This window comes from Centroberyx gerrardi, chromosome 6 (genome assembly GCF_048128805.1).
Source record: "Centroberyx gerrardi isolate f3 chromosome 6, fCenGer3.hap1.cur.20231027, whole genome shotgun sequence".
NCBI lineage: Eukaryota > Metazoa > Chordata > Actinopteri > Beryciformes > Berycidae > Centroberyx > Centroberyx gerrardi.
Window position 1 is genome coordinate 1,947,553 of NC_136002.1, and position 243,366 is coordinate 2,190,918.

At 40.5% G+C, this 243,366-nt stretch overlaps 8 protein-coding genes across 13 annotated transcripts; 6 read left to right on the forward strand and 2 right to left on the reverse strand.

Annotated features, from left to right (window-relative positions):
• Positions 1-3,903: 3,903 nt before the first annotated feature.
• Positions 3,904-14,338, forward strand: nherf4a (NHERF family PDZ scaffold protein 4a). Its single transcript, XM_071901320.2, has 12 exons — positions 3,904-3,970; positions 4,778-4,805; positions 5,051-5,112; positions 5,250-5,461; positions 7,255-7,326; positions 7,464-7,596; positions 9,075-9,211; positions 9,366-9,573; positions 11,619-11,815; positions 11,954-12,160; positions 12,884-13,108; positions 14,295-14,338. The coding sequence occupies exons 2-12, from the start codon at positions 4,792-4,794 to the stop codon at positions 14,325-14,327; spliced, it is 1,500 nt and encodes a 499-aa protein (XP_071757421.1). The 5' UTR covers positions 3,904-3,970; positions 4,778-4,791; the 3' UTR covers positions 14,328-14,338.
• A 5,198-nt stretch (positions 14,339-19,536) lies between these two features.
• Positions 19,537-88,620, reverse strand: nlk2 (nemo-like kinase, type 2). Its single transcript, XM_071901315.2, has 11 exons — positions 86,787-88,620; positions 72,632-72,761; positions 68,022-68,077; positions 65,635-65,741; positions 55,905-55,990; positions 46,392-46,601; positions 44,000-44,101; positions 42,727-42,813; positions 28,958-29,156; positions 22,324-22,417; positions 19,537-20,293 (listed from the first exon to the last, which is right to left on the reverse strand). Exons 1-11 carry the CDS (start codon positions 87,269-87,271, stop codon positions 20,239-20,241), a joined length of 1,611 nt encoding a protein of 536 aa, XP_071757416.1. The 5' UTR covers positions 87,272-88,620; the 3' UTR covers positions 19,537-20,238.
• Positions 88,621-112,760: 24,140 nt separating this feature from the next.
• usf1 (upstream transcription factor 1) lies at positions 112,761-132,483 on the forward strand. Of its 3 annotated transcripts, none has more exons than XM_078284102.1 (11): positions 112,761-112,807; positions 119,347-119,408; positions 119,541-119,590; positions 119,903-120,015; positions 121,329-121,442; positions 129,364-129,517; positions 130,213-130,300; positions 130,392-130,450; positions 130,572-130,666; positions 130,965-131,093; positions 131,647-132,483. In XM_078284102.1, the coding sequence occupies exons 2-11, from the start codon at positions 119,401-119,403 to the stop codon at positions 131,734-131,736; spliced, it is 900 nt and encodes a 299-aa protein (XP_078140228.1). In that variant the 5' UTR covers positions 112,761-112,807; positions 119,347-119,400; the 3' UTR covers positions 131,737-132,483. The 3 variants fall into 3 exon arrangements, with proteins under 3 accessions (XP_078140228.1, XP_078140226.1, XP_078140227.1); XM_078284100.1 differs by lacking the exon at positions 112,761-112,807 and adding an exon at positions 118,625-118,654; XM_078284101.1 differs by lacking the exon at positions 112,761-112,807 and adding an exon at positions 118,666-118,715.
• LOC144539410 (uncharacterized) lies at positions 114,217-116,930 on the forward strand. Its single transcript, XM_078284229.1, has 4 exons — positions 114,217-114,253; positions 114,379-114,431; positions 115,139-115,512; positions 115,649-116,930. Exons 1-4 carry the CDS (start codon positions 114,217-114,219, stop codon positions 116,016-116,018), a joined length of 834 nt encoding a protein of 277 aa, XP_078140355.1. The 3' UTR covers positions 116,019-116,930.
• A 1,930-nt stretch (positions 132,484-134,413) lies between the features above and the next one.
• Positions 134,414-146,562, forward strand: gkup (glucuronokinase with putative uridyl pyrophosphorylase). Its single transcript, XM_071905554.2, has 23 exons — positions 134,414-134,555; positions 135,461-135,567; positions 135,708-135,752; positions 135,900-136,053; positions 136,219-136,290; positions 137,028-137,116; positions 137,235-137,391; positions 138,082-138,159; positions 138,590-138,681; positions 140,320-140,425; positions 140,531-140,610; positions 140,699-140,767; positions 141,244-141,304; positions 141,396-141,412; positions 141,505-141,562; positions 142,371-142,463; positions 142,561-142,621; positions 143,070-143,183; positions 143,375-143,432; positions 143,970-144,038; positions 144,126-144,189; positions 144,295-144,366; positions 145,995-146,562. Exons 1-23 carry the CDS (start codon positions 134,499-134,501, stop codon positions 146,079-146,081), a joined length of 1,860 nt encoding a protein of 619 aa, XP_071761655.1. The 5' UTR covers positions 134,414-134,498; the 3' UTR covers positions 146,082-146,562.
• A 624-nt stretch (positions 146,563-147,186) lies between these two features.
• Positions 147,187-192,490, forward strand: ubash3bb (ubiquitin associated and SH3 domain containing Bb). The gene is made up of 14 exons (XM_071905553.2): positions 147,187-147,370; positions 181,263-181,316; positions 182,579-182,765; positions 182,926-183,124; positions 184,718-184,887; positions 185,594-185,802; positions 187,476-187,617; positions 187,868-187,991; positions 188,655-188,777; positions 188,891-188,983; positions 189,479-189,623; positions 190,116-190,222; positions 190,378-190,487; positions 192,353-192,490. The coding sequence occupies exons 1-14, from the start codon at positions 147,243-147,245 to the stop codon at positions 192,488-192,490; spliced, it is 1,929 nt and encodes a 642-aa protein (XP_071761654.1). The 5' UTR covers positions 147,187-147,242.
• Positions 192,491-204,365: 11,875 nt separating this feature from the next.
• Positions 204,366-213,993, reverse strand: LOC139916625 (porphobilinogen deaminase-like). Of its 4 annotated transcripts, none has more exons than XM_071905549.2 (14): positions 211,200-211,274; positions 210,989-211,042; positions 210,494-210,566; positions 209,294-209,343; positions 208,818-208,873; positions 207,349-207,426; positions 207,092-207,169; positions 206,904-206,979; positions 206,309-206,422; positions 206,178-206,216; positions 205,586-205,705; positions 205,421-205,474; positions 204,710-204,796; positions 204,366-204,626 (listed from the first exon to the last, which is right to left on the reverse strand). In XM_071905549.2, the coding sequence occupies exons 1-14, from the start codon at positions 211,227-211,229 to the stop codon at positions 204,453-204,455; spliced, it is 1,083 nt and encodes a 360-aa protein (XP_071761650.1). In that variant the 5' UTR covers positions 211,230-211,274; the 3' UTR covers positions 204,366-204,452. The 4 variants fall into 4 exon arrangements, with proteins under 4 accessions (XP_071761650.1, XP_071761648.1, XP_071761651.1 ...); XM_071905547.2 differs by having other exon boundaries at positions 205,412-205,474; XM_071905550.2 differs by lacking the exon at positions 211,200-211,274 and adding an exon at positions 213,839-213,993 and having other exon boundaries at positions 204,367-204,626.
• A 3,509-nt stretch (positions 213,994-217,502) lies between these two features.
• Positions 217,503-228,021, forward strand: LOC139916626 (coatomer subunit delta). Its single transcript, XM_071905551.2, has 10 exons — positions 217,503-217,640; positions 220,584-220,847; positions 221,949-222,128; positions 222,768-222,973; positions 223,128-223,289; positions 223,991-224,156; positions 224,535-224,682; positions 225,032-225,140; positions 225,552-225,756; positions 226,217-228,021. The coding sequence occupies exons 1-10, from the start codon at positions 217,638-217,640 to the stop codon at positions 226,304-226,306; spliced, it is 1,533 nt and encodes a 510-aa protein (XP_071761652.1). The 5' UTR covers positions 217,503-217,637; the 3' UTR covers positions 226,307-228,021.
• The last annotated feature ends 15,345 nt before the right edge of the window (positions 228,022-243,366 follow it).

The following is a 243,366-nucleotide window of genomic DNA, read 5'->3' on the forward strand; positions in this document are numbered from 1 at the left end:
GTTCCCATTGTAATATAAAGATTAACAATGTATTGAAATTCATGATTGGTGAGTGAAGAATAAAAGATCTGATGCGTCTGTTGCACGAGTGCTTAGCAAACTGTCGACGTTAACATAGCATTATCAAAGACTGCTTCTCTCGCTATCTCTTCTCGTCAAAATCTGCATATAAGCAAACCTAGCTGGTAAGCATCATCAAACGGGTACCTTTTAACTTAATATAGCCCCTTAAATGCTGTAAGCTAATGTAGCTTAGCCTACTTTTAGTGGAGAAGAAAATTTAGCATTCGCTAACTTCAAACTGCCAACGGACATCGGCAGAAACAGGTTAACTATAACCATTCTACTCGCTGTGCAGAGATGTCAAAACTTTGGACCTACCTTTTGGTTCAGTTTGACACATGACATTGCCTATAGCATGCCTTTTACAACCACATGTCTCAAGCCATTTAACACTTAGTGTCACAGTTTGTTGATCTTTTCACAGTGACCACCTCCTCTAACCATCTTAAGGAGGCATGGGAGTATGGATAGGTTCAGAGATATCTGATGAGCTTTGGGAAGAAGGATTAGATATAATCAAAGACTGCTCTGTTAACGCTAGGCTCCAGCTCATACAGTTCAAGGTTGTACATCGCATACACTTTTCAAAGACCAAGCTGGGACTTTAACTCATCTTTTTTGGTCGTGCCCCAAATTGCCCCAAAAAGTTTTGGGGGGAAGTATTTCAATGGTTTATTCTAATAATAAACCATTGAAATACTTCCCCCCAAAACTTTTCAATGGTTTATTCTAATAATAAACCATTGAAATACTTCCCCCCAAAACTTTTTGGGGCAATTTGGGGCACGACCAAAAGTCCCAGCGCCAAAAATCCCAGCGCCTATTATTAGAATAGGCGCTTTTCACATTCTGTTTCTCAATGCTTCTGCATTGCGAAACCAGTGCATTACAACTCCCTGTTGCCAGCTATGGCCTTCACTAAATCGCTCCACAACCTGCACAAAATTTTTATTTGTTACATTACGTATCTAGTACAAGTCTTTGTTGGACTGGTTTGTCAGTAAGTCGCAAAAAGAAACTTGCCACAGGAAGTTGTAATGCACCGGTTTCGCAATGCAGTTACCATGATGATGTGAAAAGGGCCTATTGGGAAGCAATAGGCCCTCTGTGGGAATCAACCTCTCCTCCTTTCTTCAAGCATTGGCTTAATGACATGGTTTCCTGTTTATATTTAGAGGAGATAAGGTACTCCACGTCTAACTCTCGTTCAAGGTTTCTGAAGATCTGGGGACCTTTCGTTGTGAGAGAAATTTCCATGTCTATGTTTCAATCAGCAGTTTCAACTTCATTCTGCATTCCACATTATGCTCATATTATCTCTTTCATTCCTTTGTATGTATTCACTCACATTTTGCTGCTGTGTAACATTTTATGTGTTTACCAAATCTCAGTGCTCCATTCCTGTCTCCAGCAGACAGTCAAGGACACGGGACTGATAAGAGAGTACCCCCTCCCTTACGCACTCCTTGTCTTTGTGCTGAAAATCCTACTTAACATACTATTCACTGCATTTGCCACTGTGCTGTGTACTTCTCTCCATGCCGCATGCTAATAAATAACCTTTATTGAAAGAACACAGATCTCAGCTTGAATTCTTTGTTGAACAAGTTTTCTCTATTAACCATATCAATTTTGGATCTGGTGGACATTCTGTTCTGGCAGCTATGGACACTGTTGACACAGACTAATCTGGCATGCATGGACATCCATGTTATATACTTGATTTGTAATCTGGCTTTTTGTCAGTGTATTTGTGTTGGTGGGAGTGGGAGGGGGCGTCTATGTGTTATATATTGGAAAAAGCCCAAATGGCCGCTGCTCCGACCATCCAGGAACGTTGATTTGAATGGGAAAGATCTTTCTATCCATTCAAGTTCTGTGGTTCCTACACAGGTCTGGTCATTATGTGCAAATGATATAATCTGGATGGAGAGCTTGTGAAATTGCCATCTCATGTGGGATTACAACAGCAGAATAAAATGTAGCTAATATCACGATTCATTTTTGTGCTCCACGACACATTTTGTATTGCGATATATTGAATTTCGACATACTGTCCCATCCCTAATATACTGTAAATAGTAACATTTCACTTATTTATTTGGCTCACATCACAATAGAAAAACGCTTACGCGTTTCGGCACGGAGCCTTCTTCAGAGCGTTTGAGCTATACAGGTTCAATTTGGTAATATACACAAGGGCAGAGTTAATACACAGCTGGGAGTTGGACCCAATTATTTAGGAACCAATCACTTCTCTTATCCCATGGTTCTAGATACAAGGACCAATCACAATATGAAGCTTCACAAAACACTGTTTCTGGCCATCACTATTAAGACCATACACTAGATGGCAACAAAGGGACATAGATTAAACAGTCTTAACCTAAAAAAGCATTTTAAGATGTAGTCATCATTAAGTCCATTTGTATCCAGTGTATATTACCAAATTGAACCTGTATAGCTCAAACACTCTGAAGAAGGCTCTGTGCCGAAACGCATAAGCGTTTTTCTATTGTGATGTGAGCCAAATAAATAGTGAAATGTTAGTATTTTGTCCTCCTTGACTTGGAAATTTGAGATGTGCTACCTTTTCATATTTTTTGGAACATGCTCTGATTTTGGGTTTAGCACTCCACTGAGAATCCCATTGTTGAAGCGAAACCTCCTTTTACAATACTGTAAATAGTACTGAACACTGACCAAAAAATAAATTAGGAAATTACAGTAATTTTGAAATCGAGATCCTGTAACCCAAAAGTTTTACAAAGACTAATAGTTACTGTAACATAACTGACCACTTTACCAAGCTTGTACAACCTGTATTGTTGTAAAAACATTGTCTCAGTCATGACAGTGTGTTGGATTGGCACTCACCACATAGCTTTCCTTAACACTAGATAAATATTAAACCCAGATGGTGCTGGAGAAAGGAGTCACCATCTCAGCTGCTGACGAAACAGTCTTTTATGTCCCTTTCTGCTATGAACCTTGTACATCCACAGCACCTTACCCCAAACAACTAGCCAGAGCCGGGACAGAGGCAGGACACAATGAAGTATACCACAGGTAAGGCTGTCTTTCTATTTCCCCAAACAAATAAGCTCCCATGATTTTACTATTCAAATGTTAACTTCCATGTTGCTCTGTGTGTTGACGCAACTCATTCACTACTACTTCTAGAGAAATGGAGTAAGCGTTGACGGTTGCAGCGTTAAGTCAGTATTGCACTTGTGCTTTGTTTTGAGGAATGGCATGCATGCGCTCTTGCTCTTGTTATAGTTTAAGTGCTAAAACTTAGGAACTATTTGGTCTGTTCTTTTATGAAGTCACATAGAAGCTACTTGATGATGGCTGTATACCTGTATGTGTGATCTCTAATGACTTTCTTCCGAGTTAACATTACATCATATCCACAGCCCTTGTCTGGACAGCTATTGTGTACGCACACAGTGCTAAGGGTTTTAAACCATTAATAGGGGGAGAGATTAGACTGTTCAGTGTCACCACTGAGAACAGTATCTGTCAGCAGATAGCTGGTATGCATAACACTGCAGATATCTATGTTTACAGCCTGCCTTGCACAAACCTCTCCCTGCCTGGAGGTTATGTGAGTGTGAGTGTGTGTGTGTGTGTGTGTGTGTGTGTGTGTGTGTGTGTGTGTGTGTGTGTGTGTGTGTGTGTGTGTGTGTGTGTGTGTGTGTGTGAGGGAGAGAGAGAGAGAGAGAGAGAGAGAAGGGGAAAGAGTAAGTGAGTGAGCATGACTGAATGCTGGGGGGGAGGAGGATATGAGGTTTTAGTGAATGTGGTTGACAGCAAGAGAGAGAGTCAGGTGGAAAGGGAGGGAGGAGATGAATTCTGCATACAAAGGAGAAATGCTTGGATTAGGCCAGCCATGCCAGGGCATGTGAGTATCCTATTGTTAAATGGACCAGCGTTGTGTCAAGCTTTTCTTGGGTTGTCTCATGAGTCTGGGTTTCACATGAAAAACAGTCTATGTACATAGTTTCTGAGTTGTAGGTTCTTGCTTCAAGGCTTTTCTGTCATTACAGTCATTCATTCATTTACTCAAAGTAAATCTTTGGGCATTTATTTTGGAAAGACGCAGTTTGAGCTTAATAATTATCTCTGACAGTGTCCTTGTGGCGTCTCTAAGAACAGAAGGCCCGGTCTCCTATTATCTAATGGATCAGCTTTGTGTGAAGCTTACTTGGTTTCTCTTTGTGAGTCTCTGTTTGTCTTGTGAGTGTCTGTTTCAAATGGAAAACAGTCAGTACACAGTCTGTTTGTACTCTGACACAATAAGCCAGTGAACACAGCTTCTAAGATGTTGTGACAGGTTTTTGCCCTAAGTCAAGCATCTTCTATCCTTATAGTCATACATTCATCATCTTAAAGTAAATGGTTTAAATGGCATTTACTTTATATGCACTAGAAAAACACACTGCTTGAGCTTAATAATTAAGGGGGGCTGTGTTGTTGTGACAGGGACAGGTTAGAGTAACCCTAACCCTAACCCAATAGCAGAACAGTCAGCCAACCCAGAAGGGGGAACTGGGGAGAAGTCACCTTCAGATTACTGCTACAGCCTGCTGCTACTGCTGCCGTCATCATGTTTACTCCTATTTTAGTCCTGGATAGAGCTGGCTCTGATTACAGTAAGGTAGATATGACTTGGATGGCGTGTCTTACTCTGTCACTAATGTTCCCTCAGGCTGCGAGGATGCAATGGAATTTCCGCGGTAAGTTCCACTTTGGCCACATTGTCTTAGTGACAATGTCTGCAAATAAACAGAAACCTTTTGGATATTAACAAGTACAACCAGCCGTTTTGTAGACTGCTATTTATATAAACAACAGAAGCACATTATTTTCACCTAAGCACGTTATTTAGCTAGGTTTTCAGCTTTCCCAACTGTTTCACATTTATCTGCTGTGCCACTCTTTCATGCTTACACTGTCAATTTTCTATTTCTCCCTACTTAAGTTTTACCTTCAATCCAAAGGAAGGGATTGACAATCCAGCCCTGGTCATCTCTGATGATCATGGTAAGGTTTGATAGACATGCCTTCACACAGTCTTTTTAAAATCCTGTCACCATTTTATTTAAAAACAGCCTTTCTAATTTCCCTGTCAACATGTCAGCCTAGTTCTTATGATATTGGTTTTATTTACTATTTCCCAGAGCCAGATCAAAGCCCTGTGCCTAGACTGTACCAGCTAAAGTGCTTGGAGCGCCAGAGTTTTGGCTTTTACCTGCGGATGGAAAAAGGTAGACGGGGTCATGTGATCAGAGATGTGGAGCCCTGGAGCCCTGCAGAACACAGTGGCCTCAGAGATGGAGACAGAGTGCTGGAGGTCAATGAGGAATATGTGGATAACATGGACTTCCATAGGGTTAGTGTCCCTAATTAGTTACCTTTCTTTGCCTCCCGTCTAGTGTTGGGTCAGCAGGATCATTGCTATTTTAAAAAAATCGATTTTAGGGTGCGTTCACACAAAGCTTGTTTGGAGCGGAGTACAGCCTTCAGAGTAAAGGTTCCTCTGCAATATACCAAAACCTGTGAGAGAGAAGGGGTGCGCACAATACTTTGCGGGTCAAAAAGTGACTTCTGGATGACAGAAAAGTTTATACTTTGTCTAAAATATTCTATTATAACAATATTCTATTATTATATTCTATTTAACCTCACAGTTTTGGTATATTGCCAAGGAACCTTTACTCTGAAGGGTCGGCGTCATCAGCGTGGAGCATTAGCTGTAGCTCCCAGCTTCCAAAAGCTGCGTTTTGTGAAAACGGAAGACTTTATTGGAACTTTTATGGTGGCGTGGACATGATACTAAGGCCAAGGACACTAAATGTAAGTTTGAGCCACCAATGAGCAGGCATTTGGAAGGCGACACTAAATTAAGTTCCCGATAGCTTTTGTAGAGCCACCATTGGGACGCTAATAATGGCACAGCCATCTAGCGTCCCTTTGGGGCTATCCCATTCCCAGTCCCCTTCATACCTCATTACATCTGGCCAATCGCTGCGGAGATGGGCGGCGTGTTCAAGTGTTTCTGTTTCGGAGAGTCACATTTTCGAATGCGACCTTCAGAACACTTATGAAAGCCTCTCGGAACAGAGTATAAACCAAGTGGCCAAAACCACGGGTGAATTTTGAAACCAATAAGGAAGTGGCAGCAGGCGGCAATTCCTCTAATGCCCGCTAGAGGCTGGCTCCAAAAAGACTCCAAGCCCAGCCCAACTCCAATATCAATGGGACCACAACCCAACTTCTCGCTCAAAATATAATGTCAATACATTTTTTCTACAAAAGGTTATGGTCTCAGTAGCTAATTTCACCTCTTCTAATTTTTTATGGAAGGCAGCGTATTCCGTATTGCACACTAAGTAATTAAGAATTTCATTGTATGTGGGTATGTAAGCATTTCACTGGAGAGGTCAAAGCACAGTGGGAGCTATTTACGGGTCAGTGGTTTGCTCAAGGATCATTTGACAGGGAGGGAAACAATGGCGTTCTGGGTATTGAACCTGTGACCTTCCAGGTTCTCTATAAACACCATAATAAATTGCCTCCTTTCTTGTTTAGTTTTCTAAACATAAGCAAATAGACTGGATGGAGCTGAAGGTCGGTGGCCTGAATGCGTCCTAGTCTCCTTATCTTAACTGTTTGACCAATTGGTGAATGGAAAGGATATGGGGCAGCAGGGTGGCTCAATGGTTAGTACTGTTGCCTCACAGCAAGAAGGTCATGGGTTTGAATCTCTATCCCGGTCCTTTCTGTGTGGAGTTTGCATGTTCTCCCTGTGCTTGCGTGGGTTTTCTCCGGGTGCTCCGGTTTCCTCCCACAGTCCAAAGACATGCTGTGTTTGTGTAGTATCAGATATAATCTAGTAAAATGATGTATATGAAGTATGTGACCTATATGATGTGTGTAGATATATATATGATGTAGTATATATATGACATAAACTGTATATGATGCTATGTAAAGCCCTTTGAGACATGCTTGTGATAAGGGGCTATACAAATAAACAAGACTATATGCTGTTTGATTGATTGTTTGTTCTGTAAGTAAAAATCCAAAAAATTATGAGTGAGCTTCACAATTTTGGATGAAATTCATGTAAATACTGACAGTGAAGTCAAGTTAAAATGTATCTCATTTTTGATTGACTGGCAGGTGGTGAGGAGGATCCAGTCATGTGGCCTACAGCTATTTCTCTTGGTGCTGAGAGGAGAAGAGTATGAACAGGTGATCATACTGCATTCATATTAGTATATACTGTATATATAAGTTGATATAATGTGAGTACCTCTGTATTATGTTCTTCTTTTCACTGATTCATTCTCCATGAGTTGAAGAGTGCTGAACTATCCCTTCTCCTCTAGGCAGTGTCCTTGAGTCTGGACCTGCAGATGCTGGCCAGGGCCTCCAAAGGGGGGTGCTCCTCCAGACCCAGACTCTGCCATGTCACCAAACACCAGGAGCATGGCCTGGGAATCACCGTCGCCCAAATGGAAGGTAAAAGCTCACTGCTGTCCCATAGAAGTAGATCACTCCTTGAAGGCAGGGGGCAAGTGCATTGCTAGATATAGGAAGTGTGCTTTCACAGACCTTGTAGGTTTGGTCTTTTCTCTATGAGTGAAAATCCTAGTGAATTCCTCTCATTCATTTCATATTCTCACATTTCTTATATTATGACACACATGCCCCAGCATATCATACATACAGTAGCCTACTGTGCAAAAGGTACATGTAAAAAAAATCATAAAGCAAAGATGCTTTAAAAAATAATGAAATGAAAAGTTTCTAAAAATAAAAAAAAAAATACTATAAAGAGCAGTCTACTGACACACTAATGCAGAAAACAAATAAACATCTAAGACAAATTTATATAAAAAATCTAGGGTGCCTAAGACTTGCACAGTACTCTACATAGGTACATAAATAGGTACATAAATAGGTACCAATAATATTAAGTTAATCTTGCCTACACCAACTAACATAAATTATTCTTACATTTATTACACTCCTGTCTACAAATAAATATAAATACAAATAATAATACTGATAGTAGCCTTAAGGCTACCCAAGGAAGTGGTTGCAAGAAGCAAATCATTTAATCAAATGATTTAATGAAATAGACTATAGTTTAAATTAAAATAATGCAATTCTCACATATCATTCATACTGCCATTCTGCAATGCGTCTCATATAATCTCGGTGACTTTTTAAATGGTGCTAATTTTAAAAACAGACATTACAAATATCTTTTTTCATCTGCCCTGTGTCCTTACACAGGGCAGATATACACATCACCACAGAGTAGACTGGAGTTTTACAAACATTTCTCAGAGGCAGAGCTGCTGGAGAACATGCTGCAGAAATAATCTCTCGGGTTTAGCTAAACCTCAGTGGGCGGAGCAGTTAGTTAACTATCAAATGAGGCAAAGAAGGAACTCTGGTGAAAATATTTAAAAAAATATAAATAGCAAGCACTTCTTTTTTCTCATCATTCCTTCATGACCATGGCATTAATGATCTTGGAAGGTCAGCAGGCTATAGCTAACTAGCTGACCTGGATCTAGCTATAGGCTAGTATGGCTAGTTTGAACTTGGAAGGTTAGCTAGGCTAACAAGCTAACAACTTAACATGGCTAAATTAAATTTTTTCAGTTAGCAAGAGTGCTAGGCTAAATAATATCAGTTACCTTGTCTCTTACTTCTTGCCTTTTCTCTGGGCTTCAAGTTTATGTGAATCAGTGATTTCTCTATCTTGGTATCATGTAAGGAACTACAAAACTGTTACACCACAGACTTTTTTTTATTTTTTATATTTATGTTTATTTGACAGGGACACTGCACATTAAAAAAATATGCCAGAATTAGCCAAGAAGGCTAGTTTTCATCCATAGTCCCTCTATAGACTTCATCTATGGCAGTGATGATGATGATGATGATGATGATGATGATGAAGATAGTATTGGATGTTTCTTCAGGTCAGAAAGGACAGTACATCCTGAGCACAGTGACTGATGGTCCAGCAGAGAAAGCTGGTGTCCGTAGTGGAGACAAACTGGTCTGGATCAACGGTGTCATGGTGTCAACGCTCACATACTCTACTCTCAACAAAATCGTATGTGCCAATTGTATTTATCACACACATCAGCCAATTATTTGAATTTCTTTGGTTTGTTCTTTTGAGCATGTGTATGAATCTCATCTAATTATTTTCACCACACAACAAACTTCACGCTCCCCTCTGAGCCTGTAGTGTGTTTCCTTCTCAGGTAAAGAAGAGTGGAGATTCTGTGACACTACTGGTCATTGACAGTGAGAGTGAATCTTGCTATGTCAGAAGGAAAATGCCCATCTTGCCTGTTATAGCAGAGTCCCACAACCTCCCCCACAGACCAAAGACCATGCACATCGTTCAAGGACCTGACGGATACGGCTTCCTGCTCCGACAAGAAAAGCTGCCGGTCACAGGACGTATGGGTGAGAGATAATAATAATAATGAATAATAATGCATTTTATTTGTACTGCACTTTTCATTCATAGTGAATCTCAAAGTGCTACAGAGTTAAAAACATAAAAATAAAAACGAAGAAAAAAGAGATCGCTAACAAAAGTTAACACGAAAAAGCCTTCCTGAATAAAAAGGTTTTTAGGCCCGTCTTAAAAGAGTCCAGGGTCTGCGCTGCCCTTAGATGGTTAGGAAGGCTGTCCCACAAGCGCGGTGCAGCTGAGCAGAAGGCCCGATCCCCCATGGTGCGGAGCTTGGTACTGGGGGCCCAGAGGAGCAAGCTGTTGGTAGATCTGAGAGTGCGGATGGAGGTTTGTGGGGTAATCAGTTCTTGTAGGTAGGGAGGCGCATGTCTGTTAATGCATTTGTAGGTGAGTAGCAGGACTTTGTAGTCGACCCTGAAGGAGACAGGGAGCCAGTGCAATGAAAACAGAGTTGGTGTTATGTGTTCGTGTTTTCGCACTCTCATCAGAATCCTGGCAGCGCTGTTCTGGATATACTGGAGCTTCTGGATGCTCCTGCCAGGGATCCCAGTGAAGAGTGCATTGCAGTAGTCCAGTCTTGAGGAGATAAAAGCATGGACAAGCTTCTCTGCATCTGACAGGGTTAGAGTGGGGCGGAGTTTGGAAATGTTTTTGAGATGGTAGAAAGAGGTCTTGCACAGATGTTTTATATGGTCATGAAAAGTCAGGTAAGGGTCAAACCTAACACCCAGATTAGTGACTGAGGAGGAGAGGGGGATGTCCTGGCCGTCAAAGGTGAGATGAGGTATGGGGGATGACTGAACCTGGTGTGGAGTGCCAACAAGGAGAGCTTCAGTTTTGCTGCTGTTTATAGATACATTACATTCATGTAAACATAACAAGATGACAGCAATTATTACCACATCCATACACACAGACACACCGCTAGAGGCCTCACCATCTTTTAAGGCCGTATAGTGTGTTGTAGTTCCTATAGTATAAATCACCTTCAAATTAATGATTACCACAGAGAAAGGAATGCTGCATCTGGAATCTGGATATTAGCCAAGTCAAGGCAAGGAACGTTTGTTAGGGTTAGTGCTTCGTACACAAAGGCAATTCAAAGTGCTTTACACAAGGTGTATAAGACAAGATAAGATAAGATAGATAAGAGATACAGGATAAGATAAATAAACAAATAAAAAGAGATAAAGTGTATTAGAAGAGACAATAAATAAAGAATTCAAATGCGTAAAAAGAGAATAAAGATCAAGTTGCATAGGCAGTGCAGAACAAAAAGGTTTTGAGCCTAGTTTTAAAAGCGGTCAAAGTTGGGGCGCTTTTGAGTTCTTCTAGATGTTTGTTCCAGCTATGTGTAGCATGATAGTTTTAACTCTGGGAATAGTTAGCAGACCGGTCCCAGATGACCTGAGGGGTCTAGAGGTTTCATGGTAAGAGCAAGTCAGAGATGGATCCTTGGTCCTAAACCACTGAGCCATTTGTAGATGACCAACAGTATTTTAAAGTCAATTCTTTGACACACTGGAAGCCAGTGCAGACAGCTGAAAATTGGTGTAATGTGTTCAGCTTTCATAGTTTTAGAATTCTAGCAGCAGCGTTCTGAATCAGCTGTAGCTGTCTGATAGCTTTTTTTGGGTAGACCTGAAAAAAGGACCATTACAGTAGTCTAACCTACTAGAGATAAAGGCGTGGATGAGCTATCAAGGGTTAGCAGAGTTTTAGTGTCCCATGATGATCTAAAAGTGGTTTCAGAGACTTTGGTGAAACACTGAATACTTGCAATTTTTGGGCATGAAAATGGTCCAATTTAAAGTTATTGAATATTGGCACCAAATATTGTCTATCGGTGACTTCAGTCTAAAACGATCAGTATTGGTATCGGCCTTGAAATCCCCATGTAGGTCAAACCCTAGTAGAAACCATTTTGCAACCTCTCTATCAATGATCAGTAACCGTTAACCGTTTCTTCTGTGTGCAAGAAAAAGTCTCTCTAAAGTTCTATTCTTTTCTATCCTATTCTATTTTAAACCAGTTCACCTGTTGCGGGAGGTCGACGCGGGGAGCCCAGCTGAGGAGGTGGGGATGCAAGACGGGGAGCTGCTGTTAGCAGTCAATGGGGAGCCTGCTGAGTCCATGGAGCATGAAGACATTGTCAAGAAGATCAGGAGGAGTGGTCACCAAGTCAGCCTCACCTCTATATCTATACGCGGAAGAGACTTTTACAGAGAAGTGAGCAGAGTCATATATACGTTTATTCTATTAGTCATGTGAGAAGAGTTGTGATCACATAGCAACAATTGGACTAATCATACAGAGTTCTAGAACTCTTGCTTAACTGTCTTTTTCTGTATGTATGTTTTTCTCCAGTTAGGCATTTCTCCCCTGTTGTTATATGAGGAATCTACACTAGAGAATGAGGGGGTGAGGACCGTCTCCCATTGCACTGGGAACCAGAATGGAAGTGGGGATAGACACCTCCCCTGTCCCAGACTGTGTGTTCTGGACAGAGAAGAGACAGGCTTTGGTTTCCACCTGGGCTGTGTTCTGAATGAGCCAGGAACTTTCATTGGACAGGTATTCCATACTATTAGATGGCTATTTATCACATCTACTATATCAGTGGTTCTTTAAAGGACACCCTGGACACCCCCCACTCCACCCTCAAGGACCCCCACAGGTCCTTGAGTTCCCAGCAAAATGGGGAACAGTGTAATTTCAATATAATTGACTAGAAGTGATCCTAATTAGAGTTTGTATAACAATGACTATTGTAATCCTAAATTTAACTCTCACAGCTATTATCACCCCATATACAGCGTTGACAGTTCTACAAATCAATACTAAATCAACAACTAAAATCTTCCCATATGGGCCACTTTGAAAAAATCTTATCAAATGGGGGGCTTGTGGCATAATATGTGTCTATATGGGGGTCTGTGACATGCAAATGTTTGAGAACCCCTGTACTATATTAATGACTTTTATACCTAGAATGGTGCATTGGCCTTATGAATGGATATTTTTTCCTGTTACAGTTTTGGATAACTTCTTTCATATAATCCCCCTATAGGCTTGATTGTTTCAAGTAAGCATTGTGCTCAATACGCTTTTTGGTTGTCTTCAACCTAACCTTGGTCAGAAACTCCATTGAAGCAATTTTGAACATGTATCATTTTTAGAAGAAGAAGAATATTAGAAGTTTGACCTCAGAACACTGATATAAAGTGATTACAGACGGAAGCTGAGCATGAGTCTCTGAGCATTGCTTTGACTGCAGTTCTGTCTTTTCCCCTGTAGGTGGTGCCAGGGGGTTCGGGACAGAGGGCCGGCCTGTGGGGAGGGGATGTTGTTGTGGAAGTGAATGGACAGAATGTGGAGAATGAGTATTTTGAGGAGGTGGTGGCATTAATCAGGAATAGCATGTCGCCTCTGAAACTACTGGTGGTGGAAAGGAGAGGGTACGACCAGCTCAGACAGAATGGACTGCCAATCACCACAGCTCTCATCATCTACAGCACTCAGGTGAGACATATACAGATACATACTAAGACAGAAAAATCTGCACAGCAACATTAAAGTATTAATTTGTGACATTTTCATCTAAATAAATGTCTGTTTTGGTACTTTCTATGGCTAACTGATAGAACATAATTGAGATCGTGATTCAACCTAGACCAAGTTCCTGAAAGCTTTTACATTTTCTACATTTGCTGTTCTAAACATCTGGGGCCGTATTCACAAAGTTTCCTACTACTAAGAGCTGTTCTAATTGGGGAAATGCTAAGACAATTAATAGAATTATGACATTTTCTAAGAATTTCCACTTTGGTATTGTCCGTCAGTTGTCTTGTCTTAAAAGTAAGATTAAATCCTGCTAAAAGATAAAAGCTATTCAAGAAGCATCTTTGCCCTTAAGGTGAAAAACTGTTAAGAGTAGGGAGGAGGACTTTTAGAAAGCTTAGGATTTTTTTAAGCAGAGGGGAAAATTGCTGCAAGAGGTGGAAGCACGAGAAATGTTCTCCAAACGCTGAATGACAGTGAGTTAATAAAGCTACAGATTAGATTGTGCAAGGATGATGTTTGTGGTTGATCTCATTAGAAATGCGCTCACATCTCCCACGAAGTAACGGTATTATGCCTGAAAAGATATTTGGCAGCAGTGATGATTTCGGTCTATTGCAACCCTCCATGAGAAATTGTGACGCAATTTTTTTCATTCCCACTGGACGTGCACAACTTGTGAGCCAACAAAACAGCATTCATGGATATAGCGGGCTTCCCCAGTGTTGTTGGGGTCATTGATGACACAGCCGCCTCATCGACAATCTACTCTTGTACAACAACCCTACAGACCAAAATAGGCCAGCAATTATACTAATTGGTCAAAGTCTTGAGCCATTTTCACCACCTCTTAATATCAAATTGATAAAGTCATAGTAAGACTCTATTCACACAAATAAAGGCGTCATGCATCAGCCTGTGTACAAGTATTAAAAAGTTGGGCTATGTTTTCATACATTTTGACAAAATCTGTAGGTTGCTTTATTTGTTTATTACCCAGTGATTTTCATTTTGACATAAGTAAACTACACTTGAAGACTTAATTGTTTGATTTCTGTGTGTGCATTCTGAATGAGTAAAAAGAGGCCAGCTGAGATTTTTCTTGACTTGCGGATTACCGCCATTAACCGTTTCTTCTGTTTTTCAGGTGTCGGGGAGAACGAGTGATGCTTTCTTATGATGGAACATTCGGAATGACCAAAGACGTCACTCAACAGTGGAAACACAGGACTAAATGCCCTCTGTACACAGCACATCTTCTCCGCTATAGTGACTGTGATCATATAATCTGCCTTTTTAACCTTGTGACCTCCTACCTTTTAGAGGGAAGTGTAATTTGAACCAAAGAGTATTATACTTTTTTTTTTTTTTTTGCCAATTACTGTGCCGTCGATGGGAATGATTTTGCGGTCAAATCAGCTTCAAGACACAGCTAGAGCTCTGTGTCTAGGTAAGGTTACTTATCTGCCCATAAGTTGTTTAAGTCGAATTGGAGTAGCTTTGCATACTACCTGGCATTAATATGCATCATGTGTCAACGTACGAATTGTGTGCATTTCAGTTTTCAGCTGGCATTAGAATTTCATCTTAACTATCCACATACAATTGGAATATAGCCTGATAAATTTCTCCTGCAGTAGATGCAAAATTATTAATCTCAAGCAGAGGTGTGACCAAGTTGATTTTGCTCAAGTCCCAAGTCAGTCTCAAGCCTTGAGGCACAAGTCTCAAGTCAAGTCCCAAGTCTAAATATAGATTTCCAAGTCAAGTCCATGTCATTAATGGCAAGTCTCAATTTTAAATGTAGAACATCAAGTCAAGTCAGAACAAATCAAGAGTCCAGTATCAATTTAATATCTTAAAGAAAACTAAATATCTATGAATTTTCAATATGACTTTAATAGGATGAATAAAATGAAGTGCATGAGTTTGATTTCTATAATCCGTTTCAACTTCAATAAATTAAATCATTCCATACAAATTCAGAAAACAGAATTTAAATTCAGTCGTCTGCTGGAACAAATCTCATCACTTTCAATCGAAGTCATTTACACAAACACAAGATCTTAAGTCAAGACTTTAGAAACCTTTTCAAGTCATCAAAGTACAAGTCAAAGTCAAGTCCCAAGTCACCAGAACCCAAGTCAAGTCTCACGTCTTTTCTTCATGCATCAAGTCAAGTCTCTAGCAATTAAAATTGCGACTTGACTCTGACTCGAGTCCAAGTGATGTGACTTGAGTCCCCACGTCTGATCTCAAGTGTTGCAGTGTTGGGTATTGTGCCTTAGGTGGCTACAGTGAGAGGCTGTCTTTGTGTATTTGCGGTATCAGAGAGAAGTATGGAACAACAAGGCGTTCTTTAAATGTCACATTTAATGTTTTTCACCAATGTTTTCCAGATCTACACTTTGAGATAGACCTCACGCTTTTCCCCCAAAATGACAAATGTCACCTGGATACCTTATCTTTACCTTGATTTACAGTCCTTGAGAGCAGACTTTAATAGATACATCTATGTACTGTATATACTGTTTTATTCAAATTACAACGCATCTGAGTAAAACATCAAATATATAAAAAATTTTAGGACAGCAAATTATATTGATCCAAGTAGTCCAATAGTTGCTGAGTTAGGTTAGTCTCTCACACAAAGTTTGTCAGTTATTCTTCTACAATATTCCAAAATGAGTATCAGTTGATTCAAGTACTTCATTCCAACACAAATAAGACAGATAGGAAACTACTATATCTACACAAATATTTCATACAGGCAATGGGGAGGGAGAGTGATAACTTGTACCACTGCTAGCTGCATTCATTCCTGAGAAAATACCCATTAATTTTCCCATTGACAAACTGCATCGCCTTTTCCAGAACAGTCATTGAAGAGACCAATTTATAAACTACAGCCTATTCAGTTCATTGCCATAAAACACTGTGAAATCTCAGTTTCATTCTCAGAAGCCTGAAAGTAAATGCAATCAACAAAAGAGGATCGTTTCTATATGGAAATGTTGAATTCAGTGGAATAGAATTTTGCATCACATTCCCGAGGAGAATCAAACCTTTCTCACTGAGCTTTGAATGCAGCCACCAGGGTGCAAAAAACACAAAATGACTTTCCCTCCCCATAGGTTCCTATCCTATCAAATATAATTTTAAGTTGACTAACAGTCAGGTAACCCTTGGCTATTGGTAGGGCTGTAAAATACAAATTTCAGGTGAATGGTTTGCACTTAAATAGTGTGGGAGAGGTCGGGTGGGGGAGGGGGTATTTTATTATTTCAATATAAAAGCTTGAATGGACATTCAAGTGTTTTCATCTCCACATGAAATCATAAACTCTGTGGAGGTAAACAAACCAAGTTATTGAGCTCAAGAGGTAGAGACCAACATGGTGAATCCTTTATATACATATTCACACAGTAGTGTTGCTATGATGAAAGAATTGACAACAGTAACAAACCGAAAAAAGGGTTCTATTTAGATATATCCACACCTCTGCTGTACACACAAGATACAGTTAACAATTGATTGTGTATTTTATGAATCATTATAGGATTTGCTTTCCTCTACAGATCCTAGTTGCAGGGTAAAAATCAAGAAAATATATACATTTATATGCAAGTTTTAAAAATAAAATTAACTTCACAGCCCTAGAAATGTGCAGGCTAATACAATTTCTATACAGTGGTATTGTTTTTTATGTTTGTGTTTTGTAGATTTGCTTCTATATTTATCATATATACATATCATACTTTGAGGTGTGAGAATGCATGCCATAGGATTCTCAAGAAATGGAATAGAAAATAAAAATCTAAAAATATATTAAATAATTTACTTCAAAGCTCTTTTTCTGGAGACAGGGCTGGTCAGTGTACATGTATGAAAAGTAACAGGGGGCAGACTTTATCGTTGCATAACCATTTAGAAAAATCCAAACATTAGAGACCATCTCCTCATTACCGTGTCATTAATATGGTGCTCGTTTCCTCATTTAATGTGATCCATGAATAAACAGTTGGCCTGACGTGGTCAATTATACATACAAAATAATTAACACCCTTGATGTATTATATTGCTGGCTTGTCTGATTATTTACCTCAGCACATTTCCATTTTTTTACATTTTTGTTTTTAATATTCATACAGTTCCCATTCCCACAACTTTAACACTTGAAAGGCCAATGGATTTTGGGGGTCTAAGACAGTGGTTCTCAACCTTTTTGAGGCCTAGAGGCTGAAAACTAGTATTTCACAAGAGAAAAAAAAAAACGCAAAAAATTTGAGAAAAATCAGAAAAAATAGACATGATAATACATTTGCAAAGTAGAAATAAGCTTTTTCTTATCCCATAAATAATCTTGTGACCCTCCAAAATTATCTTGTGACCCCCAGGTTGAGAACCACAGGTCTAAGAGGAGGCCAACATGCTGTCAGTTGAAGAGGGTAAATCGAATTATCACTACTACTTCCTTATGTAATTTTGAAAATCTTACAACACTGGCTGGTATAGACAGTGGGTCCAGGAAAAGTCATGGAGGAATATTTGGAAAAGCTAATATTTCAATTCTAAAATTCAAATCAGCGGCCACTTGACGGCGGTCTGGCCTTTCTTGTGTTAAAGGAATGTAACACTTTTGTAGTCCAAAATCTTTCTTTTAAACTTCACTCTTTGGATTAAAATGTGCTGAGTGTGGTTGGTTGTGTGTACGGTTACCTTATCAGTAAATGGCTATGGGTGGAATTTCTTGTCTACAGAAAAATACCCCAAATGCCCCCTTTTCCCTTTATAAATAAATGACTATGTAGGCCTTTGGAAATGAGATGAGCATATTATGACGTTAGTTTTTTAGCCTGATCCCTTTTTTTTTTAAAACCAACTTCCAGTCTACAGAAGGGTTCGGTTGTTCTTCATGTTGCATGCATATGTCCATTTCATACCTCGACTTTTAGACCAAATCATCTCAACAACAGTAGAAACAAAACAGAATCAAAATTAAAAACCCCAACCGGGCAGATGTTTCAAATTCGGCATAACAGTCTGTTAATCTGACAAACACTGTAAGCTCTCATATTCATTATTCCACACAGAAATAGAAACGTAGGCTACCTGTATTAAACATCTTTATAAGCAATTGCTGTAACCTTAATGTAGGCGTTTTTAGGGGTTGGCTGTAGTAACATTAGCCAAATTCACAATAACTGGCCTGGCAAATTATTTTTAAAAAACTGAGACAGGTTCAACTTTATTACAAACTTTTCTGGGGCCTCATGTATAAAAGTTTGCATAGATTCACCACTAAAAACATGCACAAAATAGCGGGAAACATGCATACACTTATTCTCATATATGTATACACTGTATATATAAACAATGCATTCACCCCTGTTTGCATGTTTCTTGTTGTAAATCACAAACAACTGATTTGTGATTTACAAAAGTGGATTTGTACATCCTTCATCTACTTCTACAATGAACCATAAATAGTTGCTGAAATGCCCTGTGTTTGCCTGTTTCATTTCTCATTCATCTCCATTAAGTTTTACCAACAAAATAGAAAAAAAGAAAACCATGATCAATGTGGATAAGGTGTGCATTATAGAAGACAGGATGTCATTATGAATAAGTGAAAAATCGTGAAATGGTAAGAAGTGATGGTGACAGAATGTTACACATGAAAGTAATACACCATAATCACAGCAATCACCGTGGTAAAGAGGCTTAACCATCACTGTTACATTTCTTAACATGTTTGTTCCAGGAATGACATGTTTAAACTATGGTATAGCACCACATGCATGCATTTTAAACTGAATATCATGTCAAATGCATGTAGCCTAGATTATACAATAAAGTTTCTTTGGCAACAGATCAAGCATAATACCTTGACATTTTATTCCCTACTGTTTGATTTGATTTTGAATTTAACAAATAGGCTATCAAATGTTGTCAGTCCATATTTCTAACATTAAACACTGGTATCAGAAAATATGGGCAAAAGGTGCAGTTTACTTTTTTTTCTCTTTTTCTTATTTAGAGAAGTTAGACTTATTTATAAAATTAACTCATCTGTCATATTTTATTTCATTATAACTAATGAAACGGGGCTCAGGCCTGGCTTTTCTATTTGGAGTCAATAAATACTACACGCATTATCCCTTGGACATACGTGTGTGCAGTGTCTGACACTTTCAGATTGAGTTTGTATCTTAGAAATCCAAAACTCGGCGCGGAAAGATTTGTACACATGCATATGCATCGTTTATACATGAGGCTCCTGATCTTTGGCAAACAAAACATTTTATCATAGTAAAAATGATGGCCAAATGTACAGGGGAAATAGAGAGTTAAGTCCCTGAATAACTTATCTTCTAAATTATTTTTTAATGTTCAGAGACATTTACAGTAGGTTAAAACATCAATGTGCCCGATGAGAGCATGCTCTTAAAAACATTGGGAAGTTTCAGTTGCAAATGTGTTAAGCCGAGGCAATTGCAATTGAGATTGTCTGAATATCAAGCAAACTTGGATGTTAAGCAGATTTGGCAATTTACCAGTGTAGATGCAAAGGTGGTGGGTGTGCAAAGTAGCCTAATCTTATGGGAAATTAATCAGTGTTTGTGATTACAGAACAGTGAAAATAGAAATCTGATTTGATTTGTGTGAATATATATGAAAACAATTGACTTTATGCTGTTGAATCCCTGTACATGCATTTAAGTGTTTTTTCCCCCTTAGGTCTATCACAATGTGATTCAACAGGCTCCCAGGTTCCTTATCTACCTGGAAGTGACAAGATGGATTTGTTTAAAACATTCTGATTTGGTCTACAGAGCATTGCTCTCATACACTTGCATACAAAACCCTCTAATATACCCCTGTAAAGCAATTATCAGTGGTTGAGTTTTTTCTTCATTACTAATATTTAAGTATACACACAGTGGACATTTGAGTCCTAGTCTCCAGTGAAATGCTACGCATATCGAGGAGGGGTTGGGCGTTGGGTTGGGGGTTGGGTTGGGGGGGTGTTCTTGTTCCCAGTCTAGCAGCTCATCAGTCGGACGAGGAGTTGACGGTCACAGCAGCAGCTATTCCCACACCAGCGGAGATGGAGGCATTTCAGAGGGCTGAGCCACTGTGGAACTGTTTAAGTGACAGAACGTTAATATTAAACCTGCAATAAGCGATTTCAGACCCTATAACCAATCCTGAAACTAACGTGTGCTGCGTGGAGATTTAAATATGAAATATGAAATATGATATAAACAAATAGCCACACACGCGGGCCAGCTGTGTTGTTTTCACCTCTTTTCTAAACTTTGTTGTCACGTTCGGCCTGAGTCGTAGCATTTCCTTTTTTTTAAACTAGCTCCTCTCCTCTCCCCCCTCCCCTCCCTGAAAAAAATCTGGTAATGGCGAATCGATGACGCGAGTGAGTAAACGTTTTCAAGTAGTAAACGTGCTACCTGCCTCTTCACTTGTCATTGTGGGACATGTAACCTTAAGCGGGAGAAAAATCTGGTAAAGCAGACTGGTAACCGGCGACATTTCTCTGTAGGTACATTTATTTTAGCCATTAGCCTTTATGCACGGTTTGTTATAAGGGGCTTCTGTAGCCCAGCAGGTTTGCTGTGTGTGTTTACAAATGTGTTGCGGTTTCTGTCCGAAAAAATCGCTTAGTGTAGCTTTAACTATTCATATTTGTATTAGCGACACTTGGTTGAATGTGAAATAGTATTGATGGGTTCCAGAGATGTTGGAAAGTTGTATATTACGACTTACGACACATAGAAAAAATGCAACATAACGGCCCTTCAAGTACTAGAAAAATGCAACGGAACGGCCCGTCAGGTACTAGTAAAATGTAATGGAACGGCCCTTAAAGTACAAGAAAAAATGCAACGTAATGGCCCTTAAAGTACAAGAAAAAATGCAACGTAATGGCCCTTCAAGTACTAGAAAAAATGCAACGTAATGGCCCTTCAAGTAGAAAAATGCAATGGATCGGCCCTTCAAGTTGAAATGAATTAGTCGGAAACTAGTAGGCACAAGTAGGAAACCTGGGCAGCGTTTCTCAGTTCTCAGTTGATCTCGGTCATCAGGAGAGTGAAATGTTTGGAATCCGGATTTGATTTGAGATTGCAAAGCCCAAACAAAATGCAAAATATTAATTCACACATACGCTGAAATGGTCTGTGCAGTCATAATACTGAAGAATACTTTAGTTGCGCTTATCAAACAATACCCACAATAAATAGACTGTATCTATCAGTAGCAGAAGGGCAGGTTTAAAGACGAGATGAAATGAAAAATGCCTTTTTAACCCTTTTAGATCACATCCCCGGTCATACTGTGCACCTATTTAACAATATATGCCAAAAAAAATACCAAAAATCAATTTCATTGTATTCTTATATCAAAATTCAATCATGTTTTCTTCCTGTAAAACAAAATATGCCGTGTGCTTACGTAAGCATGCCCGTAACTAATTTCAACCAATAATATCATGACATCCACCCATCAATCAATCTTCAACTTTTAGCGCACAGAGCTAAGAGGCTAAGATTCATTAGTTAGCTAGCTAGCAACAGCATGGTACTTCGGTGTGTCTTTGGCTGTTATGACACGCCCACTTTTCAACGTTCAAATCAAATTCCTCCCAACGTTATGTCCCGCCTGTCTTTCCTGTTTCACTCGGAAATATGTCACGATACGGAAGTTAGATACTCTCGAAATGCCGTTTCATCTCGACTTTAAGAATGAAATTAGGAGGGGAATTCAGTTCAATGATTTTTATTACAGAATCATTCTTATAGCAAAAGGTCTTATTTATTTATACGCGTGGGCTGTGTTGAGGGCGGAATACTATTTTACACTGACCTAATGAAATATCAAGTTTAGAAAAAACAAAGGAGACACCATCAAAACAAAAAGAATCGAATTTCCTGAACTATTAACCTGAGTTGTGAGAATGGAATGACTTATTTTAGTTTTTTAAATAACAAAACTTTAAAACACCATAATGGTAGTATAAAATATCGAATCTTATTGTTCAAGTTGGTCTTTTGACTGTGGCACGGAAAAACACTTTTATGTCTAAACATTCATTTTTTGGGGAAGGGTTTGCAAATCAAGTAGCTTATATTGTATAGATTATATAGACTGCCTCTTACCTGATAAAGCTTTTGAAAGCAGCTGATTGAGGGTTAATGCAGAGTGGCACTCGATTACCCTTTTGCTGTTCCAAGATGAACTGATGGATGATCTCTGTGAGGGGAAAAAAAGAGACAGAGACAGCAGAGGAATGTTAGTAACAAAACTCTATGCCGATTCCTTTATTTATTATAACTTAAGCAAGCAAAATAAAAATGATCCTTTATAAATGTCTTGAAATACATTTTGCCACACTTGCATTGAGGCAATATTTTGGATACTGTTTTTTAATGGTTTCCATAGAAATCTGCTCCATTTTTTTTTATATTACGCAGTGGTAACTGCTGGATTTACCACAAATACGACCTGCTGCCTTGGAAGAGCTGTTCAAGTCAACCTCCTAGTGGTAATTACAAGTAGGACGTGGGAATATTTTGTATGCTTTTGTATGTATAACATAATAAACTAAAAATTATCAGTTATATTCAGACTAACACAATCAAGCCTACTTACACAAAATGAGTAATGTCTGCTGCAGTTTGTTTATGATTGATTTTAAATTAATAAATAAAACAAGTTAAATGCCTCCAAGTTGTAAGGATGAGATGTCCCATTCTTTCGCTCCTAGCGATATGACATGAACACAGCATTAGGGCGTATCCACACTATTTACACTCACTTTTTAGCTGCGTCTAGTAGCTAATATAAGTCACTCTGTCCGTCGGTTGGTTGTTCCCAAAAATTAAAACAAAACAAAACAAAACAAAAAACAAAAAACGCACTGCACATGTACAGCCGCAAGTGCTGTTTTAGCTCACTTGGCAGGGCAGCGAACTTTCATGCGGGGGTCCCGTGTTCAGCAAATTAGCCTTTTGCATTTGGTTTCACAGAGTCAAATAGGTTGCAGTTCATCACAAATTATTTCAAACTGCCAGCACCTTTTTTTTTTTTTTTTTACATTAAAGTCAGTGGGGAGCTTTCCATCCCCAAGACGGACAAAAGAGTGGAAATGCATTCTGACGTTGACCACTTTTTTGGAAGGAAGAAGAAGATGTTTGGTTTCACCCTACGCAGTTCACAGCTTGCAACAACAACCAGAACGAAAACGGAGGAAATAGTGGGAGAAAGTACTGTTTGCAGTGGCTGGTCATTATGGAAAAAAAAAGTGTGTTACGTGACCTGACTTTTCAAATTACCAGCACCACCATGTGGTTGAGGCAGTACTTTTTGGAGAAAAAAGTAAAACAGTATGTGCGTATCCTTAGATGTTAGAGCTCACTTGAGTGTCAGTCCAGTCCAGAGCCTGCTAATTCCGTGAGTCCACCAAGTCCATGAGGGCTTTCTCCTACCTGTCTCCTTTCTTAGTTCACTACTGTTTTTAATTTAGTAGACGATAATTTAGTATATGATAGTGATAGGCATGCCCCCTATAAAAAGTTTAGGATTATGGAAAGGCATAATCCATGGTTTAGAAATGAACTGCCCAATCTTATCCATAAAAGACATAATGCCTCGTGGGTTTCCTTTATAGAAATAGATCTCTCATTCATAGTAGGAAAGCAATTGCTCAGTTGACATTCCTGTCAGTACTGGACCATGGCGATGTGATATACAGTACATGTATGCGACGTCCTCTACTTTAAGACCACTTGTTGTAGTCTATCATTTGGCCTTGTGTTTTATTACAGGTGATGGGTTTCAAACTCATCACTGTCTTCTATATGAGGTTGTGGGGTGGCCATAGCTGGCCCTACCGAGCAAGAAGCATAGTATTTTTTAGTTTTTTTTTACAAAGCTCTCCTTTTGAAACTTCCATTTTACCTCACTATTGTCCTATAGAATCTCAACCTATTGTACAAGATCTCAAGAATGCATTACATTTGGGTGAACCTTGGGTAGTGACAGAACTAAGTATAACTGGCTTCAGTGTGTATGCTCCAAAAATATGGAATGAACTCCAGGGATCATTGAGACTAAATGCCCTGATAACATTAGGACAGTTTAAAACTCTGGTGGCTTAATTATGGAAGTACAGTACAGTATAATTTCTCACATTAATATTGCCTGTTATTATTTCTTATTTTTCACTGTTTTTATTGTCATTGTTGTCGTTATTATTTCCATTGTATGCCATGTTACCATGCCTCAGTTGTGTTTTCCCTCTATAAATGAAGAATAAATAAATAAAATAAATTGATAAAATTGTCTCTGGTGACCGGCTAATGAGCTTCATGTTCTTCAGGTTCAGGTTTGTGTAGCCTGTTGGAAGCTGAAGGCCCTTGCAGCGCTCCCAGTAAACACCAGATGGCGCCAGCAGGTAGAGACATTGCAGTTCTCCACTATGATGCCTCTCAGCCCTTTGAACAACGTCCAGTCTAGGGCTGCATGCTCCAACATGGGAGTGAAATGGCAACCCCAGAGGTACTATCTGAGGTGTTCCAGTGCCCACTTGATAGCTAGTCCATACTTTTTTTACTTTCCTACTTGGACTCAGTTTCCTATTGATGTTCCTCGCCATATATCCCTTGAGGGAGTACTGCTCCTATTCCCACATCTTAAGCATCCCGAGGTAGAATTCTCTCCAAAATGAAATGTGCTGTCACCAGTACAGGTTATGGACAGAGTCTGCCTTTGAGACCTTGGAGCATCCCAGAGGCTGGGAGTTGGAATGGCTGGGATATGTGAGGAGAGCAGTTATAAAGCAGTTTGGAATGAACTGATAATAAGCCCCAAAAAGGGCTACTGTGGGTTTACATTTACAATCCCAATAGTGAAGCCTGGGCATTTAGCATCCTCCAAAGTTAGCTTGAGTGTCTCTGGATTGGCGATTAATCCCACCCCGAGTAGAGCATCAAAAATAACTGCAAATCTGTCCAAGTGGCCATCCCAGTCCTTACTGTGTATTATGACATTGTCCAGACATGCCGCTGCACACTTATGGTGTGGTTTCACTGCCGGCCAAAGGGCAACACTGTGTACAACCCCTTAACAAAAGCCATATTCTCCCTGGAGCCTGCTGCCATGGGCACCTGCTCTTGGTAAGTACTGAAAAATTGAATAGCTTGTCAACTGTGGACATGGGATACGTCATGAACTTTGAGATTTCACTCAACTTTCGAAAAAACAACTTCACTAACTCCCCTATGATTCCCCTATGATTCTCCTGTGCTTCTTCCTCTCTCTCACTTTCTGGCAAAGTTTTGTTTAAATATGATGGTCCACCAAGTTGGTGTAACCTGTCTAACTAGAGAACACAAGTATGTGCTGTACCAGCTCCTTCATAGCTTTTATGGCATTGTGTAAAGCACTTTGTAAACTTCTGCTTTTAGATAAGTGCTACATAAATAAAGTTCATTGTCATTATTATTACTATTATTATTATTATGAGGGGGCCTAATGTCGCGTTCACGTCACAAGCAAAAGAATGGGTTAGGGTTATTCACTTGTAATTACCACTAGGAGGCTGACATGAATGACTTTTCCCAGTGGGCAGGTCGTATTCACGGAAAAACCTGAATGACCTGAACGCGGCATAAGCACCACAGGTGCTGGAACCCTATTACTGTTGTTAATATTTTTCTTCCGCTTCTTTTTCTGCCTTAAATCAGTTTGGAGATAAAAAAAAACAAAAAAATAAATAAAAAATAAACAAAATAAACTGATTGGCCAGATGGTGGCATTATGACAATCAACTTTACGTTTTAGCCAATAACTCCTGAACCGCATGGTGTGGAATTAAAAAGTTTCCTCACATTCCGCCATTTTATGTCATTTTTTATTTGCGATGGGGTTCCGACTTGTTTCAGATCACATTTGGTTGTGTGCTATAATGTTGCTATAAGGACAAATGGCAATTTTGTAAATTGTGATATCTCAGGCATCTGTGTGTGTTTGGCCAATGGGCTTGGACTCCGCTAACGGCTGCTTGTGGCTATATTTTTTTTTAATTATTATTATTATCAAATGGTTGTTGAAACGCCCAATGTTCTCTTGTTTAGTATTTCTCATTCTACTCATTCAGTCTCTTAAAGAAAAAAGAAAAAGCATAGCAGTAGATAGAAACAAAAAAGCTCTGCTGTGACGTTCATCCTTGTGAATGAGGTAGAGTCTGAGTCTATAAACTGTCTTCCAGTAGTGCCATTGCAGTCACTGCACACCATTACATGCAACCACAGCACATCATAAATACAGGGATTACAATATTGCCACAAATGCTAGGGCTTAATTCATTGTGAGGGTGTAGGTCAGTTGTAATTGTTACATTTCTTTCCAGTTCTTAAAAGAGTATTCGCAGAATGAGACATCGCAATTAAAATAAAGCACTGCATGTCAGAAGATAGGAATTAAAGTGCTAAACTGAATATTATGTGACAGACACTTTTAAGACAACAGCCTAGGAATGTAATAAATCATAAATCTTATACTATTTTATCCCTTTCTGGTTGATTTCTATTTTGAGTTCATAAACAATGAGGTTCTCAACCATTTTGGGTCAAACCATGGCGTGTTAAGGCAATATTTCCAACCATAAATATCATCATAAAGGTCTATTTGAAGGTGATAAAATACCCTCTCTAATTACATCAAAGAGTAGGCCTCCAATAGCAGGTTCATTGTGCAAGCCTACATTTTTCATGGGCCTACCATTACCTTTCAGCATCGCTATATCCCACATTCAAATACCATTCAAAATATTTCTGCGAATGTTGTATGCATACATATGGCAAGATGTGTATGCATCCTTTTGGTCCCTAAGCACTTTTATACATGAGACCCCTGGGCTTGAGATGTGTTCTCTCACAATGGGTCATAACTCTTTCTTACAATCCCACATCAGAATGATAATGATAATAATCTATTTATATAGCACTTTCCAAAACAAAGTTACAAAGTGCCTCACAGGCAAGAAAAAATAAAAGTGACCAATGACAAGGATCAATAAAACTGAAATAACAGTGAGGTATAAAACAATAAAAAGTCTTACAGATTATGGGTAAAACAGGAACAAATACATAACAGACAAGGCAACAAGGATAAAACGAGTAAAAGCCAAAGATCACAGAAAGGCCTTAGTAAGTTAAGTAAGATTTAAGATTGTGATTTAAAAGATGATACTGACTTTGCCTGTCTGAGTTCCTCAGGCAAGTCATGACAGAAAAAGCCTGGTCACCTTTAGTCTTGAGCCTGGTACAGGAGCAGACAGGATGGCCCTGTCTGAGTATCTAAGGCTGCGCTTAGGCTCATAAGGAATCAAAGGTCTTGAAAAGAGAGCTAGGGGCCAGGCCTTTTAAGGCAAAGCCTTAAAAACAATCCGTAAACTCTTAAAATCAATTCGAAAACGGACAGGCAACCAGTGAAGAGACACTAAAATGGGGGAGATACAGTCCCGTTTCTTAGTTTTGGTTGAAAGCCCTGCTGCAGCATTTTGAACACACTGGAATTGTTCGGCAGGGCAACAGGCTGTTGCAGTAGTCAAGGCAAGATTAAATAAAAACATGTATAATTCTCTCTGTATCGCTGAAATTCAAGACAGATCTAGTTTTTTTTAATGTTCCTGAGATGAAAAAAGCATGACTGAACAAGCTTCTTAGTATTAGGGATGCACTGATACTGATACTGGTATCGGTATCGGTGCCGATACCAGGCTAAAATGGAATATCGGTATCAGAGATTTTACCCAAGACTAAAATCTGATACCGAAAGCCATGAGTAACATGTAAGAAATAAAAGCAAACTGTCTTGATTTTATGCATTTGTGGCACATAGAAGCCTGTATTTCTCAAACAGCGGGAAAAACAAGGATTTTATCTCAATAATTTTGTCCATTGACCCAAACTAAGGAAGTATGCCTGCACTGTTCAGTAAAAGTAATGGATCGGATCGGTACTCAGTATCGGCCGATACTTAAACTTTCATACTCGTAATCGGTATAGGCATTGAAAAAGTGGCATCGGTGCATCCCTACTTAGTATGTGTCTCAAAGTTAAGGCTCAGGTCAAAAAGGACTCCTAAGTTCTTGGAGGCAGGCTTAATATGTTGATTTAGCGGACCAAGGGCAGGTCAAATTAGGCTAGATGCTTGCTCAGGGCCTGTCACAAGGATGTCACTTTTGTCCGAATTTAAATGTAACAACCTTTTGGCACATCCAGTCCTTGACATCTGTTACACAGCTACACGGATAGGTCACCTCATTTAGTTCAGGCAGCTTGACTGAAAGGTACAGCTGGAACAATGGCAGGAGATGCTATGCCACCTGATTAAGTGACCTAGAGGGAGCATATACAGGGAGAATAATACTGGTCCAAGAATTGAGACTTGCGGCACACCACATGTGATCAAGGACTATGAGGAGACATAAGGAATTTCCTTTTAGTCAACTTGATGAGAACCAGTCTAGGGTGGTCCCTGAAATACCAACTCAATGCCTCAATCTATCAATGAGGGTACCATGGTCTACGGTATCAAATCCTGCACCAACACAGAGCATTCGGAGCCAGTTTCAAATGCGAAATGGTGTCCATTAGTTCCTTAAGAGAGATTGGCCTAAACTGACTCAGAGTATCTAGATGAGGACAGGACTTGTTAATTAAAAAGGAAAAACCCACTCTGGCCCCTGCTGGCCAACAGTACCTCACCTCAATAGGATAAACTCACCTTTGACCTGTCGTACAGAGCTCAGGTTCTTCTCAAAGCCGTCATCAAACTTGGGATTGGTGACAGGCTCAAAGTCGCTAGTGTAAACGCGACCAGAGGATGTAGTGTAGCAGCATTTGCACATGCATGTATGGTAGCGCAGTCGACCCTCGTCCAGATAAGGGTGAGCCAGGGCATCCTTTGCTGATATCCGCTTTGACTGGAGACCAGAGATACAAGTCATACACATGCATTAAACAATGTTATTACCTAAAAGTAAGACTAAAAACTGGGCCTGAGAAAAAAAAAAGTGAAAATGAAAACAAAATAGAAGTTTAACTAATAAACCCTGACATTAAAAAGCCTTTCCATATGCTTCTCTGTAGCAACTACTAGCTCATTAGCTTCTGGTTAGATAGATGTTAAATGTAGTAGCCATTGTTGGGTCACTAAATAGCTACATCACTTAGAAGCTATTGTCACAGTAGCCTGAATGGCCTCCAGATACTGCTATTTGCATTTCTGTGCAAGCACTATGTATAAAAATTTGTGTCTAGATATGATTCAGGTAGATTACATTTACACCTGGCATTAAAATGTGTCTCCAGTATGCACAATACATTTTGATTTCTTTCCCTCACCAAAATTCAGATTGCCACACAAATTCTTTATCATATTAGAAACCATTTTTGCTGCATAGTATGCTGTCAAGATTTCCTCAATGGTTTTTACATTGTCTGTGTTCAGAAGTAAGTAAACAGAGAATGAATAACAGCAAGATCATGAGGCAGTTTGGCCTGTGTTCACAGAAAAAATATTCCGCTAGCACATGCAAAAGGTATCATTTAATTAATTGCTATATAGCCAATGCACAAGCCATTCAAATGAGTCACAACGGCTAAACAAGCTTGATCACTGACTAGCTGGCACTAGAGTTATGTTTCTTTAGTACTGACATTAACCAAGCTTAATGCTTTTTCATAAGTTAGCAAGCTTATGAAAAAGCAGTCACGGAAAAGACATTTGTTTAATGCTACCAAATGTCTTTTCAGTGACTGTAGCAAGCTATGTATCTAGCTAGTAAGCAATAATAGCTAGTAATAACAGCTAACCAACCAGTAATTAATTTCATTTGGACTGTAAGCACCAGTCCAAAAAAGACCTTGAGAAGCACATCAAAAGTAGGGTAACGCCATGGGGGCAGCGCATATAACAAAGAGCAAGCAATGTCTGGATAACAGCTTCACAACAACCAGTTTCATTGCTGACCCCAAGGTATGTTTTTCAGTAAAAAAAAAAAAAGCAAGGCAATTACCAGGAGGACACACTGTCCTGCTATGTCACAAGTGACTTAAGCATTACTTGAACACCCATGAAAGCTGACAGAAGAATTGAATCAATACTAATGAATGGGCCAGGTAACTGTTATGCAGATCTCAGATGTTATGAATGCGGTATAAACTGTTGCAAGTTACAAAGAATCCCCTAGCAGCAAACGGGCCCATATCAATTAGCAATGCATTAGCAATCCAAAGACAATTTTGTGAACACATGGCACTGTGCTTTAAACACACCACATTTCTCAGAGGGTTTCTCAACCATATTTCATTTAATTTGTTTCACTGGAGAGATATTTTGTTCCACTGGTTTTGTCGACACCCTTACATGTAGAATAATTCTCAAATTAATTTTGATAGCATATTATACTTGCTGTGAAAATTGGTTAATTCTATGTGCTGCTTTCCATGTGTTTATTCTACTGTATGTGCCCCGTGGTGCATTTCCCCGTGAATTGTGCAGGACTGACGCATCTTTGCGACAGCTGACGTGAAGTACTACCACTAAAGAACTCAAGGGGTCGCCAAAGTAATCGACTTTCAAATTCTGCTGGTAGTAGCTTTAAGTTTTACTTCAACAATTGCCAGACAATTGTTTTAAAGGCAAAAAAAAAAATGCCTGTAATTTTGCCTGTATATCACCAAGGGAAAAATATTTCATAGCCTACAAAGCTTGCATCAGTTTAGATACACTATAATCAAAACAAAGGCAAAAAACGTGATCTTTGGGATACACACATTATGTTTTGGATGAAATATATAGATGTCATATATCTATATATCTATATATTATAAAAATGATCCAAAAGGATGCATAACTAGTTTTTTCCTTGTACTCTGTACAAAGAGTGTTCCCTTTCAGTCAAGACAATATAATCTCAGCAAGTCCAATTAGTGTTTGTATTACTGGGGGTCCCCCACCCTCTTGTGGAACTTATTTATGTCACATATACTTAACTAAGGATTAAGGATAACTTTTTATTTTATTTCCTGCATCCATCCTGTCCCACAGTTGTACGTGGGTGCCCATCACTAGGCCATTATCACAAAGACAGTTGTGTGTCTCTAATTATCCAATGTGTGAGAAGTATTTTTGTGCTAACCTGATAGCTGTTGTGTTAAAGTCCCCATGAAATTAACTCCCATTACTTTTACTTCCTGGAAAACAGAGTATTTTTCATGGTGACCTCATGCTGCACTAGTAGGCGTAAATATACATTTCTAACCAATAAAACCATCAGATTTTTGAACAATCCCGCCCGTCCATCAAATAAAATTGCCTTTCTCTCTGTGACTCACATTCCATTGGTTTACACTTTTGAATGATCCCTCCCGGCATTATGTCCCGCCCCAACATCCTCAACAGGAAATACATCAGATCAAGGAAATAAAGATGGAATTTCATGGGGTCTTTAACCAACGTGTAACCTCACAAGGATAAGAAGATGAGTGTGGCAAGCGTCGAGAGGCGGAAAGAGCCAGGAGCAGCCCATTGGGACGATGAAGTGCACCTGCACCTAATATAGCTATAGCTTTGTGTTTAAGTAGGGGCAGGAGATGTGCCTGGGAATGAACTGTATGCTAGGAATGCCAGGACAGTGGTGTAAATGCTGAAAAGGCTAGTCATTTGAACAGACTGTTGGCCTTAATCCCTGAAAGGGAGATCATTGCTTCTGGCACTGCTGGTGTGTAATTACATTATATTGACTGTGCATCTGTGCAAAAATAAATCCCCGGCTGAACCAGCAGCTCATCTCACATGTCCTTCCTTCCGTTAAGACACAGAACGTTGTTACAATGAACCACCTTAGCACTTACGATAGCAATGACCCTCACTGTGTGCGCTCTCAACCAGATTGCAACTACAGCCTCTCCAGAGAGGAGACACAGTAGGTCTAGCACCTCTTAAAAAGACTGCAGATAACTCCTGGCCCTGCTCTCACTGGACTAGCATTAGAGAGATACTTCAAAGAGAGTGATACGTGGATCAAACATGCAAATGCTAATATACAGTGCCTCAATGCTGTATCATTCAAGGCTATTTACTGGGGTTGTTTGGTTTGTTTAGTCTACATATCACTCTTAGTTTGAAATTTGAGTGCGTGCTACAGGCAGTGTTGGCACACACCACATGGACACATAGAACAGGGTTTGTTCAGTATGGTAAATGGTGGACTTGGGATGCGACAATATATCAAAATTCTATATATCGCAATACAAAAATGTGACAATTGTAGTTTATATTCGAGCAAGCCAATGCCATTGCTAGAAAGATTTGTAGCTCAAGCGCATTTTATAGTCAAACATAATGTAAACGTAATGTAAAGGGCGAATGCAAACAATGCGGCGGCGCTTACAATTAAGTTGTTATACTTCTGCGTCGATGTGCACGTAGCATGTTGTTGAAATGCTGTACACAGGGTGGCAGTGTTTAAAAAAAAAAATATCGCACCAAACGAGAAAAATAGAAGAGAGCAACAGGAAGCAGATGTGGCAACAATCATCAGTAAAAACAAACATGGACGCAGACTATAGCAATGCAGCTGGAGGAATGGGATGTGTTGGAGCAGCTGGAGCTTGAAGAGTTGGATGCCGTCATGATCGGCCCTATGATCAACCAATCAGAGAGCTCGACTCCGCGTAGACTCGACGCAAAGTTGAGATTCTTGGGCAGGTACGCAACACCTACGCGGAGACCCTTTTCAACCCCAAATACGCGTCAAATAGCATCAGTTTATGTGCATAGAGGTTTTTTTCATTAAAGTATAAAATGCGCTTCAGGAATAAACATAATTCTGCACAGTCATAATTTGTTGTCGTTGAACTTTTTATTACATCGTATCGTGGTTGAATCGAATCATGAACCCCTATCGTGTATTGAATCGTATCAATTTAATTTGAGATCTTATTAGAGATTAGAGATAAGCATATTGTCCCATCCCTATTGGATATGGACTTTTCAGTTTCTGAGATGTTCAAAGTGGATTTTAAACACACAATGGAGCCTTTACGTGTCTATATTTGAATATCCGTTTTGTACATACTGGAGGAGCGAGCCTCCAGTATCACATCAGGACCCATCTTCAACCAGCTGCCTCTTGCCACATAATACGTGGTCAAGATTTCCCCCAAGGTTTTTAATGGGTCACGTTCGGAGATGCAAGTAAATGCAAATGAATGACAGTGACATGACAATGACAGGCTGTTTGGGCTATAGCTTACCTGGTTGGAAGCTATTCGCAAGAATCCCTGCTCTCATTCCCATCCTGCTGTCGTTACTACAGTGTGGACCGAGTGTGGACTTGTGTCAGACTTGAATCACAAATCTTGAATGACATGAGCCATAAAAAATAATTGTATACACTTCAGACTATTTTTGGTGGATGCAGATCATTTTGCCATGTCTCAGGTGCTGCTCACTGATCTTTAATAAATGGTGAATTAGATTTTTCTATAAATAACTATTTTTATTTTTCACAGTTTACTCAGGATTAGTAAATAATATAAATAATGGTATTTGATGATTCATTAATGTAATAAAATAATGAGTTTATCATTTCTATATGGTATCATAACTGATAAGAGATCACATTAGTTAACCATTCATTAACAGTTTGAAATTATCTTGGTAAAAAAAAAAGAAACACTACATTAAAGCTACACTAAGCGATTTTTTCTGACCACTAGAGGGTGACAGCAACCGCAACACATTTTGTAAACACACACAGCAAAGCTGGGCTACAGGAGCCCTTAAGGACAAACCGTGCATAAAGGCTAATAGCTAAAATAAACGTACCTACGGAGAGATATCGCCGGGTTACCAGTCTCGCTTTGCCAGATTTTTCTCCCGCTGAAGGTTACATGTCCCACAATGACAAGTGAAGAGGTAGGTACAAGTTTATTACTTGAAAACGTTTACTCACTCGCTTCATCGATTCGCCATAACTCAGGCTGAGCCAAGCTTTAGGAAAGAGGTGAAAACAACACAGCTGCTCCACGTGTGTGGCTATTTGTTTATATCATTACGTCTCACGGAAATCTCCACGTAGCACACGTTAGTTTCAGGATTGTTTACAGGGTCTGAAATCGCTTATTGCAGGTTTAAGTATTGGTTAGTGATAAACAAATTACTTTTAAAACATTAAACATTTTTGGTTGCTATTATAAAGTTGCAACTGACTCTAGTTATTATAGAGTAATTTTGCACCCAGTTTCTCTCCGCCTACTGCATGATTTTGGAAATTGTAAGGGGTGTAACGATTCACCAAATTGGATCGATGCACCAGACTTAACGTCTAAGATACGGCTCCATCAATTCAAACAGCTTGAATAAGTGCTTTGTAATGCATCAAACATTTTTAAGGTTGCTATAGTAAAGTTGCAAGCAACTAATGTTTACTGTAGTTAACATCAGGAGATCAGAGACTAACTTACTGCTCAGTTGATATTAGATGACATAAAACCGAGGAACAGGAGATCCCATTCAATTCCAGGTATTGTTAGGACATGTATAAATCATGTGGAGGTAGAAGGGAACTGTCTACTGGGCTAGATTAAGAGCTGCTTCTTACCAATACCTGTCATCTACAACTGCTTGTAGGACATATTTCGGTTGATAAAATCCCTATATCTATCCGAAGATGGCAGGACAGGTATGTGCGTTCCATCTGCAGCCAATCTGAGGGATGCGATGCACATTTTCCAAGTGCTTGCAATTACACACGCCTCAGCCAATGTGCGTACTTTGTTTAAATCTTGCACAACCAGCACCGGCTGTTAGAAACGCATCTATGCTTTTGTGCCGCCAAACTGGTTGGCTATAACTAACTTGTTTATACAGTGAAAATCATCAGAAGTGTAGGGGGGGAAATCACATTTGAACAATTCTTTCTGGATAATTGAAATAAGTACTTGTCAGTTGTCAGTGTATGCAATCATGTAAAAACGGCTTAGATCAGCCAATAGCAGATTGCAATTACAACAGCATGCTTTTTTTAACCAATAGATGTCAATCAAACCCAAAAAGTAGTCTCTGTCTAGTCCCAGTTGATCTAGTAATAGTTTAGTCAGTAATAGTAGTCAGTCAGTAATAGTATGGTCAGTGCAGATCATATGAAATGTGAAGGCATGTTTTACAGTATGTAGTCGACACAGCTCTTGATGTTACAGCATATAATCGTCTTTCATTTAAAAATCATTTAAAAACAACCATCTAAAAATATGTAAAGATCAAAATGTATTATCAAACTAACCTGAGGTAGATATTGCTTTAAATTTTGGCTGGAGGTTTGTGATCATTGCTATAACATTATGTGCTTTATGTGACTTGACTTGCTTCACTGAGACTTGGGCCCTATGACTTGTGACTTACTTGTGACTTGAGCAAGGGTGACTTGGTCCCACCTCAGCTCGATAGTACACAATCTTCCTTCATCATCTTGGTTGCCAGCATCCAAGCCTTGGAAGCCACTTTGCATTCCGTATTAGAGCTGCTCTGCACTATTGGCTGCCTCCCCAGTAACCCTGGCCAGGATCCACTCATCTGTTGGAGGAACAGCCATGGACCTGATTGACGTCAACACTCTGCAAATCCTGCGGCATCTCAGGATCTAGATTATTGCTGGTAATGTTATAAATTTGTTTATACTGCTAAAATGATAGAAGTCTCATAGTCTGTAGGCTTATAATCTCTGGGCAAATGTGCGTCCGCACATGGCAGCTTGGAGCACTGCACAAATGAATGCTGGTCAATGTAGACAAATGAAACACATCCAAACATGGAGTTAATGATCACTTGGGCAGATTTGAAAAATCTAGTTGATCCCTTTGCAGTATATTTTCTGTGGGTGGTCTACCAACAACTATGGGCCCTTGTTGGTCCAAAGAGTGTTAGTCAAGTGATGTGTTTTGTTTGAGACCCACTTCATAGTTTAATAGACTGCAGAAACATTTGCTAACAAAATTAGTTTTTAATCCTATTGTTTGCCATGGCATTGGGTTTTAAATCTCAAGCTAATTTGGATCTCTTTTTCCAGTTCATTTGTATAGCACCCTAATGTATTATGCAATTGACTTATTGCTATTAAGCTGACTGCCTTTAATTTGGGATGAGCACAATCTTATTTATCTAGACAATACAAGGGATGAGAGTAATGCCCACAGATGTGGCTGTAAGTTGTGAGTGAAGCACTTGATACATTCTCTCCACCTCCTGATCAATGCTCAGCCCCGACCCTACTTGCCACACATATCTAAACTACAGTTCTTGTCAATGCGGGCAAAAGACTAGAATGGCCTTTCATTTTCTTAGGATGATTGTATAACATAGCCACCGTTGAGTTATTACTCATGTAGCTCATTCAGTTGCTTTCTGGGGTTTCCATATACAGTGCCTTTCACAAGCATTCAGTCTCCTTGACTTTTGGCACATTTGTTGTGCTAGTAAGTTATTTCAAAGTTCATTTATTTCAAAGTCCATTTACTCAGGATTTTTTTTAGGAGTTTGCAAAGGACTGTTTGCAAAGAAATGTATGTGAAAGTATAAAATTAAAATAACAGATGAATCAACTTTGCTTTGTTTGGGCTAAGCTGTGACACTAGCAAAGGTTTGCTGAACATTTTTTATCATCTGTTATTCTGTCATATTTAGATTGTATTGAGTAGTTCTTTCCTTTCAAACTTAAAAAAAAAAAAAAGTTTTCTTGCTAACAAAGCCAAGACCAGGTCCCTTTCCTATCTTCAAGAGTGCAGGTATCCAAGATACCTGCACTCTGAGCAGCTGCTCACTCCCTACCTGAATGGGACAGGCCACCTTTTTTCAAGAGAGAATGATGGTCTCAGATTTGGAGGTGGTGATCCTCACCCTGTCTACATCACACTCGGAATCAAACTGCTCTAATGCATGTCGGAGATCACAGTCCAGTGAGGCCCAAAGAATGACATCATCTGCAAACAGCAGAGATGGCACCCTAATGCTAGTCAACTGGATACTCTCGAGCACAGGGTCCAATGCTAAACTTGAACATGCTTGACTTAAAGCCAAGAATGTGAACGCAACTCTCACTCAGAGGCTGTGATTGACTAAAGCCTTTCATGGGTGCAAAAACCTTTAGCATGTGTAAAACCGATGACATAACACCTGATTGGTCAAGCAAATTGTCTGCAAAGGTTTTTGTTCCCACTAAAGATTTTAGTTCCTACTTCCTACAGGATACCATGGGAACACAGAGACAGGCCTTTTCTACATCCAAAAAACACATGCAGACAGGATTAGCAATTAGGATTAGCTTCCCTGTCACCCCTCAATTATCTGTAAGAGTGTAAAAAGCTAGTCTACTGCTCTGCGACCAAGACGGAATCCGCATTATTCTTCCTGAATCTGAAGCTCCTTTCCATACCTTGGTTTAGGCTTTCCCTGGGAGGCTGCACAGTGTCATAGTTGGAATACACCCTATGGTCCCTTTTTTAAATATAGGGACCACACCCCTTTCTGCCGGTCCAAAGGCACTGCTCCCGAAACCCATGCAATATTGAAAAGATGTGTCAATCACAACACCGCATTGATATCCAGAGCCTTCAGCAGCGGGTTCTTGGTTTGCCACCAGGGTTTCCCATACATAGACAACTTTGTGGCGACCCGCCACAATATCAGCACTGACCACCACAAATTATTCTTTTTTTTTCTCACTATTTAATTGTAGAGCTGCGTGTAGCGCATTGATTCGCTCAGCCCCTAATTGCTCCGTGCGCTCTCTCTCTCGCTCCCTTTCTCTGTCTCTCGCTCGCTCACTCTCTCTCTGTCGTGCTTTCTCTCTTGCTGTCTCTTCGCTCTCTCACCGGACCCGTCTGTGCACCTCCCATTGCACACGCGGGCGTGAGGGATATTTTTTTTCCATGCCAAGAAGACGGCCGACTGAATTCCCGAAAAGAAGAACTAACAGTTATTAACGCTATTCGGAATACAGCTGGGTTTGGTCCTGGGCCGGATTCAAACCTATGACATCGCGGTTACATGGTACGTGCCTTAGACCACTGAGTCACCAGGACGCCCCCAGGACAGACGTTTTAAACAGGGTTAATTACAAATAATGAATTACAACTCCACCCTCCTCTGGGAAACAAGAGTGAGATTGTGATCATACCAACCACAGAACGTGATTGTACCAACTACCAGAACATATGATTTTTATGACTACGTTGTTCATTGCTTGAACATGCAATTTTATGGGTATAAGGAGATGGATATTGACATCTGAAAGCCATTAGTTACTCGTGCTTGCAAAGCCTAGAATAACAAAATTAACCAAGGGCAAACCGCAGTCTTCACTGATATTTATAGTTAGCTATTTCTTCATATGTTTTAACTGGTATGAAGACACAGTTAATCTCTAATCCTGTGGGATGACAGGTTGCCAAAACTGTCCAATACACAAGCTACTTGTGATTCCATGTAACGTTTGTTTACAAGTGCTAGTTTGCTTGTAATTGGGAAGTGTGAACCTAAACAAACCAAATACCAAGATGCAACAAAGTAATTTGTTAACTTTTAAACTATGGCCTTCAACTAAGTCTCCATGTGTTCGAACATAGTGTTTGTTGAGGACAATCCATGGCTAACACAGAGGTCCAATAATATAGCACCGCTTAGGTTCAGATTTGAAACGTTAAACTGATACAGATGCAAAAGGAAGTGTCAATGCTCATATTTATACTACTGCTCTTACATGACCTGGCTGGCATTCCCACGCAGAAAAAGACAAACCCCTGTACATCACAGATGTAAGTCTATGAAAAGTAAGTCTATGAAAAGAGTGTAATGTAGCCTAACTTCATCTTTGGCACCAACACTGTGGTCTTCCACTGAGCTGCACCCTGCACATTCCTTCGGTACTGGCAAGCTACATCAGTTTAGTAGGAGGCAAACTGGGTTTTTATTTACACAAACATGTATTTTTGTAATATTTCCCTTGTATCAAGACACAGCAAGCTTGAGCAATTTGCCATATTTTAATTTGAAGGCACATAGCACACACAGCTGTAGCACAATGAACGCTGGTTGTATTCATGTAGAACAATATGTATAGTCTTATATAAATAAGTCCCATTGCACTGTATCTGAGATCATGTTGTCAGATTCCTATTGCAATTGCCTATCGCTGCCCCAAGATGTCAGGCAGATGAGGTTTTATCTTGTTTTTGCTCGCTTTCAGCCAAAGTTCCCCATGTACTGTAAATACTTTTTATTACCCATAGAGCCACCAAATCAAATTTAGAAAAAAGTTATACAATAGAGAGAGCAAAGTTGCTTATGTTACTTCAAAGAAACAAATGTCCTATGTAGAGTTTTGCTCGTGATTGGCTAGAGCATCCTTGGTGCATACAGTTTAACAGTGGTTCTTTTTGGAATTGTATTTCATTCGTATCATGTGAGTGAGGGTTAAGCATCTAGGTATGATGCAATTTACCATACTTGATATATGTTAACTATGACAACAGTTATGATTGGTTGCAATATAACCCTGTGATTAATAGGTTATATATTGCCAAGGGATGGCTTCAGTGATTTTGACCATAATCTATAGGTTAAAGAAATACTACATTATTTACTACTTCTAAATTTGTGACTGTATCCTATGCACTTTGTACTGCAGTTATGAAATTTCTTAATTTACTCTGATTTGCTTTGGCACAGTTGATCTTACCATGAATTATATTTTCATTATATATTTTTGCCGATGTTAATGTTGTCAGTGTTATTAAGACACAGGTAAAAAGTTTCTTTTTATTTTGCACAGTTGCCACTTGCTATTCCTGCAATGTTTTTAACAGCGTGAATTGAACTTTATTTATCCATGAAATATATAACTTGATTTGTTTGTTTATAAACAATTACCTTTCTGTTCTCTCAGTATTTCATGACAATTTGTCTTTTACCTTGTTTTTTATATTGTTGTGGAATACAGGAGCTGGAGACACACACCCAAAAACTTTAGGCAAGGTGCAGACTTTCTGAAGAAGGTGTCAGATGAAAAAATGGAAAAAAAGTAGCACACTCTATCATGCTCCCATATTTTAATAACGTAGTGCTGATTTTGGACAGGTAATCCATGGATTATGATTTTTTTTTTTGTAGAAAGATGACGGCACAAATTAAAGTATATATGCTTAAGAAACTTGGCTTGAATGTTCATAATCTCAAAGGACACCTGAGTCTGCGTATGATGACCTACTTCTGCTCCCACAGCTCAAATCAAATGATAAATTGAGGCTCCTGTCTTAGTCATGGAATCAGTGTCTCTAAACCCTTTCCTTACAATGGCTACCTATGGTATAATTAGCTGTACAAAGTAAACAGATGGGTCACAATATTAGGTCAGGCGTTAAAGGATAATTCTGGTTATTTTCAACCTGGGCCTTATTTTCCTTGTTTTTGCCATCATGACAATTGATTGTGTTCAAAATTTCATCACTTACTTCACTTCAGCAGATATTTCACGCTTTTCACAGGGACTGCATTAGTGTAAATATAATAGATCATTTTGAAATTTAATACCTTGGACTGCCAACTTGGTGGATTCCCTGCTATGTTTTCTGCGTGTGTTAACACACTTCCTAAATTCGTGTGACCAGGTGGGAGATAACGGAGCTACTTGTAATTACCACTGGGAGGTTGATGTGAATGTTTTTTCCCAGTCAGCAGATTATTTACAGAACATCCGATATGCACTGAACGCAGCATCAGAGTACTTAAGCGGTCTAGCTAATGCTAGCTAAAATAACACAACTAATACTACAGTATATTGCCTGAAACTTGCAGGCAGGTCCCATTGCCGTGTGGTTGTTACTGTGTTGAAAGGACATGTTTTACTCGCTTTTTGTGGTCAACTGTTGGAGATTGTGTTTGCACTGTGGGTGTTTGTTGGACAGCAGTGCTCCCCTGTAAGTACGTCAAGCTCTACAGTGAAGTGGTGAAAACTGGAACACAATCGCCATGATGGCAAAAACTAGGAAAATAAGGCCCAGGTTTAAAATAACTAGAATTAATATTAATAAGGTGGTGTTGATCACTTCTGATGGGACTGCAAATTACAGACGTATAACTCTTCAAATTTCCTTAACTCTAGCCTCTCTCAGGAGCCCAGACTTCTACCTATTCAGTTAAGGTCATGACTCATTCCTGTTGACATAAGCCAATTTAATGCTCTCTCCTAATGGCTAAAAAATTTGTTTCTGTTTGTTTACTCTCAACACTTGGTTATGTCACTAGGTGTATTGAACTTGGGAAATATTAACTTGCATTTTGACAGTAAGTGTTATTGTGTTTAAACACAGAGGACATGTGGGGTTAACCACCTAGCCACCAGTTGAACTTTTAGGATGATGGCAGCACATCATAGGTTGCATCAGTCATAGGTTATCCAACATACCTCCATATTTCACAGTTCTTTCCAACAAAGCTTCTTACATTTTACAGTTTCCCCAGTTCATCCATTGTCCCGGCCTAGCTTGAGATGTATTTGCCCTATCTATTTCCTCTAAGGCGGCATTCACATGGGACATTTGGCATCCGTCACATTCATGGACCTACCTGGGTTGCGTTGCTGTGAGCATGTCTCGAAACCTTTTGAAGCAGTCTGCACGAATTTTATTGGCTGATTAAGTTATTTAGCGGATGTTTACCTGTGCTCCGTAAAAGTTCAACTAGTTTCAACTGTTTTGATGGACTGGGTTGTGATATTTTCATACACTGTGCTCCGTCAATCCATGTCATCCATCAATCCATAGGTCTCAATTAAGTACATGGGATACTGTCCATTTTGTGACGTATCACAAATGCTCATGTGAACGCCGCCTAAGAGTACTGCTTTGTTCCATACAGGTTTGGTTGTACCAGGACCAAAGCCTCCACAATCTTGTTGCACTTGCCCTCCAATATCTCTATGTCTGGTTGTGTATTTTACCTATTTTAAATGTTTTTTGCCATTTTTGCTTTATTTGACAGCTTACAGTGTAGAGAGACGGGAAAGATAGGGGAGGGGGGGGGGGGTAACATGCAACAAAGATCCCAGGCTGGATTCAAACCCAGGATGTTGTGGGTACATGGTATGCACCTTAGCCAATGGAGCCCCCTGGATGCCTCCACTGTGTGTTTTCAGTGACGGAAAATTGCTATAAATTGCTTTGGTCCAAAGTTCTAGTCAAAATATGACCAATTCTGTCTGAAGCGCAAGTGTATATACTATGCCCAACCAATCTACCCCAATATGGCTTTTTGCTTGTTATGGATCTTCAAATGCTATGATGCATGTAGAAGCTAGCCAGTCATGACAGAGACCATACCATGTACACATCCTCAGTATTATACATTAATGACACTAACTGTGTTTCGCTCATTAAGAAAAGTTTAACTAGCTTAGGTTAATGCAAAAGTAAATCAATGACAGCACCACTCACCGGATCAAATACCAGCATCCTGCAAAGGAGGTGGACAGCTTCATGGGTGGCTTGGCTTGACAGCGTATACAGAACAGGAAGGGATGGCTGCAGACAAAGGAAACAATAGACCATTGGCTATCACTATCTTCTTCTGTCTTTTATCATTTTCGTCTTCTGATGTATCTGACATGCGTGGAGGAAGTCATTAATTAATTTTAACATGTGTACTGTTAAACTCCTCAAGAAATCTTGCCACTGAGCTTTTTTTTAAGGGAAAGTTAGTAGTCCCCTCACCTTTAGTATTTTTATTTAGACAGTTGGAAAGCAGAGAGGGACACAGACAAGGGTCACAGCTGGCTACAGAGATGGCATCACTTGACTATCCCAGAGCATGCCACGGGATTTTTTAAATAACATCTTTTAATTTATTGTGTTCCTTGTTCAAACTGTGACTACACCTTTGACATATTTTCCCCTTTGGTCTGAGCCTAACAACACTGCTAGTGAAGTGTCCCTTTTGACCTATAATTTTATACTATTTTTTACTATATCTTACATGCTCTGCTTCAAAATCCTTTTATTCCAATCTGAGTGCAAACAAAGCACATTTATTCCCAAACAAAGGATTTGTTAAAGTCCCCTTGAAATAAACTTTAGCATTACTTTTACTTCCTGGAAAACAGAGTATCTTTAATGGTGACATCATCAAACCATCTCAAATTGTTGAACAATCCGATCCCTCCACCCCCTCCCATCGACTAAAACTGCCTTTCTCTCCATGACTGATATTCCATGATTTAGACTTTTGAATGCATTGTGTCCTGCCCCAACATCCTGTTTCAACAGGAAATGTATAAAATCAAGGAAGATGCCATTTCACGGGGTCTTTAAGATATTTTAACCAATGGGATCATTCATCAGGGCCAAAACTGGCTGTGGCTTTTGAAGCCAGTGCAGAAGTCAGTATGGACACAGTCCCTCTGTTGCCCTCTATTGGCAGGTTGAAACTCCACCCACCTCAATATAAATCATTGAAGCCAAATTATAGTTGCAAATTTAATTTCTTCTTATGTCTCCCCTTATGGTGATTTTTTATAAAACAATTGTGTCGCTACTAATAACTAAAATACGTATGAAGTTTTAAGAAGAATTACATTTCAAACATTAAGTTTGAACTTGAAAAGATTTTCATTAAAAGCTGGTAGCCAAGTGTTTTTTGGGTTCCAAAGAACCCCAAAAAATATATATATTAAATGTACTCCTTGGTCATTGGACAGCTGGGCATGCTTACCTGCTTGTGAGGTCCTCTGAGGATGTGCGCACGGGCGCCTTCACATGCCGTCCTCATCGCCTCCAGAGAAGGAGTCCCCAACAGGTCAGTGATCAAATCCAGCTAAAATCCAATAAGGCAAAAGCATATATGTACACACACACTCAAAGAACAACAAGATACATCAATTTCAAAATGGCATCTCTTTGAAGAAGTCTTAGGGGTTTCTGAAAGTGAAAGACGATATACATTCTGTCAATGCATGTGAACCTTGCTTTTATTTCATTATTTTGTATCTCTTCTTAATATTACATGGGGGTAATAAACAGTCTCTCACACACACAAGCACAAACCACTTAGCTGATTTTAAGATCTTACTGATAACTTTTAAGGCCTTCCGTGGTCTAGCTCCTAGCTACTTTACCTTAGCTCACCTGTTTTTACTCTTATTCTTAATGATTATGTCTGTGCTGCTATGTGATTTGCTCTTGTCTATGCTTTTTAAGCTATATTTTTTTACTGGTTTACATTATCGGACTTGTATGTCTTCTATGACTTCTATATTATTTCCTCAGTTTAATTTCTTTTGCCCTGTAAAGCGCTTTGTAACTATGTTTCGAAAAGTGCTATATAAATAAGATTATTATTGTCAACTTTGATAAAAACAGTCCACTGCTTGAGCTAATTGTCAGCATTCTAATGGATCTCTGCACCTATGTAATGTGATGTAATGTGTAAAGTTGATACCCAAAACATTTTTTATTGTTGTCTGGTGTTCATTGTTCTAGCGAATGCTAAAGTTTTAACAAAATGCAGCTTCAGTAAATAGTCCACTTATGCAGTCAAGAAGGTGAATTTGTCTTCAATATATAGGCCTGTATCAATGTCAAGGTCAATGTTGATGGCAATTTTTTTGGGGCGGTCAATATCCATCCCTATTGGAAGGAAAGTCATTATTAGGGCAAGGATTTTGCAATCACTAGCCTAAATTTTGTGAATGTCATCTAATCACTATTACAAAAGAAAAATGTTTCATCTGTGTGTGTGCACGTGTGTGGTTTGGGTTGTGTTTGTTGGCGGTCAGCCCCTCACATTAAAGGATAATTATGGTTATTTTAAACCTGGTCCTTATTTTCCTACTTTGCAATAATGACGATTGATTGTGCTCAAAATTTTGTCACTTACTTCACTGTAGAGCTTTACGTACCTTCAGTCCGATTATCCATTGCTTGAAACTTGAGTATAGTGCAGTATTAGATATGTTATTTTAACTAGCGTGAGCTTATGGCAAGTAGACTGTTCAAGTACCCTGATGCCGTATTCATTTCACAGTAAATGAATCAACCGCTCTTACGAAAAGTAAGAAATATCTACTGCTGTTTGCTTATGGTTGATTTTAAATTCATAAATATAAATTTTCGATGTGGGTGATCCAATGATCCAAAGCAACAAAATCAATAATAAAGGAAGTGTGTGAGCAATGCTAAAAAGTATCAAATGGACTATTATAATTATGGATTCACCCCGACCGCCGCCACAGCCGCCACAGATCCTCCATGTGAACGCGATAACTTGAACAGTTTTTATAAGAATCTTTTCAAATTTGTTATGGACACTGATGACCCCTAGAGGAAGAACTCTATTGATTTTGATGTGTTTATGATTATTATTACTATTATTAATTAACTGATTAAATTCATGTCCATGCTATTTGGACCCATATCTCACCAATGGTGCATTATATTGTATTGACATTTGTCAAGAGACTTGTTCAGGCAATTATGGAGATTTGTATGAAGTTTGCACTTTCTGTGATTATTATTAATAAAATAGTGAATTAGTTAAATTCATTATTGAGTGTTAAAAAAATAGTTACGGTACATACCCTTTATTATTAGGGAGACAATCCCTAGAGGATTATATCCATTCATTTTGGAGAGTTTAGGAGTAATAATAATATAATTAACTGGTTAACTTTATTAATTTGGGATATAAAAATAGTTACGGCATGCAAGCTTTATTATTATGAAGATTAGCCCAGAAGGAAAAATTTTATTATTTGGCGAAATAAAAATGGTTGGGAAATACAACCAATATGATTGGGAAGATCATTGAGTCTCATTGTGTGATTATTGAATGGCTTTTTATTACATTTGACTTAATGGGGCCTTCGAGGATTGGGGAATTTCGGGGATATACCCTTGCTGTCTGCCCCCGACATCATCCTAGTTGCATTTTGGATTCAACTGTTGGAGATTGCATTGTGTATTGGAGTGTGTATTGGAGAGGAGTGTTTCCTGCAAACTCGAGGTATGTAAAGCCCTACAGTGAAGCAAGTGACAAAATTTTGAACACAATCAATTGTGAATCAATGAATGTGCAGCATTTGATAGGGGGAGAGAATATCACTTACCTGCTGAATCGGACTTTGGGCTTGGAAGAGGATGCGTCGTCCCAGCAGTTCGGCGAAGATGCAGCCCACAGACCAGATATCAATAGAGTTGGAGTAGTGGCGGCTCCCCATGAGGATTTCTGGGGCACGGTAGTACTGTGTCACCACTTCCTGAGTCATGTGCCGTGACTCATCTGACTCCTCCACCCGCGCCAGGCCAAAATCACAGATCTGGAGGACAGTAATTGAGAGGTTACTACAATTGTTGTAAGCTTTATCTCAAGTTTTATCTCTCAGATTGATGCAGAGAAACTAAGGCTGTGATCAGGTAGGACGCGTTTTCCTCCAGCTCAAATGCAAAGCACTGCTGTGAACATTGCTTGTATGCTGTTACCTGATTAGACTACTGTAATGCTCTCTTCTCTGGTCTTCCTAAAACAGAAAAAAATGGTTGCCTGCAACTTATTCAAACTGCAGCAGCACAGGTTTTAACAAAGTTAAAGAAAAAATACCATATTACATCAATTTTAAATTCACTACATTCGCTCCCAATCAGCTCCAGAAATGTTTCCAGACTATGTATGGACTACATATTCATCTGATATGTACGGAAGAGGATTAGGGCCACGTGAAAAATGATAAACCTAGGTTTTCATTCCAAACCACACTTCATTAACAACTAATTGGCAGCGTGTCTAAATGCAATATGTTATAGCATCTGTCATGTCTTTCAGGCAAATTTTTTGTCATAGGGCACAGTGCTGGGAAATGCTGATAGTATGGGTTGCTGAGAAGTATTGTCAGCCTCACAGAGTTGTTGACTGGTTCAGCTACCAGCACTTGTTTGGGACTGCAACTGTTTACATTCCACATGCTCTAAAGCAAGGGTGTCAAACATACCACCCGTAGGATAATTTTACAATGTAATGGAAATTTAAATGAATGGCCCTTTAAATGGGCCTTATTTTCCTATAGTTTTGTCATCATGCCATTTGATTCTTATCAAAATTTCATCAATTACTTCACCTCTACCTCTGAGAGCTGCTCTCCAATACAGTCCAAAGGGGCCAAGGGAAACTCAAAGAGTCAAACCCAAAAAGCGATTAAAGCATGCCCTGTTGAGTTTTCCATAACAAATGTAGATGTAGTAAACGTAGCTGTCGTAAATTCTCAAACTGTGCCGGCTGCTAACTATTTAGCCATCTAACATTCAGTCTGATGGCTTTTTCTGGGTGAAAAAAAGTTTAAGAACATTCATTTTTCAAGTTCTCGTGCACACTTCTTGCAGTGTCAATGCAATTTCTGTGAGGGAAACTTTGTTGTAATGTTAGCTCGTTAGCTCACAGTTTTGTTTTCAAATCGTGCTGAATAAGAGTATCGTGTGATTGAGCATGTTTGATGAGAGGGGGTGCTGGTTTGATTAAACTTAACTGAACGCATGACAAGTTAAGTCTGCATCACATTTTTCTGTTTACTACAGATCTGTGTGTGGGTGTTAATCAGAGAGCGAGAGAAAGAGAGAGAGAGAGAGCGAGAGAGTGTGTTTATAGCCCACATTGGTACCCAAGGAACATAATGTTTAACACCATTATCAGACACATCATCACAAAATATACAACAACTTACAAGAACAACTGCGAACAGAGAAGACAAATGAATTGTAGGCAAGGCTGAGGAAAAAGCAGTGTAGCTACACTATTGCTAATAAAATTGCGTCGGCATCAAAGCCATGCTCTGAAGGGGAGTTTGTTTTGCTAACATTAACCTGAGGACAAATGAAGGAATAAATAAAGTCATCCCAGCCAGTCCCTCTGTACAACAACAGATCAGTATCCAGCTCGAATCAGCTCAGCTCATTCCCGCAAAGTCTGCCAGAAACTTGGGTGTCATGATTGATGACCAACTAACCTTTAAGGAGCATGTGGCTTCTGTTGCTCGGTCATGTCGATTTGCCCTGTACAACATCAGCAAGATTAGACCCTACCTGTCTGAACATGCAGCACAACTCCTAGTACAGGCTCTTGTAATATCACGCCTTGACTACTGCAACTCCTTACTGGCAGGGCTCCCGGCATGTACGCTCAAACCTCTGCAGATGATCCAGAACGCGGCGGCGCATCTGGTCTACAACCAGCCCAAAAGAGCACATGTCACTCCGCTGTTCATATCCCTCCACTGGCTCCCAGTTGCTGCCCGCATCAAGTTCAAGTCCTTGATGCTCGCCTACAAAGCGGCAACCAAAACGGCTCCCACCTACCTGAACTCCCTCATTCAGGTCTACGCTCCCTCCCGCTCACTAAAGGAGCGGCGCCTGGTGCTGCCACCACAACAAGGCCCTAAGTCTCTAGCCAGACTCTTCTGTGGTTCCTCGTGGTGGAATGAGTTACCAAACTCCATTCGATCGGCAGAGTCCCTCTCAATCTTTAAGAAAAGGCTAAAGACCCAGCACTTTAGCGAACACCTTCTCACCTGATGGACTGTGTAATTTATCTACCTCTATGCACTGCCTCGTGGCACCTATGTCCTGTTGAATTTAGCTTTATGGCACTTACTCTCGTTGTTCTCTCCTGACTAGATCCTTGCTTGTGTTGTATTAAAATCTCATGTGTACGTCGCTTTGGATAAAAGCGTCTGCCAAATGGGAAATTGTAATTGTAATTTAACTTGCTCCATGAATTGTCCACTTTCCTATCGTAATAGAAAGAAACACCTTTGTACAGCTCCTCGACTTAACCACCAAACATACAGGTTGTTCTCAGAAAGGAATTCAGAGACTTGATTTGATTAAAGACTGTGCGCTCAAGTATCTTGGAAAGGAAGGTGAGGAGTGAAACCGGCCTGTAATTTTCAACCTGAGATGGGTTGAGTGTAGGTTTCTTTAGCAGCGGGGTAACCCGAGCTTGCTTAAAAGCAGTGGGGAACACACCCGTTGTAAGTGAGGACTTGATGATGTGTGTGACTGCAGGGATAAGTGTGGGCGAAATGGCCTGCAGGAGATTGGAGGGTATGGAGTCCAACGGACAGATAGTGGGACAAGAATAAAGCAGAAGCTTGGATACTTGCTCCTCGGTAAGATGGGAAAATGAGAGGAGTGAGGCCCTGTTAGCTGGCGGCAGCAGACTGAGCTGGTCAGGCTCAGAGAACTGATTACTGATGGCAGAAACCTTACCAGTAAAGAAGGAGGCGAAGATGTCAGCAGTGAGCAAAGTTGAGGGTGGAGGTGGTAGAGGGTTGAGGAGTGTGTTAAAAGCTGAAAATATTTTCAGAGCGTCTTTGGTGCTGCTGATTTTGTCATGAAAATAAGTGTTTTTTAAATGGGAGGAGAATGCTGATAGGAGAGACTGATAGTCACTGAGGTCAGTGGGATCTCTGAATTTGCGCCATTTCCTCTCAGCTCAGCTCTGAGCCCCGCCCGTTGCTCTCTGATGACACCAGCGAGCCATGGACTAGAGGTGGTGTTACGAGCAGGTTTGGATGAGAGTGGGCAAAGATTGTTTAGAGAGGCGGCTAGCGAGGAGCAGAGTGTGTCTGTAGCCTCATTGACGTGGAGTGAGGAGAATTCATTATGAGGAGGCATGGTAGCCGAGACCCCATTGGAAAGCTGAGCCGGTGTGAGGGAACGGAGGTTTTGTCAGAAGGAGACCATTTGGGGCGGAACGTGAGGATGTTCCGGTAAGGAAACCGTGAATTGAATAAAGAAGTGGTCTGACAGATGTAAGGGGGTGACAGTCAGATTTGCTGTGGAGCAGTTCCGAGTCACAATCAGATCGAGTGTATTGCCCGCTTTGTGTGTGGGAGGGGTGGAGACCTGTTGAGGTCAAATGAGGACAGAAGTGAAAGGAAGTCAGCCGCTTGGGGTTTGTCAAGATGGATATTCATGTCCCCCATGACAATCAGTGGGGTGCCATCTTCAGGAATGGCTGAGAATAGCATGTCCAGTTCAACTACAAAGTTCCCCAGTAGCCCTGGTGGGCGATATATGACAATCACAAACATCAGTGTATCAGTGCCCTTGCTCAGTGGACTAGCACAGGTAGACTCGAAGGGCTTTACACAATTAGGTCTTCACACAACAAGGGCTCACATACAAGGGCTGACGCTTACGCTACAGCGCAGCTTAAGTGTTTAAATACCAGGAAATGCCACAGCTGTGCCCAGTCACAGCTCGTTACCACGGCTGAAGTTAAAGGATCCAGAATTGATGCATGACACTGTATTTATGGCAGCTAAGACAGAACATCTAAATAATTTGAATACAGTGATACACAGTTGTAACAAAATTGTCATGCAGTGTTATGACAGCATTGTGGGACTCTGTGAGAAACGCAGCTGCCAAATGGTGATCATGCATATTTCCTCCAGCTGAGCGGCGTGTGTGCCACTCAAAAGGATGCAGACTTTCTTTAACTTACTCATGATAAATATGGCAATCTGGCAGCTAACATAAAAAAAATTGACAATTGACATTTGGGAGTCTCTTGCCATTTTTGTCTGGCCAGTCAAAATCAATTCAAAAGAGTTGTTCAGTCCTGCTTCTACCAATTGAGAAGTACCTCACTATGTAGGTGATATCTATCATTTCTGACTTGGAGAAAGTTATTCATGTTTTTATTTCATTGTTTCCTCCTTCTTTACTAGAAAGCTAGACTTTGAGGAAGGGATCACAAAACTCTCATTTTGTCTACGTTACAGTCACTTCCCACTAAATAGCATATATGTTATGGAGCTTTTAACTTTGAATTTATGGATGAACTGTCTTACATCTTTTGATTGTTACAAGGGCTAGGTGAAATACATAATGCGGTCAAGCATTTGCTGTGATGGCCACTAAACCTGGAAACAACCAGTCTGAGGAAATATAATCAGCAAACAATTCAAGACAAAACTGTCAACACATTTTATAAACCTGCATGTTACTGATAGCTAAATGCAAGTTTAGTAGCACTGGCAGTGGTGGTTTGCACTTACAAATTTAATAGGCAAATTACCCCTTCAATAAAATGATGAGGGATGGATGCAAATTGTGCACAGAGAACGTCGAGTGGTTAAGGTTCCTGCCTCAGGAGCCGTCTGCCCCTATTGCCCCTATTCCTAGAGCCGATAAAAAAAATATTTTCTGGCCTCTGGTGGCTTATTAAATCCAACATCAAACTCTTGTAAATCACTGGTGGGTGGCTTTTTAACATTTGTTCCTAGCCAAAAAAACATCAGAACAAGTTAGAACATTATTCCCCCAGCATGATTTCCTTGGCATATACAGTATATGGTAACAATTACACAAAAACTTAAATCAATGAAAATTGTTCTGAAATAGAGCAATTAAAAGCAAGCACAAGCAGAGGAAAATCCTTCACTAGAGAAAGATTACATGGCCGCTAAAGTGAAGCAGTATGTCCCAAACTGGAGACTGGCTGTATTTGGGGTGCGTTCATTGGGAAAAAAACACATTAGGCGAGGCTTACAATTTACAGTGCCTTCAGAAAGTATTGAAACCCATTGACTATTTTCGCATTTTATCGTGTTGCAGCCTGAATTGAGCCTGAATGAAAAATGGATTGAATTGTGATTTATTTGTCAACAATCTACATAAAGTACCCCATATTGTGTGTATATATGTATGTATACAGTGAAAACATGTTTTGAGCAGTTTTGCAATTTATTGAAAATGAGATACAGAAATATCTCATTTAATTAAGTATTCAACCTCTGACTTTTTCAGAGAGAGAAAGGGGGAGATAAGTAGAAAATTACATTATAACAAGCATATCAAATGCTATGTAGAAACACTTTTGGCAGTGGTTATTATAGCTTCCAGTCCTCTTGGATACATCTGTATCAGCTTGGCACATTTGGATTTTGGGATTTTCTTCCTTGCAGATTCATTCAAGCTCAGTGAAGTCGGATGAGGAGAGTCTATGAACAACTATCTTCTGTAGAAGTCATTCTACAGATTTTCAGTGGGATTCAAGTTTGGACTTCAAAGACTGTCACATTCTTGTTCAGAAATGATTCCAGTCAGATTAACACTGGCCATCTAACTTGTCTGTCACTTCATAGGAACAGCATGGCCAATCAAAAGTCTACCATGCATAGAAGCAGGTCCCTGCCCTTTCCGATTTGACTTCATGTGTTTTGCTTTGTGAAATTACGTTGTTTCGGAATTGTTGGAGCGTTTTGCGATTGGTCATTTTGCTCTTTTAGTGAATTGTTGTAGTGTTTCCTGATTAATTGTTTTGCCTTCTGACTTAACATTGTGTTTTCTGAATTGCTGTGTTGTTCTTGGATTTGTTGTTTTGCTTTGTGATTTTTACTTTTGAAATGTTTGGATTTCTTATTTGTTTTTTTCTTTTCTTATCCATGGTTTTATTTTGCGATTTTGTGTATTGTTTTTTGAAATGTTTTAATTTCTTATTTGTCATTTTTTTTTCTAATTCATGGTTTTGTTTTTTGCGATTTTGTGTTTTGTTTGACATGTTGTTTTGATTTCTTATTTGTTGTTTTGTTTTCTAATTTGTGATTTTGTTTTTCACTAACATAGTATCCGCCCTTGGGCTACGCCACGGTCATTCAGATATAAAAATCTAATTTCTCCACCATTGCATAGGGAATGTTTGTATTCTTTTATGTCTTCCAAAAGTAGTTGGGTTTTAAATGCCTGTGTATTTAGAATTCTAGATATTCACTTAGAAAAATGGTTATTTTTCACAGTTTATTTCAAAAAAAGGCAAAAATTGCTGCCACACAAAGCGAGGCATGGCATTGGTACTCAAGTGTGAATGTGACTTCCTCTCCTCAACAAATGGTAGTCAAGCAACAACAATTGAAAGGCTGCATTCATGCATTGAGGATGAACACCACAGAATCTGTATGAATCCTAATTTCACACACATTATCACTCATATCACTCATGAAGAAGAAGTCTATAAAAAGAGGGGGTAAGAGGGGGTTATAATTCACTAAGAATTTTTAAAATCACTTGAGATGCAGCCTCCAGCATACTGGAGTAGATTATGAGCAGGCCATGCTATTGCCGATGCCACACAATTTTCACAAAATAGACTTTGATAAATGGTGAGACATAAGATGCTGGTGTGGGATGTTTATCTGCACTGACATCTGTGACATTTTACATTTAACGCAATTGAGAATGAGCAACCAGATAAGGATTCAGTGTCTTCCTGAAGACATTTCAACAGGACACATGACTGTTGATTGACACACTGGCTGCTGTGGAGATTGAATTTTTGGTTATGGGCCAGGCTCTCTAGCCACTAGACCATCCTGCTAGCCATCTCCACCTCGCCATAAATTAGTTAGACAAATTAGAGACAAATTTCTGATCCAACACCTGCATTGCCACAAAGAGACAGGAGATGGCATGTGATGGCACAGGTAGGATGGAAGAGAGAGATGTGCTGATACAGATAGACTGCCTCGACAGAGATATCAGGCCTGGCACATAATGCAAACGAAAATCACCAGTTGACTCAATGGTTTACTTGGTCAATGAAACTTGGAAACCAATGGTGTTTACTTTTAAATGTTAGCCATTGGCCATATTATTTGTTAACAGATGTATCTTCCATTTAAGCCCAACAATCTCAGTAAGTAGGCAGTATTACATGACTTCCTTTAACTAAATTAGGTAAAATCCTTGTTATTTGCCCTGAGTACTTAACTCTATAAATGATTTTTTTTTAATCTAATTTAAAAGTCTGATTCATTCTTTGATTCTTATTTAAAGCTTGAGCAACACACTAACAAGCTGGTTCTGCCGCATTTTTTGCAACTTAGAAGCACTGCAAGAGTTAAATTGATCTTGAGTGATATCGAGCAAACTACGTCATCTCACCTCGGCTCCTTCCACAGATGACCAACACATGGCCATCTGTGGAACAACAGACGGCTGGATGCCAAAGATACTTCAGACTATGGCTGTCAACACAATACAACACAACACAGAATCCAAACCTCAACACTCAGTGGCCCAAATTCACTAAAGGTGTGCGCAGGGAAGAGCGTACACTATATGACCAAAATAACCGAATCAGAATACCATGCTCTTCACTAATCGTGTGCAAAGAGTGGAAAGCTGCCTAACAGAGCTGGTCAAAAATTAAAGTCTCTTTGCACCCGTCATGGTCATGCATATGTAAATCCTATTAAAATCTAATTTTGCCCACATAATATTTATTTGTAGGTGAGGCTAATCAAGATCACTCCCAATTCACTAACACTTTGCAAGACCCTGCACTTGCCCAAAGGTGGCTTAAAGACTGTACAATGAGCTTGGCCACTCAGAATGGCTGCCATCATTGTTGCAAGGCTGGTCTTTTTGTCTTTTTACATACTTGGCCAGAAATTACCATCAAACAGACCAGGGAGGTCCAGTACCATGTTGTTCCTAAAGTAGATCAGATCAGAGAACCCTGCAATTATAAAGGCCGATTTAGAGCACAAGGGTGCCAGCCTTGGTGGATTCGTCTTACAGCTGAAGCGCACAATCTGAGCTTGCCATTGATGATGAGGGTCTATTTGCTTGCGCAATGCTTCTTTTGAGGGCTTGTTTGCACCATAACTTGATTGACATACATTTCTTAGTGAATAAGATGAACTCTGCGCTCTTTGCTCATGCAACTGAGGCACAAAAAATTTGCAGATTGCCCTCTTAGTGAATCTGGACTAGAGTTTTATAAAAATCTTCAATATATCATTGCCATCTCATATGACTCCTTTATTGAAATTTGGCCCTATGACCTGTGATGCCCACTATTGCAATTTAGCCCTCTGGCCAGTGGCCTATATCTTTGTGTTTTTCTTTTTACTTTTAATATCTAGGGCTCTATAAAAAGGGCTTTTGAATAGGATCTGCCACAAAATGCACCTTGCACTTTTGACCTGGTCTGAGCACACAACCGCAAATCCTGGTAATCCTTGACACCAAAATTGCACTGCGCCATTTGATCACTACTGACATACCCCCTACTGCGCCTCTCTTCCCACAGGCAAGAAAAAAACCTGTGTGCACTTGATGAAAATGCCACTTCGCCATTCACAGACACAACAATAGAGCCCCTAATTTCTCTGGAATCACAATGTAAACATTGTGATTCAATAAACAACAAATGACAAGATATTTCAGTTTCACAGAATTAGAGAGTACATGAGAAAGAACATGATAAAGACTCAAACAGAGCATGTGAGTAGTAAGTAAGTAAAAGGAGAAGGAAAAAGGTACAGACAACAACGGAATCTTAGTCTATAATCACATTGAATTAGCTGATTGTAAATAATTCCTAAAAATGCAACTGGAAATGCATAAAACAAGTAAAAATGAGCAAACAGCATATTTAAGTTGCCTATTCCACAAACATTGCTGCTTAAGTGCACTGCCTTTATTAAATCATGTTGTACCTCAGCCAGCTACTTGTTAGTAGATGTGGATAGTTTTCACTGTTGTCTGAAATGTTCAATTGATATGAAAATGGTGCAGCCACTTTGCAATAAAACACAGCTCTGCAATGTTACACGCACCTTGAGCACACAGTTGCTGTTGACCAGGAGGTTGCCAGGTTTGATGTCTCGGTGTAGAATGCCAGCTGAGTGAAGGTATTTAAGTCCTTGGTGGTGGTGGTGGTGGTGGTGGTGGTGGTGGGTGAGGGTTGGGGGGGATGGGAGGAAGGGGGCATGACAGGATAGAGAATTACAATACTTCTTACTTCTTAGTACTTTTTGTTAAATTTCATACATACAGAAATCCTACACAACCCTGTTTTCATCTTTATCCTGTTCTAGCTTCTCAGAAATCAGGTCCTGTAATGTGGATTTTGCTTAAGCAGTGTGAAATTGTCATGATATATTTTGCTGTTTCATGACGCACTTGTTTTCATAAATCAGACTCCCCTATAAAAGTTCCTGAATGAGTAATATAGCATTATGACATAATTACAAGAATTCTGGAGCTCAAAATACATACTCTAGGGGCCCTAGCAGTAAATACACAGATTTTAACACCTTCATAATACAGTCAATATTAAATCATAATGTTTTTTCATTTTATGAGGTGATTATAATGCATGTGTGTGTGTACAATGGCTTATAATGCCTTCTGACGGAAACTTCAAACTGCATATATAATTGATGTAAAACAACTGATATCAACACAGAATTTCCATACTGACATTCTCCTGTGAAAGAATGATAAAATGATTCAATTAGCTAGGATACAGTACACAAAAAGTTGACATTTTCAGCTGATATTTCTTTATAATTTTTCTATATAATATATCCATGAAACTATCCGAATTGCATTTATTATTTGCATTTATTTGCATTATCTGCACTATCTCTATTGTCTCTATTGTTGTATATTATGTTCACTACCTTTATTCTATGTTAGTAGCTATTTCCTTTATTTCTTTATTACCTGTACTTGACATACTTTACTTCTTTGGTACTGTCCGTCAATTGCTGCTGTGGCACCTGAATTTCCCCAAGGGGATCAATAAAGTGCTTGTAAGCACATCTCTCTGCATATATCTTTGCACGTCTTCTTTATCTATACTGTAGTTATAATCAATTGGCACATTGGCACATGGCATATCAATTTGGCACATCATGAATGTGAAGGATAGTGAAAAATAAATGTGTAGAGCATAGACTAAAAATTAACCCTTACATGTGTACAATCATACATGTATTATATAAGCTGGCTGGTTCACCCAAAATGCAATCATACCAGTGTGCCTCCAATGCTTTCAGTAGTGTTCATTGCACATGACAGTTGATATTCTGTGACCCCCTTTACACCTGCCATCCAAATTGTGTCCAGATAAGTTTAAAATGGATTATATTTACACTTGGCGTTAAAACGCATCTCATGCCTCTATACTGGGACTTTTCCTCGCAAAACGCAAATTGCATGTTAGTTCCCCTCATACATCCAAGGGATGGCCAAGAGCTGCGAAACTGGCATTGTTGTATGGAGTTTTTCAAAACAGAGGAAGAGATTGTCTTGACATCATGCTTATTGTGCGCGATAGCAGAGGAAATGCCTGCTAGGAGACTTCGTTTACTTCCATTACAAGAAGAAGTTTACTTCCGTATACGTAGTTCCTATGTAGATTGAAGACGCATTGCATTTACACTACTTACCACTGTTAATGTGGTCAAATTCGTCTCTGATGGCCTCTGGAGGTCAAACCACTGGGGCTTTACAAATATTTAAAATTAGATATAATAGCTGGAGCATCAATTGAGCATTGGTTGAGAGGCCGAGACAACCAGGAGTCGCTCAACAGGAGCGTGCATGTGCCTAATTATATCCACGAAAGTTATTTCAGGGATATACAGTATATATATATATACATACATATACACTCACCGGCCACTTCATTAGGTACATCTGTTCAACTGCTTGTTAACACAAATATCTAATTAGTCAATCACGTGGCAGCAACTCAATGCATTTAGGCATGTAGACATGGTCAAGACGATCTGCTGAAGTTCAAACCAAGCATCAGAACGGGGAAGAAAGGTGATTTAAGTGACTTTGAACGTGGCATGGTTGTTGGTGCCAGACGGGCTGGTTTGAATAATTCAGAAACTGCTGATCTACTGGGATTTTCACGCACAACCATCTCTTGGGTTTACAGAGAATGGTCCGAAAAAGAGAAAATATCCAGTGAGCGGCAGTTCTCTGGGCAAAAATGCCTTGTTGATGGCAGAGGTCAGAGGAGAACGGCCAGACTGGTTCGAGCTGATAGAAAGGCAACAGTAACTCAGATAACCTCTTTACAACTGTGGTGCAAGGGCGGATATTTCATTTCACTGTTGGGGGGGACAATAAACAGAAAAATTTCTCAAGAGCAATTCCTGAAGGGGACACCAAAGGTGCCGCCAAAAGTACTGTTGTATTAAATGTATATAGAGGTCCATTATGAAACATTTCCATAAGCACTTCATTCCTTTCTTATGAAGATTTTATCAAATTGCCTTTGATATTACTGGGGTCTTTCTACTTGGCGTTTCGGTGCACTGAAAAATGATCGGATGTCTGTTTTTCTTTTCTCTGCCATTTTAACTGACTGGCTGACAAATAGACACACACACACCCCACACACACACACACACAGCATGCAGGTTATTTACAGTAGTAGGTGAGATGCAACACCCATTAACTGAACTAAAGCTAATATATGCCTAATTAGATTTAGTTTTCCCGAAAAAGCAGATCTCTAATGTTTTGCTGTCAATGTGTAAAAGTCCAGAACGCTATGAAGCCTGCCAGAAACTTACTTATATTTTAACATAATGTTTGTTGTAATTATGTCTTTTTTTATTAATTAAGTCTTCATTTATTTCCAAAATTATGAACAAAATAACATAGTGGCAGCCATTTTACATGCAGTAAGAAAAAAATAATATACTTAGAACCTAATTACATAGGGTAAGTTAATCTTAAATATTATATTATAGAAATATTAGTTACCATCTACAAAAGATAAAGTATTTTGGTATGAAAACCCGCATTTTAATTTAACCAAGTATCCTGTATCATAAATACATGTCTGGCATTTGTAACAAACCAAACCGCTTGAAAATCGGTCGAAAATTCAGTGAGTTATGAGGATTTTAATTGTGGATAGACCTCCTGCCTCCATACACATACATGTATTAGGAGACGCGGCTGCTCCGTACCAACACGCTGACGCACAAGATTCAACCGCGAGGTAATGGAGCGAACAAAATGTAGTCTGGTTACAATTGTGAATGTGTTTTATTCTATTGAGTGGTAGAAGTAAAGAAAAATGTCTGACACATCCTTTGTTTTAAGTTAACCTTTGCAAAGTAGCTTCTTACTGGAGGTCTGCCACCACTGACACACTTCCAGAGATCCTCCACAGACACTCGTACCGAGGGCTAATGTGTGTGTGTGGGGGTTCGGGGAGTCAGGTAGGCAGTGGACCAAACCACTGTGAGGCGTATGAGGGGGGGACTCAATCTTTCGAAACTTAAAAACGCATTGTTTTGCGTCTATAATTAGCACAAGTGCTTTCAATGCATATTATTATATTATTTAAAATTATATAGTTATGTTTACAATGATATATTGAGGGGGACAACTCTGTGTTAGTCCCAGGAAGGGGGGGTCCGGACCCGCCTGTCCCTCCCGTAATTTCCGCCCCTGCTGTGGTGAGCAGAAAAGCATCTCAGAATGCAACACGTCGAACCTTGAGGCGAATGTCACTTTGGTAGCCGGTTGACACTGAGCTGAAAGCTGATACCTACCCAGTATTAGTAAGGTGTACCTAATGAAGTGGCCGGTGAGTGTATACGTATATTTAATATTATGGATTCACCCCACAGATCCTCCATGTGAACGCGATAACTTGAACAGTTCTTATAAGAATCTTTTCAAATTTGGTATGGACATTGATGACCCCTAGAGGAAGAACTCTATTGATTTTGATGTGTTTATGATTATTATAACTATTATTAATTAACTGATTAAATTAATCTCCATGCTACTTGGACCCATATCTCACCAATGGTGCATTTTATTGTATTGAAATTTGTCAAGAGAATTGTTCAGGCAATTATGGAGATTTGTATGAAGTTTGCACTTTCTGTGATTATTATTAATAAAATAGTTAATTAGTTAAATTTATTATTGAGTGTTAAAAAAATAGTTAAGGTACATACCCTTTATTATTAGGGAGAAAATCCCTAGAGGATTATATCCATTCATTTTGGAGTGTTTATGAGTAATAATGATAACATACTTAACTGGTTAACTTTATTAATTTGTGATATAACAATAGTTAAGGTATGCAACCTTTATTATTATGAAGATTAGCCCTGAAGTAAAAATGTTATTATTTGGCGAAATAAAAATAGTTGGGACATACAACCAAAAAAATTGGGAAGATTAACCCTGGAGTCTCATTGTGTGATTATTGAATCGCTTTTTATTACATTTGACTTAATGGGGCCTTCAAGGATTGGGGAATTTCAGGGATATACCCTTGCTGTCTGCCCCCGACAGCATCCTAGTTAACCATTCTGAACATCTGTTTTCAGTAGGTGCAAGAGAGCCACAGGATCCGATACTATGCTGAGCTGAAATGCTTGATGATTTGACTTCATAATAGCCGTTTAATCTAACCGTAAGTTATGGGATATTGTGTAAATACATCAAATACTAAACAAAAATGAAACACAACAGAAACTATTATATATGCTTATATTTGCCACAGAGACAACATTATTTAAAGCGCATTTACAGAGCTTACAACCAACTGTTAGGCTATCTCAAATAATGGGGGGGGTTCCAACATTTGACATACCCCATTTGGACTCATTGTTAGCAGCAAGAGCCTAGCAACGAGAGCTTCAGAGAGTTTCAACCAACAGCTGACTCTGGAGTCAATATTTTCTGTGGGTCCAAGAACTACAGGTATGTATGATTCAAATGATATATGGGTCCAAAATCGCTGAACTTATCCTTTAATTAAGAAGCTGCTCCAAATTCTCCTTTTGTACCAATCTAAGTGAAAACATGTCTCATTTTTCCCAAACAAGTAAATCTTTATCCAGCTATATTTATCTACTTTGGATGTTATTGTCCCACATAAAATCAGATCCAAATCCACAACATCCAACAACTGAAGCCTTAAGGCCATGATATACTTGCAGCAGAAACAAAGATGGGCAGGTTTGTATAGATCAAAGGACACTTTTGCTGAAAAAAACAAAGCACCGCTTCAGACTCCGCAGTGTGAACAAGCTTGGTGGCTGAACTAGTGGAAGTCTTTAAACACCAGACCCCACTGTGTAACCAGCTGCAATTGGTCTAAAATATCACATGACTGCTTGTGTTGCCTTGTGGAAAAGCGTCCTTGTCCGGTTCCATGCCATTGTTTACTCTGTGCTAACATCTCGTTGCAAAAGGGAATGTAGAAGAACTGAGCAAATGGGTAAAATCAGAATCCTTATATTCGCCAAGTACAACAAATGTGCATGAATTTGTATTGGCAGCACTAGCACAAGGACCTATCGACAACCTAACACAGCATATACTGACAAATGGTACAAGAACAAGAGCAGCTCACATAATGTACCAAGAGACTATGCAATAGACTGTAGACTTAATATATCCTTTACATACTGAATATACATACATTCAACATTGAATATCTCCATATAAGCTTTACGGCATACAGGTTGGTGCTCTGTATCCGTCAGGAAAGCAGATATCCTCAAGCAGATTGAGGGGCAATATTCTACTGCTCTTGGTGTTAAATATGAAACTGCAATCAACAAAAAGGATCATGGCACCAGTTAATAAGAGCACCAGGGGTGTTCTTATTAACAGGTAGTGGTTATGGATGCTGGTGAACATTAGCTCCTGATGGTCGGTGTGGTGTATGCAAGTTCCAAGTTCCAAGATTCTATCAGGCCCTGCTGTTTTCCTGAGGTTTTGCTGCCAGAAAACATTTTGTAAAATCTCCTTTGTGCTGAGGAGGGAGGAAAGGAAGCAGGAGCTGAGCTCTGAGGACTGAAGACTGTTGGACAGGTGGGAGAGGAGTAGGGGAGTACTTGCTGATGCAGTGGGGATGTAGGGGGGGGGGGTTCAAAACAACAATTACAGACATTGAGGTCCTTGGCAAGTGCAGGTGAAGGGTATGCCTAAGAGGCACCTTTCTTGTAGCTTGTGAGTGGATCCAGCTACCGCCACAGTGCACAAGAGTCATTGTTGGCACGCTGGCTCTCCAATTTGGTCCTGCACCTGTCGTTTGACAGCTCTTATGATTTTGTTGAGCTGGATTTTGGCCAGGTGGCACTCCCCTGTTTCTCTTCCTGTGGGCCTGCATGAGCAATATTGTGCTTCAAATGGTTTTCATCAGTGGACAGGTTTCATCACAGAAAGAGATAAAGGAATAGACTTTGCCTATGCAAGTGTCAAAACTATCACTCACACATCTAAAGGCCTCCTAGTCAGTAAAGCTGGGGCATTCTCTGAGCTCTCCAATTGCCTTTGGAGTCCACTTTTGGATTGTGATACAGGGACTATGGATCCGCCTGTCCATCTGTCCGTCACATGTGATGTCTCAGGTGATATCTCAGACACCACTGGTCTGATTTTGATGAAACCTGGAGGGATTATGCATCTTCGCGCTGTGTTCCAGTGTTTAAAATATTACACTGATTGGCCTGATGGGGATACTATAATTCAAGGCCAAAATTTCCAACAGAGTGCTATACCAGAGAGCTATACCACTGGTCTGATTTTGATGAAACTTGCATGCATTTTGGCAGTGTTCTGGCAGTTCAAAAAATTACAGTGAAATTGAATTATAAAGCCCGATGGGAGTTCTATAACTAAAGGTCAAATTTTCCATAACTCCTATTCTTTATATCCATTTGACACATCCAGCTATCCTTATAAATTACACTGATTAGCCTAATGAGGTTGCTATAATTAAAAATTTCTAACTCAAACGTGATACCACTGGTGTGATTTTTGACAAAACTTATGAGGATGATGCATGTTGGCACTGTGTTCATTACATTACACTGATCAGCCTGATGGGGACACTACAATTAAAGGTCAAAATTTGAACTCCAACGTGATATCTCAGATATCGCTGGTCATATTTTGACTAAACATGAAGGGATGATGCATCGTTGCTGGTTGGCTCAAGGGGTGCCAGCGTCATTAATGGGGGACGATATGTTAACCTATTTAGTACATTGATCGTGAAGACTGCCTCCCACTGGCATTTCTTCTGCTGTCAGTGAAAAGTTTTTAACCTTTGTTGAGAGGATTGATGGTATCAAATCTAAGATCATTTCTCCCATTTCTCTTGCTAGTATACACTGCACAAATCTGGACTTGTTGAGCCTCCTTATGGCTTTTCTTTATCTTAAGGATACCATAATCACATGTGAGTCCCATAGATATAATTCACACTAAATTCCTCGAAGAAGTAATGGGGGCTATATTTTCTTGGCTGACAATGATGCAGTAGAAATTGTCTTCCTAGCTAATACCGAAGTCAAGAAAACTAATTTTGTGCAGGTCAGAATTCATAGAACATTCAACATTCACAAACATGAAAAGTTGTTGTCACAGTGTTAGGCAAGAATATATTAGTGACAGGGTCCAAGATCATGGTTCATCAAAGGTAGTCCACGTACAGCTTTGCATTTCTTACATGATATAGGGGAGCACATAATTGTGTGTTAGGGCCATCTCTCCAAAAGTAACAACACACTGAGCAGAAGTGGGCAATCTTGCAATCTACCAGTTGATCACGACATGCCTGTCAATTGACAATTAAAAAAAAACAACCATATATTAACATATACGATTTAATTTTGAAAGTCCCATAACTAGCATGGTCAACATTAAAGGCTGATTTTTTGATCCCTTCAGGGAATGTCTGTTGGTCAACAGTGATCAAGACAATACCCTCAGAAACAAAAGTCAGCCATACACACATCAATGCTTGCCCTCAGCACTTCAATGACACACTGGCCCACATCGGGGCGTGCATTAAAGACTGCAAAAGCTACAGTACAGAGTAGTACAGAAAAGTCCTTAGACCTGCATCTCATCAAGCACATCATGATAGAATAAATTATTCAAAACCATGAAGCAGTTTGTTGTGTTAAGTAGCCTGATTGCTGAGGCAACAACTGATTTCCTACCTCTCCCTTTTAATTTTGTGCTGCCCTAGGGGTGACTGCTCAGTTGGCATTTCAGAGTCACTGAGAATATGGTTAGTCTTATTCAGAATAAGGTAAGCGTAACTTATTCTGAATAAATGTAAAGCTAAACTACTGACATCGGCTCTATCATGTTTTTCCATAAATAATTTTAGATGCAATATTGACTAATGTTAGATTCCAGAATGTATTATTATTTTATGAATATTAAATTGTTTGGATTATTACATATATGCATAAGTTTGGTTATCAATAGTCCTGCCTTCTACTGAATCTGCTTAACTGGAAGTGGGACATCGCCGTAGTGTAGTCAAGGAAACATAAATTTCATGCAAGAAAAGGTTGCCCATCCCTGGATTAGAGGTACAGCATTGGCACATTAGTGTATGATGCTTCCACGTCGAGTGTAACCAATTTAGTGCTCTTGATGAGGGGATCAAGACAATCTATTATGGAATCCATTATGGCCTGTGCTTCACATAAGACAGGAGCTGTTCAGCTATAGATTTAAGAATATAGTCAGCAAAACCTAAGAACACAGAGGAAGAAATCCCTTAGTCTTGCACTCCTAAAAAAAATGTATAGGAATAGATCACCTTTTATATTAAAGTCATTGGGTGCCCTTTATAAATTATTGACTGAAATGTAAGACACTAACAATAGGTTATAACAGACAATAAGAGAAGTTTGAAAATGCAAATATGACAGATCACAATTAGGTCCATCTGTGTGCTCCCTGTATTTTCCTATAAATACGACCCAGTGTTGCGCTTGTTTTGTTATCCTCACAAAGCCATGTTTCATTAAGTATTAGCCATGAGAAGCCATGAGAATGTAGTCACTTCGCACAAATCCGGTAGTGCATTCTCTAACAGCCACATATACAAGCTTTAAAAACAAAGTTTGGTTGAACACACATCAAGAGGTCTCACTCAGAGGCAAGGGATAGTTGAAAAATGCCATGCCGACCACAATAGCAGTTTGTGAATTTGACTGCACAGTAGCCCATACATGGCTGGCAAGAAGAAGAGCAATTCAACCCTAACTCTAACCCTATTATTCATGTGCAATTTGTAATGAAAGTCTATGAATAACCACTTGGGCCATCAATAAGTTGAAGGAATTGAGTACCTTTATCAAAACAAATGGTCCTTTTTCCATGAATGAATTGGGGAGTATGTTTTTTTGGGTAGAGCTATAGTGAACCCAGTCAAGATTTTGCATTCAGATGTTAGGTGGCAATCCCTTGCCTCGGTGAAGTGAGTTATACTACCCACAATAATTTACACAATTATTAAATGTGATTAGTGTACCTACTAACTAATTTGTCATAGCTCAAATCATGATGTGCCAAATAGACAGGCTAAAATCATTATAGAAACAGACATAACTGCACCCAGACAGTTCTACCGTAACACTGGGTGACAACTTTTTCACTAGGCTGAACTGAATGAACAATAACAATGACAATAAAATAAAGTCCATGAAAATATGATCTGTGGAGCAATGCAATGTACAAAAGAGAACTTACCTCGTAGGATCTGATAAAGAAAAACTTTGACATGGTCTGAGCTGAGAGGCTGTGGTGATACGATGATCTTATGGAGGTCACTTTGCATCAGTTCAGTCACCACATAGCTGCCCAATGGGAAGTTAAGGCAAAGAGCACAAACTCAGCCGAGAGAAAATAAAGCAAATCTCACCAGCAAATGACAGCAAATGTTTTTTTCAAGTTTTCCCCATGCTAAAGGAGACGGCGCTCTCTCCCCTGTGTAAAGTGAACCTCGCTCAGTCAATGTTTCTTATGAACTTGTCTGCAAGAAAAGTGTGATGAGGTACAGTATAAAACTTGTTTTTGCTTGGCTCGTTGCTAGACTTGTCTGGCAATTTTTAATGTAATTGTCTGGAAGACAGACATGTTATGATCTAGATTATTTGCATTTGCTGGGCAGTCAGCCTTGGGAAACTATCCAGAAGACAAGGAAAATATTAGGGGACATATTATCTGTTGTTGGTAGGCTGTTACCTATAGCATTGTCTGGCAGGAACTTTACCAAGTAACCAGTCTGGAAGACACAAAAATATATTAGGAAGCAGCCTGATTAACTTGTTCTAGAAGACAGGTTAGGAAATAGCCACCTACCTTTTTGGTGAGTTAAGAGTTAGCTTGATTAAAGGAACACTTCGCCATTTTCTAACCTTTTCTACATATGTTGGTCCTCACCAGAGGTGGGGACTCGAGTCACATGACTTGGACTTGACTCAGACTCGAGTCACAATTTTAATTGCTTGAGGCTTGACTTGATGCATGAAGAGAATACTTGAGACTTGACTTGACTTGGGTTCTGATGACTTGGGACTTGACTTTGACTTGTACTTTGATGACTTGAAAAGGTTTCTAAAGTCTTGACTTGAGATCTTGTGTTTGTGTAAATGACTTGAAATGATTGAAAGTGATGAGATTTGTTCCAGCAGACGACTGAATTTAAATTCTGTTTTCTGAATTTGTATGGAATGATTGAATTTATTGATGTTGAAACTGATTATAGAAATCAAACTCATGATGCCCTTACCAAGTTTTTATCTTATTAAAACCATGTTGCATTGAAAAGTCCTAGATATTTAGTTTTCTTTAAGATATTAAATTGATACTGGACTCTTGATTTGGTCTGACTTGACTTGCTGTTCTTCATTTAGACTTGAGACTTGACATTAATGACATGGACTTGACTTGGTAATCTATATTTAGACTTGGGACTTGACTTGAGACTTGTGCCTCAAGACTTGAGACTGACTTGGGACTCGAGCAAGTTGACTTGGTCACACCTCTGGTCCTCACCAATACATGCTGTGAGACGGCATCATGTCTGTCTACTTGCTCTGTGTCTCGGAGATGGGCTGCGGGAAGTCCCAAAATTCACCTGCCAATGGATTTCCAACTCGTAGAATCTACAACCGCTCTCTTCTTGGATTCTCGTCTCTGCCTCAGACGGCGGGCAGTCCGCAGCGACCAGGGAGAGAGCGTAGTAGTTTGAGAGTGTGAATTCCCTGCAGATGACGTCATCGCCGGGTGAATTTTGGGACTTCCCACAGCCCATCTCCACAGACACAGAGCGAGTAGACAGACATGGTGCCGTCTCATAGCATGTATTAGTGAGGACCAATATATGGAGATAGGAAATGACGAAGTGTTCCTTTGAGCAACCTGTATAGATGACAACCATAATGTCAGAAAACTTTAATTGCTTTTGTTAGGCTGTTAGCTATACATTTGTCTGGTAGGAGCTTTCCTTGGTAACCTGTCTGGGATGCAAAAAGGTGTGTTTGGTTTCAGCTTTATTAACTTTTGGAAGACAGATATAAGTTAGGTGATATGAATTTTCATTTTGTCTGGGAGGAGCTTTGTCAGCAGCAGCCATGTGATCGTTAAGGACACGTTAGGACCCCTTTAGCACATTTTGGGGGAGGAGTTAGCAAGTTCCACATGGCACCAACCCTCATCTGTAAGACAGTGTTGAGGGCTTAATAACCTTTGAGATGTTTGCTTTATTTACCTGAACCACATACTGTATACTGCCTCAACATAAAAAAAGGTTTTAGTTGGGTCACTATGTGAGGGCTATGTGGATCTGGATAACGAGACATGACATTTTTTTAAATATTGTGAAAAATCTGAATGCAGGAAACCCTGAATCAAAATCTCCAGGCTAACTGTAATTTCAGAATTTGTATTTCAGGCACAGAGCTCCAGAAAACATAACTTTGTTGATTACAGTGTTCTGATATGTTACCAAGGTTTTTTTTTCCCTCCACTGTGGAAAAAGACTTTACCTTTAACTAGGACACAGAAACAGGGAGATTTAACTGGGCACTGCAACATTTGGTGCAGATTTGGCCAACCGTAATGCTGAAGGATACATTTCCTCAAAGTAGTCGATGTGGGGAGGTTGTAGTATGTCCAGAGCAGAGAGTACCTGTGGAGAGAGTTAAAGCCAAGTTAAGTTTACCAGAAGTCACTGTATGTGTGAGTGCATGTGTGTAGCTGGAGGATGAGAGGGGAAAAGATTAATCAATTTTACTACAATTTCAAGAACGTTTTTAAATGACCAAGGGCAGACCATAGTAAAACGGGGCATAGTATAACTTTAGCATGTGAAATATTTTCGTTGTAATTCCAACTTTAAAACCATTATTATAAAAGCAGCAACAGGATAAGAGAGAAGTGATTATGATGCCATCCTGGTGGCTGGTGGCATTTTTTCTTTTGCTGAATAAACATTCCTACAGCATTGCTGTGACCTCTCTTGGCTGTCATGACAGTTAAGAGGGCTTGTACTGGCCACACTGTGTGTGATCTCTGGGAAGCACAGTACAAAAACATCACAGCAATGACTGATCAGCACCAAATATGTCACCTAAAAAAAAAAAAAAACACATATTCAAAAGAAATGGATTAGTAGTAAATTAATGCACAGAAATTTGACCTGGTTAATTGGCGCTGACATAAAACAGCTACACAATACAAGATTGACACACAAGGTGCAGGGGGAAACAGTAACAGTACCTCACATATTATGCAGACGAGACCTAAGGGGCACTGCATAGTTGGTTCCAGTTCTGGCAAAGTTGAAGTCCAAGATGTGCAAAGTACAACTAGGTTTACAGCCTTGATATCTTATATCAGTATCCATGTGTAGGTTGGCAGGGTTGAGTTTGTCAGTTCAGAGTGGTGTGGGTGTGAGTGTGCATGACAGAGAATGCCTGGTTGGAGTGGGTGGAGTGGGGATCTTAGGAGGGCTGGTTCAGGAGCGTGATTGCCGTTTGGAAGAAACTGCTGGAGTGGTAGGCGGTGCATGCATCAATGCACTGGAACTACTTTTCCAGAAGGTAGTATGTCATACAGGTGATTGGTCACCAGAAATCTTCTTCACCCATTTCCATGCTATGGCATCACATAGGTCTTCGATGGAGGGTAGGTAGCAGCCATTTGAATGACGTGCTGCAGTCTTGGAGCGCATGGATGCACAGCCATACCAGACTGTGATGGATGATGTGAGGAAGCATTCCATGGCTATGTTTCCATGTACAGAGAATTCCGTTCTTAACCCGGCTTCTCAAGTAACCTGGTTTCGGATCGATGCATGTAAACATCGTAAATGGAAAGAATAACCTGAGTAAGCTCATACTCTGATTATGAGAACCCCGGTTAAGATGCCTGCCTTACTCTGTAATTAGGCTCACTAAGGTGGTGTCATCTGCAAACTTGTACAGCTTTACCAAGGGAGGTGCAGTTGAGGTGCACAGGAAGTAGAAGAGGGGGAAGCACACCAAGAGAGATCTGGACAGCAGGTAGACCACACTCACATACTATATCTGCCCTGTTAGAAAAAGTCCATTATCCATTGACAGATTGGAGAGCTACATTGAGATGGCCAAGCTTGTCTTGCAACATATAATTATCAAATAAATTTTAAAAGCATGAGGTAATAACAGTAAACAATTGAGGTAATTGCAGAGACGATCAGCAAACTCTTTCTATTGCTTTAATTCAGGTGTCTCCAGGAACAAAAACCAAGCAAAATCCTATAAACTCCTTTATGGCGGAAGCGGAAGTAGATTCTTCAGACTGGGAGAACAATCCATGGCTTGTGCTGTAGTAGCAAGCATTTACTGGTTTCCTGGCGTTGAGGACCAGAAATTATACAAATAGAACCAATGTTCCCTCATCCAAGGGACACCGAGCTGTTGAATGCAAAAACAGATAACATGCTGGTTTCACTAACGCTGGTCATTATGCCAAGTCCTGGCCGTCTAATGACTTTTGCAATAAGAATCTTTGTTAATTAACTGCTAAGCTGGTCTTGGTAGCAGTGGCGGCTGCTGTCTCTCCATTCATTATCTATGTGAGAGGGATGAGTTGGAAAGAATCCACAGCTGGCGCACGTGTGTAAGTGTTTGTCACAGTTAAACCACTGGTTGAATTAAGTGATGAGCATAGCAACCAATCAGCAGCATAGAAATTAGCATAAATGGTCGCTGAATGGAATGCTCCAAAAACTAGATAGTTTGATTGATCTGCAATCATCAATCAAACCGCTTGAGATGTGGAGAAGGCGGCATTGAGAAAGCAACAAGCAGTCAGTCCAAAGGTTCTCTCCCTGATCTCTAAAATTGCAGACTATGAATGGGGCGAATAGCTTCACACACACACATACATACACATTTACAATGATGCAAGAGGTCAGAGATTTTACCTGAGGAATCAAATTAGGCTTGAACTCATACTTAATCCAACTAAAAATTCTAAATCTCAAGGAAGCTCAATCTTCACAAACTATCTTGTGTAGTGTTGTGTAGCTCATTTGAAGCCACCTCACTCTCTTAGCTGGTCAGCTGACCCTATTGCCCTGTTGCTTGTGGGAATTGTAGTCAATTACAGGGTAGCTATTATACCAGAGCAATTACATATCATGATGGTCTGTAGTCCTTGTGAAAGTCAGCAAGAAGGATGTACCTTCAACCTGTGACTCTACCTCTAATAACATCACAATAGTAGCTGTCCTCTCCACTGTTCCCCACAAGACTAGGGCCTGTTCCAGCAGGCGTGTTGTCTTCTTCCTGTTTCAGTCAGCTTAGCGTCTGGTGAGCTGAATTGAGCGACCCTTCCACCCCTCCAGATTTGGCCACTGTGTCTTACAGGGCTGGTGAGCCTCTGGTAGCGTCTGGCTCCTTGGCACAAGGAAACAAGTCTGGTTGGTTTTCCCCCACAAAACACGGTCTCAAACCTGTGAGGACCTGAAGCCCATGTTCCCACTGAGGAGAGTATACACACCTAATGACTTGGAAAGACCTAATGTTCAAGCGTACATGTTGCGTGGGGCGCAAGGACTTTTGAAGAGAAGCATATTCAAGTAAATACCTGGTTGCGGTTTATCATTATTTAACACAAAGGGCATTTACATTTTTTATTACAAACCTTATTTATTGTATGAAATTCAGTATTGTCATTTTTTGTTTGAATTAACACACGAGCAAACATACAATAACCCATGTTATGTAAAAATAAATTTAACACAAAACCAATAGTTACATTATGTAAGTGTAGTATTGCCAAAAGTGAGAATAATGAAGACAGTGTGTCAAAAACAACTGATATATATGTTGCATTGTATTGTATTTTATATATAAACATTTTACAGGATGATGAACCTCACACTGCTATGTAATATATTGTATGTGCACAATGTCCCTGTTCAAAACTGTCATGCCCAAATGTGCAGATGTTGTTCCATGCACCACTGGTCAGTCACCAAACATTGTACTTCTTCTTGGTTCTGACTCCGGGGCACAGAAAGCTTCACGGCAAAGTTTGTTGTTGTGTCCAACAACTGCAAATATTTTTATACATTCTCTGCATATTAGTCGGTACATATTTCTGAAGACATTTCTGTACGTGGGTTGGCACAGTGACTCATTGGTTAGCATGGCAAGAACGTCACAGACGTTCTTGCCATGCTAACCAATGAGTCACTGCATGTTCTTTTTTTTTTTTTGCATGTTCTCTGTGTTCTCCTGGGTTTCCTCCTACAGTCCAAAAGACATGCAAGTCAGGTGGATTGGAGAATCTCAATTGCCCATAGGTATGAATGTGAGTGTCTGTCTATCTGTGTTAGCCCCGTGATGGACCGGTGACCTATTTAGGGTGTCTCAATGCATGCTGGGATAGGCTCCAGCCCCCACCACTGTGAAGAGGATGAAGCAGGTAAAAAATCAATGCATTTCTGTACGTATGCTGCCTCCATCTATAATTATGTTCTGATAATGAGAAGAAACAATGTGCCCTTCACATAGTCATTTTTTGTGTACATATGGAACCTCCATCTAGACTTTCTACGGTGAACAGCTAGTAATACACATATGCAAATCTGCACTGCACTATGGACATATGTATATTAGGCTACATAATTATAAGTAGAGTTGAGTAGAGACTAAATAGTGATATAAAATATACAGTGCACTTTCTTAGTATTGTGATATAATAAAAAAAAGTCCAAAACTACTGGGGTTATTTTGACTAACTCTGTTAACCACGTATATTGTGCTGTCTTCTTCGCAACTTAGAATTTTCTGCTGCAAAGTGATTGATTGATTGGATTTTATCATGAAAAATGAAACATTTCACAACTAAAAATCTGATTTGAAAATAATCTGATTGAATTTGCTAATACAGAAATGAAAATATAAGATGTGTGCCACATATAATGTTAAAATCAGATTAGTAGTCCTTGTGTAAATCCAGCCAGAGAGATTAGTTAAAGGGGGTGAGAGACCACATAAAGAAAGATGGAGGGCAGAAACGAGCAGAGAGCAGCCAGAGCTAAAGTGAGCAACATACAGGGGACCAGAGGGAGACAAACAAAGGATATGAGAAAGGGAGGATAAAATGGGTTGGGAACACAAAACCTTTTAGCTCGAGAAAATAAACATGGCCTCAAGAACGACAAATTTCAGCAATACTATCTACTTACATTTTCATGTTTGAAGAAGCATAGCATTTTCAGTTCCCGGAATACCCTCTTGCAAGAAACGAGGTTTTGGAAGACATTGGGCATCTTTTTGAGGGCAACTCGCTTTCCATCTCTAGGGTCCGTCACTGACCTGGGTGAGAAGACAGACAGAACATTAGTAATATTTAATGGCTCTTATGTGGAGAAAGCATTAGCATATTCATCTCAAGGCATAAAACTCTGGCACATGTGTTTCTTATGTTTACCTCCGCCAAGGAGGTTATGTTTGTCTGTTTGTTTGTCTGTTAGCAGGATTACGGAAAAACTACTGGCCCGATTTTCATGAAACTTCGTGGAAGGGTGTAGCATGGGCCAAGGAAGAACCCATTACATTTTGGAGCGGATCCGGATCCGGATCCGACTCACGAACAAGCAATAATAGCACGAACCTTGGCGGAGGTCTGCGCTCTCCGAGTGCCCTTCTAGTTTCTTTATGTTAATGACAGGTTGATACAGTGACCTGGATCATGTACTTTAAAGAGTAGATAACCCCCAAACCCAAATCTATGTAAAGCCTGACATCTAATGGTTAAAAGCATGTTACTTACATTGCCATCAGCTATTGGCTGATCTTTGGTTCCAGGTGATGTCACTATCTGTTGCACTCTACAGAAGGTGACAGCACCTGGCACCAAAGCAGTGAGGAGTGTCAGTTTATTAGGCAAACAATTACATTTTCAGTTCAACAAAATGTCATTTTACCTGAATAACATTTCAAATGGTTAGTTAAACTAATGTTCTCTGTGTTGTATCTATGACTATGTAACAGCTAAATATAAAAAGACAACTGTGTTCATCTCCAGTTAACTGACACTAAAGTGTGCTCCTTTATTGCGGTTTCTTTGAAAGGTTCCAAAGTAGGAAAATATATAAGCATCATACTTTTGTTGATTATGCTGTTGAGCTATACATTTCTTGTTCTTGAACTCCAGTATTACCATGGTGTGATGTAATGTGTGTCATCATACAAAATAGTCACGCATTTAAAGAGCAACTAAACCAAACCCAAATCTATGGTGAAGCCTGACACCTAATGGGGAAAAATAGGGTACTGAATGCGCCATCTGCTATTGGCTGCTCATTGGTGCCAGGTGATGTCACCACCTGTTGTACTCTATGGAAGGTGACATCACCTGGCACCAGTGACCAGCCAATAGCAGATGGCCCATTCAGTACCCTACTTCACCATTAGGTGTCAGGCTTCACCGTAGATTTGGATTTGGGGTTTAGTTACTCTTTAACTATGCATACTCTACAAATTATTTTTCGGGAGGAATTCATACCCAGATGGGGGAAGAAGGGGCATAGAAAACGAGTGAGGAAAAGCTGGGTCAGGGTTAGAAAGGCTCATTAGGAGCCTGTCAGAGCACCTACTGTTGAAGCTGCTGTCTGGATAATCGTATGTCAGAGACATACAAGCAGATTTACAGTAGCCTGGTGACATTTTATATGTACATGCATATACATGTCAGTTTTAAATAAGCATTAAAACCGCTAGAAAACAAAGACAGGCAAAGACAAAGATACAGGCTGAGAGATGCAAAATATCTTAATCCACAAACTTAAGAATTGGAAAACTATTTTTAATAACAGATCACTATATCTTTGACAGAAATAGCACACAGAAGAAAAAAAAATGACAGTGCTTGGTCTAAAAATAAAGCCACTGTTCTTTTCAAAATGTCCATAATAGATTGAGAGTAATGCAAATATATAAATAGTAATGCAAGCATATAAACATTTTAAAAGATGAGCTGCTAGCCATATATTAACACTCTGGGTTTGATCAAGTCAATTTCTGTTGCCAATGTCTGCTACATAAAGGTACTTGCAGATCAAAAGGTGGCAACACTTCCACCTCTATTCATTTCAATGCTGCCCCACGAGAGCGCAGTTTTGCTGTCTGCCAACCAAATTCAATGGGTTTGATTTTTTCCTCTGCAGTACCTGCCAGGAACCGATGCTGCTAGCCAATCAGTAACAGGGTGAAAGGTCACACTGTTCACAAACATGGAAGCCGTGATGGACGATTCATATCTATTTGATGATAGGTAATGCTTTAGATTGGACAAACAGGAGCCTACTGTAAAATGCTGGCCTACAAGAAAGATATTCGGCATTGAAGCCAGTCGGGAAATGCAGTTGGTAGGCCTATATTTTACTAAAGCTGGGTACCAAAACCCGGTACCACTATGGCACCGGTTCCTTTACGACCGGTACCTACCAGACCGAACTGCAACGCAGATTTCGGTGCCTCATTTCGGTGCCATGCCTGAGCTGCCAATTGAAATATCTGACATCCGGTGCTCTGAAACCACCGCATGCGCCTTTGGAGCGCACCGCTTGAAATCCTCTGTATTCCTCTGGTATGACGCGCCGCTGCTTTCCTCTTCTGTGCGACTCGCCTTCCAACTTTGGTCGAAAGCCAAACAGCAGCGCCACTCGTCAGTTATTTATTATATTGATATTTACTGTTAAATTATTGTAGTTGACTTAGGTTTTATTTATTTGTTTTAATTATTTGCAATAAAAAAAACGTTCTTTAATGTTGTTTTTTGCGCTTTATATTAAAAAAGGTATCGGTTCAGGTACCGTTTAGGCACCGGTACCGTTTTTTTTAGTTTTTTTTTTATCACTTTATTTTTGTCGTTTTTGTTTTAGTGGAACACAAATACACAGGAGAACTGAACAGATAGGTCACCAGGGGTAATACAATACAGCTCATATGTTATCAGTAGTTAGCTTTGTGTTAAGGGTTACTTTCCTGACCACAGAGTCCCATGAAGAAAGAGAGGCATAAAGAGAAAACATCAACAGGACATCAAGTAAGGATCACCTCAAGTCCATATCAGTCTCAGTCCTTCTAGTCCTCAAAGTAAGTTAAAATGACTATTGTCTTACGACATTTATCTAACATGTTCACATACAAACCCCTTTTGGGAAAAAAAAACAAAAAAACAAAAAAATAAATGTGATAATACTGGTAAACCACATACATAAAGTTAAGGGAGAAGAGAAAAAGTAATATCCATATTCATATGCAATAACCATTTCGACCAATACTTACAAAATTTATCGATACAAAGGTCAGTTTCTCCATATCATACATTTCCTTTACTATCGCTATCCACTCTCCTTTTGTTGGTGGATCCTTGTCTAGCCATTTCTTAGTTATTGCTTTTTTGCTAGCTACAAGTAATACTTTAAGAAGGTACTTGTCACCAGTACCGTTTTAAAAGTATCGTTTTAGCACCGGTATCAGAAAAAACCTAAACGATACCCATCCCTATATTTTACGTTCATTATGATTATCAAAATATCAAACACTGAACACTTTTTTTTATATACTTGTGTGAATTTTCTCCTGCATTCTACACATTTATTATCTGATACAACCAGCATCAAGCCCAACTTTGGAACCTCAGCTAGCTGATCACCCTACAGCACCAATGCAGACTGCACAACCTCAGATAACTGCTGTTTCTGCAGCATCTGACTCCATGTCCTCAGATACCCATTTTTCTCCACCAGTGCCAACTCCACGACTTCAGATACCTGTTTTTTTCTCAGCAAGCCTGACCCCACAACCTGAAACATCAAGCCTTTCTCAGAAAGTAGGCACACAATCAAAACAAAAATAAGACAGCATTACACAGCCCCTTAGTGACTACCAGTACACGGTTATTGATGCCCCAACTAGAGCTAATGATTGACATTCAAAAGATGCTGTACGAGGCATGTTTTTCACCCGCCACTACATATGTCCCTACTCAATTCCCCCTCACTCTCACACACACTTAAATTTTATTGTGTATTTATTTAATGAAGAATACAATACTTCTGAATAATTCTGCCTTGCATGCCTTATGTATAAATCCTGTGTATATTTCACTTCATATATTTCTATACTCAACATGTATACCAGCTCTGAAAAGCAATTAAGAACAAATACGTTTAGTTCATAAAAACTTAACTATAATGTCACAATAGATAGCAAATGTTTGATTTTTCTGTTTTGGAAGTTCGTTGAGTTGGTTTGGTGTTTGGTGTTTGACGTTTGGCGTAACTGTTATCCTGCCAGGACAGTGCACCAGCAGGCGTTGTGAAGCAAAGGTCAAAGGGCAAAGGTCCCTCTGACTGCTTGGGCTTCCCTTGAAGAGCTGTTGCTTCCAACCCATGACAGCTGGTGGAGGCTAGGCTCCACATCTTCTGTCTCCCAGCCCAAGAAGCAAGAAGGGCTGGGCGATAATTCAATATTATCGTGTATCATATTTCAGTGGAATATTACAGTGATAATATGATGATATTGGGATATCGTGATACAAAATTCTGTTGTCTACACCGATGACAAGGAAATAGAAATCTGACAAAATTAGGTATGAAAAGATTTCCGACTTTAGTTTGGCAGCACACATTACCATGCAGTTCAATGCAATGAACATCAATTTGGTTATTGAACATGTGATTTTACATACGTAAGGCTAGCTCTTCCTAGCCGTTTGCACACATCAACACAGAAGTATAGAAACTTAAATGTAAGCGCCGTCACATTCTTTACATTCACACTTTACATTGCGTTTACGTTACGTTCGACTATAAAATGCGCTTCAGTCATCAGTGGGACTATAACTGAGTGCAGGGATGCAGAGAGGAAGGCCTCGTGAGGGAAAACGTGCAGGTGTCATGAAGCAAGAGCATTCCAGTCCTCTCTACTCTGCCCCTTTCCTGCGTTAACCTCTGGTAAACCTTCTCAAATAGGATCAGGCAAGGCAAACAGATGGCAGTGGCCTAACCACATAAGATGTCCTAGGAAGCATAAGGGCCTGTGTGGAAAAACAACACCAACACATAAAAGACCAATACTGAAAGAAAAGGTGCAAACAACAACTAGCCTAAGCTTTTCACTGTTTTGGTGAGTAGATCCAAGTCAGCAAAACCTGATCTGTAGGGATGCACCGATCCGATACTTGGTATCAGTATTGGGCCGATATTGGCCTAAAATGCTGGATCTGATATCAGTGGCAGTGAACGTTATAATCCGATCCGATCCAGAGCAATCAGTTTGATAAAACGAGCCTCCGGAGTAATAACTGGTGTAGTCGCCTGCCGTAAAACATGCCTGAGTTTGCACGTGACGTGACGCGAGTGAGTGAAGTTGGAAAAAGAAAGATGTATGTAAACATGTCTGCGGTTGGGAATTATTTTAGTCCCAAAGGGACGCTAGATGGCTATGCCATTACTAGCGTCCCAAAGATCTTTATCCAACTCACCGTTACCAAGAACTTCATTTGGCGACTAGGGCTGTCGCGGTGAAGGAATTTCCCCTGCGGTGATTTAGGGTGGCTCAACAGCGCGGTATGCGGTGTATGCGATAAGAAGTCGCCGGATGATGTAACATGCTAATTTGCATATCAATATATATAACCTACAGTCTCCGCTCGCAGCGGAGGGAGGGGGGCTACGCTGTGTGTGGGAAGCGCTGTGATCGTCAGACCTCTCTGGATGACAAGCAAGTAGAGCAAACCGGCATCAGCCGTACCAATTTATTGGCAAATGCTTTGGGATTTAACACTTCAACATTGTTCCCCATGGTCAGAAAAAGTCACCAGATTTGTCGCTAGTCGCTTTTCAGAAATAAAGTCGCCAGGGGGTTCTGAAAAGTCGCTAAATCTAGTGACAAAGTCGCTAAGTTGGACTGCGGTTAGCCTACATGAGACATTTTTTTTCCATTCTGAATGAAATCATTCCTAAGGAAGATTGCTACGCAAGTGTTTACATGAGCGCTAAATATAACGATCGCATTAAGATGTGCGTTTACATGCTCCACAGTATGTAATCAGAACATGCGCAAAACACCGAATCCAGCACTCTAACATGGGCTTACGTTTTTAAAAGATGGACCTGCGTCGGTTATTTCTTTACTGCTGTTCTTTCTGATGAAGCAACAGTTTTATCAAAACATACGACTCCATAAGTGTCAGAAAAAGACGTTTTGTTTTGCCCCGCAATAATTGGCTCCATTTGTAATTTTCACCGCTGTAAACCGAAACTGGCCCGGAGAGGCGGAGTCAGGACTTGATATAAAAACGGGCTGCGCCGCCTACATCAAGCCCGAGCACCCCGGGGTTAATAACAAGCACATCCATTCCAATCCTCCCGGAAAAAAAGGGTAACGTAATTGACGTGACTTACGTTAAATGCGCGAGCATGTGCAGAAAGAGGCGAGATAAAGAAAGTGATCGGAATGAGTGTTTACATGATGAAATTGTATCCATCGACCGGATTATGAAAGGTTTATACCACCCCTCTCAAACGGAAGGAATTTCATTCAGATCGGCCAGTTTATTCTGATTGAGGAGTGTATATGAGCCATTTTTATTTTTATTGGGCTACTATTCTGATTAAAAGGCTCCATGTAAACGCTGTTGGCGGGAAACAATACACTCTTGTTTTCATTATGAATTTATTTAACATTCAATACACACGCATTGAAGTGTAAAACAAGAAGTGCCTAGCCTCATGAAAAAAAGAAAAAACGTGAACATAGCGCGGTTGTGGCGGTTGCTTGCCATCCACCGCGGTTGGCTTGTCTATAGCGCAGTATTGCAATATTGCGGTTATTGCGACAGCCCTATTGGCGATGCCTTCCAAACGCCTGCTCCTTGGCTCAAACTTACATTGAGTGTCCTTGGGCTTAGTATCATGTACACGCCACCATAGAAGTTTCAATAAAGTCTTCCGTTTTCACAAAACAAAGCTTTTTGGAGCTGGGAGCTAAAGCTAATGCTACTATATTGCAGCAGTCTTTTATATATCCTAGGAATTGTCATTCCTATTTTGGTCAGTTCTTTTGCCCTGCTGCAGTTGTTCATAGTTGGATTTTTTTTACAACAGAATTGTTGTTCCCATAGTATTTACATGTTGTATGCAGCTGTGTAATTATAGAAGAAAAAAAAGGGGTCAATATCGGATCGGTACTCGGTATCGGTTGATACTCAAAATTCTGGTATCGGTATCGGATCGGCAGTGAAAAAAACGGTTATCGGTGCATCCCTACTGATCAGGGTAGGAGAGACACATCTCTCACACACACACACACACACACACAACTGTGACTGTAAAAGAAGGTTCAGAAAGTATAACACTTTCTTGTAACAGATGCCACAGTAACAGCAACACCTTAAATGAAACGGGGGACATGCTTTCACTACGACTCAAAGCAACATCACAGTGTTCACCATTGCTACACTTAAAACCCCACATTCTGAACCAGCTGAATTCTAAATGAGTTTAATTCATAACAGCCGCAGTGGTATTTATACATGGGAATGAATTTGCCTTGAGGGATTTATTCTTCATGAAATCAACCATGATACAAAACTAATAACTTCTAGACTCAGAACTACTAGTCTCTGTAAACCAGTTTGGGTGGTAATTACAGTAATATTATAACTTAGCTGTTTAAATGAGTCTCATGAATCATTTAATATTATTATGCCATTTAAATGAGTTAGCAAAATTGGGGCAGTCCCCCCCCAAAAAAAATCCAAAAGTTACTTTTACGTTTGTATTATTGCTCCTAATTATCAGAATCTGGATGATCATAAAATATGCAATTTGCCCACCTGCTCGATTCCTCTGTTTTCATCATTGGTAGGCCTAATACTATTGCTGCATACTGCACTGACACTTGCTTGGCAAACTGTCAAGCCTATGTGCACGGTTTACAGGTGTAAGCCAAAAATGGCCATAACCTCAGTGCTATGCATTCCATGTTTACCAATCAAATGCCATCCCTAAATGACACAGGTATTCTACACTGCACTTAATCATTCTGAAGCAGCAAACGCCCTGTAACTTCAAATCCCATTAAGGTGTAGTGAAGGGACCTGGCATAAGAACCTGTGAGCTGGCAGCTTCACTCTAGCCTCGCAAGACTCGATCACTTACCAGGCTAACTTCACTCTAATTTTAAGGCCAAAGTTTTTTACATTTATATTGAGCAGGGCCGTATAAATCAAGGCCAATTGTTAACCAAAATATTAACAGCTGGCCCTCATTATTTCTTAACTTAAACTGCGCTAACAGGGGTGGGGAAATTACTTTTTATCACCTAAAGACTGCATGTTTGATTACTTTGGACACCAAGCAAATGAGAGAAGCACTCAAATTCAATGTAAAAATGTGCAAAAAGGCAGAAAATTAGACAGGGGATGAATACTTGTTCATGGCATTGTCAATAAAACCAATGCAACAAGAAACCATCTTCACTGGCTACTTTTACATGCAAAGTAATTATTCTGCGACCGTGGGGGCAGAGGGGCGACCGCCCCAAGGCTCACGCTCAGTAGGGGCCCCCTACTGAGCTACTTTATCATTATAGCCTAATTTACGTGTGTCCATGAATGCGTCATGTTGTTTTCGGAGCTGTGAGCCAGCCGCTGGCTGTGTGAGACCAGCCGGTCGGCATACGTCATAAAGCACGTGTCGACAGTGTTTTTGTAATTACGTGTAATTATGTTAAATTAATCTGTTGTTCAACTCCATGCTTACCGCATCTCGGCACCTATCTGTGTCACTGCCTGTGGTGTTACTGTCTACTTTGTATTTGAATAGGCCTTGTAATTGTTATAGATCGCCGTGTCTATTTTATATTTGAATATGCCTTGTATAGTGTTATAGACCGCTGTGTCTATTTTATATTTGAATATGCCTTGTATAGTGTTATAGACCGCCGTGTCCATTTTATATTTGAATAGGCCTTGTATAGTGTTGTAGACCGCTGTGTCTATTTTATGTTTATGTTATTCCTGTGTAAGAAAGACATGGTACTGAGACAGTGCACCTGGCCTGTTGGCGTTCAGCACCACCGGCGATAGACAGCGACAGCCTGTCGCTGTCTGTGTGGTGGTGTCGCTGTGGTGCTGAACCGCGCGCTGTCCTCGGTGCTCAAACATTTGAACGCGACTGGCAACCTGTTTTCTTTTGTTGTTCTTCAGAACAAGCGGCTCTGGCTTCACTATATGTTTTCTTAGACATTGGCTTGCTTGGCTCAATAAGTGACAATTTGTCTTTAGGATAGGATAGGATAGGATAGGATATATCAGCTATTTTACAGTTGTGAATTTTAAAATGACTTTATCAGAAGGGTCCCTCGAGAATGCTCCGCCCCCTCTGTGCTGAGAGTCTAGCTCCGCCCCTGCCCTACTTTGATGATGACAGTAATGTGATTACATTTTTTTACATGCATAGCAAAAGAGGGTTCAACATTGACATTTTCAAGCGATTTTTCATGTCGTATTATTTATTTATTATTTCATTGGTATTTCTGTTGCTCCCATGTTACTCTCCTTTAACCAGTGCAAATCCCCAAGACATGAGGGGTAGATATGAACAAAGATGGCAACTGTAAAAACCTAACCTAAAAACCTTAACAACCTAATCTAAACGAAATCTTGTGAAAACATGTCCAACTCGATGGAAAGGCTTAGGGTGTGCTGCTCACATTTTCTTGGCCCTATTCAGCTGCCACTATCAGCAAAAAACTCTCAAACATTTCCCAGAAACTCCCACAGCACAGCCAATGTGCTCCATACTGTCCTGATCAGAGTAACAAATACTACCAAGTTTTCTACCACTAGCTACAAAAAAAGTTGAACTTTTCTCATCTTTAGAAAGCACTCAGCTCTGCCTAAAAAGAAGCCAGGCACAGCATATTTACCAATGCAACCACTTTCCATCGAGTTAAAGACTGGCTAAAGCTAAAAAAAAAAATGGCAGTTAAAGACTTTACATGACCCATATCTTAATCATAGTATCCTCATAACTGATGGTACTGATGTGCATGTAGACATAGCCACTATAATGATTCTATGAATGCTACTTATTCTTATTATTGAAGGCTTAGCTCATGAAGACTGAGCTATATGGTCGGTTTGACTACTATTGACAAAATGTACTTATTTGGACAAACGTGTCTGCTACATGACATAATGTAATAATGTATTGTAATGTAAAAATGTCTTTCTTTACAGCATAATCTAAACATGAGTGGAGGTTAATGAAACACTTCTACCAACACCAAAGACTTCCACATCTCTTCCATGTCTCCAGTAATACTAGACGGGACGTCTAGGTGAGCTGAGAGAGTATCACAGGTTTGGGTAAGCTATGACTTGCAACGTCAATTAGTTGATATTAAGTAGAGAAGGATAAGTAAGGACATGGTTGGCGGTCAGGATGCCAAATGGCGTGAAGCGTGCCTGCAGAGTGAGCACTCAGCTGCGGTGAGAGAAGCCGGAGACTTGTTGCACAGAGAAGCGTTGGTATAGCTGAGCATTGGGCATTTTCCCACGAGTATTACATGCCAAGTGCCTAGTCTAAATCTGACAACCACAGAGCACGCACTGAATGAATCTCCGAACATTTGAACCATGAAAAACTGTTAGAGATCATACAAAATACGGCTATTTAACTGTGCATCATAACAGTTGCAGCTTAATTATGCAAAGACAGACTGTCAGCTGAAAAATAAGCTTGCATTGCCAAGAGAGCAAAGCAGTGAGGATAATGAGGTTGAGAGGTGATGATTTCTATCGTAATTCTTTAAAGTATAAACACCAAACTTACAGTAACAACCCTAAACTTACAGTACATCAGATTCATTTAACCCATCTTCTTACCAACACATTTATGAAGAGCAGCTGCATTCTGGTGAGGCAGAAAGTGGAGGAACAAAGCAAGCAAGAGGTTTGAAATTAAAAATACCCCTTGTTGATTTGAATGACAATATTTTTTTTAATCTCTCGTTCTGTAGTGGCAAGCATCAGATCAGTAGGTTTGATCCAGACTGGCTGAAAACCAATCAGTGGCTTTGTCACTCAGATAATGGCACGACCTGTGTCAAAACCACCACAAGGGGGGCATCTGGGTGAAACAACCCAATACATGTTACAGGATGGATGCACTCAGTCATGAAGCATCTGCTACCCACAAGCAAGCCGTGACAAAGGAAAACTAGATGGCACTCAGTAGAGTACATAACCTACCTCTGCCAATGCTATGCACTTGTCATGATGTGCCAGTTCCACATGTTGGATTTTCACCAAAAGTTTATAATTTCTTCCATGCCCCATTATCATGTTTCACATTAGGAGATGCACACATTTTCACGAGGACCCGAAACGGGACATGAGATCTGCCTGTTCAAATTCTAGCCACTTTCAAGCATTTTAGCCGATTATTCCAACACCACATGGCCAATCAGCACTATATTTGTTCAGTGGTCATTAGTGCTCATCTTCTCACTCAGTAGTCATGACGTTATCCAAGACTGTAAACTAATGTCTTGTCTGGATCCATGCCTGCCATAGAAAACACTTACTCTTGGTACATGATTTGCCGAGGCGCTCCCAGCTGGCAAGCCTGTAACTAAACTAGCATTCATTTAATTACTTTTTAACAATGTCGCCAGTATGAGCTTAAATGAAGGTTTCAATTAAAGGTTGTTAGCGCAATTAAGTCATAGAAAATGGCAGGAGGTAGACAAACACCATTAACCAGACCTAGCTTTCAAGTGAGCTCTTCAATTGACAACAACATAAGTTAGTGTTACAATCTTCCTTCTGTCTCACAACAGGTCAGACAGTTCAACATAGGCAGAACCTAACAATGGTGATCTCCAATAACTGGTTTCATGAAGCTGTTTTTTTGGTTCTGGTAGCAACAGTGTCCTTTGAAACAAATTTTAACACTCCATGTTGTTAACAATTCTGCAGTTTTCATGAATATGTAATGCAAATGACTGTATATGTGAGATAGGAGTCTTGTCTTGTTACCAAGATGGCGCCCGAGTGAACCGACTTTCCTTAAAAAGGGACTTTGAGAGAATATAAGCACACTGCTAGAATATAAAAATAAGTGATAAAAAAAAATAGAAAATAAAAAATAAAGGCAGTACACTATAAATAATTGCAGGATTAAGTAAACGCATGCTGCCAACAATTTCAACATGTTTAGTAGACTGTATCAGTGAAAAGTAATGATGCTGATAAGGCTAGAGGATTGCAGGAGGGAAATTGCAGAGTGTACATGTGTAAATAAATAGGCTTACCACTGCCCATCATTAAGGCACAATAGGCATATTCGTTGATACAATCTTATGTTGTACAATAGAGGCTCTGAAAATATTTTCTATTCATAAAATTACACCTTGTGTTCCCCAGGTGTAATATATTGCATCAATCACTCTCAGGAATCAACAGAATTTCAGCACACTAGATATGCAGCAGTAGGCTAAATTTCAATCATTATTGGTCACTACAGTCAACTCATGTAAGCTACCTGCTGTTTGTTAGAAGCCCTCTTTTACAGCCTTCTGTGTAGCAAGTACACAGAAGTGTAGTGGTGAGTGGAGCAAATGGCCTGGAAGCACTACAAACACCCATTATATCTCTGATATAATAATTCATCATTGAAAACAAAGCGGTTCTGATTGTAAACTCTGCTGCCCTGCGAACAGCCCTTTTTACTATTCAGGAGTATTCCCCTGTACAGTTCTTTCTGACCTCTGTGATGTGGTGCATGCACTGGGATTTACACCAGGGATTTACAGAAATACTAATTCTAATTAACTTGTGTAAATTGGCAGCTAAACCAATCTTATCTTCTCGCTGTGCTAAACAGATGTGATAACTCTGACGTTTTCATTTACTTATGTATCCACTCATTATTAGATACATCTATAATAACTGTGCAGGTCCCCAATACAAAGCCAACTTATGTTATTGGACCAGACACTGTTGAAAATTAAATGTTTGTAACTCATTAAATACACGATGCCTAATAAAATGAGTTAAATTGCACAGTTCTAAGTAAATGTAATCTACAGTAATCGCCTGTCAGATACTGAACTTTGGATGGAAATTCTAAAAAAAAGTCACTTCAACAAAAAGTGTTTACATGTTTTGAATAACTTGGTCCAGGGTGTGATATGGCAAGTCTCCTGCTGGGTAGTCACATGGAGAGTAAGTGTAACATGGTTGGCTCTATGCTGTGTAACTTCTTGGAAATAAACTCACTCCTATGTTTGCACATTTAGCTAACTGAGATTCACACATTTTAGTGAGCCCTAAATAAGATTATGTTAAAAAACAAGCAATTGTGTGTTTCTGCCATGGTTTGCAGGTTCAAAGCCCAATGTCCAAATCAGCACATAAGATCCCACTAACAGCTACATGAATAGTTTCTGAGACACAGACAAAAGCAGGCCTTAATTTGGATTGAAGCAGACAATGATTGCTTGATGATTAACAGGCAGCACCAAAAATGGTCTATCTCCATGGTCCCTAAAATAAAAGCATAGATCACCATATTATTGTCAAGTATCCTGCGATTGGGTATGCAAAAGGTAGGTAGGCCTATAGAGTCAAATTTACATTTTATTTACATTTAGCTGAGAGTGCTATCCAGGCTTACAATCAGTGGTGGAAAAAGTACTCAAATCCTTTAGTAAAAGTAGCTATACCATAATGGAAAAATACTTGATTTAAAGCGAAGGTTCTGCATTCAAAAGGTTACTTAAGTAAAAGTATAGAAGTATTAGCATGAAAATGTACTTAAGTATCAAAAGTACTCATTCTTTCAGAGTGTTAAATTATTGATGCATTAACCTATAAGAAGTATTTTAATGTTGTAGGTCTAACTGGTCCATATGCTGTTGAGGAGTCTGAGCTTATCGTATGTTTTGCATGTAAAACCTTATTCTGCAAAGTAACTAGTAACTCCAGCCGTCAGATAGGCAAAATGTAGTGGAGTAAAAAGTACAATATTTCCCTCTGAAATGTAGTGGAGGAAAAGCAGAAAGTCTCACACAATGGAAATACTCAAGTAAAGTGCCAGTACCTCAAAATTGTACTTAAGTGCAGCATTTGAGTAAAAGTTACTTTCCCCCTCTGCTTACATTGAATGTAAAGGTAAGGGTTCATTTTCCTGCACAGGACACAATGCTGGTGACAGGCACGTTAACTGTTGCATGGACAGAGAGTTGACCTCTCTAACCACCATCATTCCACCGAGTTATGCCCTGTACTAAAGAAAATGTAGAGTACACACTTACCAGACAACTCCGAACGCTCCATAACCAATGGGTCTGTCAGGCTCTATGTCCAACGGCTGCGGTAAGTGGTGCGTGTGTTGTTGCTGATGCTGTTGTTGTTGATGGTGGTGATGGTGGTGGTGGTGAGCTTTGACAGCGGCGGCGGCGGCAGCTTGGACCTGGGCGGGAGCCGCAGCCGCTGCCGGCCCGGGGGCTTGTCCAGGGGCGGGAGAGGGGAAGTAGGGCTGCTGCTGGCTGGGATTCAGCATCACCGCTGCAGCGGCGGCTGTGGAAGTGTGTTGCTGAACTGTGTGCACGGCAGCAGCGGAGCCGGGATGCTGCAAGTGATGCTGGCCCGCATGGTGATGGTGGTGGATGTGGGGAGGTGGGAGATGTTGGAGCTGGTGGTGGTGATGCGGGTGGTGGGCAGCGACTGCTGTGGAGCCGCCGTTGTAAGCGGCCATCATTTTTGCGGCATTTGTAGCCGTTGCACCGCAAAGAGCCATTCACTCCGAAAGAATCAACTAAAAGAATACAGGAGGCGGGGAAATGACAGTGAAGTGCGTCTTTAAAGAAAATACTCCTAAAAGTGATGATGAATGGCTACCAGGCAAACGGCTGCCTGAGGTGTGTTGCAATATCTTGATTCATCAAAATTATAAAATAAATATATAAAATAGATTTGGCTATAAATTATCAAACATCAGTTATTTCAACTCTATGGGGAGATAAACCTCTCTCGTCTGCCGCTTTGTCATAATGCCAGCAAAGATTTGACCCACTTCCTCTAAATTAATTTTCTTGCTTGCACACCATTAGGCTACTGTAGCCTAAGGCTACTAACGGAAAGCATATCGTGATCATTTACAGCGAGTGTAGGCCTGACTGACTAGCTATGCAGCCCTATCAGTGCACTTGTTAGCCATGATAAAACAAAAGATGCAATAGAAAATAACCCGCACCCCCCCTCAATAAATAAAAAAAAAAAATCAGTGGCCCTAGATGTCCCTCATGTTAGAAGTGGCGGCCCCCTCCCCCTGATGATATTCAATTCCCCCGTGTTGATATAACAGTAGTCTAAACCATGTCACATGGGAAGCAGCGCATTCATCTTTTAAAACTGCCCAAGTTTGCCATAAGGTCTTGTCCAGTAACGTCGCTGTTCCCCCGCCCCTGGGCTTCAAACGGCAGGAAATCACATCCAGCAGCTCTTTTATGTATTGCAAATTAGATCCTTCAGATGTTATGCCCAGGCCAGATACTCCGTAAACCGGGGTAATCTCCAAGAGCGTAGTTAACGCTGCTGATCCGCTGCATACGAGGTGGATCCTAGCCCAGGCTACAGCACAACAGCGTACGCAGGCACAGGCCGCGCGCCATCCACTTCACTCAGATATCACAATTCCACGGAGCCGCGCGAAAAGAAACCCCAATCATGTTGACAAAAATGACGAAGCTTCGACTGTACATCCAAAAGTGAGAAGATAAATTCTCATAGACGGCTGGCAGCCAACTTCTTTTCCCCATCGGCTCTCGTGTTCAGCGTGTGTCACATTGTCCTCTCGCGCTTCAGAAGCATAGATCCCAGGAAAACAGAACGAGGATTTATTTAAGAAAAAGCATTAACGTTAAATGAAGTTTGATTATTTGCAGGGTCGGTCTGGTCGGATGCTTGCTGCCAGGACCTCGAAAGCAGCAGTTAGCTAGTAGTATTCAACCGGACAGCTCGTGATGGACGTCCGTATCTCAAATCAAAACACTAATCCTTCCGTTTTGGACATGGGGCCAGTCAGCTGTAGCGGGGCTCCATCACAATACTTCAGGCCCGAGACGCTTTGCAACTGTCGCCACTGAGATGACCAAAACTACGGGTCGCACTGCAACTGAAAGGAGCAGTTGATCCAACATGGTGAACAAAAACCTACTCGACGGCGAGATTATGCAGGGACGCCAACCAATCCCAGTTCGCGCCGCAATAACGTCATTGTCATCTCTGTGATTGGCATGACACGTAGCCACTGGCGTGTGTAGAGAGGGGGGGACAAGGTTGTTGTACTTTTCGGGTGCACTTGTAATTACCTCCGGCATACGCCGAATCTGGCCCGGGTAGGCGGAGTCAGCGATATGAAAACGGGCCTGCTGTTGTAATCAACAGCAACATTGAACATTCTTGAGCATTATCAATACTGAGCATATCAAATGTATTTTATTATTAAATAAATTATTTTTCTTCATGCCATTTCTTTTGTGAAGAGTACCATACCTACCAAACAGTGAAGCTAATTTACTGATGGCATGCAGCTGCAAGTTGGTATTGGACTTGACAACTTTTATTTATTATGATTTATTAATGCTTTTTCACCTAGTCGTCTGGTTGTTGTGGAGCACGTGACGCACCGCCGACAGGTGCCGTTTTGTACTTTACTTTAGCTTCTAACTCCGCCCACACCGCCTTCCAAGCCCGAGCGCCCCGATTTTCATAACAAGCGCAGCCGTCATTAAATGCCCAATATAAAATCAGAGTGGAGTCCCAACCCGGAAGCGAGGGGATAGGAATGGGTGACCGATGGGCTGTTGTTCCCCCAGAAAGGCCTGTCAGGCACACGCCAATTGCTGGCACGCCTCTTTCTGCCATGAGCCAACCGCAAGTGATCCAGCAAACTGCACCACATGATACTGTGTATTCATGTGCTATCGGATATATCAGAAAAACAAATTTTCTACTTGGAAACTTTACATGAATTCCTCCAAAGTCGGATGATGAAGTCGGAAATTCAAAGTTAATTTGAAGTCATTTGAAAACCCAAAGTCACTTCTGTAAATCTATAAACAGGATTGTAACCCACATTTTGCAGGCACAATCCTCAGTTTACGATTATGAATTGCCATTTACGTCTATACAGACAGGCACAGATTGTGTTTTACAACTCTGGAAACACACAATTACGTTGTGAGTTTTGGCGGATATCTTGGCCAAAAGAGAAACATAACTTTAATGCACTTTTAGCCTACAACTCTGAGGAAAAAGTTCAACAGGAAGTATTCATAACCGGGAAGGAAGTTTCTGATGATTGTAGTCATATTGGTAACACTTTACATTAAGTGTTCGTTAACTAATGTTAACTAATGTATTTACTAACATGAATTAAACATTAACAAAGATTAGGTAATGTTAAATGCACATTAACAACTGCATTAATTAATGATGTTATACATGTTTGTTAATAATGTTAATTAATGTGTTTACTAACATGAATTAAGCATGAACAGTGACATTAACAAAGATGAGTTTATATTAAATGCACAATAAACAACTGCATTAAGTAATGTTATGTTTGTTAATGCCAATGTATTTACGTATTACATAAACGTATCCTGGCATCAACTAAAGTGATTAAGTCACAACAAGCATTACCTAATGTGTGTTATTCATGTAACTTGGTATGTCAAGTGGGAAACACAGAATATGCGTTTTCCAGAAAAAACGCTGTCTAAATACGAATTGTGTTTTACGAGTGAGGATACAAAAAACTGAACGTAAAAAGATTCTGTAAATGTCAAGATGGCCGAGGCTGTACAAACGGACAACGCCACCTAGTTTTTAAAGCCCTAGGAGCTCTTCCTTTCTATACTTTTTTTCTATGGGAGGAGAGCGGTGTTCAAGAGCCCAAAGAGGACAACAGCTAGAATAGCTTAAAAAGCAAATGACAAAAGGAAAAGCAGGCAGAACCTGGAAAGTAGCCACCTTACATAAACCCTATAAACGGAGATACAACTGAAGGTGTAAATAGTTATTCGTAGTCCTAACATAAGGATTTCATTTGCAAAACATGGCTAACAATACTGTTTCCATTTCACAATCTTGGGTTTACCTATGTTTTGTTATGGGCGTAAATATAGCGCCATAAGTTCCCGAGTTATGACACAATGGTGAACTTTAACCTTTTGAACAAGGTGAAAAACAAGCTCAGTCATTTTTTCTTCACTTTCAACTGATTAGAGTTTTGCAGTGTGGCGTTCATGAACAGGTTCAGTTGTTTGTTTGTCAATGCAAATTGGTTAGAGTGTTGCAGTGTGGCATTCAGGAACTAGCTTGGTAATTTTTTCTTCAATGCTGAGTGGAGTTCAAGAGCAGGCTCAGGTGTTTTTTCTTCAATTCCAACTAGTAAGTTTTGCAATGTGGTGTTCAGGAACAGCCTCAGTCATTTTTTTCCTTTACTTTCAGCTGCTTAGAGTTTTACTGTGTGGCATTCAGAAAATGGCTTAGTAATTTGTTCTTTAATGCTAATTGGTTAGGATTTTGCAGTGTGGCGTTCAGGAGCATGTTTTTTCTTTGAGTCTAAGTGGTTAGTCAGAGTGGTTTTCAGGAAAAGTCTGAGGTGTTTGTTCTTGGTTGTTCTTAATTGGTTAGAGTTTGCAGTGTGGTGTTCAGGAACAGGCTCAGATGTTTGTTCTCCACTTCTAATTGGTTAAAGTTTTGCAGTGTGGCGTTCAGGAACAGGTTAAGTCGTTTTTTTCTTCAATTCCAACTGGTAAGTTTTGTAGTGTGGTGGTTCAGGAGCATGTTCATTTTTTTCTCTGCTTCTAACTGATTAGTCTTTCATTGTGGTGTTCAGGAACTGGCTTAGTTGTTTGTTTTGGCAATGCTGATTGCTTATAGTTTTGCAGCGTGGCGTTCAGGAACAGATTTAGTTACTTGTTCTTATATTTTAATTCATAGATGGGCAACTCGCAGCCCCCGCCACCCCATTTTGTGGCCACCAGATCAATCAATTTATTATTATTTTTTCAAGTATTGATTTCACTGAGACTTTTTTTGGTTGTAATACTCTGTTTGACCACTAGAGAGCCCCACCTACTAGGGCGTTCAGGTTTCTGGTTGATCAGACAGCAGAAGCCTCACAGAACGTCGTCCAGTAGTTACCCAGCGAAAGATGAGCGCCAAAAGAAAACTCTCACAAGAAAACCGTGTTTTTAACCCAAAGTGGGAATTGGATCACAGGTTTACAGAGTTTCGGTGCAAACCGCAATGTTTGGTCTAGTTACAGACTGTGACTAGAAGTGACGGAATCTGCCTTCACTAGGTACAGCGCCAAGAGCATAATTTAGGTGGGGGTCGCGACCCCTCCAATATCACAAACAGGCCAATAAGACCCCCCCAATAATATAGCATAACAAGTATAAATTAATTCCATATAATAAAGACAAAGATAAACCGATGAAATCGTTTTTATGGTTACCACGCACGGAGCACCAGCTATTTTTCCCTTCACGAGGCGCAGTGAGTGCTGCGGAGAGGCGGTGCGAGTCCGCATGCCGCTGTCACCTCCCATGTAAAAAGCCACATGCGGACTCGCACCGCCTCTCCGCGGCACTCACCGTGCCTCATGTGAAGGGAAAAAATAGCTGGTGCTCCGCGTGTGGTAACCATAGAAATGGCCGCAGTCAATTGATTGACGAACGCCAGAATGAGCCCACGTCCCGCTCCGTCTGCCAATCCGTCCGCTCCTCCGTGTCTCCCAGCGCACCTCTCATTGAAAATGAATGAGGACCAGGCGATTGTCGCTTCACATGTAAAAGTGACAGAAGTAGATCTGATCAATTTTTAAAAAACGTGTTGTTCTCCATTTGCCTAGTTGCTTGCTTCTGTACTGTTGATAAGGCAGGGCTTCTCATGGAAAACACACTAGCTTCAGCTGTTTATTACACTATGTCATGAAATATGTATATGGCCTTTGACCTGCTTTCTGCTGATTTGTAGATAGAAAGTGGTATAAAAGCATTTAGTTCTTGATTTTTACAAATAGGCCAATGTCCCAGTGTGTCCAAGATGTGTAAAGATCATCATGGTGATTAAACTAATTTGAGGTTCCATTGCAGTGAGCAAGTGCACAAAAGACCATTCTTTATAAGGACATTAGTGGGAAAAATGCTCTAGAATCAAGCATTAAGCTGTTAGTTGGTACAAAAATCTCCCTGATTGGATGAATGTTTTTTAATAATTATATTTTCTTTGCTGTTGTTGTCGCCACTCAATGGTGATTAGAGATTGGACCTAATCATGTAAATAGGGCCCTCTAGAGAGCGAGATATAGGCAGTGTGGCAGTATTATACACAATTATTCAGTAACTGAACAATGGGGTTTGGTGGTGACTTTCTGAACTGTTGGTCTGAACTGTTTACAAATCTTGTGATTTCATGTTTGATTTATTGATCAGTAGTCTTAAGTATTTTTACCCCTAAAATCTCCCGGGGGGGCATGCCCCCAGAACCCCGTAGAGGGGGTTACGCCCTTTTACAGCGGCAACATCAACACTTTAGAAAAGCAATTCCGAGAACGCTTTCAAGATTTCCAAATCATGCATCTTATCTCGGATAAGGCTGTTCACCAGCCCTCTCTCCGCCGATGTCAATGACCAGCCTCCTGCACTGCAGTTGGAACTGTGCAAACTCCAAGGCGACCCTGTTTTTTCAGTCAAAGAGGGATGAGCAGGGGATTGCATTTTGGAAACTGTTGTCTGAGGCCCGCTTCCCACTCCTGAGAGATTTTGCGCTTACAATGGCCAGCATGTTTGGAAGCACATACATCTGAGAGCAACTTCAGCATGTTGAAACATCTCAAGAGTAAAGAGAGGAACAGGCTGGCAGACGACGCACTGTTCCATCTCATGCAACTTGGATGCACAAGCATTGATATTGATATATCTCCTCGATTGTGCGTGAGCAGGACAGGCCACAAGTTTCTCATTGAGACAGAACTGTCAGTAGGTTGGTGAGTACTTCTCTGTTGGAACCATAAGTCCTACAGCAACCATATTTGGCAGGTGGGCTCCTACGGCCCCCCACTACTCAGGCAAGGCAGCCCACGCATATTGGCCAGATGGTGGCGCTATAACAAGCAACTTTACGTTTTGGCCAATAACTTCTAAACCGTGTGTTGTAGACTAAAAATTCTTGTGTGCATAGATTCTTTGGAAGGTGCCGAGTCCAACCCATATATCACTTTCAATGTTCAGTGCACAGATGCGAGCCAACACGTCTTCATCGCATTCAGTGGGGCCTCACCGGAAGTCGTATTGGCTTGCATCCGCGCTCTCTCGCTGACCGCTTATGGGCGGGTTGACTTGTGTGGTGAGAGAGTGTCCCGTCAACCCCACAAGTTATTTTTTTCTCTCTCTCCCCCAGCCCCCAAGAGGTCTTAATTCACTTAATAAAGTTGTATTGTACTACACTGCATTGGATTGTATTGTATTGTAGGTCTACGTCCGTGATTTACAGTAGGCTTGCCCAAATGGAAATGACAGTTACACTAACATTGTTGTTGTTAAGCAAAGAGATTTTTTTACATGGTTAGATTATCAGCTACGATACAAGTTTCACACTCTTCACCAGTTTCAGTTTCGCATTTCCTGGTTGTACAGACAAGGCATCGGTGCTGCAGCCTCGAAAGTGATTGGCTCTCGAGACGCGAACACCGCGTACATTTGCATAAAGTTAACTTGAGCTCAACTTTTGTCCTGCCCTATTCACCGCGCCGCAAGCTTGGTCCGCGCCGCAAGCTATCCCAGCATGCTCAGCACAGCGAATTACTCACGTCCCATAGAAAATGAATGGAGGCGGAATTGGTCGCCAGGCAATTCGCGTTCAGTGGGGCTTCACACGGGAGGCGACAGCCGCATGCGGACTCGCACCGCATCTCCGCGGCACTCACCTCGCGTGGTAACCATAGAAACGGCCGCAAAGCACATTTGTGTAGTCCAGAAGATGCTGCTATAATGACAGCTAGCTAGCTAACGTATATATGTTCCTGCACTGTTAATAGGAGGAGCAGAGAGCAGCAGCTGTCCTGCTCAGGTGAAGAGAAACTAGCTGGCCAGATAGCTACTGAGGTTATATTCTGCTTCATAATTAGGTTACATAGGCTTTATACAACTAGCTGTTTAACAATCATGATATTTATTACAATGTTAGGGATGCTCTTCACAATTTATAATGTCACTATTGCTTTTATAATAATAATAATAATCATAATAATAAACGTTATTTATATAGCACTTTTCTTAACAAAGTTACAAAGTGCTTAACAAAAAGAATTTAAAAAACAACAATTAAAAACAAAAGAAAAACAAACAGAGATCATGAAACAGAGGGGAATAAAATGAAGTTACCCAAAAATATAGACTGTCAAAAGTGGGATAATCAAACACAGCAACATATCAAACATTCATAAAAGCTTTCAGATAAAAGAATGTTTTAAGAAGAGATTTAAAAGACACTAAAGATGTTGCCTGTCTGATCTCGAAAGGCAGACTGTTCCACAGTTTGAGGGCTCTAACAGCAAAGGCCCGGTCACCTTTGGTCACTAGCCGAGACCTAGGAATAACCAGCAGAGCCCTATCCACCGATCTAAATGAACGCCCAGGCACATAGGGGGTTAATAACTTCTTGATGTAATTTGGAGCAAGGCCATTTAATGCTTTAAAAATGATAAGTAGAATTTGAAAATCAATGCGGAATGTAACAGGCAGCCAGTGTAAGTTGGCAAGTACTGGAGTAATATGTTCATATCTCTTGGTGCCAGTTAAAATCCGGGCAGCAGCGTTCTGTACCAGTTGGAGTCGGTGAAGGGAGCTCTGACTGATGCCGGCATAAAGTGCATTGCAGTAGTCGAGGCAGGAGAAAATAAATGCATGTATGACCTTATGTAAATCAGTAGGAGACAGGAATGATCTGATTTTGGAGATTTTTTTGAGTTGAAAAAAAGCATGACTGGACAACATTTTTCACTTGAGCATCAAAACAGAGATCTGTATCAAAAATAACTCCAAGATTTCTAGCAAATTGCTTAATGTTTTTGGTCAGGGAACCAAGCTTACTGTGAAGCAGGCTGGTAGAATTAGTGGGACCAACGACTATGACCTCAGACTTATCGTCGTTGAATTTTAAAACGTTTTTGGACCGTCAACATTTAACATCACTGAGGCAGGCAAACAGATTATCAAGGCTGCTGGGGTTGTTGGTTTGAAGAGGGACATATAACTGTGTGTCATCTGCGTAACAGTGGTGGGAGATACTATCGTTCTGAATGATCTGGCTGAGAGGAAGCATGTATATTGAAAACAGCAGTGGGCCAAGGATAGAGCCTTGAGGAACACCACAATTAAAATGGGCAACAGAGGAACAGGCATTTGCTATGACAACAGAGAAGGTTCTATTGGAGAGGTATGAACGTAATAGATGTAGAGCAGTTCCCTTGAGACCAACCCAGGTTTCTAGACGATGCAGAATGGAGTTATCGATTGTGTCGAAGGCAGCGCTCAAATCTAAAAGCACCAGGACTGTGCAGTCACCTTTATCAGCTGTTAAAAGTAAATCATTAGAAACCTTCATGAGGGCCGTCTCTGTGCTATGGCGAGCTCTAAAACCTGACTGAAAACTATTAAAAGTATCATTACTATTCATAAAAGATATTAATTGAGTTGAAATTACTTTCTCAAGCACCTTAGATAAAAATGATAATTTAGAAATTGGTCTGTAATTATTGAGTAATAGGGGATCCAAATTAAGCTTTTTCAGTAATGGTTGAATGATTGCATGTTTAAAACAAATGGGAAAATTACCAGAAGTTAAAGAACTGTTAATAATTAAAAGAATAAAATGACCAACAGAGGGGAATATCTCTTTAAAAAACTTAGTTGGGATAATATCTACACCACAGGTAGAGGATTTCATTTATGAAATTATTTTATCTAGTGCTGAGATGTTAATGGTTTGAAACTGGGAAAGTGAAGCAAGACTATTGTTGAAGGTGGATAGATTTCGTGGATCAGGTGAAATTTGAGACCGAATGCTCTCTATCTTCCCAATAAAATAAGCAGCGAATTTCTCTGTCCAGTCATTTTCAGGTACAAGATCTGTACTGGATTGACCGTTGAGAACAGAATTGATTACACTGAATAAGACTTTGGGGTTATGATTGTTTTTGGATACTAAGTCAGAAAAATATGCTGATCTTGCATCTTTTACTGCTTTCTGGTAGTTTGTCATACATTCCTTCAGAGTATTGTGGGTAACTGCAGACTTAGTTAGCTTCCATTTGCGTTCCAATTTTCTGCACTGTCGTTTCAATGATCGAGTGTGATCATTTAACCAGGGGAGGGTGTTTGATTTTAGCTTTCTGATTTTCAGTGGAGCAATATGGTCAAGAATGGAAAGACAGTGATTGTTGAAAGAGGTTAATAGTTCATCTGGATTCTGTGGAGGTGTTGTAATGGGAAAAGACCAATAGGAAAAAGCATCACTGAATTTGGAGTCAGCAGTAAAAACACAAGACCATGTGATGGGGTGAGGTTTTAAAACAGGAGAGGGTAGAGGTGCTTTAAAAATAACAGCTTTGTGGTCAGATACAAAGACGTCCACTAACTCTAGGTTCTCTGGGCAGAGACCAGAAGAAAGTACCAAGTCGAGGATATGACTTTTGGAATGTGTAGCTTTTTTAACTGACTGTAAGAGGTTGAATGATTCAACTAGATCTAGGAACTCACCAGACATGGGGTATGCAGGACAACAAACATGAATGTTAAAATCACCCAAAATAAGTACTCTGTCATACTTGGATAAAACAATAGACAGGAGTTCAGAAAATTCTGTGATAAAATTATTGTACATTGGGGGTCTATAAACTAAAATACACAATAAGGGAACAGGACCTGTAATGAGAAAGCTTAGGACTTCAAATGATGTAAAATTGCCAAATGAAATGAGAGGGCACTTAAAACACTTCTTATAAAAAACAGCTAAACGACCACCTCTCCCAAAGGGTCTAGGAAGATGGAAATGTTTAAAATCAGGGGGGGTAGCCTCTACTAAGGCAGCCGAGTCTGCTGGGGTCAACCATGTCTCAATTACTGTAAGAAAGTCCAAGCTATTGGAGACAATCAGATCATTAATAATGAATGACTTGTTACAAAGTGACCTTGCATTTAGAAGGCCAATTTTTTTTGGTGTGTTACTCAGTTCTGCCAGCATATGGGCAGATACACAGTTGATGCGACGTAGATTGCAAGTATTAGCTCCCCGCCGAGGCCACCCGGGGTAATACGGCCTGTTATTGCAGATGACTGGGATTGTAGAGACAGGGGGAGCACTGGGCAGTTGTAGGTGGTGGGGATGTCAGAGTGGAACTGTCCGCGTTGCAGCTGGACCTAGTGGTATTTAAATTGCAGGAGTTCACAAGTCCAAAACAATTTGTTGACCTATTATAAAAAGAAGTGTCAGGAATAGGGGAATTTATAGGGTTGCTAGAGGGTCCTGGCTCCACATGAGCAACGGAAGAGAAGCATGAGGAACCAATCAGACTGGCGCTAGGACCCCGGGGACATCAGTAGTAGTGGGACTGGTCATAACGAGTGGACGTCGAGGAAATGTTTTGGCTGTCTGAGGAACACCTGGGTGGGCTACACAGTACGAAATGTTTGATGATAGTAGCTTTGCCCCCAGCCAATTAGGATGTATGCTATCGTTTCTAAATAACTGTCTGCGTTCCCAGAAGAGGTTTAAATTGTCGATGTAGGAGACGCTGTGCGCACTCTAATGCACTGTCATTAGAAAGAACAGCAGGTGATTCTGCACAGGTGAGGAGAAACTAGCTGGCCAAATAGCTGTAGGATAAGATGACATTGAATTTCAGTTTTTTCCAGTTTCTATGTGTACAGCATCTGTACTCAGTTGGCATGATTTCTAAAATAGTGTGTTGTGACTCACATTGTAAAGTTACAGATTGTACTAAATGTCAACAACGCATGCATTCTCTCATTATATATACAATATACATATCAACTCATCAAACAGTCACTGGTCTAAAAAAATGCTTGACAAATAAGCCTTTTCAATTTTTAGAACTATACTTCAAACATCCCTTGTGCCATAATCCATGGTGAGCATTCATAGAGGCCCAATTCAGAGTTTAACAGAGTGATATACCAGCATTCAAATGAAAACATCGGGCTATACTGTCATAAATCTATACTGTAGCACCATAAGATAGGCAGCGACATTCACCTAATATCACATAATAATAACATAATGGATATTAACTCATCAAATACTCACTGGTCTAGAACTATGCTTCAAACATTAATAGTCATTAATCATAGGGCAAAATGTTTCCACAATGAACTCTAAAGGTTTTGAAACGCACGACTTGACCCTTGAATGCAATAATGTTTTAGAGAGGCTCCCGATCACTGACTCTGACACCAGATTGGTGGTTGATCCACATAAGGTCCAAAAAATAGCTGCACACAGATCACACAGGGTCTGAGACACATGCAGGTGGGAGCAGCATCAGGGATGGGACTAAGGCCAGCACTGATGACCATCAGAGCCGGGGCAGTACCCGTCCACTGAGAGCCAGAAGACTGCACCGGAATCTGAGACAAGGGAGGAGAAAACCAGCCGCACACACACACACACACACACAGAGTTGTGCAAATGCAGCACAAAAACCCAGACATATTTGGCCACAGACACACTCGTACAGACAGCACATAGAAAGTGATTGGACACAGTGTAACAGGAGGCAGCCCTATGCTATGTTCCCAACGGCAAATTCCTATATAAATACTGTCTAAGCTAAGGTAAGAGAATAGATTGTGTCGATCCCAAGCCAACAGTGCTAGGTCGTATGATTGCGAGAATAAATGTTTTGAGTCTAGATTTGAAGATTTCGACAGAATTAGCTTCCCTGACTGTAAGAGGTAGCTGGTTCCAGAGATAGGGAGCTCGGTAGGAGAACGCTCTGCTGCCTGCTGATTTTTTCTTGATTCTAGGGACAGTCAGGTAACCAGCGTCCTGCGATCAGAGGGCACGAGGTGGAATATAAGGGATGATGAGGTCGGATAAATATGATGGTGCAAGCCCATGTAATGATTTATATGCTAAAAGAAGCACCTTAAAGTCAGATCTGGCTTGAATTGGGAGCCAGTGAAGGGAGGTCAGGACTGGAGTAATGTGGTCAAATTTTCTAGTTCTGGTTAGTATTCTGGCAGCAGCATTTTGCACGAGTTGTAGATTTTTAGGTAAGTTAGGTAGGCCAGAAAATAAGACATTACAATAATCAAGTCTTGATGAAACGAAAGTGTGTATTAAGGTTTTGGCATCCGCCGTATTTAGCAAGGAATGAATTTTCGAAATATTGCGAAGGTGGAAAAATGCTGTCTTAGTGACATCCTTAATGTGAGCATCGAATGAGTGCTCACATTCGATGAGCCCACCACAATTTTTTTTTTAAATTGGCCACACAGTTTTTGTGTTATGAGCCTCGACCAAACGGTTGAGATGTCAATTAAAGGTAAAAGTACATTTTCAAGAATCTTCTCAGATTTTCTTCCATTTAACAAAAAAATGACATTTTTAGTCATGCATATCACTTTTGATGAACTCAGCAATGTATAAAACCAGATACTTAAAAAATATTTTGAAAAATTAATAAATAATAATAGAAAAAGTAAATACCAAAAATTTAAGGAAAAGTTCTATAAAATGCAATCTTTTTGTAAAAATAAATCAGTCTTGCTTATCTGTGTGGTGGTTTTTGGGGATATTAGGTCCACATCATTTCTGATGAAATGCTACGAAGCATTGCTGGTTTGCATTCAAACACAGGAAAACCAAGCATTTCTCACACTTCCATCTGGACACACCCTGTGTGCCAGCCCTTGTGCCTTTATATGCCACCATCACCTCATCCACGCTGCGCTTGTAGGTGGATGGAATCAGGAGGCACTACTCACAAAACATCTCAAAAAGGGGACAGATTTTGTAGAATCGGTCTGGGCTGTCATTACACTGCTGATTATCATTAAAATGAATGTACCGATGTAACAGTGTAAATCTATTCCTTGGCATGATATCAGCTATCAAGTTGAAACAGGACTCTTGGTGCCAGTAGTCCTCCATGGCTGGGAAGTTGAAAACACCCATGAAGAGTATATTGCCAGGAAATCTTCAATCTCTTCAGGGCTAGTCTTGATTGGATCTCCCAACTCCTGGGCAGAGTACAGAGTCGTGATATCTTGTTGGAAAATTTGTTTTACTCAACTCAACCTGATTGAGCCATCTCTACCGCTTGGTTTAGCTACGTTATGCACAAAAATTCCACCAGATGTCACTGTCACCATTAACTGTTATAATGCTAGTATTATATTAGTATACCAATGTCTGTTAATTTATTACAATGAAATTAGTAGTATTACTAGTATTAGTCCCATTATTTACCAGATTTTTGTTGGTAAAGAAATGGTGAAAAATCATGCTAATGTAATGATTAGCATCTCAGAAATGGTGAAAAATCATGCTAATGTAATGATTTCAGCAAATACATAATAGAATAACATCAAATGTATCATATTATCAAAAGTTAATTATCATAAGTTTTTTTTATTTCATAACAATTTTCAATTTTTATTACATTATCATAGATTTTCTACCTTTACCATTAACTGACAAATGAACCGTTTGGTCGAGCATGTTTTTAAAAAATTATTACAACCTTATTAAACTTTCGTTTTGGTAAGTTACATCATTCTGTTCAGTAAGCACTTATAAACTATAATATGTCAAAACATTATGTTTACTTTTGAAAAGTCCACCAAAAAGATACCACATGGCAGGTCTGATTTTTCACCAGCCAACTTCCTGAAAGCATTGGTAGCTGAAAAGGCCTGCTCTTTAAAACACAGTGACATCTGGTGGAATCTTTGTGCATACTAAAGCAAGTGGTAGAGATGGCTCAATCAGGTTGAATTGAGTAAAACACATGTTCCAACAAGATATCACGACTCAAAATGTGCTCTGCCAAATGGCCGAGCCGGACAACACATCGAGGAGAAGAAGATGGAGGAGATTCAGCTTTACAGTGATTCACTCATTACCTACCTTGAAAATAAATGTTTGATGGTCAACAGGGCACGCAGGATATTAAATATAAGTAACAAAATACTTTATCCCACCAGTTACAGTGAATGTGTTCAGGAACTGTACAGTCTCATTTAGATTCTGTGCAATACAAACACAGGTTACCTTACCCTACATGTTACCTCCAACTTAACTTAAAAAGTAACTTGGTCCAGGGTTTGTGGTTAGAGGATCAGTTGTGAAAATGACAGTGAGTTTAATTCCTAGTCAGGTCAACAATGACCAGAATTGACAGGAGAAAAGTTCAGAAAGCAGCAGTTTTGTGGCTGGTGAGCCATAGATCAGAGGTAAGCAACTCAAAATGTTACCAAATGGGGTCTGTGCCCCAATGTGTGCCAAACTTTATTCAAAAATCTATAGATTTAATGTGTCCTACTTTAATGGCAAAAATGCTAACCAAGGATATATTAAACTGTCATATTTGGAGTTTGGCATGTAGTTCTTCCCATAAAAGAGCGAGTCGTACGTATTGGTGCTAGTTAATGGTATTATGAAGATTAGTTGTTTCAGTGCGTGAATCAAGAATATATCATAGAGAGCTGCTCCACAGTGACTGTGTGTTTATAAGGTCAGTTTCCTCCATTCAGAATTGCACTGGCATAGCTCAGTGGTTACTTCCTCAAATCTTTCAGATTATGCGGTCTCCCGCGTAATCTGGGATCCCTACCTGTGTAACTTCCTGCAACAACTCAACTCTCGCGAGACTTGAGCAAGACTTGGTTACACACAGACCGGATCAAGCGAAAGGTAAAGAAAAACGTTTTTCTCTGTAGGGTCCTTTCCATAATGTTGTCAGACACTTATAATAACAATCTGAGCCTGTCAGTGGCAAAAACAAGCACTTTTAGTGGACGTACATTGACGGTGCGATTTGCCCCGTCGGATTACATTGCAGCTCATTTCGCGGCTGCCGCCGATGCGATCTCGCTCAATACTGGACCAATTTAAAAATTGTTGTCCCCTTTAGTCACTTAGACACAAAAAGATGGGGAAATAGGGTCCAGGTTGAAAAATACCGAAGTTACCCTTTAAAGCAACACCATCAGGTGTAAAGACTGTACTATCACACAGCTCCCTATGCTACATCCTCCCTCTTAGCTATAGCTTACCCTTTAATGTATAGCCCTATTCGTTTATGATTTTCACATGCCTTTTGAACAACAACCACATTACTTCAAAACACCAACCAGAGAGGTCAAAGGTCAACTGAACATGACCTACATTGAAAAGGATACTATTCTTCTATTTCAGAACATAGTTCTTCAGCCTAGCTGGTAGCTTGGTTGTGCGATCAGACCTAGTCTGAGTCTCCACCTGCAAGGGCTCTTGGCAACAGTCATTGTTTATGTTTTGTTCATTGTCAGTCATGGGCCCTGTGTCAGGTTCAGAGTCTGGGTAGGAGAAGTCCTGTGGTTCCTGATGACGCCCGGTGGTCCTGTCAGGCCTGAGGTGTCGGCGGGTTCCTTCGGTAGCAGACCCCAGCTGACGTAACAACATCATATGAGCGTGGTTCATCTCGGATCCTCACTACAGTCGCTGGCTTCCAACCATCAGTTGTCGCCATGCATACTCTCATCCCCTCCCGCAGCGGAGAGAGCGGAGACGCAGTCCTGTCATAAGCTTTCTTCTGCAGCAGCTGACGGCACTTCAGTGCCTCCTGGACATTTTTGGGGGTGGACGGTCGCAGGGCTGCCGTACTAACGGGTAAGTTGGACCGCAGGACCGGACCCATGAGAAGCTGAGCAGGCAAGTAAGTCAAACTGGTGACAGGTGTGTTCCTCAAGTTCAGTAGAGCAATATGCGGATCTACACCCGTCTGTGCGGCGCATTTCATCATGTGCTTAACAGACTGAATGGCCCTCTCAACCATGCCATTGGACGGAGGGTAGTGAGGGCTAGAGTGAGTTATCTTGAATCCCCACTCTGATGCGAACTGAGCCATTTCAGCGCTAGCAAAGGGGACATGGTCGGCGATGAGGTGCTCAGCTATGCCACGCTGCGCAAAAACACCCTTGAGTTTAGCAACTACAGTCCCTGACGTCTTGTCTGAAAGGCGCAGCACCTCGGGATACTTCGAGAAGTAATCAACTATCAGAAGGAAGGAGCGACCTTGAAAATCAAATATGTCCGCTGCTATCTTTTGCCATGGCTGGTCTGGCACTGCATGAGGTAGCAGCGGCTCCCTATGGTTACTGGGGAGCTTCTCCTGGCAGGACATGCATGACTCAACCATCCTGTGCACATCATTGGTGAGACCCGGCCAGTACATGAGCGCTCTGGCATGCGCTAGTGAGCGTTGAATGCCCTGGTGTGCAGTGTGAAGCCGCTTGAGTACGTCAGCTCTCAGAACACTGGGAATGATAATGCGCTTGTCAAACATGATGAATCCATATGCTATGTAGAGGGAATGTCTGATGGGCCAATAGGGCTGAGCTATGAGCGGCGCTTGCCTCTTTTTGTCAGGCCACCCATTCATGTGGAGCTGCCGTAACAGCTGCATAACACTGTCTGTCTCTGTGACTGCTCTAAGCCGTTGCATGATGTCTCCCCCTAGTGGTGGGTGGTGGGTGACTGCATAGATTACTTTCTCCTCACTAAGATCACACTCCTCAAGCATGGCAGTTGGTGGCACAGCCCGCGATAGCGTGTCGGCAATCAACATCTCCTTCCCAGGTGTGTAGACAATGTTGATGTCATACTTTTGGATCTGTAGGAGCATTCGTTGAAGGCGTGCAGGGGCCTTTCCAATGGGCTTAGTAACGATGGCCTCCAATGGCCTGTGGTCACTTTGTACTCTCACTGGGACGCCATAGGCGTATTGGTGTAACTTCTTCAGTGCGAACACGATGGCCAGGAGTTCCTTTTCTATCTGGGCATAATTCTGTTCAGCACCAGACAACACTCTTGATACATAGGCTATGGGCTGTTTGCCTTGCATAAGACAGGCCCCAAGTCCATCTTTGGATGCATCTGCTTGTATCTCAACGTCGTCTCCAGGATTGAAGAAGCGGAGCACCGGAGCCGAGCTGATAGCTGCCTTCATTTGATTCAGCACAGCTTGGTGCTCAGGGTGCCACTGCCAAGCGACATCCTTCCTGAGGAGCTGCCTGAGCGGTGCAGTGAGTGCAGACTCGTTTGGTATGTACTGGGCAAGATAGCGTGTCATGCCCAACAGCCGAAGAAGGGCTTTTCTGTCAGATGGTGCAGGCAGCTGTGTGATCGCTACTACCTTAGAGCATCTGGTCGAACACCATCTGCACTGATGATGTGCCCCATGTACTTCACCTCATTCACCATATACTGTATCTTGTCTGGGTTGAACTTGACGTTCAGTCTCTTAGCTCGCTCCATGACCTGTTGCAAAATCTGGTCATGCTCTGCTTTGCTGGTGGCTGCAATTATCGTGTCATCTGCTATTATGGAGACACCCTCAATGTCCCCAAAGCACTCTGAGTTAATCTGCTGGAACACTTCACTCGCCGATTTGATTCCAAATGGAAGGTGGTTGAACTTGTACCTTCCCCATGGGGTGTTGAACGTACAGAGCTCGGAGGACTCCTCATCCAACTTTATCTGCCAGTATCCATCCTTCTCATCAAGGATTGTGAAGATCTGCTTACCAGAAAGCTTGCTCTGCACATCCTCAGGGGTGGGTATGTTGTAGTGCTGGCGCAGTATGGCTTTGTTGAGATGACTGGGGTTGAGACAGACTCTCAGAGTGTGATTCTTCTTCGCTGTCACCACTAGACTGTTGACCCATTTAGTCGGTTTCATAACCTTACTGACCACACCCCGTTGTTCCAGATCATAGTCTCCTTCAGACGATCCTGTACTGCAAAGGGAAACTTTCTGTACACGTGAATGACAGGAGGAACAGCAGGGTCTGTGTAGATGTGGTGAGTGCCAGGGAACTCACCAAGACCAGTGAAGACTAACTTGTAGCGCTTGAGCAACTCTCCTTTGGTGCGCGGGGCAGAATGACTCAGTGTGTGTACCCTCCTGATGAGACCCAGCCGCACACAAGCTTTCCTGCCTAAGAGAGCTATTTCAGACCCATCAGTGATGAAGTCCAGATGCACTTGTTTATGCTGAGTTTGCACATGCAGTGTCACCAACTGCTTCGGGATGATGCGTTGCCCACCATAGGCTAGAAGATCAGTCTTAGTTGGCCTAAGGTCCATTTCCAATGGTAGTCAGTTTGCTATCGCTTGTGGCAGTACAGTCGCTGAGGCCCCTGTATCCAACTTGAAATAGACATACCTACCCCCTATACGCAGGTTTGTGTGCCATGCTTCATCGTCATCTTCGGAGAGGGATTCTGATCCTGCGTGTGAGACCGCTCCTTTGAATAACGTGTCCATTTCCTCAATGTCAGTGTCAACAGGAGCAACATCCGTGGTGGACTTGCACATGATCGCAAAGTGGTTTCTTTTTCCACACTTGTTGCATTCAGCATTGTATGCAGGGCATCTCTTCGGCTTGTGAGCTTTCCCACACCTGCTACAATGAAACAGCCGCTGCTCAGTGGGTGAGCGCATGGTCTGCTTTGCCTGTTGTCCCGACTGCACGTTAGATTTCCTGTGTTGGCGACCTGGCTTCTCAACAGCATGCACAAACTGCTCCCCTGAGCTGCTAGCCAACATGGCCTTAGCCTGAGTAGATGTTACTTCCTTAGCACAGCACACATCGACTGCTTTAGCCAAGGTCAGATCAGCAATGAAGAGTAGCCTCTCCCTCAATCCACTATCAGTGACACTGAATACTATTTTGTCCCTTAACATGAGATCCTCTGTGTCTCTGAACTCACAATTACGTGCTTTCTGTCTCAGCTCAGTAATACATTTGTCAATACCTGCCTGCACCACAGTGCAACCACCAGCAACTCCAAACAATGGCCAGGCCTATGCAGGGGCAGAGGAAAAACAAGTATTACACCACATAACTGGACAGTTAGTCTACATACAGATTCCCTTTACTAAGCCTATACCACAACACGAACCAAGAGAAGGGCAGAACAGCAGCTACTGTCGACTATCCTTAAAAAGAAAACAAGAATTAGGTGAATGCTACACTTACCCAATGCAGGTAGCATGGGAATACTTTGAACACCCTGGAGCCCAAACCCAGGAGCCTACACCAGTAACCAGCCTAAAGGAAAAAATAATGGCTTGATAAAGCACGGGGGGAAATGTGGAGATTTACTGATCCAAGTTAATGGATTACTACATACCTTCCTCCAAAGGACAACCGCAGGGTTTGGAGGAGAAGATGCCAAACAGCCTTACTCCATTGCCTACATGCAGGCTATTTATAGGGGAAGTCCAAATGATGTAACCCATGACACCTGGTGTGTGTAAATTAGTGGGCAGGGACCATAGGAGTAGGTCTCCCTACTACACATGCAAAATTAACATTGACTCCCTTGTGGTGCATTCAAGAATTCACTCTTTTCTTAATCACTGCACTCTGTATTGAAGCGTGTTAAATAAACCTGACTTTGGATTTTACCTCTGATCTATGGCTCACCAGCCACAAAACTGCTGCTTTCTGAACTTTTCTCCTGTCAATTCTGATCATTGTTGAACTAACTAGGAATTAAACTCACTGTCATTTTCACAGCTGATCCTCTAACCACAAACACTGAACCAACCATACAGAATCTTCATAACTTCAGCCATTACCCAGCTCTGATACATACTGTTGTATCACTATGAAACCAAACCCCTTAATTGTATCCCTGAAATGCCCTTAATTTCTCATTACATAAACATTGATTATACATTAAAAATAAAATAGCTTTAAAAAAGTAAAGTTAGTATCATGGGTTTATAAGGGTCCTGGGTTGATTCACAGAGACTCTAGTAATTAAATGGAAATTAATGGAAAAGTTCCTGGCTCCCTGAATTTTTCATTAAATTAGAAAGTAAGGAATCAAGATTAAGGGGGGCTTAAGGAGGTTTCGATGGGTCTCCTCCATTAATAACTCCCTTAATTAATTTTAAGGGTATTTTTGCATGAATTAAGGGGTGAATTAATGTAAATTAATGAAAATGTAAGGTTATTTTAAGAGATTACTGGTTCGTAGAGTACGGAGTGAATGTCACTCCAAACCCCATTAATAAGTTAATTTATCTGTCAGTTTAATGTGGCTTTGCTTATCTGAGAACAGTTTGGAGGTTGGCAGGTCAGATCAGAGGGAGAGAAAACACTGGACAGCGCCCGTGGTTTGATCCCAGGTAGGGAGAGAGACCGCGAAATCTGAAAGATTTGAGGAAGGAAGTAACCACTGAGCTATGCCAGTGCAATGCTGAAGGGAGGAAACTGACCTTATAAACACACAGTCTCTGTGGAGTAACTCTGCTCCACAACATATTCTGGATTTTTGTATTTTATCTTCATAGTAGGCTACTTCAGCCATTACCTAGCACCGATACATACCACTCTCTTTTATGGGAAGAACGTCACGCCAAACTCTATCATAAAATCTGTCAGTTTAATATATCCTTGGTGGTTAAATAACTTCATATAACAGAACTAAAGACATTTTCTGAATCATTACGAGCCATTCTTCCATTCGGCATTAATATAATCTATCAAGCAGCATTGTATTTTGATAAAATCTCAATTTGTAGAAGTGGTTCAGCCTGCTCTCTACCGCCCACCACAGTGTATTTTGGTGGGAAAAGTGGGAATAACAGGGGAACCAGCTTTAAAAATGTTTTGTTGAAACACATAAACTTCTGCTTGTTGGATTTATGTACGCTGAATTGAATAATGAATGCTAAGGATAAATCCACCAAGCAGTTGGTTCCCTTGTTTTTCCCCACTATCTTTTCCCATTAAAATACACGGTGGGCGGTAGAGAGCAGTGAACCAATTGTAAAAGCTGAGATGTTATGAAAATGCAATGCTGCTTGGTAGATTAAATTAATGCCGAATGGAAGACTGGCTCCTAATGATTCAGGAAAAATCTTCAGTTAAGTACATGATGTTATCTAACCACGTGCTAACCAAGGATATATTAAACTGTCATATTTTATAATGGAGTTTGGTGTGACGTCCTTCCCATAAAACAGAGAATGTTAGGTGCTAGTTAATGGCTTAAGTATTATGAAGATTAGTTGTTTCAGTGCGTGAATCAAGAATATATCATAGAGCAGAGCTGCTCCACAGTGACTGTATGTTTATAAGATCAGTTTCCTCCTTTCAGCATTGCACTGGCATAGCTCAGTGGTTACTTCGTTCCACAAATCTTTCAGATTGCGCGGTCTCTCTCCCTACCTGGGATCAAACCACGGGCGCTGTCCAGTGTTTTCTCTCCCTCTGATCTGACCTGCCAACCTCCAAACTGTTCTCAGATAAGCAAAGCCACATTAAACTGACAGATAAATTGAATTTTGAATGGAGTTTGGAGTGACGTTCACTCCATACAACAGAGAACAGTACATATCAGAGCTGGGTAATGGCTGAAGTATTGAAGATTCTTCCTCTCCATGCATAAATCAAGGATGCATTATAGAGCAGGAAGGTCTCTGCAGTAACCATATTGATGAAGTCAGTTTCCTCCAGTGTCTGCTACACTGCCATAGCTCACTGATTACTTCCTTCCACAAATCTTTCACATTTCCAGGTCTCTGTTCCTACTGGGATCAAACCACAAGCGCTGTGCAGTGTTTTCTCTTTTTTTCTCTTTTTTTCTCTCCCTCTGATCCAAACTGCATCAACACAGCCAACATTCACACCCTTGTCTTCTTCAAGTGGATATTTGTAACAAAAAGCACCTGAACTTGTGCAATATCACAAACTTCTTTTGTGTATTACCACAGCAGGTAAAGTATTTTGATACTTGTGTTTAAAGTTGTATATGGTCTGTTGGCCATCAAAGTTTTAGTGGTTATTTTCAATGAAGGCTAGGTCAGTGGTTGTCAAAGTGGGGTCCAGGGACCCCCAGAGGTCATTGAAGGGGCTGCAGTGGCTCCAAAGGAAATTCATTAAAAATTCTCCCAATTAGACAATGACTGTTCTATATCATAGGTTTTCCTCATACCAGTATCTCTCCCCATGTACAGTGTAGAAAACAATTCAATACTAAATCATATAAGGAACTGAAAATCTTATCAACTGGGGGTCTGTGTCCTAATGTGTGACAAACTTTATTGAAACATCTATAGATATAATGTGCTACTTTATTGGCAAAAATGTATCCCTCTTAAATAACACATTGAGGAGAAGAAGACGGAGAAGAATCAGCTTCACAGGGATTCACTCATTACCTACCTTGAAAATAAATGTTTGATGGTCAACAGGACACACAGGATATTAAATATAAGTATCAAAATACTTTATCCAGCCAAGTCAGTGATAAGTAGCCCACCAGTCACAGTGAATGTGTTCAGGAACTGTATAGTGTCATTTAGATGCTGTGCAATACAAACACAGGTTACTTTTGTTCCCTCAAACTTGTTCTGTCAAAAAAAGTAACTTGGTTCAGGGTTTGTGGTTAGAGGATCAGTTGTGAAAATGACAGTGAGTTTAATTCCTAGTCAGGTCAACAATGACCAGAATTGACAGGAGAAAAGTTCAGAAAGCAGCAGTTTTGTGGCTGGTGAGCCATAGATCAGAGGTAAGTAACTCAAAATGTTACCAAATGACGTCTGTGCCCCAATGTGTGCCAAACGTTATTAAAAAATCTATAGATTTAATGTGTCCTACTTTAATGGCAAAAATGCATCCCTCTGATAAATGACTCAACGCCTTTACAGAATCCTTAGCATTCATTATTCAATTCGGCGTACATAAATCCAACAAGCAGCACTTCTCTTTTTTCAACAAAACATTTTTTGAGTTGGTTCCCCTATTTTTCCCACTATCTTTTCACATTAAAATACACCGTGGTGGGTGGTAGAGAGCAGCGTGAGTCTCTTCTAAAAGTTGAGATCTTATTCAAATACAATGCTGCTTGGTAGATTATATGAATGCCGAATGGAAGACTGGATACTAATGATTCAGAAAAGGTCTTTAGTTCTATTATATGATGTTATTTAACCACTTGCTAACCCAGGATATATTAAACTGTCATATTTTATAATGGAGTTTGGCATGTAGTTCTTCCCATAAAAGAGTGAGTGGTACGTATCGGTGCTAGTTAATGGCTGAAGTATTATGAAGATTAGTTGTTTCAGTGTGTGAATCAAGAATATATCATAGAGCAGAGCTGCTCCACAGTGACTGTGTGTTTATAAGGTCAGTTTCCTCCTTTCAGCATTGCACTGGCATAGCTCAGTGGTTACTTCGTTCCACAAATCTTTCAGATTGCGCGGTCTCTCTCCCTACGTGGGATCAAACCACGGGCGCTGTCCAGTGTTTTCTCTCCCTCTGATCTGACCTGCCAACCTCCAAACTGTTCTCAGATAAGCAAAGCCACATTAAACTGACAGATAAATTGAATTTTGAATGGAGTTTGGAGTGACGTTCACTCCATACAACAGAGAACAGTACATATCAGAGCTGGGTAATGGCTGAAGTATTGAAGATTCTTCCTCTCCATGCATAAATCAAGGATGCATTATAGAGCAGGAAGGTCTCTGCAGTAACCATATTGATGAAGTCAGTTTCCTCCAGTGTCTGCTACACTGCCATAGCTCACTGATTACTTCCTTCCACAAATCTTTCACATTTCCAGGTCTCTGTTCCTACTGGGATCAAACCACAAGCGCTGTGCAGTGTTTTCTCTTTTTTTCTCTTTTTTTCTCTCCCTCTGATCCAAACTGCATCAACACAGCCAACATTCACACCCTTGTCTTCTTCAAGTGGATATTTGTAACAAAAAGCACCTGAACTTGTGCAATATCACAAACTTCTTTTGTGTATTACCACAGCAGGTAAAGTATTTTGATACTTGTGTTTAAAGTTGTATATGGTCTGTTGGCCATCAAAGTTTTAGTGGTTATTTTCAATGAAGGCTAGGTCAGTGGTTGTCAAAGTGGGGTCCAGGGACCCCCAGAGGTCATTGAAGGGGCTGCAGTGGCTCCAAAGGAAATTCATTAAAAATCCTCCCAATTAGACAATGACTGTTCTATATCATAGGTTTTCCTCATACCAGTATCTCTCCCCATGTACAGTGTAGAAAACAATTCAATACTAAATCATATAAGGAACTGAAAATCTTATCAACTGGGGGTCTGTGTCCTAATGTGTGACAAACTTTATTGAAACATCTATAGATTTAATGTGCTACTTTATTGGCAAAAATGTATCCCTCTTAAATAACACATTGAGGAGAAGAAGACGGAGAAGAATCAGCTTCACAGGGATTCACTCATTACCTACCTTGAAAATAAATGTTTGATGGTCAACAGGACACACAGGATATTAAATATAAGTATCAAAATACTTTATCCAGCCAAGTCAGTGATAAGTAGCCCACCAGTCACAGTGAATGTGTTCAGGAACTGTATAGTGTCATTTAGATGCTGTGCAATACAAACACAGGTTACTTTTGTTCCCTCAAACTTGTTCTGTCAAAAAAAGTAACTTGGTTCAGGGTTTGTGGTTAGAGGATCAGTTGTGAAAATGACAGTGAGTTTAATTCCTAGTCAGGTCAACAATGACCAGAATTGACAGGAGAAAAGTTCAGAAAGCAGCAGTTTTGTGGCTGGTGAGCCATAGATCAGAGGTAAGTAACTCAAAATGTTACCAAATGACGTCTGTTCCCCAATGTGTGCCAAACGTTATTAAAAATCTATAGATTTAATGTGTCCTACTTTAATGGCAAAAATGCATCCCTCTGATAAATGACTCAACGCCTTTACAGAATCCTTAGCATTCATTATTCAATTCGGCGTACATAAATCCAACAAGCAGCACTTCTCTTTTTTCAACAAAACATTTTTTGAGTTGGTTCCCCTATTTTTCCCACTATCTTTTCACATCAAAATACACCGTGGTGGGTGGTAGAGAGCAGCGTGAGTCTCTTCTAAAAGTTGAGATCTTATTCAAATACAATGCTGCTTGGTAGATTATATGAATGCCGAATGGAAGACTGGATACTAATGATTCAGAAAAGGTCTTTAGTTCTATTATATGATGTTATTTAACCACTTGCTAACCCAGGATATATTAAACTGTCATATTTTATAATGGAGTTTGGCGTCTAGTTCTTCCCATAAAAGAGCGAGTGGTACGTATCGGTGCTAGTTAATGGCTGAAGTATTATGAAGATTAGTTGTTTCAGTGCGCGAATCAAGAATATATCATAGAGCAGAGCTACTCCACAGTGACTGTGTGTTTATAAGATCAGTTTCCTCCCTTGCGCATTGCACTGGCCCTTTGTCTCAGTAGAAATTGGAACTGAGTTCCAATATCTATCCAATCAGGTGGCAGGCCCTGTTCCAAATTTCCAAATTCCCTTCCAATATTTGACCAATCACAGAGCTCCATCCAGTTTCCAATATCTTTTCCAAGTCGGCCATTGCTGTCTGCTCGGAAGCGAGAGTTTAACTGTCACTAGGTAAGTAGCGATTTCTGTGTAGAAAATTAACTTATACTAAAACACAAACTTCATTTTATTAAAATATAAGACAGTGTTTACCTGGGGGGTTTAGATGTGTTTACCGATCGTTTACTTTCTACGTAGTTAGCTAACGTAACTTAGCCTACTATTAACGGGAGAGTCTAACGTTACCGGCCGGCAAGTAAGAAACAACTTGTTTTTTATTCATATTGGCTAACGTTATATTCACCGTTTCTGCATTTCACTGTGCTTTACATGTGTTTTTAATACGTAGTTTATTCATGGGCTCGTTTACAGAGCGATCTGCACCGATTACTGTCGTAACGTTAGCTGTCTGAAACTTTCTATATCTGCTAAAATATGTTTCCTGGCGGTGTATCCTTGTATTGTCAAATTATTGAGGGAGAAATGTCATTAAAACGAACAGTATACTAGTTTATAGTCTGACCTCCTTGTCTTTCATATTCATATTATACATGCATACTGGCTGAGGCGTTGTTACCGTACAGCTACGCGTCTAGCTCACGTTCTATTTTAAAGAACTACTGTCTCACACTCAACATGTGAATTGAAGCACGTTTTGCATGAGTTTGTATGTATTATCTATGTAGCCTACTTGCGTGCATGTGCATTGTGATGTTGTTGACAAATGTGTTGTGTGATGAAGTGGCTTGGAGCCCAAGACAAGTTTCCCTGCGGGACAATAAAGTATATCTTATCTTATCTATAATATGTCACCTGTCATTCACCTTCTGTCTTCTACAGCATACATTCAGAACTTATCAGAGAACGTAGGTTAAACTAACTATATTAAACTATATCAATATCCACACATACATGTGATTACTCTACTTAATATGATGCTGTTGTCACCCTTGAATGTTGCAGTCTTTTATTGTCTCATAAACAGCCTTTATCCTTATAATATTTGTTTCACTGACCTTTAATCTGCCTCCGCCTAGATGGAGCATCCCTCACTGAGGAAGACTGCCAGCAGCGGTGAGCTGGTGTTGAGGGCTACGCCCCAAGCCTGCCGTTCAAGGTAAGTGTCAATCAATACACACATTCAGTCAGCCTCTGCTACCCATGCGCCATGTCTGACACTCTTTCTGTGTGTGATGCAGGGGTGTCTTCCTCTCCACCAGCTCCAGAGCTGTCTGACTCTGAGCTGGTCCAGGTGGCCACAGAAGTTGAACAGTGTAAGTACATTTAGAAGTCTTCAATGTCTGACTGACTGATATGACATTGTGATTGTATTCAGCCATGTACTGTATTAACTTGAACCTTTTTTTATTGCAATATTCAATGGACAAAGGCTGGTAATTTAACAATGGAGAAGGTAGGTTTGGGTGAGAAAAAAACCCTCATTTTATTTGTCTGCCTAACTTCATCTGGTGTCTTGGTGCTGTAGCTGTAGCTGCTCCTCACATCTTCACTGCTTCTGCTGCTGCAGTCTAGCTGCAGTCTAACTACTACTGACTACTTTCAGGATGCATCTCCTCCTCCTCCTCCTGCAGTCTTCATCATCTCATATGCACGAATCACATTTCTGTTGTGTATCTTTTCCATGGGCATTTTGCTTCTGTTGTCTAATTTTGTCTTCTAATTTGTGTCTCACTGATGATAACAATCATTAATTGCCACATTTATTTTGTCTTCTGATTTGTGTACACTAACAATATGAAATAATACTAATACTATATCAGTAACAATGTTGGATTAAATTAGGTGGTGATATATTTTTAGGGGGAAATATTTTAATGTCTCTTTGTTATCTCTTTTTTTATTTGAATGTCTCTTTGTTATTCTTGTATACTAATTCTAAATGTATTTATTATTTTCTGCTGAAGCCTTAGCTGTACATGTCCCTGCCCGCTCCTTCAGCCTCTGGCTCCTGCCGCCCATGGGAGACCTGCTGCAGCGCCTGCCGAGGAGCCCATGGACCAGGACCAGGACCAGGAGCCTGCCCCTCCTGCAGTCCAGCCGGCTCCAGCCCGTCTGCAGGCCCCTGGCCCTGTGGGGCGAAGAGAGGAAGAGGAGTTGCCCCAGCAGTCCTTCCTGCTGGTGGAGGCCATCTGCAGCCAGCTCTGCATCATCCACCCCTGTGCCACGCAGTCGGCCGGCACCAAGAGGAGTCGCTGGGCGCTCGTCTTAGCCGACTACGTGGCCATCAGAGAGGCGGTGCTGGACAGCCGGAGGCTCATGACTGAGACCAACCTCCAGCTGTTCCAGCTGAACATGAGGACCCTGTCCCAGTGGTGAGACATTACCACAATATTATTCATTATATATTGATATTGTCATTAGTGGAGCATTTCAGGTGTTAAGGTTACAGGTGACACTAGCCTTAATGACTGACATTATGTGTGTGTGTGTGTGTGTTATGTGTTTCAGGTACTCCAAGCGTCAGCAGCGGAGAGAGGTAGCTGTTCTGGAGCAGGATGTTGTGCCCGCACCTGCTCCCAACACTGCCGCCCAGCCTCTCCTCCAGGCCAAGCCCCTCCACCTGCAGCAGGAGGGGAGTGCGCCCCGCTTTGTGTTCCTGATGCCGGAGGACCAGTCACGCCAGGCCACCCAGCGAGGACGGCCCGCTCCAAGGACCCTCCTGCCAGCCACACAGCCCCACCAGCCCCACACTTCTCAGCAACTGCACACTGTGCCAGGCCTTCAACTGCTACAACGGCTTGTGTGTGTTGAGGACCCTCAGAGCTATATTGTCTGTAGTCTGACTACTGGCAGGGACGCCCACGGCAAGCAGGTCTGAGGCGAGACACCTGACTGACATCGGCCCATCCAACCAGATGTGTGTTACGGCTGTATGATGACGGTGTGATTGTAGGAACTTTCCACAAAGCAACAACCACCGTAAACATTCGTGAACATATACATGTTTTGACACTGCACGCCAGTGTGAAGGACGATGATTGTTATCCTCCTTCACTGTGCATTTGCTGCAGTCCCATCTTTGTCCCCTTCTGTGTACTTTGTTTTTGCCCCATTTGATTCACCTGTTATATTGTCATGTTGCCCACTCGGCACCTATTGCAGACCTGACCACCCTGATCCCTCCTTCGGTTCCTTCCCAAGGTTTCCTCCATTTTTTTTCCTGATAAAGGTTTTTTTTGGGAGTTTTTCCTTGCCTGGTTGAGGGTGAAGGTCAATATTTCCCTCTTGTGTACATTTGTAGTGGAGGAAAAGTATAAAGTCTTACGAAATGGAAATAGCACTAGTACTTCAAAATTGTACTTGAGTAGATGTACTTTGTTACTTTCCACCTCTGCTTTTAACTTGAACCTTTGATATTGCAGCATTGATTGGATAATGGATGGTAACTGTACAGCAGGAAAGTTTTGGTTACTTTTACTGTGTTGTGTTCTGCTGTAGTTCTGCTTCCTGCTGATGTGTTTTATCTGTTTCTAAGCTCAATGTTTCTCAGTGCAAATGTAAAACGTTACTCGAGTGCTGTGACTCTGTCCCAGATGCTGCTTCTCATTTCAAACATTTCTATTCATATGGAAATATGACAAAAGCTATAATTAAATAACTGCTCATCTAACACTCTGTTTTGATGAAATCCCTCCAGACTGCCGGCCAGGTTGAACTTGCTTCATGTTTAATGTGACTTGTGTCACTGTAAGCAATTTACTGACCAACTGTTTTGCATTTTTGTTTTATAAAAATACCATGAAATAAACAGCAGTCAACTCAAGTCACTATATCTTTGTCCAGTTCTCTTTATTACACCACAATACACTTCTGCCACAATGAAATTGTAATTATTATTATTATTATTATTGCAGAGCAATTGTGTATTTGTAAGCAATTTCAATCATTACTTAAATAATTCAATAAAAAATCAGTAATTACAGAACAGAACAATAAGTAGGAATAATAAAGATATTAAGGGCAATTATTGACTACAATTCAAAAAAGACTTTCCCACACAGAGAAGATAAATTACAATAACAACACACTTTAATGTAAACTACAGTCACAGCTACACTTTACACAAATCTGTAAAACTCCCTGTTATTCCACAATTATTTGCCAAGTGTTTCACAGTCTGACACAGAACATACTCACTTTTCTCTAATTGGCGTTTCTGCACAGCCGGGACTCGAACCGGGAACCTTCTGCACCGCAGCTCTCTCGTCGCTGCCAACAACGTAGGAACAGGACCCCCCTTTCCTCCCTCCTCCCTGCTCCCAACTGAGAAGAATGGGCAATATTTTGCTGACATAGCTCAGTGGTCAAATCTTTCAGATTACGCGGTCTCTCTTCCTACCTGGGATCAAACCACGGGCGCTGTCCAGTGTTTTCTCTCCCTCTGACCTGCCAACCTCCAAACTGTTGTCTACTGCCATTAACATTCAAATAAATAGCTGCATTAGCTGAAGCTGTCTGAGCCATAGGTGTGAATTTCTTAAGTAACAAGAAGTTATATTCGTGAACCACCATATCAGTTTAGACCTGTTGACCCCATGATGGTAACTTGCCACAAGGAACTACATGCTGTGTTAGGCTTCATATTATTGCGCCTGAGTTCATCTCTCTACCATATATCTGTTTTACACAAAAGGTTTACAGGAATTTCTGACAGTCAGACCTTCAGATATTCAACAGATAACCAGCCTCAACAGTGCCTCCTCTCCCTGACTGCAGGGTTGGGTTTACCAACGTCAGCACAGACAGAATCAAAATGAGAACTTCCTGTCGTAACCTTCAAAATAATAGCCGTAATGAGGAACACATGTTTCAACGTTTTTTGGGGGGAGTAAAACATAGTGAAATAAAGAATATATTTTAGGAGGAATGTATAGTGACCAAAAATACAGTTGCTGTCTTTTGCAACATGTTCTTTTCAGAGCATATACTGTGTAATTGGCCTATGCGCGATGCCACAGGGCTGCTAACGATATACAAACAAATTCTCAAACAGCAACTTATACCATACCAAGTTGAAGCGTATCTATCTATCTTATAAAAATATGTTTAACCTATTACAGTTCCACAATGTTTACTAAAGGAATGGGAGCCATAGTTTCAAATGTCCAGACCTATGCATGATTCCATATACTGTAAATAAAGGACTGGTGAAATTGTATCACGGAATTCTTAAACAACAAACTTATACCAGACAATATGCAAGACTGGCTTCTATCTTATAAAAGCCTTTCTAATCAATTTCAGAGATACAATTGTTCCTAAAAGCTTGTATTTTTTTCAGATATTGTGCTAGTGGCAGGCGCAGACCGTGGGTCAGATTTGCCCTTTAGGCGAACGGTTTATGTGGGAATTTTAACTGATCCAGAACCCGTCTACTCGATTTTCTGTTGCGCATGCGCACAGCAGACGGTAAGCAGGTCTGTTGACAAATATCGGGGGAGGGACCACTGCGCTGTAAGTAGATCTTTGTTCATACTGGAATATATTCGCCATAATTGAACGCTGTGTGCGAAAGGTAGTTCATTAAATATGATTTTTACAGCATATCCATCAGCCACGGCATGTACTACTGGCACGAAGCTAGGATAAATAAAAGTGCTTTGTTGAACATCTGTAGAAACCGCTGGGGCCGAGTAGCATTGTATGGGATACTGTAGCAGCAAGCTAGGACCAGTGTCAAGCGTGCCATAATAAAACAATTGACTTCCGTTATAATTTTTCAAAATAAAACATTTGTTGACGAACGTATTGCAATGTTTTATGAGCAACATAATGTACCAATTTTACAATATGCTTAATAATTAATCTGTAGTTAATTAAAATGCACTTCCTTTTCACAGCACATACTCATAACCATATGATGTTTGTTTTGTACGCTCCAATTCTTATACTGTTATTTTGAAGGTAAAAGCGCTCATTTTCCGGTATAATTCACTCTTTGACGTGACCCAGCTCCTAGGCTCCTACACAGCCTGTGTAACAGTGTAACAACCAACCAACATCTAACTACAGTGTAGTATTTACCCTTCGCTTCAGCCCCATTGTCGTCAAAAATCATTACGACAAACAATATGCTTGCGTCGCGAGCAGTCATTTCTCCCTAAGTTTCTTCCGTCTCTTTTCAAACTTATGAACTTCTTTCATAGTCTGGCTGTGGGAGTGAGTGAAGGCGGTCTCCTCAACCAAGACTGTCGGCAGAAATGAAGAGGTTAGTAGGACGTTAACATGCGCCGTTGTAACTAATGACAGAAATACATTGATAGAGTAGGCTAATGTTGCTGTAGCTACTGACTCGGTGACAGCTTTATCCAGCATGACTCCCCTGTTTCTCTGTATGCAGTCAACAGAAGAGCCCTGACCCAGATGGGAGTATGCCCGTCAATGAGGAAGGTAAAAAACAGTTTGTCAAGTGCATGACACACTCTCGAGAGGTCTTGAAAATGCTATTTTGAATTAATACAATCTCAAACATGGTCTAAAAGACAAAAGGGCAACAAGAACATACAGTGTTTGTGGTTGTAATATTTCCTCTCAATCTTCCCTTGTACGATTCCTGACCTCTAAGACCACCTGTGGTTGTTTGGGGGACACCTTAAGCTATTTTCCTTCTAGGCTGTCTAAAAGATGGGTTTTTTTCTTGAATGTCGAATCTTGTTTCCCCACCTAGAAAGTTGCTTTATGTCTGGGTTTGTGCTCCTGTAGGATCAGTAGCCACTGCAGAGGACCCAGCGGCTATTGCCACCATTCAGTCTGCTACCACCTTCTCTGATCAACCCATCAAATACCTGTTCAAGACGGAAGGAGCAGGCGGTCAGGTAGGGAAAAAGTCAATCCAAAGTCTTTCTTCGACTGTCCAGTTTCATTCCAAATCTGGTGCTGTATGCTTTCCGACTGTTACTTCTTAACAAGAGGCACTTGAGCTGCCTAATGTCCTGCCATAATCACCATGATATATTAAGCATACCCAGTTATGCTAATAAGGTCATTAATTAGCTAATATTTCTGTCAGCATATTTGCCTTCACATAACACATGGGCAGTATTAATATGAACTCCGTATCTTAAAGCAATGAGTAGTTTAGAAAAAAACAGTTTTTCTCATTAATATGCAAATTTATGCAGCAAGGTGCCCAAAATGAGATCATCTACTCCAGTGGTTCTCAACGTGGGGTCCGGGGACCACCAGGGGTCCTTGAGGGGGTTCCAGCGGGTCCCCAGCAAATTGATGAATTGTTAAACTTCAACATTATTTCGTTTACAAGAAGTTAACACAATTAGAGAATATAGAGGAATGACTGTTTTGATCATAGTTTCTCTGTTATCTCTCTACCTACAATACAGATAGTCAAGGCATTCTCGGCAAAATCATATCTAACAATAAAAATATTCTCAGATTTGAGTCCGAGAGATAAAACCTCATCGAATGGGGGTCCGTGGCCTTAATGTGGACTAAATTAGGGGTCCTTAATATGAAAGAGGTGGAAGCCACCATTAAGACATTATGTCCCACATACGATGTACTGCAGTGGAGGGACATAAAAATAGATTAGGCTGAAATCTGTCAGACTCAAAGGCCCCCAAACTCCTACTGAACATGAGACTGCATGATCCTTTTGTACCTGATGTGAAACATAAGGTGCTGGATGTTTCAGGTGATGCTAGTCATAAATAGATCCAGGGATTGGGGACACGCTGACCTCCAGGAGCTTCAGTGACCCGTGTGTTCATCTTACCTTCATCTTCATCTTAAAAACATGCATATGTGCCGGATCATCAGCTATGTTTGTGTGGCATTGTCCAGTCAATTTTATACACATCCTGCGAAATGTTGCAAAAACTGAAATGTGAATTTGTTGTGTTTCCATCAGCTGGGTTGAACTGAATGAATCGGCTTCCTGAACATGAAAAAAAAAAAAACATCATCCAAAAAATTAAGAGCTTTCCAACAATTGATTATTGATTATGGTTCTGGAAATGTCGGGTTCTGGAAATGTTTTTCTAGTATAGACTTCAAAGTTGAAGCTAGATGTAAACAAAATGCTACGGCATACCTCGTCTGCAATACTGTATCTGTCAACTTAATGGTAATAAGGTGTTGTCTCCTTGTGGTGTGATGTGTTGTGTCCCAGGTGACCTACAGAGTGATCCAGGTGTCAGATGGCCAGTTGGAGGGTCAGACGGACGGAGCTGCAGCAGTCAGCCTGGTCACCGGATTCCCCGCAACCACACAGACTGTCACACAGGTGAGAAGGGGACTCACCAGCTCTATGGCCAGTAGGGGTGTAACGGATACCGAAAAAAATCTGAACCGTTCAGTTCGCCACCCACAGTTCGGTACGCGCATGCGTGCCGCGGTTCATTCGGTTCTGTGTCCCCCCACTCCCCACGTGGGTCCGATCGCCCTGGAGAGTATCTGTCCAATCAGTTGTCAGAATTACATGTCAATCTATGATGGCATCACAGCTGGATTAGCCTACTAACACAGGAGTAGCCTGTGGAGCAAATTGTGGAATTTTAAGTTTCACTTTCAGACTCTGCTGCTGCTGCTGCTGCTGCTCTGCTGGTCTGTGAATCGGCAAATGACAAACATGATGTGATGCGCACATCGGCGCATTAGAGATCGATTTGGATCAATTTGACCAACTTTAGATTTTGTGGCTTCCGTGTCGATATTGCGGCAGTGCGCCGCAGAAGAACCCGACGTCACTCACGTCACACAGCAGCAGGAGGAGAGGAGGAGAAGAGCCGGTAGGACCAAAACAACTTTTTGTTCCCGCAGCAGCAATCTCTCAGAGCGAGTTCAGACAGGCACAGAGCAATAATAATAATAATAATAATAACCTTTATTTGTATAGCACCTTTCATACACAACATGCAGCTCAAAGTGCTTTACATCAATAAAAGGCAGATAAAAGACAGATTAAAAAGATAAAATTCATATAAAAGAACAAGCAAGATGCATTGCATTAAAATAATCAAATCAAGTAAAATAGAAAGATAGAAGAACACAACAAATACTCCCACTTTTAGATGCACATTGTGAGTGAACCCATATGTTTTTCTTTAATTTACTTTTCCCCTGTCCTTCCTGATTCTACTCTTGATCTGATATTTACGTCAGATCTCACTGCCTCAGGCAGACGAGAATCATAGATTCTCCTCTTGGTCAAAAACCTCCCCATCCACAGATGGATGAGAATCCATCTGATTCTACTCTTGATCCGATATTTACGTCAGATCTCACTGCCTAAGGCAGACGAGAATCATAGATTCTCCTCTTGGTCAAAAACCTCACCATCCACAGATGGATGAGAATCATACAGGGTAAAGCTCTGTCCCCCCCACATATAGTGTTCACTTGTGCAAGTAAGCATTACCCGGACAAGACCAATGAAAATTTGTACTTGCCTGTGTCAGCTCTGTTGGGATCCTGAACAGAAACAGTTAAAATGAAGGCTACTTAAAAGGTAAGCTGAAAAGATAAGTTTTTAGCAGTCGTTTGAAAATGCTTACAGAGCCCGCCTCTCTAATATTCTTTGGGAGGGTGTTCCACAGTTTAGGAGCATAGTTAAAAAAGGCTGCATCCCCAATCTTCTTTTGAGTGGGGTTTTGTACTTCTAGCAAACCAGCAGTAGAACACCTGAGGGCTCTTGATGGAATGTAGAACAGCAGGGATTCTGTAATGTAGGCCGGTCCTAAGCCATTGAGAGCTTTGTATACAAGTAAAAGAACTTTAAAATCAATTCTAAAGGACACTGGGAGCCAGTGCAATGTAGCTAGAACCGGAGTGATATGCTCTCGCTTCCTTGTTTTTGTTAAAAGCCTAGCTGCAGAGTTTTGGATAAGCTGAAGCCTCTCAATAGACTTTTTTGGGAGGCCGGTAAAAAGGGCGTTGCAGTAGTCCAGTCTACTTGTAACAAACGCGTGAGTTAGCTTTTCAGCATCTTTCTGGGTTAGGAAGGGCCGCACCTTGGCAATATTTCTAAGATGAAAGAATGCTGTTCTGGTCACCTTGTTTATATGGGAATTAAAACTTAGATCAGAATCTAAGATAACACCCAGGCTTGTTACTTCTGATTTGATCGAGGGATTCAGGTTCCCAAGTCTTGTGGAGAGTTCTTCTCTTTTGGCTTTGGGGCCGACCAAAAGTATTTCTGTCTTATCTTCATTCAGTTTTAAGAAATTTGTGTTCATCCAATCATTGATAGCCAATAGACAAGTAGTGAGGGAGCTTAAGGCATCTGCATGATTTGGCTCTACAGAAATGTATAGTTGTGTATCATCAGCATAGCTATGGAAATTGACATTATGTTCTCTGATAATATCACCTAATGGAAGCATGTACAGTGAGAAAAGCAGGGGACCAAGACAGCTTCCTTGTGCAACACCAGAAGTTAGATCATGTTTCTCTGATACATGATCTCCAAGACAGATGAAAAATTTTCTCCCTGTAATGTAAGTTCTGAACCAGTTTAGGACACATTCAGAGAGACCAACCCTGTTCTCGAGACGATCTATGAGAATATTGTGGTCGATGGTGTCAAATGCTGCACTCAAGTCCAAAAGAACCAGAACTGACACCCTGTTGGCATTAGTGCTAAGTCGCAAATCATTGACTATTTTGGTGAGAGCAGTTTCTGTGCTGTGGTTGGCTCTGAAACCTGACTGAAACTTCTCCAGAATGTTGTTTTCATTTAAAAATTTGTTAATTTGGTTAGAAACCACTTTTTCAAGTTCCTTAAAAAAGGAAGGTTTGATATGGGCCTGTAGTTACTTAGGACCCCACAGTCCAAATGTGATTTCTTCAACAGCGGTTTCACAACAGCGGTTTTAAAGGCATCAGGAAAAACCCCAGTCTCAAGTGATGTATTAATGATTTTCAGAGCAGAGTTTGAAACACTATTGAAAACCCTCTTAAAAAATGTAGTGGGGACAGGGTCAAGAGAGCAGGTGGAAGATTTACTCTCTATTACAATCTTATTAAGTTCTGCAACAGAAATACTAGAAAATGCCCTCATGGATGTTTGACTTTTACAAGGTTGGTTATTGAAATTACCAGCACCTGAAGCGATACTAGCCCTGATAGTTGTGATTTTGTTTTTAAAAAAGTTAGCAAATTCCTCACATTTTGCATCAGAGGCTTGGCTTAAAATGTCAGAGACAGGGGCAGGATTCAGCAGTTGGTCAATGGTGGAAAACAGTATTCTAGGATCACTCCCGCTCTCTGTAATGATCTTTGAGAAATGGACTTTTCTTGCAGCACGTACAGCATTGTTATATGCAGTTAAGGATTCTTTATAAATGCTATGATGGACCTCAAGTCCAGATTTTCTCCACTTCCTTTCTGCTGCTCTACATGTTCTCTTGAGCTCACGGACAGAGTTATTTATCCATGGTGATATTTTGCCACTTAACCTCTTTTTGACCTTGAGTGGGGCCACTTTGTTCAGTGTATTACTCAGATTGTTGTTGAAAGCATCAACCATTTCATGTACTGAGCAGTTTAGATGACATGAGTCCAGTTCTCTTACAAGCTCTGAGAACTCAAGTTCTGCTGTTGCATCTAGGAACCGCTTTTGAGCAACAATTTCTTTCATGTTCCTGGTTACAATCAAATGAGCATCAAAGAACACACAGTAGTGGTCGGAAACAGAGACATTAGACACTGATACATTGTCAATCGTTACTCCTTTCGTCACGACCAGGTCGAGTGTGTTACCATGTTGGTGTGTAGCCTCAGTGACATGTTGAGTGAGTTCTAAACTGTCCAGTAGGTTGATGAATTCCATAGCCTTCGAATCAGACATATTATTTATGTGAATGTTTAGATCACCATTCAAAATTATTCTATCATATCTGGTGATAATAAGTGATGCCAATTCAGAGAATTCTGGGAGAAAAAATGATAGTTGCCTAGGTGGCCGATAGAGTGTTAAAATAAGTACTGGAGCTTCAGCCTTGAGGACAAAGGCCAGATATTCAAAAGACGAAAACTCTCCTAGGTCAACCTTTGTACAGTTAAACTGATCTGAGTAGATTGCGGCTATTCCACCCCCTCGTCTGCCCTGTCTAACTGACTGATAGAAGTTGTAATTTGGAGGACATGCTTCAATAAGTGTAGCATTGCTATTTTCATCTAACCAAGTTTCCGTTAAAAACATGAAATCAAGTTTAAAATTAACAATAAGATCATTAATTAAAAATGATTTGTTTGTTAGTGACCTAACATTTAGTAAAGCTAATTTTGAAGTTTTGACTGGGCCTGAACCCGAGTGATGAGGGACACATATCCAATTATCAAGTTGTTTCACACTTATCAAATTTGATAAGTTTGCAGCATGGAGAGGGTACGTCTTGCTTATTCTACTGCTAGTCAAAACAGGAATGAGGAAAGTTACAGGCACTGACGTAAAAACTCTTGGTGGTGGTTGTGATCCAGCAATACGTGTATTGGGTCCCAGCTTGATATGGGAAATTTCATGAGTACCAGCTACAGTGTAGCAGGGACCCCAAGGCCATCAGTTGTTTGCTTCTCCGGTGTTGATATCAGCAACGTTGGTGTGACACAGTGCGCTTGGCGCCTCCAGGATGGATGAAGGTCGAGGGGGGCAGGGAGGGGGAGGACGTCTGGGAGTTGAAGAGGGGGGGCATGGGCGAGGGGGACGAGGGGGGAGAATTGAAGAGCGGGGCTGTGGGGGTGGTGGAGCCTGAGGGCTGGCTAGGACGGGGCGGGGAAGCGGTCGAGGGGTGAGTTTAAGTCCAGCATTCACCAGTTCTTCCATCTTATCTGTGAATCCTAATAGAGGGGAGGCGGGGGAGAGGGAGAGGGAGGGGGAGGGGGAGGGTGACCTGGAGGAACAGAGAGCTCCAAGCTGAGGCTGGGACTGGGGCTGCGGTGAGAGTGACTGGTCATCTATGGGTTGCTGTTGAAGTTGGGACTGAAGTGTGTCAGAGTTGAGTGCATCCGGGAGGGGGGCAGATGGGTGATGAAGGGAGTAGAGGAGATTGTCCGTTAGTAGTTTCACTCCGGACCCGTTTAGATGGCGGCCATCTGCTCTGAAAAGGTCTCTACGCCCCCAGAACAGGTTAAAGTTATCAATGAAGTTCAGTCCTTTTAAATTGCAGGTTTTGGACAGCCATGTATTCAATCCAAGTAGCCTGCTAAACTTATTGATTCCTCTGTCAGCTGTTGGTAATGGCCCACTGATAAAGGATTGAATCTCTAGTTTGCCAAGTCTGTTAAAAAGTTCAATGAAGTCCAGCTTCAGCAGTTCCGACTGCTCTTTGCAAATATCATTTGTCCCCACATGTACAATGATTTGATTCATTTCTGGGTGGTCAGACAGTACTTGGGGGATTTTTTCACTGATGTCACAGACCATTGCACTTGGAAAACAACATGTTTTGATCATCTTACCGCTTATGTTTCTGATAGCGGCGTCTCCAACAATGAGAATGTCCGGCACAGGTGTCTGCTCCACTGGGGGGCCAGGCTTCTTGTCCGTCCAAGCCTTTGACTTTAACCCTTTATCTGTGCGCACCTTAGTCCGTCGCCGTTCTTCCTTGTGCAAATGATCAATAGTGGTCGCCATTTCTGATTCACACAGATTCAATAGTGGTTCAAATCTATTTTCCAGCCGTAGTGTCGGGGATGACTGCAGTCTCTTATTTGCATTAGTCTGCTGTCTATTTGTGTGATTATTTTTGGGCTTTGCACCCAGCGTATACCAGTGGGTAGTAGACTCAGTCTGTTCAGTTAGTTTCTTTGGTACTAGTTCAGGTTTACCAAGTTTTGGGAAGGTTATGGAATCATTCAATGCTGGCACTTCATTAGCACTCTGAGCCTGAGTTCTAGGCTGTTTTAACTCACCGACTGAAGACATTGGAAGTGTGTCATGAAGTTCTCTGTCATTTTCCAGTGCAAAAATTCTGGTTTCTAGCAGAGCAATCTTCTGTAGCAGTTTATGGCAGTCCAGAGTGTGAGGAGGCATCGTGTATTCCCGAATGGTGAAAGAGTTTTAAAAATAGGTGATCACGACCTCTATCACTTTAATCCTGTAGAATTAGTAGTTAACAGGAACTCCCACTCATATTTTTGTGCAATGCAGCCGGAAAAACAGGAAAATATTGCCGAAAAATAGATAAGCAGGCAGGAGCAAAGCAGGAGCAAAGCAAAGAGCGTCTGTAGTGCTGGAGGGGCGGAAGAAGCCCCTCCAACTAGGCTAAAACATCGGGGGTAGTGATGCGAGGGTCAGGTTTTTTTTTTAACCCACGACCGCCCGATCCGACATGTCAACATCCGTTCGTTCTCAATATTATCTTCAATCGACCTGACCCGCCCCACCTGCGGGAGCTGCGGGTTTCGGGTTTACCCGCGCATCACTATTTGGGGTGTTTATAGCAAAGATTTGTAGCCCTATTCAGTAGTGGAAGGATTTCTGTAGGTAGGCCTACATGATTTAAGTTGCATTTTATGTTGATGCCCTGGAGTAAAGCCACTGAAGGTTGCATTTTATGTTGCAATTTATGTTGATGTTGGCCTACATAGCCTACAATGCAGGGATATTTTATGTTAAAATAACAAAGAGCCAGTATTTAGGCTACTTTACTTTTGAAAGAAAGTCTGTTGATTTAGTTATACTGGAATTTTCAATGAAAAAGTTTTCATTCAGGAAAACTTAAGATAAATACTAGGGATGCACCGATCCGATACTGATATCGGATATCGGTCCGATACTGACTCAAATAGCTGGATCGGGTATCGGTGACAATGGGGCCGATCTATTCAATTCAATTCTATGTTTATGTCTACGTGCGCATACTACGTCATGCGTCAGCAGCGCGCCGGTAGACCCGGCCATTTGCCTTCGGTCCGTCCGGTGGCTCCTCCGGAGCTGCTGGTCCCCGGCTGTTGACCTACAGCCGGGGACTCGGCTGTAGGTCAACGTTGTTTCCTGCCACAACACGATTTCAAGTGTTTTCCGTGTTCGTCAGGTACTGCTGCTCCATTCGGCCGACACATAGTCAGACTAACATACCTTGATTTTTTTTCTGAGGGCTGTTTCATAAAGCAAGATTACCAGTTAAGCCAGAGTTATTTCAGTAATTTAGGTTTATTCTGCATATTTTGAATGTTTTGTTTTTACCAAGTTACTTGTTTATACTACTTGTGTGAATTGTGATTTAATTTATCAAGTTTGTTTGCACTAGATTGTGACTTAATTGTGATTTAATGTTTACATTTTGTTCTCATTTGATGCAGTTGTATTGTTTTATACTGGAATTTTAATTCCTGACCAATTTGTTGCTGCATTTAAAAGGTTTACACTTGAATTGTAATTCCTGTTAATTTTGAAGATGTTTTACCAAGTTGCTGGAGCACGATTATTTATTATTTTAATAATAAATAACAATTGAGTACATTTATATCTATGTATTTATTTGTTACATTTTGTTTTACAAAGTTAGGAAAGCAATGTTAAAGTCAAGCCTGATGTTGCCTTACACATAAAAGAATGATCCCAGTCTCTTCCACACAGTGAGGCATAGCCTACAGTTTATTAATTAAACACTGGTATCGGATCGGTACTCGGTATCGGCCGATACCCAAAGCCCAGTTATCGGTATCAGTATCTGGAGCCGCCATTTTGCACCGATGTTCAACAATCATACAGGGAGAAATCCACTGTAGAAGAGGCAGAGAGAGCAATTAGTAATGCAGCCACAAGACATGTTGCGTTCTGAGTAATGCTGTTCCTATCGCTGTTGCTATCGTTTTTGCTCTCTCCACCCACACGTAAAGCAGCTGAATGCAACATTTGTTCTCTGAGGTTGTCAAAAGGCATTCTGGGAAACGTTGGAAATCACTAACTGAAGTAGAAGTAGACGAGGCAGGTTGAGGGGAAGTGGGTACACTAAAAAAGTGAGTGTGTCTTGAAATACCAATATATTCAAATTTTTTGACATGAAAATGGTCAAATTTAAAGAAATATTGATCTGCACAATATCAGCTACCAGCGGTTTCAATCCAAAATGATCTGTATTGGTCTTGAAAACCCTCTTGATATACAATCACTGTATGATGCAAAATATCAAGATCTTGCCAGTTGAACACATTGGTGGCAGCTTCTAACAACAATAATAACAGTGTCTGTTTGGTCTCAGGCTGTGTTCTCGCAGTCGGAGGGGCTGGAGGGAGACGGCAGCGCAGAGACACAGTACACCTACTACCCCGCCACCATCGCCGACGCCACCACCGGCACCATGGTCACCACGGTCCAGGCCTCTGACACGCTGCTGGGCCAGACCACGCCCACAGGTGAGGAGCAGGGACGGGCTGAGAGTTGCAGTACATGGTGCATTTATCCACAAGGGGGAAGCAAAGCCACTTGTCTGGAGCCAGTGATTCTGTTTAAACATGGCTGCTGTAGAGGAACGTCTACTTTTATACAGTGTCCACAGTTCACTTTTGGACTACCTGCCAAGGGATGGGAAGCTAAATAAATGACCCTCTAGGTATTATTTTCATCTGCAAAATAATTAATATACATTTTTTATAGAAATGTGTCACCCTCTCCATTTTCAGTGGGATTTTGTGTATAGAATCAGATACTGTGTTAACATGACTTGCTTACCTGGATACAACAAATCAAGTTTATGATCCATCATGAAGTGCAATGTAATTCAAAAGAGAGACTGTCGTGAAACATGTCTCAAAAAGACACATTTTCCATCATGTGGTGCTTGGCTGGTGTTGCAAAACAAGGGTAATAGTAATGATGAACTTAGTAGTAAAATTAACTGAGAGCATCTCTGTACACTGTGAAATAATAAAAAAAAAAAAAAACGTTTGAGGAGGCATAGAAGTCCGTTTTAAATTTTCCAAGTCATATTTCCAACCGCCCTCACTTAAAGACTGTAAGCTGCATTCATACTTAAAGATGGACATCATAAGATGTTTTCATTCTGCCCATTCTTCTCCTCAGTTGACATCCCCCCCCCTTTGTTTTACAGGGCAGCTCTATGTGATGATGTCGCCCCAGGAAGTTTTGACGGGAACTAATCAGAGGACAATCGCACCTCGCACACAGCCATACATAGCGTAATTACAGTACATTACAGTATAAGAGAATTACAAGAATGCTGCATTTAATTAAAAAAAGATTCTAACATCTTCCCTGATTGTCTTGTAGAAAACAAGAGGCTCCTCGGGCTTCCAGAGACGAGAAACGGCGAGCCCAGCACAATGAAGGTTAGCACTCAAATCCAGTGGTAGAAGTGGAAGACATAACTGTATTTTACCACAAATGTCGAACAGTTATTCGTTTTTTCAGGTTTCCGCTGGTTAATAAACTGAGCATTTTGTCCAATAGTTGAGCGCAGACGCAGGGACAAGATCAACAACTGGATTGTGCAGCTGTCGAAGGCCATCCCAGACTGTAACGTGGACTATACCAAGACAGGCCAGGTGAGTATTGATTCAGCTCTCGGCTGAGTGAAGACAGTCTCCAGGTTTGTGTTCACGCTTCAGTCTGCATTTGAAATAGACAAGGAGGATGAATCCAGTGAAGGTATGTTACTTTGCTCTTTAGACGTAGTATCTACGATTAGTGTGTGTCCCCAAAAGCGCAAACCGCACCCTTCAAACGCTTCCGGCGGGAAAGGATATAAAAGATATTTTGTCTATTTGGGGTGGGAACAGAAGGACGATTTCCACTCGTTTTTGTTTCTTCTAACCTTTTGCGCCCTCTTGTGTTTTGTTCCAGAGTAAAGGAGGGATCTTGTCCAAAGCCTGCGACTACATCAAGGAGCTCCGACAGAGCAACCTGAAGCTAGGGGAAGATATTGGCACTCTTGATCGTCTCAGGATTGACAACCAGCTACTTAGACAGGAGGTATGTCACCATGTTCAGTAGGGTTCGACTGACATGGGTTTTTCAAGGCCGATATCGATATTTTTGGATTGAATTGATGGACGTTTGGATTGATAGGCAATATTTTGCGCCGTTGTTCAAGGTCTTTAAATGTAATCATTTTCATGGCAAAATGACAGAAGTATTCAGTATTCAGAATTTTACTTTTGTCAGGGTGGAAAAAACCTCTGAAACAACATGTAAACCATCATGGGACACTAAAACGCTCCATTGAAACCCAGACTAATAATAATAAAAACATTTTAATTCATACTTGTGTAGAAACAGATCTAAATGTTGCATTACAATAAAGTCAGGTTAAGATCTTCACATGGACAACCAGTGCAGCATTCATCCATTATAAACCAAACTGCATCATATCCATCATATCAGAGGTGGATGATACTGACTGACAGATATCTGATATCTGATGAGTCTAACAGCTTGGTAGAGGTTAGCAATGTTCATTACATACATGACAAAAAAACCATAAGTCTGCTCATCAGTAATTACCACTGTGTTATCTGTTGCTCAGGTGGAAGACTGGAAGTCCAAGAACCAGATCCTGAGGAACCTGCTGCGACAGCACGGCATTGTGGGATCATCCAGCACAGAGCCCCAGTGAGACGTCTGACATGACAACGGGTATCTGATGACAACCACATATGGGCCAAAACAGTACTTGAAATGCTTTCAGATACTTTATAATATGTGATCGAGTGTGCATGAGATAGGGCAAATAACCGAATATTCTCCTAAATATTTAAATCCAACTACTTTGCTAAGTGAGACTCTTAAATATTTGCTCTAAAGCTTTTTAAAGCATTGAAATACTGTTTAAGTCCTTTGCCTGATGAAGACAACCCAATCATAATGACATTTTGGACTTGAAACGAGGAAAAAAGCGTTGAACTTTCTAGCTTGAAAAGCCAGAAATCAGTTTTGTGACGCTCTCATTGAATGCCTCCCTCAACAAACTTACAATGATTGTTCCATCAACATTCAATAAGCTCTAAAACAAGCTGTACGAACAACTTTTCATGTACATGTTTTTTTTTCTTAACCTTTTCAGTACTGTGCTTTGCTGTATCAAATGCACTCATGTTGAAGTCTCCAAGATATTTTATTCACTCTTTGACTTGTTTTCATCTTTTATGTATTTCAATTCGACCAGATGATACGAATTATGTCATCCAGTTAATAGTTCAGCTATTTTTGCTTTGTATTTTTGTATGTCTTTCCATTAAGGCTAACTGGAGACAAGGACAATTGCATTGCAACAATGTAACTGAATGAAAAGGAGTTGGTAAGCATTGCATTGTAGCTAGCCTATGTATGTCTTTATAAAAATAAAATAAAAAAACAAATCATATACTGTATGTCATAATTTGCTTTGATTTGCGTGACGTTGGGGAAGAGCTCATGTCATCACTCAAGGAATAGGAATTATTTGGTATAAGTTTGATGTTTAAGAATTTCTTTGTATATTTTTGGCATATGACATCTTGCAGAGGAACAATTGTGCCTCTTTGGTAAAATAGAATGAAAATGATAAGAAAGTAGACAGCCTTCCAAGTTCCCTGGAATAAGTTTGATGTTTGAGGATTCCTTTGTATGTGGCATCTTGCATAGGCCTATTGATATATACTGTGTAAAGACATTTTCCAAGAAACAGCAAATGTCTTTGAATTTCCCACATAATAATAATAATAATAATAATAATAATAATAATAATAAACTTTATTTATATAGCACAATTCATGCATAAAATGCAACACAAAGTGCTTAACATAAAAGCAGATAATCATAACATTTATGATAAAATAATAAAAGCAAGGGAACATTTTTTTTTTAAATTAAATTAAAATAGCAGGATAAGACAAAATAAAACAACCATCAGGTAAAAAACACTTCAGGAGAAAGCAATGGTAAAAAGATGTGTCTTAAGATTTCGTTTGAAAGTGTCAACAGATGTAAAGCCCCTAAGACTTTCAGGCAGACTGTTCCAAAGTTTTGGGGCGTAATTAACAAAGGCTGCCTCTCCGTGCCTTTTATTCTGACCTTAGGAACAATCAAGAGGTTTGAGTCAGAGGATCTAAGGGACCTAGTAGGCACATATGTCTTAACCATGTCAGACAGATAAGACGGGGCAAAGCCATTCAGTGATTTAAAAATCAATAAAATAATTTTAAAATTAATTCTGTAACAGACAGGTAACCAATGTAAAAATTTTAAGATTGGAGTAATGTGGGCTCTCTGTCTGGTTTTCATCAGAACACGTGCTGCTGCGTTCTGTACAAGCTGTAACTGACTAGCTTTCTTAGACACACCAGACAGAAGAGCGTTACAATAATCCAGCCTGCTGGAGATAAAAGCATGTATTAACTTTTCTGTGTCTGCCTGGGAGAGAAACGGTCTGACTCTGGCAATATTCCTTAAATAATAGAAGGACACTTTAGTCACGTTTCTAATGTGACACAAAATTTAGGTCAGAATCAATAACACCAAGGTTTTTGACCTGTTCCTTGGTATTTAGTGCGAATAATTTTAGGTGGTCAGACAGTTTCTCTCTCTCAGCTTTTGCTCCAATAACTAGGATATTCCTCCTTGAATGCAATGTTTATTTTCACCTCTGTACTTTGTATTACTCCATTTTTTATTACTCAATTTTTTAAACATGTTCGGCAAATAATAATTTTATTTTGAAGGTTATGACCGGAAGTGACATTTTTTCTCTTCTCTGCCTGCCTGGCCCGCCATCTGAAATAAGAATAAGACTTCCGGTGCGATTTTTCAGAATAAGTCAAATATTGACTAAAAAAACGTCTTTTTGCACACAAAAACAATAATTAAGCAACAAAATGCAACTATACAATCTGTACAATGCCATGACTTTTTTTTAAACAGCTTGGACCTAAATGTTAGTGTGCAGTGAAAGTACAGGTCTGCAGGAGTGTTTTGACATATAACTTGTGCACTTACAATGAAAGTTAAACTGTAGTGTCCAATTTAGTCAGAAAATGTCAGAAAGTGTAATATATGCAGCGTTTATAGTTAAAAATGGCACATATTATTATAATATTATTATTTTTTTATTATTATTATTTTGATAACAAACATTAATATTGGTGCTCACTTATTGAATTTGAAGATTAAATACAAAGTAATTGGTTTAAAACAGTATTTATACGTTTAAAATCTCGCGCTTTTATTTTGAAGTCTAAACGCCCAAACCGGAAGTGTTACTTTCTGTTAAACTGTGTATCAAAGGAGGTTCTCTCTAGCTGGCTAGATAGTAGTTTGACACTGGTCACTCAAGCCCTGGAAGTATTTTTTATGCACCCGTGCAGTCCGTTTTATTGATTTCAAGGCACATACGTCTTACCAATGATCTGTATACTACTGGTGGCCGGTCACGGTACCGTTTTAGAGACACAAATAAAGGTAAGTTGTTTTAGACGTGGCGGCAGAAACCAGGTATATCTGGTGCAAAGTTCGCATAGCTAGTGGTGTAGCGGTCACAGTACATTACACTTCACACCGAACTCTCTTGAAAATCTAGCAGTTAAACTCAGCCTCATTAATCTGCAAATGTACATAGATTGTCGAACAAATTTAAGACCTTAGAATTATGAAGGTCTACTGCTACACCCGGCATACATCTGATCTACCAAGCAGCACTTTATATCAATAAAATTGTCATTTTTAGTATTGGGTCACACCGTTCGTTACCGCCCTCCACCGTGTTTTGGTGGAAGAAATTCAGAGGTGAACCGATTCTTAAAATTGACGTTTCATTAAAATAATGCTGGTTGGTGGATTATATTTATGCCGAATTTACAAGGGAAACGTTATGATTGAGAAAATACATGAAGTAATGTTTCAAGATGTATTCATGTGTACCGATAAGCAAGGCAACATTAAAGTGGCAGTTTCTTTAAGAGTTTGGCGTGACGCTCTCACGGCTAAGAACACTTGAGGGTCCCAAGTGTGACTTAAATTTCCATAACGTAATACGCATAATTCAGTAGCTCTATTAGGCATTCATTGCAACATGCTATATGACCGCTATATTAACCTATTATAAATTTACATGTAAAGCATGAATCAGTGAGAATGCACTAATACACTACTGTAAAAAGTCTATAAACGTTATGTTACAAATCACCTACATTGTAGGCATACAGCAAAAAGCTTTTAGGCCAAAAGCCAAAGTTATGTTCAAGAACGGCATGTTTGGTGTTGCTGCATAGGAGCATTATTTTTTGTACTGATGGCATGGCATCCCATTATAATGATTTATAGTAACCAGTGTAGCTGTTTTTTCCATCTGTCCTCTCCCACCCCAGAACGATGACACAGGCTTGTATAGCCACCTGGCTGGGGTACCAAAGGCCTTGCTTCCTGGCATAGGAGGAAGGAAGATCCTGGACTTCTGGTGGGAAACAGTCAACATGTGCGTTGCAGTGGCGAGGGTCCTGAAGATGAACACGCCTCATTTCTGACGACCTTCTGTGTCACCAGAGTCGAGTAAAACGTCTGTAGGTAACACAATGGTTGAATCCTGCTTACTGTATGTCTCTGATTTCTCTCCAGGCGACAGTTGTTCACAGAAGTCTATCTGGTCACTAATGCAGACAAGTGAGTACAGAAAGAGCGTAAACTTCTTTTATCTTCAGTTCTGACCACTGCACTGCCCCTGCATTCATTGTTTATATGTTGATTCATCTGTCTCTTATGTTCATTTGAACATATTCTGCTCTGTTCTTATTCTGTTTCGTTGTGTAGGTATAAGTACTATGAGCGCTGGGCGACGGCCAATGACTTCCCGGTGGAAAACGTGGTAAACGACGGCAGCACCACCTTGGAGGACCGTCTGGGGGCCGTGGCTGACCTGGAGCTGGCCATACGCAGCCGCAAGCTGCAGGACGACATCATGGTGGTACGATCATCTCACTTTGTCCCTGACTCTCTCTCTGCTGCCTGTAGATGGCAGTAGGGGAATGTCTACTCACACACTACTTTTCATCACGTTGTCTGGGTGTATTTCGTTAGAACTGAATGAGTGTCTGACATGTGATGAGGATGTTTTTGTTTCTACAAGCAGATTGCAGGAGACATGCTCTGCGCAGACCAGAACTTTGACATTGCTCAAGTTATCCGCTTCTTCAGGTCAAAGGTGAGTTGTGTGTATTTGACTTGTGTGTAAATTGCCAACACACATACCTAATGGGCATACAAATACTCAATCCAATTGAGATATAGCCATCCAATGCATTGTGTCCATGGGATATTCTATGGGTTGATCCGCTCATTTGTTCGTCTTAAACACCAATATAAACACCGCTGATGGGATTTTGATGAAACGTGGGGGAATGACGCATCTCACCGCTGTGTTGTGGCATTTTCAAAATTACACTGATGGACCACAATTAGAGGCCAAAATTCCATAACCAGTCAAATCTCCCACAACACAAGTTGGAATGACATGTAATTTGGAGCACATATCCAGCTATCCTTGATCTACAATTTTGTCTCCAGGACCATCAATGTACACAATATTAGATTTAGCATCATTTGAGTTTTTCATTTATTTACTGATTGGCCCAAGGGGTGACTGCATCATTTGTGCAATCACCCAATATGGGTCCACACATTGACAGTGCAAATGGTACTACAAAATGTATTTGTATTGTTATATAACAGACTTAAAACTTTTGACCTTTTTCATATTTTTACAACTTGTTACTGATTGGCCCAAAGGGGGTGAACGACACGTTTACTGCTGCCATGTTTTCAATGCTCATGGCCCTTTGGAAGGTTTTGCAGGCTGCGTGTCCTGTGAGCTCTAAAAATCTATAGCCATCAGAGTTTTGTTGTCCTGCACTAGCCCAGCCTTTTGTGTCTGTGATACAGCCTGGAGAACTGGTCATATATTATGAGCTGGAGGAAGGGGAGAAGAGCAGCTCCAGGGGCATTGTGGAGGTCTGTCCTGACACCCATAGGTGAGAGCAGACGGGTCAGCATTTCTATGTGGTGTTTCAGAAGTTCATCAACATATGTTTTGTAAATGACACTCCTTTTTGCAGATTGATTGTAATCTATTTCGGTTTTGTGTTTCAGGATAACTCGCTTCTTGGAGAAACCCCAGGAGGGGTTGATGGCGTCGCGGCTGGCCAGCGTGGTGTTCTACTGCCTCCAGAGAAGTACACTGCCCTACCTGTCCCAGTTCCTCAGTCTGCAGCCGCAAGCTAAAGACCGGAGCTTTGGACAATTCTGGGTTCGTAAGTGATCTTAAAGCAATCTTTGCACATTTGAGTGCACATGCTATACCTCCATATGAGCTCATCAGCAGAGCGCCTCTGCCACACACTGCCCTGGAACCCACAGCGTCCAAGACTTTTTTCCCAATTGTTATTATTATTCATTTCAAACAGGCAAAATTTGAGTATTATGCAGGGAGCAAGTATGATTTTGACATTTTTACATTTTCTGTTCTGATTCAGCATTTTTTTAAAATGTTGAATCAGAAAAGTATGTAGAAAAAGCCATTCCTGTGTATTGTGATTTATATTTAATTAAATAATTGTAATTTAAGCAAAAATTTTACTATTATTTGTTATCATACCATGCAGGATGTTATTACCTCTCATGTTATTACTCTCACATAAGAGCATCAAACCGCTTATATAAATAGACTCAATTTCTAGGGAAAAAGTGGAGCAACAACTGATGACTAACTAGATATTATTATTTGGTCAGTGTGATAACTAATTAGAATAAATATGCCCTCCAAATAGATTTCTAGTAATATTTGCTTGATCTTTGCTCTTCATTGTAATGGTAAAAACTCCAAGATCTAATTTGGCTAGTTATGGCGAGTCCCACACCTTGCCATACCCAAATGATGCCAATGCATTATCACAAATGTTACTAAAGTATCAAACATTTATTCCTCCTTCCTCTCCAGGAGTGGCTTATCAATGAGAAGCAGCTTCATGTGTTTGGGATGAAGCTGCCTACTGGCTTCCAACTCATTGGACAAGTGGTTTGTACCTTTACCTCACATTTTCCATTTTTAATTTTCCACTTTGTACTATAGTTTGTTTACACAGTGAATTAATATCATTCACATCTTAAACAAGTACTTGCAAAATTGAAAGTGTATTGTGCACTATGTTAAAGCTGCTCTAGGCAACTAACTGTCTTGTTCTTCTGCTCAAAATGTCCCATATCAATTCAGGTTAAGGTCTTCCCATAGACAGCCAGTGTAGTTTTTATCAGTTATAGAGTAAATATGTGATCAAACTGCATCACATCTGTCATATCGGACGTGGACTGATTGGTATCTGATCTTTAGTAAAAGGCCAATATCGGCCGAATATATTGGCATACTGACATATCTGTCAAGCCTTATTCCAAACTTGGTATTGTGCATAAATAAATAAATGGCAACTGGTTTCCTGTTGACATCTCAGGGCCTGTCAGACTACACCAAGTGGCTCACTCACTACTCTGCCAAGCAACAAGACAATCCTGCTAATCCAATCACATGTCGGTCATATGCCAGGTAAGAAACCCTAACCCTGCATACTGTAACACTCCACTTGATTTAAAGTTAGTGAAGCTTATTGTGCATGTTCCATTCATCATATTACAGTTTTTCACAATTGCTTACACACATTTTGTGAAACTAAGGCTCATTTTCTCAAAACTCTAAACACAAAACACAAAACCACTTACACAAAATGCAAAACTCCACAAATCACTGGCAAAATGAAACACTGCATTCAAAACCATTTTATCTCTTATCAAAATCAAAACACACACAACCATCATATGAATACATCTTTCTAACAACCGACTACACACTGATGTGCTCAACGGAAAACACTGTTATGAATATCTCATCAGTAGGCTTATGCCTGTTGCATGTTCAGAGGTACACACTTTTACATGTTCAGAGGTACACTCATGTACAGTAGCCTGTTGTAAAAGGCTGTTACAGTAATGTATATATACACATATATATACACAAATGTATTAACACACAAATACTTTATTTCAATCACAAATACCTTATTTCAACACTTGGATATTTGTTGGATATGTGAAGTGTTCTACATACAAAACACAATGCAGTAGGAGAAAAACAGAAAAAAAAGGTTTTCTGTAAAAAAAAAAAAATTAAAAAAAATGAGGCTGCATCCTGCCTCATGTTTGTGTCTGACCACAGCACCTCATCAACATCACAAGCCATGTTCACATAGACTGGTCGTCTCTCAGTTCTCATCATGTTCCTGGAGCAGAAGATCTAAAAACATGATGTGATTGGTTATGGTACAAGAATATTTCTTTTTTTCAATATGAAATGACACATTACTGTAACATTGGCCAACCATCACTGAGTAGCACAGGCCTAGTGATATGTAGGACTACTACTACTACTATTACTACTACTACTGCTGCTACAGTATACTACAGTATAAAGAACAGTAGCATGGTGTAGACAGTAGGCTACTTGCCTGTTCTCATTTCTGAATATCTGGATGATGGAAGCAGCAGTGAAGCTCAGGTTGGACTGGACTCTCTGCCCAGCCTCCCTCATGCTCAACCCATGTCGACCACATGGTGAACCAAAGTGACCCGGATCTCATCTGAGATAACTGTTCTCCTTGCTCTTCTTTTGTCCTCATCCTCCTCATCTTCCTCTTCCTCCTCTTCCTCTAACTCTAACTCTCACTGCAACATTGTTCTCAAAAACAGGAGAGCTCACCTGTGGCCTTTTTCATAGTGCTAAAGCTCTGATTTCAGAGTGAACAATCCAGATATTAGTGTTTATATCTGTGATGAGAGGATGTGGCCAATTGGTAATTTTTTTTCAAGTTCAGCATTTGGGATGGCAGTGCTTCCAAATGAACACATGTGATTTTAGTTTTTGAATGTTGTGCCTAATGTAGAGAATGAGAGAACACTACACATTACTGTGTGTAGCATTTTGCAAGAAGTGTGACTGAGAATTGCAAACTGTGTGAAAAGCAGAAAATGTGCTTGTAGGTTTGCAGACTTGGTTTAGGGATTTGATACATGAGTTTCAAGCTTTAGCGATTGTGTCTCAAGTTCCAGTTTTAGTGTGTAAGCAATTGTGAAAAACTGTAATAGATCACATGTCCTTTTTCTTACTGTGAATCTATGTGATCATTCATAGGGTTGGATTAATGGGGAATCCCTCTGATGGATTCAATGGGAAAACACTCGCTATGACCATCTCTAACTTCTGGGCCGAGGTTACCCTGGTGGAGAGCCAGACTTTGGTAACACACACACATACACACACACACACACACACACACACTGTAAAACACCTTCATCAGGGATATATTGTGCAAACCTAATGGGTTATTTTTGTGCTGTTCTAGGTGTTACTCCCTCACCCCCTCAATGACCCTACAGAGTTTGGAAGCTTGCAAGATCTGTTCTGTATCAGCAGGAAGGAAGGGTTTGTACAGAACAACTTTGACGTCCTTAAACACGACATAGTATTGATAATATTCAGGTTACTTCACATCTCTATGTTCATTTTGTAGGTACCTAGGAGGTCTCCGGTTACTGCAGGCCACCTGTAAGAAGTTCTACCAGTTCTGCTCAAAACAAGGGTGAGATTAGTAAAAGTGCTTACCGCAATTGATTGGACAAACAACTACAATTTCAACATTTACCACTGAACTTACCAAATCGCAAGAGACTGCTTTTTTTTTTTTCTCCCTGGCCTACTGTGGCCACATTTATCAGCATTCATATCACAATTGCAAAATTTCAAACAAGAATGGAAATATGATTTTTTTCCCCCAATATCCAGGGTATGTGTTTTTAATTGAACAAACAGTAGCTAATGAATATTCTGAAACTACAAATGAGCAGTATAAGAAAAATCTAATCCAAAGAAAACCAAATAACTGTATTTAAGAGATTTTAATACTTTTTTAAAGCCTGAAATGTAGATAATGAAGACTTTTTCAGACTTTTTAAGGACCAGTAGATACCTTGATATTGTGCAGTGCTACTTGACAAGGCATTAACATTTCTTCTAATGTCAACACTCATTCAAGTCTCTGTCTATTTCTCATTGCAGCATTGCCTTGACAAAGCAGAACTTCACACTCAAGTACGACACCAACGTTCCTCGGCAAGTGGTGAGGATCTATGCAGATATTAGTCTAAAGGTTATTCTCTAACCATGAAATAAGTTACTTAATGTTTGTCTCTCTCTCTGTTTTTCCGAAGGGTCTTGCTGGAAGCAGGTAAATAATTTAATTAGTATCGCCCCCATCTTCAAGATATTTTTTACACACTTTTATAATTTGCTTGTTTTTACTTCTTATGTCTTTTACAGTGCCATCGTCTCAGCTACCCTGAAGTGTCTTATGAAATTCTACAACATCACGGACAGTGTAAGGACGTTTTTTTTGCTCCAAATCTTGCCTCTATCTCACACCAGTGGAATTGCTATTTGTGTTTCTCAAAAGTAAGACCGCATTTCAGCAGCCCCAAGCCCCGTTGCTTCCTGCCGCATTGAGGAAAGCTGCATCTTCAGTCAAAAGTTTTCTCTTTGTCTTTACTGAAGAGGATAAACATGTTGGAAGTGATTCTTTCATCAGCCTTTCACTCCTTCCACCATCTGCCATTACCAGAAACTCTGAAAGCTTTAGCTCTGTTTGCTCTGGAAGCAGCGCCCTCTTCCTGTTTTGTGCCATAAAGCAATGCAGTAGATTTCCTACCAAATCCAACCCAGATTTCCTACCAAATCCAATGTAAAATGCAGTGTAGAGGCCGGTAGAGGCTGCCAATCCTCTAAGCGATGTTCTTGTTTGTTTACGGTAATTATACCTATTTCTCAAAATGAATGTGGTAATGATTAATTGATGTTAAAATGCCACATGTAACAACTTTAAACAAAAATAGCATTGTATTATTATCAACATCAAGATGTATAACCTCTAAGGCCATGTTTACCAACTTGCTATTCCTGAAGATCACATTAAACTTAGCTCGGCATTTGTGTCTGATTATCAACTACATACAAAGCCTTTTTATGTACTATACTAGGTTTTATGTTTTAGTTTATTTACAGTTACAATTGATAAAAACGGACCAAATGATAAGAAGGTGAGACAAAGAAATCATAAGCAGCTTTTATAAAACTCACCCCAAAAGAAAAGAGGAAAAATCTCAAGACGTTGACATGTTTTTATACATCAGGATCTGCCTAAGCCCATCCGAGCCAACTTCATTCTTAATGTGGAGACTGACGAGCTGTTCATCACTGCTGGCTTGCAGGACAGAGTTGTGCAGGTCAGTGACATCATCAACACTAGCTGCACTGGACTGACAGTCGCTGCTGTCCCAAGATCCAGGAAACCAGGAAATGATTGTTATTTTGCCTTTGCAGGTCTATGAAGGCTTGGTCTACATGGACTTCAGCAAGCAGCTCATGGAAGAGCAGGGCTATGGTATTTCAGTAGATATAATTAGGGTGTGGTTTGACCGATATGGGTTTTTGAAGGCTGATACCGATTGGAGTGGATTTTTGGATGAAGCTGCCAATACGCAACATTTGTGCTCATATTCACCATCTATAAATATGATCATATTCATGTCTAAAAAAATCCCCAAAATCTGAAGTTGTCAGTGTTTCCCCCTTTTTTGTTCTTGTGGAAAAGCCTCTAAAACATTTAGATCATATGACACTAAAACTCTCCATTGAAACCCAGGATGATGATGATTATGTGCAATGGATCAATTCAATGAATTTGTAATCTCACAAACTGCATCATATCCAACATGAAGGAAGTGGACGGCACTCACACAGTCTGATGTTTAATAACCCAAAATACTGTTATATTGCACCATAAAAGGCCTTCCCTTATATGTGTGTGTGTGTGTGTTTCCCGTCCTCAGGGAACTACGTCTCCATGGACATGAGTAGCCTTCCTCTGTTCTGGCTGGCCTACCTGAGCGACCCCAGCGACTCGGGACGTATCCACAGCAACGTGCGGCAGCGCTGGCTCAGCGGTAGGCCTCTCCTTCTCATATGAAACATGACCAGACATGTTTACTTGAGCTGATATTTTGTGCCAATATATATATTTTTTAATTTGATCATTTTCATGGCCAAAAGGTATTCAGTGTTTCCCCCAGGAGTCCTGAAAAGAAGGATTTGCTCGTCTCGTGAACTACTTTTATCTTCATCTGTCTTTCCATAGGAGAGCCCCTGGTGGTTGAAGCCATGAAGACTTTTGCTGAGCTCACTGATCAAGCCAGGTTGGTCTGAGTGGTTTTGGCGCATCTTTACACAACTGCGATAATGTTAAAATCACCACAATAGCCGGGTTTCCGTCCGAGCATTTTTTTTGCGAATTGTGACATATTGAACTGGAAAAGCAGAATGGAAATGGCAAAATTTGAAGTTTTCCCAGTATCTTTTTTACACTTAAAAATTGGCTTTGAAGGCTCTGAAATGCTGTCTGTAAAATATCTGTCCTTTGGATGAAAGTGTGAAATGTGGCCAACATTAGCTGACGCTGTAGAACAATAACAACTTACCCAATACTTATTAAATCTTGAAAGATTCTTTCAGTTTTTCTCATGGATGTGTTTTTTTTTTGTTTTTTTTTACTTTTAAGAAGTCTATTTATTCGCTTCAACCGAGCTGATGGAAACACTTCATTTTATTTTTTGTGAGGTTCCAAATATTTGCGTAAAATTCATTTAACAGTTGGATGGAAACCTTGCTAATCTCATTTTATGTTACATCTCACCAATGAACGTGTAAAGAAGTGAAAAAATGTTTCCCTCCAGGACGGCTCTAGAGCACAGAGACTGGAGTCGGCTGGCACAGCTGATGGACCAGAACTTTGAGCTGCGGAGGTGAACTCTGTGTTTTTATTCGCCGCATTCACGTTACGGTTAGGCCAACAGCCAAAGCCTCTGGTGCGATAACAATATTTCCTCCAGGTCTGTCTACACTGAGGACTGTCTGGGTCCTGGGAATCTCAAGATGGTCCAGCTGGCGAGGCAGGTAGGTGCATGTCTTGTGTTTATCAAACATGTACACCTTCCTCCGTCTGTGTTTTCTGTGTTTTTTCTGTTTTTGTACTCATACTGTTTCTGCTGCTTTGTGCAGTTTGGCTCGGCTGTGAAGTTACCAGGCAGCGGTGGGGCTGTGGTGGGTCTATGTCTGGACCAGGAGAGGCTGGTAAGGCTGTCGTACGCTGAACTGGTCACCTTCAGCTGGTATTCAGTATCTTTAAACCCAGGCCAAGGCCAGCGGGGCCTCATCCACATTAATGCTGGCTTTCCCATACCTTGTCTACCTTACTTGTTGCATGTAAAATGTCCAGTTTCTGTGCCTACAAAATTTTTACTCTGTAATGGGTGCGATTTAAAATGTACAAAAGTACAATATTTGAGGCAAATCATACTTGAGTTTGAATTACTGACTTTGAAAATGATTCCAGAAAGTACAAGTACACGGGACGTCCTGTTGGCTCAGCGGTCTAAGGCGCATACCATGTAAAAACGCAATGTCTTAGGTTTGAATTTGGCCCAGGACATGTCATCTATCTCTTTAAGAAAAAGAAAAGAAAATACAAGTACACAATTATAGCTGCTGCGCAGCAGTGTCGGGGCCGGGCATTTTGAGGAGGAAGATGAAGAAGAAGAAGAAGAAGAAGAAGAAGAGGAGAAAGAAGAGGAGGAAGAGGAAGAAGAAGAAGAAGAGCTGTCCATGCATTTACAGGCAGATTTCAAACTAGTGTCAAATATTCAGTATTCAAGACAAAATTCTGAGAATTTGCATACTTCATCTAGACAACATAGAGATGTCTGTAAGTTATTTTAACAAAGATTGATTGCTCCATAAGCCAAAAACTGATGTTTAAAGATGCTCTATTTCCATTGACTGCAATAGTTTACATGAGGGCAGAATTCAAAATACTGTCAAAAATCCAGTTTTTGAGATAAAATTCTGAAATTTTACACACTTCATCTACCATGACAGCAAAATTTTGTAATTTATTTTCATGAACATTGGAGATTTAGTTAGCGAGAATTTGCAGTAGCTGTTTACAGTACCGTTAAGAAGAAGAAGAAGAAGAACATTGGGAATACAAGAGGGACCGGCAGCAGAGCTGCCCGGCCCCTAAAAAGCTGCTGAATTACAGTAATGAGAGTAATTGCAATTTGTTATTTCCACCCTCAGTGGCTAACAAAGGCAGTAAAGAATATAAGTAGACAATAAAGAGGATAAACTCCTTAGTGGTTAAGGAGTTTCTGAAGGATGTAGAGATGTAGATCTATCTCCAGGAGCTCTGTGCTGTACCCATCAACATCCAATTAATCAATGCATAGAGGTTTGGAGACTATTACATACTAACATTTTTAGATTGGCAGGAAAAAGGTTGAGTCCACTTCTGATTGCGGCCGAGTCAAAATAGGTACGAAACTGAGAGAAGTCCAAGATGTCAGAAACGTGTTCTAGAGACCAGACTCAAGTACTACTGCCCTGCTGGAAAAAGTAATATTACTGTAACTTATCACCCAGTACAAGTGCCAATAGGTTTGAACCAGGAAATGCGTTGACAGCCCTTTATCCTCAGAAAATCACCCCAGTTACTGTCACAGTATCCAGAGGTTCAGGCTCTTTGTCAGCAGCTACAGTCTTTGCTTTCTGGTTTCTTGCCGTTGTGAGAGACTTCTTCAACTACACAAATCTTGACTTTATTACCCAGCTATCACCTTTGAATTCAGTGGTAGGATGTATGTTTTTTTGCATCGTTCAGCAACCCTCCTGGTGTGTGATGCAGCCTGTGTTTGGCCCACTAGGTGGAGATGAGGCAGGCTTTCCAGGAGGCAGGCTGTGTCTTCTGCGTTATCGCACCGTACAACCCCTCCGCCAGCGGCCAAGACTAACCTCCCCCCGCAGCTGAATCAGGAAACTCACGGGCGTCTCACCATACCTCACCATACCTTCGACTCAGTCCCAATGGGATCCTGCAGTTTGTATTATTATAATGAGCAAAGATCAAGCAGAAATGTGCAGAAATCTATTTTGAAGCCATATGTGAAGCATTCAGGACCAATGTTCCCTCTAAGCTGCTTGGTGACATATGACTAATAATTTATCACATTGAGCAAATTGTAATCATGTAGTCATCAGCCATTGTTCCGCTTTGTCCCCGGAAATTTAGTGGATATAAGCAAGTTTCAAAGTTTTTGTGGCAAATGATATTAGATGCAGGGACTTCAGATGTATGATCCATAACATTGTAAAAGATAATATAAATGATATTTTTTCTATTCATGTGATATGTTGATTGTATAGACTGAATGAAATGATCTATGTATACTGTATGTGATTTTTGTACACAAAGTAAAAGCAACTTCTACAACCTTTGGTGTTTTGCCGTATATGCTGTGATTGTGTAATTCAGTGTCTCATGTCTCACTGTTAAACACAATAGTGACATAATTCAACGTGCCCCCTTCTACGTAGCCCATATGACACACACACACTCATATGTAGTGGAAGGTAAACCCGCCTAAACTCAGTTCACCCACCTTTTTATTTGCAGAATAGAGTTTACCACCTTTTTAGACTGACATGAATCTTAAAACCTAAATTCATAGTGTGCATCATAGGAAGTTATATCTAGTGATAGGGTCTCTTTAGAGGAATGAATATAAATGAGTGCTTTTCTGGAAAGATATTATTTGGTCAAATTAGTGGTGGTTTGTCTTGATGATCACCAATTGGAGGTCAAAGTTCACCCATATACGTAGCCCTATTTACCATTACATCACTGTATATTCTCCTCTATTCTCCATTATTTTCTATTCTACTCTGCTCTATTCTACTCAGCTCTATGCTACTCTGCTCTGTTCTATTCTATTCTATACTTGTACTGTATATATATCCAGTGAGCAGACATAATTCGCCGTTTCCCTCCAGTGGGCGGAGTAGCGGGGCTCTGCTGGCCGCTCGAGCGCTGTTCTCCACTCCGCGTCGTTCCCGTTACCTCTCCACTCATGCGGACCCGGCAGAACCCCATGGACTAGCGGACTGGGTGGACCATGGCTGCCAAAGAGGACCTCTACAGTAAAATCCTTCCGCGGAGACTCCGGCAGAACCGGCCGGGCTCGGTGAAATGCGGCTCCAACCTGGACGTTCTGTTATCCATGGGCTTCCCCAGACCAAGGGCGTAAGTAGCCTGTCCCTAACCGCTGTGTGTGTGTGTGTGTGTGTGTGTGTGTGTGTGTGTGTGTGTGTGTGTGTGTGTGTGTGTGTGTGTAGGCTACGTGTGTCCGTGTGTATGGGCTGAGGGATTACATGCGTGTCAGAGATCACCGGGAAGCCTACCGGGGGCACCGGCGATGTCGGAACAGTCTTTGTTGTGGGAGTTTTAGTGAGCGGGTCAAACGCAGCATCACTCGCCGTTTCCCCGCATTGGTTTTCACTGTGCGCAGTTGGCTGGTATTCCCTGTCCTACAATACACACAAGTTACAGTAGACTAAAATAGACTATAATAGAGTACAGTATTAGAATAGAGTACAGTACAGTAGAATACAATAGTGTATAGGAGAGAGTAAAACAGAATAGCATTGAGTAGAGCAGTAGAACAGAGTAGGCTATAGCAAAGTAGAATATTGTGTAGAGCTGAATACATAGAATAAAGTAGAGCCAACTAGAGAAGAGCAGAATTAAATAGAGTAGAGGAGCATAACATATAACTGAAAACGCAGCGGAACTAAAGAGACAACAGTTCTTTATTTTGATTTGACTCTTTTGCTTTATTTTTTTGAATTGTTATCTCATCTTAATTTTCACTGTAGCCCCCATTAAAATCGAATCTATTCATATTTAATTTTAAGATTTTTTTCAACATCTAGCCCAATATGTGATGTTCTAAATATGTATTTATTTATTCGCGTATTTATTTGTTTATTTGATTTGATTTATTTTATATCATCATATTTCAGCCATCACACATCCTGCCTGGACGCTGGCGAGCTTTCATATTTAACTGATGTGATTCAGAAAATTGGAGTCAGGAGGGAGCTGAAATTTCATGACTCTGCGCGTGTGTGTGTGTGTGTGTGTGTGTGTGTGTGTGTGTGTATGTGTGTGTGTGTGTGTGTGTGGTCATAAGGATCACCCTCTGTCCTCTACTCGTACTGAATGGAGGGACTGTCTTTGACTCGGCCAGATGAGATCAGTGAGTTCACAACTGTCCTGTCAGCTGGAGCCAGGAGGCTTCACTGTTAACACACTCTACTGTAGGCTACACCAGCCTGGAAGACGGCATTTTACATGTAGTTACTTACTGGGATACAACCTAGCTTTTACTCATTCTGGTGTAATATCATTTTTAAGTAATTTGTGATCTTGTTTGTCGTTTATTTGTTGATATCTTTGGTGCTAAGAGAAGTCATTGACTTTCCCGCAGTGGCCATTTTGAACTTACATCACACTGGTGGGAAACTGTACCAGGCATTTTATAACACCAGTGTTAAAACACGTAAGTGAGGACTTCAGATAGAGCTAACAGTTAGAAAGTTAGCTAGCAGCAACAACAACTACGACTGCTTGAGTTTAGCAGGGAAGTTAGATTGCTACTAGCTAGCTACCTAGGCTATCACACAGTGTCCAGTACTGTGACATCTGTTTCCTTGGATTTTCTGTTAATTAAGTTTTGGGTTTTTTTTTTTCTTTCTTTTTCTTTGCTGCTCATTACCCAGTTCTTCTTCTATTTATTCCAAACAAACCGGAAACGTAAAATGCATCACTTCCTGTGCGGCGGAGGATTTTTCCCAGGAAAGAGCTACCAGACACTGGGTGTTTAGAACAGCAAATGGAAAAGCTTTCATGAACCGGCTGTAGGTTGAATCACTGTTATGCAGAGATAGTGGCAAAATGAGCATTTATTTATATGAAAATGTCAGAGATTATTACTTTAATTCAAGGGTAACATCTCAATGTGGGTAATATGGCAACAGCACTTGTATGGCCGTTTACACACTCGAAGTTGCAGTTTTTCCACTTCTTCCTTGTAGCTTTCACCCAGACAGACGTCAGATGTCAAGAGTGTTTGTGTGCGTGTGTGTGTGTGTGTGTGTCAGAGGAAGTCTGCTGCGGTTTGCTGAATGGACACAGCAGATGATGATAGGCCCCCAGGCAGGCTAACGCTGGGTTAGCACACACTCCCTCAGGGAAGCCACAACCTCTTTTATATCAGACAGCAGCCCATGACTGCTTGGCCTTGACACAGCCACTTATTAATACCCTCTCTCCCTCTCTGCCTGTCTGTCTTCCTCCTCTTTTTTTTCCCTCTCTAAAGCTTTGACCCACTAAATTTCCTGACCGACTTCAGGTGTCCTGGTTCTGCTGTAAAAGGATTATTTCTGTGTAAAAGGATTAAATCTCTCCGCTGCTGTAGTCAGGCCATTGTTTTGGTGCGAGGGGTCCCTGGCTACCAGTGCACACACAATAGAGAGTAGATATCTAGCAGCTGCACACAATAGAGCCATTTAGTGCTGTCAATGCACTAGGTTATGATAATAATAGCAAAGATTGTGGCAATAATGCAGTGTGAAAAGCAGTAAAGTATTTAGGTCCATTCACAGTTGGGGATGGGGGGGGAAATATTGATACTAGGGTTAGACCGATATATCAGGCCGATATTGGCCTTTTATTAAAAAATCAGATATCAGCCAGTCAGTGTCATCCACCTCTGATATGATGGATATGATGCAGTTTGATTGATTACATATTTATTGTAGAATTAATCAATACTGCACTGCTTGTCTATGGGAAGCCCTCATCCTGAATTGATTCTATTAATATTATGGGTCATTGGAGAGCTTTAGTGTCCCATAATCTAAATGCTGCAACAGTAAAATTCTGGGGAAACACTGAATATTTATAATTTTATGGGGGGTTTTTTTGGGCCTGAAAATGGTCACATTTTTTTTTTTTTTATATCGGCACACAATATCAACGATTGGCGGCTTCAAATATCTGCAATGGGCTTCAATACCCATATCGGTCAAATCCAAATTGATACATTGTAATATCACCATGATAGTGTTGCAATGTTTTTTCCCCAATATTGTATAGATGTGTTGATGCCTAGTACAGTATCATATTTTAATTTTCATTTCATGGCTTTTCATGTTATGATTGATGACCACATTATAACACAATTGTAAATGATCTTGAAAATGGAAAAAAAAAAATTCTTTATAAATGTGAAACTATAATTGGTTTTAACATTTTGTTGCCCTTGGGGATATTATTTTAGCGTTTTACTGCATTCAAATAAAATAAAATAAAAAAAGTGTGACAAATAATGTATGCAATGGATCACAGTAATTAATGAAGTTATTGTGTTATATTTGAGGTCTCACTTATGGATTAAGTATTGTAATAATATTGTATCATGAGCACTCTGATGATATGCTCCTAGTATACATGAAATCTATGAAATCTTGCCTATTGCATACCAGAAGGTGGAAAATCCCTAAAGAATGATCTTTTAATATTGATAAACTGGTAGAGTTTCATATAAATCTATCTTAACTGACAATTTTATTAACATCTACATATGAGGCCGGAAATTTTTTGACGGCTCTCAGTTACTTTACTTGCTACAGGAGGACAGTCTCCGGTCAGTTATACAGTACTGATGATACACAGCAATACCATTCTCAACAACTGACATTTAGATCATCTTCAAGCCAGGAAATTGCTGTAGATGCAGAAGGTCTATATTCTACATCTACTCCAGGTTAAATCACTCTGAAAATGAAATCAATCATGCACATTACTGTTCTCTCTGGGGATCAAAAGCTTCCAGCAAGTCACAAGGTGCATCTCTCAGACCTTGTAAATGACAGTCTGGTGCATGTCAGCTAACTCTTATTGATTAATTATACATGAAGCGAGCAGAGAGCCCTGCTTGTTTTTACAAGAGTAGTCGGACCGCCCTTCCTTTAACATCTCTCTGTGTTGGCACAGAATGGGTGAGAGAGAGAATAAGATGGGGGAACACCAGACAGAAAGCTCTGGTAGTATCTTATCCAAGGCCAGCGGGTATATGCGGTTGCACTGGGAGGGCCAATTAGACATTAGATATTCCATCAGACATCAGAACTAGCTGAGCATTTAACTGCAGATCAAAAGGTCTCCGTTTCAATTCCAGATGATCACTAATATATTTGTGATGGCAGGGTGACAAATAAGTCAAATACGAATGTTAGCTAAATTATTTACATATACTTCGGATGCAATCACACCTACAGTTGGTTTTCTTTGGTTCGGACTATAGTGGAAAAGTTGACTTTGAGGCATTTTTGTGTTTGGTTCGTTTAGGTTCACACTGCCCAATTGCGACTGAACTAGGGCTTGCAAACAAAAGTCACATGACTCACAAGTAGCTCGTTTATTGGACAGTTTTGGTAACCCGTCGTCCCATGAGGTAAGGGACTGTTCCTTGTCTGTGCTTTTTGGCTAAACTGACCTTCTCTGGTCTTCATACGGCAGTTTGCTCTTGGTTCATTTTGTTACGCTAGGTTTTCCAAGTGTGCGTTTTGGAGTGGTTTCTGTAGTTGGTTCAGATTCTCCTAACAAACAGCACTGCAGTTCTCTTAGAGGAGGACCGAGACAGCACTGCAGTTCTCTTAGAGGAGGACCGAGACAGCACTGCAGTTCTCTTAGAGGAGGACCGAGACTTGCATTCTCATTTCGAATGGATTTTCCTCACCTGCCCAAACAAACAGAACTAAAGCAGTAAATGCTCCAGAGTTTAAATAAATTTCTCCAAACATGCTCGATATGAACGCATTGCTTATTTCTCTACATTGCCACATTATGAGAAAAAAAAAATCCACATTTATCCATCAGTGTCCCTAAAACAAACTTGTCAGCATTGCTAGCATTCCTCATTAAAACCTAAGTGTCTGTTTGTATCAGTGTAAACCCAACATGCAAGACACACACAGCAACTTCCGTTTTTTACTCTTCGGACTTGTTTGGATTATTGCCGAGGTGTTGTTCAGTTTTTTCCTCGGCTCTCTGTGTGCCAGTGGTAGATGGACTGGTACACACTGCTCTCCCTACAGTATCTCCAATCTGCTTTCATTGTACCCACAGCTGTCTTATTTGTATGTTATCTTGGAACACTGTGAAGTCTTAATGGTGGGAGCCTTTTTTTTAGTGGCTTCAATTGGCCTGAATTTATATTGCAGTGTTGATGCAGTGCTGCAGCGATGCAATATTTATTCAGTTAACACAACTTTTGGAAATCCAGGGCTGAGCTTTGCTGAAACGTAGCCTGTATTTCAGGGCGGCTCGCAGCTGCTGTAGATTTATGAAAGTCAAATTTGAGTTCTTATGGTTCTTCAGAAGGGATGTCCACCCGCTTCCTGTGTAGATAATGTGGCTTTTTGCGATTGCTCTACTGGCCACAAAATTGTACGCTGTCACAACTGTAATGCACGCCTCCCATGTATCTGTAGACTTTGCAATGGAACAAGGACGTAGAGACGAAGACAGCTGAGCCGTTTTTTACATGAGCACCACAACATATTTGCATGTACAGGGCCATACTTGCGTGACACTTTCTAAATGCTGATTGAGTGCATTCTCTCCCATTTCAGAGCAGCTGTCAACATAGGGAATGTGTTTTCCGTATAGCTCAGCTCGAGGGTTGAATATTTGCTGATCAGTTCTGAAGGGGGGGGAAAGGAAAATGTGTAGATATGTGGGTTTAAAGCCTGCCACTCCTGCCGCTTCGTCTCTGAGCGGCTGACAGCGCGCCACATACTGTATATCCCGGCGATGGGAACTCTAAAGTGCTGTGGAGTTGGTAACTCTCATGAATTATTGAGTCATTCCCTTGTTTTGTAGCCCGGTGTCTTTGAAATGCAGATGAGTGGGAGCTCGTCGGGTAGCTTTGCTAATACGCTGGCCCCCTCGCAAAGTGCTTTCCCGTTCATCGGGGGCCGTTTGATGACGATTTGGATTTCAAAAAACAAATTGGCTGCGCCTTAATGTGCCATCATTATAGGTCCGTCTCAGCAGGGAGCCTCTAACAAGGTCATATAAATGTCATTAGTCTCCTTCCTGAAATAGGAGAGGTGCATCACTGTCTGGATATAGCTGCCGTTGCTCACCGGCGCACTTCCACCGCAGCTCGCCGATCATATCACGGTTCATTTGAAGCTCTGTCCGGAAGCGGGGAAACAGACAGCGCTATCAGATTATGAGGCTGTTGTCTCACCATTGGCTGTGTGGAATTCACAGGTAACTGCCTGAGTGCTCTGCAGGCAGGCTTACATTACAAAACGATAGACAAACTAATGTCTTACTCCTGAAGAAAGGCAGAATCTTGCTCTTCTTTGAGAATAGTCTAGAGTCATTTTAGTTTATTCCAATCTACTGCCTCATTTTTAGGGATGGGACGATTAGATACAAGGTTCACGATTCAATACAACCACGATACGATGTAAAAAATAAAGGTTCAGAGACAACAAAGTCTGACTGTGCAGAATTAAGTTTATTTCTGAGCCACAAATCTTTCTAGCAATGGTATTGGCTTGCTACAATGTAAACAACATTTCATTCATTTTTCTGCCCCACGATACGTATTGTCACATTTTGGTATCATGATATATTGAATTTCGATATATCGTGCCATACCTACTGATCGGCAGAGCTGTAGTATTTGTTATTTTTTTTGTTTCTGTTACAGTTTTTATTGGTCAGATCACCCATGTTGAAGAGCTTTGTCCAACCTTTTGCGCTACATGCTGTGACAATAGTGTTTGAGATGTTGGTGGTGACCCACAGTGTTCAGCTTGTTCTCTTTTGTACATGATTTTACAGTCATTCTTTGTTGGACTACTGGAACCAGAACCTCTCTATCCCAATTGTATCCCAAACAACTTGTGTCCAAATGCACTGATGGAGAGCCACTGCATGAGCAGCACGGGGCAAGTGGCCCCAGCAAGGGGCGAGTGTGCCAGTCAGTCAGCAGTAAGGGGGTTTTGAAGGTTTTGAAGGCTGATACCGATACAGATATTTTTAGAATGAAGTTGCTCATTGGCGATATTTTGTGCCAGTATTCACTATCTAAAAAAAATCCCAAAAATGACAAGTATTCAGTGTTTCGCTCAGAATTTGATTGTTGTTAGAGTGGAAAAGCCTCTGAAACAGCATTTAGACCATCATGGGACACTAAAACTCTCCACTAAAAGCCAGACTAATGAAATTCTTTTAGGTGGGTTACTGACTGTTGAGGAAAATCCTCCCACCATATTCACCAGCTGTGGTCAGGGAGGAGCCTCGATCATATCGCGTGAGGACGACACTGACCGGCAGATATCTGATTGTGAATCAAAGGTCAATATCAGCCTCATATATCGGTCGAACCCTCGTCAGCGGCTCACAGGCCAGCTGTCTGGCTACAGTTGCTGACCCAGCAGCAGGTTTCCCTTCGCCTTGGCGGCTGCCGGGGATTGACAGCTGTCGTCTCACTGTCTCCTTCTACTGAACCCCCTCCCACACACACACACACCCCATCCTCACTCTCTCTTCAATTCATTTACTTTATTGGCGTGGCTGTTTATCAGAAACACCATTGCCAAAGCAGAATGCAAAAAGTAGGACCAACAAACAACAGTTTATACATTCAAACCATAATGAAAAGATACGTTTTTTGGTGTGCTATGGAATAGCTCATAATCACCATTATCTATAATAATGTAAACCAGCTTGAAAATTGAGAACATGTACTTATACAAATTGTTCAAAAGCAGGTAAGATGTCGGATATCGGATATTGTAGTAACTATTGTTTGTGTGTGTGTGTGTGTGTGTGTGTGTGTGTGTGTGTGTGTCTGCTCACAACAACATACTAAATGTTTCAATGGCTTTCTCTCGCTGACTCCACTGCTTGCACTCCGCAGACTCACACACACACACACATGCAAACACACTGTGCACAAACACCCTGGGATCCCACACATGGGAGTTCTTGGATTATGATATCTGTATCTGTCTGTGATATGAGTGCAGCTGCGTCAGGCCTCGGCCCTGCAGGAGGTAAATCTGCAGAAGATGACTTCTCACTCATATCAGGCTGCACATCACACAAGGCAGTGAAACTAATGTAATGGAAGAACTGAAAAGGGGTTTTGGAAGCCATAGGGTAGCCATGGCCATCTGGACCGGCTGGGGAAAGATAGTTCTGGCTAGAGGGACATTTGACCTCCAGCAATTTATTGTTAGAACAGCTCCACCCAAAGACAAATGAGAAAAGGCTCCCTGGAATTCCCTTCTTAGGGGATTCCATCTTTTTCCCCTTGCTGAGCTGCCAACTATTCAGTCCTGTATGGGTTACTGTGCAAACTGAAATTCATTAAAAAAATCAGTAAAAGAGAAATGTGTTAGTTTTAAAGTTGAGGGTTTTTTTTCTCTCTCTCTCTCTCTCTCTCTCTCTCTCTCTCTAACACACACACACACACACACACATACTCCTCTGTCAGCACAGTTGCTGTTTTTATTTTGTTTATTGAGGGAGGGCAGTATTGGGTTGAAAGGATCAGGGACTAAAGTAGATTTGATGTGGCATTTAATCTCATGCCCAATTTGATGTGGACTGTGTGTATGTATGTGTGTGTGCGCGTGCGTGCGTGCATGTACACGAGTGTTCATTCACACGTTTGCATCGGCGTGCGCCTGTTTATTCATGTGCTTCCATACTTGTTTGTTGTTGTACTGTAGGTGCCTGAAGTATGTGCGTGTGTTCAAGTGGCCCTGCTTGTGTAAGGGGCTTTTGCGTGTGTGTGTGTGTGTGTGTGTGCGTGCAGTGATGACCGAGCCATCTGTGCCTGTGGTACCTTTGCCAGAACGGGGACTGGAGTGGGTCCAGCAGCCAGCGTCCTCCCAGCCCACTGCTGTCTTCCCCTCACATTCACTTCGCCGGGACGCGACAGGAAGCTCCTCCATCTTGGATCAGCTTCCTGCTCCGTCCCGCCTCCCGTCGCTTGCCAGTAAGCCTGCTGGATGACTGGGTTGAAATGATTGGGAATGAAAATAGATTTGATGAGACATTCAATTACAGGCCCAATTTGATGTGGATATTGCTGGTGTTAACGAGCGTTTCATAATAGCAGGCAGCACAGAGCCTGTAATGCACTACAGTATGTAGGTAATACATTTTCTTATATCAGTGATGAATACATTTTTACGTGCTTCACCCCAGTAATCAGTCAACCCAAACTAGCACAAAATTTTCACAATATGATACTATGGCATGGTCAAATTCATATTAAAACAGCTTTGGAAACTATTTTGAAGTGATATCAGAAAGATATTTCGGTTCTGATTTCACGAAACGATGCAGGCAGCAGCTATGGGCGACTACGGATGTCGTCTCAGCTTTCATTTTGGCTCTATATTCACACTGGTTTTCAACGTCGGCACAGGTCGTCACATCAACATCTAACTACATCCCCCAAAACAGCAGACCAAGCATCAAAGCATAAAAAAAAAAAATCATACTCTTGCAGCAGCTTCCTGCTGTTTCCTGAGACTCAGGATGACCAAACTGCTATGGATACAAAACACAGCTCCTCTGTTCCTGGATCAGGCCAAATTCTAATATTACATGTACAGCTAACTGCATGTACAGCAGCCGATTGCCGTTTCCTAATATGACAGGAAAACCGACTCATATCCCTTTGCGTGGAGATGAACTCATGCATTCTGGTCAGAGCAGTAGGCATAGCCACCTGGTGATAATTCATCAGGACCAGAATGTTAGTAGATTTAAAATAAACTCTTTCATGATGCTAGTCCAACTTGAACGCCTACTCCATCTATTAATAAACGATATTTTTGGCTGATTGCTACTAGATAATGATTGCATGCAATTCCAAAAGCTTCCTACATTTAATATCCAATGCAAGGAATTCATTTGTGCAGCTACTCGCCTGCAAACCGCCAATCCCTCCAGTGTCTGTATAGATTTCAAGGAGCTAGATGTTTCGACAAACTCACGATAAAAGAATGGAAAGCCATTCCGGTGATGTGTAATACTGTTAAGATGGACATCATCTCTTATTCAAATGACTTTGTCCTGCAGGAAATCCCCAGATTTGACAAACCGAGGAGAACTACATGCAATCAGCGAATCGTGTTTTAGTTATTACACAGGGGAAAGGATGATGAGTTCTTGTTCTCATCTCAAAAAACCTACATTGATTGCTACGTCATAAATATTGCCCCCTAGAACAGTTATTAAATAGAATATCTGAATCAGAGGGGTCATGGGACAATGACTGTAAATGCTCCTCTGCCTGCCATAAGCCAGAATGGAACCGCACGTTGTTTAGATGATATTTTTGTCATGTGGGTATTTCCCCTCCTTGACAAAAGGGAGTGGCAAGAAGAAAAAAATGTAACCTCTACTAAGATTCTTTTCCAGTTAAATAGATGCCCCTATATGTGAGGTGTATACATACAAATGGTTTCTCTATCAGATGATTATCATTATCCTGGGTCCTGGAAGTTTTAGTGTCCCATGATGGTCTAAATGCTGTTTCAGAGGCTTTTCCGCCCTGACAAGAATACAATTCTGGGGGAAACAGTGAATGCATGGAATTTTGTTGACATTAAAATGATCAAATTTAAAGACACTGGCACAAAATTTCAACCGACGGTAGCTTCAAACCAAAAATACCAGTATCTGTACCAGCCTTCAAAAACCGACACTGGTCGACTTGCTGCAGCTCTGTAATGACAGGCCGTGTTTTTCCATCTGGGCTGGCAAGAACGTGGCACACGGTAATATCTAGTGTTAAGTTAAACTGGGACATTTAGCAGGCGTCCTTCCATAAACACATCTTTAGGTTTCAAGGCTCATTTAAGTTTCAGTGTTTTAAAGGATTCTCCGTTAAATGATTATTGTGGGTCGTTTGGGGCCAAAACAGAATCTGCTTACTCCTAAAAAACATTTGCTTTCATATACACAGAGCCACGTTTTTATGTTAGTAAATTGTGGTAGTACATTGCAAGAGACTGCAAGAAAAGCTGTTGTTATTAGAGTGTAGGTGTGTTATCCTTTAAACTTTGTAAAACCTTGTATCTCCAAAATGTCAACTTTCCAGGAACTAAGAAAAACAGCCTTAGCTTGGCCACCATGCATTTTTCTGTTTATTCAGTGGGGTTTTGAAAGGGTTTCATTAGCACCAAGGGTGGTAGAACTTCCTCAATCCATCAAGAAGCATGTCACTCTTCAATTGAAGTTAAAACATGAAAATGACCAATATTGGCGTTACAAGGTTTTCACCGGACAATGACGTTATGCTTTACCTATTTCACTTGGATAATCATATTATAGTAGGATTAAAAATCAGGAACACAACAAATCAGCTGTGGCTGATGCACAACATTATATATTTACTCATAATTCACAGATTTTCAGGCCATTTTTTTCAAATGGTGGATCTGTCATTTCTGAACAAAACCCTTCATTTGCATGATGAGCATTATTGCATTATGCTTATGAGCCTGGTTTTAGTTCTGCTGTGACCTTAATGTCAGTCAGTGAGCACATGTAGCATGCTATGTGCTTGTGTTTCCATATGTTGCGTGGGACGAGGAAGATTGTGTTTAGCGCTCCATTTAATAGAAGAATGTTTTATTAACCGTTCGTGGTCTGCTCTTCTGCTGTTGGTTAACAGTGCTGACTGTGAATGTCACATTGTGCATCATGACTGAACAAATATGATTCTCTCCCCGTGTCGGGGAAGGATGCGCCACGGTTTTTGAATGTGAAATGTCAAATTATTGAACAAGGGAAGGATTTTGTTTGGTACATAACTGTACTGTTGTCTTCTGGATGCTGTGCAACAAAAAATCTTTTAGTGCTGAAGATGAGATCTTTGTTTTATTCCACATGCCTGTTGACAAGATGTCACAAGGTGCAAAAGTCTAATAAATCAGTTATTATTTATTTTTACAAGTAACACTGCCAATTTTTAGACAAGTTTTAAATCAATGTATCATTATAGAAACAGTTTCTCAGAATAAAGCCAATACTGAGAAATACATCCATTAATAAAACCATGAAAATCCATAAATAACCCCTGTCTCCCCTGCACAGAGTTACTTACTTCTGAGCAGCTAAATTTCATTTTCTGTATTTTTTTTTGGTTTTTTTTATAACAACATATACAACATAAAATATTCAAAATACATAACAAAACCTACAACATACTAAAAGGAAACACCATAAAACAGGCCCAAAAAAAAAAGGTAAAATAAATTAATAATGGTAATGCTAATAATAATAAGACCCACTACATTACAATGGAGAAAAAAAAAAAATCATCATCATTCTGATAAACTTGGACTTAAACTAATCAATTTTCTATCATATTCTTTAACTGTTCCCTGCCTATTTGCAATGATACCTTCTAATATAAAGTAATGCTTTAAAAAAGAAAGAAAACCAGGCAGTGTCAAACGTTCTTTTCCTTTCAATTCAAAAATATTTTTTTTGCCCAGTAATATAACGGTGTTTAAAATACCAGGACATCCATTTCTTAAGTCACCAAGTATTATTGTTTGAGGGCACATGGTTAATACAATTGAATGTACTGCTAGCCATCTTTTAATAGTCAACCAAAAATCCACATGAGGACAGAACCAAAATAAATGCAATGTATCTTCAATTTCAGATTGACAAAAGCGAGAATTTTGATCCTTTTCTATATCCCAAATAAAAAGCATTTTTGTTAATGATTGAAAATACAACCAGAAAAAAAGGTGGGTGGGAATGTAAGGAGAATGTAAGAGAAGGCAAGAGGCAGAAAACCCTTACTGGGGTTGCCATTCTAATGCTTTATTTTTTTTTCAGAAAACATTCATAATAAATGTGTAAATGCAAAATAATTTTTGAACTAGTTTTTTGTCTCACTGAATAATGAATTACGCTCCAGACCGTTAGGAATCACTTTAGTTCCCAGTTATGTTTGCGGTCCTTCATCTCAGTATTGCTTTTTTTTTTGTTTGGTTTGTGTTTTCATTCCCTGATCTGGCTCATTTCCCTGCTCTTGAAAAAACACTTCTGCTCAGCTCAGATGAAATGGTCTCAATTCACAAATGATGATCCTCACAGGATATTTTAATGAAGCACATTGTGTAAGAATGGCTTTTGTTCTAGATTAGTAGAATGAGAGCAAGTGAAGCAATGCACCAATGATACACTAGTCTGTCGAGTTTCAGGTAGACATCGTAAATTTTCTAGGTGTTGAATAGAAATAAGTTAAGAAACCTAAGGAAGGGAAGGCTTCAGGATATTCTCACAACAAATCTTAAATCATATACACAATTATGTTGGGCTATGAAAGGAGATAACACATGCAAATCCATTTTAGTTGAACAATTCCTATTTACATGTCAAACGTAATCAGTAACAGACAATAAAAAGCAATATAGGAATACTACTCAATAAAAAATAGAAAATTCAATATAAATACAGTATAATAGAAAAAATTGCAATTAATGACAAAATAGAGGAGGATGTGAGACAAGTCCTTTGCATACCTATTCTTGTCTTTGTGCAGGTGTCAATGGGAGACAAGCCTTGCACAAAATTTCAAATAAAAATGGAGCAAAAATGTATTCAAAATGTATTAACATTTTGGTATTAAAAATCCTTAATAAGTTAATAAAAGAGAAAAAAAGGAACAAGTATTAATGACGTGATATTAGAATCCAAGATGTGTATGTTAACAGCTCTTAAAGGTTAAAGCTCGATCACCGTCTTGTCCAAGTATAACAGAGAAAAGAGAACCAAGATTTTGCCTTTTCTTGCTATGATTTTTCCATTGATGGGAGGGTTAAAGTGGGTGCATCTCATTGTAAAATTGGACTCAGATCAGAACACACTACCATGTCTCCAATGTTAGGGGCTCATTTGAACAGGGAGGGGTTTTAAGGGAACTGAGAATATGCCAATGTTTATTTATGGCATGTTGTAGTTCTTAAGCCTGTGGAGAATAACGCAGTACACGCCGAATCTGATTGGGTTTTTTTTTGTTTGGTCTTTGGAGTGGGGTTTAAACAGCACCCTTGTGTTTTCTGTGAATGTTTATGCATTGCTTTGTCTATGATTTTTTTCTTTGTACCTCCTATCCCTTAGTCTACTCTTTAGATCATTACTTTGTTCGTATAAGTCTCATCCTGTGGAATTGGCTCGTAGGCGGGCTGTTTTGAAGTGGGAGTTTCTGGCAGAGGGTTTCTTGTGTAGATCTATATGGATGCCCACCTGCTCCTTACTTATAGAAATATCTAAAAAAAAAAAGTGGATTTCCTGCTCATTATATTCAATAGTAAATTCCAGATGTTTTTAGAGTTCAAAAGTTAAAAAAAACCCGGAGTAAGGATGTTTCCATCACCTTTCCACAGACGGGCCACATGCATTTTTGGTATTGTGTCATGCATTTGTAATAATGCTGTTTGAGATTTTTGCCTATAACTTTGCAGCATAGGTTCAGGTTTAAAAGTAGACTTGAACACGGTTTATATCTTCAAAAGAAAACCAAAGGAAAAGTGTCTCATTAAATAATCAGTTTATGTAAGGGTTTGTCAGCGTAATGCTTGCTATAGTTAATATTGCGGTACAACTGTGGTACAGCCAGTGTAATGGATAATAATAGCTGGAGAGAGAGCGAGAGCATCTGCTAGTTTATACTTGCTTTGTGTGTATGTGTGTGTGTGTGAACTAGATTATTTGTATATGAATATGTGTGTATAATTGGAGCCCAATCAGTGAGTGTCTGAACCTGTCTGAACACTGAGCAGTCATCTGTGGTTTTGGCTGGCTGGAGTGTCTGTAATCTTTCTCCAACTATCAATTAGGACTAATGAGCAGGGAGAGGAACAAACAACACAGGAAGGAGTTGTGAAGAAAGATGTTTATTGTTTCGCTGATGTTGCCAACAAAAGGCTCTAAATCCGGACTTCATTTTCACCAGGAACAACACGCAGCCTGGATTTCCGCTTATTACTAAGCAGATTGGAGTTTTTAGTCATAGGAACGTGTCTCGGAGGCAGAAAAAATCTCATTGGTCGAGTTAAACCTCAGTGGGCGGAGCCAAAGAACAACAGTTTCTCAGCTAACTGGCAAACTTGAATGGTAAAGGAACCCTGGTCAAAATATCAATAAAATATAAATGGAAATACATTTTTTTAATCATTCACTCCTATGGCATTTATGATCCTGGAAGGTCAGCAGGCTAGCTAACTCGCTTACCTAGAGAGCTATAGGCTAGTATGGCTAGTTTGAACTTGGAAGGTCAGCAAGGCTAACTAGCTAACGTGTGAAACAAAAATTCTATTAGCGATGCTATAATAAAATATCTGGCCGATACCAGGCAATACAATAGAATATCGGTATCATAGAATTTCCCCAGTGCTAAAATCCAATCCCATGTGTAACCACCTCATTTTCTGCCTTGTTTAATGGAAGAATGTTAGATCTCCCTAATGGAGGCAAATAGATTATATCTCAATCTTTTTGTCCAGTGACTCCAAATTAATGGTCTGAGTCTGTATTGGTCAGTAAAAGTAATGGATTGGATCAATACATGGAATGTGCCGATACTTAAAGTTTATTTGTCAGAGTCAGTATCAGTAGTGAAACAGTGGTATTGATCCATACTGTATTGTACAGTTTACAAGCAAATGCCCCATTATGTGGGATCATTTACCAGAAATTGCATTTAATATATTAAATATCTACACTTTATACGTTACTGCAGACAGTCAATGCAACCATCCATACAGAGATGCACCGAAGATTGACTGCATCCATGAGTTCATATATTACTTATACTTAATGCTTTATGGTTTTAGTATAACGATAAACATCCCATTTGGAGAGTGTCTACATTATGGATTCTGTTTTGGTTTTCATGGAACCGGCGTTGCCAGCGGTTCCCTTGTGTCCTTTCTCTCTGCGTGAAAACAGAGATAGAGGAGGCTGTGTATGTGTGCAGGAGCAGGACACGTGTGTTTATGCATGTGTGTATATACTAGGGATGGACCAATGTATCTGTTTGCGTATATAGTGCAATATTGTCCTTCATTATAAACTGATATGGTCAGTGTCGACCTCCATAGATATGCTGGATATGATGCAGTTTGATTGATTACATATTTATCGTAGAATTGATCAATGCTACACTGGCTAACTGTGGGAAGCCCTTAACCTGACTATTATGATTATGATTATTATCCTATGTTTCATGGTCTAAATGCTGTTTCAGAGGCTTAAGAATACAATTCTGGGGAAAACTCTAAATACTTGTAATGTTTTGGCATGAAAATGGGCAAAATTTCAGATTTTGTATATTAGCACAAAATATAAGCTATGAGCAGCTGCCATGATATGGGTCTGTAAAAACCCATATCAGTGGAAGCCCAGTATATACTTGTGTCTGCGCTGGCTAGCTGGAGACTCTGTAGAACAATGTACAGTAAAACAGGAAAAAGATTATCAGTTCTATTATTGTGAGGGCGGAAGTTTGTATCCCCCTCCGCCGCAGACAGCACAATGCTGGCCCAGTATAGAAACAAAGTCTCTGAGAACAAACACACAGTTCCGCCAATACAACCAGAGCCACCGCAGCAGCACTGAACAAACTGCACAGACCCTCTGATACATTTCTTTTCCAGGAGTGTATCAAAGCTTAGAGCAGGGATGTAGTGCAGAGTAAACCCATCTTAACTCAGTTTACCCACCTTTTTTATTTGTAGAATAGAATGTACCCACCTTTTTAGGCGTGACATGAATCTTTATAGTGTAAATTCATTAATAAATTCATCAAGTTATATGAGGATAGGGTGTTCTAAGAGGAAAAAAGCATAGATTATAGCTTTTTTCTGAAAATATAACTGATTGTTGTTTATATCGGTGGTTGTTTGCCTTATGATGATCGCCGACTGGAGCTCGTAGTTAAAGCACTTTTTTATTTACCACTACGTCACTGGCTTAGAGTCAATATTCCCACTCTGGAATTCTTTTATAAATGATCAAAACTATCTTATTTGATTGCCATTGCAGTTTCTTGCTCCCTTTTGAAATCCTGCCACCCCAAAATAGTGTTTGTTTATGTTTTTATTCATTGGTTTAAAGACATTTTTCTTCTGTCAGCGTTCGGCAGTCCTCGCTACAATGTCTTGTGAGAGTTGGAAGAAAGCTTTTTCATGTTCAAGTCAGACTGTTTAACAATTTATGTAAATGTGCCCGGAGATTATGACGCAAAATAAACTCCACTTTAAAGCTGCGCTGGGCAATTTTGGCGGCTCCGAATGTCAGTGAGAGGTAACCGTTGGAAAACATTTTGAACTTCAATACCCAGAAATCCTGTGAGGTGACGTCAAAGGAAACGAAAGAGACGAGAGAGGAAAAGATCTGATGTTGGTGAGTCCAGCTTTCTCTGCTCACTGCTGTTTAGGAGACACTTTGGATTTACCTCTGAAGTTTTGATTCATCACTTCCTGTTGGAGGAGAAGTGACCATACTGACACCCAGAGGTGGAAAGTAACTAAGTACATTTCTTCAAGTACTGCACTTAAGTTCAGTTTTGGGGTACTGGCACTTTATTTGAGTATTTCCATTTTGTGAGACTTTATTTTAGAGGGAAATGTTGTACTTTTTCCTCCACTACATTCATCTGACGGCTGGAGTCACTAGTTACTTTGCAGAACAAGGTTTTACATGCAAAACATACAATAAGCTCATAAAATATGATGCGTAGTTAGAGTTTAAACTACTAGACCGCCAACATTAAAATACTTCTTACAGGTTAATGCTTAAATAATTTAACACTCTGAAAGAATAAGTACTTTTACAATATTTAAGTACATTTTACTGCTAATACGTCTTTACTTGTACAACTAAACTTTTGAATGCAGGCCTTTTACATTTAATGGAGTATTTTCCCATTGTGGTATTGCTACTTTTACTTAAGTAAAGGATTTGAGTACTTTCCACCACTGCAACCAGAATTTAATTTGGTCAAATAGGTTCAATCTGCAGTGTTTCAGTTGTTGGTTGATGGGACACTCTTCTCCGTTGCAGCCCCACTGATGATGATTTAGACTGATGACAACTGGATTTTTACATACAAATCTTGCCTAGTGCAGCTTTAAATTAGGTTGTTTGATTAGTATTTCCAATCTAATGGCTTAAAACTTAACTGAACTTTACTGAACTGAACTGAATTCCTTTACATTTATATCGTCACCATTGCTTTTCAAGGGCATGTAAATGAGAGCGCACTTTGTAAAGCAGTGAAACAGAGAGGAAGAGAATACTGTGGTTATACTTCTGTCAATACTGTGGTAACCTAGCTCTCTAGTGTGTGTGTGTGTGTGTGTGTGTGTGTGTGTGTGTGTGTGTGTTTCTGTCCACGTGTGTGCATGCCTATTTGTATGTTCATGTTTGTATGTGTGTGTGCTTATGTGTCTCTCCACAAATGTTTGTATTTTTGATAGTTTGAGTATACATATTTCCTCATATTTGTGGTTTTGTGAGTGTGTGTGTGCGTGTTCGTGTGCGTGTGTGTGTGTGTGTGTGTGTGTGTGCGTGTGTTGTCAGGTTTGTAAACAGGAAGTGTGAGGATGCATGCAGTCGGAGGACACAGAGCCATGGGATTTCCCACAGTAACCCAGAGCTGCTCAGCTGAAGGAGGCTTCCCGTGAGTGGGTGGTGTGTGTGTGTGTCTGTGTGTGTGTTTTCTTTTACATGGGTGGGCCCATATGTGGTCTATATAAATGCTGGACAGCTGATCAACTGGCATGAGAAGAGAAGAGAGTTCAGAGGGGAGTTCAGTGGGTGATGTGTGTGTGTGTGTGTGTGTGTGTGAGTATTTCTTTGCATGTGTTCTGTGTACATGGCTGTTTGAGCTGATGTTGTGGCCATCTGCTCCCTATCTTACTGGCTTAGAAATACTGATATTTATCGGATTGAAGCTTCTGATAGCCGATATTTTGTATCAATATCCAGTATCTTTCATGCCAAATAAATTCCAAAAATGACAAGTACTCCATAGTTTCCCCCCATAAATTGTATTCTTGTCAGGGTGGAAAAGCTGCTGAAACAGCATTTTATACCATCATGGGACACTAAAACTCCACTGAAACCCTTGATAGTAATAATTATCAAAATAAAACATATTCATGCATACTTGTGTGGAATCTGATCAAAATGCTGTAGTAGTCACTGTCAAGACAACTGGCTCAGCTTGAGGTACCATTGCCACTTTCATTATTACTCACTAGGGTAGGACTGATGACGCTCTATCAGGCCAAAGTTGGTGTTCTATTTATGTTAGTCATGAAAACTAATTGATATGTCGGCCTAATTGTAATTCTGCTGCATTTTGATCAGATTCCATACAGCTACCCTATTATATGAATATGCAGGCATGAAGTCATTCCAGTGTGGTATGGGGTGATTTTACTCAACAGTCTGTCAAACCTGCAGTGAAATCTGCCTCACAGAGCTGCTAACCCACCCAACAGAATTTCATTAGTCCGGGTTTCAGTGGAGAGTTTTAGTGTCCCATAATGTTCTAAATGCTGTTTCAGAGGCTTTTCTACACTGAATACTTGTCATTGTTTATATTTTCAGCACCAAATATCAGCTATCAGTAGCTTCAATTAAAAAACGGGCATCATATCAGCCTTCTAAAACCCGTGTCAGTCAAACACTATCACTTAAACCCTCTCAGCTTTTGACCTCTCTGGTAATTTCTGTTCATTTCTATTCATTTTGGCTTCAGACGGTATAGCCAGTGGATCTCTGTATCAAGCCGTTTAGCAGCTGAACTGGTAAACTAGTGCTACATTTGCAGAAGCGTTAGCCCAAACAGCCTGAATATGTTCTTACATTTTTCTTTTTTAATTTTGACCTTTGGGTCTTAATGCCACATCTGTCCGTGTGCCTCATTCATTCCACGTGATTCACAGTTCTGATTCACCAAAAGACTTTCCGTGTCATTCGCAGTTTATGTCTTTACATTGGTTATGGAGCATTTTGGGGGTTTAGAGCGCAGTTACGCGGAGGAGAAGTGACTAAAGGTGTGGGCATAAAGTGTGACTAAACTTAACCCCAGGTTTTCTTTTGTTGATGGCTAGCGGTTTCATTTTCTCAAAGCAATAGTTAGTAAGGCAAGGCAAGGCAGCTTTATTTGTATAGTACATTTCATACACTGAGGCAATTCAAAGTGCTTTACAGAGTAATAAAAAATACAGTAAAGGTAAAAAATGTACAATTAAAAAGTGCAAAAGTACAGACAAGAGATCCAAGATAAAAGTAAAAGTAAACTAGTGCAGTTCAAATCAAGTGAAATAGAAAGTTAAAAGAAAAGACAGTGCAAGAGGATTAGAAAAGTGAAAAGTCCATTAAAATCACATTTAAAAGAAAATAAAAAAGAAAGAAAGAAAGAAATATTACAGTGCAGATGAGTGTTGCCCTAGATTTCTTAAAATGCCCTGGCGAACAGAAACGTTTTAAGCCCTGATTTAAAAGATTCCAAAGTGGAGGCAGACCTTAGATTTTCTGGAAGTTTGGTCCAGGCATGAGGAGCATAAAAACTAAAAGCTGCTTCTCCATGCTTTGTTCTGACCCTGGGAACAGTAAGCAGACCAGTACCTGAAGACCTGAGGGGTCTGGCGGGTTCTTAACACTGAAGGAGATCAGAAATGTATTTTGGTCCTAAACCATTAAGTGCTTTATAAACATGCAACAGAATTTTAAACTCAATTCTTTGGCATACAGGAAGCCAATGCAGTGATCTCAGCACTGGAGTGATGTGGTCCATGTTCTTAGTCCTGGTTAGGACCTTGGCAGCAGCATTCTGGATGAGCTGCAGTTGTCTAATAGCTTTTTTAGGGAGACCTGTAAAGACACTGTTACAATAGTCAAGCCTACTAAAAATAAATGCATGAACAAGTTTTTCAAGGTCCTGCTTGGACATGAATTCTTTAATTCTTGCGATATTTTTAAGGTGATAGTAGGCAGATTTTGTAAATGGCTGTTGAAGTTTAGGTCAGAGTCCATAACTACACCAAGATTTCTGACTTGGTTTTTAGTCTCCAGTGAGTGGGATAGTCACGGTACTCCATGGCCTCAACAAACTGCCACCGCAGTATGAATGCAGGAAAATGTATGTATGTGTGTGTCATTTAGGAGATTGTATCATTAATGAAAATAACATTTCATATAGCATATAACATATAACATATGTACTATAAATGTACAGAGGGATATTTTAATTGCAATTATATGGAGTGATATATTTTTATTACAGCTTTCATTTTTACGGTCGTCTAGCTTGACAGTGTCATAGTGCTGTCATTAAAATTGAGAGAGCTAGAGCTTTTGGGGTGGAAAAAAGTGCCACAATTTCCTATAGAAGTAGTAGTGTTACTTTCCTGAATTTACTTGAGTAAAAGTAAAATTACTGGTGTAAAACTACGTAAGTAGCCTAAAGTAAAAAGTAGCTTATTTAAAATGTAACCTACTCAGAGTAAAGATATTTTACAGGTTATTATGGACTATGTTGAGTGTTATAAAAATAAGATTGTGAAATTCATGTCATTATTCTATCTGTGATAAAAAATTAAAAAAAAACATTGAAAATGTCCATCGCCATTACTACATTGATGTTTCCTTTGCTACAAGGCTAGCAAACTAGCTAACTAGCAAACTAGCTAAACAACAACCAGGCTAATGCAAACAAATAATACTGTAGCTGGGTGGATGTTAACTAAGCTACTATCATGGATAAATTTGAGGTTTTAATGTTACAGCTGGTAATTTTTTCCTCCACATGCTTGCACAGGTTTGCTGCAGATGAAATTTACTCTTGGCCAGTTTCTGGTGCAATGCTGGAGATTCTACATCATGTTTTACTCTTATTTAAAATGTAGCAAAGTAAAATGCCTCAAAGCAACAAAAAGAAAACATAAAATTGCTGATTTTAAAAAATGCTCCAAAATGTGCAACTACTCAATTACAGTAACAAGAGTATGATTCTCTTGGCCCTCAGGAATCAAGAGAACATTATCCATTAATGCAAGCAGAAATTGATATTTGCCTTTGACTTGGTGCGTGGCTCACTAAAAACCACAGCAGGGTTTCATAATCCACACATACTTAGACAGAGAGGTGGGGTAGCTGTACAACTCAGAAGTTTCTTCTACACCTAGTTTGTAAAGAGGTTATGTGTTTTTACACAACTGCTATAGCCTTTTGCACACACTTGCATTTGTGGGCTATACTCCTACATAGCACATTAAATTAACTTGTGAAGAGAAATTCTGAACTATTATTATACACATATACACATATACATATACAGATTTTTATACTGACAATATTTGAAAGAAGAGTCCAAATGTATTTGTTTTTTCCCCTTTTTTGCCATAAACCTGCTAAACCATAACAGATAAGCTCTCCACCCTCTGTCCCCACTTCCCTTGGCATTACATCTAATGCTCTTACCACTGTTCATGTTAATATGTCTTGTACGTTTCTATGTATTTTGTTTATTGTGAGCATCTATTGTGCTTTAGGCCTCGCTGCAATGCAGTGAAGTCTTGAACTTGAACATTAGGGGACACATGCATGTATGATGTACAGGTCCGTTGTGTTGTATTGTGTGGGCGTATTTCTCAGTGCCTTGTCTGTTCCTCTTCCTGTCTCTGTGAGTCGAGCACTTCAGAGAGGATCTCTCTACGGTTGGAAAAATCGCTTTCACATCTCAGTGGGCGAGAACTAGCGAGTGGTTTTCTCACATGCAGGAGATAGATTGTCACAGTGCCTGATCGTTAGATGACAGAAAAGATTACAGCCATTACATGTCAAAATAATGACCTGTAGGCGAAGGTGCAGCAATAATGTTTCAACAAATATAAAAAACCAAAAAAAACACATTCTGTAGATATGACTTTGATGGATTTATCACAACAGCTCTAGGGGAAAACAACCTCTTCACTCGCTTTCATTTTGAAGTTATAGCCTTTATTCGGTTTAAATTTTTCAGCGCGGAGGAAGTAACACCATCAAGGGACGTTTTCTTACAAAGACCTTTTATTTAGTCTGCAGGCTCTCAACCCACAGGCCGAGAGTCTCTGAGAGTTTCTGTTGGGACTATCAGGCAGCGATGCAGCTGTGGAGCAGTAACGTTATCATGGGGAATCAGGGAGTGGTAGCTGCTAGGGTTAGACAGATACAGATGGGGCCGATTTTGGCCTTTTATTAAAAAACAGATATCAGCGAGTCAGTGTGGTCCACCTCTGAAATGATGGATATGATGCAGTTTGATTGATTACGTGTTGTTAATTGATCAATACTACACTTGTTGTCTATGGGAAACCCTTAAACACAAACACAAGTAAGCTGAGGTTTCTTCACTCAGACAGTCTTGAAGTGTAACACCTATCAACTTCATTCACACATACAACTTGTATCAAGCATGCTCTCTGTCTCACACTCACAGCAGAGAAATTACCTTTGAACCTATCTTTCCCACTCATGGTACTTATTACCTAACATCACTTAAACTATGTCAGTTTCACATACACTGTTTAGCAACTGATTTAACAATAACAACTTTAACCAAATCATTCCCACAACTTAATTTAACATAACTTTAACATAACTTAACACAATTTATTAGTGCCGAACAATGAATGCCGCACGGCATTCTGGGAAACATGGCAATAGCAGTCTGGTACGCCACAATATGTTTTATTAGTAGTAGTAGTTTTAGTCTTTAGTTTAGTTTTAGTGTCCCATGATGGTGTAAATGCTGTTTCAGAGGCTTTTCCACCCTGAAAAGAATACCGTGGGAAACACTGAATACTTGGAATGATGAAAGAAAGCCCAAAATCCCGGTATCAATGTTCAAAAACCATGTATCAAAAACCCATATCGGTCAAACCCCAGCAACTTTCTCTCACCGCCAAGAAGACCATACTATTTCTTACTATTTCTTACTTACCAATTGCCTTTGGCTTCCTAACTCCATGTGCTTTGAGCCTTATTTTTGATTGACGTTACAGATAGTCTGTCATTATCTGGTTTGTGGCTTTACAGTATAGGTAGTGTTGTCTTTGGGAAACACGGGATTTGACCGCCAGTCTTCCAACAAACTAAACAAGTACCAATCAAACTGGCAAGAGAAGTCCGCTGTGGGCTGACAGTGACATTTTGTCATTTAACAGTAGAAACGCCAAGCCGTCGTCAACTAATGGCTGTTTTGAATTTTATAATTTAATTATCTCAGCTCTCAAAATGTCCCTCCTTACCTTCCCTAGACCCACTTTCTGTGCAAACCAGTATAGATTTTCAGAATCACATGAGGAAATAGTAATTGTAGCTATATTTACCCTCTTCAATTGACCGCTTATTGGCTCTCTCTTAGACTCCCAAAATCCACTGGGCTTTCTAATGTTAATATCATAGAAAATCACAAAATCTTTCCAAAGCACCTCCACTTCATGCTGGATGTGTTTTGCTGTGACTTAGGACAGCATAGAGCCACTCAGCTTAGTTCAGTGTCTGAAAAGTGAACATCAAGATGTTGCACTGCTGTACGGTTATCATGAAGACTCAGAGAGTGGTGAGTAGCCGGCCTTTGAGGCTTCAGCGAGGCAGCTCTCTCTTCCCACTAGACCGGACTGATCAGGCCTCGCTTTGATCAGCAAACCTCAGGCCACGATGCACTACCATCATGTATCTGAATACGCTGGATTCGATTTCTTTCATGATTCAAACTGAAATTAGATTGCTCCCATAAATATGCTCCCTCCTGTGTTTACAGGAGGGTGTTTCCTCTTGCCTGAGAGGCAAGAGGAAAAAACATAGTGTGGGATTTTTTTGGGGATCTAATTATCTACGTTTTCTCTAATTTTTTTTCTGTCATGTTTATTTCAATAAACAAGAAGACTTAAGACTTTAGACTTAAGAACAGGTGAAGTTTTTTTGGTCTTATTTTTTATCTCTGTAGTATTGAGATGAAAACAGAAAAAAAAATGGATCCTTGCAAAGAAACTCACCTATTTATAAGTCGATATATTGAGATAGCAAAGGCAAAAAAAAGTTGGTAGAAGTTAGACCAATGTACCCTGGGATTTTTTTTTACCTGTTGGAAGTCAATATATTGAGAAAGCAATAGAGAAGAATGAATTGCTAGAACTTAGAAATATGATCTTGGAGGAAAAAAAACAATCGATGGGACTTAAGTAATTGGCTCTCCCAAAGAATCACAATTTTATTTTAGTCCTATACCTCCTGCAAACTGTCTGAAATCTGTTCCTTATCAGTTAGAGACAAAAGAAAAGCAAGGCAAAGGTCTGTCCATGTAGGCGCTCCCGGTGTCCGTGGTCCATGGCCAGTGACCAGTTCGGTGCACACGGGAATGTGGGATAGTTGATGTAATAAGCCCTGAACAGATGCTCCAATGATGATTGGTTGTGCAATGGTATGACCAAAAAGAAAAAGAAAACGTGGGGAGGGAAGGACATTCATTTGAAAGGGACCACATGTTGTGGATGTGAACAAATCTGTCCCAAACACAAGAAACCACACAGCAAAATTGTTAGGGTTAATTAAACTCTGAGAGTGTAAAAAACAACTCCATGCCAGTGTTTCTATCAGTTCATTTATCACTTAGATCGCTTTTAACAGCAGGCCCCAGAGCCAGATCAGCTCTACAAGCTCTGGACAAATCAACACTTGTCAACTCAAAGTAAATGTCACTGAAAAATCAACAATTATTAACACTGGAAAATGCTGTGTGGAAACCCAAACTTTAATCTGTGATGTTATAACCATGTACAGTGCAGTTTCCTAAAAATCTTCTTTGATTTCCTGGATTTTTGCATAGTTTTGACACTGAATGTTATCAGATCTTCAACCAAATGTTTATTGATGGAAGTTATGCAGCACCCAATGTCCCTGTGTCATCACCCCCTTCGACTCAGTAACCAGTTACACCACATTTAGCAACAATATCTGCAACCAAACACTTCCAGCAATAATTGATCAGTCTCTCATGGCGCAGTGGAGGAATTTTGGCCCGTTCTTCCATACAAAACTGCTTCACCTCAGTGACATTTGCTGGGTTTCGTGCATGAACTCTTTGTATTAAGTTCTACCACAAAACCTTACTGGAGTTTATGTCTGGACTTTGAAATTTCTTCTTCAACCATACTGATGTAGACTTCCTGATGTGTGTTTTGGATCATGGTCTTGCTGCATGACCCTGCGGGGTCGGATTCTCCAATACAGAGCAGAATTCATGCAGTATAGTTCCTTTCAACAGTGGCAAGTCATCCAGATCTTGATGCAGCAAAGTGTCCCCAAACTAAGACACCCCTGCCACCATGTTTGACCATTGGTATGAGGCCTTGACTGTGGAATGCAGTGTTTGCTTTTCACCAGACGTAACAGCGCCCATGTTGGCCCAGAAATGTCGACTTTTGACTCTTCTGTCCATGATCCTTAACAGAAATTGCTGCAGAAGTCCTGAGGATCGTCCAGGTGCTTGTTCGCACATTTGACACAAAGCGTTCGTGTTTTTCTTAGGAACAGTGGTTTCTGCCTTGCTATTGTACTCTGCCATGGATCCCATTTTTCCCCAGTGTCTCTCTGATGGTGAAGTCATGAACACTGACTGTAGCTGAGGCAAGAGAGGCCTGCAGATTCCTGGAAGGGTTTTCTGTAACTTCCTGGATTATTGTACTCCTTTTTCTTGGAGCGATTTTGGCATACAGCCAGATTCACCCGTATCTCTAACTTTCTCCATTTGCACAACATGTCTCTAACTGCAGTTTGATGGAGTCCCAGAGCTTTAGAAATGGCTATGGAACATTTTCCAGTCTGGAAAGAAAGAAAAGTCTTTGATACCTACCAGTCTGGTAGGTATCAAAGACTTTTCTTCTGGAGGTCTTCAGGAATTTCCTTTGACCGTGGCTTGATATGGCTCAGCCAGCTGTGTATTTACAACTTTGCTCTGATGGTGAGGGTCAAAATCAGTCAGTGTGTTGAACAGGATTTGCCCAAATCTATGGATCCTGGACTGTGCCAGTTAGTGGGTTTATGAGTGGATAGGGAGTGGGGGAGGTGCGTCATACTCTCAATAATTATTAGCTTGGCACACTGGTTGCATGTCATCTAATGAGAAAGAGTCATCCTGTAATTAAGTGTGGCCCAAGCAGGCAGTGTCAGCAGTATTTAAATGAATTATGAGATGTATACGGAATAGGAAAACAGATTAGTAAATGGAATAACAAAAATAACAATTTAAAGTGGTAATCTGTGAGATTTGCGTTTTTTTAATTTTTTACTTTGTCTCCATCTTTGGTGCTCAGCGCTCATTGCTGTGGTTTTTCTGCACTGCACTTCCCAGAGATCACCTGTCAATCAAACAGTGTGTCCAGTACTGTGACGTCTTTCTCCTCGGATTTTCTGTTGATGAAGTTTGAGTTTCTTTTCTTTGTCTGTTCAGCCATGGTGGCTATCGCTGCTCATGCTAACTACCCAGTTCTTCTATTTATTCTAAACACACTGGAAATGAGAAACGCTTCCTGAAATCACTTCCTGTGCGGCAGAGGATTTTTCCCAGGAAAGAGCTACCAGACACCGGGCGTTTAGAACAGACAATGTAAAAACTTTCATGAACTGTTTATAGGTTGAATCAATCAGTGATAGAGAGTATAGCAAAACAGACATTTATTTATATGGAAATGTCATGGATTATCAGTATAAATGTATTTTTGAAAATAATTTTGCAGATCAAGTTATAGATCCAGTAATTGATTCATTGATTAAAACAGAATTATGAAATGAAATTATTAATCAGCTCATTTAATTAACATCTTATTGTTTTATAGATTGCTTTATTAGTTTCCACATTTAAACAGCAATTTAATTAATCTCTTTATAATTTTTTTTTTTTTTATTATCTACTAATTAATTAATAATAATAACAAGTGAATAATAATTATTATTATACTATAATTATTGTCATGGCACACTCCAGGGTCCATACAAATCTGGCCTGATTGTCCGCTGAAAGTCTTCAAACAGCTAGAGATAATTATTATAAGATATTGAGATATTGAAGGCTCATTCCATTTTCACACCTTAAGATTTCACCTTTGATTAGCTTGCACACCAACTCTCATTTCTCGTTTTTTTCTCTCAGACCCCCTCTGAACTTTTATAACCCACAAAACAACTGAATACTTTTTCACAGCAGTATAGCCTGGCATTGACAATGAGTGGGAGACTAACTTTGCAGACTCTAAGTTTTCACACCCAAAACCTCTAGGTATTATTGTAGCGCCATCAGTTTTGAGCCAGTAAATGCACCTTCACGCTCATCAAATCATCTTTCTCACTCGCTGTCACAACAACTTTTTCCATCTTGTCCAATCCATTTTGTATGGAGCTGCACATGTGACATGACAGATGAGGAGATGGAGAAGATTTCCCTGCTCCCTCAACTATATGTATATTTGACATATGCTAGGAACTATACTAGGAATCGCAGTGGAATTGCATTTAAGTGGGTATATATATCTGTTCTTGCTATATACTGACAGTCTAACTGCCTCACTAACTGACTAACAGGCTGACAAATTGACTGACGTTCACATCACAGGACCTACTTCTCTTTTCCAGCCCTCGGTCATGATTGTGAAAGCCCCGTGTGTTTCGGTCAGATACCAGTTTGTCATTAACACTGCATGTTGCCCAGGTGCTAGTATGTGGTAAAGCTTTCCTTTATGTTCTCCATCTCTGGCTTGATTTACTGTTACATGGGGTGTGGGTGTGTGATGAAGTGGTTTAAGTCCCTTCCTTAAACAGAAACCTTTAGCCTCCCTGTCACGGTCTCTCTTCCTTCTTTCTCTCTCTCTCTCACATGTGCATGGTGTGTAGGTTCACACCTGGGCGTGACAGCAGCTTTATAAAAACCAGACAGCCATCAATAAGCTGACTGTGTTTCTGCTATGGTGGGAACTACTGCTACTAGGAGTGGTGAAGTCACATCTTGAGGGTTTTTTTTCTTGTCTGAAATGCATTGCTACTTATATATATACGTATATACGTATATATATAGGGTTATATTGGCCTTTCAGTAAAAATCTGATATCGGCCAGTCAATGTTTCCCACTGCCGATATGATGGAGGTGAGAATATGACCTTATTCAACAGCTTAAGGGTGTCAGGGTGTCAAACCTGCAGTGAAACCTGCCTCACTCTGCCTTAAGGTGCTGCTAACACACCGAAAATAATTTCATTAGTATGACTTTCAGTGGAGAGTTTTAGTGTCCCATGATGGTCTAAATGCTTTCCACCCTGACAATAAAATTCTGAGGGAAACACTGAACTTTTGTATTTTTTTGTTTTTTATTATTATTTATTTTTTGACATGAACACGGTCAAAATTATATGTAAAGTTCATTGGCACAAAATATCCGCTATCAGTAGCTTCAATCCAGAAATATCGGTATCGTCTTGCCCACCCAATCAAAAGTTAAGAAAACTTTGTTTGAACTTTGTTCAGCCAATGGAAAAATAGCACAGAAAATACCAGTACCGTTTCTAACTTCTGATTGGCTGGGCAGCCTACAGCCCGCCTCCAAAGTCGCCCACTGCCCACCCCCCCCTTTTCGTCGAGTTCAGGCACAAACACACAGAGCTCTGAAGCAGACCCGTCCGCTGCACAGAGTGTGGCCGTATTCACACCAAATCAGGCGTTGCGGCACTTCCTGCAGGGTTGTGCGGAGGTGTGCGGGGGTGTGCGGGGGTGTGGGCGTGTTTATTTGTGCTTTAGAACGTAACCGCTGTGAAACAATCAGGAAATAACGTTTAATTTCTCTGATTCACCGGCTTTCTCGCTACCACCGCTCTCTCTCTTCGTTCACTCTCTAGCTCGCTTAACCACTGCTGCTCTCTCTCTCTCTCTCTCTCTCTCTCTCTCTCTCAATTCAATTCAATTCAATTCAATAGGCTCTATTGGCATGACATTTGACATGTGTTGCCAAAGCACAATTACGATTATGAAAGACAATGTTAAGGAATGAAATTAACAAAAAAATAATGTGAATAACAATATTAGTTAATAGAATAAAATAGATAATGAAATAAGTAAATGAAATAAAATAATATATATATATATAAGTAATATAAGTAAGGGATCATGTACAAAAACAGTAATCTCAGAGATGCTTTGCACCAGATTTAGCTACTAGCGAATTTCCATCAGCAGTCCATTTGCATCAACTCAAATTTATTTGATGAAGATAGAAGGACAGACTGAGGAGAATGATCTGTGTCTGCCAGACCCCTACCCAAAGTCCCACCCCCAGCAGCAGAGGACAGATAGATAGATAGATAGATAGATAGATAGATAGATAGATAGATAGATAGATAAAAAGAAATAAAGAAATGGATATATGACTGATATACTGTACATATGGATTTTCAGGTTGCTGTTGGATGTACCTAACAAAGGGAAAAAAAAGTTTTATAACATGTTGTTCTGATTTTGCCCTGTTGGATTTTATATATATACAGTATACAGTATATATATATATACGTATATATATATGTATAGTTACATTGAAGTTTGAGTATAGGCTTGAGTTAGTTGATTTAGTTGTTTTCTTTGTCACTTTTCAGTTTAAGTTTGAATAAGACTACCTTCTAGTTTTGTAAATATTGGCTATGGTGAGAAGTCTCACTGGATTAGGTTTTAATTTTATTTGAGAACTAAGCTCATCCAATGAAAAGAAATGTTATGGAGTTGATTATGTTAAAATCTGGATGAAGGAATTTTTTTATTTTAGGGTAAATCAATCTGCCCTCCACTGACTCAAATCATAGGGTAGCAGCAAACTTAGAAATGCTGCTTCACTACCTCCCAATTTCCCTGCTTCAAATTGTTCTTTATAAATTAGAATAGAATAAAATAGAATAGAATACTACTTTATTAATCCCTGTGGGGAAATTAATCTTCTGCATTTAACCCATCCAAACACCCCATACACAAACACACAGCCATAAACTGGAGAGGCCTGAGGGCACGATGGCAGGAGCTTGCATCTGATCTTGACTCTGACAACCCTCCAGTTGCCAGCTGTCATTTTGCCAGATTTTTGTGCCATCTGGCCAGGGATTTGAACCGGCAACCTTCGGACTACTAGTCTGCTTCTCTAACCTCTGGGCTACCTACCGCCCAAGTTGCCCACCTATTATTTCTACCAGCCCACCCTAATATAGCAGGCTAAAACCGGCCCTGGTATCAGCCATGAAAACACCCATACTGGTTGAACCCTAACACATACAGTAAGCATGCAGTCATACATGCACAAACTTATACACTTGCACGTACACACACACACACACACACACACCTCTACAGCACCTCAACCCCCCACTCCTCCCATCCCACAGGAGCAACATCTATTGTCACTGTGCATGCAGAGGAGAAGGAAATTACATTAGCTTTCAGAAGTTCTTATCTTCTGAGTAGTGGCTAATTAGATTCTCTGGGCCTAATATGAATAATCTGATCTGCGTCTCCTTCTCCTGCTTATTAGCCAAGCCTTCAGGTGTTACTGAGTCAAGGACGGAAGAGCGGAGGGATAAGTCAATATTGTATTTGCGTTGTCTTTTAAACAGCTCTTTTATCATTTTTGCTGCATGACATCCCAGCAACTGTAAACCAGTGTAAATACAGCGGCAAAATGAAAGTTGAGGTGACACCCATAGCTGCTATCTGCATCGTTTTGTGAAATCAGTACCTAAATATCTTTCTGATCAGTTCAAAACAGTTTCCAAAGCTGTTTTAATACAAATTTTCCTCCTGCCATAATATCATATTGTAAAAATGTTGTGCTTTTGGCCATCTGTCAAATGCTGTGCTGGGATTGGTTAAACTGTTTAGAATGTATACTCCACTTTTAGTATTTGTTCTGTTGATAATAATCAATCACTAGTGTCAGTCTACCTTCTGAATTGAAAGTGACTTGACCCTAAGTGACCTTTCCCAGGACAGCCAGGAAAAGCAGATAATAAATAGAAAGATAACAGCAGCGGAGACTTTTGCATGCACAGTGAGAATATTCACGTAACCAACTGACGACATGCTGACCTCCAAAGCGTACCTCGCCATGAATCACTTTTTCGATGTAACTGGAAGTCATTTGTTATGGTTAAGAAGAGTCATCCCTTGGTGATTTAGTCACACACTTGATTTAAAGGGCTTTCAACGCACAAATGTATCGTCCTCCACACTGCCCTGGAGGAGCTTTTTAGAAACTGACACTTCCTCTGAGTCAGGATTCAATGTTCAGCCCCCAGACTGTGTTGGCTAGTTATTAGTGCTGTGCTCAAGTCTTGTGTCATAGAATAAATTTGGCTTGGTTTTTCAGAGTATGCACTAATTCTGCTGATTTCGTAGTTCCCGATATGAGATAAATCTAACTCATTGCTGCACTTAGACCTCTCTGATCTAAACTCAGGGACGGAAAGAGTACCAAAATATTCTGCTCAAGTGGAAGTACTTTGCTGAAATTTTACTTAAGTAGAATCTAAATTACTGGAGCAAATCTATGCAAGTAAAAGTATAAAGTAGCTCATTGAAAATTTTGTTAAAGTTATTTTAAAAAGCAGACATTATTACATATGATCTTTCCCATGCGATACAAAAAGGATGGGAGATAAATAGTCCAAACTAAGTTCTTTTAATTGAAAAACAAAATAAAATAAAATAAAGCACATAAATTAAACTGTGAACACAACAATGTAATGTGTTAAACAGGTTGTGCTGTGTTATGAAGAGCAAAGCCTGTTGTTATTATGAGATTTGTGATTTTAAAAATTGAAAATTTTTAAAATCACGTTTCCTTTTCTATTAGCTATTCCAACAAGCTAGCAAGGCTAGCAAACTAGCTAAACAACAACCAGGTTAACGCAAACCAATAATACTGTAGCTGGATGCATGTTAATTATAATTTGATTTGAAATTATTTATTTGATTAAATAATTTGATAAATTTAGAGTGGCATACACATACTTGTACCTCCACATACTTACTTACAAAAGAGCCTTCACAATTTGTACTCTGTAATGCAGGTGGTTTAAAACGCTGTGGAGTATAACAAATCGGTCAAAACCGAACCCAAGTAAAAGTAAAATTAAGATTACTCAAAAATGTACACAAAAAAAGCCACTCAATTTCAGTAATGAGAGTAAATGTAGTTTATTCCTTCCACCAGTCTGACCGGTGAGAAAATAAACTCATTTCCATTTCCCTTTGTTCTTCTATCTGATTAGATTGTTGCTGAATTTCTGCTTAAACATTCACTGCAGTCAGTCAGTCGAATAGGGAAAACAGCTGAATAATTCACAGGTTTTCTCTTCTTTTTCCAGTGACATTATTTTTTACCTTACCCCAGTGGCATTTCTGTTCAGTTTGCAGTCAACACCTTTGAACCTTTGCCATATTTCCCTCTCCCCTCTCTGAAACCTCTTACTCTTGAGCTATATTTATTCAGCAATGGGTGCATCTCTCGGTGAAACTGTTTATACAGTCAAAGTTTCCACATAGGTGCGCATCCAGAACCGTTCTTCCTTTATTTGCTATCCGCTCCCAGAAAACTCCTGAGGATAAGAAATACTGTACAGAGAACGAGATCAATGTGACCCTGTGCTGCTAAGCTGGTTTGGAAAGAGAAGTGAAACTCAATGCAAGAAAAGACTCTGTGCACCCAACGCCTGTCTAAGTGAAGTAACTCCTCATAGTTGTGTGAAACATTGCGTTAGCACTTTTGAAATGTACGACCACAAGTCATGCACTGTTAAAGCACACGGTTTGGAATGCAGATGAGTAACTTACAGGTGAAAATTCCTAGTGCTGTTGAAGATAATATGGAGAGATACACACAATTGTAACAACAAGCCTTTTTCTCTCTGTTTTGCTCTTTTACAGACTGAAAGCACTAGTATCAACAGGAGGTCGGAGTGTGCAAGCAGCATGCGACTGGTAAATTCAAACAACCAGCATGCATATATACACACATGCAAACATTCACATTACAAGTCAGTGAGATCGTAACATGTTACACTGCCCTCTGCTGTAGAGAAGTGTGTCCATATCATTTGCAGGTGTTATAGCTTTGGCAAAATCTTAGGATAAAAATGAGATTATTTTGTGCAGAAACAAAGCATGCTTCTTATTTGATAGTCAAAAAAAAAATTGTATTGTTGCATTGTACAATCCATAGTTGCGTCTATTTTATTATGGAGACTGTCTACTGTGTTGTAAATCCTGTAATTCTGGTACCCGATCACAGGACTGGGTAGTTTTAAATACTCTATGCATAAATTCTGAACTTGGCAACACTGGTTTCTGGTACCATACACCTAATAAATGGAACAGACTGCAAAACCCTTTTTGAAGTTGTAATTTCTCGTCCCCCTTTAAAGCAATGAAATCTCACATTTTCTACATGTTTGTGATTGCTTTTAAAATGCATGTCCCTGAATGTTGTTGACTGTTTGACTGCTGGAACATGTGACTGAATTGTATTGAAGATTTTCTTTGGCATTTTTCTGAATGTTTTTTCGTTCTCATCAGGTCTGTCTTGAAACTACCTGATTAAGTACAGAATAAAAACTAAGGATATTCATGACATTTCCTCACAAAAGATAGAGGCCCAGATTCACTAAAGGTTTGTGCAGGGAAGAGCATGCTATATCACCAAAATGATCATATCAGAAAGATTGCTCTTGATTCACTGACACTTCGCAACACCAACTCTAAATTACTGTAGCACATATAAGATCCTTTGTAAGGAGGCATGAAGACCAAAGAGTTCATCCATTCAGAATGGCTGCCATCATTGCTGCAAGACGCAGCATCGTCACCAAGAAGTCACACAGCAAGGAAGAGAGTTTTCTGTCTAGAATCTCAGATCAGAGCAGAAAACGCTCCAATTATAAAGGGGCTTTAGGGCAAGCGAGCCAGCCTTGGTGGACTAGTCTTACAGCTGAAGCAGTTTGCACTTGCAGTTGGTAATGAAGGGGCAATTTGCTTGTGCAGTGCTCTTTTCAGGGTTTTGTTTGCCCCACAACTTGATTTACATAAATTTCTTAGTGAATAAGTCGAAAACTATGCGCTCTTAGCTCAAGCAACTGAGGCGCAAAAACATGTAGACTGCCCTTGCAATCTTAGTGAATCTGGACCTGAGGCTTCCTCCTGCTTTCTTTTATCTCCATCTCCATCTGGTTGCCCCCTGCCCCCAGGCTGTTCTCCCATGTAGACGACCCGTTCCTGGATGACCCGCTGCCCAGGGAGTTTGTCCTCTACCTTCGACCCAGTGGGCCGCTACAGAACCAGCTCTCCCACTTCTGGCAACAGAGTCGAGTCACTTGTGGCAAAAACAAAGCTCACAACATCTTCCCCCACATCACCCTCTGTCAGTTCTTTATGGTGAGTTGGAGAGGACTGAACTGAACTTAGGGTTTGACCAATATGGCTTTTTGAAGGCCGATACAAACAACAAGTTGCCGACAGCTTCTGGATGCAAGATGCTCTTCTTCATCCCTGTGTGTGACTATACTCTCGTACCTCCTCACTCCCTTCTCAACAGTGTGCAGACCAGAAGGTGGAGGCTCTATCTGAGGCCCTCCAGGCCACCGTAGCCCAGTGGAGGGGTCGATTTCCCAGCCCCCTCCCCCTAGAGCTCTATACATCCTCCAACTTCATCGGCCTTTTCGTGGAGGAGCAGGTCGCCGATGTCCTCAAACAGTTTGCGGCCGACTTCGCCACAGATGCTGCCAGGAAGGCAGGTAGGAACCACAAGGGGTAAAAACAGATTGCTAAGGCACCATGTACTCCTGACGTCCTGGGTTTGAATCTGGTCTAGGACCGTTATTGCATGTCATTCCTCTCTCTCTCTAAACACGCTGTAGCTCAGTGGCTTTCAGTCCTGGTCCTCAGGACCCAGGGTACTGCTCTGTTTTATCAGCTCATTAATTGCAGATAGCAATTATATTATAGCGATAGTTAATTGCATTCACCTGGCGTCCCAGCTGTAAAATAATCCCTGATTTCTTGGAGGATGAGTTGTTCTGGAAGCAGAAATAATTGTATTAGTTGGGTTAAATCTTCAATGGGTGGAGCCAAAGAGCCACATTTTTCCCGAGCGCAACTTAGCTAACTGGCAAACTTGAATGTCAAAGAAGGAACTCTGGTCAAAATACAAATAAAAAATATAAATGGCAATGACTCATTTTTTCATTCACTCCCTCCCATGGCATTTGTGATCCTGGAAGGTCAGCAGGCTAGCTAACTATCTTACCTAGATACCTATAGGCTAGTATGGCTAGTTTGAACTTGGAAGGTCAGCTAGGCTAACTAGCTAACCCAGAGTCAATAACTTAGTTAGGGTAGATTGTATTTTTTCAGTTAGTAGCAGAGCACTAGGCTTCATACTATCAAACTGATGTAAGTTACATGAAGATAAGGTATCCTAAGGAAGACAAAGCATAAATCCGGAAACTTCTGAAAATATAATTGATTTTTGTTTATGGGGTATGTTTGCCTTACGGTCATAGTTTTTAATTTACCATTGCATCACTGGATATAGTCAGTGATTTAGAATACCTCTCACCTTCAGTCATGTCAGCACTCACCTTTTTTTTCAACAGCTAAATGATTGGTGTGATGGTGGCCATGTTGGGTTATTAAAGCACTCACTCCATCTGTCACTGTAGCTTTTTTAAACACAGGCGAAAATGAGACTGACTGCCAAAGGTATTTGCGGCAGCTACAAGTGCCAAATCCTGAGTGGCAGATTAGAGCTGCGTTCAGCTCGCTGTAATGCTCTGTCATTTCACTAGCTCTTTGCTTCACGGTGAAGTAGAGACGGATTAGAACATGTCATCAAAACGCAATATAAAAATGTTGTTGACACAGAGGGCATCAGTTTTACTCTGCAGTTTCCATCACGAATACTAGTTTGAGTTCATGATAAGAATATTTTTCACTTATTTTCACATATTTTTCACTCCACAGATAGCAAACAACTGCAGATTCTGTGCTTCCCCATTGCACTGTTAGTGAAGACATACTGTTTAAACCTAATTATTTACCAGTTTATTTGAATGTGATCTCAGCTCTCCCTAGTTTCAGCTGCCTTTACCTCTTCAATGGAGAATACAGTAACATTAGGTTACTTGGCTTGCTAGTTAATGTTAGCGACTGAACAGTTAGCGAACACCCCGACTGAACTGAATTTGGCTCTTGAAGGGTAAAAATACAAATTGCAGTTGATCCCTAGATCACAGAACCAAATCATAATAGAATTTCCATTGACGCGAGATGGAAAATGGATTTAGACAATATTTACTGATGGTCTCATCTCCTCCTGTCTCCTCCAGAAGTCCACGTGGAGCCTCATAAGAAGCAGCTCCATGTAACTCTGGCCTACCACTTCCCCACCGATCACCTCCCTTCCCTGGAGAAGCTGGCCAAGGGCATCGAAGTCAAGCTGGGTTGTGACTGGCTGGCTGTCCTCTTCTCCCGGGACATTCGTTTTGCTAACCATGAGGTACTCATTTATCCTAACAACAGATATTCTGACTTATTTCACCGGTGCTAAAATGAAAGTTCCTTAACTATCCTCAATTGTATATCTCAAAATTATGCAACCAATGAAAAACTCAATTTTTTCTTTAAACGCATAGTATTATTAGATATTTTCACACTGCTGATATAGCCTGTGCCAATGTTCAGTATCTTTAAATCTGAACATTTTCATGCCAAAAATATCCAAATAACTACACAAAAACTCTCCATTGAAAACTAGCATAAGAAGAAGGATAATTAACATATTTATGCATACTTGTCTGGAATCCAGTTAAAATGTTGCATCCAAATCAGTTCAGGTTATGGGCTTCCAATAGACAACCAGTGTAGCATTGATCAGTTCTACAATAAATATGTAATCAAACAAACTGCATCATATCAGAGGTGGATGACACTGACTAGCTGATATCTTATTTTTGATGAAAGGCCAATATCGCCAAAGCAACATATCAGTGTAACACTAATGCGAATTGCAGTTTTCTATTTATGTTCATAAGTTATGGAAATCAAGTGCTTTGCTCTGGCAGCTCTGTCAGTACAGTAGGTTAAATTTTTTTGGCGACTTGTATGTTAACCAACAATGAAGGATACATTGTACCTCACAATTTTTGATTCCAATGTAACCTTATGACAAAAAAACCCACTCCTCCTGACCGTCCCGTCTCCAGACGCTGCGGGTGATGTACCCTTACATGCCGCAGAATGAGGATGAGATGGAGCTGGTTCCTGGGGACTTTGTCTTCATGTCTCCAGTAGACCAGAGCAGTGCCAGTGAGGGCTGGGTGTATGGGACCTCCCTGGCCACCGGGCTGTCCGGCCTGCTGCCCGAGAACTACGTGAGCCGGGCCGACGAGTCCGACACCTGGGTCTTCCATGGGTGAGCAGAGGTGGCATTAATAACAAACAAGTTAAACAGACCAAAAAAAAAACAGACCAAGCACATTACAAAAAAGCAGGTAAAACTAGGGATGCACAGATCCGACTTTTTCAGTCCAGATACCGATACCGATAACTGGGCTTTGGGTATCGGCCGATACCGAGTACCGATCCGATACCAGTGTTTAATTAATAAACTGTAGGCTATGCCTCACTGTGTGGAAGAGACTGGGATCATTCTTTTATGTGTAAGGCAACATCAGGCTTGACTTTAACATTGCTTTCCTAACTTTGTAAAACAAAATGTAACAAATAAATACATAGATATAAATGTACTCAATTGTTATTTATTATTAAAATAATAAATAATCGTGCTCCAGCAACTTGGTAAAACATCTTCAAAATTAACAGGAATTACAATTCAAGTGTAAACCTTTTAAATGCAGCAACAAATTGGTCAGGAATTAAAATTCCAGTATAAAACAATACAACTGCATCAAATGAGAACAAAATGTAAACATTAAATCACAATTAAGTCACAAACTAGTGCAAACAAACTTGATAAATTAAATCACAATTCACACAAGTAGTATAAACAAGTAACTTGGTAAAAACAAAACATTCAAAATATGCAGAATAAACCTAAATTACTGAAATAACTCTGGCTTAACTGGTAATCTTGCTTTATGAAACAGCCCTCAGAAAAAAAATCAAGGTATGTTAGTCTGACTATGTGTCGGCCGAATGGAGCAGCAGTACCTGACGAACACGGAAAACACTTGAAATCGTGTTGTGGCAGGAAACAACGTTGACCTACAGCCGAGTCCCCGTAAACCTTGGATTTATGAATGGAGTCTGGCTGGACGCGCCGATTGTATAATTGGTGGAAAACTACTTTACCTCGCAGGTTAAATGGCAGCCTGCTCGGCCGCGCGGTGACCCGGGAGAGTTTAAACATATAACCGAGACAAAGTATTCATGCAGGTGTGTTTTTAACTACCGAGCATCAGCACCGACCCCCGGTCAGCTCACCCCGACCCCGGCTCTGTTATGAGGGTTGGGCGCCAGGTTAGCTTGTTAGCCTGGATGCTAGCTGCGGGAGGCTCGCGCCCCACGAGCGAGAATTCAGTGCGGGAGACGCTGCGCGCGGCAGGCGGGATCCTCCGGGATCCTCCGGAGCTGCTGGACCGGAGGAGCCACCGGACGGACCGAAGGCAAATGGCCGGGTCTACCGGCGCGCTGCTGACGCATGACGTAGTATGCGTACGTAGACATAAACATAGAATTGAATTGAATAGATCGGCCCCATTGTCACCGATACCCGATCCAGCTATTTGAGTCAGTATCGGACCGATATCCGATATCAGTATCGGATCGGTGCATCCCTAGGTAAAACACATCTGTGACACTGAAAGTCCATAGAGTACAAGTAGGTCTTTAATTGATTTTTAAAGGTGCTGTATGTAGCATTTTTAACCATCAGTATATCATTGTCAAATTAATTGTGATACCTTGGTATAAATACCGTAAACAAACGAGGCCATTGTGGAGACCATTGGTAGCCTTTATCTCACACCAATGGTATTGTTAGTGCTAGTGTTTCTCAACATTAAGACCACCGAAATAATCCAATTTGCACCGCATACGTTATCTCTCTCTATCTCTCTATCACAGATCCCATTCATTCTTCAGCTGCGGGCCTTCTGACAAGGCCAGCAGGGACAGGGGGATGTTTGATGGACTGCTAGACAGCCGACGGCCTGATAACAGTCCTGGAGACACGCCCACCCTCAGTCTCATCTGCCATCCAATGCAGGTAGTTTGTTGTTGTGACTGATATTTCCATTTAAACATTTATTTTCAAAATGTATGTTAGGTATCTTGGAAATTTTACATTGTTGCATTTGTCAGTAATTCCCTTTTTATGACGACAACAACAGTAAATGCAGTTTTTAATTCTAACCTTTTAATCATGATCAGTGAAGTCTTAAAATCAAGTCTAAATGCAACTGGAAACCAGTGGAGTGAATTATGTCCTGATGTGAATTTCCTTTCATTTCCCCCAGGTCCTGCGGATCAGCAGTAGTCACTCTCGGCAGCCCAAGCGAACGCTTTTTGTCTGCCGGCACGGTGAAAGGATGGATGTGGTCTTTGGAAAACACTGGCTCTCCCTCTGCTCAGATAGTAAAGGTGAGCACAGCCAATCGCACGTCCTTAGTAGAGGTTAACTAAGCCAATCACATCTCCAATCAGATAGTAAAGCAATATTGTAAAGGGAATATGAGTATTGTAGTGTAGGGTTATGGTTATTTTTGAAGGCCAATACTGAGACTGCTAACCTTTGGATTGAAGCTGCTGATATTTTGTGCCAAAATTCAATATGTTTGAATTTGACCATTTTCATGCCCCCAAAAAATTTAAAAAATGTTAAGGAGTCGGTGTTCTTTGTCAGAGTAGAAAAGCCTCTGAAACAGCATTTAGACCATCATGGGACACTAAAACTCTCCACTGTAAAGCCAGACTAATGAAATTATTTTAGGTGGGTTAGCAGCTCCTTAAGGCAGAGTGATGCAGGTTTCATTACAGCTTTTACAGACTGTTGAGAACATTACACCACACTGGAATAATTTCTCTGGAATAAATGATCTAGAAATAATAATAATATAAACATATTCACTAGCTGTGGTGAGGGAGGAACCGCCATCATATTGGAGATATATCGGTCTAACCCTGCTGCGTGTTTGGGGCGATGAAACCCTGCGTTCTGCCCTTGGACTGTCTCACTGCACTTGAAAGTGTAGTTATCTCGCAAGAGAAACCCTTACATCTGGGTGTTTGTTGTTGGCTGTGCAGGTAGATACGTACGTTCCAACCTGAACATGCCTCCCAGTTTGCCGCTGTGGGGAGGAGGACAGAGAGATTATGACATGGATGCTCCCATCACTGTGTTTGGATCCACACAGGCGCGACTAGTGGGTATGTCGTCAATACAGATCTAAATGATGCAGAGTGCTCAGGGATAAGGATCGGCCTCGTGTTTTGTTATGCTCTTTCATAAAGTGTGTGTGTTTAAATATGCACTTTTCCAGGCGAGGCGCTGCTAGAGAGTAACACAGTGATAGAGTTTGTGTACTGCTCTCCCTCCCTGAGATGTGTTCAGACTGCACAGAACATCCTCAAAGGTAAGGCGAGTCTCCTCAAGAAGTTCTGATAGATCAGGGCTTCTCCGACATTTTCATGTCACTGAACCGCAGATAGACACACATTAGGCCACAGAGCCCCATTTGATCAGATTTTGTCCCAGGGACCCATATGGAAAAATGGATGTAATTGATTTAGTCTTGAATGGCGTAACTGTCTGCACTGTCTGTGGAGAGGTAATAGTGTTGAGAGTGAAACCTAAGATGGGATAGACATTCTTATACATTCTCTAATTGGGATATCTTTAGTGAATTAAATTCTAATAAAAGTAAACTATCCTCAATTTTCTGGGGACCTCCTGGAACTCCCACAAGGACCCTTGGGTGTCTCCGGACCCCCTTTTTGAGAACCGCTCTGATCAAATGTGTTAAAGAGAAAGTAGGCCTATCTGACACAGCAAGCTGGTTGGATGTGGTTGTTGATCTTGGAGGACCTATCTCTACCAGTCATTCCTCTCTGTCCCAAACTCCCTGTAGGCTTGCAGCAGGACGGCAAGGTGAAGATGCGGGTGGAACCGGGGCTATTTGAATGGACCAAGTGGGTTTCGGGAAACTCCATGCCTGCATGGATACCTCCCACTGACCTGGCTGCAGCCCACTTCAGCGTGGACACAACATACAGGTGATACAAACAACCCACTGGCCCCTGTGTAGAAAACCCATTGGAATGAAACTCTTCAACTGATGTTTAATCAAGCCCAGAGAGCAAAAGAAGAAAAGGAGGTGGGGCTTCAAGCCTTTACTAAGACATGACGAGCCTAGTGTAGGCTGGGCCATTCAGGCTCTATGGTGAATCATCAGTGGTAGTCCAGCTTTTGTATGATGGGGATTCATTGTTTTTTATGTCATCTATTGATAAGGCATATTGTGTGAAGGTGTTATATAGTGTTATAGTTACAGTCATTTAGTTACATGATCCTAAGTGGCTTCTTCTTGACGTCATTTATAGAAAGTAAGTTAGTGGAAAGCCGTTTGTTATTCAGTTGTGGCTGATGCAGAGATTAATCATTTTATAGCAAAAAACTGGCCTAGTGTAGCATGGCTTATGGCACAATTGAACAAAACGAGAATTATACGCAGGTTTTTCCAACAACTCCTGTTTGTTTCTGCACAGACCTCTCATCCCAGTCAGCAAGCTCACCGTGTCTGAGTCCTACGAGAACTACATAAGTCGGAGCTACCAAGTGACCAAAGATATCCTGTCAGACTGCAAAAACACTGGTAAGAGAGCGAGCGTGGAGGCAAGAGCAGAGCCCCCGGAGCGTCTGGTAGAGGTTACTGTGCCTGCGTGGGTGTGCTGTTGCTTTAGTTTCTATGTGCATGTGCGCTGGTCCACTGCTGATGTTGCATCCTGCTCTGGTTTCCACTCTCCATAGGAAACAACGTGCTGATTGTGGCCCACGCTTCTTCCCTAGAGGCCTGCACACGCCAGCTGCAGGGCCGCAGCCCGCAGAGCGCCAAGGACTTCATCCAAGTAGTCCGAAAGGTCTGCTGGATGCATCTCTTTTTTAATCTTTTCCCTCTGATCTTTTCCGTTATGCATCCCACTTCTCTATCCATTCATCGCTGTGTTCCTCCGGTTCCCGAAGCGTTCCGCCTCCTCTTCCTCCCCGATCGATGGACACTGACTTCATAACAAATCGGCGACTTAAGTTCAGCTCGGAATAGCACAAACTGAATCTGCGCCTATTGTAGCGGATGGACATGCAACAACAGGGGTGCGTAGGCCCAAAAATCCAATGAAGATGAGAGATGGAAGGGGAGCTCACTCTCACAAATGGAAGAAAAAAAAGCAGAGATGCAAAGTTTCCATATATAATTCTACGTCTGACCAGTAAAGTGACATGTGCTCAAGAGAGAAAGTGTTTTTTTTTGAGTGGATCTTTTGCATTGATGAAAATGAAACTCAAAAATGTTTTAGACTTTAGAGTGTGTCACTTTATTGGTCAGCTAAAGAATAAAAATGTGAAATTTGGCATTTAAAGGTTCCATATCATATGAAATGGGTTTTTGCCAGGGTTTGTATCGCAAGTTCGATCCAGTTCGATACCAGACTTGGTGGACAGGGAGGTGACTGGGGGCTTTTTGGGATTTGCATGCTTACAACTTGAGACTTCCATTCCACTTGTGACATGATGTTTGTCCTCTGTGGTGTTTATGGATTCCTGTTGGATTAAACTTCCTCTTGTAATAATGGTTCTTTGTTCTGCTGCTCCTTAGCAGCGGGCAAATGGGTTTGCGAGCTTTTGTAGCACAGGTCAGTCAGCTTTGTGCTGTGTGTTCTCTCTAACAAGATTTTTTCAGTCAGCGCTAGACTCACACTTAGGCATTTGTATGCAGCGTGGCGTCTAGTCTACTTCTACTTCACTCTGGAGTTATACTTGTCTTATGAATTTATGGGGGGGAAAGGATAAACCTCAATATTCTCGTCTCTGTAGCTCTGAGCTAGTCCTACAGATTGGGAGTGTACTGGGTGAATGCAGGATGAGGCTGGGAGGGCCGACATGACAGAGATAGAGAAAGCCCAAGCAACTTCATGTTGTCATGGGAAAAGAGTGCATACTGGCCCGGCAGAGAGGGCTGATGCCGTCTTGATGCATCGAGATCAATAAACCTCTTAAAATGCAGCGGCTGTTTGCCTGCTCTCTGCTTCTGCACCTTCCCAACCGATCTGAACCGAGAGTGAGACTTGTCCCTTTTGACCTGGACTTCATAACTCAAGACTTTCTCAGACTTAACAAGAGTGACTCGGTGCCATCTCTGTTCACTCACCTGTCTTTTCCCTCTTTATTGTTCCTCTCTTTTTTTGCTCTTTTCCCCTCGCTCTCAATTTGCCCTTTCCCATCCTCTCCCCAGGATCTGCTCGTTTCCTGATCAGATATCAGCCAGTTAGTGCCATCCACCTCTGTTATGATGGATATGATGCAGTTTGATTGATTATATATGTATATTATATATGTATTGATCAATACTACACTGTTTGTCTATGGGAAGCCTTTAACTTCAATTGATTCTACTGCGACATTTTGATCGGAAGTGAATGAATATGCGTTTTTATTAGTAGTAGTAGTTTTAGTATCAGTACTAGTATTAGTATATTAATATTAGTATCATAATTGTTATTATTAATAGTAGTTGTAGTAGTAATGTTTCAGAGGCTTTTCCACCCTGACAAGAGTACAATTCTGGGGGAAACGCTGAATACTTGTCATTTTGGGGGCATTTTTTGGCTTAAAATGATCAAATTTAAAGATATTCAATAATATCAGCTAGTGGCAGCTTCCATCAAAAGCAGTATCAGCCTGTTGTCTTCTACAGAAAACATCACCAGCTGTTCTTCTTTGTCTTCAGATCCCCTACCTGGGTTTCTGTTCCTGTGAGGAGCAGGGAGACACAGGGGTGTGGCAGCTGGCGGACCCTCCCATCCTCCCGCTCACGCACGGACCGAACCATACCTTCGACTGGAGGGAGACGCTGCTACAGGAATGACACCTGCCCCCACCTGACCCACAAACTGCAGTAACAGCGTTTCAGCCTAGTGCCCCCTCCCCAAAAAATACTGGAACTTCAGTGGGTGTATCACCTTATGTACACATTTCTGCCTGAAGTCGAAGAGCCTCGTCCCGGCCGGTGAATGATTGGGGCATCTCTCCGGATCTGTCTTTCATTATGTGTACTGCTGAGGCTGGTATTAATGATTTTTGGGTTGTGTTGGAGAGCTTTGACCTGGATCTAGCTGGCTTATACCTATGAGCCGATGTCAGCTATACCGTTTTTTTTTTTTGCTTAGCCCGGTCTCAGGAAATGTCGTGAAATAAGCATGGTGTCTTAAAATGTAAATAATGTGCACAGAAAAGTGATAGAAATACGTTTCCCCATCAGGAGAGGACTAGTTGGAGGAGAAACAGGATGTAGTTTGACATTTGACACACAAACATTTAGCTTCAACACCAACAACCTGGGATAAATTCCCAACTCATGACAAGAAGCTTCTACTGTGAGCGAAGTTAAAGTTTTGACCAAAACCTTCATTTAACCTTAACCAACTCGTTTCAGTTGTCTAACCTTAACCAAAGTTGTTTTTCTTGCCTAAACTTAACCATTCTCTAACATTTTCACGCGACGAAGGTAAAAATGGCCGATTCACCTAATCCTTTTGTGGTGGAGGAACGCAATCTTCACATAATTCGTGCCCACAACACGTAATCTGCTCTGCAGAGTTCGTGCTCATTTCACAAACTTTTCTGAGACCGTGTTGGTTTTGCTGTGACAGCGCTGCATATCAAAACAGTACTGCCTTGGCGCAGAGATCACAGCAGCTTCCCACATCGCCTGTACACTTGAAATCCTACAGTACACACGTGTTGTTGACTCCGATGTGAGTCACAAGGTTCCCGACCGGAATAAAAGAACATAGGGGATCGGTTATGTTTGAAAGGCAATGGCACCCTTTGTCCTGTTTGTCCTGATTCCCAGTGGATGAGGGGAAACCGTATCAGCGCCGGCTTCCAGTCCTCGTCAGGGAGTTTCCCAGCGCCAGCCGCATCAATTGGTCACACATGTTTCCCTAGTTTGGCGCTACAGGCAGCACATACAGTACAGCGAAGTCTTCTACCATCCGTGTATATGAAAACAAGCAACAACAATAGCACAAAATGCACTATTGACAATCATATAGTAGCTTCTTGATTCTGGTCCAGCAGTCAGACATAGCCTTTTCAGTGTGTGTTTGTTATATATATGTTATTTGAGGGTTTGGAGTAGCTGTAAATAATTATATTTTGAAAAAAAAAAAAAAAAAAAGTCTTCCAGTTGATTTTTATTTATTGATATAACTTTCGTTCAGATATTATAAGCAAAGATATTAAAAACAAGAGGATCATCCCCTTTAACAGCATGCAAGGAATTATGCACTGTATCTCAGGTGTTAACTGCATTTAGCACATATATGCAGCGTTGAAATATATCTCATTGATTGGGTAACTGTGTTATTGTGAGTGCCTCTTGGAATTAAAGTGATGTGTCCTGATGTACTGACTGCCTAATTGTAGCTGAAGACGTTCAAATGCCAAGTTGCAAAACTCCATCAATTGTAAATGTAAAGTTTGTTTTGGGCAACACCTTACTTGACGTGCATCATAGTCGCAGCTTTGCATTTGATGATAGGTTTTTCTCAGCAGAGCCTCATTTATTGATCCCTCTCAACGATAGAATTTTAGAGCTGGTCAAGAGATATTTTTTTGCTGGAAGTATTAAACTCCTTTCCTGTCTCTGATGTCAGATTTGTTGAAGTTTCTCTAAATTCAGAGCACTTGAATATAATTCCCTTATAATTCCCCACTAATTGACACTCTGTAGATTCACTCTATTTGACCAAATGAAATTCTGGTATCAGGTATGGACACTGGTGGGCATGTGGTGTTGTCAGCCAATCAGGGTCTAGCATTGCGAGAACTTAGTCTTAAAATCCAATTGAACGAATTCAACTTTTAACTAAACTACATTTATTTGCGAAACATCGTGAAGAATATTATTATTATGAGCCACCGCATATGTGAATACAAAAGCATTGAAACTGAATAATATGGGAGCTTGTAAGTAAATGAAAGTAACTGTGTTTTGTAAAGGCAACTTCAGGCTTTGGATTGTGGTTAAATCAGTGTAGTCGGTCTTATCAGAACATTAAGATCAGAACAGGAACATGTGTTCCTGTCTCCTCGGTCTGCAAGCCATGGTCAATAATATTGTAAAATGCAATTCATTGTCTGTGTTTTGAACAGTGTTGCCGTCGCTATGCAACTGTTGCAAATGCTTTGACACAGGGAGGCAATGAAGCACAAGCTGGGAAAAAACAAACACGTTGCTACTACAGAAATGTGAATGGTATTATGGTGGAAAATGTACACTCTTAAACTTTCCTACGTATGTTAACTTGTGTTGAAAAGTAACATAAAAGCGTGTGTCCATAACCGGACATACAGATGCGTTGAAAATGATTAATTCATTTGAAGAGTGAAACTCCAGGAGAAGAAAGCCGTGTGACTGGAGAGCGTGTGGCTAAAGAAATTAAAAGGAGAAAGCCATGTGATGTTAAGATGTTTCTTTATTCTTAATTTATTGTCTCGACATATCATCAAATGTGTACAGCAAATAATTTAAAGAATCACTTCTTTTTCATAAAAATGTATCTGTTGATGTGTATCTTAAGGAGAGGCGGGTGGGGATGCTTCCATGTGTGAGTTATCTTTTGTTTGTGAAATGTAGCATCAAGTCATAAATAGGCTGTTCTTTTGAGACAGCTGTAATATTTTCATATTGTGAAGGAGAAGCGAAAGCAAGTCATATGTCAGTCTACAGTTTTCAGTTGCAGTCTCTCTATATGGCGTCGCTCTGAAGGAACATAACATTAAGGCATCATTTGTCTGCATAGCAATAACAAAAAACACAGTAGGTTTGCAGACACGGGTCTTTATCTCACCGTTTGGTTTGCAACTATGCTGCAAATACTGTAAAGGATTACAATTCAAATAAAAGTCTAAATCCTTGTTTTTGTTTTATTTTGTGCAAGTATTAGGTATTTACAGTCTATACCTAATCCATTATCTGAAATAATATACTGTAGTGAGTGATCATCATATGGCAAACAACCACCAATATAAAATTGTATTAACAATTCTATTAACAGAGAATTAATTTGTTTTCCCCTTACAACACCCTATCTTCATATAACTTCCATCATTTTAACACTTCATCCCTGGATATATGCTTGATTAAATATAATTCATCATAAATCATCATTCTAGGTTCACAGGAATGTTTTTACATCTATTGTCTACTACTGCACTCTGCATTACCTAAATACCTACATCATAAATGTAAAAACCCCAAAACATCAAGGTTGTTCTCTGCCAAGTCCTTGCAATAATGCTGGATGTTGCATTTCCCCCCCTAAAACCTCACACAATGAATGTCTGTGAATGGGGACAGTACCCCCTTGTGGCTGTCAAACTGTATCGTCTAACATAACTTTCTACCTGAGTGAGCTGCCAAGCCTCTATGATGTCAATAGAGAGATGGAATACAGAAGCCTCGATGCATCATGGGCACAGCCGCTTCGCCTCTGAACAGGCTGCAGCCAAAACTCCTGTTAAGAGACGGATGGACCCGAACCAAACCATGAGCCCCATGAGAAGGATTGTTCCAGAATGGAGAAAGTTCCCTCCTCAGCTTCAAGACGTGATAAAGGTGAGGAGGGGATGGTCCAGCAGCAGAAAAAAGCAGTCTGGGTTATTGACCCTCTCAGGCTCCCATAGGTGTAGATTTGGGGGAGACAGGGGGACATGATCGCCTCAATATGAGGACAAGGATGACTCTGTATTTTTAGAAACACAAATTTTACTGAAGCACATTTTGTGGTTGGCTTTGGTCACCAGCACAAACACCACTTCCCCTTTAAAAATGGAGCCTTTCTCCTAGTTGTTTGAAACTTCTTTTAATGGCTTTAAACAACAAATGAATTCATGTTTGCCCTTCAGATCAGGGTTGACTTTTAAAATGTCTTACTGTATTTCACACTGACCAATAATTCTCCACACTCTCACACCTACAGACTTTTCTCATGTAAATTTGTATCTTTTGTTTGGATCTTTCTGATGAAGTGAGGGAAAACTGAATTGTTGTAGGCAACTGCTATGTCCACAATTTGCTATCCAGAGTTTGAAACCTACACCACCGACCACTGAGTTAGCTTAGATGCTTAGATCTTGTAGTAAATGGAAGGAGAATGACAGATGAGATAAATTTACCATATAAACTAATAATACATTTTGATTATGGCAATATGAGTGTGCTGTGAGTATATACAATTTCTGGGATGTTCCACTAGTAAATCTTTGTTCTTTTCAGTGTGTTTCCCCTATTGCAAAGCCTCGGTTCTCATGCTGTGTTGCTGGTTAAAAACTTGGAGAAGGTAAAGGTTAAGACGAAGGAGCATACAGAGGAAGTGGAGGAAGCGAGTCTGGAGCCTGAGCCAATGGAAAGGGCAGAAGATCAGGACATGAAGTCTCCAACTCTTCATGTGAACACAAAGCTTCCGAAATGGCCAATAGCTCCAGATGGCTTCATCCCCAACTCTGTCATCCGCAGCTGGAAGAAAGGAAGGGAATCTCCCAAAATGGCGGAACAGGATCAAACCTTTCACACCTTTCATACCGCTCATACCTTTCAGAGTGATGATCAGGTGGACGAGATCACAATGTTGGCGGCCAACTCCGGGATTATATGGTTCATCCAACATCAGCCCAAAGCTCCCCGTACCCCAATGAAGCACCATCCACCAGAAGAGGAGGAGGTGGAGGAAGAGGGGGAGGGGGAGGAGGAGGAGGAGGAGGAGGAAGAAGAGGAGAGGGAAGAAGAGGTGGCAAATCCCCTCCTCAGTGTGCTGAAACACATTGCCAGGAGCCAGTGGCTGGTGAAGAGACCCAGCCTCAACCTGAGCGATGTGATGGCCAGTGTGCTGTTGACTATGGACGGTATGGACTGTTTTGTGTATGAGAAGTGCACAGACGCCCTGCTCTGCCTGAACAAGACCTTTGGCATCTGCCAGCCGCTGGTACAGAAGAATGTGCTCTGCTTCCTTCAGCACATCAACAAGAGAAACCCCCACTGGAAACGGGTTGGAGGCATGAAGAACCTGCAGGTCTTCCTTCCATGGGACCAGGTATGTTGTTGAATCACAATGCTGAGAGGAGAGTAGAGACCTAATAAATTGACCAATTGAGTTTTACTTAAAAATAAGTTATCCAAAATTTGAGAAAATGAAAAATGTTGTGTGAAAAAATTACTCCTACAAATATCATTGACAGCAAAAAAAAAAAAAAAAAGAAACAAATCATGGTAATTTTTAAAGGATAGATTTTAAGTCTTTGGTTTAGAAAATTATAACACTTCTACAGACTGGATACTCTATATTTTACAGATACTGAATGATGAACATCAGATAATGATCTTTTAAAAATGGATATACAGCATTTTGGAAACTAACTGTTCGACTGTTATTATTTTCTTTTTTTTTGTGATCAAATTTTTATTTTGTTTCTTTACGGTGTGACAATAATAAATCATATACACATGCCCGCATGTATCACATTCATATGTGTCCATACATCTCCATAACATAATATGTTGCGGACATTGTAATTCAAGAGAGAGAAAAAAAATAAATAAAGAAACCTAACATTTTATCCCACCCTAGCTTACTCCCTTCCCCTCCCCTGGCTGGCTTCGGATAACTCATGCCTACGTAATACCTAGGCATATAGCATAGGATAAAAATAATAATAAAATGAAAAAATAAATAAATAAAAATAAAAAATGAAAAAAATAAAAAATAAATAATAAAAAATGAAAAAAAAATAATAATAATAATCTAATCAAATAATAATGATAATTATAATACTAATAATAAGACTACTACTAATAAATATATACACACATATACTGTACGTGCACACATACTGTATACATGTACATACACATGCCTACACATACCCATATACATACAAATACATTTATACATACATACACACATAAACACTGTTATTATTTTCTGTAACAAAATTGTTTTTAAACTGAAGTCTAAGATTTATACAAAGCAGCAAAGGTCTCAGGTCTCACCACCTGTTGTACTCTATAGAAGGTGACATCACCTGGTACCAAAGATCAGCCAATAGCAGATTACAGTAGCACACTTTTAACCATTAGATGTCAGGCTTTACACAGATTTGGGTTTGGGGTTTAGTTACTCTTTAAAAGGCTGCAGAAGCCGGATGATTAGACCCCTATACCCCTATTTGAGTTAAAATGGGTTGTGTTGTCATGAGTAAATAATACTTTTGTATTCCAGGGAAAGGAAAATTACTTACCTGAGCTGGTTGAGCTTCTGCTGGACAAGTCTGCAGAGCTCAGGACCATGGCCAAAGAGATCCTGAAGCACTCCTACAATATCCACACCAAGACTGATCTGCTGAACCGACTGAAAACTTCTGACAGTGACAAGATGAGCGATGAGGCTGGGAGGTAAGAGGGAAGTTCAATATGCAGTTTGCGAAAGGTTGTAAACTTGTTACACCCGAACACTGGTTTACAATTGTTTAGAGCTTTTTACCTAAAGTTTGCCCACAAAACAGTTTGAATTCAAGTCAACTAACATCATTTCTGAATCATCTGCCTAGGCAAACCTCTTGTGATGAAACTAGATATAAACTCCTGCATCAGCTGGATTCAGAACTGAGAGAAGACATGGAGCTTACCTCTTGTGATGAAACTAGATATAAACTCCTGCATCGGCTGGATTCAGAACTGAGAGAAGACATGGAGCTTTGTGAAGCCAGCACACCTCTAGTCCAACTCCCTGTGCCGTATAAACAGAGAATATCCAGTTCCATGTCTAAAGGTACGGTAGCAGATGTTGTGCATTTGGACAAAATGTGGGACTTCCAGATGTGCATACGTTTAAAATAAATCGACATTAACAGTCCAAGTAAGATCTTGCAATTAAGTTGAAAATTCACATATAAACTGATACCCATCATTATTTACACATTCATTGTACATCTGTATCAGCCTATAGCTCAGCTGTATACATTGCAAGCTGGGTCAGCTGAATGAATACCCATGTTCCTGCTCTTTTCTGAAAGACCCAGGGCTGCCCCAAATGCCTGCGTTAACATCTTATCAATGCATATCAACTTATCAGTACATTACATATTATATTGTGAGTGCACAATATGCCATCAGACGATGAGTAAGGAATCTAGTTTTTGGTCTGTGCAAGTGAAAATACTTTGATATGCTATTATTTTTCCTTCTGTCTTTCTCCAACACCTTCTCCATTTTTATAGACTGGATAGAGCCTCTGGTGGAACTTCCAGTGGCGACCCCAGATACTTTCAGCCCAGCGCAAGGTTATTGTCATCACGACTGTACCTGTACAAATCCATTTAATGCACATCACATCAAGACATGACTTCTTATTTAAACCACCATCCCAAAGTTTTCCTTTTCACTTTCTTTTTGTTATATGTATTCTTTCAGAACCAAAGCTTACCCCTTACCTACCACCCGTGAAGCCCCAAAGCTTGCCTCCACATGCCCGGAGGCACCCTCACCCTCCAACCCAGGAGGATCCTAAACCTCACCCAGACTTCAAGCTTCCTGAACACTTGCTGAAGAGGGATCAAAAGTTCTCCCGGTCCTTGGCCCAAAAGGACGGCGTCAGAGACCAAACAATGGGGGCATCTGCGCCCTTTGGTTGTGACCTCCTGGGCCTCTATAAGAGGTCCAAAACCTTCAAAGAGAACTCGTCAAGCCGTGTAAAACTTCCCTCCATTGCGCAACGCCCTGCTGTATTTGGCACTGTACCTGTCCAACCCATGCAGTCCATCTATTGTACCCAGCTCATCCATCCTGGAGGTCCCAGGTACCCATTCCATCCTACACAATTTGGCCAACCTACCTATCCCGCCCAACCAACTCATCCTGGCCACTCCAAGTCTGTCCAGCCTGTCTCAAGTGACACTGGGAATGGTTTGCTGAGCAGAGAGAGAAGTCTGATGCAGCTAAGTTCAGTCTCCCAAACTGAGTACCACTGGACCAAATACTTCTGCCTGGACCCCATCAAAGGCCCGAGAGACCAGAAGCCAGTGCCCGACTGGAGGCAGAACCTTTACAAACTCATCTCTTTCCAAGGTTTCCGTTCTCTGCGGGCTACTCGGTTGGCCGCTGCGGAGCATCTGGTGAACTGTTGCGATGCCAAACATCCCTCGGCCTCCATTCCCACCCCGCAGCTCAGCCAGGTAGAAGCGAGTCAGAGGGTGGTGCGGAAGATTCAGATGACGGACACACTGGAGGAGGCTTCGTTCCAGTTCCACCATGTGCTCCCACTGGACTTCCAGCTCAATAGCTTCACTCTGGAGCCGTCTGGGCAGATCCAGTATGGGAAGCTGAAAGTGGACTGGGTGAGAGGGCCTGTAGAGGCAAAGACGCTGAAACTGCCCCCAATGAAGACCAAGGTTACCTGTCAGAAAACACCTTAAGGCTTCAGCTTGGGTGGCTTTGCATCTTTGTACATCTGTTTGCAATATTTCAGTAAGAGGCAAGTTATTTGGTCTGAGTAATAATAAAATAATTTGTTGTGCATTATGATCTTGAGTTTGGTAATACAACAACTCGTGTTTGCCAATTTTTATTTTTTATTTAACCTTTATTTAACCAGGAAGTCCACTATATTCAATATGTTTAAAATTTGCCATTTTCATGCCAAAACATTACAATGACTGGAATTTAAGACACTAAAATTTTCCATTGAACTGGAATTCTTTAGGGTTAGCAACTCTTTAAGGCAATGTGACACACCACACCTATTCAACTGTAGGATTTTTTTTTAATTGTTAAAAAAACAATTAAATGAATGAATGAAATTGCGCAAAGAAAATAAACTTAAATGTGTTTTTATTAGCTGTGGTCAGTGAGGAACCTCCATGGCCCATATCCAATATTTAATACATTTCCAATAATGGCCCGATAAATTGACAAACTCATGTATCGGCCTAAACCTAATAGTAACACAAACCACGACATATCTTAGATCTCTTCTCACCAACCTAACACTTCATCATGACCTACAATAGAGAAGACAAATGCAAAATCTGGATAGGTATCACACATAGCTTTATTGACATTTGTTTCATGAAATCAGTGGTTTTATTTGACAACGTTCACAAAAGTGACAAAGCAAGGACACTTTGAGACGACATGTGAGCATTGTATCATTAGCTGATTGATGGCAACGATGAGTATAAACATAGGAATTCCAAATACAGAAATATTCTATGTTACTCCTATACAGAAATTAAAGCTGTAAAACAAAAAATATGGCTAATGTTCCCTCACATTGTCTAGGGAGCTTCAACTTATAAACAGTTGCAACTTAAGTCAAATATATAATAAAGAACTATAATATAAAAGAAATATAATAATGGTATCACACTAACTGTACAGGGGGTATACTGATGCAATGAATGGGATCAAGACAGCAAAGAAGACCTACTGTGATTTATCATAGAGAAAACAGACATGGCCCTATGTAACCTTGAAGGCAAATATGCGGTTTACTTGGATATGAATGACAGACTGTATTTACTTTGACAGAAACTAGAGAAAGGCACAAAACAATGACAATCCAGAGTCAACAAGGTATTCTACAGTCTTCTATATCACTTAGGCCAAAGTCATTAAGGTATACAGTGCTGAAGAATTTGGGAAATCTCTTGCTTTTGGAAATACACCTTCAGCTTTGATATGTGAAATAGAGTGCTGCAACATACAACACAAGACTTAAGCTGCAAAGATTGTTTTCATTTTCCTTTATATGGGAAAAGTGTAACCCAATAAAATTGTGAATTGTTCCGGCTGAACTACAAAACTGTTGACAATAACCATCTTCTTGAAAGAGACCATAAAATGCCATTTACATCAAGCTTTACAACCAATTAAAAAGTGTGTGGCTACACAGCTATAAAACACTGATACGGTTTAAATAATAATCCGCAACATTTTCATATAAATTAATGTCCATTTTGCTACGCTCTATTACTGACAGTGATTCAACCTATATCCAGTTCATGAAAGCTTTTACATTTGCTGTTCTAAACACCTGGTGTCGGATAGCTCTTTCCTGGCAAAAATCCTCTGGCGCACAGGGAGTGATTTACGTTTCCGGTTTGTTTGGAATGAATAGAAGAAGAACTGGGTAGTTAGCATGAGCAGTGATAGCCACCATGACTAAACAGAAAATCCAAGGAAAAAGACACCACAGTACTGGACACACTGTTTGATTGACAGGTGATCTCCGGGAAGCGCAGTGCAGAAACACCACAGCAATGAGCGCTTAGCACCAAAGATGGAGACAAAATCATAATAAAAAAAACAAATTATGCGGATTACAATTTAACTACAGGTTTTACACCCAGTTCTTGCACGGCATTCTATGCAGTTGTGCATTTCTCTGAGTTCTTACCATCTCAAAATTCATCCACAGACAGATCTACCGCCGTGCCCATGCTCCTTTTTCAAACGGTCCACTATTCTATCAGATTCTATGGTATCTATCAGATATCATATCAGCTAAGCATAAGCAGGACAAAACTTCGATACACTGTGGTCAAGTGCACACTTAAAATCAGCACAAATAATTGAAAACTGAGAGGCAGGGGATGTCCGTGCGCTAGTTGTAGCTCCTACCAGTTATTCTCCAATAATGCGGTGAAACTGTACTCTAGGTTATGTGCAGTACTAAGCTGTACAAACCCCAGCCTTGCTGTGTCGAGGGTTAAGTCAAATAAAATGGTCCCTCCCGCTTGCCATAATGGATATAATATATATTATCTCTTGGTAAAAGAGGTAGCTACTGTAGCGCATTCTTAAAAAGCAGGAAACCTCATCAGCTGAAAACACTGAACTCAACATGAGCTGAATGAAGGCCATGCGGGGGAGGAAAGGCTCTCTTTTTAGCTGGCGTAATAAAAGATTTGACAATTTACATTTGTTATTCCCATGGACGTCAATCAGTCCGATAAAGTATTAGTGAACAGGTTTTTGCAAAGCGAGAAAGAAAATGAAGGCTCTAGTCTGTGCCTCTCAGCTGTAGAGCCTGGAGCTGATGAGTGGAGGACAGACTTTGCATACATAGAGGATGTTTCTCGGAACGTTTATACTCAAATGAGCTGCAATTCGCTGTAGTATTACCTGCTCTGAACCAGAAAATGTACCCACGTGCCTGAAAACTCATCTTTGGTACAATCAAAATTCCAGCTTTTCCAGTTCAGTCTCAGAGGAGCTGAGAGCTCAAAGAGGCAGTCGGGGTAAACTCTTCTCTTGTTTCTGCTTATGGGGAACAGTAGTAGATGTTCACTAACACAAACCTAACTGTCCTTGGGCATGGGGAAAAAAATGTACCTCTCAAGAGATGGTTAAGAGATGGTTCCATGAGGTATACGAGGACAGGCTAGAGCCAAGACCAGGAGTGCAACAGACTGCAGAACAAGCTGATGGTGACAGCTGATTCTCCAACATACCAAAGTACACATTTCTGCAAGGACTATTTCAAATCCCAAAGAGTCGTACGACACTGAGCACGACTTTGGTCAAAGTAGTCCTTGAAAACCCTCATCAATACTTTATATGCCATTGATCGAGCTCACCTGGTGCAAGGGAACGAACAGGAAGCCGGCGCACCGTCCAACTGCCACTTTTGCTCAAGCAAGCAATCAAAAATATAACATAATAATAACATAAAAAAAAGGAAATCAAGTGTTATTTGACACAGTACTGGGATTGATCGCACTCTAGGTCAACATTCGTCTCCAGGGCCGCGCTCCTCATCCAGGCGGCATTATCTGGCATCGTTCAGCTGCCTGGCCACCGTCAGGATCTCCTTGGCTCCTTTGCTCAGCAGCAGGTTGGCCAGGTCGATCCCCAGCTTCTCGGCGTTGTCCTGGGCCGGACCGCCGATCTTGTCTGCGGTGACCCCCACTCTCTGGACTCGCTCGTCCACCTCCTCTGGAATCTATCACGCATGTATCGCACATGGTCAGTACAAACGGATGATATGCGCGATGTGCGGACGATGCATGACGTGCCTGCTGTTACCTTGTTAAGATCAGTGATGCTGGTCTGCATGGTCTCCTTCAGACTGTCTGAGCCATCCAGGCTGTACACCGCCCCCGTCAGGTAGAGCTGGGGAAACGCGTAACACATAACGCATTAAAGACCTTCAAATTTCACACATTTTTAGTTAAAGATATGTCTTGATCCGCTCGTTTTTCCCCTTGATCCGTTTAGTTCAGGTTTTCCAATAACGCAAGGCAACAGTGAACATGTCATTCCCCTGTGGGCCAATCGGTGAAGAGTATAGGGTTCAACCAATATGGGTTTTGAAGGCCAATATTGATTGAGATAAATCAGATCAAAATAACAGTAAAAAAAAAAGCCTTTTTATAGTTTTCCAATAAACTCAAAATGGTGGAAACTCCAAAACCAGTACACTGATGATCCTGGAGGGTAGCTGAATACGGGCTGTCAAAATCTGATCGATGATGTCTGGGATATCATGTGAAATGAATGAAGGCCGATCAGCAGAAGCCGCTTTAAGAGCACAAACCTCTGCCAAAGCTGAACCATTCTCCAACTTGTGTTTACAACCAAAGACATCATTCCTTTTCAAGTTAAACGATTTCTTGACCCCTCAAACCCTTGGGATTTGGAATCGAGTCTCTATCTCCATTAGGAAACACACCCTCCATGGCAGAGGTAATAAGCCGATGTTGTGCATATGTGTGAGTGTGTACCCACCATTCTTACCTGGGAGTCTTTCACTTCAGTGTGTACAGCCACTGGAACGCTGCACCCACCCTCCTAGAAACGAGAGGTACATTGAATGCACCGGGATCTACACACTCAATGTGGAAATGTGGAGTTGAAGAATGGGTGTGTGTGTGAGCCTGTGTGTGTGTGTGTGTGTTGTACCAGGTGTCTGAGGAAGGCTCTCTCGGCGATGCAGCGCAGCACAGTGTCGGGGTCATGAAGCACGGATACCATCTCCAGGATGTCTACATCTCTGGCCCGAACCTCCACTGCCAGCGCCCCCTGATGACGCACACACACGGATGAGTTGTGTTATTATTATCTATGAATTTGTATGTAAAAACCTGTTTTATGCTGCATTAACATCACATGGGGAAAGACGGTAAATATGAGCCTCCCACTTGAAAATATTGCTCACTTAAGCTTGCAGGTGTTAAATACTACTTTGGTGATGGACCCTAATTTGTGTGATTTCTGACATCACCAACAACAATCTGTGGCCATAATCTAGGTAGTCCATATATGGTGGGTGCAAATTTTGTTGAGGTTGGATCGATTTTGCAGGAGAAATAACGAAAAATGGCGGAAAAACTATCATGGCGGAAATGAAAACCCAATAGGGTTTCTGTCCTGCAGGCTTAAACCCCTACTTATTACAATTATTATTCCCATCCCACTATTCCCTAACAAACAATGACATGAACTGTTAGTATTACATGAACTGCTTTCACAAAGACCTCTGCATTGTACGTACCTGTCCGACAGCATACATACAGTCCTCGGGCCCCAGGATCTACCAGTGCAGAAAAAGCAGACAGTCTGGAGTTAAAGAATGACCGTTGCATGAGAAACATCACCCAGAAGTCCTAGAGAGAACTGAGGTACCTGGCTGATGCGATTGTCCCAGCCCATTCGCTTGAGGCCAGCAGCGGCCAGGATGATGGCAGCGAAGTCCTCCTTCTCATCTAGCTTCTTCAAACGCGTGTTCAGGTTTCCACGCTTAAGACTCAAGCTAAGGAAGAACGCCTCAGGAACGAATATCAACCTACAGTATGTAGGATCACCTTGAGAGCTGGCTACTTACTTGCTATCTGTCTATACATTATGCCTTTAAATGAAGAATTATCGATATATCGGTCTGATTCATAATCTGATTTGAACTTAGCAGGGTTGTAATGTTGAGTAAAATGTTATTAACATGTGAAAGTAGACCAATAATAACTAAATTTAGTATAAAAAACAGCTATAGACAAATGATCCCGAAATATATTACCAGGGTTTCTACATATGTTTGCAAATCCAATACAAACACATTACTGTGATCAGGAATTTTGTTATTTAGGTGACATTAGATTTGGCGTTTGTTGACGGAATTGCCATGATTTCTTCAAACTTTTTTATGTATGTATAGTTTTCCCTAACGTTCCTTAGCTTGCAAGAGTACAACTTTCAAGAGAGAGAAAGACTTGAGAAAGGATACAATATCTTTGAACTCCAGGTGAGGAAATCTCTTCTTCAGCTGAGCGGCCCGTCTCAGTGAGCTGGTGCCGATCACACTGCGAACCGCACAGCATGAACTCAATTCACGTTTTGCAATACTTCTGAAATGTGTTGAAAAACAATAACAAATTCCTGGGGGGAACAGTGGCATTTTCTCTCACACTGTACCTATTTTGCGGTAATGTGTCAAGGGTTTTTCCCATGTTTTTCGGGTGTAGGACTACTGCATCATGGGGGTTTTCTCGCCTGAAAGCAGAAAGCAGGGAAGTATTGAATCACTGGTTGAGTCATGGGGCAGTAAAAATCTTACTTAGTGCCCCTTTAAAGCAGCAAGAAGTGGTGCTGAATGTATCATGACACACTGTAGACTTCGACAGAGACACTACTGTGTGCGTGTGTGTTTGAGTGTGTGTATGTGGACTTACTTCAACACAGCACCGATGGTGAATCCTGGAGGCAGAGTGGTGGGCAGGTCTTTCAGCGAGTGAACGACCAGATCAACCCTGTGGGACACAGAGGAACAGACTGATGTATAGATTGTCCATTTAGGTCTTATGGTATAATACAGCCATTCACTGGTGTGCCATTCTTCAGAGCTTCAAGGCAGCAACAGCACAGAGACGCCCGCTACATCAAAGGCTGTGGGGAAAATCAAAGGTTTCCCCTTTCCATGCATTTTGTCTGAAGTGGACTTACTGCTATGCAACGTGGAGGATAGCGCCTGATCTTTAGCTGTTTGTGTGCATGTTATGGACAGGGAAAATCAGCATGGTGATTGATAATTAAAAGGTTTGCTATGGGTAATATTGGCCAGACAGTGTTGTTCACCTCCAATATCATGTGTGTGGTGCAGTTTGTTATATATAAAAAAAAGAAAATCACATATTTATTTCAGAATTGATCAATACTACTCTGGTTGTCTAGGGGAAGCCCTTAACCTGAATTGACTCTAATGTGATAATGCACAAGCCCATGAATACTTATTATTATTATAGGTTTCATTGGAGAGTTTTAGTGTCCTGTGGTCTAAATGCTGTTTCAGAGGGTTTTCTACCCTGACAACAATACAATTCTGGAGGAAACACTGAATCCTTGTCATTTTTTTGGTGAGAAAATAATCAAATTTAAAATATTAAATATTGGCAAACTTTACATATTTAACACTCCAAATAAACAGTTATCATTGGCTTCATTTATTTCTTTCCTCAAACATCACTATTTGTTGGAAAGGCTAATTATGAGAGGGAAAGGTAAGGGACTTGCTTTCAGTGGTAAATGGGAAAAACTATTGGTTATAAAGGCATGGGATATTGAGCTTTGATATGTCCTATTTGTTTTTGTATTCTTCTTTTCCTGTTTTCTGCTTTTTTTTGGAGGGGGTTGTGCCTTTTGTATTGGCATTATTTATAAAAACTGTAAATGGAGTGTATAATATTTTATTATGTTCTGTTCTTTTATGTAACTTTATAAGTTTTATTTACGCAGGCTATAAGCTTATATGACTATACCTGCATTTGCTTATATCAGTTAGACTTTCTCTACCTTTTTTCTTCATAACTGGGCTGTGATCTCCATTCTGTCTAGTTAATATACTTTGTTGTACACTTGTTATGTTTACAGTATTTTTCTTCTCTTTTCTGATGTCTCTACACGTTTATGTTTTTGTCAGTTCTGTGTGTTTTGTGTTGTATTGTTATTGTTGTCAAGTAAATAAATAAATAAAATAAAAAAAATATCGGCACAAAATATCTGCCGTCGGCAACTTCAATCCAAAAGCATCAGCCTTCTGAAACCAAGCCCATATCGGTGAAAACCTAATAGTTACTGTCCGTTGCTGAAACAATGCTGTGAAGCCAGTGTGGTGTCAGCCACAGATGACACCGTTTACACTTACTCATTCCTCTCCAGAGCATTCTCCAGTTCTTTGGTGAACAAACTCTTCTCTCCAATCTGCATCGACAAACAAACAGTTCACACATTAGCATGTACTTTCGAAGACTGTTAGGGTACCAGCCATTATACTTGGTACTTCCACACAACAAGCACACCCTTTTATATTGTGTGGTATGAATATACAGTAAAGAGTTGAGGCCATGACAACAAACTAGAAAAAAAACACAGGAAAAACAAAAATTTACATTTACATTGAAAATTACACATTTACAAGCAGCAGATTCAAACTGTAATTCTTAACACAGAGCTTATTTGAATAATAGCCCAATGATATAGTGGTTGTTTGAGTTTTCTGTCTTTTGTAGATGTTGGTAGAGGCAAACCTGTCAGTTAACATTTTTTTTTTTTGTTGCCAACATGAAAATAGACTCTTTTTCAGTGTTAAATATGCATACACAATGAAACGATGAGCTTCACCTTTGATAAAGCTGTGTCAAGGATTTTGTCTCCTGTTGTTGACATGCCAACTGAAATAAAGTGAAGACAGAAAGGTTAATTAATATCATTCCCAATAAGTAACTACAGTGTTATTGTCTTTTTCAAACAGCTCTTCACATTTACACCACATTATGATATAGAAGGCTTTTAGGTGATGCAAGACACCCTATGGCGGCCATATTGGAGGTCCACACAACTGCATTTCTAAGTGTAAAACTTGTCCGTCTCTACAGAACTGAAAAGATCTGGTTACTTTCTGTGCTGTTTTTGACTAAGAACTGATCATTTACCCACCAATACATCAATTTTGTTTTGATAATGTCAGCTGGTTAGCTTGCTAGCCATAGTATCTGGTCAGCTAACCAGCACTGTCTTGTTGAAAACACTCTATCTACTACTACTCTGTACTACTCTATCTAGTAGAAGCTAGCGTTAGTAGTGGCTAGTAGTTGCATGTTAACATTAGCATTGGTTACTTTGCTTAATTAGCCTAAGCAACTGTTTGTTCAACCGAGCTGACCCTTCTCAAGCTCAGTCTCAAAAAGTCGCTACAAGGCGCCAGATAGTGTAATACGTTAATTCGCATATCAATATATCTGTTTCAGCCCATTGCTCTCAGCGGAGGGACAGGCTACACTGTGTATAGGAAGTGCTGTGATCATCAAACCTCTTTGGATTAGACAAGCATGTAGCACAAATTGGCATCAACCATACAGAATTGTCACCAAATGCTTTGGGAGTAAACACGTTAACAATGTTCCCCATGGTTGGAAAAAGTTGCTAGATTTGTTGCTAGTCGCTTTTGACAAATAAATTCAGCAGGGGGTCTGAAAAGTCACTAATTCTAGAGACATGAAGTTGGCAACAGTGCTCAAGCTACAACTCAAGAGTGTTTTGGAATAGAGACTAGGGCTAAAGACAAGACAGTTTACTGTGTCATAGTCACCAACATTTAGAAACAAATCTACCTTATCAGAAAATTCATTTTTACTTAACGTTACTGAATTGACCTACACCCACACCATCTCTACGTTTTTCAGACATCTCTCTTTTTTGCCAGCTATGTTTCCAATGGACCTCCATGATGGAGCCAGACATGGCTGCTAGGAGATTTGTGATACAACTGCAAGGCCTCTATAAGATATTCTTGGAGACAACAAAAGCTGGGAATAGTCTCACCTATTTCCAAGTGGACGTCAGGGTACAGCTCTTTCAACTTGGCAGCAACACTGTCAGTCTGGATACGAGCCAACTGGGACAAAAGAATGGAACAGCAATTGACTTTATCTCAATTGGCCTTTGCTCGATACTTCTTTTCATCCAAATTCAAACATCCCTCCACACAGTCACTGCATGCTGGATAACCACCAAATCAGTAGGGCACACTAGATGAAGAGCAGTTATCTGGAAAGGACATTGTTAAGACAGGACCAGCCTATCTCTACTAGAAGAGCTCCAGAAGTCTTGGTCTGCTGTATCTAAACCGACATGGAAGAACGGTGCATCAGATAATTCATATTTAACTGACACACTAAGGCTCTTCGCATTCAAACGATAGCTAACCCCTAAAGCAAAGACATCACGACACAAAAAAACATATGAACCAGGAAAGATGTAAAAGCCATATTCTCTGAAATGTTTAGTTAACAAGTAAAAATATAAGCAGTACTGTACCTGGCTCTTGCGGGTTCCAATCCGGATGACCCGACTAACCTTTCCATTCCCATCCTGCTAGGACAAAAGAGAGGTCAGTCAAGAGTTTTCTACACTAAAACCTCTCCTAGACCCGCTCGTCGAACCCCGACTATCGCCCCCAACACATTTGCAACCATCTTTACCACCAGTTTACAAAACGTGCTGCACCATTTTGCTCTGCTCATCTCACCCTGATGTACTTGTAAGGTCCTTCTTCCATACTTCTCTACGGCCGTACTGAACGTCTGCACTGTAGAGGCTATTGTGTCCGCTGTGTGGCTGGGACTGCCTGCTATGTCTTGGTAAGGAGCTGTGCTGAGGTCATATAGCCGATAGATAATGAACAGTAGTCTTTTTAACCACCGGACACCCCCCTCCACCTCCTCCCTTCAGGACCTCCACCCCAAGATATCTCTGGTTCCGAAAGATAAATGTGCCAATTCACTGAGTCCGTTGTAAAAGGCAGGGAGGGGTAGCTAAGGAGGGTCTTGGGTATGAGGTGTGGTCAAAAGGTTTGTGGAACAAGCAGCCATCTGTGGGTAGACAAACTCTGCATCTCAACTGAAACACAGATCATGTAAAATGAAATCCTATAAATCAGTGATGGGCATTTGGTCTTTTCACCCCTTACAATAGTATTTTTTTTGTGCACATACCTCTATAAGAGTTCCTGAATGGTGAGCCACCAATAACAGCTGTACTGGATTAAGGCTGTACAATAAATGGAAAACAAAAATCCAAATCTGCAATCCAAATCCAAGTCTTGGAGTCCTAAAGTCTTGGAGAACATACAGTATTTAACTGTATTCAAACTGAGCCTACATGTTTATCACAATTGCCATATTGAGAAAAAAACCTAGCAAAATTATGTTCTGTCAATATTGTTCAGCCCTATCGTTTTGGAGATCCAAGCCTAAAAATCATACTTTGAACACTTCTACAAATTTAAAAACAGACAAAGTAAAACCAGGTAGTATTACTTAATTCCATGTCATGGTCATATTGTACTTTTCAGGAAGTAACTTTGCCTGTTAGCAGTTATATAGAGAGCTAGGGAAAATGGTGACAGCCACAGTAATTTTCACTTCTGGCCCCAGGATTACTTTCTCACTTAATATGCACCAGCACCAGTCTCAATTAAAAGTGCCACTTTGGGACGCTTATGAACATTGTAAATACATTTGATACTGTTGGAAAGGTAAAACTTCTTGTGTTAAGATTTAAGACAGTTATTGTGTGAAAGATCCACCCAGGTCACTGTAGCTCTTGGAAGTACCGTCCCCCCTGTTGCCTCACCTCTCCTCACCTATTCTCATGTTCTTTGTATCACAGACTTAAAAACTTCAACTGTTATTTACCTACAGGGGCCAAAGTTTCCATTCCATCACGTTAGCTAGGTTTAGGGGCCTTGTCTTGGCCCAAGTCTATGAAGGCAAGTTCACGGATTCTCATTTTCACTGTTTTCGAGATTCAAATGTGAACATATACTTAGGAGCAGAGCAGATTCATAATGACTTCCTTAACATCTCTGGATTTTATGAAGATCTTAACGAGAATTGTATAGGCCAACTTAAAACCAGACATTAGGCCATTTTTCCTACATATACACCACTACTTCATTCTTATCAGTCCAAGATTAAAAAGGCTGAAATACAAGAATCCTGAGTTTAAAAATTACAGTTCAATAAAAGGGATAGTTTTTGCATCCTATATTCTCTGTCATGAGTTGTAGTCTTTGTGTCAGACAAACTCTAATATAGATGTTGTTGATAACTGCAATATCTGACCAGTTTATTACAGGCTTATTACACCTCATAGCACTTAACTGTCTGTAATATTGCAGGTCTCGGCATAAAAGAGACATTAGCAGTCAATGAGTGCAATTTTCCAACAGAGGGGACATGTTTAGACTAAATATCTGTGGTTGACATATCGTAGGTACTAGCCTAGTAAGCGTTTTCTTTTTATAAGTTCCGTCCTCTCCAGTATCGAGGGAACGTCATGCCAAACTACATTTAAAAAAATCTGCCAATTTAATGTTGCCTTGCTCATTGACACAGGTAAATGCATCATAGAAATTGACTCATGACATTTTCTGAATTGGTAGGAGCCACTCTTCAATTCGGAATTAATGCAATACACTAAACAGTACTTAATTCAATAAAATTTCAACTTTACCAATTGGTTCGCCTGATATTTCCACGACCTTCTACCAGGGGCGGGCAGTAGCAAGCAATGCTAACCAATTCGCAAAGCGGAGATTTTATAAAAAATAAGTACGTCTTGGTGAATTATATGCATGCCGAATTCAGAAGTGCCTCCTAATGATTTAGTAAAGTATTAAGTGATATTTTGGGAGGTAAGAGTTATGAGGGTTTTCTCGGTAAACACATTAAATAAGACAGATTTTTTTGTGGAGTTTCGGGAGATGTTCTCTCCTTACAAGATGCTGACGTAAACGTTAGATATCAGTTAAGGTTAACTAACTACGATATGTAACTTTTACGTCAGGTCTTCTGTTAATCTGGCAGTGCAAAACGATGTGCGAGGTATGAGTATAAACTATCAACTTTCCATTTAAATCGTTCATTGCGAGCTAGCGTTTGCTATTTCTACATGCTATTCGTCAAAGTTTTGACAAGAGTCAGACCTGGCTCCTCTGGTTTACTGTCCAATGGCAGAACAGGACTGCGAGACAGACGCAAAGGTCAGCCAATCGGCGCGCTCTAATGGGCTGAGCAGGCGGAAATGGCGCACGCCATCCACAGTAAGCATTGAATGTGGCTCATGCATGGTGCAAATCACCGGGTCGATTGGGTCATTTCTTACCGGAGAACTTGCTTCCCCCGACATCTCGGTGATCCGTTTCAGTCAGCTGATGTTGCACGTCTCAACAGCGCGTCTTGCTTGACACTGAGCCCATTCAGAAACGTTAATTACACGAAAACAGTGAGGGCGCACCTCTCGTAACGCTCCCCAATGAATGAATGCGTAACCTCTGATGTCATTGGACCGGCTGGAGCTCATTTCCTTGTTCCTTCTTTTAGTTTCCTCTTACGGATTGCATAGGCCGGTGGTTGAATCTCGTGTTAAAATAAATACAGAACGTACAGACGTGTCATTTAACTAAACCACAAGCTATGGCAAAGTCCTTACATCTGTTTGGCCATCGAAATCTTCCAAATATGTCAACTTATATTTCAGGGGACAAAGTAGAGCAGTGAGCAATGATTGATGACTGACAAGATATTACTATTTGGTCAATCTGATCATTTATTACACGTATGAAAGCTCCCAATGTGATGTGTTTTTTTCCCTCCCATATGATTTCCAAATAGATTTCTGTCTTTTTTTTCTTGATCTTTGCTCTCCATTATTATAATAAAAACTACTAGATCAATTTGCTTTACCTAAGGTATGGCGAGTGCCACCTTGCCACATGCAGGCTACCCAAGTGGCATCCATTTGAATATATAAATTGCATAAAATTGTCAAAGGGAAAGACTCTGTCATAGTGAGAAAGACATGGGGCTGCAGTTCAGCATAGTGATGGGAGATAATATGGGGATGCAGTTGGCCTATATTTAGCTTTTTTTTTTTGCAATACAGGAGGTTAGAAAGTGGAATAGTGAAATATGTGGTTGTGGTAGCCTACTACAGTGGTTCTCAACGTGGGGTCCGGGGACCACCAGTGGTCCATGAGGGGGTTCCAGGGGGTCCTCAGCAAATTGATGAATTATTAAACTTCAACATTATTTAATTTACAAGAAGTAAACAATTAGAGAATGTAGAAGAATGACTGTTTTGGTCATAGATTCACTGTTATCTCTCTGCCTACAATACAGATAGTCAAGGAATTCTGGACAAAATCATATCTAACATTAAAAATATTCTCAGATTTGGGTCCGCTAGAAAAAATATAATCAAATGGGGGTCCGTGGGTCCGTGCATGAAGTATAATTAATTTGCAGTTGTTCACGTTGTATAATGAAAAATCAAATTTTTCGGAGTATTTCCTAATTTCATTGTCCTAAGACGTGCAATGCAATTCAGCGCGCCAAGCGTCAGCTTGTTCCATTATCCAACTTGTACAATGAAAATTGAACAAACAGTTCCTTTACAAGACAGTGCCTTAATGTGTTACTGAGTTAATTCAGTGAAAATTCCAAATTACAATAAATTATTTGTGTACTTACTGTAAATGTATTGCATTTAATTACCACCTATGATTAATAACAATACACATCCTTTATTTGATTTTAAGGGGGAAAAACATAATTCAACACATTATTTCTTTAAGTTAGCAGGTATTTATAACTCCCTCCACTTATTTAAGACATTTAGCATTTTAATAGGCTTTTAACAATGGCACTAGGGGGCACAATACACAAGTAAAATTAACTTTATTTCATGAATTGTTGCATTTTTTACTGACAGAATTAGATCATGTTGTGTACATCATCACTGATGAATACAAATCCAACAAAACAATACCACAATGATTTATGATGAAGAATTCATTTTATGGGACCAGTATGAGCTACTGTACATGTGCACTGTACAAAGATTAACCATCTCTTCTAATCATCTAGTAAATTAAAAGACAGTGCTTAAATCCAAAACTAAATCAATGTACTCTTACACATTACAGCATAATCGATAAAGTCATGCACACAACAAGACCACAAACACACATACAAGTTTGACTTAACGTAAATGACTGCAGCGGCTCAGTGCGTCTCGGTGCGTTTACTTTGAAAATCCCCGGGGCTGGTTCCGCCGCCTCTGCTTCCTTTTACATAGTTTCATCCCGTTTCATCCCCAAAGTGTATAAAAGAAAAATGAGCGAAGCGTTAACAGTTATGAATTATGTTCATTATTTAGGCTATTTGTTTATTTATTTAGTTTAGCTCTTCCTAAATTGACCGCTGCAGCCAACACGCTTTTACTTTGAAGGCGAGCTGTCTCTGTTTCCGGCTCTCGACTTCCTTGTTCAATTTTCATTGTACAAATTGGATAATGGAACAAGCTGACGCTTGGTGCGCTGAATTGCATTGCACGTCTTAGGACAATGAAATTAGGAAATACCCCGAAAATTTTGATTTTTCATTATACAACGTGAACAACTGCAAATGAATTATACTTCATGCACGGACCGTCCGTGGCCCTAATGTGTACTAAATTAGGGGTCCTTGATATGAAAAAGGTTGAGAATCACTGGCCTACACACTCCAATACAGTCGGTGGCATAGTACACTAGTGACTGGAGAAATAAAGCTGGAAGCGCTCCATGCATAGTTTCAACGAGGACATCTGGTGACCAATAAAAGCTATTGCAATGCATTGTGAATTACTCTGTATGCAAGCCTCAATGTAGTAGCTATAGCCTGTGGTGGAGTATTCAACTGGCTGGGTATGGCAAGGTGTGGCATGTTCCATACCTTAGCCTAAATGACCAAATCATATCTTGTCAGTCCCCATCAGTTATTGCTCCATTTAGTTCCCAAAAATGTAGTGGATATAAGCAGGTTTGAAGTTTTGAAATGTTTATATTATTATGAACGCAGATTATGCAGTGACAGTTTAACTGAGCCATAACCATTTCCTGTATATACATGGAAGAGATCGTAGCTGTTCTGTTTTGAGAACATGAGAGACAAGTGATTAGGCTATAGATGAAGTCCCATCATCTGTAAGAACATGTTTGCAGTGTTTGCACTTCCATGTATTCCCCAAAAAATGCCTCAACAACAGATTGTGCAGTTACTATTTACTATTTATTATTTTACTTTTTTGCATTACTTTTTAATGATTAATAACTGATCCAAAAATCCTGGCATCCTGTACAATCAACTGTTGCAAAGATCTGCACAGCATGATAAATCCAAAAAAAAAATTTTTATTTTTTTTTATTGCAGTATCTGACATGTCCTATTATGTGAGCATTTACTCGTACAATGGGGATTGCAGAAAAAAAAAATTGTTGATTTAGTATTGAATTGTAGAACTGTCTAAACTACATGGGCAATAAAAGTGGTGAGAGTGAAATCTAGAATATAGCCTATATCTTGATTATGCAAATTTAGAGTATACTTCATGTTCATATTCATAATATAATTGATTTGTGTTATAATGGTCACTGTCTGCCTTAAGATGATGGAGGTTATAGTTTACCCACCTTTTTATTTACCATCACATCACCGATTACAGCCATGAGCCATCGATTGTACAACATTGAGACAGATGATGGATAAGGTAGACATACGGAGCTTTTGATGTTCACAAATCATTGTCTCATTAGAGAAGTCGCCGTAAAACTGTATTATCTGAATAAAGGAGACGGTATTACAGTTACAGTAGTGAGAGTATTTACAAGTTAGTCTACCATTATGCAACAAGGCCAGCATTTTGGGGCCCACGTCATTGGTTTCCACGGTGGGCTGATCTACCGCTGCTCTTCCGGTGGAGACGTGGCTCTGTGCTGCTGCCATATTGAAGCTAGCTAGCTAACAATCAAACAACTTGTAGTCAACTGTTTACTCGCACTTTGCTATTTCAGAGTGATTCAAAATCAACACAGCAACAACTACGACAGACTGAAGATCGTTGCACACAGAGAGACCCGAAAATGGCGAGTGAATGTCGTTAATCGATTATATTTCCTTATTTTTATCGGGCCTAGCAATTATCATAACATTGGCTAACCTGGCAGCTAGGTAACAGTTAGCTAGCTCCTCTAAGAGCGAAATGAAAGAAAAGGCAAACGTTGCTGCTTGTCGGTTTGACAACACTATATTTATTAGTTGAAAACAATTAATTGAATCACCATTCCTTTTCATAGAATAAAATTTCAGACGTATAGACGGTACTTGGGTGTACACACATTGCTGACGTTAACTAGCTTTACTAGCTAGGGTTAGCCGTTGTCCCTAGCCGGATCCTTGCTAACGTTAGGGTTAGTTGCTGTCAGATTGTCCTCAACCAGACAACACTAGTTGCCGTTAGCAAACAAACATTTAACCAACTTATCTCATGTATCGTTATTAGTTATCTTAACGTGCATCTTAGATAGCTAGAGTTAACTGCAATTGTTTCATGTCTGCATCAAGTTCAAATCCATCGCGGTGTCATTTCATTAGCCAGTGTTAACGTTTCACATGCAGTTCCATTCATCTCCCAGAATTGAAAAAAAAAAGGTCGAATTCGACTAGTTATATATTACAAGTACTAGTTAGTGCTGTGCAACCGCATTGTAACATGGCCACAATGTGTTCCCAGTTCCCTTTTGTAAGGAGAAAACGCCACGCCAAATCCCACAATTCTGGCAATGTAACGTTTTGCCACCTCATAAACGTGAATTAAGACGTTTTCTGAATTGTTATGTGTCGCTGTCATATTCGCCATGCATATAATCCATCGGTAAATGTCAACCTTTATAGCTAGTTTTCCTGTTATTCCTAGTATCGTTCTCCACTAAAGTGCAACGTAGTGGGCGTCAGCGAGCAGTGTGAACCAATATTAAAAGTTCACATTATTGGTAATAAGTGTTGCTTGGTGGGTTATGTGTATGCCGAATGTACCGGAAGATTTGTGAAAGGCCTTAAGCCATGTTCTACGAGGTGTGCACGTTTGTCGAGAATCAAGGTCCCATTAAATTGACAGATACTTTAATCGAATTTGGCGAGGTTTGCACTCCATACAGGAGAACAGGACCTTCCCGGAGCTTATAGTAAGCGAATTTAAAGGGAGAACTGTCAACATTATTAACGCCACGTTAAGTTGCTTTATCCCTGTAACTTATTATATATGCCTTGAGGCAACAACTGTATATTCTAACAAAGACTATGTAAGGCTAATGTGTTAAAAGGAAAATTCCACCCTAAAGCAAAAAGAACAGCTATAAGCAATGTAAGTTGCACTCCTGTGTGGTGCATTTTATTCCCATGGATAAGTGGCAGGGTTTAACAGGAGATACATTTTCAACAATCTAAAACATTAACAGTAAATATCAGGTTTCGGTGCCAGTCCCTCAGAATTGAAGAGAAAGGAATTCTTTCTAAAGCTGCCATTTTGCACCGACGTTCAACAATCATACAGAGAGAAATCCATCAGAGAGGCAAAGAGATTAATTTCTCCACCGACAGTAGCCTCAATAGACCAGAATGCAGCGCTGCCGCAAGACACTTTGTGTTTTGAGTAAGGGGCGGGACTCTCCAACTCTTTTTCTCAACTAGTGACGGAAGATCTGAAGAACTATCCATTCTTGGCGACCACTCTTCATAAGGAATCGGGAGTCAGGACTCTCTCTGGCAAAAGAGTTGTTCGTTCACGGCTCTGCAGTGTCAGACACAGCCATTCAAGGACTGAGTCTTGGTTTGCGAACAAGAAGAGCCATTGGGGAAAACTGAGTCACGCATTGGTGAAAGGCTAGACAAGCAGCAGAGGCAAACAGGCTCTTCCTCTTGATTTGTGACTTTCGAATGATGGGCTAGTGAGTGAATGAGGGGGCTTGCAAGTCTGGATCCGGGCTAACCTGTGCAATGTGCACTGCAGCTCAACTGATTCATGAACAAGACTTGAGAATGAGGTTTAGACTACAACCAAATAAGCAGTCAGATTCTACTGCCGAGCTGACTACTTCACACTTTGCATTTCTCAACCTAAATAAATAATTTTGCTTATTCCACAAACTTAAGTCATGTCTTAAACTACTGTGTGCCCCTTAACCATCTCTGTCATTATCAATTATCATAATCTACTTTGTTTAGTTATGAAAATAAACACCTTTTATTTGTTTTACTTGTTTGACTAGGCTACAATCAGACAGCCTCACCATACAGCTGCTAAAATGATTCTTTGCCAGAGAGGTGTAGAGCTGGAGCATGACCCCAAAGTCTCTAATATTTCCTATTTCACTTTTGTGTTGTTGTTTTTTCTTATTGATACTTGCTTTTTATTTTTGTTATTTAAAATTGTTTTCCTTAATCCCATTTGAGGACAGAATTCTAAAAGGCTTAGCCTGTTTATTTTATTTTAGTTATTTGTAGCATGTCCTACTTTTGTAATGTCTTATAGGTACTTTTGTATTTTGTTAGTTTGCTTTCGTGAAGGACATTAAATGCACAAAGCACGGTAAAATGTGTCAATATAAGAAATGTGTTTATTAAAGCAAAAGTAATGTCACTGAAAGAAGACATATTTGTTTGCTGCTGCTCGTTCACAAATGGACGACCGATAAATGAGAATCAAGTGTCACTTGGTTCTTCTAATCTACACAGGTCTCATTGATTGAAATGCAATTCATGAGTGACTAGACTACCCTCTAGCAGTGCTTGTTAGACATGACATCGTTCACAACTCTCCTAAGTATACATAGTAGCATACAGTGAACAAGAAGGCTCTTTTCACTGAGCTAATTTACGCTTCATCACAAAATAACTCCTGGAATGCATTAAACATCACTGATTGGTGTACAACACCACACAACAGTGTAAGAGGATCTGAGGGTGGATTTTTGCCTTACTAGTAAAGTCCTGCAGGCACTCTAAAACTCTTCTTTTCCCCATACCTGCAGGTGCTGTTGGCAGCGGCGGTGTGCACCAAGGCAGGCAAGGCCATTGTATCACGCCAGTTTGTGGAAATGACGCGAACGCGCATCGAGGGCCTCCTTGCTGCCTTCCCCAAACTGATGAACACGGGCAAGCAGCACACCTTTGTGGAGACGGAGAGCGTCCGCTACGTGTATCAGCCGCTGGAGAAGCTCTACATGGTCCTCATCACCACCAAGAACAGCAACATCCTGGAGGACCTAGAGACACTCAGACTCTTCTCTCGCGTGGTAAGGACCGGCAGGAGTTAGCTTTTTGCTTCTGTGCGTGTCTGTGTGTCAAATTCACAGTTGTGTCACTTTGTACGATAATGCTATTTTGTTATATACAGCGTTGGATAGGTTGTGTGAAACTGGTTATTTTTTCTTCATTTCCGATTGCAAAGATGACTGTGAGCTAACACTACCACCTGTTAGTGTATATGTTAACATGATAGAGAAATGGCAGTTGATTCTCCCCAATTTAACTATATGTATATATTATTTTCTTAAAAATCAAAGTAAGCAGAGGTAAATATTTGGTCATATAGGCCTACACAATACCTACAGTAACTGTGTGACCCATCAGCACCATTAGATTATTGATATCTTCCTTTGTGATACTATAGCAAGCACTAAAGCAGCCTCTAATAAGAAGAATCTAATGACATTAATGAGTCACAGACCTCATGCTTTTTTAATATTAAGGGTGCATCGATACTGGTATTGGCGCCAATACCAGGCTAAAATGTAAGTACACGGTATCGGTGAAATGAGCCAATGCCAAGAGATCTGATGCCATAGGTCACATGTGCTCCTTCGCAGGCTGCAGCCTGGGGTGCATTCATCAACTTTTTTAAAATACCAAATTGTCAGCGATTTGGGAGTATTTTACCATGAACAAAGTTGGGGAAAGATGAAAATAAATTCCTATTCCGATTTGATGAGAACAACATATATTATTTAATTTAATTAAAAATAATGTCTATCTTTAACATGTTTGAAATTATAGGCCAATTAGTCGTCAGAATTAGTAGCCGAAGGTGCACTCACACCACAAATATAATCAGAAATGCTAATGAACGTTCAGCAAAAAGAACCAATTTCAAACAACCACTCCACAATGTTCAGTAGTATTTTTATCCAGCATCACGCATATTTTTGATCGGTAAACTTGGCAGCGATCAAGCCTATATCCTAGGCTGTGATATAGATGTCATTTTTCTATCAATATATGCCCAATAGTCACAATCCCATACCCGATGTAGGAGCTGCATAATGTTGAATGACATTTGTGGAGGCTCTGCTCAGTTTGCCTGCTATTGATCAATGCCTCGTCCCCTCCTCGTCCAGATCCCGGAGTACTGTCGTGTGCTGGAGGAGAGTGAAATATCGGAGCACTGTTTCGACCTGATCTTTGCCTTTGATGAGATCGTGGCGCTGGGCTACAGAGAGAATGTCAACCTGGCCCAGATCCGCACCTTCACAGAGATGGACTCCCACGAGGAGAAGGTTTTCCGCGCTGTCAGAGAGGTGAGACCACGCGGTTGTGCGTTGATCTGTTTTTAGATTGGATACGTTTAATGATCCCCGTGGGGACGTTTCATCATTGCAGCAGCAAAATAATAATAGGATACTGCAAAGAAAAAATATGACACAGGATTATTACATCACATCCTGTGTATTGGTGAACACAAATATATTAAAAGGGGGTATTAAACATGGCACAACTGACAATTCAACCCATTTTAAGAACATATGAACTAGAAATGTATGAATGAAAAGTATGGAACAGTTGCAGCATTATGAGGGTGCGCAAAATAATAGCAGCTGAATATTTAGAGACAAAGGAAAAATGAATGAAAATATGTACAGCATAGAAAAATACATGCATTATGAAATGAGTGAGAATGTATAAAAATATTGATCTATGTGATAGGTACAATTAGCTGGGAATGTGAATATTAAAAAAAAGAAATATGTGAATTTACAGCATGTATACATACAGTATATAGAGGACTTGCTAAATGTGCATCATATTCACATGGTAGATATAAGGATATATACTGTATATAGGTATCCCTTCAGTGAAAAAACACTTAATTGTCTCAGTATTTCATGACAATTTTTTTTTAGAAGTAATTTCAATGTTATTTTGATGTTGCTCCACAGACCCAGGAGAGGGAGGCCAAGGCGGAGATGAGGAGGAAGGCCAAGGAGTTGCAGCAGGCCAGGCGGGACGCCGAGCGCTCCGGGAAGAAGGTGCCAGCGTTCGGAGGCTTTGGCAGCGCCGGCATGACCAGCGTCTCCTCGGGATCCATCATCACAGACACCATCGTTGAGCCCGAGAAGCCCAAGATCACTCCTGCTCCAGTCAGGTACAACTCCAGGAAATACGAGTGTCAAGTGCATTTTTAATTGAACATTGCTTGCTTTTTAAATAAGCATATGAAACCCTTTATTTTACAGCTAGTATGGCTTATTATGGAATGGGATTATTTAAACGTGGTGTTTTTTTTTCCCCCTTTCCAGACCAAGCGGACCCAGTAAGGCTCTGAAACTGGGTGCTAGAGGGAAAGAGGTGGACAACTTTGTTGATAAGCTCAAGTCCGAGGGTGAAACCATCATGCCCGCCTCGGGAAAGAGAGGCTCAGATGCATCCAAAGCTCTGCCACCACCAGTCAATGTAGAGAGGTACAGAAACATTACGGCCTATATGATGAACTATTGTTCTTTATTCTGGTAAGAATGATCATAAGGGGCGGCTCAATACTGGTGCTTCTCACAAAGTATGATCACAGTTGGCCAGATGGGGGTCTTCTAATAGAAGCTCACAGCTATGGTCGTTTTACAAATTTGCATCTTGGATGATCAAAGTCCATTTTAAGGGATTTTCTGCAATTTGAATTTTTTTTAGAAAGAGTTGCTTATGGTCTTTTCTCTTGCACAGTAATCTAATCACACAATACTCCATAACTCAAAGTGTGTTTGAACAACTAACTATAAAACAAGGACACAATTGTTCAAAACTCGTAAGTACAATCTAAATATGAAGTCTGAGTAATTTGCTATGTTGAACAAATATTTGCCAATCATGCAGTTGAGCTACAATTAGCTTAAACAAAGGGGGTGTGTACTTTTGTGCACTGGATTCTTCCTGTCTTTGGAATTGTATACCTTCATATGCTTTTCTAGAATTTTCTTTCCTCCTTAAATTTAGTACAGTGCTCTTGCTGCTCTCAAACAAATGGATATGGACTTGAATCCTAGAGTTGCGATTTATAGTCATATTCCTCAAGCGGAGTTTTGCATGAAGCAGTTTCAATTCAATCAAATAAGCAATATGAATGATCAGTTGGTTTGTTAAAGCCCGTGTGGATGTCTTTCCTCCCCAGTGTACATTTGCGTGTGGAGGAGAAGATCACTCTGACTTGTGGCCGCGATGGCGGCCTACAGAACATGGAGGTGCTGGGCATGGTGACGCTCCGAGTCACGGAGGACAAGAACGGACGCATCCGCCTCATGATCAACAACAATGACAACAAAGGACTGCAGCTGCAAGTAGGTCCACTACATATTTTTTTCCACAAATGTTAGCTGGAGCAAATGTTGTGCTCTATAATATGACGCGGTTATATTATGTTGAAATCATTTAGTATTTTTGTGAGTGCACACAGTGATTATGACAATGTCTGATATGCTATTACTGGCTTTTGAATGATTTGTATAATTAAATATTCCCAATTTTGGAACTTTTTTACATCATTACAGATATTGATGATTATGTGCTAGTGTATCACACATATTTTCAAACAAAATTATTTATCGTCTCAATATAGTTTGAATGTATAAACTTTTGAAAAATGTAATTTTGTATACTTGTATAAAATAATAAAAGGTAGAATTGAAGTCATATTTCTGTCTGCTGCCTCCTCTCAGACACATCCCAATGTGGACAAGAAGTTGTTCACAGCTGAGTCGGTGATTGGCCTGAAGAACCCAGAGAAGTCCTTCCCTCTCAACAATGACGTCGGTGTGCTCAAGTGGAGGCTGCAGACCACAGATGAGTCCCTCATACCTCTAACCAGTAAGTCCCAGTATACGCGTCTCATCTGGGGACTCATGGGGATACAGTCAGCTCGCTAGTGATGCTTTCATAAGATAAAGAGAAACCAGCGATGTACATATGTTATAAGTTCTCACAATTTGTCTTTGGACAGCCAAATGTGAAAAAGTCAGAAAGGCTAACATCATAACATGCTAACAACAGTACAAACTTTGACTCCTGATGTACTATAGCGTACAATCCAGTGCTGGCCTGTCCCAATTGTCCTTAACACAATCCAAAGTAGTGCACTTAATACTACAATACATCAACACAGTGGCTCGCTGCATTCTCAGTCCCCCAGATTCTCACTGTCTTGTTTGTTCCGCAGTAAACTGCTGGCCTTCAGAGAGTGGTACCGGCTGCGACATCAACATCGAATATGAGCTGCAGGAAGAGAGCCTTGAACTCAACGACGTGGTCATCAGCATCCCCGTACCGTGAGTAGATCTACCCTATAAATATCTATTGTTCCATGAGATGGCGGTAGCATGGGTTGGTGAGCGAAAGGGTTCAAAATCCCTGGTCTAGCAGTAAATTTGGTTGCGGAAAGTAAATGAGTAATGCTCTCACTTAATCCACAAATACTCTGGTGGAGCTGCGCATTCATTCATTAATGACATTTAATTTGACCATTTCCATACCAAGAAATACCCCAAAAATTAGTTCTTATCGGGGTGGAAAAGCCTCTGAAACAGAATTTTAAAAAAAAACTCTCCACTGAAACCCGGGTTGATGATGGTAATGATATTAACAAAGATCCACAAAGAACCACTGTCTTTGTGGACAATTCATAATCCTAATTCGATGCTTGTGTGTTGACACGTCTCTGTTTTCCCGCTCTTCTCCAGGTCCGGCGTGGGAGCCCCAGTGATCGGCGACCTGGACGGCGAGTACAAACACGACAGCAGGCGAAACGTCCTGGAGTGGTGCCTACCCGTCATTGATGCCAACAACAAGAGCGGCAGCCTGGAGTTCAGCGTCGCCGGCCAGCCCAACGACTTCTTCCCCGTCAACGTGTCCTTCGTGTCCAAGCGCAACTACTGCGACATCCAGGTGGGTTGCTGGAGAGTCTTTTGTTTAGCCATACTTTACTTACCGCGGGTTTCTATTTGGGAGGAAATGTTTTTCAGGTCAGTCAGTCGGCTATAGGTTGACAATGAAAGAAAAAGCTCATGCACACGGTCTACTGAACTTAGGTTATGTTTTTACATTTTTAAATCAAGTAGAAATTTTCCATGTCTCTGATCGTTTCCTGCTTTTCAAGATAACCTGATGATGGTGCTAGGGCCAAAACATTGTTCTCGATAAAGATAACCCTAACCCTAAAGTTCAGTTGACAGTGTGCGGGAGCCTTTTCTTTCTTCGAATGTTAGGAAACATGATGGTGGATAGATATGCAGATGAAAATAAGTCAATGCAACTCGGTGCACTGAAATTGAAATCGAAGTCAATCCTGACTATACTCCATGATGTTGCTCCTGATGAACCTCTCTCCCTTCCTCGTCTGCCCCAGGTTACCAAAGTGACTCACGTAGACGGAGACAACCCCGTCAGATTCTCTTCGGAAACCTCCTTCGTCGTCGACAAATACGAAATCCTGTAAAAAGAAGAAGAAGAAAGCGACAAAACCGAAAAAAAATCCACAACAAAAAAAAAAAAGTCCAAATCTACGCTACAGAGAAAGATCGAAGAATCCTTGCCTGCCCCGCCCTGTATACCGTTTCAGAGACTGTGTACATCGACAGGACTACGTCAGCCCCCTCTGGGAAAGCCTCTCCCCATGGCGGAGCAGAGCACCGATGATGTATTTATATGTTTGTATGAGAGAAGATCATCTATATATAGAGTTAATTGAACAGGAAAACAAACAAAACACACACACACACACACACACACACACACACAAAAAAAGAAGTTACAAAAAAATGAAAAAATACCTTGATGCTGTTGTGTCCGCCAAGCAGAACTATAAGCAGGACTTCAGACTTAAGTAGAGGATGACTGTAGGGGTCCGGGGGGTCGAGGGCATCGGCGGTCTCGTCAACAAGCCAGAGGTCCATCGGTATGTAGAAGGGAAGGGAGAACGGGGACCGAAGGGGGGTCGGCTTGTCTCAGTTTACGAATCTCCACTAGATCGAGCGCTGGTAGTTTTAGCATCCCCGAGAATCATGCGTCCTCCACAACCTAATGTCTTCTACACCTTCAAACATTACATTGCAGTGGTTCCTCGATGACGTGTTTGTTTTTTTTTCCTCTGTTCAGATTTTCTTATCCATCATAACTGCAGAATTGTACATGTCTCAATCATTATACGCCTGTCACTCTTAATTGTTGAACTATTATGATTTGCTCTATTGATATCACACTTAAGATGTTTGTGATTTTATTTTTTTTATTTTTTTTGAGAACACTTCGGTAACATATTTGTCCGTAACTGAAACAGCAGAACATAGCTCTTTGTTCAATATTTTGTCTGTACCCCCTGCAGTTTTCATCAGCAATACTGTTGCAATGTGTCTTTTTTTTTTTTTTACTTTGATACGTTTTACTGTTTGTTTCCTTTATAACATGTTCACATTCTCTACCACTAATCTGGATATTGAAATTTGACAGTAAGGGATTCTCAGCCGCCGTGCAAAATGACGTTTTGACTGTGGCATCTGTTCTGTTTGCTAAGCAATCTGTTCATAGCACCATTGCAACCACTCCTTGTTTGTTAAACGGCTACGTTGAAAAGAGAAGCCATGGTGTTCTAATGTGGTCCCTATAAGTCCCACGATCAGCCTTCAGACATCAGAGTAAAAAAAACACTTTGAACGCAGCCCAGAAACAACATCCATGCCCCTTTATCTAATCTCCCACAAGGCGTTTTAGATCTGAGATGGGAGTAGATGTGTGTTGGCAAGTTGGTGGCAAGTCCACACGCACACTGCGGGGATCAGAGACTTCCAGCCCGATAATCTGCCCACTCCCTTCACATCCCGGAAGTAGGAAGGTAAGGAGAGAGATTGGCTGCCATCGACACCCCTATTCACCCAGTCATCCTTTACTTACAGTCTCATAGTACATCAGCATTATTCAAAGGACATTGAAGTTTGTTTTTCATGTTTTCGTTTTGATTTTTTTTCCTTTTTTTTTTCTCGTTTGTACTCCCCAAATTTCAATTTAGCAATGGTGGTATGGTTGTGGGGTTGAAAATGACTAGATCGTGCATTTTTAACTAAACAATTTCTGAAGGGGAATCTTAACATTCCAGTGTACAATTAGAAAACAACAAAAGAATCTTTAATGGAATAAAATGTATTATTAAAAATGTAAGACTGGCTTGTGTTTTTGTATTGATAAAACATTCTTAGCTTGTCAGAATTGTTGGCATGTCTTTACCCAGTTGGTAATATCAACAATGCAAGTATGTTGTTATATAGCAGTTTAGTGGTGCTAAAATAAGCCCAACGTGGCCCTGGGCATTTTATTAATGTGGAGTTACTGAGTCCATTAGAAGAGTGAACAATGTAGTGGAAGTGAGACATTTGTTATTGGCAATTTGTCAATGAATAGACTTAATGACTCCTGTCTGATCACTGATGACGTCATTCACAAGCAATAACTGCCAGACTAAACATGGAGGAATGTACGGTGGCCCTGAGGGTCAAAACACAACAACATTTCAGAAAACACGACGACATTTCACAAAACACAACAATATTTCAGAAAACACAACGACATTTCACAAAACACAACATTTCACAAAACAAATTAACATTTCACAAAACACATTTCACAAAACAAATTAACATTTCACAAAACACATTTCACAAAACAAATTAACATTTCACAAAGCACATTTCACAAAACACAACATTTCACAAAACACAACAACATTTCACAAAACAAATTAACATTTCACAAAACACATTTCACAAAACAAATTAACATTTCACAAAACACATTAACATTTCACAAAACACAACATTTCACAAAACACAACATTTCACAAAACAAATTAACATTTCACAAAACACAACATTTCACAAAACACAACGACATTTCACAAAACACAGCAAAAGAAAACAATTCAACATTTCACAGAAAACAGAAAAGGTAGGTCCTTTCTTTGTTGTTACTGATTGGATGTATTCGTTGTCACTCAAGGTAACAGGAAGTGGGACCAGAGCAATGTCTCTGAGATACCTTCCGCTGGTTGAAATTAACAGAAAATAACGCTTCAGGCGTTTAGCCTTCAAAATAAAAGCGCGATATTTTAAACATGTATAAATACTGTTTTAAACCAATTACTTTGTATTTAATCGTCAAATTCAATACGTGAACACCCATATTCATGTTTGATGTCAAAATAATAATGAAAAATGCCATATTATGTGCCATTGTTAACTATAAATGCTGTATGTATTACACTTTTTGATATTTCTGACTGGACACTGTACAATTTAGAGTAACTGCACAAGTTCTATGCCAAAACACTCCTGCAGATGTGTACTTTCACTACACACCAACATTTAGGCCCAAGCTGTTAAAGAAAAGTCATGACAGGCCCTCAAAGTCAGCCATACTGTAATAATGTGACATTTGTAGAATAAAGTGGACACTGTACAGTTTACCTTACATTGTAACTGCACAAGTTCTATGTCAAAACACTCTAACAGACCTGTACTTTCTCTACACACTATCATTTAGGTCCGAGCTGTTTTAGAAAAGTCATGATAGGCCCTCAAAGTCAGCCATACTGTAAAACTGTGACATTTTCTGACTAAGTTGGACACTGTACAGTTTATCTTTCATTGTAACTGTAAGTTCTATGTCAAAACACTCCTGTAGATCTGTACTTTCTCTACACACTATCATTTAGGTCCAAGCTGTGTATTTATTATTTATGTATTTATATCTAATTTGTCCCATTTCTTTTTTTCAGTCACACCTGCCATTGAAACCAGTAAAATTGAAAACTGAATTGAAAGACTTGACTTGAGACTATTGTGTGTGTTTCAAATGTGTGTCTTAGATACTTTTTTCTACAAATGTCACAGTGCTAGAGTATGGCTGACTTTGAGGGTCTGTCATGACTTTTCTTAAACCATTTGGGCCTAAATATTAGTGTGTGTGAAAGTTCAGGTCTGCAGGAGTGTTTTGACATAGAACTTGTGCAGTTACACTAAAAGGTAAACTGTACAGTGTCCAATTTAGTCAAAAATGTCAGAAAGTGTAATATATGCAGCGTTTATAGTTAAAAATGGCACATATTATAGCATTTTTCATTATTATTTTGACATCAAACATTAATATGGGTGTTCACTTATTGAGTTTGACATTAAACACGTTTGCCTACTTCTGCCAGGAAGTAGGCAAACATTTAACACTTACAGGTCACAACAATATGTGGAGACTGGATTGTGGTCCTTAACATCTAAAAAGACGATGAACCAAGGTTAAGAAGAACCCTTCTGATGTGTTGGGTTCTATTGCATTTTGAGTGTGCAAAGCCTGACTATCATGCTCACTTTGCTTGGTGTTCATAATCCATTGTAAGGCATCATAAAAGCATTATAAGCACATTATGAGTGCTAATGCTAATGATTATAATCAGAGTATGACAATTTGCAAAAAATGGAAGGGGTTGAATACTTTACTGGGCAACTTTATAGTTTATGACATAAAATTAAAGCTGCACTAGGCAACTTGCACTTTGGCGGCCCCAGGTGGCAGCAAGAGAGAACTGCTTGAATTTTATGAACGTTTGAAGGACTTCATTACCCAGAAATCAAATGTCTCCTTCTCCTCCTTGTCTCCTCTCGGGACAGAGAGTGCTCGCTTGCTTTCCATGGGCTTGTAATCTGCTTGTAATGCATCGCAATCCACTTCAAGTAAAATATTACCCATAGTCCTACAATCAGCCTTTGGCCCTAAAGGGATAATGCACCCTGAACAGAATTCACACGTTACTCCTGCCATCTCGGTTCAGTCGAGACTCGTCTAAGACTCGAGCTCTGGAGCTGGTCCACTGACAGTGAACAGGCGACCCACTTTGTGGACTCAGTGACAGTATTCATAGTGATTTTACAGAGTATGGGCACATTTTGTGACTCCTGGCTGTTACCGCACTACCATCAAGGAAACTTTTGGATGTGAAAGGTCTAACAAACATTCTCTGATAAGTAGTCCCTCTCTTCTGGATGGTCATGTTCGTCCACATTTTGTGTAATGGTAACCTCACAGAAAAAAGCCTTGGATCTCCAATGAAAGGGAAAGAAATATCTATTTTACTTCATATGATCATACTTGGACTATGGAGCCGGGTGGATTTCATGGTTTCATGGTTGCCAGAGAACTCCCTCTCTTTCCAGAAGTCTTACCAGGAGGTTGTGCCTCCATCAAATTCCTACGATCTGTTTGGGGAACAACATTTCTGCCCAGTAATGTTTCATAAGTTGATTCTTTTTTTCCGTGAGAGGGAAACACATTAGAGGAGGGGGGGGATTGGGCTTGGTGAGACAGATTTATCTGTTGATTTGGGAACTTGTGCTCTGTAGCATGGAGTATTGTATTGTATTGTGTTGCCAGCGTGTATGGATATGAAGGCAGGGGATTATTTACTATACTTATACATGGGTTATTGTGTGAGAAAAGGAGAGGAAGCCAAGCCAAGAAGATGAAGCAAGTCAGATGTTCAAATCCGACACTATTGACTCAAGCATAGTCAAATCCTTTGTGGCCCAACAGATGGATAAAGGCTGGGAGATGAGGAGGTGGAGAGGGTGGAGGAGGGGGGCGGGGGCTGGAGGGTCAAAGGGGGGCGAGGTCAAGAGAGTTTACCAGCACCCTTATTTGGACTTCAGGGGGTTTTGGAGGAGGGGGGTGTTAATAGCAGCCCTCCAGTCATAAAACGAGGGTGTGTCCGCTTCACGAATGAATGAGCAGGCTGATAAGCTTTGAGCCCAGCTTTGTAGAGGGTCTCACAGGAGGGAGAGGGAGAGGGGAGAGCAGGGCAGCCACAATACACTCAACCAGACACTGTTGTCATTGGTGTGTTACGCACAGTCGGCGAGCAAACACCTCAGACCGGTAGGAACTGGGAGTGCTGCGCTGAGTCAACACCCGGTGACTGGATGTGGATGTTCTGACTGGTTTTTTGGAACCAGAGGATCGATTGCTGCTTCGTTGTTGTATGGTTTTGTCGAAACCCTGATTTCCTGACTTGGAATTACAGAAGTTTGGTGGCATCCCGGGCTTGTTACATGTGAGAATCTGCCTGTTCCCCTGGATGAAAGGATGATGCTCAAGAAGGTGCGGTTCAAGGTAAGCAAATGCACTGGTTTAGACTTCATAGCAAAGCTCATAATGATATTGAAGGGTTTTTTGTGGATGTACACTGACTTATTCAAACAGTTGTGTTGGATGTGTTCGGCTGGATGGCCATCTACACCATAATCACCAAAAGCCTCTTTCTTTCAACATTCCTCTTTCATCCTGGCTTTCTCAAACTGTATACTCTATAAAGTAATTACATTTTCATAAATAAATGTCTGTTTTGCTACTTTCTATCACCGATTGATAAACACAATAGGGATGCAGCCATATCCAGTTCATGAAAGCTTTTAGATTTACTGTTCTAAATACCTCGTGTCTGGCAGCTCTTTCAAGGGAAAAATCCTCTGGCTCACAGGAAGTGATGCGTTTTACGTTTCTGGTTTGTTTGGAATAAACAGAAGAAGAACTGCGTAGTTAGCATGAGCAGTGATAGCCACCATGGCTGAACAGACAAAGAAAAGAGCGCCACCTACAGAAACTCAAACTGCAGCAACAGAAAATCCAAGGAAAAAGACGTTACCGTACTGGACACACTGTTTGATTGACAGGTGATCTAGTGCAGAAACACCACAGCAATGAGCACTTAGCAACAAAGATAGAGAATAAAAAAACAAGAAAGAAAAAAAAAATCTCATGGATTACCACTTTAACCATCTCCGTATCCCATTTAAACCATTTCGATCGACTCTCAATCCACTTGTAATCCACAATCTAGGCTTTGTTTCCCATTCCTCTAAGTAGCTCTCACACAGTTGGAGTGTATGTGTAGATTGAACAAAGCTGTGGCGGGTAGGCGGCTTCTTTCGGGTCCTCATTTCCAGTCCTGCCCGCAGTGAGTCGCAGTTCAAAGGGAAGGCCTGCTGGTTCAGTCAATGTGGCGACACCGAGGTGATAATTACAGCATAGGGATAGGATAGGAACAGAGGCAGAGGGTACAGCATGGCAGGCCGCATACTGACACTCAACAACTTTAAATACAAAAGGATTTACTACTGTCATTAAGGCAGGTATCAAGCAGGTTAAGACAGTAGAAGAGACAGCCTTCCTCCACAGAGTTGAGCTTATTATTATTATTGCATTGCTTTGACTCATTGATAAAATGTATTGTGCAAGGAAAGCTCTTGAGCTAGTTATTTTATGTCATTTCCCCTCTCACCTGTTAATGCCAGCTGTCTGTTCCATCCACTCAGAAGTGACACTTTTCCCGGGCAGTGTATCTGCGTGTGTGTGTGTATGTGAGTGTGTGTCAAAGAGAGAGTGAGAAAGTGGGGCAGGTAACCTAAAAGTGAGAGTGAAAGAAAGAAAGAAAGAAAGAAAGAAAGAAAGAAAGAAAGAAAGAAAGAAAGAAAGAAAGAAAGAAAGAAAGAAAGAATCAAGGAAAGAAGGAAAGAAAAGGAAAAGCAGGGTTCTTCAAGCATTCGTAGTGGTTCTCTATAAAACTATAATGTCTCAAATAACCCCCTGATTTGTAAAATAATATAAAAAATGACCAATAAGCATACAGAACCCAATATAGTTCTTGAAGAGTTCATTTAAAGCTGCGCTAGGCTAGTTTAGTTTAGATTACTTCCGTCACCTTACAGGATTTCTGAGTAATGAAGTCCTTCAAACTTTCAAAAAAAATGAAACAGTTACCTCTTGCTGCCACTTGGGGCCACCAAAGTGCGAAGTTGCACTGGTTCTTTACAGCACTAAAGGGTCTATGAGCACAGTGCTGTAGAGAACCTTTGTAAGAGGGTTCTTTATCACACCAAAAAGCATTCTGCTATGGTACAGGCCTAAAAAAATGCTTTTTGGTGCTATATAGAACCTTTTTGTTACGAATGAAGGAAGCAAGAAAAACAGAGAGGCAGACACGGAGAGAGGATATTGGATGAATTCTGTGGCAGTGTGTGGAATTTCCTTTGCGTGAGCGTTCAAACAGCAGCAGGTCGGCCGGCCGGTCACACAGTCCTCAGCAGCCTTTTGTTTGGGCTTCTCCTCGCGCTGCCATGCTACATTTAAAGAGGGATGTTTGTCTTCAACCGCTTTCCTTAGCCCAACACTATCTCTTTGACATCAACAGAACTGCTGACCATGTCAAAATGTTTTTTTTTCACGGAGAACTGTATTCTTGTCAGGGTGGAAACAGCCTCTGAAACAGCCATAGGACACTAAAACTCTCCATTTAAACCCAGAAGAAGAAGAAAAAGAAGACGTAGAAGAAGAAAATGAAAACATATTCATGCTTGCTGGTGTGGAATCTGATCAAAATGTCTCAGGAGAATCACCTCAGGTTAAGGTTTTCCCATAGACAACTAGTGTACTGTCAAACTGCATCATATCCATCATATCAGAGGTGGACCACACTAATGGGACCATATCTGATTTTTAATAAATATAAATCAACAAGCCTAACCCTCTTAACCCATGGTTAAGATCTCTACAGATACATTGATTCCTCATGCCAGTGATGAAGCAGTTTACATCAGTACCACTAGGTGGCACTGGTGTTCTGCTCTTCTGTCTCAAACATCATAACAAAGATGTGAAGCCTCAAGGTAAAATCTCAGTAATCCCTCAGAACAGCACCCCCAGACATTTGTCTATATTAAACCAATGCCGGCCATCATTAAAATCGGCAACATTTCAAACATTGAAAGATGAGGCATGACACGAAGATTGACACGGCAACTATTGAAGAAATGCTCCACGTCCCAGTGATAATGTTATTGTTCAATAAAATATTTCTCTGTTGGCACATTGTAGGCCCACAACAGAGCGCTCACATCCTACAGTATAGCCTGGGGCTTTAGGGGCAACATGTGGGAGTCTGATCCACCGCCCAGCAACTGGAAACACATTCTGGCAAAAAATGATGACCCATTTCCTTAAAAATCTTTACATTCCTCCCCCTCCGCTGGCCCTAAATCACTTGATAATTGAATTTCCATCCCGGTCGACAGTATCAGAGTGGAGCAGAGACGTCCAAGCTTTTTGTTCGCTGAGTGAGATACTCAAATCATCTCAAAGGATCAAGTCAGCGCCCATCTAGGCCTTTGATGTTCATAATGAGCGCTTCCCTCAACTTAGCCCTCCAGCGCTCCACTGTATGTTTCTATAAAGGCGTCGGGATCTGAATGGGTGCGTGGGTGCTGGTGTGGTGCAGGGGAGGGGGAAGCAAAGCGAAATATGCTTTTCATTAAAGATGAAAGGAGTGGGAGCTTTTACTGTCTCAGCCATCTATTTATGCTAAGCGTGTGAGTGTGTGTATGTGTGTGAGTGTGTGTATACACATAAAAGAGAACTTAAACTTTGACCCCTAGTGATTTGTGGCAACCTGGAGGCTCCTCCCTGCAGTGAGACTCCGCTGTGTATGGTCTGGTCTGGTGCCTTTTCACTGTATTAACATCAAGAATATGGGGGGCAACGCCACATCTGCAACAGTCACATTTTCACAATAGAGAGGAGGAAGCGAGCTAATTTGAGCAGAAGGGTAACATAAAACCGTGCTAAATACTGGAATAATAATACTGCTTTATTAATTACTTTCTTGGCTTGAGAATGAAATGTGTTGCGATGCTGTCCGCTTGCTTGCAGCACCATCCTCCATCTTTGAGCAGTTGAAAATGCAAGAGGGAGGGAGGCAGTTGTTCCCGGCCAAGTCATCATTAAGTCATTGGTATCGATCAACAACCCTGTCAACCCCCCACAGATATACAGTATATCATGGTCATGTTATGCTATTCTGCAGTAAAAATTCCTTACTTAAATCTTCCTGCACCTTTGTGTTTTGATTTGTCACTTTGGGGATGAGACGCTCTTCTCTGTTGCAGCTCCACTTTGTGATTTAGGCTGATAAGATCGGTGTATGTTTACATTAAAATCTTTCCTAGTGCAACTTTAAAGGAATGTTTGGTATGTAAGTTACATACCTAATTCAAAATGAAGCTTTTTCAGGGTAGGTCATACAACCATATATATATTACATATATATACAGTATATATATATATATACATGTGCATGCGGTGGTTCCAGTTGGAATTTGGCTTGGTGATATCATTGCAGAAAAGGCTAATTAAGTTCAAATAGCCGGTTTGGGCAGAGAGGAACCGCGGACAATGCAAGGTTGATGACAGTCTGCAGCTGTTCTGCTATCCACAGCTAGCACACATTACTGTGGATTTTTAAAAAAAAAACAGAAACAGCCTCACTCCATTGCCTTTGCTGTCTTTGAAGGTACGTAGACCAGTGCTGCTTAACTGTGGCACATGGTTGATTGGTGATTATTACAGAAAGTATAGGCCTGCTTACTGTTTCAGTAGCAGTATTCACTGTTGCACCCGGATGAAACTCCACAACTCCGGACATAGCTCAGAAAACAGAGTGTCCTCTCCAAAGCACATTGTGGGCGTGCATGTCCATGTTTGTGTGACTTCGGTCTTGTTTGCGACTCTGTCTGGACATTTGTGTTCTATTTATGTTGGTTCCTTCTAGCCCAGAGCCAAGCTGTCAATGCCACAGCAGCTTGAACCAATTATAACAGCATCTGAGAACTGTACTTCTGTCTCTTGGTCTCAAGTGGTTCTCTTGAGGGGGTTCCAGGGGTTCTTAAGGACATTCCAGGGGTTTTTGAAGGGATTCCATTGGTTCTTGAGGGGGTTCCAGGGGTTCTTGAGGGGGGTCCAGGGCTTCTTGAGTGGGTTCCATGGGTTCTTGCGGGGGTTCCAGGGGTTCTTGAAGGGACTCCAGGGGTTCTTGAGGGGATTACAGGGGTTCTTGAGGGGGTTTCAGGGGTTCTTGAAGGGATTCCAGGGGTTCTTGAGGGGGTTCCATGGGTTCTTGAGGGGGTTTCAGGGGTTCTTGAAGGGATTCCAGGGGTTCTTGAAGGGATTCCAGGGGTTCATGAGGGGGTTCCAGGGGTTCTTGGGGGGGGGGGGGGGGGGGTTCCTGAGGGTCCCTAGCAAAAAAATGAGTAGTTTTATTTCACTATAATATACCTCAGTAGACATTTTGGGGGTGTGTGACATGGAAACATTTGAGAACTTCTAACATATTTATTTTATGTTTTCCTCACTAAGATGGAGACGAATAGAATAGAATAGAATGTTGAGAGGTGAATGTGTGGAAGAAGGAGGCTCAGAGTTCCAGTTGCACCAGTGCGGGGGAGTGAATGGCTGTCCTCCAATGAAAAGTCGCCCCCCTGAATATATTCCAGTCATTTTCAGCCTTGTTTATGTATGAGTCCGATTTAAGGTTAACATTTCTGCAGGGTTTCACGAACAAGACAGGATCTCTTTGCCCAGAAGAATGACCACCTTGTGTCCTGGTGGGGCGAGGCTGGCAGGACAGGAAAGCTGAGAGAGAGAGAGAGAGAGAGAGAGAGAGAGGCAAGGGAAAGAGTGTACATGTGTAAAAGGACTGTGTGTGTGTATGAGTAATGCAAAGAGAGAGAGTGAGCGAGCGAGCATGTGAGTCAAGAGAGAGTGTGAGGGAGGGGACCAGCAGCAGCCAGACAGTGTGTGTCAGCAGAGTGTCGGCCACATGGCTTTACCCCACTGTGTGTTATGACAGTGAGAGGGAGAGTGTGTGCGAGTGTCGAGGGGAGAGAGAGAGAGAGAGAGAGAGAGAGAGAGAGAGAAAGAGAGACCCTGACGACAGAAGAGAGAGGACACAAAGAAAGAAGAGAGAGAGAGGCGCTTCCTCTTTGGATCCGGTCCAGAGTGGGTTTTTTTTTTGGTGACAACAGAGTAGCAGTTTGCAGTCCAGTCCCGTCTCCATGAACAGCAGCGGTGTGTTTGCTTAGTCCTGTGGTGTTACTGGACCCTCCCACCCCTCCATCAGGTAAAGTAGACGCTTCAGCTGTTCTGTGCTAGAGGGGGTTTGCTGTTTTAACACTGACAGTTTGTTTTCAAGGGGCTGAGGTTGTATGTATTGTGTATTGAAACAGTGCAGGTGTCAGACAAAGGCAGCTCTGCTTGTGAAGCCATTTCTGGTCCACTGGTCTTAATAGGGGCTTGTCAGTAGTTTCTTCTTCTCTTTTCTTTCTATATTTCTGCACTAACACTTTATTTGAAGTGCATTGTGATGCATTAAAAGCAGATTGTCAGCCCATTAAAAGCATTGATAAACTTTTCTTACAATATAATCATCATCAAACATCAGAAAGTTATATTTAATTTAATAGCATATCAGTAACTAAACTGAGCAGTTGCACCATAAACTATCCAACCTCCTATTTTTTGCACATTGTGCTTATTATATCGTGCTCTGATTGTAATTATCATCATGCACTCACAATGTGCTGTAGCAACTGACAATGTAAGAACTGCTGGATAATGTAAATAACATCACATTATTACATTAACATTACTTTAAAAAGGATGAAACTTATTTTTAAGTGATGATGTAATAATAATATTGACCAATAATGTAAGATAATGTAATTCAATATTACATATATTGTTATTACAATCTTAGTCAATGCTATTATTACATCATCAATTAACACTGCTTATGAAATAATAATGGCCAGCTCATGTAATATGTGATGTCATTACATTACCCAGGAATGTATTATATGTTTTATTGCATTTTTGGTCAGTTTAGAGGGACATTTTATTACATTTTGATGAGTTATTATGTTATCCAACAGTTACATTATCTGACAATGTCTACAATGTGCTTATAATGCACTTATGCTGCCTTATAATGCCTTATGAGCACCATACAGTATCAGTGGCTGAACAGATGGTATATTTACCCATAGGGTTCACAACTCTCTTATGAGCGGGGCGTTGGTAGTTTTGTGTGGAAGGATTTTGTGTTTTCACTATGATAATCCAAGGGTGCACTCGGCAACAAAGCTTTGTATCAAACCGAATATGCACTAATGCTGCTACTACCAATGGCTCATAATGTTTCATGATAAATCATTATGAATGATTGCCGTTTGGAGATGAACCATTCATTGTTTTTATCTTTCCTGTGTGGGATATTGTGGCTGTTCCATCCACTGGAGGTTGGCTCTGTCCTTGGCTCATCAACAGCCCAGACACAACAGCCCAGTCTTGGCTTGTCAGGCAGGAGATCAGAGTGTGCTCATTGTAGAGTCTGGGACCAACAGGAAGGATTGGCTATATCATAGAATACCCGTCATCTGCTTAAAATAACACCAAAACAATGAAATTACTCATGGCCAAACAATGTTATCCAGGTGCTTTTAGTTTAGTTTTGGATTACTTTGTCTCCAAACTCAATCGAATTTAGACATTGCAGTTTGAATAACCGTACAACACCATCACCTACCATTATTCCAAGGTATGTAAGATGATGATAGCCTCCATTTGGAGCCATGATCTCTTAATCAAAACATATTTTCCACTGCAACGTTTGAGTAATTCAAAATACAGCCTTGTATCCCACGCTAATCAGATTACTGTGTGTTTTCAGTCATTCTAACTGATTAGAATGACCAATTTCTTGTAATCAGATTACTGTAAGTGTTGATAGACAGTGGTAACGTCCAGGCACCTGGAGGGAAGTTGGGTAGAGAAGGAGAGGAAAAGGGACAGAGAGGGTTTGCAGCGGCATTTCACTGCCACATTAGTCTCTCCCTCTTCCCACCCTCCTGAAACACTGGACGCTTTATAGATGGAGAGAGAGAGAGAGACCCATACAGGGTTTGTTGTTGTTTGAACCCCCCGACCAAAGCAGCGCTGGGCCGCATTTTTGGGGGCCTGGCAGAGAAAATGGCCATGCCGAGTTCCCAGACTGCAGCAACTCTCCAGCTAGTGATAATAAATCCTTTGTTATGTGAGCTCATTCTGTTAATCAGGCCAGCACAGAGGCACTCTATCTACCCCCACGCCCCCCCCTCTCCCTCTCCATCCAGTCCCATTCTGTTATTGGTTCCCCTGGGTTCGGTCTTAATGCCTCCTCTGGGTGCTCTGGGTGCCCCACTTCTGCTGTCAGCGATACTGGTGACCTTGAATGTGATCAGGCAGTCACATTTTTCCTGGAGAGAGCCGGGCCTTGTTTGAAATACACCACCAGAGGACTGTAATAGGCTTATAATTTCTGTGTATCATGGCTGCTTAGCGTAAGACCCATGGGAAATGACTGAATTTATGAAGGAAATTAGGAATCGCTGGCAGTCGCCGCTTATAAATTTGGAATAGGAGTCGGCGGATCATTAGACGCAGGCAATTTGCATTAGAACCAGTTAGAACGTATTAGGACATTGGCGTTTGGATGGTGATCATTTTATTTATGTGGAGCAATTTCGTTGGTAACTAATCCACCTGATGAAACCAGGAGGGGTAACTTGAAATCTCAGACTCCACTACTGGACTGATTTTGATGAAACTTGGAGGAAAGATGCATGTTTGCATTTAAAAATTGATTGGCCTGATGGGGGCGCTTTAGTTAACGGTCAAATTTTTTTTAACTCAAACACGATTTCTCTGACAACACAGAATTTGGCGAAACTTGGAGGGACGATGCTGTCGTTTACAAAAATGACACTAACTGACTTGATGGAGGCGCTATAATTAAAGGTCAGAATTTCTAAATTTGAAAGACCCTAACTTTTGCGATGATTGACACAAAACTTATTACACACATCCAGCTATCCTTAATAATTACACACATTGGCCAAATGAGGGCGCTTAAATTTAAGGTCCAAATTTTGGACTCAAATGTGAAATCTCAGACACAACAGGTCCAATTTTGACAAAACTTGGCATGACACATTTTGGTACTGTTTTCTAGCATTTGAAAACATTACACTGATTGGCTGATGAGGGAGCTACAATTAAAAGTCAAATTTTTTTAAATTTGAAAGGCCGTTACTGCTATAACACCAGTCTGATTGTGATGAAACTTGGAGGAATGATGCATCTTGTTACTGATTGATGCCCGCATCATTCGTAGGGGGTGACATGTTTACTTGTTTGGTGATATTTCGGTGATGAATGCCTCATCAGGACGGTGTTGGTCAGGTTAGGTCACGGTCAGACTCTGCTATAATGCAGACTTTCCCAAACTGGACTTTGTTATTCTCACAAACAGCTGTCTGCTGTTGCTCCAACAGCTGCAGCATCTGCAGGACAAACACACACACGCAGGCAGGCACACACACACACACACACACACACAGATAGGCAACCAATCAGACCGTGGCATGTCTTTAGATCTCCAGACTGGGATATGACCTCTGCAGATTTCTCTCTCTCTCTCTCTCTCTCTCTCTTTCTTTCTTCTCTCCCATCATTTCCTCCTTTCATTGTCTTGGTCTTTTATCTCTGGCATGCCTTCAGGCCAGCGCTTCATCCCCAAACAAAGACATAATCATTTTCAGACTGCTCCCTTCACTTCAGCTCGTTAAAGCTCTTCCCCTACGTCTATCTCACCCTCTGTTGCTCACGCATTCATCTCTACTCAGACATAAAGCCTTTGTTTGATTCCTTGTTGATTTATAATGCAGCACTATACAGTATCTAACCAACTGTAAACAGGATACTGCCATCTGGGCTGTAGTAGAAATCACACACACACACACACACACACACACACACACACACATACACACACCACACTGTTTTCCCTGAGGTGTTGTCATGGTAACAAAGGGTTTGGCAAAGGCAGCAGTCTGGTAATGGATGATCTCATGGTGTTTGGCTGCTATGAGTGGAAATCCTCCTCCTCATCTTCCTGGCCTGTAAGGACACACATACACACACACACACACACACCCCACACACACACACACACACACACACACACACACACTGCTCTGTCTGGCTGTTTGCATGGAAAATATACAAGATGCACTATACTTGTAAGACCGGACTGAAGGCTGAATTATAAGATAAGATGAAAGTTTAATGATCCTTGTGGGGAAATTGCAAAAATAGTAATAGGAAAGAAATAGAATATAAATAAGACTATAGCAAATGGGGGGATATTAAACATAACGCAACCGTCAATTACAACGCTCAAGGGCATATTATCTGAAAAATATGAAAAAAATAAATAAATAAACCTTATGAGGTTATGCAAAATAACAGCAGTACAACATACGAAGACAAAGAAATGAATGAAAATATGTATGATATGAAAATATGGCATAAAAGGTAATACATGCAGTGTGAAATAAATTGAGAATTTAAAAAAAATATATATATACAGCAAATTAGAAAGAATTATGAGAATATGAAGAGAACAAATATGTTAATTTACAGTATATCTATACACGAGATATGCAAAAAGTGTGTCGTATTAACATCACAGAAGACAGAAAGTGTGTATGCCTGTAGATGTGTGTTCACCTTATCAAATATTCATTTTGCAGATGTAGAGGATGATTCAGTCAGGTACTGTGCATTTTATTCTAAAGATCGACCAATAAGGAAGCGCAGTCAGTGTTTCCAGTGGCTTTCGAATGCTCTTGCAGTCTAATGAGTCTGAATTACAATAAAATACACAGTGAGAGAGAGAGAGCTGTTTGGCTGTCTGTAGGCTTGTCTGCCCTTTGGATCAGTTTCCATGACTCAAAGGGATATCCCACGCTGCCTTCGCCCCCCCCCCCCCCCCCCCCCCCCCCCCCCCCCTCCCCTCCCCTCCTTCCCCTTCCCTTCCCTCCCTCCCTCCCTACTTCCACCTCCTCCCTGTAACTCCTTTCTTTCGTAGTTTGGCACCGGCACTGTTCATTTCTACATCAGACAGTGTTGAATGGACGCTAAATGGATTTTAAGACTGATTTGGGAGGAACGCTCTCTTTGAATGAGCTGACATTTGCCACTTGTGAAGGAGAGGCATCAAACTGAGGGGGAGGGTGAGTGACACTGTGGTGGAAGTGTATGTCTATGTGTGTGTGTGTGTGTGTGTGTGTGTGTGTGTGTGTTTGACAGTATAAGATGTTTGTGGAAGCGCCTCCTTTGGGTTCTTAGTAGGAGAGGAATATGCCTGCCATTGTGTCGTCCTTGTCGAGGACAAGGTTGGCTCATTACTGAACTTGTTCTGCCAGGCTTCATGCAGGTGGTTTCTGCATAGCGCTGATCTAGAATCACTCAACTCAACTTAATTTACCAAGCACGCTACATGGACAAGCACCATGGTGTGTGGGTTAGACCGATATATTGGTTTGCCTGATATATCAGGACAATATCGGCCTTTTATTAAAGCTGATAATGATAGAAAATGAATGCTAGAATTTAAAAAATACTGAATACTGGCACAAAATATCAGCTATCAGCAGCTTCAGTCCAAAAAATATCTGTATTAGCCTTCAAAAACTCACATCAATCAAATCACTGTGGGGAAATATGTTTTCGAAACTGTGTTATTGTCCTGTAGAA

Excerpts from the sequence above, each read along its gene's own strand:
- nlk2 (XM_071901315.2), bottom strand. The coding sequence starts at position 87,271 with ATGGCTCTTTGCGGTGCAACGGCTACAAATGCCGCAAAAATGATGGCC. Across the intron at positions 68,078-72,631 it reads GCTTCTTCAAACATGAAAAT|GTACTCTCTGCTCTGGACAT; the intron begins GTAAGTAGATAG and ends CTCTCTCCACAG. Across the intron at positions 44,102-46,391 it reads CCCAAAGTCCGATTCAGCAG|CTGGATTTGATCACTGACCT; the intron begins GTAAGTGATATT and ends ATTGGATTTTAG.
- nherf4a (XM_071901320.2), top strand. Across the intron at positions 5,113-5,249 it reads GGTCATCTCTGATGATCATG|AGCCAGATCAAAGCCCTGTG; the intron begins GTAAGGTTTGAT and ends ACTATTTCCCAG. Across the intron at positions 9,212-9,365 it reads ACTCTACTCTCAACAAAATC|GTAAAGAAGAGTGGAGATTC; the intron begins GTATGTGCCAAT and ends TTTCCTTCTCAG.
- usf1 (XM_078284102.1), top strand. Across the intron at positions 129,518-130,212 it reads GGGCCAGACCACGCCCACAG|GGCAGCTCTATGTGATGATG; the intron begins GTGAGGAGCAGG and ends TTTGTTTTACAG. Across the intron at positions 130,667-130,964 it reads ACTATACCAAGACAGGCCAG|AGTAAAGGAGGGATCTTGTC; the intron begins GTGAGTATTGAT and ends GTTTTGTTCCAG.
- LOC139916626 (XM_071905551.2), top strand. Across the intron at positions 222,129-222,767 it reads TTTTCCGCGCTGTCAGAGAG|ACCCAGGAGAGGGAGGCCAA; the intron begins GTGAGACCACGC and ends GTTGCTCCACAG. Across the intron at positions 225,757-226,216 it reads GCAACTACTGCGACATCCAG|GTTACCAAAGTGACTCACGT; the intron begins GTGGGTTGCTGG and ends CGTCTGCCCCAG.
- gkup (XM_071905554.2), top strand. The coding sequence starts at position 134,499 with ATGATCTGTATACTACTGGTGGCCGGTCACGGTACCGTTTTAGAGACA. Across the intron at positions 135,753-135,899 it reads CTGGTCACTAATGCAGACAA|GTATAAGTACTATGAGCGCT; the intron begins GTGAGTACAGAA and ends TTCGTTGTGTAG. Across the intron at positions 138,682-140,319 it reads ACATGTCGGTCATATGCCAG|GGTTGGATTAATGGGGAATC; the intron begins GTAAGAAACCCT and ends GATCATTCATAG.
- LOC144539410 (XM_078284229.1), top strand. The coding sequence starts at position 114,217 with ATGGAGCATCCCTCACTGAGGAAGACTGCCAGCAGCG. Across the intron at positions 114,254-114,378 it reads GAGGAAGACTGCCAGCAGCG|GGGTGTCTTCCTCTCCACCA; the intron begins GTGAGCTGGTGT and ends TGTGTGATGCAG. Across the intron at positions 114,432-115,138 it reads CTGACTCTGAGCTGGTCCAG|CCTCTGGCTCCTGCCGCCCA; the intron begins GTGGCCACAGAA and ends CCGCTCCTTCAG.
- ubash3bb (XM_071905553.2), top strand. The coding sequence starts at position 147,243 with ATGGCTGCCAAAGAGGACCTCTACAGTAAAATCCTTCCGCGGAGACTC. Across the intron at positions 187,618-187,867 it reads TCATCTGCCATCCAATGCAG|GTCCTGCGGATCAGCAGTAG; the intron begins GTAGTTTGTTGT and ends CATTTCCCCCAG. Across the intron at positions 187,992-188,654 it reads CCTCTGCTCAGATAGTAAAG|GTAGATACGTACGTTCCAAC; the intron begins GTGAGCACAGCC and ends TTGGCTGTGCAG.
- LOC139916625 (XM_071905547.2), bottom strand. The coding sequence starts at position 211,229 with ATGGAAGAAGGACCTTACAAGTACATCAGG. Across the intron at positions 207,170-207,348 it reads ACCATCGGTGCTGTGTTGAA|GCGAGAAAACCCCCATGATG; the intron begins GTAAGTCCACAT and ends TTCTGCTTTCAG. Across the intron at positions 205,706-206,177 it reads GTATGTATGCTGTCGGACAG|GGGGCGCTGGCAGTGGAGGT; the intron begins GTACGTACAATG and ends GTGCGTCATCAG.